We start from the raw sequence: 288,358 nt of genomic DNA, 5'->3' as shown, positions 1-288,358 counted from the left end.
TTTACATAATAACCTGACCCTTAGGTTACTCTTCATTAACAAACACATGTGCAAACATAGAAGCAGCTGGCTACAACTCATAAATATATATTGTTAACCTTGGTTTAGAAGACTTACTTTCACTTACTAAAGAAAAAAAAAGAAGAAAGAAAAGAGAAACTGTTTTGCATAGCCATTGTTATAGCTGAGAGAAAGGCCAGGACTCAGCCCTGTTCTGCTGCTTACTGGAGCTCATGGTGACCACTGTGGGTCAACCTCTCCCTCCTCAGCTCAACCGCATTCATTTGAGCCTGTGGACGATAGCTTCCCAAACATTCAGCAGGAGGTTCCCTGAGACTTTGGTTCATTCTTAAGGTTGGTTTTTTTTTTTCTCCCCAGTATTTGCTGAATGCCTCAGACATCACAAGGAAAATGAGGTGCTACCAAGACTTCAAAGCAAAGAGCTTTCGTGTTAGCCATGGCTTCATACACGTCCACCCAGAGGAGGCCATGCAGAGCGTTTCAATAAAATAAATATTTTCATCAAAGTTTTGATTTTTTTTTCCCTCAAAATAACAGAGGTTGTTGGAAGAACCTCATCTTCCCCATCCTCCAGTACCCATAGAAGGGGCAGGGCAGGGCTGGAGGTAGGTAGGTGCCCCCCCCCAATCTTCTCCCAGGTTTATGATTGCCCCATGTTGGAAGGGTATTGGTCATCTGAGAGCATTACAGCTCCTTTAGGCTGGATTTCCCTTTTCCAGGTTTTGTCCCCTTCCAGCCCAGATGCTATCTTAGTGGAGTCGGAGTTAGAATAGTAGCAAGGGTCTGACATTTGGGAAACAAAGGCATTCCTTAACGGGAACTGTAATGATGATAAAGCAATTGAAATAGAATTAGAATCTAGTGTTTGCAGAGTATAAATGTTAATTGTGTTTACTTATCAAAACCCAAAATTAACAACTCATGCTGCAAAATCCTGCAAGAAAGCCAAATTCCGTTTCAGGCAGACTGTATTATCCAGCACAGATCGCTCAGAAGCCCTTTTACCTATTCACTCTGTATTTCCAAACCAATTACTAGCTTACCGATTGCAAAGCAGGCTGACACCTGGGGTTTCAGGCAGGGACTTCCTTCAGTCCCACTACCAATCCAACTATGTTTTAATTTAGTGAAGAGGGAAAGCATATAATTTTTTAGCTCCAGGGAAGCCAGAGGCAATCACAAATATCCCTTGAGCTGAGTCAAGTTCTTCAGTTTAAAGAAGCAGCCCATTCTATTGCAATAATTGGACTTTAGTGTCCCTTTCATTTAAAGAAACAATAGCTGATCTGGAAAGCTGATCGCTTGGACACAGGGCTTTTCACCTCTGGGACCCCAGTCACAGACCTAACTATAATTGGATGAACCCAGAATGGCGAGTGCCTTACTCACATGGCAGCAATAATAATAATAAAAGAGCAAGCAGAACGGCGCACCAGAGACCTTCCTTTTGGGATATTTTTGGCATTCATCATATGGAGGGTGTTACACCAAGACAGAGATGGGAGAAACGTGGTAAAGGGGTGAAGGAGATGGGCTGCAGGTGGAGCTTTGGGATAGGGCAAGAGCTGCTGTGGCCACTGGCAAAGCTTGATGATGCATCCAGGCCTGGGTCCCCAGCACAAGAAGAATGTGGAGCTGTTGGTCCAGAGGAGCTAACGAAGATGGGCAGAGGGTTGGAGCACACCAGGATGTACCCCAGTGGGGTGGCCTTGCCCGGTGGTCCCCAGCAACCCTGCTTCCCCCAGCAAATGTCAGCCCAAAATTAGATAGCCCAGCAGTACTTATAAATCCAAGTTAGAAAATGCCATCATGTATTTTTAATCCGACCGCCTCGTCACCGCATAATAAAACGAAAGGATTGCTGAGTTTGACTGGCATTTGTAAGTAGCATGTGAAAGGGGCTAATAGAGGGAGAAAATTAGCTGCATTTATCATCTTAACTACATTCATATTGCACTCACGATCCAATTGTTTAAAAATTGGGCTTTTAGAGCAGGTCCTTTTGAAAGTTTAAGCATTCCAAACAACTGCGATTTATTCTCAGAACAAACATCACCTTAAAAAGATTGATTCTGGAGCTGCTGTGAATGGTGAAAGAAATGGACTTTACCACTCAGGCTCCTGGTAAGCGCGGTCAATGAGCACAGCCATCACAACAGGCTGCCTTACACCTGGTGCTGAAAAAGTGGAATCAGAACCCATTGATGCTTGAGAAATACCCACAGAAATATGCCCTCCGAAAAACCCTTCCTTTAACCAAAATTCCAAAATGTTTACGTTCCGAGGTGCCATTTTTCCTAGTATGTTTTGGTCTTCTTTTATAATAATTTCACTTGATTGAGTAGTGTTGATGTAACAGAGGTGAGCGGCATGTTTTAATGACATATTCCAATATAGGATTTATAGTACATATTTTTAAATGGTCAGATCAGATGCTACCAGCCCTGGCTGAAAACCTATCAGATTCACAGGGATCCCCATTTACAGTGCAATGAAAACTTGCCAGTGAAAGAAAACATGAAATTCAAGCAAATGAAGGAATGCACCAACACCACCATGGCACAACTGAGAAAAACTCATCTAGAGAAGCAGATCTCTCCAGCAGTACTACATTCCAGCATCCAATAAATGACTGGACAATAATATAAACAAAATACCCAGGTCTCAATTCAAAACACCCACAACATATGGGTACCAACCCTAGGGAGCCTCTGCCACTGCTTCATTGAATAGCCCTACAGAAAACACCCTGCAATAGGAAGCATCCACATGAGATTTCCACTTCTGGAGCCCTGCCTGCCATTCCCCCCAACTTGTCCCTGGGGCAGCTTCCTCCCCAATTAGTTTTCATCATTCCTTTTGATCCCAGAATGACCTGAGAATTTATTCTGCTGCTGAGATACCTCCTGTGCAGGAGATGGAGGTGGAACTGAAGTTTCCCTGCCTGCTCACTAATATGAACTCTGGGGAGGTGGGGGTTGGTTTTCTCCAGGAGAGAACACCAATCTGCAATTTCAATCAGCCGTGGACAGTGCACCTTGACACTGCCAGGATGCTCAGGAGCAGGTCAGGGGTGCTGATATTAGAGCCAGGGCTCCATCAGCACAGTGACCTATTGGTGTCTGGGCTCTCTGGGGGGGAAAATATCACCAGCATCATGGTGGGGTCACCTCCAGTGAGACTGCTGCAATTTGGGAAATACATTACTGCAGGCAAGATCAAAGCCCTACAGACATCCTGAGACATCCTGAGGTTTTCTGGCCAAGCAGGGATGGTGCAGTCTGCCTGTGATGGTGGTAAGGAGCCTTTTGGTTCCCCATGCTCACTGCTGGGGGACAGCACAGCTTGGCAACATCCCCCTTCACCCTGTCCCAACCATCCCAATCACAGCTCCACATCCATGCTTTGAGGGACCAACGTAGTTTCTAATTAAGCCCACAGCACACACCCGTGCGATACTGAAGGAGCACAATTAGCCCTGAGTCATCGTTTGCATTCATTTCCTGGCTGCAAGATAGAGATGTTGTGCTGGGCACTGCGCTTCGTAGGGCTGCCAGGGAGGAGCTGCTGACCCATGCACTAATTACTCATGCTAACAGCTTAACTAACATGCAAATTCCTGCACTGACTGACAGGTAAACAGCACCCGGGCCTTCCGTGAGCTGGGGGGTGGGTAGCAAAGGGGAGAAAGTGAGGGGATGGGTAACAGGGGTGTAGGAACTTGTGATGGCTCCAGATCCAATGTGGTGATGCATTTGCTTGTTTTATGGCCATTCAGGCTGAGCTTCTCCACTGGTATGGACATTGCACCATGGGGATGTTGAAAACCTCATGGGGCACCTGGCCAGGCACCTCCCTGCCACTTCTGCTGTGCCAAACCTGAGCTGCTCACGGGAGCTTGGAGCTGCTCCCCTGCAGCATCCCATCCTGCAGGCAAACTACACCATCTCCTGTCCTGCAAAACACACCATCCCCGCTGTCTGCACCCTGTGTTTTGCTGTTCAAGCCATGTGAAAGCAGCAAAGAAAGGAGGTTGGAAAAGGTTCCCAACTTTGCTCACTCTGACCCTTGCAGCTGTGCATGACCCCATGCCCGCAGCTCTTCCTACCAGCATCCCATGTGCTGTGTCTGGTGCTTCTGAACCGGAGCCATCTCTGCTCTGACCAAGCAGCCAGAGATGCACTGTGTGGGGACCACTGCTCCCTGCATCCCCTCCCCACGTATTTACGTCTTTTAACATAATATCATGTCACAGCCACCTGCTGGGTGAGGGGACAGGGAAGGCCTGGGGCTGCCCTGCTCGTTGCAATAGCCATCTTCATCACCACGTTATTTATTTATTTTGGTGCAAACCTCCGGCGTCAGCGCTCTGCACAGAGCCCGCCCACAGCTCCAAAAAGCGCCTCTATTATTCTCAGGCCATTTGGTAGCGGTTGCCATGGAGATCAAAAGCAAAATGGCATGCAAATCAACACAAGCCCCGGCGTTCAATAACAACGCTAAAAGGGCAGCCAGATAAGACGAGAAAAAAACACTTGAAATGCTTCAACCTGCATTGCTGGCTGTGATTAGATCTTGAAGGCAAGAAAAATACCCTAATGGATTATGGCAAGCAGGGGGAAAGGACATGAAAACACAACTCTGCCACGGCCTGCGGGGTGGTTTCAGCATCACCCCCCCATGCACACGCATGTCCACATACGCATACCGAAGTGGAGCAAATAATTTAGAGTGAATAATTGATGTTGTGATCCCCCCTCTCTCCTTTTGCTCTTTGCAGAGTGTCCACCAGCGGCCACCATGTCCCAATGCTCCCTATAGCAGGCAGCTGTGCTGTGCTGGAGCCACATGTCACCCAGCTCTGCCCCAAGCATGTCCCATTCTTTCTTACAGCCCTCCTTCAGATACTGACGGCCGCCCTCAGCTCTCCCCAGAGCCCTCCTTTCCCCAGGCTGCACAGCCCCAGCCCTCAAGCCTGTCCTCACAGGGCTGTTCCATCCCTGGGAGCATTTCTGGGCTCCTCCTCTCAACAGGTCTATATCTCTCCTGAGATATCTCTATATCTCTGTGCTGAGGACTCCAAATCTGGATGCAGTGCTCCAGGCGAGGTCTCACAGAGCAGAGCAGAGGGGTGAATCCCCTCCCTGGCCTGCTGGTCACACTGCTTTGGGTGCAGCCCAGGATCTCGTTTCGCTCTGCGTTTTGTTTTCCTCTTGCTGCTAACAGCAGCACATCAGCCCTGCCCGGAAGGCAGAGTTACTCATTTTTCACAGCCCTGCCCACAGCTTCCAGAGCTTCAGAAACATGAATGAGTGCAATATACACCACAGCACACAATAGCAATACTGCAGACCTCATCTCCAAGCAGCAGGCAGTGATGCCCCATGCCCAAGGGTCTTTGGGTGAGCCATGTGTATGGTCATTATTTCAAAGGTGTCAAACTCAGCCTAGCAAAAGCCAATGTTCTTCTGTAAGAGCCAGCTCCTGCCAAATTCCAGGAAGCCCATCCAAAATATTTTGGCCATGTGAATGCACAAGGACCCCAGGGGGTGCTGGATGTGATGGGCTGCAATTTAGCCCTGCAAAGAAGGGCCTGATTTCTCCTCTTTGGCTGAAAGCCTTTCTGAAAGAAAACAGTGCAAAGGACAGGGAAGGATTAAGGACAAATGAATCCTGAGGACAGGGGGCTGACATCCAAGTCCTGGGTGCTGCTGGGTGTCATCATGACACCACTGAATGCATCTGGGGGAGAGCTGTGCCCTGGTTGCCTGCACACATCCATTGGCTCTGGAAACTGAGCTCAACAGAGAAAAACTCGGTCTCAAGCTATGCTAAACTTTCCCTCCATTCTGAGATTGGGACATACGTTTTAAAGCTGCCAAAACTTTTAAGCTTTCATTGTGCTTCCCTCTGCACTGAAGACTCCCAGTATTGCACTTCCCTCAGGCCCCACCACAGGACCTCTCTGCCTCTTTGGGGATGTCTGGAATCTCAGCCCATGCCTCACTCATCACACCTCCATAGTCCACAGCAGCTAATTGGGATCCGGCTCCTTCGCCTCTCCACCACTGCAGCCCCTTGCTGAAGCACACACCTTCCTAATTACATTTATTCACAGAAATCAAAAGGAGAGGGAAGCAGTTGAGTAAAGGTCACATTAATAATACAGTCTGGAAGTCGGTGGGTATATATTTTTCATTAAAGACACATTTGACTGAAGGGGACGGTTCGTTTTTGGATTGACAGTGTTTCCCTGGGAGGCCATCAATACAGCTGGGGAGATTTAGCTATTTTTCTTGTCACAGCTCGCTGTCTGCTGGAAATCTGCCTCCTTATGAAGAAATGCCAATGCCTCTGCATGCACTCTGCCTCTTCCACTGCCAAGGAAGGAGGCATTTCTGCTGCATTCATAGCTGGGAAATTCAGGCCAACCTCTGCCTCTGCAACATCCCCATACCCAGCTCCAGCACCCATGCTGGGTATGGTTGGACGAAATGATCTTACAGCTCTTTTCCATCCTCAACAATGCTATGATTCTGTACAGCCAGCACTGAGCTGGATGTCTGCCACCAGGATGGGCACCTGCTGCAGGAGCTCTGGCAGGGAAAGCAGGACACCATGTATCCAGTTGCCAGGTCCATGCCCAAACCTTGAGTCTATCAGCTTTGTTGCCATCTTTGCTATCAACCAATCCTAAAACTAGAGGGAACTGAGAGAACCAAGGAGACCTGAGCTACAAGAGGTCACTCCAGGTCCCTTTTCTAAGCACAAGATGGCCATTAGCTGAGATATAAGAACCTAATTGTTGGATTTGGGTGGTGGGTGCTCATTATTGCCAATGGGAACCTGGTGGTCAGCTCCAGCCCAACTGCCTGTGCTGTCCATGCATCTCAAACATACTTAGTACTCCCTTACCTCCTTCCTTTTCTGCTTGCTCCATTATTGCTCAAAGCAATTTCCCCTCAGGACCACTCCACGTGCAATCCTGAGCTGCTGGGAGGCTCTCAGCCATTGCAGTGTTGGCAGCTTGCAGGAGCCACGCACCCCAGCACACACCATCAGCTCTGCCACAGCTGTCTGAGTAATGCATTTGCCAATTAAGTTAATACAATCCAAATCCCTCGCATTCACCACAAAGGGCAGAGCAAATCCAGGTGAAAGGGAGTGGGATGGTACCAGTCTCCTAATGCATCATCTAGCAGAAGAACAAAGGAAAAGGGAAAAACAGGGAAATCCACAATTAATTTCCACCAGTTATTGGGGAACTCCTTATACCTGGGTGTGCAGCTCTGCCATGGAGCAGCGACAGCTCAGTGGCATTTTGGGCAGGGAAGGGGGTGAGCAGTGCTGAGCTCGGGGCATCCCATGGTGCAGCACAGGGCTGTGAATTTGAGGCTGTTTGATCCTTAGGGATAAAGCCTGCTCCTGAAGCCCCCAAAAAGGGAATTAATAGAGGGAAATTTCTCCTCTAAAGTGAAATGCTTCTGGAGGAGACTGGAGGAGCAGTCCTTCAACCCTCACTTGCTTTTTCCAACTACATCAGTTAATATAAAAATAAATGTGTTTGTCCTTCTCACACACCCCACGTCTGTCCTGGTCTGTATTAGGATTAGGTGCTCCCTCACTGTCTGGCATTAAGCATGTTTGAAACAAATATAAATAAAAACAGCTGTCCAGCCCCAGTGTATAGGGAGGGCTGGGGCAGGGGATGTCCCCTTCTCCATATCAGAGCACTCTGAATAGAATGCAGGCTCCTCTCCTCTCCTCTCCTCTCCTCTCCTCTCCTCTCCTCTCCTCTCCTCTCCTCTCCCCTCCATTAACGTTTGGTATGTAAGATGCTGAGGGGATGGATAACCCAGGCTGCTGTAATGAACCATAGATTCATAGAATATCCAACGCTGTGAGGCACCCATAAGGATCATCCAGCTCCTTGCTCCATGTGGACCACACTGTGACAGACTACAGTTTCCTGTGTTCCTCGAGGCATCACGAAGCCATCAGTGCAAACAAAGGAGGACATAGGGGAAAAATGCATATACTGAACTAATTTTCACCTGTATTCTAATTGTATTTAGTATATTTAATGCACTTTCACATGTACATTATAGATATAATTAATAAATGCAAAATACTTTTTGATATCTAGGTATGAACAATGAATACGGTGCTGAGAGCATCTCTAGAGGATGAGATTTATGCTAACACAAAGCAGAAAGCTCTGCCCTGTCCCAACCCAGGCCCTGCTCCTGCCTCCCTGTTTCTTCATTTCTTGCCATGCCACCTGTGCACCAACCCCAGGTGCAAAGGGCGAAGATGCAGGAAGCAGGGTGAAATCACACAGGTTGGGGCAAACCAGAGCTCAAGCACTGAGGTGAAGTTTGCCACCTGCTGCTGCTGAGCAGCAGTGGAGATGTTCCCTTCCCTGGAACAAGGTACAGTAAGGAATGGAGGCAGAACGCTCAGGGAGGGGGAACGTTTTGATAAAATCTCACCAACCAAATGGAAAACTGAAATTAAATGATTGAGGAGGACCAAAGCTTAGGACGTGTCTATAAGAGCATAAGGGCTTTTCCCAGCAGGGTTTAGCACAGCCCTGCCCCAGCTCCCTGAGCTCTGTGCTTGTCCCCCAGCACTCCTCATTACTACCAGTGAGTTCTGATCGTACACTGAAGGCCTTTAACAACAGCCATCTCCTCTGCCACAAACTGCGAGCAAACCTCTCAAACAAGATTCACGCCACAGAGTTTCACTTCTGCCTGCAAGGTGCAGCTTTCTCAGGCTTCATCAACATTTCCCACAATGCTTCATGCAAATGCTGCACAGCCCAGCACCACTTTGCAATCTGCGCCTTGCACCTCCCCGGCTGCTTCTGTGCACAGTGCTTGGCATGAAGGTTCTCATACTGCAATTTATGTGGCTCTGTCCCTCACACCCTGCATTGAGAGTCCCAGGATTGTCACCTTCCTGTGCAGGGCTGCAGGATGACAGCAGCAGAACCCCACAGAGACGCAAATAGGGGCAAAGGGAACTTTGTTTCCCAGTTGCAGAGCAGGATGAAGCCACCATCAACTGCTGCATCAGGTGGTGTTGGCAGCTGGGCTGGGGCTGCTGTAGATCTCCCCAAACCCACCCCGTGTTTGTGCCACCTTTTAGAAGCAGCTCTCCCACACCCTCAACAAATCTCACACTCACACCAGCAATATCAAATTAATTCAATTGGATTAATAACAGTAATTAATTCATGCATATTAGCATAACGCTGTGCATCATAGACGGAGGCTAATAAATGCAATACTGATTTTCTTAATTGACTTCTTCAGCTGCCATGCATCTTAGTCAAAGGGACTAAGTCATAAGGCCTTCCCCTATTTTCTGTACACAGTTAAAGAAAATAGAAGAACACTGAAGAGACCCATTCCTCATCCCTGTCCTTCTGCAACGACACCAGTGGGCTGTGAGCAAGGGACCTGGGCAGGTTATGCCCATGTAACGGGGATACTGACCTGAAAGCAGGAACAGGAGTGACCGTGGGCACCAACCATGCTAATGATCACATATCTGGGTGTTATTTTCTCCCCTCACAGATGGTTATTAAGAGCTGATGCAGGTCTTAAAGCTAGAACCTTTTGCTCTGGGAAAATTACATGTGACACTTTACATACGGATTAGATAATTAATGTATGTCCTGATTTCTTCCACCATAACATAAAAAGGGAGAAGGCAGTGCTGTAATTTCAGATAATTGAAGAGCGATGGAGTTACAGAGCTTCCACCATGCTGGGAGTGCTGCACCAGAGCACACTCCCCATCCTCCACACCTCACTGCTCCCTGGGGCCACCAGCACCATGGCTCTATCACTGCCTGGTCCCTAAAGCTGTGATGGGTTTGAGGACTTGGGGAAGTGGAGGGGCTGGAACATGCCACTGCCCTATAGGATCACAGTGCAGCTGTGTTCCGGCACAGGGCAGCAGATTGAGGCCATAGAGATGCAGCAGAGCAAGATAGATCCCTGTTAGCAGCAAGAGGTATCCAATGCTTGCACCCAACCATAGCTGCAATGAAGCCAAAAGCCAATGAAGCTGCACAGAAGGTAAATTTTTGTTTCCAGCAAGGCAGTGAGATGTGTTCATTCATTGCAGCCCTTTCTGATCACAGGATTCCCACAAACTGCAGCTCCTCACAAGCTGCTCTAATGTGGGTCCATACAACAAAGGGTAACGGTTGTAATTTTAAAAGGGGAGATTAAGGTTAGATATTAGGAAAAAGTCTTTGCTCCAAGGACAGTGAGGCACTGAAAGAGGTCGTATAGAGAAACTGTGGATGCCCCATCCTTGGAAGTGTTCAAGGCCAGGTTGGATAGGGCTTATGGCAATATGGCCTTGTGGAAGGTATCCCAGCTCACGCAAGTAGGGCTGGAACAAGATGATCTTTAAGGTCTCTTCCTAACCAAGCCTATGTAAGAAAAACATGTCAGTGCATGGGCACAGAGCATCATCTGAAATCCATGCAGGACCTGGTCCTCTGCCTGCTGCCATCAAATATTAACACCTAGAACTGGGCCAAACAGACCCCAAACGATGTGTTCCCATTGGTGCAGCATGCTGCACTCAGCTTGAGCCCCCACAGCATGGTGCTTCCCATTTGCTCAGCACAAGACCTGCTGTTAGCCTGGTGCAGCCTTTTGCAGGTCTGGACACTTTAAGGGCTTTCCCACAAGAGGGGGAAAACCCAAGCAAAGACACAGTGCAGCCCCATGCGCACTGTGTGGGCTGCAGGACAGTGTCTCTGGGTCAGACCTTCCCTTCCTCTGCAGCTGAGCTGCATTCCCAAACAGCAAAACAAAAAGGCAAAAAAAAAAAAACCACACAAAGCCAACCACCACAACAAAACACTCCCACAGCAGAAGAGCTCTCAGGCGTACTCAGCTCATCTGCTGTGAGCACAAGCTGTGGAGAGAAAAGTGCAGGTGAATGCTTTCCTCTCCAGGCTCTGCGCTATGGCACCGTGCTGCTTTCTGCAGCTTTTGTTGCCCAGTGGGGTCTTCTACAGCATCTCCCAGCCCCTCTGCAGCCCCACATCTCAGCTATTTTGTGTTTGAGGTACAATCCTTCAGAAGCAGCCACGTTATTGTTCCTCCTGCTGGCTCTCCCAAGGCTGCAGAGGTCTCGCACGTCTGACCGCGAGGCTGACAGATAAATGCTCGCCTTCAGCTGTGCACTTCCTTGTACCACCTTTGAAATATGTATGCACATGTTATGCAGTGCGGATGCATATCAATGCCATATCTACCTTTGCATATTAAATCATCGCCACATCTTCTCTGGCAGTAAAATATGCAGAGCATATGCTAAGGAAAGAGCTGCCCTCCCCCAGCGCTGCCCACCCCAGGTAGCTCAGCCCCTGTCCTTTGTTCTTCTTGAAAAGCCTTTTTTTTTTTTTTTTTTTTTTTTCCTTCCTGCACACTGCTTTTGTGCTTCTAAGGACCTCACTTCACATCTCACAGATCACCAGGGCTGATGCCCTAACTTCTCTCCCCTGTCAGAGAAGGGGGAGGATATTGGGGTACATCAATAGCAAGGCAGCAGCATTGTGGTGTGGCATTGCACAGCTCTGGGGGAAATGCAGCTGTGGGTTTCAGATGGCCTAAAGCCTGGCCAACACAATGCCCCATCTCCTGTTAGAGCTGAGCAGTCAGACCTGACCAGTCTGAGAATCAGGTCACAAAGCAGGGAGTGGGGTGTTTCTGCTGGCCAGTGGGATAAGGGCAAGAAATTGGAATAAACCATTTGGGGCACCAGCCCAAGCAGTGAAGCTGGGCATCCCCAAGGACAGGATACAGCTTTTGCATGCCTGTCCATGGTAGAGCTCTCCTGGTGCATCAGCAGCAGCAAGGTGCACCCCTGCCCCCGCAGAGCATCCTTTGCCTCCTTCTCTCTCAACAAACAAGGCCAAGGTTCCCCATTCTCATCACATTGCCAGTATTTTGCCATCAGGCAGCCAAGCTTGCTAACTACTAACCCTTACACTTTCTCATCTGCTGACTCTCCTCTCCTACCTGTAGGTTTCTATGTTTTTCAGGCATTTCTCTCCAAGCCTTGCTTTCTATTTCCTCCCCCCACTTTTTGCTCACCCTAATTTTGCAGACTTCAGAAAAGCAGTGAGGAAAGCTGTCACTCTCAGAGGGATCTCTCACAGCACGAGTCCTTCATTTCTCAGCGAGGTGTTAGAAGAAACAGGGTGAGCAAAAAGTGCTTTCTCCCAGGGGGCTGCATCCTCCTGTGGATACCAACCTGCCCACTCCACGGCAGGATGCAAAGTCCTCCAGGAGCTTTGCAAGAGGACATGCAGAGCCTTAAGTCTCACCCCCAGCTCTCCAATGGCACTGTCAGCTCCAGAAAGCAGAGCAGGGCCCCTGGGAAATGCCCTAGCCCTCTGGCTATGACCATCCAACCGATTCTTCATCCACAACAATAATAATAATAAAACACGACCAATTGGGAAAATTAGGGGAGAAGAAAATCTGTGCCCAGTGATCTTGCTACGCCCACATGGTCCCCATGCTTCCCCTCGACATGGCACAGCCCCCTGTGCCCCCCTGCTCCGGCTTCCCTCGATCAGGTCCCTTGCCCCCCAGTGGGCTTTTTTTTGCCTATTTTTTAGGGGTGGGATTTTCCATGAGCGCTTGTGTTCCTCTCCGTCTTTCCGGATGAATCGTTCCTGTTTTAAGCACACAGCAAAAGATTTATGCGGTAATAGATGTGGGGAATAGCTGTGGCTCGGGGGTCTCAGAACAATAATACATAATTCAGAAATTAATACAGGGTAGCAAAGACAATGGGATTTGAAATGAACATTATCGGCCAAAGCAAAAGGAAAACTCCACAGGCTCATCATGTGCAGATGTCTCTGCTATCCACACACCCAATTATAACTTTAGCTCTTACAAAGGGAACTGACTTAAACCGTTAAATCTTTATTATTTTTTTTTCCCCACGGTGGGAGGGGGAGTGGGAGTGCAGATTCCTTAAAGATAGAGAGTTTAAATTAAGCTTTAAAACTGTGACTGAGCAAGATTTAATACTGACAATTAGCCTGGACAAACAGTTAATCGTCCTGCAGGCATAATTTATATATTCTCTGTGCAACAGGGAGAGAATGTCAGCACATCGCACTGCAAATTAGTGCAATAAAAGAATCTCATAACCTCTAACAGCTCGGCTGTCTGACAAAGAGGGATCATTCCTCGGCTCCCTGCACGGTTGCCTGGCCACGCTCCCATCGTGCTGTGCCCACTGCCTGGCCCCGAGCCCTGCCAGGTGCCTGGGATGTGGCTGCAGGTTTGAGGAGAAAACGCTGAAAAAAATAACCAGCACATTGCAGGACATGGTGATAAATCAGGTGTGGAATGAGCAGGTGCACAAGGTTGGTGGTAAGGATGGGTTTGGGGCTGCACTCTGTGGTCAAACACTGGTTTTCCAAGCTGGGCAGCAGCAAGTTCCAATGTGAGCTTTATTTCATATGAAACATGCAATCCAGGTCAATGGCAGTGCAGACATTACAATTTGCCTGATGGTGATTTGAAGAACGCTGCCAAAGCTCACACATGTGTGCCAGATTCTGTGCTGAGTGACAAAACTCACCCACAACGATCTGCTTTTATTTGGCAGTGACACAAACAAGAGTGCTCCACCGCAGCCCGTTGCTGTGTCATAGAATCATAGAGCCATGGAATCATTCAGGTTGGGAAAGACCTTCAAGACCATCCAGTCCAACCATCAACCCACTCCCACCATGCCCACTGACCACGTCCCTCAGTGCCACATCCCACAGTTCTTGGACACCCCCAGGGACTGTGACTCTCCCACCCCAGGGCAGCTGTGCCACTGCATCACTGCTCTTTCCAAGAAGAAATCATTCTAATATCCAACCTCTCTCTCATTCTTCATCTTCTGATACCCAATTAGAAATTCAGATATATATTCCATCTTCTCTGTTTGTTCTAATGCTATCATTACAACCTTTATGTTTTATTGCGACAGAAAAAGCCCACAACACGAAGAGGAGGAGGAAATCTGATCCTGAAAAATATGTTCCATACCCAATATCATTATTTCTATAATATTTCAGTAGATGCTTTTGTAATGACTTACAGACCTACACTCAAGGATCTTGACCCACCCTTGAAGGCGTTGTCCCATCCACTGAGGTACCCAAGGCCATGTTTGCATCCTGGGCAGCCTGAGCTGGTGGGGAGCAGCCAGCCCATGGCAGCCCATGGCAGGGGATTGGAACCAGATCATCTTTAAGGTCCTTTCCAACCCAACATATTCTATGATTCTGTGATGAAACACCACTGCCGTGACTCCAGTGGAACAGATGAAGTACTCCAGCAGTGGCTGCAAATCACTGGTACATATATTAAATGCTCTGCAAATTTGTTGAGGAACTTTTACAAGACGGCTGCAGAAAATTAAATTAATTATTAATATCAACCGGCAATATCTTTTCCCTCCTTGCCTACCAATGCCTTCCAGGAGGCCTGCACTGCCAGACTTCTATGCAGAATTCTTTTTTGTCACTGAAATGCATTGCCTTTCTGAGCTAAAGGAGCCTGTGGGAGGTTGCTGTATGCAAAGAATTTGTTTTAAGAAAGGCGTGATGTTAGATCCCTCAGAATTAGCTACTAGCCAGTGGGAGACACTGAGATACTGGCAAAAGAAAAAAAAAATCCTCTTATTCTTAATAGTATTCTTATTTCCTGTGAAATTAAATTTGCATTTCTTTTGGGGTAGGAGAGAAAGGAAGTGGGGAATTAAAGTCCAGAGAAAGCAGCGTAGGGATAAAATAGAAAACTCTACTGGGACTTCCAGCTCTTAGCACAGCAGGAAACTCAATACAGATTTACTTAAAATAGGTTAACAAGGCGGTTTGCCATCATCTCCTCTTAGCACTAGAGGACTCTGCTTTCGAAGGACACAATTAAAGGGAAGGAAGAGGAATCAGAGCTCAGCAGCGCTCCTTTGCCATGCTCACAGTAAAGGACTTTTCTGCTTCATTTCCTCTCTTAAAAAACAAGAAGATAAGAGGGCACCGGGGCAAAGCAGCACGGCCCTGGGCTCCTATATCTGCTCTGACATCCGCCTGCAGAACTCAGGGCATGGGCAGGATCTGCTCGCCGTGCTCCCAGCAGAACCATGCCAGGAGGCAAAGGGCAAAGACCTCAGACCTCAACGCTGCCTTCAGCACAGCCTGATGTCATATCACCCTGTTCTCTCCCGGTGCATTTGCCAGGGCTGAGCAGCAAAAAAGATGCAGCACTGAACACCAGACTCTTCCCAGGATGGGTTTTAAGAGATGCAGACGACGCAGACTAATTACCTGGCATCAGGATGCATTAGGAGTGAGGAGCCACACAAACGCTGCCTTCCTGCAGATTTATGCTAGGTGACATGCTATTCAGTGCAAGACAATGTGTTTGCATAAAATGCTGAAAACACAGCAGGTTTCCAATGCCACTGCTCTAAAGACAGCAATAGCTCACTCCAAAGCACATCTGCACAAACCCAAATGCGCATACACACATACAACCTCTGTCTGTCCTTAAAAACATGTTGAAATGCATACTTTGAAATGAAATATTTAAAAGTAATTAGGTGGGGGAAGAGAAACAAAAAGCACTTTTCAGGAGGTTCTTTGTATATCCTAATGTCATAGAATCATTTGGGTTGGAAGGGACCCTAAAGGCCATCTGGTGCCACCCCTGCGCTGAGCAGAGGCACCCACAGCTCTATCAGTGCTCACAGCCCATCCCCTGACCTTGGCTGTCTGCAGGGATGGGCATCACCATGTCTCTGGGCAACCTGTGCCACTGCTTTGCTGCCCTTATTATGATGGCATTGATTTTATGTTTTTATTTTCTGCAACCAAAATGGTAGATTTGCTGTAAGCTTGATCCAAAGCACTTCAACCTCTGTACTGAGAACTTACTGAAGCCAATTTGAGAAAAGGAATTCAGTTTGCTTTTTTACTCATCTCTTGGCCTTCCCCTCAAGCACCAAGAGCTTCACAGGAGTAAATTGCCCATACAAGAGCTCAACTTCAGCATCTACCCAGAGGAACTCTCGTTTTGCTTCCAACATCACAACAGCCACTTCCACACAGAGCTCGTACAATACAACCAAGGACAAGGTGGTTCTGAGAGTTTCCCAACCCACGGTTTGTTGGCTGCTGCATGCCCATAGAAGATGGGTGAACAGCCCTTGCAGTCACAGCAGCTCCATAGCAGAAGGAGACTGGCTGCGGGGTGTGCAGAGTCCTGGGGTCACAGTGCAGTGCAGATTTCTTTGCTGGAGGCACAAGCAGTGAGTTGTCTGCCTGTCCCATTGATGCTGGGGACACCAAGCTGGGACACAGCCAGGAGCTGCTCTGAGTAACACCAATGCTGGAGCCCACGCTGTTGGGTCTGTAACATGCTTGGGCAACCCCACACACAGCACTTCAGCCTCCTTTTTGCTAAAAATAAGCAGGTCTGGTGCATGAACAGAACAGCAGAACCCAACTTTAGCAAACAGCTCCGCAGCAACCGCCAGCTTCTGGGGGCAGAAGTGGGGAGCAGCTCTGCTCTGCCCTCCAGACCGCACTGCAGACTGCCTCTAGGATTGCAGGAGAAGAAAAGACAGGAAGGAAAGCAATCACTGAAAAATATTACTGACAAATTTCACATGAAATTACGGCATTTTGCAAAGCCTTCTGTGTAAGAACAATCTGAAATGTCAATGCAACAAGCACTGCATTCTCATATTTATGATAATTGTGCACTACTTTGTCTATTGTGACTAGTGTTAACCTACCAAAATATGAAGCGAAGCACTACTTCTTATTTGCTATTTTTTAAAGTAATGCAACCTACTGAACACCGATCAAAACATCTTATCTTCTGGGAGGAATAGTAACTGCTGCAAGACATCTGCTGATTTGACACTGCATGAAAGAGAGCAATGGGAGATCGTAATAAAAGCATAAAGCAATCAACAGGAATGTTCACAGGATTCCAAAATTTCATTTCTGTTTTTAAAACAGAAATTTCTCAGAATTGAGGTTTCCCGAGGAACTTTGGGGAAAAAAAAAATACTTTTCAGCAAGCGGGTAAATTAATGAATAAATAGAACGACGTTTGGAAATAGCTCGATTTCAAGTGAGAAGGATGGTCGTAGCTTCAGAGCAACAAGACTTGGAAGATCTCTCAATCCTACTTTATCGCCATGAATGACCAACTCCTTTCACAGCCCTTTGCTGCTCCTCATGGACCAAAGCCGGCACCCGTCCCTCAAAGCACCTGATCAACACCTGCCAGCACGCAGAGCATGGATGTGGCTCTGCTAATGAAGCCCAGAAGCACAGCCTGGATGTGCACCGTGGCTCGCACAGAGGCAGCGCCTTTCACACCTCGTCAGCCGGCGTTTTTTCCAACAAAATTAGCCCCTAATCGCCCGTTTTGGTGAACGAGGTTTCATATTAGTCATCCCCAGAATAGAAGTCAGTGAATGGTCTTTATCCTCTTAACGAGGGTGGCAATTGCTTTATCCCGAAGGGTACAGCCTGCAGCCCACAAACACACTTTGTGGCATTTATTCACGTTCTAACTTCCAGCTTGGTTTAACGAGCTCCAGGAGTAACTTTTGTAGAGGGACAGAGCTGGTTTAACCACCTTTACTTTACTTAACGTATGCTGTAATCCTGTTCAAATCTAAAACTAAAATCGGTTGCACAAACACTTCCTGCCCCTTGTAGCTGCTGCTGATTTGCTGCTGTTTGACATATCTGGAAAAATTGCATTTTGCTGGTCCCAAACCACAACACTAAATGGCAGGCAAAGCTGGGGGAAAGGCCGTGCTCATTTACCACCCATTTTGTGAAAACATTCATAGAATCTTTAAGGTAGGAAAAGACCAAGATCATCAAGTCCAACTGACAACCTATCCCCAACATGCCCACTAACCATGCCCCCATGGTGCCATATCTACCCTTTTTCTTTGTTAATAAATCAAAGGTTTCTTGATTTTGCTTTGTCTGTGATACAGCACTGGACCCATTTTAGGGCAGCTTCTTTCTTCTGCTCATGTGGCCATGATCTTTGAGGGGGTACACACAGATTAATGACAAGGAATCTGTAAGAAAACATAACAGAGTGGGGTCTTATTGGCCATGTTTTAGGCTTACTAGAGGTGCCCCTTTAAGAAGTTAGTGCTAACGAGCCAGAAAATCGTTGTGATTGAACCAAGAGTAGCCTCTCGGTTCTGCAGATCCAGAGAGCCAATCTGGGAGTGCCCATGTGGAAAATGATGCTGTTGGTGGAGGTCAGTGCTTCAGGTCGGTGTTTGCAAGGGCCGCCCGTGACCTCCAGCACTTCCCACAAATCCATCGCTGCACCGCAGGGTGCAGCCCTTGCAGATTGAAATTGCAGGGAGATGGGCTGGTGATGGCAGAGAACTTTGCACAGGGCTCTGCTGGGATCCTGCTAACAACCGTTAGCCTATCCGGATGCAACGTGCAGCGGAGCTCCAACCAACCCCAGCAAATGCACAGGAAAAGGCAAAAAAAGATTTTGCATGAATTTCCCAATGAGTGCCTCTAAAGGGAGAGCTGGGAATGGAGCCGTCTGCTAACACACAGCGCTGGTCTCTGCACTGCTTTGCTCCACTCTGATTTGCTGCTCATTAGAGCATATCCATCACAGTGTTTTTACTCATTAGTGTTTCACACCCCTCTGAAAATCCATATTTTGTGCTGGCTGTCTCACTGTTTTGTCTCTTGCGTTTTCCAGACTGAGTTTTCTGCTCACTGCCCATCTTGTTAGCTCTCCTCTATTTCTCCATCTGCCCCGGTTTACAAAGAACCTCTGAACCCAGACACAGCCCCCAGGAAGGAGCAGGGCTGGCGGGAGCACGGCAGCAGTTAGCACAGATGCAACCCAATGAGTGACATGGGAGGAAATGACTTCTGGCTGAAGGATCGATGCCTATAGCCTGCGCTATGGGCAGCTCTGTGAGCTCCACCACCAGCTCCCCAGCACATCAGAGGTGCCTTAGGAAAAAAGGAGCAAAGAGAAACTCCTTTCCAAAGCGCAGGAGGCCATGGAACATTTGCATTATTTCTCACCACAAGAAAGGAGGAAGTGTTATAATGCGAACTGAGATACAATAAATTACCTGCTAACTGAAAACAAAAGACCTTCTGCTCCCAATATCCAGCCTTGTTTAATTATAGGTGTCTGGAGCTGGGAAGGCTGCGTGTTGGCTGAGGGGAAGGAGGTGGTAACAGGCAGCTCGCTGCAATCCTGCCTCCAGCCTCCCCATACCTGTGTCTGTTATGTGCACAGAGCATGAAGAAGGGCTCCGGATTACAAAGAGAGACCTCCCCCTCACCTTGTAATTACCAAATTAACACATTCTAATGGGTGAAGTACTCCAGCAGCAGACTATGATTAATGCACAAGTCCAATTAGCTGCAGATTCTTTCCCTCTAATTTTAGCCCACTTAAATAGCATGAGACAATCTGTAATGTCTCTGGGGTGAACCTCCCCTCCGCACAAGCTCCCTCCTCTGCCATTTAATGAAATCTCTGGTGCTTAATGTGAGAGGCAGCTCCACTCTGCCACCACTGGAAACCCTGCTCCAGTATAGGCAAAGGCAGGGAAAGCCATCGGAGACAAAGAAGCTCAAAGCCATCAACTGCTACTGGCTCATGTGCCATCACATCAGATGGGAGGCATGGGTGGTGATAGCAAAACCATGTGAGCTTCCTAAGGAGGCTGCTCACATCTCCAAACCATGCATCCATACCAGCTAGCAGCAACCAGAATGTTTCTGAAAACAACAGATCAGACATGAGGGCTTCCAGCCTGGCCCTAGAATTTAAACACAAGTCCATTACTCTAATAGCTCTGTAGCTACACCAGTCATTAAGGCACTCATTTCTGTCATTTCTTTAACAAGAATACATGGTTACACTTACGTTGAAAGAAAAGCTGGACAGATTCCACAAAAATACCCTTTTTGAGTCCCCAGTGTTGATTCCCTTGTTTGGTACTCAAAGATCCAACTGAGAGCAGATGCCAGGTTCCCCCTCCCCTCAGTGCCCACCTCTCATCTTATCACTGTTATGTGGGAGCAGAGGCCGACCCCCGCCTCACCACCACCTCTTGTCAGGGAGATGTAGAGAGGAATAAGGTCTCCTCTGAGCCTCCCCTTCTCCAGACCAACCCATCGCCTTCCCTCAGCCACTCCCATAAGATTTGTGCCCCAGACCCCTCACAGCTCCACTGCCCATCTCTGGACACACTCCAAAGCCTCAATGCCTTTCTTCTAGTGAGAGGCCTAACACTGAACACAGCATCTGAGGTGCAGAGCACAGAGGCACTGTCACCTCCTGCTCTGCTATCTGCACTGTTCCTGATACAAGCCAGAACCACCCTCTTTTATGTTTATTTTTTGCTACCGCTTTCTTTTTGTAAGATGTAAAGAAACATAGCGAAGCTTTCTAAGCAGGAGATGTTGTGTACAAAATATTAATGCTGCTTATCCCTAAATTGATATTTCTTTGAAGACTTCTAATAAAGCCCAGTTCCTCCAGAGCCCTAACCATGACAAACGTCAATAAATGTTATGAGTCCCTGAGGCTGAATTTTAAAGGAGCATTAAAGATTAAAGAATGCACAGGTCAATTACTGAAACAAGCAAATGACTTTAGGAGTAATTACATATAATTTTGCCTTGTTTATTTTGCATTAGTTATAAGTGTCCATAATCCCATGTCCCCCCCCGGGGTCTCTTATGGTTTGGGTTGAAAAATTCCTTCATCTCATTTGATTTTATGCACAGTTGCTAAGGCCAAAAAGTGGCTTTAGAAATGATGTTACGGTATGTCCTAGATAGATATCCCATGGATGTGGTTTGTATTTGTGTGTCTGCTTGCTCACCTATATCTCTCTTTGTACAACTCATCCCGATGCACATCTCTTACCTATGGGAATGGCCAATCATGCTCAACCATTGGCCAAACCAAGGAGAACACCAAGCCCAGACCCAGCACAGCGACTCTGGAGGGGCAGACGCTGCCAAACAGGGCCAGAAGGGCTCGTGTTGGGCTTCTCCCCACTCCTCATGTCTTTGTGTTCTCACACGGTACGAGATGAGCAGACTATTTACATACCCCTTATGAAGTGCATTTGATGTTCAGGGCAGACTCAGCATCTCTCATGTGGCTGTTCTGCCTCTAATGTCATTTTACAGCGTGCCTGCTTATAACAAGGGTAATAAAATAAAGTTTGGGGCGGGGGGCTGAAGAACACATTATGCAGGAATCCGGACCTCTCTGCACCCAGCAGTGAGAAGAAGCTCAGTAATGGACATGTCATAATCTTTCTGTGCCAGTTAATATACGTCCAGCCTTACACTGATGTTTTATTGCACTCCACACATTCAGCAGAAGCCCATTTCTTTTAAGTGATTTTGATAAGCTGATTGATGCAGCGCCTGTTTTTCTCATATGTGTGTGTTTGTAAGAACCCGTCTGCCTGATGCCATGGGCTTCTATCTAATAAAGGACCTATAATGTACTTATTTTCCTCGACCATGACTTTCCTCCACTTTCCCCTGCAATTTACTACTTTAGAGAAATTTAATCTGCTGCTGAAATTCACTGTATTATTAATGGAGAGTCGGTGCACAGCCTCACTGTAATTAAACTACACACCAAGAAAAAAAAATCCCAACCCACCCAGCGTTCGGAGAGCACCAAGGGTCTGCAGCCAAGAACTGCAAAGCTGGGTGGAACAGCTCTGTCCCTGAAGTGCTGACACACGTACCAGCCTTACAAACCTAAAAAAAGGTTTGAAATCACCAGGAAAAGAAATAATAATAATAATAATAATAATAATATATATATATATATATAAAAATAGAAAAATACTCTCCTGCCTCATTTGGTGCCACTTGCGAGGCAACCTCCATGCACCTCAAAAATTGGAAGGGTGAAAGTAGCATCTTCCAAGTAAAGCTAGACCAAGCTTGGCAGCAACAGAGCCAGCCATGCATCACTCTCAGAAGCACAAACACTCTCCTGAGTACTCAGAGGACACTGAAACAACGCCAAAACATGGCACCAAACTCAAGCAGGTGAAAGCTGAAAGGGTTACTGCTATAAATGGCCAGTTGTCTCAATTTGGCTTGACAAAGGAAGATGTTGCACCTCTGAAAGCAGCCTCCTGGCTATGCAGTGGCTTCCTCTCCCTATTTATTCACCAGGCTCCATCCCTGTGCTTCTCTCACTCATTGGGAAGATTTTGTAGAGTGTATTTGTGCGGGATGATTGACTACAGGGAGTCTTTGTTGTACTATCTGCTGTAATTATTTTAATTCAAACACATTCCCTTATAGGACTGACATCATAAACGCTGTTTTCTATAACAAATAGCTGTCAAGGCTGTCAAGCAGATCTGCTTACTGTTTTATATCATTACGATATTTAATTTCAACTCGGTGTTCTTTGTCAAATGTTCTCAAGATTTCCTTTCCCTGGGAGCAGCTCAGGCAGACGCCTTCAGTTTCCAGCAGCTCACGTTGGAGGCTGAGGTCAGGGAGAGATGGGAGGAACTGACTGCAGGGCACGCATATCCCAGTGGGAACTTGGGGCCATTCCCAGCTTCCCAAGGCCAGGTTGGATGGGCAGCCTGGTCTGGTGCCTGATGGAGTGGTTGCCATCCCTGCCTGAGGCTGAGGCTTGCAATGGGATGGTCTTTGAGGTCCCTTCCAAACCAAACCACTCTAGGATTCTGAGATCCCTGCAGCACGTTGCTGTGTGAATAGGTGTTATTAACTGCCAGGCTGCCTTGGTTTTGCAACATGTTCAGACTCAACCCTTCTTAGCAGTAAGATCACTGAGAAGCCTGTCTTATATTGGGCTTTAAACAGGACCAGGAACTGATGGAAATAGGCAGCACTTAATTCCCAGCTCCTTCCTGCATTTCTCATTTATCTGACTTCCAGCCTTCCTCAGTCAATGAAAAGCCATGGTTCAGAAACAAACACTTCAACATCCCCAAAGGATAAAGGCTGTGGCACAGCCTGGAGCACCACCACAGCTGAATTACGAGGGCATTTGAAGGCTCTGCCTTAGAATGCAGCATGTTTTGCTCAGAAAAAGGCAATTTCCCATCTCTTTTTCCTGTCTGTTCTCCTTCCTGACCCACAGGCCTGGAAAGCACACTGCTAGGAGCTCCCCAAAAGCCATTCCCCTGCTCCTCCTATGGGGCAGAGCCCCAGTGGCAGTGAGCTGTGGGACATGCAGAGACCCCACATCCATCAAAAGGCCGAGGTGAGCCATGTCCTCACCCTGCCCTGCACTAAGAATGGGAATTTGAAGCAGCAGGTAAGGGAATGAGGAAGAGGAAGACAACCTCCCAAAGGAGGAATGTAGCAGCATCCTCCTGGCGTGCTGCACCGGCACAGACAGAGATGGTGCTTCTCCTCCTCCCCTCTCCCCCATCCTCTGTGCCTGACGTGCTCTGCTCTACAATACTGTAACCTTGCTTTCCAGCACAAAAAAAAATATGCTATAACCATCAATAAATTTTACTGACTTTCCAGTGACCTTCATGAGGATGGGAAGAGCCACATCTCCCACCAAAGATGGAGCTGTAAATATTTTATCTGTGCAGTAAACACAGCGCCGACAGCAGCAGCTCACTCATGTCCCAGGGATGGCTCTGTGAGCGTCGTCACAGCGCTGTGCTGGAGATTTATCTGCTGCTTTGGGATGAACCTGGCCATGGAGGCAGAGCACCTTAAAGAAGCTGTCTTATTCCATGCAGTTTCATGTCACCCAGCAGGGGCTGTCACCTGGTCAAAGAGCCATTCCCAGCCCTGCAGGACAGGCACAAGGTCTGGTACCCCAATGCAGAGGATGGGGTTCAGCACGGAGATGTTCCCTGGATGCTGTAGTTTATGGCACCCAGGGATTGGCTTCTGCAAAGCCCAAGAACTGCTGAAAGTGAGGAGGATAGCAGCAAACCCTTCCCTGGCTGACCTCCCTGCAAGGGTGAGGGGCATCTCACAGGGTCAACCCAGCTCTGTGACTTCAGAGAGGGCTCAGGGTTTCATCCTGTCCCAGGAAATAGGGCTTCTTATGGCCTTACCACCTCTCTGAAGGACGGCGCTCGAGCAGAGAAGTGCTGAGAGCACAGGACCCCTCAGGGATCCCAAATTCCCTCTGTATCTTCGCTTTTCCCCACCACCACTCTGACCCAAAGCCCTCTCACCAACCATCCCACACGCATGTACAACCCAGCCACATCGTTGTTCCATAATATTCCTTAAGGCAAAAACACATCTCCCAGAAAATCCCCAAGGATACACCCCTTTGTTTTCCAGCGCCTGCTGCCAGGAAACTCTCACGTGAGATGCCTGCTGTGATAATTGCACTCAGAACCAGCAAACCTCCCAGGGTGCAACCAACCCCCTGCACAGCTTCTCCAGCTCCATCACCCACTGCCAGGCTGGGAGCACTGGGAAGCATCCCAAGGGATGCTGGGGGAAGAGGGGCTGCCCCCACCTCCTGTCCTCAGATGTCCTTCCTTATTTTGCTGGTGCTCCATAGTAACCCAGCTTGCCTTGGCATGGCCCTGCTGCTTGGGATCATCCTTCCCATCTACCCTGGGGAAAGATCCCAGCTCTCCCTCCTATTAAATACGCCTCCAGAAGCATCAGAGATCAGGGCCAGCCTAATCTTCCACCTCATGAAGCCTTTGCTTGGCAAGCATCAGCAAATAGTCCTGAGCCATTCCCCCGTGGACACAAAGCCCCAATGCTCCCATAGATGTGCTCACTGCAGTTGATAAAGGGTTAGCTCCATTTGCAAAGGGTTAGTTTTGTCTGGCAAATGCTCCCAACCACCACCCCCATCCCGATTTATTTCTGCAATTGTAATTAAGGCCCTGACAAAGTGGTTTAGCTGCCTGAGTCTTTTGTTCAATTTATTGATTAGCTATTTCTCAGAAGTTCATTACCATCCAGAGGCTGGGAATTGGGAATTGGGTCTATGTGGTTTTTCAAGGCTTCATCTCTGCTTCAGATGATTAAATGCAGCCACAACACATCCATCCTGCATTGAACAGCTCTGCCCAAGGTCAAACATTCATGCAAAACAGGAGTGCATATCTGCATGTCTAAATATCATCTGCATGAATTTCCAAGAGGATGTTTTTAAAGCCTTCTCAGCAAGAAAAAAAAAATGGAAGTAATGGAGGTAAGGCAGGTCATATCTTAATGCTCTCAATACAGAATCCTTTAATTATAAACTAATACATAAAAGAAGAAAAAAATCACAAGACCAACTCTCGGCAAGCAGGAACGGGGGAGGTAGGAAATGGGGATTGACATAACCTGGCAGCTTCTGCTGGGGAGGGTGGGCTGAACACTGGAGTGGAGGGCCCTGCAAAGCAGGAGGTATGATGCTGGGACACCAGGAAGCACTGGGAGCCACCATCCAGGTTGTGCTGGGAGAAACAAAGGGTTGCAGTGTGCTGAGGTGTCCATCAGCAGCCTTCATTACGCTCAGTATTTATCACAAGGACAACCTCCCCCTCCAAACCCCATCCCTTTCCAAGAAGCACGACCTGCTGTCTGAGAGATTTTTCAGGCAAATGAGATGCAGCAGGTTTCACTCAGATTTCCATAGAGCATTTGTCACGAACTATAAGCTAGAGGAGACAGGATTCAACAGGGGCACAGCACTGGGGGGAAGGAAATCCCTGATGAAGATCCCTAAGAATTCATCTCATTTTGAGGGAGTTGACCACAACATAAGAAAAGCAAAGCCTTGCCATGGCAGCAGGGAGCAGGAGATGGCACAGAATGAATGAGAAGAACTCAGGGCTGGGGTGGGAAGCTGGCTCAAAGCTCCACTGGAGACAAGCTTGGGTGTTGGACGTGGGATGCACTGCACAAAACCCAACAATTTCTGATGGTAATTTTGCCTCTTGGAAGTGGCAGAAGGTGTGAAAGACTGCTGTGATGCCTGAAAGGCATCAGGTATTTCCAGCAGAGCCATGTGGCCCCACTGCACATGGGGAATATCCCAACGATCCTCACATCTTGTGCCCAGTAAAATCACACTAACTTTCAAGGCTACAAAGAGAGCAGAAATTGAGACAAAGGAGAAGAACAGAAGATATAATTTCTGTTTATAAATATATGCATCAGGGACGAAGGTTTGTAACCAGTTCTTATGCACAGCACTGCCCTGCTCCTCAAAGGACTGCCATAGGATTCTTCCCCTGCCCAGTAAGAAGACCAGGCTCCAGCTTTGCTCACACTGAATACCTGAGCTGCCTTCCACAGCCTAGCAATGAAACACATTGAAGCAATGAAGCAAGGAGCAAGCCCAGCCCTGGAGCCAGCAACGCATCCTCAGCAGCCATACTGACCAACAGCGTTCAGCCATGGGCGCCAAGAGAGAAGGAGAAATAACAAACCCCACAAAAGTCATATGAATTTCTAGAGAAACAGCTTCTCATCTCAGCGCGCTGCTCTCTGATGTTGTGCTTTTCAAACTTGCCCAGGTGCAAAAGCCTCTCTGAACAAAATACAATCATTTTCACCTCAAGGATGGGAGATGAGCACTTGACTCATTTCAGTTTCTTTTCAACCAGATGCATTGTTTCCCTCTCCAGTTTAAAACAAAACCAAATGCCACCTATATGCAGACAATACCATTTCCTGCTCCCCTTTTGAGTCACAGTTTGCAGCACTGCAATTGCTTCAGCAGTGTGATCTCCACTGCCCCTGGGATGGGTGGGATCCCAGCTGGAGCACAGAGGAACCACACAGACCTTCATATAGGGATAAAGGGCTGCTTATTGGTAACGAGGAAGGTGAAATAGAGGCAGCAATGCTTTTCCCCTCCACCTCCTGAGTCTTCCTTTCTGAAGATTTTGTCTCCAATTTCCTCCCCTTGCCTTGGGGTCCCTTTCAAGGGATGTAATTGATATAGTCACTGAAAATAATGGAATTTATAGCCCAGACTCAACACTATAAATTTAGCTATTACGTTCCTGATGGGAAAATGAAGAACAAAATGAATTGAGACAGAATATTTGTCTTAATAATTGTCTCTTCTCTATGCTGTATGTGTTTAATACGTCTGTGTGTATATACTTATGAACACAGACATACATATAACCATATTTAGCAAAGAGGGTTATTTTTTTCCCTCCCCCTCTCTTCTTAAATGACCACATCAGCAGGAGCGTGTGGCCATGCAGACAGCATTAAGAACCCATCTGCAGCAAAGCAACAAGGCAAATTTCCAATCCCGGAGCTCTTTGACGGGGGAAAGCCAAACCCTGCACAACCCAAGCATGCTCCCAGCACAGTGCTCCACATTACAAGGAGTAGGTGGTGGCTGCTCGAGGCTGTTTTTCAGATTTATTTCATTTTTAGCCAGCAACGCAAGAGCTGAGCCAGCATTGCTCTGCTCAGAGCCATTGCCTTGAGCCTCCAATGAAGTTGATGGTTGGACTACATGATCTCAGTGGTCTTTTGCAACCTTAATGATTCCCACTGAAGCTTTCCCTTTTTCCCCTCTCCTCCTTTTCCACTCACTCCAATGTGTGCTGTTTTGGGTTGGATCATAGTCATCTCCATCCCACCACAAAACAAGGTACGTGTCCAGGCTGCTATCATTTGTCATTTAGATAGGCTCTATGATATGAACCATGGCAAACACTGTAATGACTAATTTCAAACATTTATTACAATACTTGAGAGACTTGAAAGCTCTCCCTGCTCTTGATTTTAATAAATGCAGTCTTGAAGCAGCCGCTTATCAAAGTGACACAAATTGTGTGGTAAATAGATTATGGCACAGCTGAAATACTGGAAAATGAGATCAGAAATGCTACTATCTTCCATTTAAGGCTTTGCAAGATGCTGCGATCAAGCAGATTCCAGAAAAGTGGCACGAGCAGAGCTGGCGGGATGGGAAGCAGCCAAAATGCCAGGGGACAAATGCAGGGCCAACCTGGCTGCTTATCGCTGCCTGTCTGTCAATGTGCCATTCCCTGCAGCAAAGGACTGGGAAGAGATACCAATAAAGCCTTCAGTACCAAATGGAGACAGAGGAAAGGCCCCAGTGGGAAGAAGGTATCACAGCAGCACCAAGGCTCTCCTGTGCTGTTCTGTGCCCCTCCATCACTGTCCTCATGGAATAAAACCAACGCTAATCAAAACTCACCAACAGCACCAGAAAGGGAGATAAGGCTGTTCATCAGCAACAATGTCAATATGCAGATGCTTTAAAGCAGATTTTCCCCTCTGAGTTCTAAAGGTTAAGGTATGAGATGGAGAGGAGATGTACCACAATCCCTGTTTTTCAGCCAGTCCCACAAGGGCTTTCTAGGTCAGCTGGTAAGGAAACTTAAATGTGGAAGACTGGAAAAATAGACGGGGGCAGTGAGAACCTTTCACCACGTGGGGATTCTCTTCACAACAGCTAGTTTTTCTAAGGTACCAAGAGAAAAGTATCAAGTATCTGGCAATACAGGATTTTCCATCAGTATGGTAAACACTGCGGGTCATATCACAGCTGTATTTACAGCCCTCTCTTCCTACTGAAGGCACTGCATCACAGTGACACACGAAGCAAGCACTTCCAGCTCCAGCAGAATGGGAAGGGTGAGAACACAGGGTTCAACTCGGGGAATAAGAACTGTCTGTAGAGGCTCCATTAGCCACAGCAGATGCCTAAATTTGGAGCACAGGCGCCTAACCTAGATGATTTAAATCTGATGAAGAAAACAACCCCCACTGTGCTAATTTTGGAAGATCTCTGCCTAAATCCCCCAGGCAAAAAATATATAATTTTTTTTACCTCTTTACGGTCCATCCCTTTGAATAGATGCTGCCTAAGAATAAGGCTGTGAGTTTTGAATATGCAAAGCAGGAATATTCCCCATCAGATATTCCTTTGCTTTATTCAAATGATTGAAACTCCTGCTATGGTTCTTGCAAATCCAAAGAAATGTGTTTACAGTCTCATCAGCTGAAAAGAATTGGATTCCCACGTTGTGGCTCAGGGGATTTTCTGGGGTTTCTATCAAACACAGTAACTCTGGCAGCAAAAGGCCACTTTAATAAGCACCTATATTGCAGTTTCATGTTAGAATATGCCATTAAAAGAGGAAAGAATACACATATTCCTAATCTCCCTTTAGGAAAACCTCCAGAAATCTGTGAGGAAAGCAAACAGATTCCTCCCAGTCACCCTAAGAGCACTGCTGTCTTGTGTCCTGTTTGGGAACAGCACAGGTGAGGTAAGGATGGCACAGGACCAGGCAGCTGAGCCCATTTAACATTTGGCCTTCTGGCAAAGTCCTCCCTTCCTAACTGATCAGTGAGCATGAGAACAGGACCACATACACAGGATGTGCTCACCCTGAGCACTGGATAGGCCTGAAGGACCAAGGTTGAACCGGGCACACCAAGAGATGGCACACAGCCCAGTGCAGTGGCTGGGCTCGTTCTCAGTCACTTTCCCCAAAAGAACCTGCGTTCAGTGGGAATGACTGGAAAAAAGATGAACCTTAGAACAAAACAGGGACCCACCTGATGCTGCAAGCATCCCACGGGATGCCAATGGGGTTTTAAAGCTGAGCTTTGTTCCAGTTGTCCTCCTGCAGAGTTCTGGCAGCCCCATCCCCTCTTCCCAACCCAGCACAGGCGCTGTTGCCATTTCCAGCTGTGCCATACTGAGATTTTCACCCCACATTACAGGGTTTACAGAGGACTGGTAGTGTGTTGGGCACACTGGTCGGTACATCTCCCCAGACACACCTTGCTGCTTTGGGAACTCTCCTCTCAGGGTCAGGCTGGATGGGGCTCTGGACACCACAGGAGCTGTGGTTGTCCCTGCTCACTGCAGAGGACTTGGATCGGATGGCCTTCAAGGCTCCCTTCCAAATCAAACGATCCTATGATTCTTTCATTCTGCTTTACAGCCTGTAAACAGAGCAGGCATCCGGGGGGACACAAACAACAGCTATTACCATGTTCATTCCCCTCTCTCTCCCCTCTTCTATTTTTCTATTTAAGGCACCTTTGGCAGCAGCTCCCTACCAAGCAGCTCGCTGGCTGCTTGCTGCCATGCAGGGCTGCAGCCCGGGGCCGCCCACATGCAGGCAGCGACCCTGGCAGCAGCAATGGCTTTGGGATATGGAGAGATGCTCGCACTGAGACGTAGCCATGGCAACGTGCTTGTGCAGAGCAGGAGGCATATCTGCCAAGGCTCAGAGATTTGCCATTTGATCGCACGGATTTCCATGCTCTGGATGCGATCACATCACACAAAATCCAGGTCAGGCTTGATGCCTTGAATAATTCTTTACCCTCAGGGGCACAGAACTGATGTAGGAAGCTGCGTCTCATAGAGGATGTGGTAGGATTAAGCAGATTACCTTTCTGGCCAAAAATAAAGGTGAGCTGTGCAAATGGAGAGACACCCACTTGGGTTTTTACAGCAGGGGAGGCTGCAGAGCCCCCGAAGTGTGTGCTGCCATCCATGTCTCCTAGCACGAGATGCAGGAGAAGACCCCAGAAGCAGGGTATGAGCCTTGAAATAAAAATCCCTTCCTGTCATCCTTGTCACCATTATCTGCAGGTGGGGTAACAATACTCCCAAAATCACAGCAGCGGTTCTGAGCTTTTTGCACAATGTGGTCATACGACTGCAGCCCCACACTGCCCTCATCCCATGGGGCAGCCCCTTCTGCTAACCTCACAGAAACTGGGACCAACACAGAGCACAGAGAGATGACAGAGGGATAGCAAGGAGAACATGATGTCCTAAGAGAAAAAGGCAAAGAGAGAGGAAAAACCTCAAACTCTTCAGGACATTTATAGCAAAGCCTGGGACAAAAGAGTTCTGTCTGGGTTCTGCCCCTGGACCAGCTCTGCTCACTCTGAGGGCTGCATTTGCTCTGAGTCTGGCAAGAACATAAGGCTGAAGAACAAACAGCACGGAGCAAACAAAGGATGTGCCAAGCACTTGAATTCAGGGCTTGCAAAAAACGTCTGCAAACTCTACGCTCTTCAACTGGGAGAAAGGAGGGAAGGATGCAGGCACAACTCAGCCTTCCTCTCCCCACAGTGCTGTCACGCAGGGCAGGGCAGTGCCAGTGGAAACCACCGCCCTGCAGCAGAGCTTCACTGCGGCTGCTGTCACCTGTGCACTCAGCTCTGCAACACGGAGGGAAGGTCTATGGGAGAACACCAAACATGAGCAGAAATAGAAGCCTCCGAACTAGAGCTCATCTATGTTAGAAAAATACATTTTTTAAAGTGATGAGACCAGTGGCTGATTTCACATTTTGAAGGTTTTTTCCCCTCCCTTTTATGTTTGCCAGCTTGAATCTGCTAGAAAACTTAAAACATTCTCCACCAGAGCCTTTTAACAGTGTCCCCATCCCTCAGTAGCTCCTAGGCTTTAACCTTTTGAAAACAACAGGTCCTGAGACCTTGAAAAGAAAGGGCAGCGAGGCGGAGATCACCTCCATTAGAGCAAGGATGGGGAGGGAGGGGGTGTACCCAAATAACACAGACCTTTCGGAGAGGTTTAATTCACTCCTGTGTCAGGTCCTTCCCTGCCCACCCCGCTCTCTCTGAACAAGTCTCTTGCTTTTCACCTCTGTAGGTCTGAGCATGTGATAAACATGCCCTAATTATTTCCATCTTGCACAGCTGAGCCCTGCAGCCCTTCATTTCCTTACCTGAATGCTCTCGCTTCAAGTGGGTTATATACGACAAAGGCTTTCGAGTAGATTTGTTGTGCAGCGGAACTCGGGTGTCACACAGGCAGCTCAAAGCTCTCTTTCCTTGGCACAGACTAATAAGGGATGGGAATTACTGAGACTTCTCACAGTCCAGAAGGCTGAAAGACTGAGGTAGGGAAGGAATAGGGTCGCAGAACCTCTCTCCTCTCCACAGATTGCATGGGTACCACACCAGTCTGCAGAAATTAGAATTTGCCTACAGCTGGCGCTGGGAGATGAAAGGCTTGGCTGCATTGTGACTGACTGCACAACCACAACATCCTGCACCTCGGCAGTGCTGCTCTGCTCAGGGCAGGGAGCAGCAGGAGCAGCCATGTCCCATGTCACCATGACATTCTGCTGCCCCATGGGTGCCCCAGCAAAGCCTGGCTTTGCTCTGGGCCAAGCAAGTCCCACAGAGCTGGGCAGTGCAAGGAACAGCGGTGCTTTGTGTTGTTTCTCATGTCGTTCTCAGTGTGCTTTTCCAAGCGATGAGCTGCAAAGTGTTCAACCACAGCTGCTGCCTCACTGTACAAGCAGCACAAAGACCCACCAGCTAACACCATCCCTACTTGCACATGCAAATACCAAAGGCAGCACAAGATAGGAAGAAGTGGCGAAGGTCAGACATCAATACCTCACTCCTTGCTGATAAAATATATCAGGGAAGACCTTCACATAGAATATCAAGGTCTTTTAATCAGCGCTATATCTGTATTACACACACAGAATACACTAAGACCAGATTGCTGGTCAACACAACCCCTTCAAAATTCACAGTGCTCCTCAAAACCAGCTCCATCTGCCTCGCCTGCTTACACTGGGTGAGAACACAAAAATCTTCCACAGCAACTCCCTGAGCCCTCCCATCTCCTCACGGAGATCTGTTTCCAAATCACATCATCTGCTGAGGTGTCTGGGGATGGTGCACCAAGGACCTGGGTGGGAGCAGGGAGGTCCCATCCATACCTCAGGACAGGGACAGCAGTAAGTGGGAATGGCCATGCCTGGCCTTATCCAGCTCTCCCACAGCTCCTGTAGGGATCTTCTGAATTGTTCAGCTTTTAGGCTTTTTTTTAAACCCATCACCCCCAGCTCTGCTTCCAGATCACCCTCCCCTCCCCCACCAATGTCCCATTTCTCCCAACGTTAGGGAGATTCTGCTGCATGGCTTGTAAGATCAAAAAGGTTGGCCAGGCTCTGGCTCAGCTCCATCTCCGCTTTGAAGCTCTAATTACTTTGCTAATTCTGAGCCTGGCATTAAGATGCTCTGAGCACACCTAAAGCCTTCCTCACAAAAATCAAGCTGCAAAATGTCTCCACGGATCAAATCCCTAGTGAGAAACGCTCTAACCTCTCTCAGTAACCAAGAGTAGAGCTTGTCTAGTCATTTGCAATTAAGTTCCTGAGTTAATGAAGCTGCTTTAAAAAAAGAAAAAGAAAAAAACCCTCAACAACCTCAGGTCAGTCTAATTAAGAAATGTTGTACCTTGCAGTCCCAGTGTATCTTGTGGCAAACAGCTGTACATGCTTTCAGCTTTGACAGCAGAATAAGTGTGATTATTTATTTATTATGTGGATGTGAGGAAGCTTCAGGAGTATCAGCATTGTGCTGCAAGAGAGCTGGGACTACAGGAGAAAAGAGACGACATTCAGTCATGAGAAGGGGGATACTGACCATATAAAACACAATTTTGTAATGAATACTTAAGCACTGCCTTTTCTTTGGGATTAAAAGTATGCAATTGAATCAAGGCCAAAGCAGAGCTTGCCCTCAAGGAGAGAAAGTTTGGAAGACAAATGCAATTATACCTTTGCTATTTGCAATGCTATGGGAAGTGGTGAGGAAATCTCATGCAAAAAAGTTTGGAAACAATCATGCACTTGGACTTGAATCACCCTCAGCTCTTTGGGACCCCACCTGCTTGCACAGAGCTGGGATCTCAGATCCCAAATGCCCACTGAGCCATAGGCACGTCACCAGTGGCCGGGATGCTGACCCCTGAGCTCACTGCCTCTTACCCAACAAGCAGGCAGTGACAAGGTGTTAAGCAAAAGAAGTCATATTTCTGCCTCGTTTTCCTTTTTTAGCCAATTAGATCAATTTCACTATCTGCAGAGATGCCGAGGTTAGGGGGCAGCTGCCAGCACTGCTCAGGCACCACTCATCTCAAGCAGTTATTAAAATTCTGCTCGTTAGTTGGGGAGGAGAGACACATCAGAGCGACCCCACACTGCCAAGAACCCATCGCATCACTTCCATGTACAGAATCTCCCCACCAAAAAGAAAAACAAAACAGATCATTCACGGCTGCACTTAATGGAGGGGCACCTTGGGTTCCTGGTTAGAGCTTTCTGTGAACAAACACAAGGATGCTGGGTTGTTCAGCAACAAGACGCACAGCAGTGCTCTATCATCGGAGCCATGAGCACTGACTGTGGACACTGGCTGGCGCCATTGGGTGATGCTGGTGACAAATCACTGTGCTGCACTCAGATGGTGGGAAAACAACCCCACACCACACCTCTGGCCATCATAACCTTCAGCCTGAGTTGTCCTACAACCTGAGAGCTCAGGAGAAACCCTAGAACATACGATCTGTTTGCACAAAGGGGCTGGCAGGGGGAGAAGGGAGGAAAGGCAGAGGACAGGCTCCTAAAACCATGGGGGCTGGGAGAGAGAGGAGAAAAAATAGAGGTTAGAGAGAGAGGAGAAGCAGCTAAACGTGGGAAACAGGAGGGAAGAGGGGGAAAATGCTTTCAAGAGTATCCACTTGAGCTCTGAATTGCCTGGCTTTGTCTCTGCTCTGCACAATGGAAACGTACAGTAGCAACAGACAGATGCTGAGAGCTGGTTTGCTTCTCATCTGCAATTCCAAACACCCTGTCAGGAACAAATATTTGAAAAGACATCTTATCCAACCATTAACGGATCTAGTGGGGCATTTTTTTCCCCTTTTCTTTACAAAAGAAAAATAACACTGCATTCACCAGAGATGTTCACACACAGCAATGCCAGCAGAGCCACCCAGGGATGGGCAAAGGGCTGAGGACAGCTATTGAGCCAAGAAGGTGCAGCTGGTGAACTATGAGCTGTGCAGGGAGAGGAGGAGGGAAAAAAAAAAAAACAAGACAGCTGTATTTTTAACTGATCATGTGCTTGCTTCTGTTTCGTGAGATTTATTCCCTCATTAATCACTGCCCTCCCTTCATTCATGTTAAATATAAAAATGATTAGGAAAGATCCTCATCATGGTTAAAAAAATAATTAGCTGCTACATCATGTTGCACACATTCAGACAGAAAGGAGTGATTAAATTAGGAATATTAAAACCCCATTAATCTGTGCTCAACTTAAGCTCTGCTTGTTCATCTCACTGTGGCACTTATTATTTCTGACACTGAAAGATACTTGAATTACTCGCTGAAACAAGGTCACTATCAGAAAGATGTCAGGTCAGCAATTAGTCAAAGGTGGGAGAAGCAACCAGAGCTGAGCTGTGTTTGACATGGCACAACCGTGTCACCAAGTGTCCCATTCCCAGTGGCACTTGGATGAGTGGGTCAATGCCAGGAGCGCAGTGAGTGTGGGTCAGGAGCAGGGACACCCAGCGCACACTGCACCAGCAGAAGTGCAGGCTGGATATTAGGAAGAAATTGCCACAGGTGGAACCAGGTGCTCCGTGGTAGAGAGCTTTGATGCACTTGCTGCATTCGCCCTCGTTTAGAGGAAAGCAAACAAATTCTCATCCGCAGATCTCCTAAAGCTTTTCTTAAGCACGACGTTGCAGTATGCAAACTATTTACTGCGTATTTCTTCCAGCAACTGACAGACCCACCTCTGAGCCTCTATAAAAAGGAAACAGATAATAAAACAGCTAACAAGCCAGCACTCTAATTGACAACACAGAAAGGAGGGGAAAGTGCTGCAACTGCCAGCAGAACTTTGGGGAAGCAGTGTATAATTAATCGAGGTGGGATTTCACCAAGATCCCCCGGTCTTACAAACAATGCTGCAAGACATTTAATGACCACAGGTGAGGAGAGTCTTGGCTTTATTGCTCATTTGAAACTAAGCATGGAGAATACAAAGTGATCCAAAAAGCTGCAACAAAACAAACCTCAAAACCCCACAAATACAAACAAATTGCCCCAAAAACGCTCCTTCCACTTTGCCTTTGGACACCCTGCAGCTCCATGTGCTGCAGAGCCTTCTGGAGCAGGATGAGCAGAACTGCACCATGCAAACCCTCTAGGAACTACTTGGGGAAAATTAGACAATATATCCCTCCACCATTTCATTCCTACATCTCTATGGAGGAATGCAGCTGGGATGGGAAGAAATGTCATCAAAGCAACCAAAAGATCTTTGCCAAAATATTTATTTCCTATCCATACTTCAGACCAGGCTTTGGTTAGGTAACAGGCACAATGCACCTGCAAAGCATCTGGGTGTCACCACTGTGGGAGGTTCAGCTGCACACAGCAGCAGCTCATTGTGAGCCCTGGAGGCAAGCTGAGGTTTGTCATTGACTTCACCAAGAGAAGAGCTGAGCCAGCAGAGCCGTGTTGGAAAATCCTCCCTCCTCGTAGTGGTGTAGGCACCATGGGGCTGTGGAGTATTTAGTGGGCAAGACCCACTGTGTTGGAAATTGGTAGTCACCTGTGTGAAAAACATCATACACAGCTCCTGCAGACCTGCAGCAATCCTTAATTATCTCCATCAGGGAACTCTACTTTTAAGGAAAAAAGGAGCAAACTCAGGAACTCTGCTGGAACACAGGGGATGGGAAGTTGGGTGGCCAGAAGTAGAGGCTGAATGCTGTGACTGAACTCTCTTGGCAAGTGCCCCTGCCCTTCATCCACTTATGGCTGCACTTAAAAACCTTTTTGTACCAAAACATTGCTCTCAGGTCAGAGTGGGACAGAGCAAATCCACCAATTTAGGCATCCATTTACTCAAGGCCTCTGTAGTTGGTAGCTTGGTACTACGTTGTGTCCACTTCGTTGTTCCTATTGCACCATTAAAGCTTAAAAAACCAAATACCAATACCCATGAAATACCAATAGCTGGGAAGATTTTAAGAATGCTCCCAAATAATAGCAGTGCTACTGTGGCCACCAAGAGGTGAGCAAGCCCTCCCCGGCCCCAAGCTCTTTTAAGACACTCTTAAATCCCTGTCCTGCAGAAATAAAAGAGGCTTTAAATATAACCTGCCCTAACACTTTGTACAGCAGCAGAACAGTGGAGAAAAGGACAAACATGATTGCTGAAGTCAAACAGAGAAAATTGCAGGTAAATACCAGCTAGGTGCTGCTCCAAAACCTCCCAAAGGTTGTGATGGTACAGTGGGTAACGCCCAGGGAAGGAGTTGATGCATGCATAGGTCAAACAGAGCAGAAAAAGGCACAGCTAAATGCACAGTAACTCGTTAGTCAGAGCCTTGCTGTTAGGACTGTGTGGCTGGGTGAGCTTTTGTACAGCTTTGGCACTTTAAATGGTGTTAGGAAATGAAGAGTGTGCCAGCTCTGTGGGAGCTCAGCCAGCACAATGAGTGGCAGTTGTAGTGCCTCTTCCAGCATGCTGGAGCAACAGCCCACTATGCATTCACACCATCACCCCATAGCAGGGATGTGGAGGCAGAAACCTGCAGGAGAAGGGGTTCAAAATGCCAGATCTGGTGAGAAGGAAACCAGGCAGAGATGGGCTCAGAAGATGGGAAAAAAATGTGAATTAAAAATATCCTTAAAAGACCACACCGATGTTCCTCCTCTCTCTGCCTCCCAGACCAGCTCTGTTTGATGTCAAACATCCCCACTGCCACCAGGCAGCCCTACAAGCAGAGCAGCTCACAGGGGTACCTCTGGGAAGGGTGATCCTGGAGCAGTCGCACTGTGAGAACTTGGTGTTGCCAGGGAAACAGCTTACTGGGTGATGGAAGGAGCGTTCTGGAGTTGTTGTTTTTGTCCTTGTGGGTGCTGTGCACCCTCACAGCATCAGCTAACAGCCCAGCACCAGCCGTGGGGTAACACACTGCAGAGTCTGGCACAGGGTGAGCAGGGAAGGGAAGGGTGCACACCAGCACTGGAGGCAGCGAGCTTTTATCTTTAATAAGTAAAGAGCTGCCTAATACTATCAAATGAATCCTCATTAATCAATAATATGAAATCGGGCAGTATTCTTAATGACCAAATCAGCTCTTAAGTCCAGCTCCTCACAACCAAACACGTTCCACACCCTGCTCTCCTATCCCAAAGAAAGGAAAAGTTTTGGCATCCTTCTCCCAGCACTTGTCCATCCTGTTTGCTTCACACTAATAGAGATGCCAGCACATTCACACTGCTCTGAATGCATTTCTCATGTTTAATCACAATGCTCAGCCTAAGCCTCAACAAAGTGCAAGTCCTCCATGGGGAGCTACCAGGGCTGGGAGCTGCACCAGCATGAGGAAACAGCAGCATCTTCATCTGAGCAAGGGGAGCCACGGGCAGCCTACTCCACTAGAAGTGCCTAAGAAAGTGCTAAGTCTGATTTCTCAGTCACATCCCAGTCTGATCCCTGCAAAGCTCCCCATTCTGTAGGCTCAAAGGGGCTCCTCATGGAGATGCTCGTGTGAGCATCCAGGCACCCCGCAGCGCAGCAACCAGCTGGCGCACAGGTGGCCCTTTGATAAATACCATCTGAGAAGGTAAAAAGATAGAATGGGGAAAATTCACCCGTGTTTTCTGATGTCTTCCTCACTGCAGAAAATCTCCCAGTTTTAAAGACTCAGGATTTGCTATTCTGGGGGTTGGTTGAAGCGGAGTACTTTTTCGCAGGAGGCCACATTCAAGGGGATTTCCAGAGTATTTCAGCTGGGGCCTCTCAAAGCATGGGACAGGAAGCTCTCCATGCTCCTTCAGCCCTCCCAGATAAAGAAGTATAGAGCAGTAACCCTCCCCCCTTCCCCCCCCCCCCCACACACACATGCACCCAGCACACAAGTGGCTCATCATGAGGCCCTGGGAAGGAGGTGACCACATCCTGGCAGCATGATGCAGACACTACAACAACAGGAAGGGACTGGGAGTGTGGGGTGAAACCCTCAGCACTGCAGGATGGGGCAGGGAGGGGTGGGAGGGCAAGGAGCAGCACAGAGCCCCTCCAAGGAAATGCAGCTCTGGGGGGGGGTCCTCCCAGCCGCAGTGCAAGCAGATGCAGAGCAGCATCACCAGCTCTATGTCATTTCACTATCAAACATGTGAAGTCTGTGCCACTGACTTTGCTTATGTTCCCATGGGCTCCTGCCCCTCAGAAACACCAAACAGCACAGATCTGCACTTCCACTGAAGCAAGGCAGCTTTCCTCCCTCATCTGCTTTATTCCCCAACCGGAAGAGCTCCATACTTTGGGGGAATCGAATTCCACTTTCTGGATTATTAACAGGGAAAAAAAAAAGTCATTCCTCTCCTTCAGCCGCATGAACAACAGCTGTTGTTTTACAGCTTACGGGGAGGAAGCAAGCTGAATTTTCTTGTGGTGACTTTCATTCCTTGAGTTAAGACCTTCTCACCATAGAGGAAAGCCCCAGGCAGGAGGACCTGCAGCACGTGGGGAGGGTCGGGTACTCAGAGAATGGAAGCACAACACCATATTGCCACCAAACCACTGGGAGTCAATAAAACAGTACTGAAGAATGAAGCATCCTAACCCGAATCATCTTCTGAAGTATCAGTAGCATAGAACCGCGGGATGGTTGGATTGGAAGGGACCCTAAAGGCCATCTGGTGCCACCCCTGCCCTGAGCAGGGACACCCACAGCTCCATCAGTGCTCACAGCCCATCCGCTGCCCTTGGCTGTCTGCAGGGATGGGGCACCACCGCTGCTCTGGGCAACCTGTGTTGCAGAGCCTCAGTGCAGCTCTCGTGGCTCTGCGGAGCGGAGATGACTCCCCACCTCTCACCCAGGCGGAGGTCCCGACACGTTATTTATTTCTCTTCCTCAGGCCCAAATTTCTGAAATCACGACTTTTATTAAAGCCCAGCGCGGTGCGGATCACAGCCATAATTCTTCTTCCCCCCACCTTCCCACCACAAATCCATTCAAAGTGAGTGACATTTGCAAAGTGTATTTTCACGGCCCTCCGTAATCCCTTCAGAATATTAAGACTGCATTACTTTGTCTTTGGTTACATTAACTTCAATTTTCCTTATGAGTAAGTATTTGGCTAAAAATTAATATAGTGAAGTTGAAAAGAATCTTATGATAGGAAAAAGACTAATTTCATCTCTGGCTGCTCAGATACCAGAGTACACTGGGGTTAATGTAATTAACTTACAATTTTAGCCTAGGTTGTGTACATACACTGAATCTCCCTGCTGGAAACAAGATTAGATTTTATTACACTATATATCCTGGTTATCTTCACCATGCCTCCAATATTACTTCCCTCAATGACTTCAAGGCTCTCTGCTGCAATGAAAATGCAGAACCATCTGGTTTTGAGCCCATGCAGTTTATTTAAGGATTTAATTAAATGCTCTAAATGGAGAGCTTCTTTGAATTAACATTTTAAATGTGACTTATTGCAGGTTTAATATTGTCTTAATGCCAACCTGGGAAACTCCATAGCCAAGTTGTTGACGTTTAAATTGAATTCATTTGGGTGGCTCCAGGGGGACTCATTAATTAATCTAAACAACTAATGGGGATTGGTTCTGACTTTTGATGAAGATTATTTACAGAGACAATTTGCAGTGAATAAAGAGTCACAGTAGGCAAATGTTTAATTGAATTTAAAAAAAAAAAAAAAAAAAAAAAGGACATCTCATTGTGTTCAATATCAAGGATGCATCTTGTAAGAAAGCTTTGAAATACCAAGAAAGGGCCGATAGCTCGGAGCTTCCTAGCTGCACACTAATAACAAAGAGAATGGGTAATTACATTTGCCTGCGTAATTTAAAGCCTGTAAGAGGACAACAGGTCTGTCTGGTTTACAGTACACACAGAGACTCCAACACAAAATATTCTGTTTTGATGACAAAGTTACCCCGCTCACTTTTACTTACATAGCAGAAAATGCCATTTTCCAGCCAATCACCAGCTGGAAAAATAGAGTCAAGCCCTCCCTGTTGCATTTGCAAACACCTGGGGTAACTGCAAGGAGCTCAGCAGAGCTGCTTCAATTTATAACAGCTTAATTTCTAACATCCAATCTTCCCTTATTCTTTGATTATATTCACGTTGGTAGCAGTTTTTTGTCCTCTGAGCACCCCACGAGCCCAGCAGCAGCGCTGACATACATGGCTTGTTCCCTGTAAACCACAGCAAAACACGACCTGCCTCTCTGTGCTTCTGTGCTCATCAAGGCAACTCATCCCTCAGCATTTTTCCACTGTTATCATCATTATCACAGCTTATCCCAAAGCCTGCAGTAACACCCAACGTTGCCACCAACATAAGGCACTGTGATGCTGAGGCTCCATTGCCCAGTGCTTCTCCCAGGTGACTTCTGCTCATAAAAAATTCCTTAAACTATAGCCTGGGAATGCCATCAGATCAGACAAAACCACTGTGGCATCGCCTCATCCCAGAGCCATGGCCAGGCCTGCAGTGCTGAACCCAGCCCAGCCATGATTTTAGTTTCAGATACTATCACAAACCTCGCCTGAAATGAAGAGCCTCCAAACTTCGTTTCTTTCTAGGCTGGACACATCCTGAATGCTAATTTAAGAGCCAATTGAGGGGGAGGGTACATTAAGAAAATGCACATAACCATTAAGCCAGAGAGACTAAAGCATCCTGCCTGGCTCAGCACTGCTGGATACTGTCTAGAGCATCGCCAGCTGCTCTCAGATACCTATAGTGGAGCTCTTTTATGCAAACACCTCCAGTAACAGCTTTTGTGGATCTGACAGCCAGAGTGGTTAAAAATTAGGCATTCAGTGGGTATCCAATGGAGAGACATTGTACAGCACATCTGAAGAGGGGAGGCACACTCGGAGAGGAAATTCTGAATTGCCTGCAGGGGGAAGGGCTGCTCGAGCAGGCGGGACAGAGCCCAGCAGTGGGCAAAGCTGTGCTGTGAGTGCTGAGCATCACTGGGGCATTGATCCTACAGCCCACGGTCCCTGGGGGCTGCAGCTCCAGGGAATGGGGTGGGCAGACAAGAAGGGGGTCGCATCCCAAAAGCAGCAGCAGCAAAGGTAGGCGTTCTGCAGGAGTTGGTGTTTTTCCTCATATCCCAGGATTTCCTAAAGAACCCTACCTGCCTGAGTTTGACATGCATAGGATGCAGATGCAAGAACTTCTCTTTCCAAGGCTGTTAAACAAAGCCAAACTTCAATAGATTCAATAGATTGGGCAACAACCACTGAAAGCATCTGACCAGGAACATGGGCTGGAGAGCTGGCAGGTGTGGGGCTGCCACTTAGGTTATGACAACATAAAATTCTGGCCAAAATGCACATATATGTGTGTATATACATATGCAAACACACACACAAGATGTTATAACAGTACATATGCATGTAAACAGAACTAAATCTGGAAGCGGGTTGATAGAACACACATTTTTATCTGCTGGTTCCTCTCTCATTCTCATTTCCACTGTTTGGATTAAAATGCATCATTTCCCCATCCCGCATGCAAATGGAATATAAACTGTAAAAGCGGAACATTTAAACAAATATTTGCAGGGCGGGTTTGTTTGTTTTTGAACACTTGCCCTACTCCAGGAGGAATCTGCAGATCACACCAAGTGTCATAGAACACCTCCCCTTTGTTCCCCACAAAAAGGCAGTGGGGTCAGAGATCTGGACGAGGGCAGGATCTCCTGCAGGATTTGCACCCTCAGGCTCACACAAACCAATCTGCCTTGATTTGCCTCCATATCTTACACCAAATTGCTTCACACAGAGCTCGTGCCCATCCTGAAACTGAGTTCCAAGTCAAAAACATCAGCCTGGTCTGGTACCTTTTCCATAACACATCACAGCAACAATAAGGATTCATTTTTGCAAAACAGGGCGTGCAGAAGGTGTGGACACAACCAGTGTGAGCAGCACAATTTAGTTATTCATTTAAAAAACAATTAAATCCAAGAGACTGACCTGTCTGTCACTGACATCTTGGCTGTCTTCAGGTTTAAATTCAGAGCCAGAAGCTTCCATGTCCTGAGAAAACAAAAAACATTGAATTTGTGTTATTCTCAAGTCTCACTCCTGTGCTTGTACCATTGGTTGTTGTAGGATAGAGCACAGATGGCTTCAGCTCTTTGTGCTATGGGAAATCCTTCAGGCCCAGAGGCCCAAGTCCCAAAGGCAGCAGCAGGAATGAAAAGACACTGAGGAATTGATACTTCCCTAACAGTACCACCTCCAGCAGAGAGTCAGGATGGTGCTAAAGCCAGAGTTTCACACCATTACCTTGAACAAGAAATAACATCCCCACAGGCAGGCTGCAGGCTTGTGAGGTGTAACAAAGAGTCATGAATGGGACATCCAACACTACCCAGATGTGTTTCAATAAGGCTGAGCAATACGTGGATGGACACTGATGTCACAGATGGGGCCGAACGCCTGCACACACTCAGGGTTTGTGCATGGGATTTCCCCTTGCTTTCCTGACAAATACTAATTAATAGGACAGCAGATATCCACTGGCTATTTAAATCTGAGATGTACAACAGCAAGAGAATCTCTACACGCCAAGCAAGCAATCTATGTTCCACTTTGGCATGCAAACAACAAAACCTCTGCGTTCAATACCGGGATGTAAGGAACAGGGCTGGCTCAGAGCAGCCTGGGCCAGCAGCTGGGAAAACCCAACTAGAAAGTCCTGTTCCATGCACACACAGGATCTCATCACAGGTTCATGGTGATGTTGTTTGGTAACCAGGTTGCTGCAGGCTGCCTTTGCAGCCTTCCACACTGAGCTTTGCAGGGCAACAGGTGAAAAAGAAACAACAAAGCAGCAAAGCGTGTTTGTGGAGAAGCAAACTGAAAGGCAGGGAGGCAGAATTTGAAAGGTGCAGTTCTAAGAAACAAAGCATGCCTGTTATCCAGCAGAGTGCTCTACTTTCCGAGCTGCACACATCACTTGGATTCATTTTCTGAAAGAAAACAGGCTGTCTCAACAGCAGCCTTATGGTCTCAGCAATTCGCTTCACAATTAGTCACTAAACTACCTTGATTTAATTATTCGAGAAGAATCTCACCGCTACTGATAACTGCTTAATTAAAAACACAACTTCAGAGCAATAAAAGAGTCACGTTATGTTGGAGTTGAAAGAGCTTTCAGGCTGCAAGCAGTTGCTGTTCATTTTACCCAGCTCAATGCCCAACGTATGCAGAATCCCAAGGATTTTAAGAGTGACTCAAACAACAAACAGCGCTCCTACGTTGGTTGTTCTTCAGAGCCAACACAATTCCAGCAAAACCTAATTAAAAGAAGCATCACCACAGTGGAGCTAGAGGAAGAGCAGCCATCCCATATGCATGGAGGGAAACACCTCAGCTGCTCCAGGCTGGAGACTTTTGCCTGAGGACAGCGGCCCAAGAGCCTCCAAACTACCAGCACGCCATTGCCTATGTGGTCATTCCAAACCCCTCTCCTTTGCTGGTGCCAACTCCTTTGGTTTTAATGTGCTTTTGGGATAGCTGAAACTATACATCTATTTATATACCAAAAAAAAAAAAAAAGAAGAATTAAATGACTGCCTTCTTGACTATTATCTTCCTGGTTTATTGTGTGCCCTCTCTCCCCTTCTCTTCCCAGAGAGAGCAACCATCACATGAAAATGCTTTTCATCATCTGTAAAATTTGATGCCCAAAATAGCCCCACGGTTGCCCTAGCAACTAGCATTTATTCCCCCTCCCCCAGCAGCCCCCCCTTTGCATATTGCTGCATATTTCTATCATCTCTTTCCAGGCACAGTTCATAAACACGGCTGCATAATAAAGAATGTTATCACCAATGACTTACAGCCCAGCTGCTGCAAATAAGATATGAAGTGGCAGGGAAATACAATTTCATGCAGCTAGGACAACAGATTGATTGGGTGCCCTTCAAATTTGATGCCACTTCTTTAAGTCTGTCCAAATTCAAAAAAAAAAAAAAAAAAAAAGTTAGTTTCCCCACCTCCCCATCTTTCCATGGTAGCAACAGACAATAAAAGTGGGAGATAATTCACTAGGACACTCATTATGTCTGCAGCAACCTTGCCCTGAGAGATTGACAATTTAAAGAGATGCGCTGCTTTTCCCTGCCACCTCCTCTACTTTTTCCCAAGCCACTCTCCTTCATCAGAAGTCTTATTCCCGCAGTTTTGTTGCCTGTTTAATTCAATCATCCTCCCTTTTGAGTTATTATTTCTATTCAGATTGCTAGCCAGAAGGTTGGTATAGGCAGAGACAAAAAAAATCCTTGGTTTCATTGCCACCACCTCCAAAATTTTATCCTTACTTGTATTTAGATATGAAAAACCTCCCATAGCATTTCTATCAAAGATCATCCCAGCAAGGACAGGAGGCGTGCTTCTAAATTCTTCTTCCCCCTTGTCACTTCTGACAGCTCGACCTTCAACGACCAAGAGCTGTGCTCTGGGAGCTGATCTGACCCTGCAGAGATCACCTGGTGGCACTGAGGTGCAACGCAGCACATCGAGGACCAGAGGGGCTGTGCTGTTGCACACATTTGTGCTTCTGCTTGCTCAGGAGAGAAATGGGTGCACACAGAGGCAATCCCTGCACATCGTTGTAGTGCAGGACGTTTTTTCCCCTCCCCACCCCCTCTGCTGCTACAGGGGCTCACTGAATTTTTCTTCTGTTCAGTGAAGGCTTGCATCCCTGAGACACTGCTCCTCCCTCTCTCAGCTGCAAACTACTTTCCCCATGGGTTGTTCCTTAGCATATAAAGGATCCTTGGAGGGCTGGCAAGGATGAGGTTTGTTTTGCACTGGGGATGCTGGCATTTGGCCTTGGACACTGTGACTGGTGGAGGGTCTGGAGCACAAGTCTTATGAGCAGTGACTGAGGGAACTGGGATGGCTCAGTATGGACAAGATGAGGAGGAGCAGGAGAGACTTTATTGCTCCCTACAAATCTCTGAAAAGGGGTTGTGATGAGGTGGAGGTTGGCATCTGCTCCCAAAAAACAGCAATAGGAGGAGAGGGAATGGCCTAAAGTAGCACAAAGGGAGGTTCAAGTTGGATTTCCTCTCAGAAAGAGCAGTGATGCACTGGCACAGGCTGCCCAGGGAGGTGGCAGTCACTGTCCCTGGAGATGCACAAGAAAAGGGTGGATGTTGCATTGAGTGACACAGTTTAGTGGTACGGTGGTGGAGGATTGGACTTGACAGCAGTCTTTCCAACCTTAACGATTCAAGAGTCAAGATGTGCTACAAGTGCACTGGTTGGAAATTTGCAGAGAAGAAAAATCTAGTTTGGTTCCTCTTAACAAGAAGATAGAGACCCATTGTAAGTGGCTTCTGGTTCCAACTCTTACCTAGCGTTACATAGCACCAGTCAACCAAATCAGAGAGAGGAGAAATCAATCCTTGCAGAAGCTGTTCTCAAGTGTGGGTGGTAGGGAAACCCTTCCCTCCTGCCTTCATATTTTTCCAACACTAAGATCATTTGGAAGAAGAATCTTTGAGTGCTTATCTGCTGCATTAACCAACAAAGCACTGCCCAGCAGGCAGAGCAGAGAAGCTGAAGGTGTGAGGATGAGCATCTCTTTCATATTCATTGTGATCCCCTGCATCCCCCCCTCTCCCCTCAGCTTCTCTTTTCCCACCCCAAATTGCAACACTGGATCTCCAATGAGGTTTCAAAGCTCGGATCCATGCAATATTTAAGAACTGGATCTGAGTTCCAGCAGTTTTTACTCATTGACCTCGTGATGTTGTGATGTTTAAATGCACAAGACGTTTGCCAAGCAAAGCAGTTCAGAGCAGAATTACCGTTATTAAGATGAGAAATGAGGTTTTAAACTCCAAACTGCAGATTGGGAAAGTTAAAGCTGCTTTCAGCATCCATCTTAAAATATGTTCAGCGATGAAAAATTGAAGTCAGCTTTGAAGCAGCACCCATAGGTCACAAAAGGAGTGTTTAAGAGTAGAAGACACCAAAGAAAAATTGTTTTGTTTCTTATTTTCTTTGAGGTACCTTTAGTGAGAAAAATATAGAGTTAAGGAGAAGAGGAAAATACAAAAGGAGGAAACGGTTTCTTTTCACAGACTGATTTCTACCACCTCCTTCAAGGCATGAGCAGGTCTTTAATCTAAGGAGGGTCATTTCTGTGTCATTTCTCTGCCCTAAGTGGAGGCCAAGCTCAAGAGGACTCTACTCCTTTTAATTTCCTCTGGATAAAAACGCGAGGATACAGAACCCCATTTATCTTTCTTGTCCCAAGCAAATAAATTTTAAAAAAACTTAGTGTGTGCTATAAATACTCCATAATATAGAGAATCCAACACCATTTTTTTTTTTTTCCCACCTAAAACCTTAAATCCTACTGACACCATAAAACACCGGTGTTCCGCATCCCGTGATTGTTTCCCATAATCTAGGGGCGCATTAAAGGGAGAAAAACTGTGCTGAAAAATGACATCTTATCTATTTCCTTCCTCCCTACCACCACTTCACGTTGTTGTCATCGCAGGTCAGACACCTGCTCCCCACGTTCTAATCTGTGGAAGTGATAAATGCTCGCAGGCAGTGATTACGAGTGGCCACATTCACTCGGTGTCAATCTGGAAGCCATTCTTTGTCCTGCCAACAGGGCAAGGAAAAAGGGAGAAAAAAGAGTATCTAATAATAGGAATTTTGCTCTTATCTCCTCCTGTTTGGAGGAGAGAGCTATTACCAGGTCTGGGCTCTATCCAAACCCCATATTGGAGAGGGGATGTTGCAGCCACGAGCATTCTTACAATCTCTTGAGATACTGTGGGGTAATCATGGAATCATTATGGTTGGAAAAGACCTCTGAGATCATCCAGTCCAACCATCCACCTACCACCAATATTGCCCACTAAACCACGTCCAAAGGTTTAATATAAGGAAGATGATTTACATGATCTGGAATCTCCTGGATTTGACCATGACCTCCAGGAGGCTCTGGATATATTTGCAGAGGCAAGAGAGATGGGCAGCAAGCCAGATCTCAACATAACACAACAAAACCTGACAAAGAACAGTGGAGTTCTCATCACTCCAGCCACAGGGCAGCCCCCATGGCCCCATCTTGTTGACAGGCAGAATCATGTCCTCCTCTTGGCAGAACTTGGGTCACCTGGTGGGGTGAAACTGATGAAGGAAGAGGAGCTCGGGTCCTCACATGTTGCATTCCAACCAAGAATTGCTATTTTTCCAAGATTTGGGGAAAATCTTGGGAGTCACCACTCATGCAGGTAGAGAGGACACAGGCTTTGGAGTCATCAATTACACTGTGGCTGCACACCACAATTATTCATGAGCATTTATACACACACACGTGCACCCTTTGTTCTGCCTGTGTGACAAAGAGGAGAAGTTGGACTCTGCTCTCTCCCTCACCTGGATTTGCTCTGCCCTTTCTGCTGGCTACATGGGATTTGATTGAATTAACTTAATTGGCAAATGTATTCTTCAGACAGCTGTGACAGAAGTGACTTCGTGCATTAGTCAGAAGGTTAAGGAGCTCGTGGCAGCTCCCAACACCTTTCTTTGCTTCTAGACACCCCAATACCAACCAAACCATCTCATCTTCTGGACAGACATTTGTACACCATCCAGGACGTCCCTTTTCCAGCACCACAGGCATTTGAAAAATAGAACTGAATCTCATTCTTTGCGTGCACAGGCACAGAGAGAGGAAATTTTCATAACCATTTTGATTCCTTCTAACTGAAACCAGCGTAAATCTCTGTCTTTTATGAATCTCACTTACATTTCGTGCCTGACTTGTGCATAAAACTTCCCCAGATTTACACAAGCTAACTCCATAAGTCATCCCCTTCCCAATCGGGCCCTATATCTTGATGACCTTTTAGAAACCAATGACTGCTTTCCTGTTGTTATCCATAATTGGAAAAGCACTGGAGATAAGAAAATTTATAGCAATGAGTGATCTACCTGCAAGAGACAATAAAGAACGCCAGGGGGTGAAAGCAGGGGGAAACAAAATCCCACACAGAGAGAAGCACACAGCCACACACTGCTCAGGCTGAACATCCCCTGCCCATACTAAATCTCTCTGCCCTCTCCCTGGACAGGATGATATCAGTGGTCTTTTCCAACCTTAACAATCCTATGACATGAATCACCCTGTTATCAATCACAGCAAATGACACAGGAATCATCATACGTGATGGAATCGTTGAAGTGCTCCTGGATATCACTGGAATCCTTCCCAGGAGGTCCCGTCCCAACCCAAGCCATTCTGTGATTCTAGGATTCTATGCACCTCTCCCAGTTTCAGGAGATGGGAGCTTTCTCTAAGGCAGAAGCCTTGATCCTTCTCATACCCAAAAAATATAGGATGTGAACAGAAATGGTTTCACTCACAATGTTAATCAGCATGATCCGGATGGTATTCTAGTCTGTAGGAGCCAAAGAGGTCACAAAAGTGACAGAGGAGAAGCACTCCTTGTCCAAGTGTTAGAAAGCACCCCAGCAGTAAGGCTGGATGAGGAGGGGATGCCTGAGCCTTGCATGTCTACATGCACAACACATCCAGCCTTACAGCAGTGATGGCTCACACCTTCCCCAGGAGAGGAGCAACCAGAACCCTCGAGCACCACAGGGAACAGAAGCAGGGACCCCTGTTCCAGATGGAGCTCTTTGTTAGGGTCTCCTCCAGCTTCCCTGCTCCAGTTCTGCTGAGTTCACTCAGTGCAAAGGAAGTCTCCTTCAGATATCTGTATTTTCGGGTTACTCATTATGAATTGATTAGTTCATCTCACAGTCACCCTGATCATATTCTTCCTATGTACTAACATCTCAGTGAATGAGCAGTCAAGTAGAAAATGAATGCATTAGTGCCTGATTGTGTTACTAAGCTCTTGTAAATGCTAACGAGGGCAGCGGTGTTTAATTCATCCAAATAACAAACAGGTAGTTACAGAGTTAAACAGCACAGGCTTTCCAAACAGGAGTAAAACATCTAGAAAATCTGAATATCTTTTACATTTAGCACTGAAATTAGCTATGGACGTGAGTGCTTGAGAATCCTTTTGTCTGAGTACAGAGACATTTCCCTGCTTGTATTTTCTCATTTCTGACACTGAACTGGCTGTTTTCATGCCCACTACGGTAGAACTGATTACAAACCAACAAGTAATTAACAACCAGGTAACAACTTGCATTCAAACTTGCTTTTTAGCAGAAACTAAGCTTAGAAAAAAAAAACCAAAACCTCCATTGGATTTGCTATTTGCAATTCCACATGCAAGATACAGTTTCCAGTTCTGATAGTTCCCCATTTCCAACCTCAAGCAACCATGATAGTATACATGAAAAACAGAAGCCCTGAGCTTCTATTTTTGGTAGGCATGCTACCCTCTTAAAAGCAATGGGTGCATTTTCCAGGCAGGTAGGCCACTCAAGAACTTTGTTCTCATTACACAGGCTGACTGCATGATCCAGAGAATAGCAGCTCTCTGGATCACAATGCATTCATCAAATCTTTATGAGCCATAGATTAAAAAGACTGGGAAATTTCCACGCAGACCAAGCCTCAGGCTTGCCTTATTTCTCTGCCATGGAGCAGCTCTACTGCAAACAGGAGAGCCAGGCAGTCTGGGCACACACTGTTGCCATGCCCAGACCTACCCATGCTCCTCACATTTTCAGGATATTTATTCACTCAGCTTCTCGTAAGGATGAGCAGACAGGTGTGGGTTACAGAGGCAGCCAGCACCCTTGTGGGTCCAGGTTATACCACTCACCAGCTGGTTGCCATTAAAATATAATACAGCATTAGAAAAGCATTGCACTTTGTTCTCAGCAAGAATCAGCTGCAACACCAAAGATGCTGCGACAGCTGTCAGTGCATGCCTGGGCATCATCCCCCTCCACAGAATTGAACCTCTAGAGCATGGGGAGGGTGACCCAGAAGATCATCCACAACCAAAATCCTATGACTGAGAGCAGTGTCCCAACACTCCCTGGCAGCTCAGGGCTGTGCCTTCTGGGGAGCTGCTCCATGCCCACCACCCTCTGGGGCAGAACCTTTTCCTGATACCCAGGCTGACCCTCCCCTGATGCAGCTCCATGCAGTTCCTTCTGCTTGCAAACCCAAACCCAGCTGAGCCATAGTGCTGCAAACCACAGCTGAGCCAGCAGGTGTACATCCTTGTGCACCTTGACCCCTGCAGGAGAAGCCAAGTGTTGTACAAACCACATAGGCACGATGTTCCTCTGCTACTGATCCAATACTGGATCAGTTTTTTGAGCAAAAGCTTCCAAGAATTGCCTGCCTCTGACTCAGAGATGGGCAGTTCTCCCAGAGGCTGAAGAGATTTTAATTTCCCATGTCTGCTATGTATCTAAGACTGGACTTGCTGGGTAAAGATGGCCAGATCCTGTAGCTACAGAGCTGTCCTACCACAAACAGCAAGACAACTTGGTTCCAAGTACTCAGATCCACTAAGAAGAGCCCATATCAGAGTCTGCAAGAGGTGCCTGGAACAACCTGAGCAGAGAGGACTGAATCATCCAATTGTTTTCCTCAAGCACAGACTGTATCTGTTTGGCAATAGACCAAGAAAAAAGACAGTATAAACTACCAGATCCCAGCAAATCTCTTCCTTGACTGCCCCTGCTGTTCACTTCCAAGAGACAGAGATGGTTGTGCTGGTATCCCATAGGACAAGGCTCACTCTTTGGTCTAGATCTGCTTCCCTCATCTTCTCGAAAGGCAACGTGACAGAGGAGCTAGACTTGCACAACATTATAAAACCTCTCAATCAGAGAGCCTCTTTTAGGGTCTCCTCAATCAGTAGAAAGCCAAACAGGGCTCCAGAGATGCCACCTTCCAAGTGTCTGGGGCACAACTAGTCTTGGAAATGGGGTGTTAGCACAGAGCAGCAGTCAAAAATTCCCCCTCAGCAGCATGCTAGCCCTGATGTAAGGCTTGGTTTTGCACTTTGGGAATGTTTGCACTAAGAACCACAGTGAGAGCGTTACTCTTCTTACACAGCCCACAGAAGAGCCATTTAGTGATAATGACCCAACTTGGCTTTCTCCTGGAAACCTTTAGTAGACTCCTGTATATTTCTGAGGTTTTAATGGATCTGCAGAAAGTAGCACGTGGTACAAAGAAGCTGGGTTTGGTTTTCTGTACACACAATAAACCACCATTAGGAATTTCTCCCCAGTATTTTCTATGCTTCCTCTCTCATTGAGAGAAGTTCCAGTTTTTCTCTCAATGAGAGAAATTTTTCTCCATCTTTTCTCTTTCCCTTTGTTTTTCTCCTTTTGATTAGCTCGTTCGCCTTCCCTTGCCTTTTTCCTTCCTGATGGAGGAGGGCAACAAGATCTTCAAGACTGTGTGAGCACTAACAGACCCCAAGGAAAGGAGGAGCCCTGCAAGTAAGCACATGAAGACAGCAGCAGTGGATTAGCTATCCAAGAAATATTTGTCTTGCACAGAAACAAAAAACAGTGCCTACCTGGTAATTCTATAGTCCCAAGACTTACCCTGTACACAGTATAAGCCTCTCCATAGAAATTATCTTCTGCACATTAGGGAGGTATTCCTGAGCCAGAGGAACAAATTCCCCCAAGAACAGAGGTAAGACCTCTCCTACAGCTGGCAACAGCCAGGTTATCAAATATTTATGGTAATCAAAAGAGCAGGTGAATGCATTCAACCCTGATGGGTTAGCATGAATATCAAACAACATGGGCCCAAATACTGATTATTATGAGTACCTGGCTTAATAAAACAGATTAGGTACAAATAGGGGTATCAGTAGCAAATGAAACTAGGAGGTGTGCTTTCAAACACAACTCTACCCATTGAGTGAACTTAATCTGAAAGTTGGAAGAAGCAGAACTGCTTCAGAGGAGAAATGTGTTTGGGAAACATGTGGTTTACTCAGCACATCCCAATACGTGCAGCTGAAAGTCTCCACTTTCACCCTGTGTGTGGAGAAGGGGAAGCCATGACTTTTGCTCATGCACAATGCTAAGTTTGGGAGGCCAGCTGTCTGAGAGGAAACCCTCACAGCAATGAGAAACCAGGTTTTGTATACTGGAAAGCAAAGTTACATGAAATGCTTGTAACATAAGGAAAGTCTTGCCCTGTTTCACTGGAGAACAAGGCACAGGTGAAAGACACCTTGTAAAATCCGCAGGATTTACCCAAAGCAGCTCCAAAAAGGAGTTCAGGGCTGGTCAAAATCAACAGAATAAAAGGTCTTAGCATTAACAGACTTCACAGACTTACAGAGAAAGACAGTGTGGGATGGGAAACAAGAGTCTCCAACACCACTGGGATTAACCTGTACAAATAATCTCTGCAAGTGTCTACACCTGTGTCTAGCTTTCAAGAAGCAACGGATACTTGAGAGCTTTCTGCTCTGCTGCCTAAGCTCTCTAGTCCTTACATGTTCCAGGTTTGTTTTGGTTAGTTAGTGAGTTCTTAAATCAGATGAGAAGTCCTCCTGATGGCCATCAGACCAAAAACCGCTTCTGCCTTGTCTATGAGTTGCTCAAAGTAGAAGCTAAGGAACATTAATCAAAGCAAAGTGCTGCATTTTCTTTGAAAGGAGTAAATGCCTTTAACTGATTCGGTGCTTTGTTAGCAGTTACATCCAATCTCCAGAGCTACTTCTCACAAACTGCAGGAACTCATACACGTGGGAGAACTACCAAAAAGCAGGAGAGAAATAGGTGGTCAGCTCTGGAGATTGAGCCAGCACTCTTGGAGGAAAATAATGCACCGAGGGAGAAGTAGAGACAAAGCAGGAAGATGAGCAGGAAATCCATCCAACAAGAGCTACTCATGGCCTCCAGAAGATAGCAGATGGACAAGACAAAAACAAATTAAGCCCTGTTGCTATGGGCAGCAAGCAGGGTTAACTTCACGTAGACCCTTCTAGAGAGGTGCTCCTCATTGAGCCACCACCAAACAAGACCACACAACTCCAAGAAACACACATCAAGCATCTCCCCATAGCAGTACGAGCCTTCAGCAGAAGCCTTGGGGTGAGGTCATGGGTCCACAGCTCCTACTGCAGGCAGCATAGAAGCTCCATAGGGATGGCCAGGACACCAGAAAACCCTCAGTGAGATAACTGCTCTCGTCATGTGCATGGTGGTGGGAGTCTCTACAGCACAGTACTTGCTGCTCCTCCCTGCACAAAAAGATGCTCAGACATCCCATAAGAGCACCACAGGAGCTGGAAAAAGGGGACAGCATATTGTCTCTCTCTCTCTTTTTTTTTTTTTTTAAAGGAGCTGTGGTGTCATCTTGCTTTATTTTTTAACATTGCAGCCTGCAGGCAGGAGGACTCTGTTGCCAGGGAAACTGCTGCAGAGGTGCACAGGGCTGCTGCCCACAGCAAGGCAGGGAAGTGCCTGCTGGCATTAGGAGAACCCACAGAAGCTGCCCCAGGCCAGGATGCAATGCAAGCAGCAGTGAGACAAGCAGCTGCTCCACCTCCCCCAGGTTCACCCCTTACTCTGTTGCCCACAGAGGAGGACGGGGTGGAACAGCACCTATTTATTTGTCTTATTATAATGGAGGCTCTACTCTTTTTAAAATTTTCTTTTTAGATGGCTGCCATCAGTAGAATTATGGTTGCAATTTACAATAATCTATTTGAAACAAGGGTTTGATTAGTTAATGCACTTGTTGTTATTCTCTTCTAATTTGATCAGGAGGGAAGTGGGAGGGCTCCGTTTGCAGGCTGCAGCTCTCATGCTGTGTGCAAACAGCAAACCCATCCCTGCTCCTCACCTGTTTCCACCAGGCTGCATGCACACCCTGTTGCATTCCAGCAGTAGAACCAAGCAGAAATTTCAAACTTGCTACAGCCAGGAGGATCCCAAGTCTCTCTGATCCATAGCCAGCCCCATAACTTTCCAGGGGTCAGCTGAAGACATCGCAGGGATGGAGGAATAAAACAGCACTGGGGTGCCCTTAGCTGACCCCTTGGGGGTTACGGGGCTGGCTATGGATCTCTTGTAGTCTTTCTGCATCCTTTTTCCCTTCCTGCTCATTCTATCCCCATTCCTTCTCCACCCACCTCTCCCCATCCCCGAAGTTCCATGCTGTAATTCTCAGCACCGTGTACCAAAGAAACCCTAGACAGAAAGGCTGTGGCACCCTCCTCTGCTGCTCAAAGTGGGCAAGCTTGCACACACTGTATTAAAGGGAGAGGGGGAAAAAAATAAAACCCCTACAAATCCATCTTTTTAAGGACTTTGTACATCCCACCTGCTCGCAAAGCATTCTTGGTAGAAATCTGGATATTGCAATTGACATTACCTGGTGCAATAATTAGGAGCTGTATTTACAGCCATGATACCATTTTAATGCTGTTTTGCATCTGCTGCGCCTCCACTTAGAGAGCAAATGTAGTGGGGAACATCTGTTTTCCACTGCTATCTGATGTGACAATCCCCGGCCAGTGATTTTACCTCCATTACAATGGGCTTTAATTATTGCAATTACTGTCACAGAGCGATGTCCCTGCAGCAACAGGTACAAGGCCTGGCCCAGCTTTCCAAGCAGATGACATTGCCTAGCTCTGCTTCTTTTTATTTCACTCCCTGCAATAACACATGGAAGAAAGGAAAGTTCTGAAGCAGATGTTGCTTTTGCTTTGCATGGAGGTGCCATCATCAGCCCAGGAAGCACACCTGGGACTTTGTTCCCCACAGCCAAGGTGTTTCTACATTCACTGACACACAAGGAGATTGGAGGCAGTTCATGTTTTTCTCAGGAGACCCAGCAGGATGCAAGGATCTTGAGGGTGCCATCAGGTCTCCAGACCACACTGCACAATAGATCTGTTACTTCCTGCAAGGCACCTTCCTTAGCTCCAATTATTTGCCCTTGTACTCGCATAACCACTAATTAGAGGTCACATTAAGTCCTGCCATAAGACTACAACTGAAGAACAGCCCAGAGCTCCATCTGAACAAAGTTGGCACCCCAGGCCAACCCTGACATCAGTGCTCTCTCTCCCAGTACCTTCAAGAATATTAAAAAAGCAGCAGCAGTGACCAAGGAAGGCCACCCCCTGTCTCCTGGCTGAGCATCTTGCAGCCCAGCACCTCCCTTCCTATTCTCTGCTTATAGAAATAATTATTGCAGAAGAGTTTCCCACCCAAACCAAAGCCGAGATCACTCTGATGGTTCCCAACATCCCCTTGTTCCAACACCAGTTTGTCAAAGGAAGGGCAATTGACATTGTCTATCAGGAATTTTACAAGGCTTTTAACATGGTCTTGCACCACATCCTTATCTCTAAATTGGGAAAACATGGATGCGAAGGCTGGAGTATTTGCTGGTTAAGGAATTGGTTGGATGGCTACAGCCAGATGGCTGTGCTTAACAGCTCTGCAACCAGGTGGAGGGGGGGGGTCCACAAGTGGTGCCCCCCAGGGGTTTATGTTGGATTGATGCTGTTCTGCAATGACACAGATAGTGGGATTGAGTGCACCCTCAGTGGTTTACTGATGGCACCAAGTGGAGTGGTGCAGAAACAGAAAAGAGAGCATTCAGAGAGATCTGGACAGGCTTGGAGAATAGGCACATGAGAATCTGCTGGTGTTCAAGAAAACCAAATGCCATTCCATGATTCCCCTGCAAAACACCTCCACAGCCAACACAGAGGGACTCATGCTCCTGCTGAGCTGCTCTGCCATCTCCTTCTGAGCAGATTTTGGTGACCTGTCAGCACTGAGCTAACACGCCAGGGAAGTCACTTCAAACCAGGTTTAGAAGTACATTAGCAATTCTCCACCTGCTGATTCACTTGAGGAAGGGCAAATGCTGTGTCATCTGACACACAGCAGGGGTTTGGAAGCAGGAAGTCACATCCATATGAATATATATAGTACAGAAGTGTACATGTGCATTTAGTTCAGTTTCATCTTCCCTAACACACACCAAGAAATCTTCACCACCAGAGGGCTCCCACACCTCCTCCCACCCCTGGCTCCTACTGATTTCTCAGTAAAACCTCTCGTTGGGCAAAGTGTTCTTATTTGGCACACCCCAACGCTCTTGTGTATTGGATCTAAGCATGTGATTCCCCTCTTACGGCATCACTGCGAGTCGAGCATCCTGCAGCCTAGTACAGGGATGGTGGTCTAGAAAAATGGCATCAGTGCAAAGAGACCTTTGAGTCACCACAGTGACTGGCTATGAGGACACGGCCCCACTCATTTCAGAACGACAGAAACAGTGCTATGCCACAAAAGCTGTTAGTAAACAGGAGCAGCTTGAACTATGAAAACCGTTCTGGCTGAGGAGAGTTAGGGTCATGTAGGTTTCTCCACCCATAAAGCCAACAGAAGGCTCTTAGTTTATTTAGGTCAATTAACTTCAGCTTTCAAATTAAGTTCTCATCTCATTTTACAGACAAGCTGTGAGCAAAGCATGGGGGGAAAAAAAAGGGAGGGGGGTCAGCTGAGGAGAACACAGCCCAGGATTTCCAGACTTAATTTAAACCCAAAGGGTAAAAAGAAAATTGAGATCAGAGAAGAGCACAGAGCACCTCACAAGTGCTTCCATCCTTGCCTCTTCTCTGCTCTGTTCATTGAGCTCACAGGCCAGGAAAAGGCAGAAAGGAGCGGTGCAGAGGAAGCCATTTGTGGTACACAACAACACATTTTATTGCTCTCACGCACCCGAGAATGATGCTTCACATTCTTGAGTGCCATCTACTGGCATTTTTATCTCTTTGCTATACATTAAACCCAATCCCAGTGCTGAAAGAGCAGTCAGGTTGCAGTCAAGCACTTGGAAGTAGAAAAATGCCAAAATCTGGGCTGTGCACCCAATCCTGACCCCATTCCCTCTCATAGATCCATCAGAACACATTGGCTAACAATGGCCACGCACCACTTCCTGCATGAAAAAGCCCCATCCGCACACCAGATGGATAGTGCTCTCCTAATGAGCAGCTATTCAATATTTTTCTTTATCCTCATCACTCAACACGTAGCTCCACGTCCTGTGCATGGCATGCAATTGAAGTCCTGCTCTAAATAATGAGCTATTAATTTTCTCCTGGGCTTTCCCAGCATTTATTATTGTAGCATCCGAGTGGTTTGCAAACATTAATTTGCCTCACAACAGCCCCATGAGGAAGGGTGGAATTATTCTCCTGCAGATGGGAGACCGAGGGATGGCCACAGCGAAGCCAGAAGGGTTCAATGCATCCCAAAGTTTGGGGTGCAGTTTTTCCAATAGGGAAAAGGCTTGAATCCCATTCCATGGCTGGTGCAGCCATTCATTCTGCCCTAATGGGAAATTTCCCAGCTCACGATCACTATTGCCATTCTGCTTCATACATCCAGCAGAACTGCAAGACCATTTCAAGGTTCAAAAATCATTATTTTTTGTATTCAGAGACAGCAGTACTGCTCGTTTGCATCATGACAATATTACATTTCCTCATTACTTTCCATCTCTTCCACCTCTTCAGATCTTATTTGCATTTTTGATCAGACCCGAGCACCGAGGAGATGCCTGCAGGGAGATGGCTGTAACAGTGCCCAGGTCTTTTTCCTGGGCTGAATCAATTAATTTGCACCTCTAGGAATAAAATTATTTTTTTCCCCTGCAATGTGTACTATCCCTCCCAGTTTTCTTTGGTAAGAGAGGGGGAGAACCAGGCTTTGAAGTGCAAAGTCATATGTGTAAATCATCATCATCTCCCGCAGCAAGAGCTGTGTGCTGCCATCCCAGGTGGGCACACCTTACCTGGGCAGGAGGGGCCATGGCATCAATCTTCTCTGCTCATCCTCCCTGTGGGTCCACAGTGCTCAGCCCTGTAGAATATTCAATGGAATGCTCAGTGAGACCAAACCACTCCATGTCTGAGCATCAGGCCGGCCCCACCACCCAGCATCTGTCCATGTTTTAAGCTTCTACCTCACAGCTGGAGGCTGCAAGATGCTTCACAACACCTAACTGTAAAGTGAAACTCAGGGCAGGGGCTGCCTGCAGGTCTGGGAGGCATTTTATTGAGTCAAGGATCTCCAGCCCAACTTCCCCCTGCACTGCTGCAACACTCAGAGTTGCATTTTATCCTCTATTAAATATCATCCCATAGCAACCTGCATGGGAGTCCTTTCACTAACTGAAGGTGTTCAGCTGGCTATGCCAGCCACACATTTTCTTTCTCATATCATAGAAACATTACTGTCAACCAATCCCAGTCCACCCCCCACCATGCCCACACCCCTCAGTGCCTCATCTCCTGAACACCTCCTAGGATGGTGACTCCACCATCTCCCTGTGCAGCTGTGCTGAAGTCTCATCACACCTTCTGGAGGGAAATTTCTCCCAGTACCCCATCTGAACCTCTCCCAGCACAACTTAAGGTCCATCTCCATTAACCAGGAGCAGAGACCAACCCTCACCTCACCACAACCTCCTTCAGGAAGTTATAGAGAGCAGCGAGGTCTCCTCTTCTCCAAAACACTGCTTCTCTTAACAAGAGATTAAAACAACAAAAAAAAACAAACACACAAACCAAGAACACAAAATCAACATACCCAGTTCCTCCTTCTAGGAGCAATCAGTCCTCACCTAACACAAACACTAAATGGCTCACCTCTACCTACAGCCAACAGTGACTCTTGTAGTGACCAAATTAGTACCGAGCATTATAGGCTGGATGACTTTCAGCTGTGAATGCTGCTTGTTAACCTCACATGCTGACCATTCCCTTTTTGCTATTGCCTTTTTCCACCCCATACCATGCTTCCTACATCACATCACAACCCCCATCTCCCAGCTGTGTCCCAGGGGGCTTGGATCCCCAATCCAAGGGACTTGGCTTCCCAATCTGTGCTTTCACAGAGATCCCTACAAACGAATCCCACTTATTTGCACAGCCTTTCTCCTGCAGATCCCTGCATGGTGTTCTGCAGTTTCCCAGTTGGTTTTGGCTCATCGACCTGGCACCATCCTCCTGGTGGACAACAGAGGTGCTGGGAGCTGGGACTGTGTGCTTCAGTTTCCCTCCCACAAAACAGCACAGCCACACTTTGGAGGGGCTGTGACACCTCTGTCTGTGGCAGCACAGCCTCCGACCTCAAGCAGAGCAAATCAAAAGGGAAGTTCCCCTTCTCAGACAAGGTCAGGGCACACCACCTAGATTGAACTCTGTAGAAAATAGTTAATTAATCTCTCTTGCCGTGGCCTAATTCTCTTTTCAACATGTGGCTGTCACTTCCCTGTCATCACAGCTGATTTACAATGGGGTTTAATTAAATCCTCTGTACATTATTCAGCATTCTCTGAAGACAACACCAAAGCAGCCAAGGGTATTTAAAATGTCACCTGCTGAGACGTATCATCTTCTTCTAAATAAATATGACAGTGATCAAACTTTGGCTAATTACGGTGACTTCGTTATTTGTTTGTATGTTTTAATATTTAATTGCTTTCGTGTTCATCCAATTACAAAGCAACAGCAAATAGAAATTAACTTTTTATCAGCGTGTTCCCAGCCCAGCTAATCAGCACTTCAAAGGCCAGGCACAATAGGAGGCCATCCAACCTGAGAGTGCTTTACAATATATTCTCTGCTGAATGGACCGTTCGATTAAATTAAGGCAGAATTGTGTTTGTCAGTGTATTCCCAGCTCCCACCCAGATTCCCTTTATGCGGTCGTTTATGGGCCTCGCTGTGGCATCCTTGCAGCAGGGCAGTAAATTGTTTGCATTGCTCCTGCCCTCATTCAGGCAGCGCCGGTTGCAGCCTGAGGTATTGGTGTTAGCTCTGCATCAGCAGAGGAATATCCCACTGCTATTGTGCTTGGACGTGCAATGGGTGCACCTGCACTGGCTCCTGTTGCTTTCCTGGGAGGTCTGCATCCATTCTAGCAACGAGCAAGAGAAAGCAGCAAAAAAAACCCCAAACCTCGAGGGTGCATAACCATGACAGGGTGATTTTTGCCAGTGCAGCCATTAAGGTTGGATAGACTGCTAAGGTCATCCATTCCAACAGTCAACCCATCTCTTCGTACCACTAATCACATCCCTCACTGTGATATCCACCCTTTTCTTGAGCATCTTCAGGGACTGTGACTCCACCACCTCCGTTGGCAGCCTGTGCCAATGCCTGACCAGTCTGACCACTGACCAGTAAACTACTTACATTGTCAGAAATACAATGTGGAAACAGAGAGGTTAAGCAAAGCTGGTTTGCCTCTGCATACCTCCTGTGAAGTGGAAACTTGCAGCAAATTGTGATTTAGGGTCAAAGAAAACAGATAAATGGCACATCTGCCTAACATCAGGGAAGAAATACAGCCAGACAAGCACATGCATAAATGATCCCCATTAAACAGAATTGATCTGTATTGTATCAGTCCTGCCTGCACTGCCTCATTATTATTGCTGCAAACAGCCAAGCCTTTTAGTTACCACAATAAAGGTCTGGACAAGAGACTGGGGGTTGTGCCACAAACAAACATGGCTTTCTAAGTAGCCTATGTAATAATAATAATAACAAAGTGCAATCTCCTCGTTTTAAAAATGAAACCGAACAAATGATGCACACATAAACCCAGGCCATGGTTAGAGGCATTCACAAATTCCAACATGATCCTCCAAACCTTGCCTCGCTGTCCCCTGGAGTTCATAGGAGATCTCTCAGTGTAAGCATGAGGGGTAAGGAAATCATGCGTTTGCACAACAGAAGACTGGAGCAGTTGTTAGGCTCCTTGTTGCATGGGCCAATGTCCCTTAAGCAAGTAGTATGAGAAATGAAAGACTCAAAGAGCCATGGGCAACTACAGGTCCTCAGGGCAACAGGAGGTGCTGCAGCGATCACCATGCCTTGGTCTAATTTATTTATCCAGCACTACTGCAGTAAGAGCACGGGAAAAGAAAAAGATGACGTAGACCTATTTCTCTAGGGAGGAAGGGGGTGGTTCATATTGGATATCTGGGACAATTTCTTCTCCAAAAGAGTGGTGATGCAATGGCACAGCTGCCCAGGGAGTGATGGAGTCCCCATTCCTGGTGGTGTTCCAGAACCATGGAGATGGGGCACTGAGGGATGGTCAGTGGGCATGGTGGGTTGGGTTGGGGATCTTACAGGTCTTTTCCAACATTAATGATTCGATGATTCTATTCTATGATTCTCTGTATCGCAGAAAGAACTCATCTTTATCCCTACAGCACTGGGGATCAGCGCCAGGGAGGCACCACCTCTATAAGAAGGCAGTGACACAGCTTTGCATAGGAATTCTCAGTGTGGGGAAAAATTATGCTGGGAAAAGGAATAAGAAAGTACTTTTATCAGATGTTTTTTATTAAAAAAAACCACCAAAACACAACATTTTCCCCACTGAGAAACAACTTTGCGGTTAATTTTAGGCTTATCTCATGAAATATTCAATGAACAAAGAAATGTGTTGGAAATACTTTGATTTTATTGAAATAAAATATTTAATTTGACCCAAAATGCTTTTTCAGTTTTATTGGATCTCCGAGACTGGTTTCATTTGAGAAATCAAACATTGCAGAGCTTTTCATGCAAACAGCAGATCTAAATCCAGACCGGCTTCGATACCAACTTATTCACCAAAGTGACTTTCAATGGCTTTTGTTGTCATAATTTTTCTCCTGCAAAGTGATAGCATTCATTAAAAGACAGGCAAACCAGGCTCACCCCAAGGAGGAAGCTGAATTACTTTGATGGGTCCTTTGAAAGAGCTGAGTGATGAGTGCACTGGCAGCAATGCAAAGGTTTGGGCTGGGAGGAGAGGAGCCCAGAAGAAATGCAGAAATATGCGTATGAAGAAAAACAGAAACTTTCTGCTTTGATGAAAAAATCCGAGCATTTTGAAGTCTATGCACAAAGACTACAGCAAAATTTACTGCCAGTGACATGAGAAGGGGCAGCTAAGGAAAAATAAACTTCCAGCTGGAAAGAGATGTTCGGCATCACAGAAAAGTCACATTTTTCTCAATAGAAAGAGGATGGGAAAAACCAGTTGAAAGGCTTCAAAATGTTTAATTCCAAACAGATTCTTGAGATACAGAGCTTTCAATCAGGAAACTGAAAAGCAGAAATATCCCATTTTTTCCTGGCTAGGACTAGGGCCATATTCACCATGGCTAGAAGCCATCACTGCGAAGGCCATAGGGAAACACGAAGAGCTGTTCTCATCCTACAGGACAGATGGGGACAGTGGCTTCACAGCACTGCTGGTCCCTACCTGACATGGCCATGGGGTTTTTACATAAAAACACACCACACCACTTCAGTTAATTCCCAGCAAAATCCTGTTTTGAATCACTTCAGTATCACTTGACAAAGAAACCGCTGGAGAAAGCTCTGAAGTCACCACGTATCGTCTTCCAGCACAGAGTTCTCCCATATACACACAGCTTGGAGGGAATCCATGTCCTCAGGCTTAAGCTAACTGCAAACCGAAACACAAAACCCCAGGCTCAGCCACCAAAGCCAGCTTGGACCAAACCAAAGGCTTCGGCTGGCGCAGCCCCTTCCCTCTGTGACTCGCTGGAATTTCAAATTATGATTTAACATCCCCATCTGGGCCAAGAACAGTACCGATATTATTATTATTGCTGTAGCTCAATCTTGAATGTTTTCCAGGGTGGCAAAGATTTCTCTCACTCAGTTTTATCGCTTAGTTCCTGCATTTTTCAGCTCTAATAAATAAGGTGACCAAGTCAAGGGCATATATCCGGATTTCTGAAGCTGCCATGTCATCGAAACCTACGAGATAATAACACGTATACTGGGGATAGCATGAGAACTGTTCCCCTTGGCTCTCCATTTCTTCATTCTTGGGCCTTTGATCCAACTTTTGAATTGGGTCCTGGATCCCAGAGCGAGAAGATCACAGGAGAATCTCAGCTCTTGTTCACTTAGAACCAAATTTCTAACCTTTGTGCTGCAGAGAAAGATAAGGCTTCGGACTTCAGGAAGAAAAAAATCAGTTGGGATGGTTTAGAAGAGATCCATTGGTGAAGTCCGTAACTTGGAAGAGCCCCAGGGACATGAGGGCTGTGACCTCCTGCACTGGGCTCCAGCAGTGCTCTGTGCCAAAGCTTTTTCAGAAAGAAAAGCTGCCAGGAAAACCAGAATCCGTGACACAGAAAGGGACGGATCGCCCTGCAACACACAAAAAGAAATCAAAGTGAGTGCTTTGCATACAAGCCTTGCATTTGCAATTCTGATGCTCTAATAGGAAATGGCTCCCAGCTGGGGGAGGGGTAGACAGGAAATATTACAACTATGTTATTTTGTTACACTAATTACCAATAATGGCACATACTAGGGTACCAACCACAGTCAATTCATTTTGAAAGCTATATAATAATGTTTAGGATAAAGGAATTAATTTTTATAGCCACTGAAGCAGATTTACTTGTACTGTAATGCAGATTTATTACAAATTAAATTTCCTAACTCAAAGTTGGAGAGGCTCAGCAGGACCGGAGGGGACGTGCACCCTGTTGTATGAAGGAGCTTCTGCTGCTTCAGGGCTCGTGTCTGCGGGCCATTTGTTAGCACAAGGGTTTGGATGTACCCTACAGCATGAACACGAGCAGGCAAAAGAGCATGACCACACTGCGTGACTGCCATTCAGACAACTGCTTGTGAAAGTTGTTATTATTATTATTTTTTTAATACATATTGTATTAGCTTGAAAAGGTAAAATTTCAGTGCTACAGGCTTTCTGTGTAAAAGAAATTCCATAAAAAATTCATAAAGTGGAAACTTTGAAGTAAAGCCAAGAAGATGCAGTCATTATTTTACAGAAATATTTCTGGTGTCAATCATTGACTATGGCACATTTCAGATCACTCAGGATTGGGATGTAAGTGGAACCAAAAGCAGAACTGGGCATAGATGAGGGAGCTGGACAGGGCAGGGAAGGGCCCTCATGCAGTCCCAATAGGAACATCACCATTCCTGATTGCCAATTCCATTTCCAGTTATGATGGTGATGGGTTGATGGTTGGACTAGATGATCTCAGTGGTCTTTTCCAACCAAAATGATTCTGTGATTCTAACACCAATATCCAATATGCTGAAATGTGGTTTTGTTATAATCAGTACTTGTGATGGGTGACCACCAGGGTGCCTTTCAGGGTGCAGGACATGCGCTGGGCATGCTGCTCATCTACAGCTTGGGAAAGGGATCCCAGCTTGCCAGCTCAACACTTGGCATTATGATGCCCTTAAAGAAATAAAAGCTTGTTCAGCCCAAGCTTTGCAATAGCTTCAGTGCCAAGTGGCAGTGCAGCAGCTGAGAAGGGCGAGAGGGGTTCACAGCAGTGCTTACACATCAGCCCTGAACCAGCAGATGAATGGAGGCACCAAACAAAACCTGCCCAAGTTCCTCGGGAGGCACAGACAGAGCTGGAGCTGCTCCAAACCTGTCTCAGAGACATCCCTATGCACAATGCTGCAGAGATCTGGAATGGTCCTGCTCACATGTTGGCTCTTAATGGCAGCCACAGAGATCCCATCACATTAAGCCTCATCCTGGGAGAGGGATGCGGAGGGAGGAGAGTCATTAGCTCAGCCCGGGTGCCATGCAAGGAGGAGGAGGAGTGGTTTCCTGTGATAATACTGCACAGGCTGAGCTCCCACCAATACTTTCCTGTGCTCCAGGATAAATGAGACTTCCCTAATTCTTTCCCCACTGCAAATAAACAGACGGGGAGCCTACACCATGCGGCTTGTAGTGCCCTATTCATCACAGCAACCGACTATAGTTAGCAGTGATTACAGCTAATTATTGGCAATTACTGCCACTGAGCTGGTAGGTGTGTTTCCCCAATAACTTTCAGCAGCTCCCAAAGCTCTTTGAGGGCTTCTCCATGCGAGAAGGACGGCAGCGACTCCTCCTCTGCACAGCAGCCAGATTCTCCTCCCAGATCTCTCCCCACTGAGCATCATGGTGTGATCAGAGATAAAACGGGAAAAATACTCAGTCCCATGAGACCACGGCATCAGCGACACACCGACAGGTTGGTGGGACCCCTCCTGCCTGGAACGACTCTTCATGCCTTTTGCTCCTTCGATCAAGCCTGGATCCCCCCACCCCTTCTCCAGCATATCATGCAATTCATACAAAAACACAACAGAGGAGCGCATGTACAGCCGGCGCTTTCCCCGCATATAAAGTAACACGGCAGCGGGTGAGGGATGGATCCTTTGAGAAATTCGTATGCCAGCCTTCCCACTATAGTAATTTCATTCTGTCTTTGTAATTGTCTGATATTACATTGTTCCCTGCCGGAAGATTAATTAGCTAGTCTTACCCTCCAACACACCATCCCTCTGCAACCCTCAAGGAAGCTGGAGTGGTGCCAAGCCGTGTGGATTTGCTATTCGGGATAGCAGCTGCTACCGCCGCCACGAAAGCCTCCTTTTGTCCCTGAGTAGCAGTTGCTGTGCCAACTGACCCCCACGTCCCTGGCCCTCCCAAAGCCACCGCCGGAGATCTGGCCAAGGTTCAGCAACGCGGGGTAAGGGTTGGAAGAGAAGGGTGGGGGGAGAAAAGAAAAAAAAATCACACAATCAGAGAAAATGCAAAAAAACAACAACAAAAAAAGAAAGCAACACATAAAACACACACAACTCTGACCGCCCCCCACACCCCAGCCCTTCACATGGCATAATTACTCACGCTTGTTAAGCATGGCTGCATTGCGTATGCGAGTCACGCGGGCCGGGCGCATGTTGGTGATGCTGCAGTGCTGGCTGGCAGTGGGAAGGGCACGGCGGCACCGCGGGGACACCAAGCCATGGGGGTCCCAACAGAGAGTCTGCAGCTTTTGTTCCTGTCCTTTCTCCCTCCCTTCCACCTTCCCCAGACATGGGTTTGAGTGGATCTGCCTTAGCTCAATGGTGGCGCACAGTGGATGAGGTTTGGATGTGTCCCCATTAAACAGTGGGGGGAAACTCCCTAAAAAATAGGGAGATGTCTCCATAGCCCAGTGCACATCACAGAGCCATGCTGCCATTGCATGCAGTCCTCCTTAAGTCATGTTGGTTCAGTATGCTATAGAACATATTCAGACACATTCGCCTGGTGCTCCATTTTGCCCCCAGAAGCACTAGGGTAGCTCACACATTCTGTTTTCCTGGCTGCTCTGCCCCAGCCCCGCTGCTCAGCCACCCTGGACACTTCCTTGGCCACTGTCCCCATCAGGGCCACAGTGCAGGGCACCAAAGGTGCCTACAGGTTGTGCTTAAGGCACAAAAAGAAAGGAGATCTCTGTGCTGCACACAGAGGAAGCTGTGAGCACAGAGGGCTGCAGTCCACCTCCTGCTCTGAGATCCCCAGATCACAGTGGGGATGTGAGGCTTTCTCAGTACAGGCTCTGCGCCAGCACATGGGAAACCAGCTTGGATTGAATTGTTATGGGGCTGCAGGGAACGGTCCCAAACTGTGCTGGGGGCTCATTGAGATCCGCAGGGAGGAGATGTGGGCACCTCAGCGCCAGCTTCACCAGCAGCCCCCCTCCCCGGGTGCTACGGAAACGGGAATTAAGTGATGATGAATGCGGTATTAATTAATTAAAAGAAAATGCGCACAAAGGGGGGCGGGGGTCCTGGTGCCCAAGGAGGGGTCACCCTACCCCTCATTGCTCGTTGGCTTTGCTCAGCAGGAGGCATCGGGGCGAGTGGCAGCAGTGGGAGACGGGGACCTGGCAGGAACAGCTCCGTGCCGCCATCTTCTCTTGGCACAGAGACTGAATAGAAAATCGATTTTGCACACCCCGAAATGGCCGCACGGGAGGGGTCAGCGGAGGAGCTCAGAGCAGATGGCACCGCGGGGATTCCGCTGCTTGGCTTTGAGGATGGAGACTGTTCACACGTGTGATGAGCTACAACGTTCAGCTTAAATAAAATGATGAAGAAGGCAAAGCGCGGCGCGTTGCTTTGATTTGCATTCTGCACCCACCTCTACCACGTGCCCATCACCTCCTCCTATTGCAGGTACACGGACGCAGCAGTTCCAAATTCAATGGCTCTTCCAACTCACACCATCCTTCCCTCTGCCATTGTGTTAAACCGTTCTTCTTTTCTCCCACTGCAGTGATAATCCCCCATAGCTGAGCACCAGGGCAGTTCGTGGCTCTTCTCCCAACTCTCACTCAAGGTACGTTATTTATACATCTTTCAACACTGACTTTTTCAACACTTTTTTTTTCTTTTCTTTAATTACTTGCATTTAAAATAAAAATGCCAACCTGTGTGAGTGACTGCCCTCATTACAGCCCCAGTCCTCCGGCTAATTAATGCCTGTTAGCTTTGGCGTACACACTAGGATGCCTAAATCCAAAATACACAAGGCTGCCAAGTTACTTTGCAAACAATGCTTGCCTTGAAGAAACGTGTGAGTTGGGTAATGCAGCTGTGTGCAATCTGACAATAATCCTTGGTTTCAAGGTGTCTTCAGAGAGGGAAAGCTATAGCTTGGCCACCCCCAGGGAGATGGTTGGAAAACCAAAGAGCAAAGCAGGAGGAAAGTAAAGAGAAAGAAGGCATCTCCAGCAGAAGAGAGGCATTTCCAAAAGAAAAGAGGCATCTAAAAGAAAGAGAAGCACCTAAAGGTCTAAGGATTGCTTGTTTAGCAAGGTCACAAATAAAGGACAAAGGAACAAGCAGGGTGGGAAGGTTGGTTCAGTCCTGGCAGCATCCAAGAGTCAGCACTGCTGAAGGCTGCAGGTTTAAATCTGATTAAAAAAAGAAAAAGCCTTATGTAAACTTAATGCATAATTAAGTTGAGAAAAGCACTCGCAGAAGATATCATTGAGGTTGTGAGAGCAGTAGAGCCACAAAAACAACTCTGTCGCTCTACGAAGAATGAGAACATTCCCAGTGAAATTATTTCAATGCTCATCTAATGAAATGGTGAAGCCTGCTGCATCCCAACCAGGGTGGGTTGCAGGTTTCTCCCTCCAGAGTTAAAAGCCCTTGCAAAGATGCCCTCAGGTTTCATCCTCCCGTAGACCCCTGTGTAAGCCATGCATTTTCTGTGCTCCCCCCTTCATTTCACACCTTCCTCAGAGTCTCATGACACAGACATCGCCCAGACCCACCCATCTCCCCATGCTGTGTTTGGGTCCCAAGCTCCTGAAGCTCCTTCTGATGCCATTGGTAGAAAAAGCTGAGTCTCCTGTTTGCCAACGCCTGTAACTGAACAGCCCGCAGGCCCTGCCCTCCGCTCAGCTCCTGGCCTGCTTACAACCAGAGCAGCTGTTTCACATTTCCCAGTTTAAAACCTCATGTTACATCAATGTCCGTCTTGCCAAAAATCCAGCGAGAGGTCGGCCCTGCGATCCAGGTCAGATCCTGCCCCTCCTCCCAGCAGGATCCCGACCCAAATGTTTGAGGCTCCCTTTGGAGAAAGCTCTGCTCAGCACCCCAACACCTCACACACCGCACGTGTTTGGGGTTACTGCAACACCCAGCATGATCCCAGGGCTGTCTGCACACCCTGCAGAGCTCCAGTGCTCTGCCCTTGCTTGCAGCTTTGTTGCTCCCCATGCATGCAACACCAGGCTCTGCCAGCAGCACTGCAGGCGCTTGGCAGGGCAGTGCCAGCACTCCAAAACAATAACACATCGTTTCCAAATGCCTAATTTTACAGCTAATTTCATGGTATTTTGATGTCGTGAGCTTGAGATGCGTTTGCAGAAAGCGAGTATTTTAATGTGTGGCTATGAAGATCCCAAGAGCAATAAGAACACTGTCACAGAGCTCCCATTAAATACAGCTGCAATGCAGAGCGTGCTCAGGGCCGAGTGAGATCTCAGGGCCGGGCAAAATCCACCTATGAACAAAAAAAAAAGGGGCAGAGAGCACAACGCAACACTTCCGCAGCTCACAGAGGCGCTGCCATTCACACTGTGCTTTTGCAACGTGCGTTAGCAGCGCTCACAAAGCCGTTGGCTGTGCAGAGGGTGGCCTCCATGCCAAACCCAACCTGCCCAGATCCCAGCACAGGGACTCACTGGGATCAAGGTCTTTCTCATTACTGTGCACAGAGCCAGGAGGATGCTACAGATATACTACGAGCACTTAGGAGGAAAAACATTACAGCGTCTAAAGGCACTTTAAATGATTTAGATACAAACTTGCCTGTAATAAGACATCTATTTTGGTTAATCTCTTAGTTGCAAATCTTGAAACTCTTGAACCTGCCTCAGGCTACTGTCAGAAGCACTTCATTTAACACTGCTTATTGGGAATAACTGCTATTTCCCACTGTAACCTCCAAACCTCTTAAAGTCTCTCTTATTGCTTTGCCCAAACACACTTGCCTTGAGGATACAGCAGGTTTCTCTCACCAAGAGCTGTTACACTGATCTGAACACACTGAATCAGAGCAGACCGAGCTCAGAGCATCGTCCCCATAGTGTCTGGGGAGCAGCTCTCCTTTGAGTGCTCACTGGGGTTATGGGAGCTGTCTGATCACACATCGCACACGCATTGCAGGCGGTGTGGATGTGCCTGGAGACAGCCTGACCTTGTCACTGTGCTTGGAACACCTTGTGGGCTCAGCATCATGGCTGCAGGGCTCAGCATCACATCTGTAGGGCTCACACTTCGATCTCTTCTATGTTTCTCTTTGAAGAGGATCCAGAGTTGTGTGGGTGCACATCCAGTGCCTGGTGGACGCCCAGATGTGATGACAAAGTGACCACGCATTGGTCTCCCAGGTGAGCACATGTATGAGAGTCCTCCAAGCACATCCTATAGACAGGGTACTTATAGCCATAGCATAGGGCTTTCCAGACATGAATATGGGGAAATGGGTATCTGCAGCCCCTACAGCAAGTGCTGCAGGCACAGCCCTCTGCTTGGGGGAAAGGTAATAGAATGGCTTAGATTGAAATGGACTTTAAAGATCGTCTACTTCCAACCCCCTGCCATGGGCTGGTTGCCCACACCAAGTCAGGCTGCCTTGAGCCCTGTCTTGGGCACCTCCAGGGATGGGGCAGCCACATTTCTCTGGGCAAGTTTTGATCCGTGGTGGAGAATGTGAGGAAATGAAGAAAAGCAAAGGGAAATGCCAAAGAAAAGGGAAGGGGCTCACACAATGCACACAGCAGCACCAGTTGCTGTTCCCAAGGCATGCTGCTCCTGCAGGCTGCAATGCTCAGAGCTGTGCCCTTGAGCCAATGCTGAGCCCCTCCTGTATCTGCATCCCTCCAGTCTGCTCCTGTCCTGGAGATGAGCCTTGGTCTGAGCTCAGGTTGGGAATTAAGCATCCATCAGACAGATTTCTCCCCTGCTAGATGGGATCCCTCCTGTTCCATGCAGATCTGGGGTGGCCCCAGGCCATGCTCTTTGGAGCTGGCCAGGAACCGTATGGGTTTTCCATCTCTCTGCAGCAGTCCCACACCTTTTGCTGCTGAGGGTTTGGGGGACAGATACGTGCACAAAAGATGGTTTCAATAGGTATAAGAAGAGGGAATTTGGCTCATTACTGCGTGCTGTGAGGTATGTCTTTAAGCTTCAGTAAACTTTTGGAGTCCCTGGGCAGCTGGTAATGTGCCTTTGATGGAAGCATGACTTTTGAAATGGCAGTTTTTAGCTTAGCTGGGTAATGTTAATGAGAAAATACTGTGGGCTGTGGGTGGAAGGCTCCTGAATCCCAGACGTTTGAAATGAATTATTCTGTTTTCCTAAATGAAGCAACGAAGCACAGTGGTGAGAATCAGGAGTTGGCAGCCAAACGTGGAGCAGGGAGCTGCAGCCTCAGACACGCCATGTGCAGGGAGCAAACCCTGCTGCTCTAGTTCTCAGAGCTGTGTGGGTTGGGGCAGTGCAGGTGGGGACGGATGGACAAATTCTCCCTTCTGTTGCAGCCAGAGGGCTGATCAAAGCCCCAGGCTGCTGACTGCAGCTCTGCAGTTCCTCAGCATTTAGAGCTCAGAAATCCAACGCTGTGCCTGCTGCTGCACAGCACAGTGCACATCAAAAGGAGCTCCCACGAGGATGGGTCCCACGTGGTTGTGTGCAGGTTATGATGAGCACGAGGGGTTGGTGTAGGAGATACAACCCTGATATCCATCAGCACTGTTTGCACTGTGCAGGTGGTGCAGCCCGTGGGACAGTGAATCCTAAAGGCTGATCCTAAATGCCCATCCCCTGAGCAGTGCTGCTGGCTTCTGGGCTCCTAGGCACAAGGTGCTGGTGATTACCCTCCAAGTAATTAGTTTTTAAATCAGGCAGACGGTTCAGGAACCACTCGCTATGAGCTGCTTTAATTATTGATGCTCCCTTTTATTCATATTATTTATAGCAGCTGGGTCGAGTGCGATGCTCGTGGGGCCAGGAGCAGCCCCAGCTCCTTCCTGGGTTTCCATCCCCTCTGGTTTCACCCCCAAACCCCCCAGTGCTCAGGGACTCCCCCTTTGCAGCAAAGCAAACAGGAGCGGGTGCCCATCACTGCGGTAATTAAACTCTCACTCATCTTCATTTCCTTCAGTTGCTGAAGCGAGGCCACTCAATAAGCCATTAGCACAAGGCTCTTTCTATCACTACAGCATCGTTAAGCACACGTACCCCAGAGACCACTGGGGACTGAAACCTGGTCACGTAGTGCCTCCCACTCCCCCCCAACAGCCCCTCGTGGGAGACTCAGGGAGATTTCACTGCATAAACCCTTCCTGAGCTGAGGTCTTGCAGGAGCCATCTCCACCTCCCCTTTCCTGCAGCAAGAACTCATTCCTATCCAGCATCAGCACAGGGCACAGCATCTGCCCTAGAGCAGCCCCTGCCCCAACCCAAGAAAGCTGTAAAAAGCAGCACCAGCACAAGAGAAAAAAAATGCCGTAGGGGAAAAGCTGCTGCAGATGCTTTGCCAGAAGCAAAGCCCACGGCCCATGTTTGTAATTACAACTGTATGTTGATTTTCCCCCCCAAAGAGGCTGTGCTTGGGGTCTGGCTGTGGTTCCAGCAGTGAGGACCCGCGGGGCAGCAGAACTGGGGGTGAGTGGTGCCTGAGCCAAAGCAACCACAAAATCACAGCACACTGCTTGGAAATCCCCTGAAAGGCATCAGGCTGGGCTTTGCAATGGGGCTGGGAGCCAACTGACAGCACACTGCTGGATGCCGTGCACAGAATCACAGAATGGTTTGGGTTGGAAGGGACCTTTAAGGACACCTAGTTCCAACCCCCTGCTATAGGCAGGGACGTCTCCCTTGACAACCCAGGTGCCAGTAGAAAACCAGGTCCCTAAAGATGCCCTGCACCCCACACGCCTGTAGGGAACTCAAACCCAACCCAAAGCAAGGTGATTTCTGCCCTGTTGATTTGCATGCAGCTCAGGCACCTTGGGGAGAAAAAATACAGCACACAAGTAAGATACCTACATGGGAGGTGCTGGCATGGGACCCCGCTGCAGTCCTATGGTGTTCAGGGGTCAGCAATGCATTGAGCCACCCCCCCAAAATGGGCACAGCCCCATTCAAAAGCCGGTTGGATCCATGCATTAAGTCCATCCCTGCCCCCAAGGAACAGCCAATTCCAAACAAGCCACCTCCCGTCTGCATTCAAAACATTTATTTTGGGAAATACATATTAAACACTATTATTTATACAAATTAAAAAAAAAAAAAAAAAAAAAAAAAAAAAAAAAAAAGGACTAAATTTCTCATAATGCTTATAACCCCCGAAAGGCCATTGTAATACATCTGGATGAAGTTCGTTCTTTTTATTATTGTATTTTCATTTCCTTCCCCCCCAAAAGAAAGAGAAAGATCCCAGGTTATAAGGGAGATAGCAGCGTGCCTCGCCTGGCCCAGCTTGAGAGATCGGCTGGAGGGAAAAGAATTTAAGATGACATTTGCAGAAGTGCCTCGCGCAGGAGATTTTCTCCCCTTGAAGTCTTTGTAACAATTGAAATGCACCTTTTTTTTTTTTTCAGTAAATACATTTTGTTTTTGCTAAAATATAGCAAGTCAGTATGTAAATGGTTGTGCTTCCTCAGCAGCTCAGCGAGTGCTGCTGCAGAGGGGGAAATGTGAGCTATGGGGAGAGCAGAGCACCTCCTAACCTTTCACTGAGTATGTGAGCAACCTGAGCAGGGTGAGAGCTGCTTCTGCTCCTCTGCCCCACAGAGAATGCAGGGTGGGCCAAGCTGCCATTATTACACGCCAAAAAAAAAAGGGCCATTTGCATGAGGTTTCATCCCATAGAGGAGAGCAGAGATGGATGGAACTGACACCAGGAGAGGGGCAGGGGGATGCGGGGCTCCTGGGCCACGCAGTGCTCCCCAGCAGAACCCACACAAGGTCCTTCTTCCTGCAGGTCCACGGAAACACAAAGTGTGGGGCAGAGCCATAGGGCCAGGCTGCTCTCATGCATGTGGGCATGCAGGGCTCAGGCGGTGTGGGCACAGCCCTGTGCACAGGGCTATTCACATGGAGGAGTGCGTTACGGAGACATCACACACGGGATGCAAAGGAGTATGTTTAGAAAAATAACACCCAACGGCCTCCTCTGACTTAGGGAAAAGCCCACTATGACAAAGGTCAGACAGGACAAACCTCCACTTCCCAGCACCGCTTTGCAGACATTCCACTCTCAGCCCCTTCAAACACACTCTGAGCCGTCCGTGGAATAAAACACCCTACAGATTGAAAATAAATACATGCGGGCCCACAGGAACCCAGCCATACCTATGGGCCAAGCCACGAGTGAGAGGGACGAGGAGTCTCTGCAAAGCACTGCAAGCATTTTCCGGACACAACCCCCGGCCCCCATTCTGCACTATTGCAAGGTAACAGTCCTAAAGGCACTTCTCCCAGAGCCGGGCTGCTGCAAGGCGAGGTAACGCCCCAATGCTCCCAGCTTATTGCATGTAGGCAGGGAAGAGGGGCTGGGTCAGGGCTGGTGCTGCAGGGCTGCTGAGGAGGAGGCAGGAGACAAGGATGGCACTGTCTTGCTGTCTTCACACCATCGTACCTTGCTTTGCTTCTGGAGGGTACAATGACACAGAGCAGCCCTTGCCTCCAATGGACGGAGAGGAAAAATGGCACAGACGTGGGACAGAGGTACTCAGCCTTTGGAAAACTGCCCTGGGTGCACGGCCACAGAGGTGGCAGGAGACCCAACTGCACCTTGAGACCCCGCAGCCCCTGCTGCCCTACAGCCCAAATCCATACAGCCCTATGGCCAGAGGATCCTCCATCCCCTCCCAGGGCTGGGGAGCAACGGGGGACGGGAACTCACCCCCCTCTGTACAACATACGGCATCTGGTTATTTGGTCAGTTAACATCGGTGGGGGGTTTTGGGGGAAGAGGGACAGTGGCAGAGGATTTATATAAAAATAAAGGGAGAAGGGGGGTAGAAATAGCGAGCGTGAGCGAGCAAGGTCCTGGCTACACAGCGAGGCGGTTACATTTCGTTAGCCACCAGCTCTTTGTCGGTCACGCCGTTGGAGAGCGAGCTCTGGCCCTCGTTCAGCCTCTTCACCCTGTAGGCTTCGAAGTGGATATTGCTGGTAATATCCTTTATGTTTTGCATGTGTGTCCTATGGGAAACAGAAACATGGGGTGGTCACATCTCATATAGGGCATAACACCCACTGTGCCAACCCTGGCTGCCACCTCACCTTTTGCTTTCCAGCCCTCTCTCCAGTCTTGTCCCCACTTACACCCCTGGTTAATGGTACATCTTTAGGATGCAGGAGGGAAGCAAAGGCAGTTATGGGCAGCTGGGTCCAGAAGCCCCCTGCAGCCACATCCCACGGCATGGGGCCATCCCACCGAGGGCTGGGAGGGAAGCACAGAGGGATGGAGGAGCAAAGCAAAGCAAGGCTGCATCTGGTGGGCTGAGCTCTGCCCTTTGGATGCCAACTGGTGACCAAAGCTATGGGACTCGGCGCAATCCCACCAACCTGATGAGGAGGTCCCGCAGGTAGGCGAACTCACAGTGTGTCGTGTTCTCCACTGGGAGGGAAAGAGAGAAACCCATCAGTGTACAGCCATGGCATGAGTGTGGCAGCTGCCTGGGGCAGGAGGGTGTGATGGGGCTTCACCAGCATGTGGGGAATGGGGACAGAGACCTAGTCCAAGGGTAGAGTGCTTGCAAGAGGGAGGGGGGAAAAGCAAATGGTGTTGCACCAGCACAATGAACACAACAGCTCTCAGTTTACCAGGCAGTTGAATTTAGAGCATCGACTCCCTTTTTTCATTGTTTTTCCATGCAAACTTTGAAGAGAACTCAGAAATGGCAGGACAACAAGTAACACTGCTCTGCAAGGTGCCCATGGGCACACTGGGTCCTCATGTGGCATCTGCCTTCCGCATGGGAGACCCACGCTCGACCACTCCAAACCCCATTAAACTCAGAGCTTCCAAAGATAGAGCACAAGAGGGCAGCAGAGATTTAAAATACACCAATTTTTCTGGCAGCTTTGCTAAGCAATCCCTCAACACGGGAATCCTATAAAAAAGAATCATAAATGAGAGCAGTCTCTGAAATAAAAGGGAGGAAGGCAGAAGGGTGGCATTGGAGATGTGTCAGCTGGCTGCCAGAAGGCAGGAGCAGGGAAATGTGATGATGGATTGGAGCCAGGAGCCTTCAAACTATAATTTAAAATGGGAGAGGGGAAAAAAAAAAAGGATGGGATGAAGATGGAAGAATGATGAGATCCCACTGCTAAATGCATGGAGGATTCACAGAATCATTATCATAGAATTATTAAGGTTGGAAAAGAGTAAGATCATCCAGTCCAACCATAAGGAAGGACCTTATCACCTTCTGTCAAGGCAGGAGATGGGCTCAGGAGGGAGGGAAGCAAGGACAAGCTACCTTCAATGGTGCCCCATTTGGTCTTCCTTCCAAGGATTCTCCTTCCATTAACCTGGTATTCCTGGTCACTGCCCACCACTGCAAATGGGATCATTTCCTGAAGGCAGACAAAAGAAAGGTTACGTTTTCCTTCTGAAAAAACAGTCAGGAAACCAGGCTGCTCAGAAAAGTCCTGAGCCATGCTGCTTTCCTTTTTTGCAAGAGGATCCCTGGGCATCATGGTAACATGGAGCTGCATACCCTCAGCCACAGACATCCAGCTGCAATGCCATGCACTCACCCTGAATTTCTCATTCACGAGCCGATCTTCAGAATCTTCATCAAACTCCTTCTGAGGGTACACATCAATCCCATTGGCAAGGAGATCAGCCGTGATCTGGGAGGGGAAGAGTAGAGCATGAAAAGACATGAAAGCCTGGGCAAAGGAGCTGCTCCCATCCCATCCCATCCCATCCCATCCCATCCCATCCCATCCCATCCCATCCCATCCCATCGGCTCAGCTCATACCAGGTCACAGCAATGCCCAGCAGTCAAACACTGATATTTTGGCTGGTCCTCCAGACCCAGCAATTGCCTCTGTGCCCTACAGCCCTCAGCCATCCCCTGCACTACACCAGGATATTTGGGCCATGTGCAGTTCTGTATGCACGCAGAGGAAAGCACGCACGCTGCTCCTGTGCACTCAGACAGCCCCTCCTCAGCTCCCCACCAACAGAATCAAGGGGATTTCATGCCTTGCTTCCCCACAGATGTGGCCCAGCTGAGCTGAGCAGACGCACACATTTGTGCCCAGTTTCTGCTGAGCGCATGGTGCCGCCCAGGAAGGCTTTTACAGCCTCTACATGCACCACCGTCAGCATCCCAAAATATAACAAACCAGCCTGAAAATAACAACAGCAGCAACAAAGGAGGCAGGAGAAACTGGCCCCGAGGCCACGAGCTCAGAACTTATCCCGCACTGACAAAATTCCAAGAGAAACATAAGGAAGAGTGAAGGCCGTTCCCTGCGCACGGGATCGCTCAGCGCTTCGGCTGAGGAATGCTGGGCTGGCAGCCCAGTGCTCAGCTCCCAACCTGCGCAGCCTCCTGGCCCCTCACCCGCTGCTTGAAGTAGTCCCTCTCCTCCAGTGTCAGCGTGTCGGCTTTGGCGATCACGGGGACGATGTTGACCACTTTGCTCAGGCGTTTCATGAACTCGATGTCCAGCGGTCGAAGCCTGAAAAACACAGCGGAGGGATGAGGGACTCAACATGGGGCCATGCAATCTCCCAGCAGAGAGAAAAATTTCTACGGTGGAAGTGTCAGAAGAGCAAAGTCGAAGTATTGCATAACCTCAGCACTCCTTGGGAAATGCATCCCTCATGGGTGTGTAATTGGTGCCACGCAGGCACCCGGCCCTGACCCTGCCTCTGCTCCTCACTCCTCCCAGGAGATGTTCTTATCAGTGGGGGTTGGATGCAGCTGTATAGCTCAGGGACACCTCTGTTTGCTCTGGGGCAAACGCCACAGCTTGATCTCACGAGGTACAATAGAATCATCTAATCGTTAAGGTTGGAAATGACCTCTCAGAGCACCGTGTCCAACCCCAGTCCACCTCCACCGTGCCCACTGACCACATCTCTCAGTGCCACATCACCACAGTTCTTGAACACCTCCAGGGACAGTGACTCCACCAGCTCCCTGGGCAGCTGTGCCACTGCATCACTCTCTTTCTGAGAGGAAATTCTTCCTGACATCCAACCTGAATTTCCCCTGGTGAAACTTGAGGCCATCACCTCTCATCCTACCACAGCTACCTGGGAGCAGAGGCCAACCCCCACCTCACCACAACCTCCTGTCAGGGAGTTGTAGAGGACAGTGAGGTTTCCCCTGAGCCTCTTCTTCTCCAGGTTGAACCAGCCCAGTTCCCTCAGCTGCTGCCCATAGGAAATGTGCTCCACACCGTTCACAGCTCTGCTGCCCTTCTCTGGATGTGCTCTGGCTCCTCAATGTCTTTCCAGCACCTGACCTCAGCAGCAGCAAGACATCCCAATGCTCACATCCTCACAGCCCCATGGTGACACAGCCTCAGCCTGGCAGGCCTTGGTGAAGCCCTGTTCCACAGACCAGAGGCCCACATAACCAGGAACCCACAAGAGCAGGATGGAGCCCTGTGTGGGGCAACATGGAGCCAAGCCAAGCACCCAGAGATAGGGAGAACACTGTCAAGACAGCAGCTACTGCCAACACACCCAAACAAGTATCTGTGAGCCCTACGAAGCGCTCAGAACCCTCCAATGCCCCTGCATGGCTCCTGCAAACCCAGCAAAAGCTTTGCAAGCATTCAGGGAAAGAAACCGATGATGCCCTACCTCCATCCCTCGAGGCCACCCAGCAGCATCACACAGTCCATAGAGAGCTGCTCAGCTGCACCATGCCACTCCTGTGATCCTAAAACCACAGCTCAGGGCTACCCCCATGCATAGATCCCAGCTGTACCCTGCCCAAACCCCTTCTCCTCCCAGGAAGATCTGGTCACACCCTGCATGGAGCTGCTCCCCAACCCCAACACAGCTCAGTACCAGCAGTGTGAATACAAACCAGTTCCCAGCATAAGCTCAGGAGCCACAGATCACTATGGGCCCCAGAAAAGAAAAGAGTTTGGCTATTTTGAAAAAAAAAAGAAAGGAAGAAAGAAAAAAACACAAGGAAACCCCCATGGACACATCTAAGCAGACTGCTGCTGGCAAACATTGTTTGGAGCTCTGCATAATGTATTTCCCAGACCTCCAAGGAAGCAATGCGCTTACGTTCCTTTCCCAGCAGAATGCTTTCCCCTCCTTTCTCTTTGCTGTTTTTCAAACAGTTTTTCCCCTTTAAAAGCCTCTTCCCCACTGAGGCTGCGTTCCTGCCTCTTTCATCAGAGCACAGCCTGGGATGCACACGCAGCCGATGGATTCACAGCCCACCAGACATGTGAGATTCAGCCCAGCAGACCCCTCAGCCCTCCCCGGTACCAGATGAGGAGCTGAGGCTGTTCCCAAGGCACAGCTCACACGCAGAGCAGTGATGCTAAATGGAAGCAGAGGGGACAGCTGTGGCACCATGGGGCAGCTCCCAGGATGCAGTAGAGCAAAGTTCCCCAGTGTTTCCTCCGTGCACATCACATCCATAGGCTGAGCTGCTGCAAACTCCCCAGCCACAATTTTTAGGGAACACTCAAACCTCAAATATTTAAAAGCAAGTGATGCTGGAAGTCACTGTTACTCATCTGAAGACAACAAAGGAGAATGAAGGGCTTAAGGGGGTGATGAAAGAAGAGAACCTGATTTGAACATCTACTAATTAATGCTGCACAGGCCCACGAAGACAAGGGCAAGGTCACGATGGGGCAAGCCCAGATCTAATTCCTGCCAAACTCCTGCTGCACAGCACCACCCAGCAATGCTGGCTGTCCCCCACCCCCTCTTGCTACGGTGCTGGAGACAGCAGAGTGCCTCTAAATACCTTTATGGTAAAAACAACCCACTGAGAGCCACAGCCATTTCCTTTCTGTTGTGCCCCAGATCAAACCACCAGCAGGAAGCTGAGCTGTGCATGTAGCCATCCCACAGCACCCAGCACCCCGATGAGGGGCCCAGTCGTGGCTGCAGGGTGTCTATCTCTCAACACGTGGCTCTGGCACACACACAGAGCAGGGCTGCTGGGGCTGGGCAGTGGTTCAGAGCTACGTTTCCAAGCCGGGTGGTGCTTCACAGGGGTCACAGCTGAGAAATTTATTGGGTGGCAAAGATTGCGGCTTGTGCGGCTGCAGCCAGAAGCCCTGCCAGCAGGTTACTTAGCCTGTGCTAACATGGTTTTACGGGAGTGTTACAAGAAGGACAGGGTGTGTGCGAGCTAGATGGGTTGCAAATCCTGCCCTGACCTCCCTAGGAAGGGAAAATTCTCCCTGGATTAACCCTTGAGCAGAATGGTAGGAGGCATGAGCCTGTGCTAAGCGTGGTGTGAGCGCCTGCACTGCACACTGAGCACAGAGCTCTGATGCCAGCGCTGCAGCATGGGCACAGTGGGGTACCAGGAACCACAACTTGGACTTCAAAGGGGAGCAGAAGGGAAACCCAATGCTTGCTCATTGCTTTCTCCAAAAGCTTATTTCCCACAGCCTTCTTGCACTCCATGGGGTTTGCCCATCTTTTTGCAGGCAACAGCTTCAATCACTCTCAGCCTTGCTGTCCCCAGGCAGGAGGGGATGTGAGCCGATGCTGGGGGTGGCACAGGGCAGGGCTGTTAGCACCGCAGCAAGGGCTGTGCACAGCTCAGCAACACCATCCTCCAACGGCCGGGCTAGCTGATATTGGAAACACATGTTTGCTGGAGAGAAAGAAGAAAGGCAGCTGAACCTCCAGCAATTATTGCTAGCCAGCAGTGAGAGAAACCAGAACACGCCGAGGGGCTCCGGCAGGGGACGGGGTGAAGCAAGCTCCACGGGGTGCTGCATGGGAAGCAGAGCCTACAGCAGCCCCAAATCTCCCATCCACATCTGCTGCATGCTGTGCTCCCATGTTCACAGATGTGCAAGGGTTAAAATGCCCAAAGTGATGAGAAAAAGACAAAGCACAGCTCATGCTGCAATACCCCGACCCAGTTTGCTAATAGGTCCAAAGATGAGCAGCACCCACAGCCAAATGGCCCAACACATCATCCCCTCCTACATTTCCACTTCATCAGGGTGTAAAGGAAGAGTCCAAGCCCAGAGGGAGGCTCCTGCTCCCTCTCAGAGGCTGTGAGGTCCCTGCACATGCTGTGCCTATTATACAAGAAGAGCATAGCTGCCCCATGCAGTCATTGTATTCCACTGAAAAGTGCATTTTTTGTCTGCCCACCAACAGAAGCAAAACAAAACCTTTTTTTTCTTTCTCTGTTGGAATACATCTCTCCGTGATGAAGAGGAAAAGGCTGACATGAATACAGTGCTGGTGGTTTGAGTTTACTTCTGAAATCAGACACAAAAATTCCCCATGCAGACAAAGCCAGAAGTGGAAGGAATTGACTCAAATCAAAAGGAAGCCCGGGTCTCACTTCATGCTGAGACGCTTCGAGTTGTGGCTTTCAGAACACCACAAGTGCCCCAGATTCTCAGTAAAGGCTCTGTGTCTTTAAAACAGAAAAGCAGGAGTTGGAGATGGAGCCCTTTGATGCTGTTATTTGAGAAGTGCCAGAGACAGGAGAGCTCTGCACAGAGTAAACTGCATCCCATGTGCAGACTAATCAAACAACCACAGAATGCCCTAAAAGGGTTATGATGTTGGCTCCCTCGGTAAGGCAGCACTTACAAAGGTGGGGGAGCAGAAAAGCAAGTTCTCCTGTTTGCAGAGGCAATCATCCCATCCAAAAGCTCGCTGCCTGATGCCCACCCTCAGCTGAGCAAAGGTGATCAAAGCAAACCTGAATGAAAGCTTTCATGGCCTCGGGAGAACACACCCCATCCTCCTTGGCTAAAGCAACTCCAGGTGCTCATGGATGACTCTGAGCTCCTCCAAACCCTTTGACAGACCTCCATCTTTGGGGATGGGCTGCCCTAAGCACTTGAGACGTGGGACCAGAGGCACAGAGGGGAGCACAGAGGGGCTGGAGCCCAGGGGTGTGTACGTACGAGTGGCCGGTGGCGGGGATGAAGTATATACAGCAGTGCACCCTGGTGTCAGGGATCCTCTTCTTGCGGTTGATGTTGATCTCCTCCTGCAGGTACTTCTCATACTGGTCGTTGATGAACTTCATGATGGGCTGCCAGCTGCAGAGGCACAGACACGTGAGGTTGGGGTGTGAGAGGGACCCTGAGCCCTCCTGCTTCCTGAAAGCACCATCTATAAGGAGAGGGAGCGCAGGACAGCAGAGGTGTCCAAAAAGCCCCCATCCTCCCTATCCTAGTGGCACCACACAGGGACTCAGGCACTCTGCATGCACACAACACTGCCCAGCCAGCACCACATCCCACACAGACCCCAGCTGTCCCAAGGACATGTGGCAGGGCTCTGGGCCACATGAGCAGGGTCTGGGGACCGGCTGTGCTGGCATACAGCTGCTCCTGGCACCAAACAAAGCCTGTTTCATGCCACAATCAGCAGGATGTTTATGGGTCCACTTCGGTGCCAGGGAGCACCCACTCTGCTCTGCTCTTCATAGGGCACGGGGAGCACAGGACCACAGCCCAGCCCCCAGCACCAAAGCAGGGTGCCCCAGCATCAGGTGCCTTCTCCCTGAAGCAGCCTCGTGCCCAGGCAGCTCACCAGTTCTCGTTGTTGATGTGGTCTCCAAAGCCAGGGGTGTCAATGACCGTCAGCTTCATGCGAACCCCTTTCTCTTCAATCTCTGAAATGGAGAGGAAAGCGGACAGGGTGAGCCAAGCGTGCTCAGCTTCCCATTACAGCTTCCAGCAGGCACAAACCAGCCCTCCGAGGGGATGCAGCACTGCATTTGCCCTGTATGCAGTCCCCCCAGCTGCCACCTTGCTTATTCCCTTCTATCATAATTAAGTCAGTGCTCGAGGATAAGAGGAAAAGATGTGCTTTCCCAGCTCACTGAGCATCTCTGGATGCTCCACACCCATTTGGGCAGATGAGAGCAGAAATTCAGCAGGACGCAAGACACAGTAGGACCGAAAGCCAAAGCACCAGCTGGGATATGTGGAGCCTCACCGTGAGTGATGGATTTGATCTCAATGGTCTTGGGGATCCGCTCTTCAGAAGTTGGCTGTACAGATTTCCGGCTGATTTTGGATTTGAAGAGGGTGTTGATTAATGTGGATTTCCCCAAGCCGCTCTGACCTGGAAAGCAGCAGGACAAACCATCGTCAGCACTGTGACATTTCCGGGTTATTTTTGCAGGGGACAGCAGACGAGAAGCTGCCAGGACACAGCCTGCACAGAGCTTGTGACAGGGCAGTGTTACTGGGGCAAAGCACTTCCTTGCACCGCTGTGTGTAGGGGAAAGCAGGGGGAGGACAGCAGTGTGGTCACATACAAAGGAGCTCCTTCCTCTGCACGTGGCTTCTTGAACCACCACACACTCCCACACCCTCCCCCAGCAGCTCTGTGAGCCTTTAGCAGGACTGGAATCCCAGCAGTAGCAACGCCAACACCTCAGGCTTCTGCATCCACTACGAGCTGCAAGGCAGTACAGCACAGCACACACTGATCACCAGCAGCCAACACCACTGGGTTGCAGAGGGGACATGTGATAGTCTGGTCCAGGTGCTCCTGCACCAGCTTCAGCCAAGCACCCCTGGGCCTCCCATGGGCACAGCTCCTCCTGCACCCCTCCCCATGTCTGTAGGGAGGGATGCAGCTCAGTTTATTCATGCTGCTATGAATTCCCCAGCCTGTAAACAGCTCTCTGGAGCCTGTCAAGGGAGGAACAATGTTTTCCAGCCACGCTACAGCAAAGGCTTCCCTACCACACACAGAGTGCTGCCAAAGCAGAGCCCTTCTGATGAGCCCCCAGCATCTGCTGGGAGTGCAGGGGGAAGCCTGGAGCCACTCAGCTAGGTTCACACAAAAAAATGTCACAAGAACCTGCACCAACTGGTTCTGAAGTGAGAGTGTTTGCAGTGACCTCCCAGCCCACATCCCAGGCTGCCCTGAGAAGCTGTGGGTGTCTCATCCCTGGAGGTGCTCAAGCCACATTGGGTCAAGCAATTCTGCTCATGCTATGAGGGTTTGAGACTAGATGATCTTTGACGTCACACTATCACAGAAACACAGATAGGAATTGAAAGGGACCTCTGGGGACCATCTAATTCAACCCCCTACTAAAGCAAGTTCTCTAAAGTAGGTTGCAAATAACCCAACAGTACGTCCCTTGCAACCAAGCCGTTCTATGATTCATTCTATGATTCTGTGTTTTGCTGCCAAACCAGTGCAGGGCTGTCACTCTCTGCAAGGCTACAGAAACACCTGACACCTCTGAGGTGCTCCCAGGGGGAGTGATGCACCCCAACACAGCACTGGGATCCTGGCAATTGCTAGGCTGTGTCCCATCCTGGCCATAATGACCGCTGAATTTGACCAGCACTTTGCAAACAGCACTCTTCCGTGTTAGAGACAGCGACATGGAGCTGAACTGCTGTTCCCAAGGGGTGGACAGAAAGGACAAACATTGTCACAGAATAAAACAAACAGCCCGTGGAGCACGCTGCAGGCAGCTGGCCCGCAGGGAGCACTCACCCACAACCATGATGTTGAACTCGAAGCCTTGCTTCATGGCTTTCCGTCTCATCTGCTCCAGGATGGCATCGATCCCCACGTAGCCAAAGTCTGCAGCTGGTCTGTCCGGCCGTGCCGGTGCCGCCTGCTTGGGGCCAGCATCACGCACAGCGTCCGTCATGCCGGGCACAGGGCTGGGAATGGCCTCTGGACCTGGGGGGCAAAGGGAGAATGGTCAGAAGGGCATTTTGGGGGCTGAGAGCGCAGCACGCAGCATCTTTGCCTGGAATCACCTCGAATTTGGGCTTGCATTTCTTAACCTACTGCACGCACTTCAATCCCTGCCCACATTACCAAGCCTATGAAGCACAGCACAAGGATGCAGCCCAACTCTCTGGAACCTGCTCCACGGGCAGAGACATGCCAGGTCCCACCAGATCCCAGTGCAATGCTTTGAGCCAAACCCAGCACTGAGGAAGCCCTCAGCACAAGTGAAGAGCCAGCCCACTGACAGGTGGAGAACAACACATCCATATCTAAATGGGTCGCACCAGAGAGCACCCACACAGTAACAGGGCTGCCACAGTACTGCTCTAGTTCTTTTGTTATCTGTCACAGGAAAAGCAAAGCCTTCGACTTGCCCAAAAAGCAGGGCACTTAGCTCAGTGCAGAGCATGCACATTACCAAAGCACGTCAGCACCGCACTGCAAAGAAGGCATATGTCTCTGGAGGATGACAGAGAAACAAATATAAATCCATAGTCTCATTTAACATCTTCATACAAAAAGTCAGAGCCCTATCTCCTCTGGGATCCACAGATGGGAAGCAGAACCACCAGGAAGGCACTACGAGGTGATGCATCCCCAGCACAAAGTGTGCACAAGCAGGATGAGCACCCACATCCCTGCATCTGAGCCAAATTGATTTACTTTCTTTAAGCTTTTTGCAAAGGTCCTCATCCTCGCTCATTAAAACAGGAATAGGGACCTCAGCTTCTATCCTCATGTAGGCCTCACCCCACTGTTATTTCTGGCTCTGATGAGGAGCTGCATGATTTCCTCTGCAGCTGGGACAGAGGGGCTTCCTCCAAACCAAGCCCCGGCCCTTTGGGGCAGTAGTATTCATGTCTTGCAAGCACTCCACTCCTTTAACACTAAGCATGAATAAAAAATAAAAACAAACCCAACACCAATCGCCAACACTGCTGTGCTCTGAGCACTTTTTTTCCACCTCCAGCCCCGCTGGAGAACAACAAAGCAGCTGACACACATGGCAACAATCTGCTCCTCCATCCAGCCCTGCACCAGGCAGTTGGGCTCCAGCACAGCTGGCAACACACTGCAGGCTGCTCCCGGAACAGATTGCGAGTCCAGCATGCCAAAGGTCCTTCCATAGGTCCTGAGTTGGCATTGTTTCAAAGTGGTAAGACCAAAAGTGGAAAAAATCCCTACATACCACTAAAAAATAAATCACGTGGAAAGTATGCTGCCACCAGAAGCACAGGGTTGTGCAACTGCTCAGCACTGTGCTCCAGGAGCAGAACGGTAGGGTAACACACAGAGAGCCTGGGGTGCTCTGGTCCTGCAGGACAGGATGCAGCCTGGGGGCTGGCAGAGGAATTAAGCGACTCACAGAATCATTAAGGTTGGAAAAGACCTCTCATCTCACCAACTGCAACCATCAGCCCAACCCCACCGTGCACACTGACCACATCCCTCAGTGCCACATCTCCACGGTTCTGGAACACTTCCAGGGCCGATGACCCACCCTACACTCCGGGCAGCTGTGCCAATGCATCACTGCTCTTTCTGTGGAGCATCCTACAGCCACGGGTGTGCACAGAGCCTTGCTACCATGCAGTTTCCAGAAGGTGCTGCGCCCTCCCCGAGCTCACAGCTGGGACGTGCACACAAACCTTGCCCCAACCCCATGCAGGCGCTACGTGCTGCCGTGCAGCGCTCTGCTCCAATGCACCGCAGAGGGCTCGTGACTCACCAGCTCACAGTGAGACAAAAGCCACAAAAGGATGCACATCACGTGTGCCTGTTTGCCACGCTGCCACCACCAAGGTGCACGCGGCCCACGCTGTTGCAGCTGGCCAAAAGGAAAAAGTAAGTGAAAGGCCAAGCTATCCCAGCATCTGGTTCCCGTTTGGGGAGAAGATAAATAAACATGTTGCAACTCGGAGGCTCTGCAGGACAACAGGGATGCACAGACACGAACTGCCTGGAGAATTCCCCCGGGGGAATGTTGCAACCCACGCTCTCGCTTTCTTTCCTTTCAGCTTCCCACCGAGGCAAAGCTCCTGGGAAGAGCAGATCTGTTCCTAACAAGAACCTGAGCATCCAGTCACCTCCAAAGGGGCTGCGCCAGACCCACCTGAAGTGTTCAGAAACACACAGCGCTATCAGGAATGCCTGAGTGCCTCTGAGCCCCCAACAGCAATTGGACCTCAACCACCACTGCTTCTCCATAGCACAGCTGCCTCCTGGGGAAACATGGGTCCTGCTCGCTCTGCTGATGCCCATGGGTAAACAAACATGAGGTGCATGGGAACTTCTGCACAAATGTCCTCTCTGCTGGGGAAATCCCCTCCACGTGGGTACTGGAGATGCGGAGTGTGCAGAACACCAGCACAAACCAGCCCACAGCTCCAGGGTGACTTTGGACAGCTGCTCTCAAGTCTATTTTGCCAAAGGCTCTGGGCTGTTGCACCATAATTAACGCGCATCAGATGCGAGCCAAATCCAACATCTGCGCAGCAGCCGCTGAGAAGCACCCCCAGGGCAAAGGGCTGCAGTGAGAGGGTCCCTCTGCAAAAAGCCTTCGGGGAAGCAATGCTGGGAACTGCCAGAGAGGATGAGAGAGGGCATCCAACTGCTCTGGGCTGCAGATGTTGTTCCAGGCATCCCAAGCAGTAGCACCCAGCAAACAAGGATGCTGCACAGAGGTTTCTAGACTGGGGATAGCTCCCTTTCCTCCGTGCTAGGCTGGAAACACCACAGGCTGCCAGGTCAGTTGGATGGGTTAGCATAGCCAGTTGGATAGCCAACGGCTGTATATCAGTCAGCTGAGGGCGTGAAAACATCACAGCTTCCAGGCAGCTGAGCATCCACAGATGTTTCAAGAGAGTCGTGCAGCCCAACCAACCTTCCAGTGATGTGGAGCAACAATCCTCCAGAATTATGGCTGCTGGGTGTAACAGAGACATTTTTAGAAGCAAGGAGTGAATTTATAGATCCCAGCCAGTCCCAGCAGATGGGCAGGACCGCAGCACTCAATGCTCAGGGGGCTTTTCTACCTCACACGCCAAACTCCCAATGCTTTGGCAACTTTGGAGCACTGGGGAACAGCAGTTCTGTAGGAGCCACGGAGCAAGGCAACACTTCCCCTGACTTGCCCTAGGCACCATGCTCTCTCAAGCCAAGGTGAGTGCATCCACTTGGCTCAAGCTACCATGATGAGGATGAGGGGAAGCCAAGCCCACCTGGGCAAGGCAAACCTGCTGTCCCTCTGCATCCCTGACATGATACACAGAAGCGAATGCAGCCTATGCAGCACACTGCAAAACCATTTTGTTTTTGGAGAGAACAGCAGGAGACAGGCAGCAGAGACAGGCTGGATGCAGAGTTGCAGACCTATCATGGCATAGGGATTGCCCACAGCCCATCTGTGGTGGCTCAGGCACACAGCTACAGGATCACAAGGCACAGCATTCCCCACAGCCCCCAAAATTCAGCCCTCATGTGCACAGCTCTCACAAATACATCTCGCACAGCAGAGGCAGGCGGTGCCCAGGGGACACTGCTGCTATTTGATCGCAGCCACCCGAGCTGAGCTGTCACAGCCATGCCTTGAGCTGTGGCCATCTGCTCCGTGCCCTGGGCACCTGGTGACAGCATCAGGCTCACCACCAGCCTAGGGACATCAGTGCTGGGTGCCCAGTTCCAGCCCTGGGCAGGAGCTGGGTAATGCTGCGGCTCAGCCACGCGCTCGCCCTGGCAGCACAGTGCAGCACAGCCTTGTTTCTCCCACCACGTGAGGCCCACGCTGGGCTGACAGACAGGAAACCGTTCACAGAGACCTGCAGGGAGGAGCTGCAAGCTGGTGTCCTTTTTCCGTTCACGGGACAAACATAAAAAGGAACGAAAAGGTCAGAAAGACCCCCAAGGCTTGCTCCAGCGGTCTCACCAAATTGAATGTAGGGCTATGGATTGGGAACCCCAGGCTCTACTGGGGTCCTGGAGAGGCACACCCTGTGTGCAGGGGGCATCCCGAGGCAGGCAAGCTATGCAGGATGCTCACATTTCCAACAGCCCTGTGGAAGCACACTGTGTGGGTCAGCACCAGCAGAAGGAGTTTTGGTGGTACGCAAAGCTGCTGCGCCATGGCACCAGGGAGGGGACACCCCACAAGCCCCCTCGGGGTGATGCTGCTCAGGGACACAGAGCCCTTTAGACCCCCAGGGTGAAAAAAGGGATTTCTGGGTCCCCACATCCCCCTCGCTGAGTTCTGAGCTCTGTGCCCGTAACGGAGCAGAAGCACAGAGCTGCCCGACCCACCAGCCAGGAGCGCTGCGGGATGCTCCCGGCTGCAGCCACGCAGCAACGAGTTCTCAAGGGGAAATTTACGCCCTGGTCGGCCTTTTTTTCTTTCTTTCTTTTCTTTTTTTTCTTCTTCTTTTTTTTTTTTTTTTTTCCTTTTCCTTTTTTTCTCCTCTTTTTTCCTTCTTTTTCACAAAGACCGATTGTATTCGGACGCCTCAGAGCACCGCGTTTCGGGACCAGGCTGAGCACGGCGGGTGCGGACTTTCCCCTCCCACTCGCAGCCCGGCTCCCGCCGCTCTCCATCCCGAACAATGCCAGCAGCACCGGCACGGGGAGGGTGGGAAGATGTCGAACAGCCGCTCTGCTCCCTCATGGAGCGAACCGGGGGCGGGCAGAGCCCTCCGGCCAACCTGGGCTGCCTGCCTCCCTCCATGACCACACCAGCGGTCCCCGGGGCCGCCCCGTTGGCAGCAGCGACTTCCTGGGGTCGCACCCCAAAAGGGGACCCGACCCCACCCCATCTCAGCCCAGCCCCGGCCCGCTCCCCCCGCCCGGTCACCGGCGACTCACCCGCGGCGGCGGCGGCGGCGGCTCCGGCAACGCGCGGTTCCCCGCCTCCTCCTCCTCCTCTTCCTCCTCCCCCTGCCCTCCTCCTCCTCCTTACCCTGCCCTCCTGCTGCTTCCTCCTCCCCCATCACCCTTCCTCCCCCGTTCCCCCTCCCCCACATCAACCTTCCTCCCCCATCACCCTTCCTCCTCCTCCCTCTCCCTCCACCGCCTCCCCTCGCCCTGGCCCCAACCATCCCTTAAAGGCTCCCACCTCCCTCTTCCCACCGAGTTCCTCCGGCTGCTCCCCATCGCTCAATCCCCCGTTATCCCAAATCACGGTCCCTACTCAGCCCCATGCACTGTGGGCTCAGACCCGCACCCACCCAGCAGAGCCCCGCTCCTCTCAGACGCTTCGCTGCTCACCGAAACTTTATCTTTTGCTCTCGGGTATCCTGAAACTATCTCAGCAGATCCCAAACCCCATCATGCAGTGGGAGTAACGCTGCTTGCTTTGCAGCCAGGGAGCCAGAGAGCTTTCAGCCACTACCACAAGCCAGCGTGGGGCCAATGTGGTGACAATCAGCGGACAAGGCGGCTGCAAGATGCCCGACTCAGGGCAGCCCCAGCTCAGGCATCTACACCCTCAGGCTCAGTTGCTTTTTTAAGATCATGTCAGTGGAGCTCAACAAAGATGTTATCTGTCTCTGTGAGCTCTTACTGCCCCATATCTTACACATCTCCCATCTTACAGCAGCTCCAGCACCTCCCTAGCAGCAGTGCTGGGGCTGTGTTGCAGGAGGCAGTGAGGGGCACACACTCCCCTATAAACTGGGGTTCTGATACCCTATGGTTTTAGGATGCATGTCCAGAGGAGGGCCCAAAGATGGTTAAAGTGTCAAGCAGGGTCACACTTACAGTCCTAGTATGTAAAAGGGCCCCATTTCACAGCACAGGCTCCTGGGCCATCTATTGCCCATGAGCACCTGGTATGCTCTCATCCTTTCTTTTCCACCCCTAAAAGCATGCAGCAGCAACATCATCAGATGCACCCCCCACCCTCCATGTCCAGAGACCTGCTACCAGCATCACGCCATCAGCATCCATGTCACCATCTGTGTCACCCCATCACCATTCCTCACAGCCACCAGTGCTGGCCCCTCTTCACCCCATCCTGCCCCAAACCCACAGGTCCTGCAGCCACTGGGCCTGGCTGGCGCTGCTCTGCTCCAGCAAAGTGCCACAAATAACAGCTTCGGAGAAATCTCCACCCTAACACCAAGGCAGGAAATCCAGCTTCAATCTGCTTACACTGCAGCTGTGCACAGCTTTCTGCTGGATTACACCACCTTTTTTTTTTTTTTTTTTTATGACTTAAAAAAGCCTTAACCCCTATCAATGGGCATTAGGGTTTTAATCTCCCTAATCTCCAGGAAAATCCAATGTGGGATGCCAGGGGAGGGCCTGCCCAAGGAGCAGCTGGGGCTGTATGCAGGTCCCTGCAGCCTTGCAAAGACAGGAACGGGATGCATGGCTGCAAACCACACTGCTTCCAGCGGGAAGGAGGATGCGCTCAGATACACGTGGGTTTTGCACAATGGCCACCCCCAGGATTTGTTATTCTAGGGGCACCTCTCCACTCCTGCACCAGGAGCTGGGTGTGCAGAACAGGCCCACGAGGAAGGAAGCAGCCTTATCCCTGCGCTGCAGATGAAGAGAGGAGGACCGCCCAGGGTCACATACAGCAGAGCCAAGAACTGCAGCCAAACCCCCGGCTCAGCTTCTAACCACAAAGTCATTGTTCCTCTCTTAAATAAAAAATTCTGGGTTAGGAGCAGTGCTGGTGAGGCCCTCTTGGTGTTGCAAGCGCTACCAAGGGATCTGAACAAACTGCAGCAAGTTTTGGGGCAAATCCCAACCATTGTCCTTCATCCTGCAGCAGAGAACCACCACGACTGAATGGCTCCATCCCACAGCCCCACTGGGCAGCATACACCAAACCAACAGAGCACAGGGTGCAGCAATGTCCTTCCCTGCAGAAATGATGATGAAACATTTTCAGTTTCACCGCACCGATTCCCAGTTTGAAGCGCCGCAGCGTAAGGGCTTAGGGAATTGTTTTTATGGCCCTAATAGTGCAGCAGTGCTGTCCACCCACATGGTCCCCGTGACTCGGATGGATGCTGCGGGCTCTCAACCACCTGGAAGTGCTGCCAGCTGTATTTATTCTAATCACAGATCAATAGCAGTGGGAAAAGCACAGCCAGTAACCTTGAGGAGCACCAGCAAACTCATTGTGACTGAGAAGGGACATGGCCACCCAAACCAGAAAACCAAAGTTGAGGTTATTAATGCTGAAAGAGCCCTGCAGCCCACAGTGCCCAGTCTCCTGAGTGGGGCAATGCAGCTCTCCAGCCCCAAGGAAGAAAAGAAGGAAGGAAGGAAGGAAGGAAGGAAGGAAGGAAGGAAGGATCATTTTGCAGGCGTGCAGCTGGCACCACGTCCTTGCCATGAGTCACCCCATGCTCCCAGTATCACCCCCAGCAGTGCCCTTCCCTCCTGCAGCTCGCTCACAGGCTGTGCTTGGGCAATCCATCATTTCCCAGTGGGGAATGGACTTTGCTAGAAGGTCGCTCCAGGGTCAGGAATGTTTGGAAAAAGCAGGAAAAAGAGATTTCTCCCAACATCCTCCTGCTTGCAGGGGGGCAATGGTTTGGCCATCAGTGTGCCAAGTGGGACAGAGTGCACTCAGCATCTTCAAGGACACTCTTACCAGCCATGTGCTGTGTGACCAGGGATAAGTTCCCTTGCCAGGCTGTGTGCTTCCCCTTTTATTTTCCTTCAGAGGTAAAGAATTTGGGGCACCCTAATCATGGAAAGAAGGAAACCTTTGCTCCGGCTCTGCGGGGCTGGGGTCAGAAGGATAATTGGGTGCAGCTGCCTGCGACAGGGGGGCTGCATCTCTTTGCCATGGGGCAATTGCATCTTCACATTTAACAGAGCAATGGGAAAATGCAGGAGGCATCCACCGCAGCCTGGCTGTCAGGAGCCTGCGAGCTGCTCTGGTGCCAATTTGACTCAGTCCAGAGCTCCGATGGGGAAATCCCTGCTGTGCTCTTATCAGAGCTGCCTGATAACCGGTACTGGGTCCCCCACAGCACGGAGCTGCCCCAGCCACCTCTGCCTGTGCCAGAACAGGATGGGCCCTGCTGCTATTTGTCTTTCACAGAGATGTATATAAGCAGACCTGAGAGGAGCAATGCAGTTGGATTGTCTTCCAAGCACTGCCTAAAAAAAATACCAATCCAACAGACACAAGCCCTGGGTGTGCAGCAGGAGATGCTGATGGACAGCCCACTATCTGTTCTTGGGGTCGGCCACCTCCACCACAGCCCAGCCTGGAGACACACAGCCAGCACCTAACTTCCCCAACTGCCTTCTGCCATCACACACCCCAGGAGAAGTCCCTGCTGCTTAGCAAAGCACCATTCATCCCTAGCTTTGTGTTGCCCCAGGATCACAAAGGGTTAATGCACTGCAGCTGGGCCAGCAATGCCCAGGACAAAGAAAGGCTTCATGCCACGGAGTCCCCAGCGCAGAACAAGGGGCCTTAATCCGATTCCCAAAGAAAATGTGGCTTTTACAGACCTGCTTTTTTTGAATCCATGGCAAGTGGAAGCTGGGCGGGGGTGGGAAGGGGACTCACTTCTGCACGGGTTTGAGGAGAAGGTGAGTTGGAGGAGGGCAGCAGTCCCCAAACAGCGCCTGCACTGGGGGCACAGAGACACAGCCATCTTGGCCTGGCCATGGCCCTGAGCACCCCCAGACCTCAGCATCATTTTCACATTATTTACCACGGAGCATCACTCCTGATGATGCATGCACACAGGCTGCTGGACCACAGCAGTGACCAGCAGACGAGCATTTCCAGCATCACCCAGCCTTCTCACCAAGACACTGCCAGGAGCAGACGGTGCTCCCATCCCAGAGATGCAAATCAGCCACCTCTACATTCACCCCCAGCACAGCAGGGCCAGCCACATCCCTGCAGTGAGCAGCACCTGCAGCCCAACCCCGCTGCCAGGGCTCACTGCTCCATGCTGCGCTGCTGCAGGGAGATGCCGTGTGCCACATGCTTTGGGCAGGCAGCCCTCAGGCTGCACTTCCAACATTAACTCTTTCAGCTGAATTGTTATGTTTCATAGCTGTGAGGTTCCATGTACCACTCACAAGCCCCGCAGCCACAAAGGTATTTTGCTCTCAATACAAAAAGCCATGCAACGTATCTACAAAAGCATCCATAGTTCCAGAGTTATTGGCTGCACAGTGTGCCATGTGCTCCAGGTGTATTTTTCTGTTCCTGCCATGGAGCTGTGAGCAAGGCACACATCCTGTATGGCTTCATGCCTGGATGCTGTGTCCCACAGCCTGGAATCATGTCTGCATGGGGTAATAGCACTTGTTGGTTCACACAACCACATGGAGCAGCTCGCTCACAATCAGGACACAGGAGCCAAAACTTGCCATGTGCTGTAAGAGGATGCTCCTTCCCTCCTCTGCTCTGCACAAAACCTTCCCTGAGGCAGTAATAGCAAATCCAGCACAACGGCGCTCACTGGGGGCTGGATGTCTGCAGGCTCCAAAGAGGGGCGAGCTGCAATGACCTCTGTGTGGGGAAAGGCAGCCACAGGCTGTCAGTGCCCTCTGGCCCCGACCAGCTGCACACAGGGTTCAGTGTGCTGCAAAGGCTGTGCACACAGTGACAATGGCCCTGTTGGAGGCAGCTGGGGCAGGCAGCGCCTTCACAGATCCAGGGATGGAATCAGCCCCAGTGTGTCCAGCCCGGATGCTTCCTCCCTGGTGCTGTATGGATTTAGACAAGGGATGGGTTTAGAAAGGAAGCACAAAGCACTTCCCATCTGAGGGCACAGTAAAACCCCAAACTGCTGCGTGTGAAGATGCTGGGTGACAACATGTCCTTGGGGTACAGCAGAAAAGGAGCAATTCCTGTAGGCACTCAGCACACAGCTTCAGTTAGAAGCCTGCTGTGCCCAGCCCCCTGCCCAGAAATCTGAGCCTGAGCACTCCCCTTGTGCAGCTCCAACAAGCGGAGCAAGCTGCTGCTCTCCCACGACCATTGTGCAAGCAGCTGTCCCGAGTGGCAGGAGAAGAATAAGGAGCTGTTGTTAAAATATTAACAAACAAAAACAGAAAGGAGGAAAAGCATCCCCTCCTCCCTGGCTCTGACAATTCTCATCACCACAGCACTCTCAAAAGGCAGAGCACAAGGCACTGATGAGCTCCACAGAGCCAGCAGCAATCCCAACCCCAGCAGGCGATGCAGCATCAGCTCCTTCCTTCCCACTGCCCACATGGACACAGATCTGACTCACCCGAGCTGGGGCAGGGCTCTCAACCTTAGTACAGACCCTTCTGTTGGGAGCCCAGCTTGGCACCACCAGCACCTTTGTGCTGCGGGGCCGTGGGATCCCGGGCACAGCATGAGGTCTCAGCCAACTTGGAGTTGGGACCTAGAGGTATTGGTGCTGCAAAAGGAGCCCCCATTGGGCTGGTATCCCTTGCACCATGCCCAGACTGCTACAGCCCCACGTCGCCCCTATTGCCCCGCTGTGATTCCCTTATGCTGCCTTCCGTCCCCATGGCAAAACCCAAGTAGGGAGCACAGCTCCAAAACATGGGCAGGAGCAGCCTGGTGCCCACACAGAGCACACGCAGCCTTCCACCCTGAAAAGCCTCAATGCAGGCCCTGACAAAGCTCTTTCCCATGCCGCTGCCTGCGTTATGCCCATGGTATTTTCCCTCACTTCCCACCCCCGCTCAGCACAGCACTGCTCTCTCCATGCCCTTTCACTTTGCTCTCCCCTTATCCCAAGGGGATGCACAATCCCCATGTGCCGTGGATCCCTCAGCACAGCCCCTGGCTGCAGATTTCTGTTCCCTGAGGCTGGGACAGCTCAGGCATAGACTTACCCAGAAGGACCGGGGGGGAGGACACGCACAGCCCAGGATGCTGCAATGTGGCTCCCAGCTGCCTTCCGCCTCCGGAGCACGTGGGCCCAATGCCCCCGCAGCTCCCAAACTTCTCCAAAGTTTTGCCTAACTCTCCCCAAGAAGGACACGCAGCTCAGCTCCCCCCCATCCTAGCCACACACAAAAAGCACTTGGCTTTCTCTCAGGGTAGCTAGAGTGGGGAAATCCTCCGACATCAAAGGCGGCAGCTGCCCCTCCTGCCCCGTGCAGCCTCCCCCCAAAGCAGCCCCTTGTTAAAGTGCTTGAGACATCATTTTCATCTTTTTCTGTCTTTTGTTCTGTTTTTCCAACTCTGCCACACACTTTTTGGGATACGTGGGGCAAAACTGAGCCATGCTCCCATTTCGGGTCATGGAGACAGCACTGTCAGTGGCTGCTCCAGAGGAATTTGGGGCTAAAAATGCTGCCCGTGCCCTAACTTGAAAAGAAACCATGGCATGTCCTGGAGCACAGGAAGCAAACCTAAGTTACCCCAATAGTGAGCAGACTCACAGTAGCGTCAGCACAAACAGGCTTTGCAGCTCTGCCTCCAGCTGCCAAACAGCAACAACAGCATCTCCCCTTTATGCAGCACTGTGATAGCAGCAAGAAGGGCAAGGGAGGGCTGTGTGCCTCCTCCTGTAAGCAGCCAGTAGGATCCACTCAGCACCGTGCAGCCTGCATGGCACAGAGCACTGGGAAATAGCTGCAACCTTTGGTTAACGGGGGGGAGGTGGGAGGGCTCTGCTGCTCAGCACTTGGCTGTGTTTATGCTGTGATTAATATCACCCCATGCACAGATACCAGATGTTCTCAGGGCAGGCTGGAGCGTATCCTACGTTACACCAAGATGGAATTTTTGGGCAACTTTCAGGGAGTGCTGAGGGCAGGAGCTAATGGAGCACAGATTTTAGCAGATCCATATGAAGCTGTGCTTATCACACAGGCCAGCATCCTGAGCTGGTTGTGATACCACAAGCTACACTTGCTGCAGTCAAAGCCTCACTACTTTTTTTGTCCATTACTCCAATTCCAACTGGGAAAGTCTCAAATCCCAGTGCGTGGGCTGTGAGCACAGGGCTGGCTTCAGCCCTGCCTCCTGCCGCTCCCCACTGCTCAGCACCAGGGAGGAACTGCTCACATGGAACCAGCCCTGTGGGCTCCCCATGGCCAAAGGGACACCAGGGGACAAGGGTGGTCAGGGGGAGCAGCCCCCAAAGCCCCCACTTCAGCTCCACAAAGCAGCTTCCCCATGCCTGGCTGTGACCAGGAGCACTGGGGTCACCGATGTGGGCGTCCTAATTAGTTGCAGAGGGGTTTGGGCTTGGAAATAACGCAGAAGCCAAGCCTGACTGCATTGGAAGTGGCCATCCCAGCTCCTTGCAGGCCACACACTGCAGCTGACTTCAATCAGGGAGGTTTCTCCTGGCCAGATGCTGGGTACAAAGAGGTGGGATGCATCCGTCCATGCTCAGGAGCAGAGGATCGTGCCCATCCCACCCAGCGTTCCCCATACATAATGCCAAACTGATTATATGACTGTGGACAGCTGCTATCACCACCAAGGCTCATGGCAAACAAGTCAAACCAGAGGATAAGACAGTAACCAGGGCAGAAAACTACAGGAGAAGCTGTGCCTTCTGCCATTCCCCAAAGGTCCTCTGTGCCCTGAAAATCCCAAATGCGGGAATCCCAAGGAGGCAGAACCTCGTACCATCCAGCTACAGAAAACAGCAATGACAAAGAGCATTCCTCCTCCCTCCAACCTCACTCACCACCTCCAACGCAGAGTCGGATGCTCACTGCAGCCGGGCAGAGCAGAGCAGGGTGCAGCGCAGTGACCGCAGGCACTGGGGATACCAAACCCCACACCGTCACCCTTCTACTTGTGCTGAAGCTGTGAGAGCTGTCTGACACCTCGCACTGCTCTGGCAGACGCTGCCAGAGCAGGAAGGAAGAGTGATGTGGGCAGGCTGCCGGAAAGCCCTTGTTATAAAGGAACCCCTGAGTGATGCTCGCTCTGTCTCTCCTCCAGCTTTTCTCACAATGGCATTGTGCTGTGTGTACAAAACCATCGCTGAATCGTAAATTAACACCCAGAAACCAAAAGTAAAAGACCTTTGTTACTCACTTCTTCGAGCAAAGGTTAAACCCAGCTAAATACATCAGTTTTTGTGGAAAGGAGGAGGGTTTGGCAGGCAGTGCAAGGAACAGGAACGTGGGAATTCCTCCTACGGTTTGGCAAAGCACTCTTCCTTCTGCATGGGAGCCCTGTGGGGTCTGTTCAGCCTCCCTCCAAAAAAGCTCCTCGCCAGTGGCCACAGGACCTGCTGCTGCCCCTGGGCTGGCAGAGAGGCAGGACCAAGGCACACTGCCCAGAACTCTGCCAACCACAGTTGGCTGCTTGTGGAACATGCGATGAGCTCAATCACAATGTGAGCCCCACAGGGACATTTCCCAGTCCCTCTTTTTTATCTAGGGGTTTTAAGAAGAGCAGGGAAGAGCATGTGATGGGGGTCTTAAAATGCATGCCTAGCTTGTGTTTTGATTTTGGGGTATCTTTGCAGGTGCTTGACTCTGCTACAGCTAACCCCCAGCTTTACAGCACCCACAAACCCAAGAGCAGCCTCTTCTTTCCGATCCAGTGGAAAGATATCCTTTCACAGGGTTTGTTCAGAACAGCTCTCCTACACACAAACCATTGGACACCAAAGGTCCCCTCGAGCTCCATCTCCCTTTCACACACAGACTGGTGGTGGACACTTGCTACAGACATGGAGTTGGGGATGATCCACACTTGCAGCCCCCAGGCTCTCTTACAAGTACCTAATAAACAAAAGTAGCGCCCACTGCCTCGTGGCCCTCTCCCATAAGATCCCCAAACCTCACCTCCCCAAGGCCAGCCCCAAGCCTATGAAGCTCACCATCCTGCTGAGCCCCATAGCAACCTCCTATTCTTTCCTGGGACCCAGACCCTGCTGACCCTTCACATCCCTGCAGCACCAGCAGTACTCAGCCACCACTCAGCCACAGGGCGAAGCTGACCGTTTATGGCCCAAAGGCAAAGCATCGTGGAGGGGCCCAAGAACAGACCCAGATCTGGAATTCGGGTGCGTTCAGGCATGCCTGGCGAGCAGCTCTGCCTCCCTGCAGTGAGGAGGGATGAGTGCTGCCCTCTGGCCCCTGTGCTGACTCTGCAGAGCATCTCCATGTGCTGCGTCCAAACCTTTCCCAGATGCTCCTGAGCCCCTTGCAGCACTGCAGCCCTGTGGAGCCATGGGAAGGGGGGCATGGAGGGGAAAGCCCTGGGAGAACTCCAGGGGTCAGCCAGAAAGAAGAAAAATAAATCAATGGTGCAGCAATTTACATAGCAATATTTCCTCCTTCCGGCAGCCCCGCATTCTCGCCGCAGCTGCTCAGCAGAATGCAGCAATGCCAAAGTGCCTCTATAGCTCCAAGAGTCTCCCATGGAAGGACATTTCCTCTCCTTTCAGTTCCCTACGGGAATCAACCCGGGGCTGCGGTGTGGGGAACTGCTTCAACTTCTTCCTCGAGGTTTTGCTTTGCATTATGCAAGAGTAGCAGACACTGCTGCTTTTGGCCCTGCCCTGGGCTGTGCGCACAGCTTTCAGCCATCTGACTGCTTTCAGAATTAAACACAGCCTCAAATTCCCCTCCTCCAGGCGGCCAAAACGCTCCCCACCAGACTTGTGCTTCAGACCCCTCACAGCTCCACTGCCCATCTTTAGACATGCTCCAGGGTCTCAATGTCTTTCCTGTGGTGAGGGGTCCAATGCTGAACACAGCACTCGAGGTGTGGCCTCATTAGTGTGTGGCCCATACAGAGGGACAGTCACCTCCAGCTCTGCTGGCTGCACTGTTTCTGATGCATGCCAGGATGCTGTCAGCCTTCTTGGCCACCTGGGCACAGAGCTGGCTCACGTTCAGCCAGCTGTCAGCTCATACACCCAGATTCTTTTCCTCCCTGCAGCTTTCCAGTCACTCTGCCCTAAGTCTGTAATGATGCACGGGGCTGTTGAGACCGAAGTGCAGGACCTGGCACTTGTCTCGTTCAAGCTCATACAATTGGGCTCAGCCCATTGATCAGCCTGTCCAGATCACCCAGGGATGCACACCCAGCATGGACTGCTGCCCTCGTTGCTCACAACCTCTCCCATTTCTTCTCCATCTCCGCACATCCCTGCACGCAGAACCAGGCAGCTGCTGTTCCCTGCCTGGCCAGATAGATGGTGCTCAGCCACACCAAGTGGGGAATCGCTGCGCTGGAAGCAGTCACCACCTCTACCGCAGTAACTCAGCCTTGGTTCTGCTGACAGATGCAGGAGGTCCCACTGCAGCCCCAGAGTGACTCAGATCCCCACCATCCTTCCCCTTTCACTTCAGGATGGAAGATCAGCAAACATCAGCAGCAAACATTTCATCAAAAATCAGCACCTTCCCATTCTGATGCAAAACCCTTCCATGTTCTGATGGAACATCATTTTTCTTCCCACAAAAGCCAAACCCAGTGGAGCAGGGCACAGTTTGCCCACTTTTCCCTGCATGGCCCTCAGGTCCATTCTCCAGATGTGGGACGTCCTGCATCACCCCATGCTGTCCCAACCCTCACACCACTTTGGAGCCGGAAACTACGGCCATTTCCTGCAGGCACAGCTTTGCCCCGCAAACATTTGGGCCTCTGCAAATTGTTTGAAAATCAGACCTGGCAGCTGGAGCTGTGAAAGCAGGGGAGGGGCTTTTCTAGGGAGAATTCAGCCTGTGAAAACTACCCAATGCCCTTTGCTACAGAGCAGCAACAGCGGTAATAAAAGAGAAAAATCACTTTTGCATGTCTAAAAATGAGAAGGAAAAACAAACTGAATGTTCTCTGCCTGTCTGCGCCCCGAGGGACAGAGCAATGTTCTCTAGCACAGTCACAGCACCATTTCCCCTGTCTCTGCAGCCACGACTGGAGGCTTCCCCAGCTCTGTTCCTCCAGTGAATCCCAAGCAATGGCTTTGGTTTTGCTCATTGTGGTAGCGAGCAACAGACCCGCTGCCCCCACCCAGCCAGGAGGCTGAGATAACCCCAAAGTTGCTCCTCCTGCTCCCCCAGGTGGAGGCAGGGCAAAGCCCTAGGTCCTGATCCACCCTGCTTGGCCTCTGCAAGACATTTCAGCCCAGGAAATGAAGCAACAAGCAGAGAGGAAATCCCAGTGCTCCCTCGGTGCTGTGCAGGAACCCTTCACCTCCCAACCCCAGGGCGTGCGCTCCTACGCTGCTAATTAACTTCCATTTGCTACCCAAAATAGGGCAGGGAGGATGGCTTCCCGTAGGAACACCAGCAGTAGGGCAAGAGCTCACACTTCGTCCCACTCCACAACATGGAGACCCCAACATGAGCACCCACATTGCCTCTCCCATGGCCACATCCCAGCCTGTGCCCACAGATGTCCCAGTCATCCTCTTGGCTCCTCCAAGGCCACGAGAAGGGGCACACGGGGACCTCAGGGTGGGGGTTGATGATCCCAAGGAAGGGCTCAGCAGCAGCTGAACTCGGTCTCCCACTTCCACCCCCATTTTATCAGCGCGTTGGGCCGCAGGAGGAAGTGAGTTCAGCCAGAGTTTGTCTAAACAATTATATTTTATCAGAAATGCTTCTCAGATAGACTCCATTTTTCTCAGGGCAGATCTGGATAACTGCAAGGTAATCTCAATTCTCTTTCGTATCTGAACAGGATGGAAAAGGGAGGACATGGGGCAGAGCATCCCAAACTGCTCACCAACGCCTGCACCAGCAGCACCCAGTGCTCACAAACCAGGAGCCAGCATTCATTTACACACTTCCGAGGGTTACCTTCCAAATCTCATTTTCTCACTTCCAAATTACATGAATTCTTTTTTTCTGCTTTGATTTTTCAGCTTTCTTGAGTGCACCTGGGTTCCTCTCCCAGGCTTTTTTGCTACAAGTTGAGAATTTACTTTCCTTTCTGCTGCAAACCTCAATGAGTCACGTAACTCCAGTGTGCTGGAGGAAAACAGCCTGGGGCTCTGGGGGACAGCATGGTTTCTACACAGGGACATGGTGTGACCGCAAAGGACTTACCGTCAGCCCTGAGCAGCTTTCTATTGCCCAAGGATATCCAGGGAAAAGGAAAACAAATGACTAGACACATGGGCTTCTGGAGAGCACCAGCTGATATTTAAATTTAGGAGAAAGCAGACCAAAGAGTAGAGTGGACTGGAGGGGGCTTTGATAAAGAAACCATCCGATATCCTCACTTTCCTCCTGGACAGCTGCAGGAGATTTCTGCAAAACCAGCCCATAATCTGTGCAGAGCAGCTGCCCTCCTCCTGCCTCCACAAGAAGGGCTCAGCCCAATGCCACTTGTTGCATGGAGAAAGGACTCCTTGCAAGGACTGAATCCAAACCCTCTTGCACATTCACCTGCTTGTTATTATAAAAGATGAAACTGGAACATGTAGAGAGATTCACCCAAGGTGACGAGCAAGCAAACAGCAAAGGTAGGATCTTGACAATCCAGCCTCAAGCCATCTTCTCAACATTTTCCAGGCTCCCAGTTCCCAAACTTACTTCTGCTACTGAAAGAAGTGTGTTGCCAAAGCTCCTAGCCTCAAAGGAGCTGGTTATAGGGATCCACCCTGAATTCATTTCCATGCAGCAGACCTATGGAGAAGGGTTCAGAGGACACCACCACTTTGGTACAACAGCAAGAAGCAATTTAAGAGCCGTGAGCTGTAAGACAGCTGTAACTGAGAAAGCTGCTTTAAAGAGCTTATGTACTATTCACTTTTATCACAGCCCTCCCCTCCTAGGCACCATACCCTCTGGGATTCCCATCTAATCTCCATTGGCTGAGGTCTCCCCAAATTAAACTTCTCTTCGAGGAAGGAATGTCTGTCCCACTCTGTGCACAGCAACAGAGGAGCAAAGGGGAGAAGACAGAGCCTTCATAAAAAGTTAAAGCACCACAGATAAGCATCACAGACAGCCTGACCCACGCACTTAAGTAAATGTGCACAGCAAGAGGTTTGCAGAACAACCAGACCCAAGGGGAGCAGGTCTGCTGGGGCTGCAAAGCACAGCTGGAAACAAGAGACTGGGGCACAGCCCTATTTCTCCTCGATCACTTTCTCTCTGGAAATAATATACCAGGGGAAAATTCATCTTGCCAACATGGGTGCTCAGCACGTATGGACAGAACCACATGCACCACCGAGAGCACTCCCTGCACAGCTCTCTCTCACCCACAAAGAGGCAGAAGGAGTTCGGATCTCAGCTCCCACTAAATATTTCTGCACCCCTTGTGAACTCAAGCCAGGGGCCGTGCTGGAGTTGCACCATGGGAAGCCTCATCCAGACCTCTGAGAACATTCAAGGGCTGCAGGGACCACCCAGCTCGCACACAACCTGGACGCAGCCTCTTGGGCTGCACAGCCAGAGCATAAATCCAAGGTTCTGCTTGTACGTGCTAAAGAATCAACAGTCTTTGAACTTCAAGGTGTTGAAAGATGCTTTGTTTTAGTAATTTTTGAGCCCTGTTGTACAAATTGCCTTTGCTATGCAAAGAACGACCCACTGCTTCGACAGAAGAAACTGCAGGCAGCAGAAGTCAAGGAGGAGACAGCAAGCAAAAAGCCCCGTGCTGTCACTGCTGAGCTGGCACAGCAGCCTCGTACAGCTTGTTAACACTGTTTGCTTTTCACAAATACATAAACATCTGCAAACTTCTGCTGTTTGTGAGATGCTCTGGAGCCGTCCTTTTGGTCCAGCCTCATCTTTCAATATGTCTCTCCTACTGCCTTCATGCCACAATATGGTGAAACAAGACAACCAAGTGAAACATCTGCGTGTGACCCTACAGAAATCCAGGTAACTTCTATTCCCAGGTCTGTTCAGAAGACAAATGAAACAAAGGCCTACAAACCTGAAGGAAAGCAGCCCTCTCCCCAAGTCCCTCCTCTAAAAGCTGTAACAGATGGAAGAAAAACTGGGTCCAGTGGAGTCTGAGCACAGGCTGCAATCCAAGAAGAGCTGCTTCTTCCATTTATAGCCACATTCACTTCGACTCCATTGCAACATCTTGGACAATGCAAAAGTGTTTGCGGCTCTGTCTGTTTGCTGGAGGAGTAGAGAACACAACTGGCTTGCTGTCAAGTTATCTGCTTTGGACACAACAGTGTTTGATCTTCTCAAAACAAAGTAATCTCCATATAATCTCCATTCAGTTCCTCAATTCCTCTCACAGAGTTTACAGTGCTGGCACCGTACCCAGCTTACGGTGTCCTCCCAGCCACTGGCCAACAGAAACATCTCAGGCTGGGACACAGATCTAGAAATAGCATAGAAGAAAAGCTATTCCTTGCAGAAGGTTCATCGCCACTGCTGCCACCACCTCCCCCAGCCAACAGGGAGAAGCCACACAATCAGCGGCCAGCCCTTACTGTAAGAGATCAAAGCAAACTCTTTGTTTTATCTTGGTCAAGATAACGGATTTTATTTGCCTTATCAGCCTGTGGGATGATTAACCCAAATGTGAGAAAGCTGGAGGATGCCAAAGGAGTTGTAGGGCGGGGAGTGTTCCAGAGCACAACCACTATGGGCTCCAGAGACACAGATACCACAAGATAAACACAGCAACCCCTCACAGTCTGCTCTGTGCATGACACCCACTGCTCTCAGACAGAGCTGCACATCCGGCAGAAGGTTGGGTACAGCAGGAAGGGCCCTGCAGCTGCATGGGGCTCACAGCCCAGACCCCACCAGGTTGTGGGACCGGCACTGCAGCAGCATGTCACCAGGCACACCTGGTTGTTTCTCCCAAGCCAGGAAGCTCAGCCTTTATGCAGTCCCTGCAAGCTTCTGGGAGTAAGCACATGGATGCATGGCCTCGTGCACAGAGCCAGCTGAGAAGGGGAAGGGCCATGATTTCTCTGATGCTCAGCAACCACAGTTTCACCCTCATCCGGCTTCAAAGAAGACAGGGCAGGGCAGGGAAGGGGGAAGTGTCCTATTTCCGATGGGAATCCACTACTTCGTACGATGAACCCCCACTGGTGAGATCACTGCTTTTCCTACAGGCCCTCAGGGACTTCCAGAGAGACAGTGAATTCTCCGTTTGTTTGCCATTTGTCTCCAAAGAAAATCCTACATCCCCAATGGGTCTCGCATAGCAATGACCTGAGCTGAACAGCAGCCCACACGTTTGGGAGCAACATCCTGATGGTCAAGGATGGACAGCAGTGCGGCACAACCACATCACCCAGCCTCCTTCCTGCTCCAAATACAGCCCAAAATGAGACCAGATGAGCTACCCCAGCTGCTCACACATGGGCATGCACTGCTGCCATCGCCATGCAGACACCCAGCACGTGACCACACATCCCTGTGATGGGACACAAGCATCCCCTCCGCACGCAGGCTCCTCACATGCTCTCCTTCCAAGTCCCTGCTCCTCCAGGACTCCATTTTTCCAGATTATCTCATTTTTGGCACCTGCCCTGAGCACGCGGATTTGGACTCTGTGTTTCTCATTCAGCCTCTCCATTTGGTATCTCAGGCTGTAGGCGCTTTTCCTGTTAAAAATAATAACAACAGCAGCAAAAGAAGAAGAAAAAAAAAAAAAACTACTCATAATCTAGCCCAAATGTGTCAGCTGGTTTTAAGGAAACGTTTCCCTGCAGCTTTAATCTCCTCATACAGTTAAATGGCTGTGCAGCTCAGGGAGCTGGAAATGATTACTCACTGTTGATCCGCACAAGCCTGACCCCTTTATTGTGGCAGGGCTGCTGTGCGAGCGGCCCCTGGGTCCCTCTGAACCCCGCCTCTGTGCTCAGCATTGTCCCTACAGATCTACACCAAATGCAAGGCTCCCTAATGACCCATGCAGGACAACTGGGGCTGTGCCCCCAGCAGCGCCCCCAGCAGTGGGTCCCTGTTTTTTGGAGATGTCCTTCACAAGTTCTGTGGATTGGAAAGTTCTTTCTCTCTCTCTCTCTCTCTTTTTTTTTTTTTTTTTAGCTAACTCTAATGGAGCTTTTATATGAAAAATAAAGTTCTAAGGACAAAGCTTGCCTTAGGGGTCCAGGCTGGAGAAAAAAAAAAAAGAATGGAAAAGTTGAATTGTTCCATTCTTCTGAAGTCCCTGTGCTTTTCCTGCAGCAGCAGAAGGGAGCTTGCTCCTATCTCAGGGATCCCGGCACCCACACAGATGTCCCAGAGGGGGAGAAAACTCCATAAGAGCTGCACTCCTGTGCACATTTCAGACTGCTTTACCCATCACTGTGCAACAGCACAGAGATGTGCTTCATCCAGACGTGGCTGTAGCACAAGTCAAGCTTCTGCTTCGGGTGACAGCTCCAAGCACTCCTATCATCCACCCCCATCTACCTTTCTAGCTACAGCAATGGGAGACGTGGGCAGCGAGGCCATGGGCAGAGACCAGAAAGACCATCAGGTCAGGAGGGCTTCCACTTCTCACTCAGGATCCTTTTAACCCATTGCTGCGATCCCAGAACCCCAGATACAAACAGGTCCACATCTTGGGGAAGCAGAGACAGAACAGAAAGCTGGCATGAAAAGCATGAACTTCTCTGCTCTTCCCTCCCAATCACCACAGACTTGCAAGATGCAAAGAACAACATGCTTTCCCAGATGAATAAGCCAACATGGAAAGCAACACTCACTCAATTCACAAGCCCTCAAACAATAACAGTAAAGTTGTGAATTTTCCAACGCGCCTCTGAAAACATGTTTCTGTGCCCAGCAGAGCATGGAGCACAGCCAGCCCCACGTCAGGCTGCTTGTGTTCCTGTCATCAGCTCCCCAAACTCAACGTTAAGCCCCGCAAGAGAACAGGGGATGCACCTCAGGGAGCACGGGAGGAAGAGATAGAGAGTGCAGCAGGCAGAGGTGGGAACAAATATTTCTTGCTCCTGTGCCCCACCAGAGTTCCTCCTGCAGTCTCCTCACACTGAGAACCACTGCTTCCACCCGAATGAAGCTCAGAGTTGCAACCACTGCTTTCCTTCAGGGTCTGGTCAGGGAGATGGCCCTCCTCCAGCCACCTCTTCTGGGACACAGGGTTCAGCACAAGAGAGCACAGCTGAGCCCAGCAGCTGGGGGCTGCGTGTCCTGGCATGGGGCTGGGGGCAGCTGGCACATCCCTGGTGCAGCTGCTTGTGCCAGAGCAGCAAGGCATGAGGTGCCACGGTGTCTGTGCTATGGGAGCATCCCATGGGTCAGAGTGGGAACGGGACTTCAATCCTTTGCCATGCACAACATGTTTTTCACCTGACAGGTTGTTCTGGGGCCAGAGTCACATCAGCAATGAGCCTGCATTCACCTGCTGGGCACCCTGAGGAGATGCCACCCCTGCCTGGTGAGCAATGGCCACGAGGTCTGGGCGTGTGCCTGAGCTGACCAGCAGGCAGAAGGAGCCAGAGCCCTTCCTGCTCCTTTAGCCTCTCTTCCTGGCTCTTTTTGGACGTACCCAGACTGAAAGCCCCTTTTGTACCAGCACCAGCCTGTCCTGCTCTGTAAGGCAGACCCCAGACAGCCGGGCTCTTTGCTAAAACCCATCCCCAGCAGCTGTCCTGAGTTTCTGGAGTCCTTTTTGATGCAGAGAGCCCTCCCTTTCCCCGCTGTGCAGCTGGGGCGTTCAGCAGCTCAGATTCTTCTGCTCTTAAAGTGCCCAGCTGCCTGACATTCAGAGCTTGAGGAGCTCACAGCAGCCCAAACTCAGCAGGGTGAGGTCAGGCACAGGGCACAACAGAGCCCTTGGCAACTTCCTCATTGCTTCTGGGGATAAAACCCAGCAGAGAGGCCCTGGCTGAGCCCATGGTCAAGCCCACTGCTGATCCCCAGCCATGCCCAGATGGAGCTGCACCAGCCTGCTGCCTACTGGAGCCTTTCATTCTCTCCATCCATGCTCACAGTCAGAGAAAACCACCCCTGTCTTACAGATCTAACATCAGCTTCAGCGTGGACACCTCGTTTGCTTCCAGACTGCACATACATACCAAAACCCCAAACCCCAGCAGCAGGGCCCATTTGAACCTTGCAGCATTTTCCGGGTAGGACCAATCTGAGACTGGCTGCATGCAGCAGCAATAGAGCTGGGGCACATGGCAGGGCAAGGCTTGGGATGGGATCCAAGAACACAGGAGCTGGACCCCAGGGCAGACATGGAGCTCGCAGGGTCTCACCCTGGCACTACTCCCCACCAAAGCTCCGCAGAGGAAAGAGCAAAGCACGTGATGAGGAATGGAAACATAATTAAAGGCTAAAAGAGAAAAATCTCTAAAACATTAAGGAGGGTAAATGACGGCCAGTGGGGGAGGGAAGCTGGCTTTCATGTCTAATACGGGATTAATCGAAAACAAGATGCAGCTAATAGAAGGCAGGGCTCCAGTTTAATACTGGCTCTGATCCACGATGTTATTAGACTTTGGCTCCAGCAACCAGCAGGAAAAAAGAAAAACCCTGACTCCTGCTAATGAAGAGGCTGTTTCTGCCCCACAACTATAAACAACAACATTAAACAACAACCCATCACAACAACACCTCCACAACCATCACATTTTCCAGCATGTCAGAGGCTTTCTGAGATGCTGCGCAGGCAGGCGGGTCTGTGCTGGCAGAAGTGTCTTCTTCCGCAGGCACCCAAGCTTTTGGCATTTGCTCATTTTATTTCTTACAAGCTTGATAGCACGTCTCATTCCAACTGACAGCTCTTTCAGCCAACATAAAACCAAGTCTAACAGCCATGCATGTAGACACATGAGACAAGATGCAAGCTCAGCCCCGAAAGCCATCACTGCTCGAGCTGGAAGCTCCAAGCTCCCACCCCACATTGCGGTACTCACCTTCTTCTCTCTTTGGTGGGCTCTCCATCAGCACCGGCTGCGGCTTTGGCTCTGCCTGGGGAGGCTGTGGGGCTGGCACGTGCTCCATGCTCTCTACTTGCCGTGCCAGCGGGGCTGGCACCTCGGCAGCCTTGGCTACCTGGATTTCCACGCGCTTGGTGGCCACGTCGGGCATGGGAGCGCTGGGCGGCTCCGCTCTGCGCTGGGGCATCTCGGGGATCTTCGATGCCGGGGCGTCCGCCCGCCGCAGTCCCGGCTCCTGGGGTTTGCCGAGCGTGATCTCAGTCCTGCGCGGGGTTGGCTCCGGGGCTTTGTGCCCCAGCACATCTGCTCTTTTGAGGCCAAACCTCGACAACCCCGAAGTGGAGTTCTCCACCTGCTTGGATGAGATGTCAATGGAGATTTCTGTTCTTCTGGACACCGGCTCTGGCAGTTTGGGTCCGGAGTGCTCCACTCTCCTCAGAGGGGCCTTGGGGGATCGCTGGGCTGTGGGGTCTGCATGTCTGGCAGATGGCTCCGAGTTCCTGGCACCGAGTTCCTGAAACTTCTGTGTGGAGCTGGACACGGTGGACCTGAGGAGAGGGTTCGGGGTCCGTCTTTGTGGGGTGGAGGAATTTGAAGACTGATCTACCTCCTCGACCTCAAAAGATCTTTTCAGAGCTGAAAGAAATTAAGAGGAATTCAGACTTTAGTTACCATCCATCTGAGCATCTCAAGAGACGCTTCCAGAAACCTCCGGTAATGTGACCCCATTACCGCTCTGCCATGAGGACTCACAATCCCATTTAACGCGTGGGGGACAGAGGGACAGAGAAACAACAAACCCAGAAATGAAGCTGGAACATGAAGCAGGAAATGCAGCCCCAGAAAGCCGGAGCAGCACCCAGCCCAGTGGAGTACAGTGCCAAACACTCCAAACGCTTCCCTTCGCCTCTCCCACCCAAAGGATAAACACCAGCTGCCCACTGACTGCTGCCATCCAAATCCAAATCTGGAAAGTGAAAATCTCAGAAGAGAGAACCCAAATAACGCTGCAAAAAAAACCAAAGGTGGCAGTCACAAAAGCTCATATCCTTAAAAACGGTTCTTAGAGATCATTCAAGCCAAAGTGCTGAAAAACAATAACATGAGACCCCCCCAGTGCAGGAAACAGCAAGCTGGGAGGCCCAGATTCTACAGCCAGGAATCTTTCCAAGGAAATCTGATGGACAACAGTGTCAGCTTGCTGGCTCCAAGCCACAGCCTGACAAAGGGGATGGAGCATCACCAAGGGCAGCCTCCATCCACAGGCAATGCTCCCTGCCCCACTGTACACTCCCCTGGAAGGCTGAGCTGGGTTGCACCACTCAACACAATGAGCCCACCCATCCTTTCCTCTAACAGCACACTGCGGGCGAGCTCCAGTCTTTGAAAGCCACACTGAGATCACACAAGACACCAGAAATGTCAGGGAGACTTGAGCACAGCCTTCCCCCCAGGCACCCCTGGCTACCCCTTGTCCTGCAGGCCAAGAGCCCCTTGCACACACCGGGGTGCTGCAGAGCAGCTCCTGTGCTCAGCAATGGGAACCATCTGCTGCAGCTGCCGGCAGGGAAGGGCAGGGAAGCGTCCACGTGGCAGCCGCTGTGGCTCAGCCTCACCAGCAGATCGTGATCACAGCTGCTGACACAAGCAGCTCAGGGCTGTTTTGCCTTTTTAGGGGGAATACCCAAAAACACTGTTCAGTCTCCAGCAGGAGAAGTGCTGGGGAGCAACGGTGTGCCTGGGACAGGCTGTGTCAGGGACACAACGTGCAGGCAAGCTGAGCACGAAAACCCCGTGCTGCCACTGGGGAATGGCACCCAGAAAACTCATTTATATCTCCCTGGTGAGCAACACCTGGGCACAGAGTCCCAGTCCAACTGTTGACCCAATCCCCACCACAACCTCTAAACCATGTCCCTGAGTACCACATTTCTACGGTTCTTGAACACCTCCAGGGACGGTGACTCCACCACCTCCCTGGGCAGCCTGTGCCAATGCCTCGTCCTGCACTTCCATGTATTCAGGAGGAAGCAGAGATCTGCATCTAACTCTCAATTATCACACTCCAAGAACAATGAATCAATTTTAAATAGTTCCCAAGCTGAGATTTAATCTGGCAGGTCCACAGCTCTCCAGCACCAAGCTCGGGCTCACCAGAAGAGTTCTCCACCACTTCCTTTCTCTGTCACATCCCTAATAACACTTCAACCATTCTTCTCCCCAGTCCCAGCTTCCAAACAACGTGGAAGGCCAGCCTAGGCTGAGTTTTGCAGGAAGGGGACATTGACAGGGGATGGAGCACAGCCACACACCACCAGCTCCCTGATGGCTGCGATCACAGTTCTGTCCATGGTGGGCAATTAAAGCCTGCTCATCACTCCTCCTGCCAGCCTATTCAGTTCCTTTTTATTTCCTTCAATAAAGAAGCCTAATTACCTAATGACAGATGTGTCTGCAGGAACAGACAGTTAAAGTAAATGCTCTCAAGGAACCTGAGAGCAAAGGAAATATTGGCGAGCTTCTTTTCTTTGCAAACGCCCCTCTGGAAATGTCCCTATGCCGTGTGTTTTGGGGATTTCTTTTTGTACCAAAAGCTTGTTACCAAGTCAAACAGCTGCTTCTCTGTGAATCGCCCCTGCCATGTCAGCTCCTTTCTGTCCATTTGCTATCACCAAAAGCAAAGATGGCACTAGTGATCGTCACTGGGGGACACACAGTCTCTTCTGTTGACATCAAGCCCCTAAAAGTGCCCCAAGCCCAAGGCAATCTTGCCCACGGCCCTCAGCACAGCTCCTGGAATACAGCCATCCCCTGCCTTTATCGGAGGGCTGGGCTGCATGCAACACCCAGAAATGGCTTTTCTCCAAGTCTTTCTGGGCCCCACTGCAAAAATGAAAAGAAGGTCAAAGCCCAGACACAAAAAGGGTTCAGAAAGTCTAAGGAAGAGATGCAAAGCTGTGATTAGGGTCACAGAAGGCTGCCCAGTGAAGTCACCATCCCTGGAGGTGTTCAACAACCATGGAGATGTGGCACTGAGGGACATGGTTAGTGGCCACAGTGGGGATGGCTAGGGTCAGACTCGATGATCTTAGAGGTCTTTTCCAACTTTAATGATTCTATGATAAGCCATCAAATATCATTTCCTATGCCCACACTGCATGGCAATGGAGTACTGGGGTGCTGGGAAAGCCACCACTCCTCATTAGGGCTGGAAATGGCTTGGACAACCTCTGAGAGCAAAATGAGCCCTGGGCCCCCGTGGTGTTCCTTCTGCAAAGGAGACCCTGACCTGCCCGAGGACAGCATGAAAGCTTGCCCATCTGCAGCTCTTGGGATGGGACATCCAATCTCCTGCTGCTAGTTGCATAGGGATGTTGGTGCCTGGGTTGACCTCCAGCAAGTTTGGTCACTGCTCTGTGTCCAGCCTGACCTAGAGGGCTGTGCTCCCATTTCTGAGCACAGGTGACCCTCAACGCACAGCTGGTTCTGGGATGCCATCTCCACTGACAACAGTCCCCAGCGTGGCCAGGGCTGTCCTGCTCAGCATCACCTCACTCCTGCTCCTTACGCAGAAATGAGAAATGGACCTCAGGAAGCAAAACAGCTCTCGAAAAAAGAGAAAAGCTTAAAAATAGCCCGTCCTGCTCAGAGCTAAGAAAGGAAAGCAAACAACCTCTGCTCCACAGGACCCTCCTCCCGGCTTCCTGCATGGAACGGGCCTATTAATGAAAACAACAGGAGCCCAAGGCCAGCACCGTGCAGTGCTGGGGCCCATTGGCAGTGCCCAGGTCTTTCTGAGGCTCCATTGCCACATCCCCACATCCAGGGCAGAGCAGGGAGCTGGACTGCAGGGCCCTGTCCCTGCTAAGGCACCTTCCAGGGGACTTTTGGTGCTTGCAGGGTCTCCCCAGCCCCACCATCCTCCTGCCAGCTGGTGCTGGAGGCAGCGGAGGTGGAAGCAGTCAGCGCACAGCATCGCCCTTCCTCCTCTTCCTCTCGGGGTGCCTGCACTGCGGGGAGTACGCACACAGAGGTGTTGCCATTTCCACGCATTTCCTTTTAACCAATTCCAACCCAATTCAGGCAACTCATGACTCAATCCACTGGAAGGCAGCAGCTCCACGAGCCAAAAATCCCCTAAAATGAGGTGTCTGAGACGTTAGGAGGAAGTTTCTCACACGGAGGTGGTAACGCACTGGAACAGGTTGCCCAGGGAGGCTGTAGATGCCCCATCCCTGGAGGCATTCAAGGCCAGGCTGGATGTGGCTCTGGGCAGCCTGGTCTGGTGGCTGGTGACCTGCACACAGCAGGGGGTTGGAACTGGATGAGCATTGTTGTCCTTTTCAATCCAGGCCATTCTATGATTCTATGATTCCTTTTGGATGCAAACCCAACCCTACCCATGACCCCATGCCCTGGTTGCAAAGCACTTGCTGCCAACCCCTTTGTGAGGAAGCAGCGTGCTACAGGGACAGCTGGCAGCTCAGATCCAAGCAGCCCCAGCACTAATCCTTGCATGTGGGGTGGTGTGGGCAGCACCTGCTGTGGGGCTCTGCTGGCAACTGCAGAAGCTCTGTGTCCCTGGCCCCAAACTCAGCCGCCAAGTCTTTACCAAAGCGAATGCCAACACATGCATGTGCAGAGGCCTTCAGTGCTTTGGAAAGTAATTTTATCCTCAGAAAATGTTTTGACACATGTAAGAAAGCAAATCTGTATTTCCAAAGTCAGGATTTCCTTTTGCTGCCTGCGCTTTCTCCTCACTCAAAGCTCCTTTCTGGAAAAAGCACAGCCACGTCCCAGCCCTGAGCAGCGCCTCGACCTGCTGCTGGGATGCTCATGGGCAAGAAATACCCAAACTCACACCCTCGCCCTGGGCTTGAGCACTCCTTGAGCAAGCTCAGGGTCAGGGAAACAGCAAAGTGCTTGTCTGTCAGTCTGTGCACTGCGCTGCAGCACTGGGGATGCTCACACTGTGCCCTCTCGGTCGCGCTGTGGTCAGGCACCAGCAGTCAGAGCTGCTCTTTGGGGATCTTGCAGACTAGGACAGAGGTCTGGTTCAAGTCCCAGCAGCGCATGCAGCAGCCAAGATGTTTCCAAGGAGGCACAGACACATCTTTAATTCTTCTCCAGGGGGAAAGATCCTGGACACAGGGCTCCCAAGGGACACAACGGGCTGCACAGCTTCTGCCCAAAAGCTCCTCATGTCCCTACAGGCACTGGGAACCAGAAATGACACAGCTCCAGGCAGCACGTGGGAAGGGGGCAGCCAGCAGAGCAACCATCTGCTCCTTCTTTCTTCCCTCTTCCTTTTAAACAGAACACCCCAAGTAACAGGCGAGGGGATGCTTTACACAAGGAAACCTCTATGCACAGAGCTCTGGAGGAGACCAAAATAAACAGAGAGGGATGCTGGTTCCTCTAGGACCTGTGCTAGCTGCTCTGCAACGTGAGCCCCGGGCTCGCTGCTTCCCATTAAACATCCTCTGCCCCTCACATGGTTTCTGTAACCCAGGGGTTACATTTGCTTGCTTGCTTAAGCACTGAAAGCTTTCCTTGCGTTTTTAGACACATAAGAGCCTTATGGGAATAGGGCAGCCAGTCGTCCCGGCATTTCACACGATACAATGGTATCGTTTCAGAGCGCTGACTTTCTCTAAACTGCTACCAGATGGCGACCTCCTGTTCCCGGGGAGGAAAAAGGGGGAGGCAGCGGCCGCAGGTGTCAGCTTTCAGCAGTCCCCCCCCCTGAAACCCACATATTAACTGTTCAGGGCCAGCAGAGCTGCCCATAGCCCTGTCCTGGGCAGCAGGATGCTCCCCATGTAGACTGAGCCCCAGCTCGGATGGTTCCCTGTGTTACCACGGGAACATCTGGGGGATGCACTGCAGTGCTGCTTACCTGAAAGCACCATCTTTGATGCCGATGGATGCCAGCATCCAAAGCAAAGGTGGATGCCCTATAGAATCATTGAATGGTTTGAGTTGGGAGGGACCCTTAAAGCTCATCCGGTCACAACCCCCCTGCAATGAAGGGGGTCATACAATCACAGAATCATTAAGCTTGGGAAATACTTCTCATATCACCAAGCCCAACCCCAGCCCACCCCCACCATGCACACTGACCACGTCCCTCAATGGCAGATCTCCACAGTTCCTGAACACCTCCAGGGACAACGACTCTCCCACCTCCCCTCTGCATCACCACTCTTTCTGAGAAGGAATTTTTCCTAATACCCAACCTAAGATCCTCATATCCAGCCTATCCACCATCTACAGCTCCATCAGGTGCTCAGAGCCCCGTGCAGCCTGACCTTCAGTGCTTCCAGGGATGGGATGTTCACCACTGCTCTGGGCAAATGAAAGGCATGAGACGCTGCAGCTTGCAGGAACAAGCACAATATTCCTCATGTACCCACAGGCTGTATGGATGCTGTGTATAAACCCTAAAGCTCCTGTAGCAAGAAGGGAAGGGAGCTGTGCAATGTATATGGAATGGTGATCTGCTGTTGTGAATGGTTTGTGCGCACGCAGTTCCTTTTTCCAACTTCACAAGAGCATCAGTAAGAAGTTCTTTAATAGATTTCATGGTCTGACACAGAGATTGCATGTAGGATAATGCTGGCACCACGCTGTCACCACGCAGTGCTTTGTGAACTGTGCAACCCCTAACAAGAGCTGAATTATGGAGGAAATTTGTGGCGAAATGCAAGTCAGAGCTCTGACATGAGCAAAGCTGTTCAAGCAGCATTTTGCTCCTATTCAGCAGATTACAAAGAGAGCCTCAGACCGATGCAGCAAACCCAGCCATCCAGCAGCAATGGGAGCACAACTGCAAAGTTGGAAGCAAGAATAGAAAAAAAAAAAATAATATCCACGCACAGATTAAGTCAAAATCTCAGATTTCCAGTCCCTATAATGGAGCTCTAGAAAGGTTTTAGCTTTGATTCTGTGCTACACTTTGGCTTATATAACCACTAACTCCCAGCAAAACGTTTCCAGATCACACCAGTATATTTTACATCCCTTATATTCACTGTGTGTCCATACAGACAACCCCATGCAGCACAGGGTGTACCCCATACCCCACGGGCTGCATTACTGGCTGTGAACTGCTCTCTGCACAGCTTTTGCCTCCGGTCTGTGCTCCAGTTTCCTTTCATAAAGAGAGAGAGAAGCAGGAAATAAATCTTCTCTGCCTCCCAGGGGACAGAGCAGATTTGGTTTAGTTCACTAATGTTTCCAAAATGCTTTACAATTACTGCCTAGAAGGCAGAATGATGACGCAGATGGACTTGCAGACCCCATATCAGCCTCAGTGCTGATTTGCAGGGTACCACAGCTATGAAGGGTTAAGAGCAAGCATGAGCCCTGCACAGCTGGGTTTAGGAAACTATAGCACTGAGCTGTTGGGCCAGACACCTCCAGAGATGAGTCACAGGTCCCAGCTCCAGGCACTCAAATGGATGTCAGAGCGACTCTGGCGGGTGAAGAGCCTCGGTGGCAGGGGATTGGGTGATAAAAGTGATTCAATCATTAAGTGATTCAATCTCAGCTTGATAATATGATGGGTGGAGTTGCAACATGCTGGTACTGAGAATAAAACTGAGATACATGAGTAGAAGTGGTGAGAGGAGGGGGTTGTCTGCGTGGGCAGTGCCCTGTGTGTCACACAACTGCCACCTCCTGCAGTGGGAGGATGGTTGCACAGTGTGGATACTAGGAAAAATTTCCATTCAGAAAGAGCAGGGAGGCATTGGCACAGCTGCCCATGGAGGTGGTGGGGTCACCATCCCTGGAGGTGTTCCAGAACCACAGACACGTAGCACTGGGGGACACAGTCAGTGGGGCACTGTGGGGGCGGGTTGGGTTTGGACTTAGTGATCTTAGCAGTCTTTTCCCAGCCTTAATGATTCTATGGAAAGAGAACTTCTCAACACGGATCAGCTCTGAGTGCTGGCCAATGCCTGCAGCCCGCCAAGGAACAGCAGCACTTATGGAGATGTCCCCAACTTGTCACCTAACTCTGGTGCAGGAGCCAGTGCCTCACCTTGGGGCATGCAAAGAGTTGATAGCCAGCCTGGATGTCCCCAGGAGCCCCAAGGGCTGAGCTCTGGCCAGCAGCCTCGCAAAGCAATCACGGTAAAAGCCTGAGTCACAGTGCCAGCAGACAAGAGCTCTCATCAATCTGGGGCAGCTTTTTGGAATAAGTTGAGGATAGCAGTAAGCCTCCTAGCTGCCCTAGGGCTGCTCCTAACCATGGCCTTTGTGTAAGGAGGGAGCAGGGGCGCTGCTATAGCAATGGGTGCGAGCTGCCAGTGCTCCATAAGTCTCCAAATAAGTTTACTCCCAATTTGGCATCATTGCTGTCTTCCTGTCCCCCTGTATCAGTGAGGAAGATGCACTGCAGAGTTTACTGCGGCACAGGGAGGGAGGTCAGGAAAGGAAACAAGCCTTGCAACGGTACTGCTTAGAGACATTGCCTTAAATATCAAATATCAGAGTTAGAAACATGAATATCTGGAGTGATTATGGGCTTTCCATTATTGCCTTTGGATTTCTGACAAGTCCCAGCACGGGCTATTCGTGGAGCTGCCTGGGCTCTGGCTCCTGGGAAAAGGCACAGAGCAGCACCCCACTAAGCAGGAATGAAAGCAGCACCCAACTGTGAGGCTGCAGGACAAGGGAGGCAGCAGTGCTCTGACACTGCGGTGAGCATTTGTTAGCCAAGAGATGTAGGCACGGTCTCTCAAATGCAATGAGCACTTGGAAGAGGATGCTGCATGCGTTCCAAGACCTGGAGGAACCCAGGCACCAGCATAATGCTGGCACAGCCAAAGCTGTATCCTGGCCCAGGTGCAAAGACTCACCCACGGTCTGATCATAAGGGAACCTTTCAAAGGGAAGGGACAGTGTGACACTGTGTCCAAGATGGCTCTCAAATGCACACTGAGAGCTCGCCAGTAACACCAGCACTGGAAGATGACGCAGAGCCAAGGACACTCTGCTCTGTGCTGCAGTGGTTGCCCATCCCTAAGGACACATAGCCCAGCCCTCCCTGCACCTGATGGCTGTAAACACCAATATCTGGGCAACCCTATGTTCTACCATGGGCCAAAGACTGTCCCCACAGACCAGCTCACGTGAACAGAGATCCGCATCCTGTGCTTCCCCTTTCCCACTCCCTCCTAACCTCTGTATTCCCAAGGAACTAAATATACACAGGAAAAAAAAAACCCACAACTGCAGATCCCTGCTGCTGGATCCAGGCAGAGACAATTTTTCCGTTTGGCACAAGAAAGAGCACTTGTGCTGGAGACAACACGGCTCCTGCCTTCCACTGGTACTTTCTGAACCTCTGCATGAACTGGGAGGGTTGGCGGGGAGCTCCCAGCCTGATCTGGGCTCAGAAATGCAGATCAGAAGAAGAGAAAAGAGTGAAAACTCTCAGTAAAGCTTAGCCCACCACATCCCAGAGCTGCAAGGAGCAACGCAGCCATGAGCAGACGGAGATGAAGGAGGGTCAGATGGGATTGGCCACAGCATGATGTTTTAGGGACAGCCCAGGAAACGCAACAATTGGAGTCCAGGAGCTTCGTTTCACTCCTAGGGCTGCGATGATCCGAGATACAATCTGAAAAGGCTTTCTGCGTTTCCTTTTCCAGGCATTGAGCCTCGCACACCATTCGTCACACAGCCCCGCGAGAGCTCGCCATGCAAACCCACAGACCAGGAGGGACACACAGGGAAACACGAGCCATTCCCTCCCTGGGCTCCACACAGGACTGCACTCAGGGCACATTATCCACACAGTGCTGTGACCGTCGCTCTGCTGCTGCTAATATTAGCAGTGGGGCAGCAGCTGTGCAGCAGGGCCATCCCACCAGGCTGCCTGGTGCTGTCAGAGCTGCTCCTACCCAGGCTCCAGCCATGGAAGTTGTCTCCAAGCCCACTGAGCTACCCTGTGATTTTGGCAGTTACAGCCCCACAGGACTACTGTTAGCAGATTGTATCCGCTAGGAAATGTTGTGTTTCAACATTGATACAAGGAAACAGATTTGGTGTTAACTGACAGCACTGGCAAAGAGCTCGGCATTGCTTGCTGTGAGCCATTTCCAGCACAAGGAGTCTCAGCACCCCCACAAGGGATGGGCTCTTCTCCCTCTCCAGGAACTACACAGCAAGCCCTGTATGGACACCATGGGATGCAGGAAAACCACAGCAACCAAAAGCTATGAGCAGGGTGCACCTCCCCTGTGCACAGTCCCATCAGGAGGGCTGCAGCCAGACAGAACCACATTGCAGCATCTCTCAGTCCGAGAGGGATAAGGATGGTTTGGGCTTCATTCAGCATTCACACACCACACACGGTGTGCCACAGCCCAGACAATTGACTGCTGCAGGTCCTCATTCCCACTGCTCACAGGGACAGGGTTCAGGCAGAACTGAACTGGCAATGCTGCTGAAGATCTGCCAAAATCCATAAACCCACAACGGCGACGTTCTGCAAACACTGGCAAACTGCAAGACCTCGTGCTGCTCTCCTCCAGATAAAGCAAGGAAACTCTTGCCAGGCAAAGAAACAGCTTCAGTTCCTGTGCTGAGGAACCTGGTGAGCATGCAGGTGCCTGGACGTGGCCATATCCATCATGTGCAGGACACAGCCTGCTGTGCTATGTTCCCCGTTCATACATTGCTTTGATTTGGAAGCTGAGCTACAGCTGAATGTTTGTGAGCCCTTCCTACTCCAAAAAGGGCCCCTGCACCCTTCATAGAGCTGAGGGTAACAGCTCCAGCCCACAGCCCAGCCCCTAAACCACTGCCTGCTGTAATCTAACAGCCACAGGCACATGTAGGGTGGAGATGCAGGGAGGAAAGCAGGCAGGGACAAGGACAAGGTGTTCAGGACAAGGTGGTTCAGGAGCACAGAGGGTTCTGTCTGCCAGCAATCCAGTGTTGCTGCCGCATGGTACTTTTGGCTGATTGGCCAAGGTTACAATACCCGGCAGACATGAATACTGCATCTACAGCCCTACAGGCCAAAAACTAATTGCCCTGCTCTTGGGAAGCTGCTGTGCAACCCAGAGAACTAATTAAATTGAGAAACACAGCCTGGATCCCCGCTGAAGGGCAAGGCTCTCGAAGCGTCTCCATGGGGAAGGGAGCACACAGCCTCAGGGGCTGAGGAAGAGCACCACAGTGCCACTGAAGGACATGTACAGCCCAGAGCAAGCAGCCTTGGGGCTCCCTGGGGTTTCTCATTCCTCAGGGATTTAAACGCAATGGAGGCAGGCTGTGACCAAACCAGCACTGGGGAAGCTCCCAAGCCCCTGAAGGGCACTCATAGACTCACCTGTGAGCCCAGTTCCACAAACCCACAGCGTGTTGGGGCTGCTCCATGCCCCAATTCCCTTCGCCCCAGCCCTGCTGCAGGATGTGGCTTCCCTCGGCCTCCTGCTCACCCTCCACCCCCGCTCCGGCTGCAGAAGGGAGCCCAGGGGCTGCACAGAGGGGACACAGATGGGGGCTGCAGCTTGGGGTGACAGCACTGCAGAGCCCAGGACAGCCCACCGAGCCCCCAGCCCTGCCACCCGTTTCCTGCCCGACCTGGAAGAGGAACCGAGGGGCTTTCGGCTTCCCAGCAGGAAAAACAATACTTTGCTCCTTCGCAGAATGCAAGAATGAGTTCACCAGGAGGCGGTGAAGTTCTCTCAGCCTATAGCAGCACACACGGCCGCTGGATAAGCTTTCATCACAGCCCCCAGATCTCTACTATTTTTTTTTTCCCCCTTCTAAAAACCGCTGCACAGAGCTGAGTTTGGGGCACTGCCAGGACGCTGAGTGCGGGGACGTTGCCGCTTTTCCAAAGCTTTGCTTTTGAGATGAGCTCCCCCGAACCACCCTCTCAATGGCTGCAGCAGAGACATCCCCAAAGCCTATCTGGAACCACAGATGGGCAGCAGCACACTTCCCGCTTGCTTCTGTTCTCCTCCCTTCCCTGGAAAGCCAGCGGGCACCCAGGAGAAGGCATCCATCCATCCATCCCTCCAAACACGGGCTGCAAGGGGACCCCCGGCACCGAGCCGCGCAGTGCCGTCGGGCAGTTGGAGCTCTGCCACGCGACAAACGCAAAGCTTTCTAAGGCAGCTCCCGCTAAGGATATTTTTGAAACTTGGGTTCATTATCCACTTCGCGGCTACTTTGAGGCTGTGCTCGTATCCAAAATCTGGGAATCCACACAAGGGCCGGTGCCCGGGGATTCACAAACTTTTCGCTGCGTCACAGCCGTGTTTTCAGCTGAAAAAGCGAGTAAACCAACTCGGAAAAAGCAGCAGAGAAAAGCGTCCCGTACGATCCTACGCTAACAGATAGGGACGGGGCGAGTCCGCTCCAAACAAAAGAGCAGGGGCAGCGCCTCACCCACCTCTGCCCCGCACAGCTGGGGCGGTGGGGGCGGATGCGGGTGGCGCCGGGGATCCTCCAGCCTCACTTCGCCTTTAGGGTCGCCCGACAGCCCCTCGACATCCATCCCTGAGCCCCCCCCCCCACCGCTCCGAACAGCCCCGCAGCCCCCCTGCCCACCTTCGAAGTCGGAGATGATGCCCTCCAGGTGCGCGTTGACGGCCGGGTCGGCCATAGCGAGGCCGGGCGCCGAGCGCTGCCGCCGCCGATGCGGCCGAATGAATGGCGGAGGGCGAGCGGCAGCCGCCGCCTCCCGCGGCCCCGGGCCCGCAGCAGCGCCCCGGCCCCGCCCGGCCCGGCCCCGCCCGCCCCCGCCGCACACTGGCTGCCGCCCGCGCCCGTCACCGCGCCGCGCCCCGAGCGGAGCCGAGCCGGGTTGTGGGTACGGAGCGCAGCGGTAAGCGGGGTCCTGGCCGGCTGCCTTCCAACTTCACACTCTCGGTGAGGATGGGATAAAACCATCAGCGTGACGCCCCTGAGCAACCCGAAGTAATGCGCTGCACCGCTGATGCTCTCAAGGATCAGCGAGCCTCAAGTCGATTGCATTCTTGCAACCCTTCTCGTATTTAAGGAGGAAATCCTTTACGCAGAGGCGGTGAGGCCCCGGCACTGCCCACAGCTGTGCTGCCCCATTCCTGGAGGTGCCTGAAGACGTGGAGGGGGAGCTGTGCTGCCGCCGGCCCATGGCAGGGGCTGGAACTGGGTGGTCTTGAAGGTCCCCAGCAAACCATCACTTCTTGAACCATAAAGAAAAGTTATGCAAAACAGTGGTACTGCTGCTGTTCATTTCTGCAGAAAGTGTGTGTTTCATCACTTCTGCCATACTTTGTATTGTACAGCCTTCCCACTGCCAGTCTGCAAACACCACAGGCTTCCCAATAGCACATGTGACCCAGAGCACGAAACCAATGGCACTGATTTCCCAGACTCCAAAAACTGCAGACTAAAAATAATAATAATAAAGCTGAGCAGAAAGCTCTCCTGACCTAGATTTTACATACAGTTAATAGCTTGAGGTTTTAATATATTATTTTAAAACACAAAAACTGCTTAGCTAGTCCGGAGAATGCATCTTTAATACATAAGTATCGAGTTCTAAAGGTAGGGGCAGTGGTTTTCCTCCTGCTCTTCACAAAAAGCACTCTGCTCACACAGCAACGGCAGAAACCAACACACCACAACAGTGCAGAGCAGTTTGCACCTCCGTGCACGGAAATATCAATGCCTCGTCGTGTGATGCAGTGTCTGTACAAACAGCAGCTCTGGGCTTCCTAAAGGAGAGCACAAGACCCATCCTGGGCTGAGCCTGCAGCTCTCATGGTGCCAGGTCTGTGCTGGTCCCACGGTGCCCATTGCTGGCTGAGCCACACCGCCAGCATTGATTTTCAGCAGAAAGAGGTTTTCTTCCTCTCTTGTCAAGTGCAAGGTCACACCCGCAACCCATTCCAAGCAAGTAGAGATGCAGATGTCAATACTTCACCTTAGTTACTCTGCAGAGCAAAAAGCTGCTGTGGTAGAAATGGGTGATGAGTCCCTTTGCTGGAGCTGAACTATTGAGATCGGGTTATTAAGGATCATTGATCCCTGGTTCACTGTCATTCAGAGTGTAAAATAGGGGGGAAACAAAGGCAAAATAAGAAAGACAAACTAAAAATCAATATGGTAAGCAAGAAAAAACAGTTTCTATGTCAACGTTAAGAAGAATCAAGCAGCACATTTGTGATTTCAGAGTCTGCCCACCTCCATAGCTCCCATGAGGTTCAGCAGTAGACCCAGTGCTGGAGGTTGGTGGGTCTCCCTGCACTACATCATGTAGGGAACAGTGAGGGTCTGTGATGGAGTCCACCAGAGGCAATGAGAAGTGAACTGCTGGAAGAAAAAATGATTGTGTGGTTGATTTGGAGCAGTGAGTGTCCCAGTGCCAGGGGTTGGACTTGGAAAGATGTGAAGAAGCTCAGAGCTTCTACAGAAGAGTTTGGGCATTTTGCATTAGTGGATGCATCCCTCTGTGTATCCTAAGGATGGATGATGCCATCACCATGGATCTAACCTGTGCTGTTAATGAAGGCTTTGTGAATCAACAGACCTGGAGAAGAGTCCCAAGAAGCAAGAAATCCTGACCATAAGAGTCCATGTTCATTAAAAACAGCTGCCAGGAGGGGATGTGTTGCACCCACATGCACGTAAGGCACGGAAAGGGGGGAGTGAGATGGAAAAGTACAGCAACGAATAACAAGAATATCCAGAGTTCTTGCAGTAAATATTTGAAGCAGGAAGGTATGTAAACAGCTTACCCCAGTGCACAGCTCCCCTTGGGGAGCTCAGCATACCCTTCTCTCTCCTTTCTGCACCTTCATCTGGCTCAGACACTGGCACAAATTTTATGGAACCGAAAAATCACTCTCCTATCCAGGCCACAGCTAAGAACCAAATGCCAAGTCACTGAGTTTGCTAGCTACATCCAGAACCCAAGAGCTTGTGTTTAGCTGCAGTGCTGCTCCCAGAAAGGCAGACACCCAGCCCAGATGGATGGAGCACCACTGGTTCCCTGCACTTTGTGTCTGGAGCTCCTCATCAGGCTGGATATTAGCAAAAATTTCTTCTTGAGAAGAGTGATGAGTGGGCTGTCCAGGGAGGTGGTGGGGTCACTGTTCCTGGAGGCATACCCAGAGAAGAGTAGATGTCACACTGAGTGGTGTGATTTAGTGGTACGGTGGTGATGGGCTGATAGCTGGACAAGATGCTGTTGTACAAACCATTGGTTGCAGGAGGATGAAAAAAATGGCTTTGCTCACAGTGTGTGACAGCAACCTGTGTCCTATACAGCCCACATCGCTGCAGGCACCGACTGCCCAGCCCTTCTCTCCACCATCTCTCTGCCCTTCTGATGAGCAGTCAGCTTCCTGCAAAGTTGCTTTGCTGGCCCCCAAGTGGTTTCCTGTCCCTGAAAATGCAGCTGGTGAGATCACTGGCTTGTAGACACCCAGCTAAAAGTGGCACAATGCCATAAGAGCTGGAAGAAACCTGAGCTCTTGTCACCACCACTGTCCTGATGCTGGGTCTGAGGGACCACGATGTTCATCAATGCAGAAAAGACCTACAAAATCACCTCAAGGAGAAAAAGCCTCAAGACAGAGAACATCCTAAGGAGACAGAAGGCATCAGCATTAGAAGGACCCTCACCAAGACAGGCTGAGGCAGAAAGGGGACTTTCCTATCCACTCATATTAACCAGCACTGTGCAGTCTGTTTGCAGGCTGCTACAAAAGCATTCTTTCTGGCAGATTTTCTTCCTCCTACAAGTCAGGGTTTTTCTGAGCAGCTCTTATCAGACCCACAATCTGCTGCAGTCATGAGCGTCAGACCCGGTGAGACGAGGTGCCATGAGTCACTGTGGCTGCGAGAACCAAATGATCCAGCTCACAATAGCAAGTCATTCATCCCAGCATCTTCCTCTTCCACCTCCTCCTTTAATTAGCAAACAGAACTCTTTATGAGTCTGGCTGCTTCTAATGAAATGCTTTGAGACTTACTGACCGAAAGTACAGCATAGGTGGTTCATAATAGTATTTAGCTGCTCCCAATGTCTCTATTGAAAACCCAATGCCTTTTCTTGCTGCCCATGGTGGATGTACCCCCTGCCCAGCATGTGGCTGCTGGCACACATGCAGCACCAGTGCGGGATAACTGCCAATGTGCAGAAATAAAGGCACAGCAAACCATACAAAGCATGTTTTGAAGGTGAGGGAAACGAGAAGTCACATTGTTCTAAGAAAGGGAATGTTTAAAAAAGAGAGAAAAAAAGAGAAAAAAAGAAAAAAGAAAACAAACAGAAAGCAGAAAAAGAAGATAAAAGAAACAAAGCAGAAGGCTGTTGCAATGACCTTCCTTTCCACTCGTGCTCCTTGCAGCTTCTGAGATTCTACACCTCTGCCCCAACACACTTTTGTTCCAAATCCACCAGGAAAAGCCGTAACAATCCTTATGGGTCCCTTCCAACTCGGGATAGTCTGTGATTCTCTGAACACCATTTCAGAGGTGGAGAAACTGAGGCACACAGCATCCACCTCAGTGAGAAGGCTGCAGGAGGACAGGGCCAGGTTGTGGTGCTGCTTGGGTGGTGGCAGTGTGATGGGACTGTGGGGATGGACAGGAAACACAGACGCCGTTCCCATCACCTCTGCCTGTGCTTTCATGGGGATGACGCGTGAACTCAGCCCTGCTGATGATGCAGGAAGTGTCATGAAAAATGCTCTTTCCCAGATTCAGACCCTTCCTGCTTCCAATGCAGTAGGAAGCAGAGTGAGGACGGCTGTATTTCAGTGCTGGTCACACATCTCTTCCTCCGTAAGGAAACCTGCTTCATGGGAAAGGCTTAAAACCGTAGCGCAGGTTTGCTGATTTGAGGCTGCTGGACAATTGGCTGGTTTGCTGGGTGAAGGAAATGCAGCCAGACATCATCCTCTGGTGCACAAGAAGAGCTGAGAGACACTGAAGGCTGAAAAACAGGAATGGGTGAAACCTGGAAGGAGGGACTGAAGGACAGTGCCTAAAGGCTTTTAATGCTATTTGCTCACGAGAGGAGCGAAGCCACAGGAAGGACATCAGTGCACTGTGGGTCCCAGCATGGCCACAAGCCACCAATGCGATGCAGTAAGAGCACTCCTGAGATGAAACAAATTAGGTACTTTCAGCAGCAAAGGGGAAATCACTAATCTCAGGTCATCCTGGGCACCCAGCCTGCAGTGGAAACGAGCAGACGGGGGGGGTGGTGAGGGGGGGTGTCAGAACATGGGGTGTCACTGCTGGAAACATCACTGGCGGATGCACCACAGGCAGAGATTGCTGTTGCCAGGGGAACAAATACACTGAATCCAAAGCCAACCCCTGGTGATGGTGTAAGCAGGTCAGTAAGAGCTGCAGGCTGGAAATGAGAAGGTATTAACAGGCAGTGATGGGAGCAATGATGGGACTTCCATGATATGAATGGGCAAAAAGCCATGCAGGTATCAAGGTGGGGCACAGCTGCTCCTTGGAGAATGCAGTGTGATGCAGCAGGGCAGTGAGGGGCTCTGGGCTGTGCCCAATGCAGCAGACAGGGAAATGAAGGGAAACATGGCTCGTGTTGGTTAAAGGACAGTGAATGCCTTCATGGGAATCATGTTCTGTCATTGGAGACACCCACGGTCAGTCTGGACAGAGCTCTGAGCACCTGATCAGGTGTCCCTGTTCACTGCAGGGAGTGGGATCAGATGGCCCTTAAGGCTCCCTTCCAACTCAAACCATTCTATGAATTGCATCTGATTGAACCTCAGGCAGCCCCAACAGCCCCAACCCAACGCCTTTGCTCTGGTCATTCATTTTCAAGTCAGACCATCTGAAGAAAATGGGAAGAGCAGTCGTTCAGGATCCAAGCAGGATCCTACATAACCTATGTCATTCAGTTATTAAGTATGGGCTTAATTCTTGTGGCACAGCACATTTCCAACTGCAGACCCCTCCTGCAGGGGGCTGCAGGGGAAATCACAGTGCTCACTCCCAGGCCTGGGCAGTCCCCAGCCACTTCCACCACATGGTGGTTACATGGGATAAGGGGGAGATGAGCATCAGCAGGGACCTCAAATCCTCATTCTTGAAAATTTCCCATTAATCCCTAATTAGGAGCTCAGCACCCAGGACATCAATCCTGTGCGTTGCAGCCAGACTCTCCTGTAACCATGGCAGAGAGAGGTGTGTGAGCACACACACCTCTGCTTCTTTCAGCTGCCTGCTCACAACCTTTTCAACCCCAAACTTCCCAGCCATAAATACATCAGCTAATGGCAGGAAACTTGCTTTTCTTAATACTTCTCCCTTGCTTCCCAGTGGGCCGTTTCCAGCAGCTCTCACTCCCTGCACCAGCCCCCGGTTACTTCTCCTGGCTCTGAGATATTTCAAGCACGCAGTGAAATCTGCAGCAGCACAAAAGCCCTAAAAACCCAAAGCAATGGTCCAGGAAGCACCACGGATTGGGCTGCAGGGTAACGGTGGCCCCTCTTCTCCCTTTTTACCATCAAAGATTTCATTATTATTATTCTTTGTGGACAGAAAGCAGCTCGATAAGAACAATTCCCACAGCAGCTGCAGCCCCACACCCACTCAGCTTCCTCCGGGAGCTCCCGCACGGCACTGAGACAGGGAAGGAAACGAGGGCAGGCGGAGGGGAGCGAAGGGAAAACCAACATCACTTTCCTTTGAAAATGATGTGGAACAGCCGCTGAGCCCCCCTGGGAGCACACAGCACCGGCAGCCCCAAAGCTGTAATGCAGATGCAGTGATCCACATCCACACCACACCGAGCACTGCCAGCGGTTCTCCTGTTCTTCCAGCCAGCAGCCACGGACGTAGGGCACAAGGACCCCTGCAAAACCACTACAAAACCTCCTCCCTCTCCACAGGGATGAGAATTATTGCTGATAATGCCTCTCCTGTGTTATCGCTGCAGCTGATGCTATTGGATGGCTGGGGGACCCGCATCTCCACACTGCAAGAATTGCTCAGCACAGACAGCTCAGCCAGGGGCACACACAAAATTAGGTAAGATCAGCCCATAACAAGCTCCTGGGCTATGGGAGTGCAAATGGGAAAGAGAGGACTCACCTATCCCAGAGTACCCAAAGCTGCCTGCAGCGAGACCATGCATGTGGGCAGAGTCTGTCTTTGCTTTAATTCTAATTGCCCTCCCTTCTGCCTGGGGACCCAGAGATAGTCGGCATGGAGCTGCGGCCAGGGCAGGACACCTGGTGCTTCCTCAATGGTGCCAGCCCCAGCGCTGCATCCCCAAGCCCCCTGGCAGCTAGCACACACAGGTGGGAGAAGTGGGGCATTTCAGCCTCCACGAGGAAGGATTCAAAAACAGTGCAGAGATCTGCTGCAGGCCGGCCAAAAGCAGCCTTCTGCCTCTCAGCGTTTGCCCTAGATGGAAAGGGGCCTGGGGGCTGAGCACCAGCTCAGCGAGGAGGCACACAGCCAGCCAGAAGCTGGGGGGGGGGGGAACAGCTCTGCTTCAGAGCGAGGGAGGAGGGGGGAAGTTCCCTGCAGGGAGACCCCAGCAGAGGGATGGGGAAATTCTGGGGAGGTACTGAGCTGGGGGCCCAGGGTTGGGGCAGGCTGGAGGCTCTCCAAGCAGCACATTGCCATCAGGACATGCACCTGGGCAGGATGGGATGGCTGCGGGTGTCAGCTCCCATTTGGCTTCAGGAGGTGTTGTCACAATGTGAACTCTGGACAGGAAAAGGCTCTGTTCATCCGCTGCGAGGTCCAGTCCTGCCCAGGGCTGGGCAGGCTCCCATGCAGTGACACTGCAGGGCTGTGTTATCTCTACCTGCACACTGTCCAAACTCTGCTCACACCCCTGACACCAGCAGGGAAAAGGGAGGGTCCAAATGCTGCCATCACACCCAGAAATGAATCAAAGCGAGTTCTTAGGATACTAGCACACTGCATTGTCTCTGTCCGTAAGCTGAAGGGATGCTGTTATTCCCAGACATTTAATAATGGGGCAGACCAATGACAGAACCACAGAAACATCAAGGTTGGAAAAGACCTACAAGATCATCCAGTCCAACCATCCACCTATCACCAATAGTTCTCACTAAACCACGTCCCTCAACACAAAATCCAAACGTTCCTTGAACACCTCCAGGGTTGGTGAATCCACCTCCTCCCTGGGCAGCCCATTCCAGTGCCTGACCACTCTTTCAGAGAAGCAGTATTTCCTAACGTCCAGCCTAAATCTCCCCTGGCGCAGTTTGAAGCCATAAGATGACATATATTAAAACAAGAGAATAAATGGCCAGAGCTGAGCTGAGCTTCTGCATACCTTCTAAAAATGCTTCAAGGGATGGAATACCTCTGCTACAAGGGCAGGCTGAGGAAGATGGGGCTGTGCAGCCTGGAGAAGGGAGGGCTCTGGGGAGACCTGGCCTCTCACTATCTCAAAGGCAGCAATAAGAGAGAAGGGGACGCACTCTTTAGCAGAGTCTGTTGTGATAGGACAAGGGGAAATGGTTTCCAACTAAAAGAGGGCAAACTCAGACAGGATGTAAGGAAGAAGCTTTTACACCACGGGCAGTGAGGCAGAGACACAGGTTGCCCAGAGAGGAGATGGTGCCCCATCCCTGCAGACAGCCACGGTCAGGAGATGGGCTGTGAGCACTGATGGAGCTGTGGGTGTCCTTGCTCAGGGCAGGGGTGGCCTTTAGGGATTCCTTCCAACTCCAGCCATTCTGTGGTTCTATGACCATTGGGACAAAAAGGTACCCAGTTGGTCACCATCAGTCTGCAGGCAGAGTTAAGGCACACAGGAATCAGAGCTCTGGGCCAGGGATGGCTCCGGCCACACAGGATACCTCCTTCACCACCTGAGGAGAGCTTCTGGCAGCGCAGCAAAAGAAGCATTTAGTAAAGCTACAGACTCACTTGGAAAATCTTGAGGACGATGAGCTATTTTGCAGCCAAGCTTCATATAAACACATTGATAACGATGTCAGCATTGGGGCTGGTGATGAATATGGCTGCACGGCAACAACAGCCCTCTCTGTCTGCTCCAAGAAAGCCTCTTTCTTGCCACGCACATGTTTAATCCATGATCGGTGTCCGCTGCCAGCCACATTCACACCTCCATCTGCTCACCTCATATATCTGCTACATATCCCAAGATTAGTTGGAGCACAGGCAGAAACGCACAGCTCGCTTGCAAATTCTACTCTGTTATGTGCTGCCTGTACTTTGCAGAAGCCCCCAACCTGACTACACCTGGACATGATGATGATGCTAACATAGCCTGAGGTCGTGACAGCATCCCAGGTCAGACATGAGCAATAGCTTTGGTATTTGCAGCTTTGGGAGCCTCATCTGACTTTAAGTCCTATTTCTGCACCTGATGTGGGGGATGCAGCTGCACCCTGCAGCAGACAGCCCAGGGGACATCCCACCACCAAAGCCAATGTCACCTCTTGCTCGCAGAAACCCCACTGTACCCCTCTCCCTGCACCACGTCCTGACACCAACACCATTCTAGCAGAGGAGATGCCAGCAGAAGATGAACTCCTGATAAACACGCTTGGGAAGATGCTTTGCTAAGTTCAAAGAAACAGCCATTGCTACTCAGTTGCAGCCACCACCCTCGACCCCGCAGACACGCTGGTCAGCTTCAACCTGCCACGGTTCTCATGGTCATCCCTGTGTAACAATTAACTTTTTATTAAAACCACGGAGCAAGCACTCCAAAGCATAATGAGTGCTCATGCTGCTTTCCACAGCTGGGATCTGTACAAGCCCTGCAAAGCCTCCCCTACCCGCTTGCAAGGCACAAAAGCGTGGGAGTCGAACAAGGATCAGTATTATCCACTAAACCACAGGATGAGCTTGCAGGAACTGGCAGCCTGGATGGCTTCCAGCAGCTAAAGAAGGCAATAGTCCAGCCCCGTTCTCGCACGCCAGCAATGCCGAGTATCTGTGTTCTTAAGAATGTGAAGACAAGCCGTCCCCATCCCCATCCATCCCCATCCCATCCCCAGCCATCTCCCCCAGCACGCCCCTCACAGCGCTAGCAAACAATTCTCTCAATTTTCCTGAATTAGGCATTTAAAAGGGACGTTACATGCAGTGCTTTCCTTCTATGTCTAGCAGCCTTTAGCTAATAAGGAGAAGAGCTGGCAAAACTCAAGGAAGGCTGGCAAGGAATAAAGCAAAATAAAAATCTCATCTTGTAAGGAGACAGCAAGTGGAACTGGGCACAAGCACTAAGGAGAGGCACAGCCAGGGTCTGTTGGGAAGGTCTCAGTGCTCTGTGTGTAAGAAGGATGAGTAACGGGGTGAATAGGGCTTCTTGCAGCCAGAATCGTTCCAGACCAGACACAGTGAAGGTGTCCATGCTGGCTGGGGCTTCCTGCTCAGCTCCCAGAGCTGGGGACCTTTTTGTATGTCTCATACTTTACAAGACTGTAACTGTCTTTCAGCCACGTCGAAAGCCAGACAGGATTGCCTATCTTCTTCCCATCACCACGGCTCCCCCAGCCCACACCAGCACTGGAGGATGAATTTCCTGCCCCAGCAGTCAGACCTGTTAGGCACTCAAGGCGTGCTTGGACTGCATTCCCCTTGGGTGCCTCTCACTGCCAGGTCACTGGGACAGCCAGGCATCGCCCAGCAGCTTCACAGAGCCAAGGGTCACATAGTGGACAACAAAATTTCCAAGCCTGGCAATAAAAACACCCCTCGATGCATTATCTGTGCCGTGCTGCCTTTCCCTTCCGATCTTCACACCCAGATCTGGGAGTTCCTCACAGCCAAGCCTGCTCAGAGCCAGAGCTTTCTCAACTTGAGAGCCAAGAAGAGCCCCCTAGGATTACAGCTTGTTGCTCTATTCGTTGTCAGAAAAGCACAGTGTGTCAAAAATCCCTAGAAGGGCAAGGGGCCATTATTTATGAACCAGATTTATTGTCACCCTCCTTCCCCAGGGCCCCTGGAAACACATTCCATGTCTCAGAGTGCCCTGGCTTTGAGGCAAGCCCACGGAACGCAGCTCCTCGAAGCCCATGTCCTGCTTCCCTGCTCCACCCAGCCCTGGGAGCTCCCAGAGGTGGGGCATCCTTCTCTGCCTGCCAGCATGGAGATAAACACCACTCCTACGCTTCCATGGAGAGGAAAAACCTGAGCATGGTGCCTTTGGTCCACACAAAATGAATGGAGAGGGCCGTGATGGGGGTATTTTTGGTGGCTGAAGTGATGGACAGGCTTGCTTGAAAACACTCCTACCCACATATCAGCCACAGCCTCAGCCAGCAGTGGATTTATTTCTATTTCTTTGCGTCTAGGCAGAGAGATGCTGAACTGGTAGTTGTTTAAAATACACTAGTTAGGAGGAGCAGTGCTCTGAAGTTCAACTCAGCACACAATGTGAACTCCTCCTCGAGTTCAGACAGCTTCTGCCCCCTGAAGCTATCCCTAGTTTTACACCACTGTGCCCCAAGGGTTTTAAGCCAGAAGCTGTAAGATGTGATGGTAAAAAGCTTTCACTTCAGATACACTTGTACATCAGCAGGCAGCACTTTTTATTTCATGGGAAATTCTATCAGCCAGGGACTTCTGACACAGAACCGGATTTCCCATTACTGGCACTACCCAATGCTTGCTGCTGTCAGGGCACAGAGGGTCTCCAACCAGAACCAGAGCACCAGGGGCTGTCCAGAGAGCTGCAGCCTTGCATGAAGGAATCCCTGGAGGAAAAGGGGTGAGTTGCTGGGTTTGGGTGGTTACTTAGTGCTGCTTAGGGCTGTGCTGTCTGCACATTGCTCATGCTCCCTGAGTATCTGCATCACCCTAAAAGCAGAGCAAACCTCCCCCCTGCAGGGGCACCTTGTAGAGCTGGGGAGCAGAGCTCTGCCAGCAATGGATTGGGGTCTGAGCTCTGCTGGGAGGAAACGAGAGGAGTGGGAGGAAGGCAACAAGCCAAAAAAGGGAGAGTTCAGCATGAGCCCCACTCCTACTGCTGCAAAGCACTCTGATGTTCCTCCTGCCTCTCACATCTGGTTTTCCCAATAAACGTGCTTCATCTTTCCATCCCCCAGCTCAGAGCAGCCCGCAGCTTTCCAGCCATGCAGCTCCTCGCTCCACTTCAGCCATTATGACCCACATTGCCCACTCTCAGTTGTCCCCTTCCCCCGCACCCGTGCCTGCTCAGCTCCTCATTAGTGCAGGCAAGATTAGGTTTCTTCTCCAGCTGCAGGCAAACGGCCCCATTTCTGAGCTGTCTCCAGACCCTGCAAGCAGGGAAGTTTCCCTTCTTCCAAAATACAGCCATTGTCTCAATGGCAGGGACACAGCCCTGTGTTGGTGTGGTTGGCAATGGCACAGCCACAGCAGCTGCCATGGATCTACACATAGCTCCTAGGCAAGAAAGCAGCAACAGAAGCAAGCACAGAACACCAGAAGTGGATCTTACCCAGTTTGGGGACTGACTATGGGATAAAAGGCCATGGGTGTCCCCAGGGGCAAAGGGACACAAGCTGGGCTCCAGCACAGCCCTTCTGCAGAAATCCAGGCATTGCTGCAGTGCTCAGCCCCTGTGTGTGGGGCAGTGCAGAGGGAAGGGTTTCCTGGTCTGTGGCCAACACTGCTGTTCCTCCTGTGAAGGATATTGCCCTCCCCAGGGTGCGTTTCATTTCAGAGCACGAGACACACAATTAATTTCCATAGTTCACTTTCCCTCTCCACCCACTGGGGATTTTTAAAGTTTTCTGGAAAACAAAATATCCCAAACACAACCAACTATCTGCTCCCCAACCTGACAGTTTCCAGGAGGGCCCTTCCCTGGAAAGCAGATGCCAACATGGATGGCAACAAATCCCTTTTAGGCAGCCAAATTTGAGTCTAAGCAGTTCTCTTCTTGAATTGTGCAAAATAGTAAAAAAAAACCTTAAATATTTTATATACTGAATACTTCCTGCCTCAGTGCCCAGCAGTTCATCTGCTCTAAGGTTCTCTGCTTTGCCCCTACTCCCATACACCACTAAACACAAGCCCTCCTGATGAGTATTCCTACAAGCTTTGCTCGCTCCAGTTCCCTTTGACCTCATGGAAGCAAGAGAAGGCACAGGGAAAAGGACAGCAAGAAAGCAAAGCTGTGATGCTGTAGGGTCAGGGGAAGGAGACTCAGGGTAAGAAATTCAACGGGCGCTCTGCCTGCTTCTCCTTTGTCCATTAGATGGATTTCAAGTTCAACAGGAATAAATCCCACATCCTTGCTCCTCCTCAGCATGGATGAAAAGATGGGCCCACAGGGAAGGATTCATGTCTCCAGCCCAATGCACAGCTACTGCTGAGCCCCACAGCTCAGATCAGCCCCAGCCACTGCCCCCACCCCACGGGGAGCTCCATCCTCGCCCCACATAGGTGTGCCAGCTCCTCAAATCCCCAGCTCCACAGGGACAAACCCCTCAGAGCTGTTTAGCAGAGGATCACAAAGCGCTGGTCTGCCTCACGTTCCACACGAGAAGCTGGAGCCCACGTGTTAAAGGATTTACACGAAGACACAAAACCATCTAGCAGACGAGAAGGACCTCAAATCCGTCTCCGAGCTGCCGCACCATCACTGCCTCCCGCTTCAGCTTTCATCCTGACCCATTCCGGGCTCTGCCGGTCCCCGGTCACCGCCGTGCAGCGCACACCGCCACCTAACGGCCCCGCACGGGGCACAGCGGATGGCTGCCACCAGCCCTGCGTGTCCCGGCCACACGGACATCCCGAAAAACGAGAGCCGTGGGGATGGGGATAGAGCGATAGAGTCCCTGGAGTGAAAGGGTTGTGCCAAGGGGGGAGCTGGGGCTAGAGGCTCTCGAAGTGGCAATGGAGCTGTGAAAGGTCTGGAGCACATTTCCTATATGCAGTGGCTGAGTGAATGAGTTGTAGGGAGGGATAAGGTTTCCCCTTCTCAGTCTGGAGAAGTGGAGGCTCAGGGGAAACCTCCTTACAACTCCCTGACAGGATGTTGTGGTGAGGTGGGGGTCGGCCTCTGCTCCCTGGAAACAGCGGTAAGATGAGATGTGATGGCCTCAAGTTGCACCAGGGGAGGATCAGGTTGGATAGCAGGAAAAAATTCTCAGAAAGAGTGGTGATGCAGTGGCACAGCTGCCCAGGGAGTGGTGGAGCCACTGCTCCTGGAGATGTCCAAGAACCTGGAGATGTGGACTAAGGGACATGGTCAGTGGGCATGGTGGGGGTGGGCTGGGGTTGGTCATGGTGTTCTGAGAGGTCTTTTCCAGCCTTAGTGAGCCTACGATTCTATGATCCATCCTTATCCTGCCAGGAATTAGTGAGCAATCCTGCTGCCACACAGCTGCAGAGCCCACTGGGACGTGGGTAACCTGGCTGGGAGCAGTCCTGCAGTCAACACAAGGCTCCCAGGCCCTGAGCCCAGCCATGCTTCATAGCAATGCAGGTGCGAAGTGAAGCCAACCCAGGGGCTTCTGCAGGCAGCCCTTTTGCTCAGGTGCCAGAAGCAGCAGGGATTTTCTGGGGAGCTCTTTACAGAGTCCAGCTTTGCCAAGACCAACTGAAGCTATTAAATGGCCTCTTCTCTAAGGAAAACATAGTCAAATGGGTCTCTGCACTGGGAAGTGGGAGACGCATGCAGCCCTCAGCAATTCCCTTCATCTCAGTGCAGAGCATCAGGACCTTGTCTCCAGGTTGGCACCCGAAGAACTCTGATCAGAGCAGGGCTCCCTCCAGCAGTGCTACAGCAACACCAGGAACTGAGCCGTTCTCACAGAACACTCCCAGCTCAGCACTGCCCAGCCCCAACATCTCGCCCGTGCCAGCCACTGCACCAGCATCAGGACTCAGAACCCACAGTGTGTAACCCTGGGCAGAAGGAGAATCTGAAACCAGCAAAAAGCATGCCCTGCACTTACGGAAAGGAAATCCCACAAATCTCACATCCCAGGAACCACGCTTATCTCTCCAAACATCCGTTTCCCTGGGACCCAGAATTCACTCCAAGCACTACTGCTTTCGTTTATGAGGTATCTGGCAATGATGTAATCACAAAATTGACACAGAGCTGTTTATGTAGCACCAACTTCACATGGACATGGATCAGGCTTAGCAAAAAATAAAATCAAATCCACTTATAGGCTTACTGCATGATTATTGCTTGTAAAACTAATTCATTTTTTTCACCTGCAAAGCCATTTCCATTCACCCCCAGCCACAAGGCAGACATCCAAAGATCCTTCCCCAAATTCCCATGGCAATGGGAGCACAAGTGTGTTTTCCAATGGATACTGGGAGGAAGCAGAGCAAGTTGGACTCCATGACTCCCGTGGGTCCCTTCCAACTCAGGATATTCCATAAAGCTATGAAATCCAACTGTATGAAATCTTAACCTGAGTTTTCTCAGGTCTCAGACCAGCCCTGTAATGGGGCTGCAGTGCTCACAGCAGGAGGTATCACTGCTCCCTAACAAGCAATTCTATGCGTTAGTTACACGGCTCAAGCACCACGTGGAGAAGCCAACAGGACAAAGATATTGTGCTTCTGAGCTCATTAAGGCAACAGAAGACATGTGTTGACCCAGACATACTTCCCTAACTACGTACTCGCTTCTACTCAGCATTGTGGTATGCTGGACCTTGGAAGAGCCCTGACTTGCATGAGAACCGTCCTCCCTCGGCCTGGCAGCATGGGAATCGTGCTGCTGGAGGCTGTGAGCCATGCTGGGGAGCACGGGGCAGGGCAGCTCTTGCACAGGGTCAGGCACACTCAGCAGTGCACGCTGTTACTGCACAGCCAGGCAGGAAGCGTGCCACAGCGGGCTTATATTTAACGAGGATGAGCAGTGATTCCAGCAAATGTAAAGCAGATATCAGGAAATGGATAATGCTTCATACCTTGACATGCCTCAGACAACAGCGGGAATGCACGCACCGGCCAGGATGGAGCAGGCAGCCAGGAGCAGGCTGGGAGCAGCACAGAGCGTGCTGCAAACACAGCAGTGGCAGTGCTGGAGCTTGGAGGAACCCAGTGCCTTCCCCAGAGAAGGCCCTGTTTGAGGTCACAACAGGTGACAGCACCTGGGAGTGGAGGAAGGTGGGTGCTTGAAGAAGAATGCTGATGAATAAAGCTGCAGGTGGTTCACAGAATGGCCAGGGTTGGAAGGGACCTCAAGGATCATGAATCTCCAACCCCTCTGCCACTCGCAGGGTCACCAACCTCCCCATTTAATAAATGTGGTTTTAGGAGCACATAGCAGTCGGGGACAGCATCACACACCACACACAGCAAACTACACGCGTTGGTGCTAGGCAGGAATAGGAGCAGCACCAAAAATCTTGAAGCAGAAAAGATAGCTGAAGTGATCAGAAGCAACTCCAACCCTGCTGTCCTGCTTCTCACTTTGTAAAGATTCACACTGTTAAAAGATGATAAAACAGCATGCTCTCTCCTAACGACCATTGCATTGGACCTCTCCTTTCCTTCTGCCCAGGCACATGGTACATCCCACGTGGCTCTGAAGACCACTGAAGGTGCTCTGTCCTCGTGCACTTGGTCTGAGAGCTGCTGTCTGCCTTGCTGCTCTGACCAACTATATGCAGCAACATATGCACCATGTTACTCAAAAGCAGGTATATGCACACACAAACACGCATAGCATCCACAGGAGGTACTTTGCTTAATCAAAATGATCACCAGCGGGCTACACAGCACTTCACTTGTTCTGGAGTTGAACAGATTTCTCACAGCATGCACAGTTCTCCCAGCTTGCTTCAAGCCCTTCCTAGGACATCATTGCAATCAGGTGTTGCAATCACTGCTAGTCACTTCTACGTGCAATTATAAAGGTGGCTTTAATAGTTTACCTACGAGACGGCACTTCCTTTCCCATGCACCCATCCTATATCAACACTGCAACCAGACTCTTCCTTTCCTTTTAAGAAGAAGAAAAGAGCCCCGTGGCACTAACAATTAAGGCTTTGTAGAAAGTTGTGGGCTAATGAAAACAGCCATCTGTTGGGGAAAGCTGCCCCCAGCCAAGCAGCACCCCGCTGCCACCAGAGCCATCTGGAAAGGCAGAGAGTAGGATCAGATGTGAGCGGGACTGCAGCCCCCGAGCACAGCTGTCCGGCCCCAAACCATGGGAGCAGGATGTCTGGAAACTCATTTTTGTCTTTTTAAGCAGTACTAGTTTGTGGAAATGTGTTTGAGGGGGGGCGAACCATATTGAAAGGAAAGATCAGGTTATATGAGATGTGTTTCCTATACCTGCACTCAAAGGAACCACTGGAGCCTGGTGCCTTGTTACAGGGACAGGGAAACCTCGCTGCCATGGAGCAGCTCCAGCATCACCCTGTGCACTCAGTGCCTTTACCCCAAGCGCTTGTTGTCAGCATGGGATGCTGGACCAGGGACACTGCTCCCCTCCAGGAAAGCCTGAGCTGTCCTTGTGCAGAGGAGACCCTGTGGGACGTGCTGAGCTCTTGCAGCTGTGGGAAAACAGCCCTCAAAGAGGAGAAAGGCCCAATTCCCACCCGCCCTGAGGTGCCCTCACCCCATCCGGCAGCAATACAGTCAGCCCAAGTCAGCTCTTCCCACCCACAGCAGAGTACTAATTAAAAGCATGCTCAGAGCCAGAGCAGTGACGAACGCAGCCCCCAGCACTGCACAAATCTGCTTTCATCTGAGTCATGTTTCAGTTTAGTCACTGAGGCCGGAGTGCTGCTGCACTGGGGGCAGTGCTGGCCTGGCCATGTAGTGCAAGGAGCACCTTCTGAACAGGGCGAGCTGCAGCCTGTTCCTCTTCTCCCCAGTGACAGTGCACATTTTGCACAAAGAACCTCACTAAAGCTGATTTCCTACTCCCCCATGCATGGGTTTCACATTCTTAGCAGCCCCTCTGCTGTTGGCATGCTGAGGGTCTTCCTCCACACGTCTCCCTCAGCCCCTCCAGATCAGGATAGACAGGAACAGCTCTTCTTCCCCCATCCCCCTATCCCGTATTTCATGCTGAGCCACACATCAGGAATGGTGCTGAGACAGCTGGCACATCTCTCCCATCCCGCAGGGCACGGCAGCCATGTGCCCATCCCATGCCAAGCCCTATGGGCACTGTGCCTTAGCATAAGGGCTCAGCTGTGCCTGCCCCTGTGCCTGCCCACAGCCCTGGTGGTGCCACACCTGCCACCACCCACAGAAAAGCTGTTTTCAGCAAGGGACAGAGAAACACGTATGCACTTGGATATAGACAATTTGCAAACATCACTCGTGACCCCAGAGGAGAGCATAAGTATCTCTGCACATACATGCTCACCTCAGGTCTTCCTACCGTCTACTGCTGCACTCCTGGGAGCAGTGACAGCCAGCCCAGGCACGAGGGCTCATGCTGCATGCAGCAGCTGAAGGGTGGGAGAGACCCACCTTCACCACTCCTCTGGAACAAAGAACCCCAGATCACACCATCACCCCAGAGATCAGTCTTTCTTTAAAGCCCACGTAGGGGAACCAGGGCTGCAGGGAGAACACAGCAGGAGGCGTGTGAGGCCAAACTGCAATGGGACCAAAACCACCCTGCTGTCCCTAGACCCCCCACATCCCTGCACACAGCAGCAGAGGACTTCCCAGCCTGCAGCACTGCCTCTGCCCCAGGAGCAGCTCTCAGGAATGCTTTGAAGTGGCTCAAACCAGAGGAGAAAGCATGAACAAGAAAGATGAGGGGCAAGGAGGCATCACCCACACTATGCAGAAGTGGTGAGGAGCAGTGGGTGCTCCCACAGGTAAGCGCCCTTCCTGGGACCCTCCACATATACCCAGAATGGGGCCCTGCAGCTCTGCCTGGGGGTTGGCCATGGCAGCAGCTTTCTCTGGCCGCAGTTTCACTCCACCCTGGATGAGCGTTTCCTCTCATCCCTGTGGTTTGCCTTTAGCAGCGATGCCCAGCAACTGGCTGGGAACGCCCAGCAGCAGGCTGGTGCCCGTCAGCCGTGCACGGAGCATGGACACCCACGGTGACGTCCCGCTGGAGCTCCCAGCACCAATCCCTGCCCTTTGCCTTCCCTCCTTGGTCCCTGCATGGAGCCTTGCAGTGCAGCCTGCCTTACGTCCCTGCTGCTAAGAGGAAAAGGTTACGGTCACAGCCACCCTGTGCAGAAGCAGCTTGCTGAGACGCTGATGCACCCAGGAGCGCATTTTGGAAGCGCTCAGACATGCACCAGGATTTGCACGGGAGTGACTCACTCCTCTTTCAGTTCCCTCCATCCATGCCCACCCCAGCGCCTCAGGCTCCACCAGGTGAGCAGCAGCATCAGCAGCAGGATGCCTGGCGGCAGCTGGGGCCACATCCATCCCAGCCGGGCAGGCGGCAGCACAGGGCAGGCAGAGAGCTCAACCACAGCACACAGCCACACACACGCACTCAGGAGCCAACCTTCAGGGCAGAAATTCGTCTCCATGCCAAGAGCTCGGCGCTTTTCCTCCCTCTTCCCGACTGGCAGCTCGGAGCTAACAGGCTCAGCATTCATCCCCCCGCGCCGCGCGGCACATGGGAACAGAGGGGGGGGGGAGAGAGAAACTCAAATGAGATCCAGACTCGGAGAGCAGTTTCTTTTTTCCCCCACTCGCTCCCCCCCTGGTTTCTGTTGGAACCACCTTCTGTCTGGAGGGCTCAGGAGGAAGGGAAAAGGGGGAAGAAGAGAAAAAAAAAAAAAAAAAAGAGGCAAAAAGGAAATGTTGCAAAAAATAAATAAATAATGGAATGTGCTGAACGCGCGCTGGAGCAGGGCTGCTGCTCCTCCTGAAGTGCAGAAGCTGCTGGAAAGGTAGGAGGGCAGAGGCAGAATAGAACGTATTAAAGATCAATAGCCTACCTGAAATCCGGTCCCTCTCCATTACTACAGGATATATTTAGCATCCGCGTGTCACGGCCGTCCCTTTTTTCGGTGGCGTCCCCTTCTTTCACCCACTCTCCCTCCCTCCTTGCCTTGCCTCCTCCTCCTCCTCCAAAAAAAGCTCTTTGTCTGGTCTAATTTCTTCAATCTGTTGCAATCATGAATGCATCCAAATTACCACATTTCCATGTGCTGATCATATGTTTGTGCTCCAAACTGAAGTAGCTTTGTCTCTTTGAAATGAAAAGAAAGAGGAAGGGAGGAAGAGAAAGGAGGAAGAAGGAGGAAAAAGGGGGTGCATGACCCCAAAATCCTGGAACTCCCTGAAATACTCCACCAGGCACAGGAAGAATGGAAATCCCAAGTCCTCTGTGAAACAGTCTTAAAGCCACAGCTCGTGAGTGTCCGGGGGAGCACTCCGCTCTCTGCAGCTCTCTGTTAATATCCACCAGGAGATGCTTAGGGAACTTGGCTCCTCTCAATAACAGCGCCAAAAACTCATCCAGCGTCTCCAACCTCTCCCCGCTTCCCCAGCTTGATTTTGCTGCTATTTCCTCTATCCCCTCCTCCTTCCTTGGCAAGAAGGTTTGCGAAGAGCAAAGCTCCTGCGCGTTCCCTCCACCCTGCCAGGTCTGAAGTTTCGATTCATGCATAAACTATTCTGCTGATGAAGGCTGACTTCATTCCCGGCGCAGCACCGCGGGCTGCTGCTGCTCTCTGCACATGTTGACCCTCCCCTGTAGCCGCCGGAGAGCTTCACGCCTGCTCCTGGCGAGGATTCCCTGCTTTGCCTTGGCAGTCCCCTCTGCACAGCCTCAACGGAGGGATGCGATGGGCCGGCCTTGCGGAAACTTCCACTTGGCCATTGGCCAGGGCAGGCAGCGGGACTGTGGCTGCAACATGGGGCTGCCCTGTGCTCTCTGTCTCCAGCCTTTGGGCACGCAGGGGGGATGCCCCCCGACTAGCCTTGGGGGTCACCGCTGCTCCTCCGTGGCCTCAAAACGCAGGGATGCAGCAGATGTCCCCCTAAACGCAACACAGAACTGCTGTGGAAGATGGGGAGCACTGAGCAGTGGAGCTGACTGCCTACAGCCACCCCCCCGTGCCACCCACCGCAAGTGCCTATTGACATCCTGTAGCCTGAGTCACCCGGCCAGATGCGAGGGCACAGCCTCTGTCCCCAGGGCCAGCCAGCAGACAAGCCAGCTGCAGCCCTCAGTTCCTTGTTGGGACATTGGAGCTCAAAGCCTGCACCTACTTTGCACTGCTTTCCAGTGGCAATGTGAGAAATCCCAGCAATCATGCGTGTTTCCCCATGGAGCAACTGATGGAGCATCGCTGTCAACAGAAGGAGGAACAAAGCACATGCTGCATGGCATCTGGCAAGCAGCACAGTCAAGCCAGCAGCAACCCTACAGATAGAAAAAGCTTAAATGGAGGCAGCACCAGGAAGCTCCATGCCTTAGGAAAGTTCTAAGCCCCAATGGTCAGAGCTTGAGTTATTTGCTAGGCAGGAAAGCTTAGATTCCTTCCCAAATTCTTGTTCTTTCCCTATTAATGCTTTGCATGTTTCTGCCACCAGTGCCTAAGGCACTAAAGAGGGGACAATGAGCAAAACTTTCCCATGCACAGCCCAAAACCACGCTTCCTGCCCAAAACTGCAAAGGTGCCCAACACAAAGCAGGAGCCCAGAGGAGCTGATGACCCAGTGCAGCACAAAACCCAGACCTCAGCAATCACCATCCACAGCCCTCATGGCCGTGTGCCTTATGCCATAAGCAGGCTGACGCTGCAGAGGAAGGGAAAAACTCAGGAAGTACCAAGAAAGGAAGAAGGTGAATGGAAAGGAAGAAGGGATGGGCAGCAGGCATGCTTCAGCCTGGGGATTTTAACCCGTCGAGAACCAGGTGAGCAGGAGCAGCAGAGTGAAAGGATCATTCCTGTAGATTGGCACAAGACAGCCAGTGAAGTGGATCCCAGTGATGATTAATGAACCTCAACTTTAATCTCATAAAACCTCAGGGTGGATGCTCTCATCCAGACTCAAGTCCTCAAGGGAATTTTGCAGATTCCCTTTAAAGGTGCAGCCATGCTGCTCTACAGCGTGGAGCTTGGAGCTGGTAGGAGCTGCAGGCTCTGGCAGCAGCCAGGCAGCAGCGTGTAACCCAGCCCTCCTGCTGAGTGAGCTGGGAAGGCCTAGTGCTGCAAGTCGGTGCAGGGAGCAGAGCCTCAAAGTGCTCTGACAGTGGTGCCAGAGAGCTGCAGGGCCTGGAGGGGCAGGGAAACATGGTGCGAGAGGTTCCTCACCACTCAGATTCCATTCAGTGACTAGGCAACACAGGCCTGAGCTCAAACAGCGCACACATCTTGTCCCATCCCATGCATACTAGGGAGGAGTATATCTTTAAGAGGAGCCCTGCTCTGGCTCTCCTCTGTGCTGGCTCTCAACTTCTTTGCCTGAAAGCTTCAAACTGCCGGAAATCCCGAGCATATCCTCCCTGGGCTCTCTGCTTGTGCTTTAACACTCATGTGCTGAAGTATTAATAGCAGCTGGCAGCGCAGAGTGAAAGGCGAGGCGAGGCAGGAGGACTGCTTGCTCCCTCCTGATGCATGTTAACTCTTCCAGGATCCTCAACAGATGCCGACCTGCCTGGACTGCTTGCTGCCATTGGCCCAGCCCCAGAGAGCACTCGCTTCATAGAACCATAGCATGGTTGGAGTTGGAAGGGATCCCTAAAGGCCATCCGGTCCCACCCCCACACTGAGCAGGAGCACCCACAGCTCCATCAGTGCTCACAGCCCATCCCCTGACCTTGGCTGTCTGCAGGGATGGGGCACCACCGCCTCTATGGGCAGCCTGTGCCTCACCACCTGTGGTCTAAAAACTTCTTCCTTACATCCAGTCTAAATCTGCCTTCTTTTAGTTTGCAGTCATTTCCCCTTGTCCTATCACACAGATCCTGATAAAGACTCTGTCCCACTCTCTCTTACAGCCCTCCTTGAGATACCAAAGGCTGCTTTCAGCTCCCCCCAGAGCCAACCCTTCTCCAGGCTGCACAGCCCCAGCCCTCAGCCAGTCCTCCTAGGGCTGTTTCATCCCTGGGAGCATTTCTGGGGCCCTCCTCTGGATGCGCTCCAACAGGTCCAAGTCTCTTTTGTGCTGAGGACTCCATGTCTGGATGCAGTGCTCCAGGTGAGGTCTCACAGCACAGAGCAGAGGTGCAGATACCTTTCCTGACCTGCTGACCACACTGCTTTGAGTGCAGCCCAAGGTACGGTTGGCTCTCTGCGCTCCATACTTTCGTCTCCAAGCTTGTATGGATAGCGGAGGTTGCTGCGACCCAGAGAAGGGCTGTGCTCCTGTCCTGCACACGGGATAAATATAGCAAGGATCAAATTGGTGCTCTCTGCCCAAGGCACAATTAGGGGTTTTGGGAAATGCCAGACACCGCCGGATGTGTGGCTGAGGAGGCTCACAGCACGCCTGTGGTGCACAGCCAGGGCTGGGGAATTTGCCTCTGCCCACGTGACGAGGGACACCGCGATGGAGGGGAAGAGGGAAAGTGGAGCAGCCATGTGCTCTGCCAACATGCCCAAGGGCAATTTGCAAATTGACATTTCAGCAACAAAAAAGATGAGGAAGAAAAACACCACAAGGAGATGCACATATCCAATGGAGAGAAATGTGACCACACAGCACAGTAGGTAGCCAGGAGTTAGCACACCCCAACCAGGCCAAGGCACACCAGTTCTCCTTCAGTTCCAGTAATTAAGGAATCACTATACCTTAATTCTCAGCTTGCACACAACAGCCTGCGTTCCCTCCTGCATTCTAACTAATGCATATCTCCACTTGAAGCACGTGGCATCCCCACAGGACCACCCCAGGCAGCTCCACATGTCTGCATTATGCAAGCACAGGATGTGTGTCTGTGCAGCAAACCAAGCACCTGAGCCCAGAGCAGCTCTCCCACTTTAACTTCTTGCTGCCTAGGGTTTGGCTTTCCTGCAGAAACACATTCATGGAGCTGCACTATTGCAGGAGGGATTCTCCAGGCTGACCTGGCTTCACCCTTTGCTGCTTGCTCAGGATGAGGAGGACAGAGAGGACACATGTCACCAGGCTTGTCACCAGGAGCCTGAGGAAACGAGCAGTGTGAGTGTATGGGGACGCTGGCACGGAGAGCTGCGCAGCTGGTGTGCCCAGTGTGGGGCAGGGAACAAAGAGGAACAGAGACCGCCTGAAGAAATGTGTATGATCTCATGTAGGGACACGTCCAACACAACCAGGCTGCAGCCACAAGTCCTGGGTTAACCCTTGTGCAGATCTACCAAGGTGAAAGGCGCAGTCTGTGTTGAAAATATTACAGCACAGAGATGTGTGCTCCCCCAGCTCATTGCACTCACAGCTTGGTAGTGAGTGACACATGGCACATGGCAGCAGGAAACCAAGGTAGGATTCAGCAAGACTGGGATAAGATGAAGGTCTGGATGGAACCTAGTGCAGGAGCTCTCAGCTCGACTTGCTCAGGCATCAGAGTATCACAAAATAGCTCAGACTGAAAAAGACCTCAACAACCATCTAGTTCCAACTCCCTGCCATAGGCAGGGCTGCCAGCCACTAGATAAGGCACCAGATCAGGTTGCCCAAGACCCCAGCCAACCTGGCCTTGGACGCCTCCAGGGATGGGGAACCATGGCTGCACACAGAGGGCTGTGCTATGCCCACTCCTGAGCTTCAGGAGGGATTTGTCAGTTCTGACAGTATTTCCCTGGGGTAAAACAACTCAGGAGACCTAATGGTTTTTATAGCACTCTGAATTAGATTACATAACTGTAATCATGCACGCTTGGCTAGGGAGCCACTGGCTTTTGGTATTACTTTTATTGTCACTATTTTGGTTCACCTTCTAAAGCTGCTCTCTTGAACAATGAGCACAGAGAGATCGTCCTCAGGCCAAAGGACTAAACCAAGAGATGGAAACAGCACAACCTATTGCCATATTTACCTTAAACTCATTACAAGCATTTGAGATCCTCACTGCAACATCTGACTTCATCAGGGTTCACTAATTTGGGATGCCCAATTGAATCTAGTGCCCACAGCCCCCCACCAGGACACACAGCTTCTCATTTCAGTGCCTCAGAAGGACTCCCAGTCTCATAGGCAATGCAAACAGTGCTATTTTCAGCATTTCTGCTGCTGTCTTCCTCTGTGAAATGGGAATGTCAATTCCTGTCAAAGGGAAACCAGCAGACTTAAGCAGGGAAAAGCAAAATGAGAAAAAAAAAAGAATTATCTGTGCAACAGCTCTGATAAGGAGTCACACAGAGACACTGCCCCAGGCTGACTGATAATGAAGGAAGCATGGCTCTTTTCTGGCACTGCTGAAGCATTTTTCACAAGGAGATGAGTGTGTCATCAGCCATGGAACCCTTCAGCAAGTGCCTGTTTAATTACATAGCCCTGAAATTAGAGCCGTGCTAGAGCTTGGCACCACTTAAAGGGTGGACGAGGGGCTCAAGATGACCCAAAATCCAAGCAGCCTGATATGGCTGTAAGGCCTGGAGGGAGTCCCAACAGAAGTATTTAAACAACATTAAACCAACCGCTTCGATGATGGGTTTCATGACATCAATGAGTGCCCCTTTATAATGCAACCCAGATAGCTGGCCTCGAGGTTTATGCCTCTCCAAATTATGCTTCCAAAAAGCCCCGAGACAAGCTGTGGTTGACTCCCAGCCAGCTGCTGACACTGCAGGACAGGGCTGCACCGCCTGCCCGGGATGGGAGCAGCTGCCTGCTCCACACAGCCCAGCAGAGAGACAAAGGCTGAAACAGGAAAGCAGAAGCACCTGTCCCCCTCCTCTCCCTTTGGGGTATCTCACAAACAAAGCACCTGACCTGAAATAGCAGCAGTGCAAGAGCAGCACAACGGGATGGCATCCCACTCCCTCCTATACCTACGTGCCCAGGAGGGATGTGCTGGTTCAGTTAAATCAGTAAATATACCATTCTTTGGATCCTCTTATATTGCCTCCACAATGGGGAGTTCCTTCCTCATAGCAAACTCAAACTGCAGCCTGGAAGAAAATCAAAGTCCGAGTGCAGCTGACAACCGGGAGGAACCCGATGCTGATACCTTCCACTCCAGCTGCTCTGGGGCTGTTCTCTGCTACTTGGGAACACAGCTCTGCTCCGGATGGCAAATGTCAGCAAATATTTTCTTTCAAATCCATCACGTACAGCTATAGGAAAATGAAGTGGGAGTAACTTCCCTAGTACATAGTTCTTATCCTTGCAGAAAAATTACCCTAAGCTACCAAAAATCAGGTGACGGTGGCATTTTAGAGGCCAACACTGCACTCTGACAGAGCCCTTCATAAAGGGCTCCCCATTTCCCTCTCTCTGCCTGTTTCCAATTGCACACTGAACAGAGCCTCCAAACCACTCACAAAACTCAGCCTCATCCAGGCTCTCATGTCTCAATTGGGGGGTGAGGGCGCCAAACCCCATCACTTTCCCAGCCCAGGTCTGGCTGAAGGCTGCACCCCAGGACAGAGCTGGAGCCCCACAGCCAGACCACCCCAAAGAAATTATAGTTCCCTGTAATCCCATGGGGACATGGGTTCCTTCAAGAAGCCTGTTTCCTGTCCCAAAATAGGTGCTCTCAGACACTCTGATAGCCACCAGCTCTCTCCACTGGCCATCAAGAAGCCCAGATGTGTCCCACCACAATGGCTTACCCAGAGCTACACAGAAGTCCTGCACGAAACAAAAACTGAAGCTCTAAACTCTCAGCATTGCTGCTGAGCTGGTTGCCAAGCCACACAGCTGCCTTCAAAGTTACAGGAAAAACCAAGAGGAGTCATGGAATAAGGTTCCCAAAAAGAAGCCAATGCCAGATTTGGGGTCCCAATGTCACTGTGTGTCCCAGGGATATGATGGTCTGTGGATGACTGTGCAGCTATCTGAATCCCAAGAGCCAGTGGCTATGGAAATGCATGTCATCCCTTTCTTTGTTTAGGGTGGCAAAGAGCCCAAAACAGCCCCCTTCTGTGACGCTTCATTTACAGCCACTGCTCAGTCATCCCAGTCCCAATTTATCTTGCATAGGAATAAAAGCTTCTGGGTACAGGGCCAGATGTGCGGAGGGGAAAATTTGGATCTGAAACAAGGGGAAATTGAGTTGCAGTTATATAGAGTCATAAATATTTACTGCAATGTAAAATGGAGCACTGAGTTGCTCATTTGATTTTAACTTAGAAAAAAAAATATTTAAAAGATCTCTCACCGAAAAAGTGGAAAAGTATATAATTAGAGTCTAAAGAAAACAAGATTGAACAAATGTGCTGTGTCTTCCAATTTAGATTCTCCACACTCCAGTTACCTTTGGAGCTGTACCAATTCCCCTTTCTGTCCTTGGACATATGTATAGGAAAACATGCTACACGAGGGCTACAACTGCAGTTTTGTTGTTGCACACAGAAGACAAACATGCAGTTCAGTTCAAAATTTGCAGCTTCTGCACCAGTGGCCACGTTTTGAGGCAGTTTTTTGCCACTGCATTGCAGCTCAGCTCCCTGCTCCTGCTGCCATCAGCACCCAGACCAGTACTGACTCCGTGCTGATTTATTACACAATGCATTTTTCCAGCTATCCAATGTCAGTTTGTGGCCACAATCCTGTCAGAGCACATTTACATCCACTGATATATCACAGCTCAGTGCTTTGCAACTGCGAAGCTCCAGAGCTGCGAGTGCCATGGTCCCTGTCACCATGTCTGTACCGTACCTGCAATACCTCTGGGCCTGTCCCTACTTCTGATGAAGGCGAGCCAGACAGTGTCATAGCTTCCAAAGCCCTTAAGAGCACCCTAAACCAGATGCCTGTGACTAATTCCCATCCCACATGTGCTCATGCCCAGATACAGCAGAATGTTGAGGTCAGTGCTCCAGGAAGGCTTCCGAGGGTGGCTTTCTCCTCCCCACAGCACAAAGGGAAAAGCTGACAACAACTGTTTGGATAAATCCATCTGGGAGCTGAGACAGGATATGAGGGCTGAGAAGATGAATTGAAATAGCAAACAGAGCCCACAGGGAGCAACTGTTAGTGACAAAGATCGAGGGTGTGGGAGCGGGTGGAAGCTCCAACCTCAACGTGGGCAGTGCTGGGTATGGAGCAGGCAAGCGGGGTTCTCTTCAAGCAGAGGTGAGCAGCAGCATCCCAGGGAAAATGATGGGGCGATGCTAAAGGTGAGGTTGTACCTCAGGTTGGATATTAGGAACAATTTCTTTCTGAAAAGAGTGGTGAGGCATCAGCACACACTGACCAGGGGCGTGGTGGAGTCACTGTCCCTGGAGGTGATCAAGAGCCATGGAGACGTGGCACTGGGGGATGTGGTCAGTGGGCATGGTGGGGGTGGGTTGATGGCTGCAGTTGCTGAGCTGAGAGGTCTTTTCCAACCTTAGTGATTCCATGTATGCTGTGCAGCTCAATCAGCACACAAACTGCAGAGCCAATGGACTCAGGTGCTCCCAAGCTCTACTGCATTCCCAGAGGCTACAAACACCTTCCAGAAGGAACCCCTCCCACCTGCTTCCTTCTGAATCAGAAACAGCTTCAGAAACATTACGCTGCAATTAGGAGTGTAAATTTAGTCATAAGCACATATAATCCATAAATCTCCACATCCAATAAAAAATAATAGCTAAAGAGAGTAAGAACGAGACGCTAATTACTAAAGCTGTATTTCAACCTCGGGCCATTCCTGCTTTCTGTTACCTGCTGTCAGACCCCTGGAATTGAGATGGGCTTTTCTAATTATTCTCTCTGGATCCATTATTCAGTAAGTAATTAATCTTTTATTTTACACCGCTCTCTCTTTTCACGGTTATTTTATATATACTGCTCTCTTTTATATGAATGCTGCTCTGCTGCTACTGCATGGAGAACTCTGCATCTATCAGCAGCCTGCACTGAATAGAAGGCAGAAGCTGCATTTTCCAGGAGTTACTCCTTCCATTCTCCCAACTCATTTGTTGTCAACTGGTTGGTTGGCTGCATTTGTTGTTGATTGGTTTTGTTTTTTATTGGATGAGGATGTTTCAAAAATTAAAGAGCCCATGCAACTCACTGGGGCTGGTCTGGTCACTGAGCCTGCGCAGTCTCCCACTGGAGGTCCGGGTGATTCCTGCAGCAAGAAGAAGATTTACATGAGCCAAGGGATGCAGGTGAACATGGCACGTGCCTCGGTTTCTCTTTCTTAAGCACAACAAAAGTGGGCAGGAAAGGAATACTTGGTCTGAGCCCTCAATGTGGGATGCTGCGTTCTGGAATGACCCCAAACACTGTAATTTCCCCACACAGAGATTTCGTTCTGGGGGCTCTGCAGGAGAAGGGGCTCCAGGCTCCTTCCATCATCTCAGCGCAGGGATGTGAGCTGGTAGCCTCCAGAATGCAGCAGCAATGTGGGCTCCTAGCTCAGCCCTAACTCTGCCAGGTCACACCAATGTTTTTAGTAGGAATTTCCATTCTGCAAATTGCTAAAAGTCTCCCAAATCTTCTCAGTGATGGTGTTATTTAATTGCAAGTGATAGACTTCAAATAAGTATCTTCTCACCAATCTGTTGGACAAGGATTAAAATAGCATTTAAATAAGCTGCAACACATCCCCCTGTTGCAGTATGGAACATAGCCTCAACCTTACAAACCTTGTCAGCTGCAGAAGTTTGCATCATACACAAAAGAGGGAAAAAAAGTATAAAAGGCAGGAAAACGGCCATAGCAATGAGCCTGGGATGGAGGGAGGGAAGGAAAAAGCACTGCCTGGCAGCTTGACATGGAAAAAACGTCTCATGCTCAGAAACTTCTGCTTGTGTGTATGCATGTGTGTGTGTATTTTCTCTCTGCCTTCCTCTTTTAACATAAAAAGCCTCTGTGCCTACGAAGCCACGCAGCTGAACCACAGGGCTGCTCCTGGGGAGCTGTGGTGGCACAGGGCAGCCCCGGGTGCTGTGCTGCTCTGCACATCACTCAGCCCACACTGCCCATTACTGACACAGAGACAAGGGCTCATGAGCTATAATCAGCATTAAAGTTTTTAACCAGTGTCATATTTTTTCTTTTAACCACAGTCCCTGATTTTTTTTCTTAATTATTCTGTCCTCAAATGCCTATTGCTGCTCCGGCAAAGAAGGAAAAGGCACAATTCCTGTGCTCAGCAGGGCTCTGAGTGCCCCTTCTCCAGGCACGGAGCACTCAGGTCCTGGCACAGAGAGGCAACACCTCTGCCCCATACATGCACATTCAAGATGCTGCACTGAAATCCCGCTTTAGAAATCGCTCAAAACGCAGAGAAAAACATCCCTGACTGGTGACACACTGGGGAAAGCAGATATGCAACCATGGCGAGCTGGTTAAATACATCTTTTCATGTTCAAAGGCTTCATCCAGTCTGCGGCAAAGCAGGATGGAAGCGGAGCGAGGAGCTTACAAGCTTGGACAGGATCACACATAGGAAATGGGCTTCATTCCCTTCAGCAGTGGAAAAACACACACACGGGTTGGAGCGTCCACGCGGCACCACTGCAGCATCCGTGCATGGCTGAGCAGTACCTCTGGGCAAACACTTCTGAGAGGCCTGTTGTCTACCCTGCCAGTGCTATCTGCGGTATTTAAATACATAAGCAAAAAGGTGGGCAAGATAAACTGGTCTGTATTGGAGATGGGATTAGGAGGAAGTTTTTCCGACAGCTGTTGCTCCAACCTTTGCGTCACACAGTATTAATAATTCATAATAATGCATAATAATCCCCTTTCAGTGGAAGGGGAGCAAAGCAACAATTCATCCAGCCTGTCCAACATCTCAACAATGGATCTGGAAAGAGGAAGCAGCACCATGCAGCCCCAGACTACGATGCCTCACGACCCCTCCACCAAGAGAGCATCCAGACAGCTCTGGAAAGCCAATAATAAGCAACATGGAATGCTGGCAGGCCAGCAAGACAGAAGAGAAGTTCTGTCAAAAAACAAGAAAGCAATAGCTAAAAATATGCTGCTCTGAGCAGGCTTCCAGGAAGCCAGTGATGTGGGTAGGACTGGAGCATCAGCACACAAGCAGCATTCCAGGGTTATCTCTATAGTGTGGGAGCAGCAGGCTGAGCCCCACTTTGGCCCATGGAGCTATGAGACGAAAATCAATGCTTTCCACCCCAGACATGGTGTCTATGAGCCCTCCCTCTTAACACAGCTCAAGTGCCCTCAGGCCATCCTATAAATTTAACATAGTGCACTGGACTAAGAAACATAATGAAATGTGCTTTATTTGGTTGAAATTTGGAATGCTTTCCCGCACTCAAATTAGAAGAGTCCACAGCTAAAACAGGTCCATCCAAGAACAGTTCATTCAGCCCAGCAGATGTGTGGCAGCAACACAGCACCATAACTTTCTCAGAACTCAGCCTCACTTCTGCTCAGAGGCTGAGCAGTAGGTTTCCACATTTATCATCAAGGACCAATCCCCTCCAGACCTGCAGGCTGGGACCATCAGGCACACCTGGCACACAGCAGCACTGCAGGCACACTGGGTTGAGCTGGGTGCTCCAACACAGCTACTGAAACCAAAAGTGCTCCAACAGGGCCATGTCAGTGCAAGTGAGGTCTCAGGCAGGCTCGTGGGGAAATCATAGAATCTCTAAGGTTGGAAAAGATGACTAAGATCATCTAGGCCAGCCATCAACCCATCACCAGCATGCTCCCTAAATCACTGCCACCAGCATGCATGGAGCTGAGCGTTCTACTACTTTGTGCTCCTTGCAGCTGCTGATTTAACTCACCATGGGTGTAAAGCATTCCAGTATCAGGAGACTGAAGCTGATGTATCTGGGCAAACTGTCCATGCTACAGTGCAACCTTCCCAGTTGACTTGGTTGAACCTGAGACCAGCACTTAGAAGATGTCAGCTGTGTCAGAGATGTACAACAGCAATACAGTCAACACGCACATCCTCAAAAATAAATCAGAGCTTTTTCATGATAAATCTCAAACTTTCCAACTCTTCCAACTAACTTTCCCAATTATTCCCAACTTTTTCACCTATTCCTAACGAAATGTAATAGTAACAAGGCAGGCCACCTGAAATTTATTTTCTCCTCACAGTAAGTGATCCATGCCTCTACACTCGTACCATGTAGAAATCAAAGAGCAAGAGACTAATTTCTATCATCAAGAGAAACCATGGGGCGAGGACAAAGAGCGGAGGATGTAACCCAGAATATAATAAATGAACCCAGACCAAACAAGGGTTGTGTTAGAAACAGATGGGCCAAAACCAGCAGAAGGCATCCCAAAGCTGTCTCAGCTCCTCCAAACAGTCAGCATGACCTTGTTCTGTTCAGTTGCTGGTGGGTCTGAGCTGACATCACATAGGTTCCTTCTTCACCCAGAATAAAGGCAGTACAGTGTCAGATTTACTCTCAGGACCATCTGTTTTGGACCATATAGAGAATGAACTCCCTCTCATTTTACCTGTATCTCAGGTACTATCCCAATAGCGAGAGAACTGTCTTTACCAGCAACTGTATCCCTTCCTGCTCCACACAAACAAGATCTATAAGCTCTTTCAATACAACAGCTGGGGAAGACTTCATCAACAAGGAGGATGGAAGCTGTTAACAGAGACAGTTGTGCATAGCACAGCCTCAGCAGATCCTCCAGTGTCAGAGCTGGAGACCAAACTGCAAACTGACAGTGCTGATATTAGACATCACAGCCCAGTGTTGGAAATTACAACCCAATGTTGGACATCACAGCCCTGTGTTGGACATCACAGCTCAATGTGAAACATCATGGCCCAACACTGGACATCACAGTTGATGTTGGACATCACAGCCCAATGTCAGCATTGCATACAGCCTGGAGTGACTGGAGCAGCAGGTGACAGAGAGGCTGCAGAGGAGCTGGGGACCATGAGGGAAGGACAATCTGTTAGTAGAGACCAATTACCTCTGCTGTTTCAAATCCATCTCCAGTGAACCACACAATTACAGCCTCAGTTCCATTAGCCCAAAATCCACTTGCAACATTAACCTCAAAAGGAGCGTGTAAAAAAAGAAAGAAAAATTCAAGCTTATATCCAACACTAATCAGAACACTAGTCACCAAAGAATAAAAGACACCTTGCTAGACAAAGACTTCATCCCCAGTGCATGGATTCATTCTGAATCACATATTTTCAGCAACAATTTGAGCTTCACAGGGATGGAGCATAGCTTGCACCCAGGGGTGAAGGTTACACACAGGGAGGGGATCAAACCCTCTCCAGCACAGCTACCAGCACCTGGGTGCACCAAGGCTGAGCACTGCTAAATGGCCTGCGCCATCACCAACCTGTCGTGGGAGCAGGACAGAGCTGGGCTTGGTAAGCCAGCAGTGCTAATTGGCACAGCATCATTAACACAAGTTGAGTGGTGAATTCAGACACAGAGAGAATCTGGCCCAAGGATTACAGATAATCCTCAAAGAAACCACAGGAAAATTGACATTAGCAAGATGCAGATATTCCTACCACAACATTATACTCCTAGCAGAAGCCAAATACATTCTAACACTAAAAAAATGCTCCAAAATCTTGTTCTAATGATAAGAGGCAGCAGCAATTAAGCCTCAGTTTTTCCAAAGTCAGAATGGTTTCCCCAAGCCAATGAGTGGCCAGCCCAGAGCTCAGCAAGGGTCAGAGGGAAAGGTCCTGCATGCAGTGGGAGTTAGCACACGAGCCTTTGATCAAACTCAGGCATGGATTCAAGTTTTATCTCCAACCACGGTAGTTCCCAGGAAATCAGTTAACGCATCCATAGAGATCAAGGTTGGAAAAGGAGAGTTTAAAATCACCTTGAATGACCCACAAAACCCACAGCATATCTTTCCATCTTGAATCGTGCCCAGCTGACCTTGATTCAGCCAAGGGTTGGCTGTTCAGAGATATTCAGCCTGTATTCATCAAGGTTGAAACACTGGGACAACCCAAGCTGCTTTGGTTGCTCAATGGTTCAAAGCCTTCCAACAGCACATGGTCCATGGGTCTTCATTCTGAGGTGAGCAATCTCATCTCTGAGCACCCAGTTGATAGAAATATCGAGATCATTTCACTGCTGTGTGTGATGGCCTTCACTGCCCACAAATTCCTAAACAGCTGATAGTCGTTGAGAGATATGCTGGACAACCATGAAAGCACAGAAAAATTAGCACAAGCAGTTTTTTTTCTTATGAAAAAAGCATGTTAGTCATCATCTGTGGTCCTTCTGGCTGGAGTGTTCCAGTAATCCAACGGGGCAGCGGAAAGGACGCCACGTCACCACGCTGACATATCAGATGATTTGCACAAATGCATATTTATAATGCAAGAACCCACACATTGGAAGGGACAGGCAAAAATGGGTCAGCTGTGTGTGCTGTCCGTTTTGCTGGTTTATGCAGTTATTTTCTGTAGAAGAAGGAAGGAACAGAAAAGCGTTCTTGTGAAGCCATGCTGACTGGGAAGGGACCTTATATCCACTGACAAGTCTCAAATCACTTCCACTTCACTGTTGAGGTTAACCAGATTTCCAAAGAGATGTTCCTCTAAATTTAACCCGTCTTCACCACTATCCTCGTGTGCAAACAGCATTAAGCTTCTGAAACCCAACAGAGCAGAGCAGCAGGACCTACGGAGAACCACAGGGCCCTCATGGTCTTTTTGCTAAATGAGTGGGTTTTGCAAGGCTGGCTCAGGGCTTGCAAAGCAATCACAAGAGCAGCTTGGATCTGGTCCCATTCATTTCTGTAAAACCTGCAGCATTCCTGTAGAGAAAGGAAAGGGGGAAGGCACCACGGCTCATCCAAGCTGTAGCTTTGCTCAAAGAAGGAAATAATCAAACTCTTACATTAACCAGCTGCCACCAGAGCTTCTGCAAGCTCAAAATGTGTTAGTTAATGATTAGCATTAATAGCACAAGAGTACCCAAGTGCCTGAATGGGCGAGGGATAGGGCATGGCATGCAAAGCACTATGCAAACAGAATAAAACAAATGATCGCTGCTCAGCCCTTTCCCTTTGCGTTCCAAAAAACCCCAAGCATTTGCAGCATTCAGACCCACGCGTGCACCAAACCTTCCCAGGTTCATCTGGCAATAGCCACGGATTAGCTAGAGAAAACCACTGTCAGATTTAAAAGAGGGGAAAGGAATTTTAAAACTGCAATGTGGTATTTCCATATGGAACAAATACTCCCCAGACGCCCCGCTGCTCTCCTCCCCACTCCCACAGGCTCTGACCACGCAGGACTCCTGGTGCAAGCTTCCCAACCCAGCATCTGGCTCTCTGCTGTGCTCTGACACTCTGCTTTATCACATCAAGCAGCATTATGTTATTTCAGAGGGAGGGGAGAAGGAAATCATCCTTACTTAGATTTTAAATCCCTTTCTTGCCACCTCTTTGCAGCCTCAGTGCAACATAAATTTTATTTTTCAGTGTGCACACTGCTTTCCTTCGCTTATTTTAGACACTCAGAAATCAGAAGGTTCTGCTTCACAGGGTGCTCCTGCAACAAGCATCCCTAGATTCATCATCTCAGCCCTGAAAGCCCAGGGCTGCCATCAGGATGCAATACAGACCCCTTCTGTTTGCCAGACTCTGAAAGGCAAATGTTGATTTTTCCCAGAGAGTGATGGGACCGCATTAAGGGGAAAAGGCAAGAACAAAGACATGGCAGCTCACCAAAATGCTGCTGCCAACATGGTGCAGAGGTGACCCACCAGGCTGCTTGGCCATTGGGACACCCAGAGCAGCGCTGTGCATTACCCAACCTTAACCAACGTCTGCTGGATCACAGATGCAGGAGATGAGGGACAGCCTCTGTAACGCCCTGACAAAAGAAACCAGCTTCCAAGACAGCTCTGGGTGAGAAGTTTAACCTTAGATTAAGCTCGGAACATCAAGCATGTATATGCTTCCAATGATCCTGCCCCTTTGCAAGGAGTTGCCCCTGGAAGCACCAGCACCACGAGGAGCCAGGGACCCCTGGGCCATGACTTGCTGCACGTAACTTTCCTCCTCCGCATATCCTTCTCTCTGCCTGGAAACGAGGTGTCAAACACATTCCTCTGCTCACAGGAGCAGGAAGGATACATTATATAATGGTTTTACATTTTAGTGCTTGAGTCATTCTTCACGGTACAGCTATCTATAGCCTGCAGAAGTAATGTCCACTGTCCTTAAATGTCTGGGAAAGAGGGAAATTACAATTTGAGACTACCATGGAGCCCTACATCCATATAATTGAGGTTTTTTCCCCCCTATAAAATCCATCCAGAAGTAGCCAAGGCAATCCAATTTCATAAGCTAGTAACATTCTTTGAATGTTTTCCCTTGTATCTTACAATTATATTTAATAGTGTCTACAGTGGGGAAATTGGACTAGAAGAGAACTTCGGCCAATTTTTAGGAAGTATTGGAGCGCCTAATATCGTGGATCAGCTTACACTGGAGTTTGCAAAAGTTCCTTTACAAACTGTATTGCGACTCCATCTCTATCCTGAGTGCATCCTAAAACACTGATGCTGCATTTGCAGCTCCCTTTTCCAAGTCAGAGGGACTTGTGGAAGGACAGAGCAGCCTTGAAGTCAGCTCTCAAGCAGCTCAGGGCTCTGTGGGTTCCTGCAGCTGCCAGCAAGGAGCAGGATTCTATAGGGAAAGGCAGAGCACCTGCCACCTCAGCGTGGCTCAGCGCTGGTGAGAGGCAGTGAAATCACTCCTGGCACAGGTGGAAGCCATTTCAAGGCATGGAGCACTGCCTGCAGCCTCCAAGGAAGCTTTTCTCTCACACAAGAGGGCTCACACAAAGAGGCACAAAGCCCATTCTGTGGGTCTTGCTGAAAGGCAGCATTGTGCAGGGCAGGCTCGGTGCATCGGAGCCAGGCGGCAGAGGTCAGGGCAAGAACCAAAATTCCTTCCACGAGTCGCTCACCGCAGAGATACAAATTTTCAGCCTCCGCTGTGAAATCCTTCACCAAAAATGCAAATGCTGCTATCTGTGTAACACAGATACATGTGTACATACACCCAGGATGGAGATGGACTCTGGGTTGTGGTGAGTTCTCTCCAGGCCCATCTGCAACCATGGAACATCCCAGCCCATGCACACGCCATAGCATCATGACTTGGGCACTTGCCAGGCCCCCCAGCAGCACGAGGGAGGCTTCCAGGCATGGTGAGGCATGCGGACTTGCACCATGAGTCACTAAACATGCTGTGTAACCTGCCATGGATCAAGTTGGACAGTTTTCAGGCATTTTGAGACACTGGGTAGGGTTGGAGAGGAGATACAGATTAAACTGAAGGAACTGAATAATCCAGCCTGAACCCCCTTCACCTTTAAGGACAGGAAAATATACTTCATTTTCCTCTCCTTTGCCTGACGACTGTGGAGATGACTCCAGGAGCCCCTCTTTGCTGGGTCTGTGTGGTACAGCCCCGTCCATCCTGCCCAGAGCTGCCCCAGCTCTCTGCTCACTGCCAGGTGGGACCTCCTTACCAGCCATGGCTGAGGGACCAACATGAGTCCAAGGAGGATGCTCAGTGGTTGGAATTCCACCCTTATCTTCAGGGGCTGAGATCATGGGTGGAAAATATTTCTGCGTTGTTTCAGCCTGTTTCCTGCTGGCATCCCTCTCCACAAAAGCACCTCTTTGTGAAGAGTTCTGGAGCCAGAGAATAATGTTCGTTGGTACAGACTAAACATATTGACCACTTTTGAGGCACTGGCTCTGTAATGGTGCTTATCTTTAATGTGACACAGCTGTTCCCCAAACAGCTCCATCACAACCGGGTCCATGGGAGCAGCCCCAGCACCCAGCCCTGAGGGATGCCGCCCCAGGTGACACAAAGCTGTCACCTCCCACACGGTTTGCAGCCACCTGCTTTGAGCTGGGGATTGCCTATGCAGGAAGGATGTCTGCTAAGATTAGCATGACAAGCAGAGGTTTCAAGGCCAGGATCTGAGCTTCAGGCAGCATCTGCTGAGCACTTAGACAAAACACATTCAAGAACCCCAGACATCCCTCCTAGGAAGAATGAGGCGCTGTAGTGGTTGATTCACCTCTGTCCCAAAACGCTTTGGAAGATGGGGTGGTTTATCTAACAGTCCCCAGCTCAGCTCTGCTTTTAGATACTTCTTTGAACTAAGGCAAAACTTAATTCCACCTTGGATTTTCCTGGCCTCAGTCCTCTGTAATACGGGATATTATGTCTTTTCTAGCTTTAAATCGATGTATGAAAGACTGAGGGCTTGCATTTACAGTAATAAGCACACCTTGGGTTCTCTGCACAGTCATTAGACAAGAAGCAGGAGGCAGGAGATCTGATTATGCCCGAATGTGACCCCACAAACCGAATGAAACAACATATTTCTCTGCAGCTCATTTTTCTTAGCAACAGAGCAGGTATAATCATATTTCTTACCGAGAATCTGCAAGGTGCCTCTCCTAGCCTGGGGAGCCCAGGGAAAAGGCAATGCTCAGCCACACTGCTCCAGCCCCAGTGAGTACAACCTCTGCCAGCACAGCCCCATCACTGCCTTGGGGGCAACGTCACCAATCAGACCCCAAGTTTCCATCTGTAACCTCCAGGGCAATGGGCATCTGCCACCAGCAGCTTATTCCGTAAGAAGTAGAATTAAAAACAAACAGAAAACCAGCTGAACCAGTGTTTAATCTTGCAAAGATTATTATTACATGATTTGAAAAGCAGAGCTTCCAGAACATAGAGCTTTGTTTGGTTGTCTTATTTTGCCCGTAATCTATAGGCATCAGGGCTTGAAAGCTTCCAGGATGCTCCATGGGACTCTGCCAAGGCAGTTTTTAATCTAAAGCTTGATGTCCCAGCTGTGTTTTGACCTAGGGATACAACATTCATTCACCATCTGAAATGTGAAATGCAGTGCTATAAAGGATGATCCCACATTGGGATGAAATGCCACTATATTAGACAATATTAGAATTCAACTTAATCCCAACACACTGGATTGTTCCCATCAGATGATGCTTCCAGAGCCTTCACCATCCCTTAGCACAGGGCTTATAAGCAAGCATTCCCCATTCCCCAAGGCTAGAATGCAGAGGGGCTGGGGTCAGGCTGACAAGCACAAAGAGCCCTATGTCCTCTACCTGTGCTCTGACCGTACAAGGGAAGCTCTGAGGACAACCCTACAAACCTTTCATGTCACCTCTGCTATGTGTGGGAAAGGTGAATTCCTGGGCAGATGTTTAACCCCGCAGTTCAAAGAGTAGAAATCAATAAACGCCTCGCTGCTCCAGAGAACTCAAACTGCCTCACCAGCACATCTGTAACACTTGTAATAAGAAAGAAAAAGTGTAGAATGATTCAGGCGCTACTTGAATAGCTCTTAGAATCATATAATCATTAAGATTGGAAAAGACAACTAAGATCGAGTCCAGCTGCCAACCCAACCTTCTCAGAATGCATCCCAGCACCATTCCTGCTTTCACTCAGTACAACCCAGTACAACTTTTGGCTATTCTCATTCATTCTAGCACACCTCTCTGCAGATACTGTTTGCCCTTGCTGTTGATGCTTTCTCCTGCATCCTTATTGAATTTCATGCTTTCTCCTCTTCCTGCCCCAGAGCTGACCAGGTTTGGCCCAGGAGCCCCCAGAACGTGTGATTCAGTTCCTGACCTCATCTCCTCTATCTCCAGTGCATGTTGAGAGCACACTGCAGAAATAACAGATGGAGGGGCTTCACACAAACATTTACACAGGGCAGGGAATGAGGACATTTCACTTTCACCCAGGACTAAGGTTGGGTTTTCTTCCTGGGGCTGTGGCTACATCTCAGATCAACCTTCCAGCTCCTCTCCTCCCAGCACACTGCTATGGCTGTGTTACAAACCATGCCAAGAGCAGCCCACAAACTTTCTACCAGGGAATGGGAGCGGTTTGTAAAAGAGTCTAATGCACATGCTTGTCATAATAAGCACCTGAGCTTTGCCATAGGCCACGGCACTCCTGTGTTTATAATCACAACCCAAAGGGCATAAAAGGCTCAGTAAGATCTGAGCATTAATCCAGGCTCCAGACAGATTATGAAACAACTTTTTACCATTGTTTTCTACCACCAAGAAAGCACAGGGGCTCTTGTTTTCCCATGATTATCTTTATAAATTTAACAAAACCAAACAAAAAAACAACCATAGTTCTGTCTGTCATCCTCCTCTCTCCCTGCCTGCCCACACTGCCCCCAAAGCATTACTTGTCTCCAAAAGCATTACATATATCAAAGCCTGACTGGCTGATGCCACCATTCAGGACAGCAGCTGGCACGTGCAGGAGCCCATGGTGAGGGCTGGAGCCTTTGCAGATGCACTGAACACGCAAAGGCTGAGCTCATCCCTCACCACATCAGCTGCAAAAATCAGCTGTCAGTTTATTTCACATCACTGTTTAGGGGTTTATCTGACAAAAATCCACTCCAGGAAATAAATCACAGCCTCATGCTGCAGCTGCCAAGCAGGAAGGGAAAGACCACCCAAGCCATGACATCCCCCTGCAACTGCACCACACCAGCAACCTTCCCCTGCTCAGATGTGGGAGCTGCCAACAAAGCATCTCACTTGTCAGTGCAGCAATTTGAGAAATTGTTTACAGATGCACACGTAGCTGAATGACAATTAGCATCAAGGGACAATTAGCTCCAGTAATGTCAGCCCTTCAGGCTGCATGAGCCAGAACTATACAGTCAATAGTCAGCAGTTCTGAGAGTTGTAAGCCATCAGCTGGAAGAAATATAAAAAATAGGTGTTTGAAATCCATGGGCAGAATGCAGAGGGCTTGGTGCTGCTTGGGCACAACTCAACCTTACATGGCAGCATTACACCCACCTTGATAAAACTTGCTCTGTTAAACACATGGAGGGAGGACACCAAAGATAAAACCCCTTCATGTGGCAAACAGAGCTGTAAGAGCACACAGAGGTCTGGTTTTAAGGATTTTCTGGTGCTTCTAGCAGCTGAGCTTAGATAAAAGCAATGCATCACATGTGATTCCTTTTATTGTCAGAGCACTGAAGATCAGTGAGGACAGAAAGATTCTCCAAAGCAAAGCAGAGAGTAGGGAAGATGATGGCTATTCAGGACTGTCACATTTCCAAGCTGCAAGTGAATTTCTATGAGAGCAACGAGTAATAAGTCGTCCTCACTTGAGCTGAAAATAATAAAAAACATTGCTTTTAATTTAAAAAGTAGGAAGTCATTTCAGAAGGAAAACTGAAATGGAGCATCAGGAAGCAAAAACCCAGAGCATGGCAGCCTAGGGACAGCACTGCACACCGTGCTGGTGAAGGGCACCCACTGTGCTCATGGGACACTGACTCTACATGCCCACACGTGCTCTGCACACCCACATCTACACCTCTCCTGCAGGCAAACCAAAGCCTGCAGCCATGCTAGCTTTTCAACAGCCTCAAACCCACCTAAATAAATCTCCGCAACCTCCCATGGTCTATAACATGTGCAGGTCCCTTGTCCTGACTTGTAACCCCCCCGAGATCTGTTATTCTTCTCTATCTGTACGTGTCCAGGCATTGCAGCTCAGCCACTGAGTCATTCAACAGTAATGGCTGAGGGCACCTTGTACTCATTTCCTTTGTTTATTCTGTGCATTATATAAAGCTATAGGCAATCCCCATTTCCCTTGATAACATCAAAAACAAACTCACACCCAGGGGCTGCTCAGGAGGACAGGACTCCCACTTGCTCCCCACATGCACTCAGCGTTCTTTGGCATCACTGCTGCAGCCTGCAAGGGGACGTGGCTGTGGGCACAGTGAGGAGACAGCAGCCTCCAGCACCCATTGAGATCAGCCTTGTTCCCACTGGGAACCAGAGGAACAAATCTGTTTTACTGTGTCGCCAGTCTCCAGAATAGCAGTACTCCCACACCAGGAAATTATGGACTTTCTGCAGCACTACTGTGACCTTTTTTATTTCCATTATGCTTTTGACTCCTCCTTCTACACTCCTTCTCTAAACAAATCTCCAAGCTGCACAAACTGTTTCCTGTAAATAATACTCATCTGACATGGACAAGGAAAAAACATAATAAGAAAAATCTTTTGCTACTGGTTCCAGCTTGCAACAGCTCCACAGCTCAACTTCCACCTGGGAGCCCTGAAGGCAGCACAGTACTCAAGGGAAACAGAGGGAACAGCTGCATGCAGTACTGACATGGGCTGCCCAGGGAGGTGGTGGGATCACCATCCCAGGAGGCGTTCAGGAAAAGGGCAGATGTGACACTGAGCCATGTGGTTTGGTGCTATGGTGGGGATGGTTGATGGTTGGATTAGATGACCTCAGTGGTCTTTCCAACCTTAATGATTCTATGATTTTATGCTCTAGGCATCAGATTTGAACCTGCCCTCCCCAAAATTAAAAGCAGCCACAGAGGATGTTTGTGCCACACATCGGACTGCTGTAACACAATGATCGTTGTTAAAGGGTGAACAGTAACTTCCCAGTGAGCCCCATCTTAGCCTTCAGCCACCACTGGACAAAGTTACCTTCCCCTCCTCCTGGTGCCATCACACACACCAATGCTGTCCTCTGCTCTAGAAGCATCTCTGGATGTCTGGACCCCCACTGAGCTCTGGAAGAGGTTACCTCACATATGTGAGCATGAAGATTGCACTGTAAGCACAAAGCCAGGCATCTCTTTTGGGTTTGTGCAGGATCCAGATGCCCCATGCACCATTGATCCCCTCTCTGTAACATAACGTCTTTAAAGAGTGCTTTGAGCCATCGTCATTGCAAAGCCACTGCAGTGTGGGAACAGGCTGACTCAACAGAGCAGCACTACCTCCCTCCCACTGCACCACTGCTCTCAGCACACAGCTGCTGTAGGGAAAGAGGTGGCACAGACAGAGCTGGGACCCCAGTGCCAGCAAGAGATAACATCCAAGTTGTGCTTGAAGTAGATGGGGAGTTGGGGAGTGCAAGGTTTCCTCACTCTGCACTGCACATCTTGGCCTTGCTTACTCCAATTGGGAATGGGAAGGTTTCCTATCAGGCATGAGGATGTTTTGCTACCTGAAGCAACACTCCACCACTGCCCACACATGCCAGCCAGATCTGACAGTGGCAGAGCACCCAACCCAACCTGTCCTGCCCATCCTGCCACCCCCCACAGCATGGCACTGCCACTGGAGAACCTCCCTGACAGCATTACATCAGCATCAGGGGCCATCAGAAACATGACTGCCACACAGCAAAGTGACTCAGCAGGGACAGTGCAGCCACTGGTGTGATGTGATGGATTGAGTGGCAAAAAAATAAGGGAAGGATCCTGGGGAAGAAATCCAGCAGGCAGAATGTGTAAACATGACTGAGACCAGGACTGTTGTTTACTGGTTGGAAAATGTGAGTGTGAGGCATGGGCTACTTGGTGATGCAGTTCCTGAAACAATAAGCAAGTGTTTGCCATACACAAACTGGATCGTGCCTGTTTTCTCTTTTGTTTGGGGATTTATGTAAGGATGGGAGGCTGTGGCCATTGGATATCAACTGGCTTTCATGCAGGTCACATTTATGGCTTCTGAGCAGCTGAAGCAAGCCAACCTGCATCCTGAAATAGGGTACAAAGCCTTTTGTGCACCAGCCTCCTGCTATTCTTGGGTTACCAATAAACAAGTTCATTCTGTAATCCTTATTTTCCTTCCTGTTACTTCAGTAACACAAGGTATCACAATGCCCTCACAAAACCAAGCAACGCAGAGCTTGCAGAACCTCAGGAGAGCCTCTGAGCTGGTAGAAGCAACTCTTGCACTGAATTCAGGTTTTGAACACTAAGTTTGAATGGGCACAGCCTGAGGATCCAGTTCCAGTGGCCGACTGGGAGTCCTTGAGACAATCATTTATTTTAATGATGGTTTCTTGGCCCAGCAACGCAGGTTTTGAGGATCAGGAGCTATCTATAGTTAAGCTCAAGGAAATGGCTTTTTTATTTTTCCATACCTCAAAACAAAATACTTCATATTTCTGTTAAAAATGACAATTTTAATGAAAAGAAAGCTTTTGTTGGATCCAAACCCTATCCTTTTCCTCTCGATGTTTTACTGGTGTGCTAAGGAAAAACTGCCTGAACAACCCTGCATGTTGCCCCACGGGTCAGCCTGACAGAGTGCCAGGTAGATCAGCAGGTCCAGCTCAGGGAGAACACTGTGTCATCAACTGCCACACCTCACAGCTTTTATGACAGTGGGGTTAAAAGCCACTGACGGAATTTCACAGGGCTTCTCTCAATGGGTGTCAGCCTGGAAAAGATCCTAACCCTAAAGCAATGATCAGGTCACCATTCTGATACTCTTGAGTTTCTTCCCTATAACTCCAGCTCAATATGAGGAGTCATTTCTCTGCATGTGCCTTAGCACTACATGAGGATTCTACAGCTGAGATGAGACACAACCACACAGGATGGTTCTGGAGGTGCCCTAATTAGTGTAATCCCCATTTCAATGCATGCCAACAACTTACAAACCTGAAACTGCAAGCAGCCCTTGGCCAAAAAAATTTGTATCATCCTTGAAAGCAACTATAAAATCATTTGTCATGAATCCTGACTGTTTCTTCTCTGGCATTGTTCTAGTACTTAAGAAATGGAAAATGAGAATCCAAAAACCCTTTTAACCCTCATATTTCAACCCTTGTGTTTCTCCTCCTTAAGAAGCTGAAATAATAGACATTCCAGAAGAAAACATTTAAGAGTTGGCTTCAACAGTGATTATTTCTCAGTTTTAACTTGCTATGTAAAATCTTTTTGCCCTCCTTCCAGGAAGTTCCAGGCAAACAGCACTGCTGGGCTGAGCTGCAATGCCTGCAGCTATGGCACCGAGATCTGAACCTCCCTTTACTGCTAAGAGGTAAAGCATCTGCGGGCAAGCTGCAGCCCAACTATGCCTATGTGGCATGTGCAGAAAAGTTGTAGCAGATGGGTAATGATTTCCTCTGAAGGGCTTCAGAAAACTTGCCTGGAGTGAGGAACAACCTGGTAACAGAATGATGATGTGCTAACAGAGGGCAGAGTTGGAGCTTCAGCCTTGAGAAGTGAAGCCTTCCATTTGGGTTCAGTGGCACCTGGTCCACCATACTTTGCCCAGAGAGGTGGTGGTGCCCCATCCCTGCAGACACCCAAAGGTCAGGCTGAATGGGGCTCAGAGCTCCTGCTCAAACTGTGGGTGTCCCTGCTCACTGCAGCGAGGTTGGACCACATGGCCTTTAAGGGGCCCTTCCATTTCAAGCCATTCTATGATTCTATATTAAATCGGAATGTATGGAAGATGTGAAAGAAGTGCTCCCTAACCTCAAAAAGGGTTCAGAAGCAGCTAATTATCCCAACTTCAGCAAAAAAAGCAAAACACTGTATTTCCAGACTGTCAAGGGCTGTCAGCACTGCAGGCTTTAACTGACTAGTTATTTGTCTGTCATCTCCAGGATCTCTCTATCAGTAGGAAGCCTAGAGGCTCAGCAGCACTTTACGCTCATCTCTTCGAAAAGTAGCTTGGATTCCAATGACATTTCCTGTAGGAAGTCACCACTGCTGATCCCCCATGTATGAACCCATCAGATGTGCAGGACGATCAGGGCTGCTTCTGCCCAGCACACTGCTGGCTGCTCTCCAAGGCCTTCCCAGCATGGTAAATGACTCACCCAGGGCCTTCCTTCCCTGTGAGTCAGGAGAGGTGAGAGCCTAGTTCACCACTGCTGAAGGCAGAGCCTTCATAGCACTCACAAGGGCTGCGTGTGCTTTTTCCAAAGATCAGTGGTGGCCGCAGTGCAATGATGTAATTCTTCCCTTCTTTTTTCCATAAGTGGCTGCTACATACCAGTCAAAAGCCCACACAAACAGTTTTTCCAAAATATAACTGCAGTCCTTTTTGAATTAAAGGTGTTGATCAGGTGTTGATTGATCTTAATTTTACAACACTGTACTGACATGGAGGCGAACACTGATCAGAGATGCATCACTCATATCAGGGGCTTTGCAGGACCACAGCTTCACCCCAGCAGTCAGCCCAAAGCAAACAGAATGCTTCAGGATCATGCAGCCTCTTCTGCAAGGAGCCTTAATTTCAGGTCCTTAGAGCCCACAGTTGACCCCCTCCAGGGCCTCTTAGCCACTACATGCACTTTAGGATGTAGGTGCCAGCAACAGGCTTCCCTACATGCAATTCTATTAATACCAACTGTAATCAATAAACACCGTTGTTAACATGTTGTAAAGCCTTCTGTTGTTCTTGGCATACACACCTTAACAAAACCTCCCTGGCAGTCCATTCAGTGATTCTAATAAGAGAAATGTACACATGAGAGATGTCCCCGATCCAGTTAGCAGCAACCAGGCTGCACTGCAGGGGGATTCTCCGAGCACAGAAAACCACCAGGTCCCGTGGAGCCCTACTGGCTGCTGCATGGCTGCAGGGGCTCTTAGCACAGAAACTGCCCAGACACATGACTCAGGACAGAGGCCAGCACAGACTGTGCTCCCAAAGCCACCTTGGTGAAGCCAGGACAGAAGCAGACCTACAGAGCAGCGCAGGAAGCTGGAGCTGAACAGCACAGCCATATCCTGCACCTGGAGGAGCCACTGGTGGGCACCACAGTGCAAGGGGTGGTGGATCTGTGGCATGGATTCACACCATTCACAGCCATCTCTTAGTCTGCCAGCAAAGTTTCAGAAGAAGCTTAGAGAAAAGCTGTCAGCTGTGGCTACCTGCTCTCCAGCAGCCAGGGAGGAAGGAGGCTGACTGAGCCTGCAGAAGCCAAAGGCCGAGAGCCCTGACCGTGCAGGACAAGGCTGCAAAGCTGGAACAAGGAGCAGGGAGAAAACAGCAGAGTGTTTGGGCCGCAGCTCTCCTACACAGGAGTTTGCCCTGAAGGCAGCCGGTGTCACAAGCAGTGCCACTGTCCTGTTTTAATTCCAAGCTGCAGCTCAGCACTGAGTCTGCCCTGTGCTGGCAAAGGTGTCCTCCAAACAAGCTGCATGCCACCAAGGCTGGCACAAGCTGCCACCCTGGATTTGTTCTACTCTTTAAGCCTTTTCCATCAGTCAGCAAGTTCTGTTTATACACAGCAAACTCGTTCCATTCTCCACCACAGAACCACTCGGAGGGAGAGGGGCTGATTCAAGTTGTACCTCTGTTTTGAAACCTTTTTCTTTTCCCAGTCCAGACACAAAAGGAGAGAGCCGAGAGAGAGGAGAGAGCCGCAGCTCACCTGAGTACGTCGATTTCCTCATGCTGTCCCTTCGGGCTGCTCATAGGAACGTTGTGTGGTCACAGCTCAGTCCTTCTGTCAGTGTGGGCAGAGATAGGGAGGGGACACACGAACTGCCACATCCACACATGCGGGCGCAGCCGAGGGGCAGCGCAGCGCTCCCATTAATTAGCGCACACCTTTCCTCATCTCGCACACAGTTCTGGGCTGTTCCAACTCTCCTGGCATGGACAGGGGTAGAGCAGGACGCAGCCTCCCTGGTGGTCGCACGTTATCACCTCGGAAAGCAAACGGGAGCTGTGGGTTATTGCTGCCAACCTCCAGCCTTGGAAAAGCCGCTGCTGTCAGTGACAGTGGCAGTGGAAGGGAAGGGAATTTCGTGCCTTCAGCCCGGCACACCCCACGGCTTTGACTCGGCCCTTTGCTGCCAAAACAGCTCTGATCAGTGCTGCTCTGCAGCCTGGCTGATTCTAGTTCAAAGTGCATTATTGGCCCGGCAGCACCCGGCAGTGTAAACATCTCTTTCCTCTTTCTGTCCAGTCGTAAAGGGCCCATTCAAGGCTGCAAGCTGAGTGAAATTCTCGTTCAAGCTCATGCCTTGGGGAGAGATATATATGGGAGCCCCATATGGAACAAGCAGTTCCCAAGGGATCTGGCATACCCCTGTCACCTGGCTGTTACTGGGAGGGGGACTCAGCATGCAGCTCTGTCACAGCAGGAATGTGCCGGGTCACTCCCTTGTGAAATGCCCCTCAGACAATTAGTTACATAAATGCAATAAAGCTGGGGGCACTATGAATACAGGCAACAAGAGAAAGCAAAGACTTACTGCAACTAAAGGCAGACTGAACTGCTGAAGGAACGGCTGAGCAATTGCTACCGAAATTTCCACCGCCTGCTGGATGACTCACCCACACAAAGGACAGAGCACGGGTGCATCCACATGAGAAACTTCACCAGACTCAGACAGGACAGACAAAGAGATTTCTTCATGCTTTTGCTGTTTTGGACTTCTCTGGAAAGTCCAGAGTAGTAGAAAGTAGGAAAAAAAAACAATGCCCCGGCAATAATGCTGGCATCCCACAGGAACAGAGCAGGTGAGCAGGACTGTGAGGCTTAAGTAAACATATATCCAAGCCAATAGTAACAATATACGATTCTCTTCACAAGTTCTTTTGAAACTGCTAGTCACAATCCATGCAGGAGAAACAATGCACAATGGCTTGCCCTGCCTCACACACCAAGCAGGGGCAGAGCCAGGAGCAGAACCCATTCCCAGCACTCATCCTGTTGCTCTGTTCTTGCCCACATCTCTCTGATGACCACGATTACCTTTAACACTCAGCACTCATGGGGATATATTTTTGTAAAATGTCAAAAGACAGCGTTTCTGCTCCTCTCTCATATGGGTGTATGTGCATATGTGTCCGATTAAGTGTGCAATTACGTGTACAACTCAGTGCACGGTCACACGTGTGCTTACTGCTGACAAGACTATCAGAGCTGCAATGTGGGCACAGCCTTCTGATCAGCCCGGCTGCACAAACACAAACCACAAATTGTGCAGCCAGCCCTTCTGCTGCGGGGCCAAACAAACATGATGAGACAGAAAATGGCTGAAAGGATTTTGCCTGAAATATAGCCCAACAAAGGATCCTTTTCTTTGGCTGCCTGGGCCTCAGAGTTACCGAGAGAGTCAGTACTTCAGCTCAGAAAGGCAGGTTAATGTTTAATACAATGCAGAGCCCACAGGCCTCAAGTAGGTAAGGCATTTGTAGCTTTTTTTCTTCTTCTGAGATTAGTGAGGGAATTTATTGTTCCTGAAAGCGAGGGATTCAGGCTGCTGGCTCAGCCCAGCCACAGCACAGACAGGCACCGCTGAGCCTCCTGCACCAGCCCTGCAGGACAACCCCACTCTCAGCTGGTGTACAGGCCAACTCACACTCTGTCCTGCCCCAGCCTCTGTGGGAACCCTTCTGCATCACACATCCCACTGTGGCACTCCTGCATAAGCACAGTGCTGGTTGTCAGAGGCTGCACCAGCCCCATTCATGTCTGTCTGGCAGTGCCCTGCTCCATGCACATGTGCTACCCGCACGCATTCAAGCTGCATCTGCTGAGCCTACCTCAGCTGTGATTCTCTCCCCAGCTATACATCTCATGACTTTGCCTGTAGCACACATGTTGTAGCTTCACAGCAGGCACAAAAAGCATTTTCTGTGAGCAGAATGTGCTCTCTCTCTCTCTCTCTCTCTCCCAGTAGCATCCTCCAGGCAAGCACGTTCCCCAGCATGTGGGGGTCCTGCACTGAGATATGCAATCTCCCAAGCTAAACATCATGCAGTGAGCAGAGGAGGGAGAGCCGAGCACCGCCAGCTCCTGCCGGTGGGGCTGGGGCAACAAGCCAGGAACTCAGCCAAGGGTCAGAGAGAAAGAGGGAGAGACCAGGGGAGACAGCAGCAGCAAACAATGCATAATGCAACCAGGACACAGAAAGAAGGAAAGGGTGGGCACCTGGGGAAAAAAAAATAGAATCCTGTGGACTAGAACAAAGTTGGACATAAGGGCATGCTGAGCTGTGCAATGCCTCTTCTACTGATTCATTCAATTGAGTTTCCCATCTTGCAAAAGGGGAGGAAAGCTGAGTTTTCTCAGGGCGTGGGGAGGCTGAGCGTTGCTCAGTGCTGCCCTGGGGCTCCCAGGCATTGCTGGTAGGCAAAAGGCACTGCTATAGCAGAGCAGAGCAGAGCTCCCCAGGTGATCAGCAACGAGAAGGCAGAATTTATGCTGCAGAGACCTGCGGTCAGCATAGAGCAGGGCTGAGGCCTCTATTTGGGGAACAGTATCTGAGTGATTTAGAGGTGGAAACTCAGGTGCTGGGGCTATAAACCACCCACATCTCCTCCAGCTCTGTTTGTTTTATATATGATCCTCCCAGCAACGTTCTCCTGCCCAATTGCTCTTTTCTGGCTGCATTACTAGGAGAGAGAATGCAAAGTTTTCCACCCTGCTCTCTGCCAGCATCCCATCCTCCCCAGCACAGGGAGGCAGCAGCACAGCATCCAGGTTATCTAAGCAGAAGTTACAGCCCAGGGCTGACTTGTTATTATTTAGCATTGCAGCTGGAGGAAAATGAGGCCTGTCAGCTCCGAACTTTGAGTTGGTCTCTTTCAACAGCATACCTCCCCTGATCTTTGAGGGGGTGATAGAAATCAGCTCCATAAGCAAAGTTTCTGATAGCGTTCCTGGAAAATACGGGCTTCTCAGAGTGCAGTGCTTGGAATGTCTCACGGAGTGATGGGCAGTGACCTGGAACTGCCTTGCCCACTTCTCCTACACCTGGGGATAACCCAACACAATTTACATCCACAGAGCCTCTGAGCCCTGACTTTGAGCACAGGCACACTCAAATCCAGTGCCTGCTCCATTCAAAAGCCTGGTTCTCAGGCTTGCAAGGAGGAAATTAGGGAAAAGAGTTATGAAGTACATTTGGGGTGATGAATAATGGGGACAGGGCAGCAAGATTTGTCTGAGAAGAGCTCAGGTCCACACAGATGGAGAATCTCTCACTTAAAATTGTGTCTGGCATTTTGAATCCATGTAACTGAAGAAGCAAACAAAGCCCATCTACCTGTCCCGTGGTACAAAGTATGTGTACAAACCCAGTCTGGGGAGAATAAACACAAAGAATAGGAGGGACACGAGCCATTGGCAGGGAGCACAGCTCAGATTTTGCCATATTGCAGTTCTGACCCACTTTGACCTGGATTTAATGCAGCTTCCTTTCTGCCTGCTCCTCAGTAAGAGGACACAACTGCTCAGCTCCTAAACATCAGTTCACAGACAAAGGAAGCAAGGTGTGCTATCTAAAGCCTCACGCATTAGCTCTCTGCTTTTCCCAAGGACTGATTCACTCCTTTAGGACACATCCAGACTCTCTCTGCAGTCTTAAATGCACAGGGCTGAGAGGTAAATAACTTAGCAAGGTGTTTCCCAACTCCTTTGCCTGTGATTCCATCTGACAAAACAGCACAAAGCCCCAGTGCCACAGTACAGTCATGTACAGTCCAGTGGGCATGCTGTTCTCTTCTTTGGGCTGATGGTTATGGTGAGGAAGCAAATAACTTAATGAAGCAATTACTCATATCAAATCAGCAGGTTTTGTTCTTTTCTCCTGCCTTAATTATGAGGAACCAGGAAGAACATCCAATTACTTAGTAATGAAATTCTGCCTTGACTAAGATAACATCTGCTCAACCACAAGGTACTTCAGATGGTTATTTCATAGAACAGCCCCTCCCATGGGTAGGGAAGGGAACACTCCAGGCTCACATTAAAGCTGAAGGGCCCATTAACAGACAAAAAGGGGCAGAAGTCAGCGCCCATACAGTAGAAGAAAAGCTTTCTGGTAGCCTGAGAGGTCATAAGAATTTTGCATTCTGAATGGCAGCCACCTCCGAAAATTAAGCTCCTGAAAGTGCTTCACAAGTTGACCTACAGGAATATCCCCCCTAAGAATCTTTGAAATCCCTCAGCTGCTTTCAGAAATGCCAACCGAGCACTTTTAGGACAAGCTGGAAGTCTGAAAAACAAAACCAGGTCAAAGTCAAACTCTCAAACCCCTCAAAGCTTAATCCATTTGTCACCAATGTACAACCCAGTTATATGGCTTTTATGCTCTGTGTTCTAGTGAAACTACAGGAATGAAGCAGGAACAAAGCTTTGTATCAGCTGTGCCCATAGGAGATCTGGATCTTGTCACCAAGTGAGAACAGTGGTTTTTCTCAAGGCATGAGCTCTGCCCAAGGGCAGGGGCTCAGCCCAGTGCCTGCACTGGGTCAGGCTGAGTTATCAGCTCTGTTTGCACAAGTGCACTTTACAAAAGTGAGCCTGTGTCCTTAGGGAAGGAGAAGAAGTGGAGTGGAGGCAGAGTGCTGAGCTCTGGACAGTTGGACTGACTGTTCCTGCTGTGCTGACTGTTGTGCTGACTGTTCCAGCCACAAAGCATGGAGCAAATCTGCTGCAGGGGAAGGGGACCACACAGCACCCACTGCAGCCTGCCCTCAGAGCAGTAACCAACCTGAGCGTGTGCTAAGCAAACAGGCACGATCATTTTGCTGTTATCATAACTGCTTTTGCTTGGAGACACCCATAGGTATTTAGAGAACAGTACAATCATGCTTAAAGCTGTGCTTAATTGTCTGCTTGCCATCATTTATAAATCCATCCCTAAATGCAGCCCCCAGTATGATTCGCAGCATATTCTTCGACGCGTGAACTTACACATTTGTTTTCCACATTTGCAAAGGCACAAGGTGCCCCTTCCCCTGCTTTGGAGAGGCAGATGGACCCTGCCTGTCTCTTGGAGGGAAGCACTTAACCAGAGCCATGGGGCCTGCTAGAACTGGAAGAGGGGAGAAAAGGAACTAGAAAAGAGAATCAACAATAAAAGCCCACAGAAAATGTGGATAAGGGAGAACCGCAGAAGGATCAACAAGAGCCTGCCTATAATCGCTACCAAAGCAATTACAGAATTAGGGAAGATTTATAACAGACTGAAGAGCGGGATACTTGGCACACGACATGGAAAAGCTGTAAGGAGGGAATTCTGTATGCTGGCACCGAGCTCGAGAGCTGCAAGTGATGCAGCCTCAGCAGTTCTGTCCCATACAGAGCAAGCTGTGCGTTTTGGATGTCTTTCCTCGTACCTCTCAGCTTCCAACTCTAATTTGGTCCAGGCATCGATTCCAAGTTTTAAAAAACCAAAACAAACAAATATTATTTATGCAGAATGCTGAAAAAATATAAGGAGTGATTAATAATAGCCACCGTTTCCTTGATGCCATAACACACTGCAACTTCTAGCTAGTGTCTGCGGCTCTTCTGGGAGGAAATTACTATTATCCAACTTCACAGGTGGGAAAACAGAGGCAGAAAAGAGCTACAGAAAGCAGTTTGCTTAGCCCAGACCTATGGTTATGGTCCTGGACTATTATATCAGATATTACTCCAGGTATTCCTGAAAACTGGTGCAGGCTTATCTGTGATGCAGTCACCCAGCATTATCTATCACTTATGTCTTTTCTCTTCCATGTTTGCTGAGGACTATTTCCCTGTTGTTTTTTTGTTCTTACATTGACATTGCTTTCTTTTCCATGGCTCTTTATCTTCCATCTATGTCTTTTAGTTCAGTATTCAAAAGGACAATTTTGATTTTGTAATCAGTGACCCAAACACCCACACAAGACTTCAGGCAGTGGACAGACCAACCTCTCAAAACCAGTTCACTCGTTTCCAGTCATACATGAACAAGCCCTAAGCTCATGCTCTGTCCAAGATTTCTAAACTAGCAGAGTACAAAGACCCATGGAAAGCTCCAGAAGGGCCTAAGGGATTTTCCCCATTCACAGTGTCAGGAACAAATCTAAAAGGCAGAGGAACGACAACATTCAGGTCTTTCAGGGCAAAAATCAGCTTTAGTCAAAGCACAGTGGTGCCAGTTCTGGAGGAGCCAGGGCTGCCTGCACGCCTGACTCTGCACTGATCAATCAAAGTGAATCATCACTGTGAGAGACAAACTGAGAAGTAATTTAGCACTGAAACAAGCCTGCTGCTGCTCAGCAGGTAACAGCATGACTGGGATAACGTATCATCCTCAAAGGGACTCATAAACAGACTTGAGAAGGAGGGAACACGTGCTGGGGCTGTGGCTACAGGAGGCTCATCATGCACCAGGTCCTCCAAGTCCTACAACTGGCAGTTCCAGCCCTGTTGTTGCAGGAGATCCCCTTGGAGCCTAAGTATCTATTTTCATCTTCTACATTTTTGGAAGATATCCTAACCTTTACAAACCAGCTTTTTATTTTATTTTTTTGTAGCACTGAAGCTTGTAATTTGCAGGCAATTCTTATATTTCAGAGCTGTACGGCAACATTAGCGATGAAGTGAATAAGCACAGCATTACAAGGGTAACAAAGAAAACAGAGCTGGAGTTTGCTTCCAGTTCTGTACTCAGCAGTAAGAAGTACAGGCGAGTGCAGGGAAGCCACTGCCTGAGCACAGCAGAGGGCTCTGCTCTCACTGCAGTCCTCACCCTAAATCCTGAGCCAGCAGCCAGGCAGCAGCAGAGGCTCCTGACCACCACCAGCATTTCAGTGCATTTCGGGCTTTAAAGAGTCACCTAGGGCTCCATCCAGCTACAGCATGAATGGTTTCCTAATAGAGATGATTTCAGAGTCTGGAGTGGTTTCAGGAGCAGCTCGGAGCTGGCTGCTGCCAGGAACTACGTGAATGTAGCAGCAAGGAATGCTGCTCCCTCCTCTCCCCCTGCGCCTCCATCAGCTCTGAGCAAAGCTGTGCTGAACAGGGTCGGAAAAAGTCAGTTGTCATCCAGGAACCCCGTGGGGCTCCAGCCTCCATTTCCACCCAGGCTGCAAAAATAAATGGTCACCTGCTGGCAGGGTCGTGGCACCAGCAAACCCGCATCTCACCCAGGGGCTAAGGAAAGCAGCTCTGCTCCAAGGAGGGGAAAAGAGCAGGAACTATAAAAGGAATATTGTATAAGTGCTAGTGCAAAAGCCTTCCTGCTGTTGTTACATTTTAATAACTCATACTTCCGAGCGGAGCAGACTGGAGGCTGCCTGCTGTGACTGCCAACAATGGCACCAGCCAGACCCGCAGAGAGCTCTTCATGGTGTGCCCAGCCAGCTCAGCCTGGCTGCAGCTCCATACTGCTCCCAGCCTTGGCAGTGGGCACAGCACTGTCTCCTACTATCATTTCCTTGCCCAAAGGATTCAGTTTTTGCTCAGGTTTTCATTAGCATCTTGCCTTCTCCAGGCTTCTTCACAGATCAGAAGGTCCCCCAGTGGGAAATGCACTAACACAGCCACCACTGGACTCTAGGGTCTCTGTAATGAGGTAATAATGCCCTGTCCCTGGAGACACACAAGGTCAGGCTGGCCGGGGCTCTGAGCACCTGACTGAGCTGCGTTCATTGCAGGGAATTGGACCAAAAGGTTTTTAAGGGTCCCTTCCAAGTCAAATCATTCTATGACTCTAACTGGGTTCAGATCCCTGATCCTCACATATCCAACTCAACTTAGAAATGCTACTTTCTTGCTTTTACTTTTCTTTCTCCAGAAAGATAGAGAGTACAGAAAGTAACAAGAGAGATATTCGACAAACTTCAGCAGTCACCTTTCAGGACAGAGTGCAGCTGAATTCTAAGGAGAAGCAGAGTGGGTTGAAGAAAAGCAGTGGAAGGAACTGAGGTGCAGCTTCAAGATTTCCCTACCTGCTCGCTGATCAGAACCCCACGTGCATTCAGTTCTTCCCTGCCCTCCCACCCTGCAATCCACAAGTACCAAACCCAATTTCAGATCTGTTAGATGAATCATTCTGAAACATTCAGCAAATTCTGGTTTTATCATCTCTTCATCCAGCTGCGGCAAACTCTGCAGCCTGACCTGTGGTGGCCGGGCTTTATGGCCACCTGGTTCCTCCCGAGGCACCAGACCTCGGATCTTTCGCTCTGATCTACAACACAGGCATCAGTGCAAAGTTTTTAGCGGTCGCCAGATGGAGCTATTGCTGGCAATACCCATCTCTAAAGGCGTGAAGAAATACGGAGAAGGCAGCCAGCAGCGAGGTGCCTGTCTTCACAGGGGCTGAGCATAAATCAGCCCAGTCATTGCCTACAAATCTGAATTCAATGCACCCAACGCTCAGGTGCTGAGCAAGCTATGCACAAGCAAAATAAAATAAAATAAAATAAAATACAACAACCCAACCATAAAATGAAAATATTGCTTCTTCTATTAACACCAAAACTTCTTTATTATTAATGATGTATGACCAGAGCCTCACCGTGCTGATTTAGAGGCTACTAATACCTGTGGCCTTTCAGCAACGTGATAGCAATCCATTCCTGTAGGTTTTCAAGCAGCACATTTGTCTTGCTGCTGAACCATGCCCATTTCATTGACACTTCTACTTCTCTAACCACAAAAGCAGCTTTCCCCGTGACAAATTACACCACATATACACCCAGCAGTTCTGGAAGGGCATGCCTCTTCCAAGAAGCCACGAGCACTTGCAAACCTGTCTTATTAAATAGAGGAAGAAAGCAGCGTGTGCAGCTGCCAGTTATAATTGAAATCATTTTAATAATTCATACCTCATTACCTTGCCACATGGCAGTTCAAAGACCATCTCCTACTCCTTTAACCCTTTTCTCCCGCATCCTTCAGTTTGATTTCAGAGTTTAATCAGAGAAGAAACAAGATGGAGAACACTCATCAGCACTTGCCCTTGGGAACAAAATCCAGGAGACACAGAGAGGCTGGGATCCTAGTGCCCTTTCCCCTGCCTTTATTTTCCCTGTTTCAATCCATCCCTGCCAGACGAAACAGAAAATAAGTTAGTAAGTTGTTATATGCCTCAAACTACTGGCTGAAGCTGGAATTGCATTATGGTATGTCTAGGTTACTGCACCACAAAGAGCTGGGGGAGTTTTGTTACTTAGCATTGTTGGTCTGTTCTTATAAGACCGTTATGGTTTTGTTTTTAAGGTTTTGAAAGTTCCTTGTTGCTCCCTCGGCTATTTGGGGAGATACTGTATGATATCAGCTTACTATTTCTATCCTACACAGTGAGATTGCAAGCAAAGTGAGGTCTAAAATTGTTTATGGCTGCAAGCATGGTCCTGTTCACTTATGAAAGGGAAATAACCCTGTAAAAACACATTCATTGAAACACAGTGTGTATTTACACAGGAGGTGTCCCTCCCTCAGAAGTTAAACTTGTGCATATGAGGGAAACCAAACCACATACGTGAACGTGCATCAACATGAGCAAAATAGCACTAGCATAAGATTTCAACACAAGAAATGCCAACATCAGCAAAGTCTATCATTTGTAACTGGTTGCTCAATACGTCCCAGCAGGCAGATAAATTCAGCTATAGATAAATCGGCTGATAGCCTAACGAAAGCTGTAACATAAGGAGCATTGCAATCTCTGCTGTTACCACCACCTACAGCACACTTGACCCAGCCTACTGCAGGCTGCCAGCGTGCTGAGCCACGTGCCTACAGCACAGCACAGATCCACCCCATGGATCAGCACACAGCATCCTCTGTGCCCCAGGGCTGCATCTCTGCAAAGGCAAGGGAGGAGCTGACAGCATAGATGTGACAGAGCCCTCAGAACCCAGCATACATGCACACTGATTGAGACAGCACAAACTCCTGCAACACAGGTCTCAGTCAACTGGCAGCAGAGCCAGAGCAGGGTCACCTTGGGGAACTTTGCAGGTGGACACAGAACTCAAGGCGAACGAAGCCTGAACGGCTCTAGTGACACGGCAAGATTTACACCATCTGACCCATGGTATTTTAGTACCATCCCCATGGTTTGTCTGTTGAGCACACACAGCTGCTTCCACGTTCTCACTGCTCTCAGCAAAGCATGATTTACTGCTTACTGTCTATAAGGGTTTAGCTGTGCCTATGGACAGTATGGCTTTCAGTGGGTGGGTGACCCAGGGGCCTTTTACCAGGACACCCAGCAAGCACAGCCCAGAAGTGCATGTTGGAGTTGAGCAAAGGTATCTTTACAGGGAACACAGTAAATAGTCTGAGCAGTGCTCCAGAAGCTGCACTTTACCTTTGAAGCCCTAAAATAAGGTCTGTTGACATACCCTCTCTACCTACAGGGTGAGGACAAACATGATCGAACACCTCTTTCTTTCATGAACAAGCTCTGAGCCAAAGCACTCTCTCTTCATTTGGCAAGAGAAAGACATGTACAGCCAGCATGATTCATCAAAGAAATGTTTTCCAGGTTGAACATTGGGAAAAACTTCTCCACGAATGTTGAAGCATTGGCACAGGCTGCCCAGGGAAGTGATGGAGTTGCTGTTCCTGGAGGTGTTCAAGAAATGCAGAGATGTGGCTCTGTGGGAACACTGTTAGTTGGCACGGTGGGGGGGAGGTTGGACTTGGTAAGCTTAGAAGTCTCTCCCAGCTGTAACAATTCCGTGATTCTAATGTGCTGTGCATGGGCAGGGTGCTCAGCTGGAAAAGCCACTTCAACCTTGAGACCCAACATAGCATGCACATATACAACTTTGCAGAACCAAAACATTCAGATGGGCATTTGTTTTCAAAATACCAACAAGAACTCTTAGGTTCTCCTTTTTTTTTTTTTTTTTTTTTTTTAAATCATGACTGACCATTAACAGAACTGACAAAAATTCACGATTCTCCAGTGACATTGGGTTAGATTTTCCAGTTTGTGGAAGAGTAAAAGAAAACTTCAGTCAAGTACAGCCATCCCCTTATTCAAAGCAGAACATTTTAGAGAACAGTTTGGCTCCACTTCCAGTCTGCATTCAGTATTGAAGAGCCTGGGGCTCCTCTGGTCTGGGCAAACGGCCAGAAAGTGATTCTGAACAGAAAAAGTAAGCAAAGTCATTTCTGATTCCTGAGCAAGCCAGGTGAAACACAAAAGTCAGTCAATTAAAATACAAAGGTCCAACTCAGTTTTAAAGTATTCTTTCCACTGTAACAACATTAGCAATTAGTTACAGTCAGAAAGGCAAGGCAACTGATCTTTATTTTGGTTGTGTTCTTTTAAGGACACGGACTGCTGCCAACACGCAGCGTAACTCATACAAAGGATCACAAGTGAACTGTGATCATGGAATGGGTCACAGCAGAAGTCCGTCTCCCCCAGTTCATCTGGAGGTGCCAAATCCCCTTTCTGAGTTGCTATGAAAGAATCTGCTCTCAAATTCATCTTCTCTGATCAAAGCTGGCTGCTGATCCTGTCTCACAATTCCCAGGCACGTTGCACCCTTCTGCCTCCATCCAGCTTTTTATGGCTGAATCTCCTCCAGCTCTTCCTTTCCAAAACCGTGTTAAAGTCTTTTAAAGAACTCTGAGCATCATCCACTGCAACAGAAAGAGAAAGCTGAGCATTTCCCTCCTCCTCCCCTGGCTACCCCAGGCAGCTACACTGCCAACTTTCAACACATCCTGAACATATATTTAGTCTGCAGTAATTTGCTTTGCACAGGCTCACACGGGTTCCAAGTGCAGGGATTACATATCCAGAGAGGCATCCAGCAGTTTGAAGCTTCAGAGATTCAGCTCATCATGATGCTGGTGTCAGAGGAGGAACCGCTGGTCCCAGGCACAACTGTGGGACAGAGGAGGCAAAGAGCAAACAGGAGACAACCCCAAATCCGTATCTGCCTGTGCTGTTGTAGCTGGGTGAGAGTTAGCATCACCCTGGTTCACACACAGAGGAACAACACCGTGGGCACCTGGAAGTCCTCCTCTGTGCTCCTGAACAGGGCACAACCAGAGGAATCCCATCCCTTCCTTTGTTCATACCCATAAGGTCCAGAACCCAGCTGTAACTGAACATATCACAGTTATTCCTGGAGTTCCTTTTATTTTTTGCCCCTAGACCAAGCAGGGTCTCCAATCTACGCACAGAGATAGACCTGCTGGACCAAAGCAAAACAGTCTTGAAGGATCACCTGCAGTGACACAGCACAGAGATGTGCTCCAAGGCTTGAGAACAGGTCAGCAAGAGTTGGGTGAGTGGCAGCAGTGCTTGTCATTTGCTTCCTATATGCTTCATGGCAGCAGATGGAATTTATACGCACTTCCAAAGCTGAACATAAGTCCTCTTTCCAAGTTAGGCTTACAAGCAGGCTAGAATTGAGCAGCAGAGCCTTCACTACCCTCAGCCCCACACTTACATCCCCAAAGCAGCAGATTGCAAGTGAGGTTGGATTTGCAGGAACAGGATGTGCTCATCCTGAAGACAACTTTTCTCTCAACACTGCTCCGTTTGCAATCAGAAACCGTAATTCCTGCCTGGGGCAGAAAGAGTTTATTTTGCACTGTTCTGCCTCAAGATGTGAGAAGCAGTCAGCTGTGAGCAGCCAGGCTCTTGTGTGCCTTATTTGCAGTGCACAAGGTGAGAATGGACACAATCCACAGACACGTCACTACAGCTCTGAAAATATGCAAAGGAAGGAGACCTCAGCAGGGACTCTGTCACATGAGGAAAACCTGGAAAAACTGCCATCAGATTCAATGGCTTTGCAGCACCCCAGGCACATTCTCTCAGACAGCAAGTCCTAGTGCCCACCAACTGGAGCACCCACCAGTGCTGCACCACAGCTCTGCTACAGATCACAAATGTCAAACAAGGCTAGCCACCACTTACAAATATAAATCAATTAGGTTATTTTCTCTCTGGAACGCATCCTCCAAGAAGAATGCACACCCCTCAGCAGACGAATTCTTAAAGAAATATCACCCTCTTGTGTCCAAGCTGAAATTAGCAAGGAATGCTGCACAAAGTGGGAAATAAAGCAAGCAGCTTATGCTGCAAAACTGCACAGCAGCCATTTGGCTCAATATTCTTGTAGTTTGGAAAAGTGGCTTTCAGGATATGGACAAGGGGCTTAGAGGCCAATGTAGAGGACCTGCCCTGCAGTGAGTTATAAAAACTGAGAAGCACTGATTCTGCAAACACATCTGATGTGTTTGCACAGAAATCAACCTTGCATATTGGCCTAGCACTGAGATCTTCAGCCTTGGCTCCTGGCATCTCCATCCAGCATACATCATTGATGTTTGTCAGGGCATAGAAGTGAAATAGTGATATATGTTGTTACCAGTGCTCTGCTACACAGCTAAATTCTCACAGAAACCTGTTAGCTCAGTGTGTTCCCCACCTGTGACAGCTCTACGCTTCTCTTCCAGCACTGCCTGTGACACTGTGCAAGCTGCATGAGCTGCAAAATCATATTTACCAAGGTGCAGCCTTGGGTGTGTTTTTTTGCTTTAAGTTTTGCTTTCACTTTTAATTGAAACATCAGTCTTGGCATACCTCTCACTTCAGAAATGAGCTGTCATCACTACCTACAGTTTCACGTTCTCATTCTTGTGCCATGCTTATTTAACCCTTCACTTAACCCTTAGCAAAAATAATCTGTCTACTGGTGTGCCTTGAGTAAGGGAAACCCGATTTCCTCAGGTAAAGCCCCCCCAAGGGCACTCAGAGTTGTTTCTCTCTAGCAACCACTGCAGTCCCAGTGGGACACCTTGTGCTGGTCCTTGCAAACCTTGGGCCTGCTACACACATGCATATTTTTAGAAGCTACAGAGACGAGACATGGACTTGTTCACGTGCTTGCCTGATCATAAAGAGCACTAAGACACCTGGGGAGAGTTACCCCTTCTTCCAGTCTGTTTGGCTGCTCCATTTGGTTTTGCCTGCTCACTAGCAGCCAGCACAGAAATGCTTCCTGCTGCCCCAGCCAGGATGACATCTTGCACACTTCCAGGATGAGCAAGTTTGTTCACTCCCCCCTTGCATGTTTCTGTCCATCTCCTACAACTATTTCCAAAGCACCCAACACAAGCAGTTCAGCCTGGGGGGGGGAAAAAAAAAAAAAAAAAAAAAAAAAAAAAGTGATAAACAGTAATAAAACAGTCTACCAGAAGCAAGATCTCCAACACGTGTGTCATTTAGATTGAATTGGAATGCTAATAAGCATTAAATGCTATTCTAGAATTTCAGATGTGTTTAATGCAAGGGGATTTGCATATCTACCACTGCATTTTTAATCCTTGATAAATGTGTAGAATAATCAATTACTCAATGAACATACAAGAGCTGGCTGATTAAATCTCAATTATAAAGGCAAGTCTTACCCACTCTATTTATTATGACTATTCTCCCAGCATTGCCTAATTAAGCCATAGTTGATTACGGGGTGGAAAAACATTTATTGCAGATATTGTGGCTCTGTAACTGATGCATATCTGCGGCCTGGCTGTTAAGCCTTAATAAATACATTTTAAGCAGCTAATTGTTTAATTAACAACAGTCTCTTCCAATCTCAGCATAAAGCATACTGAAGTCCTTTCATGAGCAAGCTAATAGGAATAAAGGCATTGGAAGCTGCTGTGTTGTTTTCACCCCCTCCCACACTTGCCAGTGTTGCTGGGGAGCTTCCAGCTCCTCCAACAATGCTTTGGAAAGGGACTGCTGCCCAGGCAAGGGGTGCTGTGCTGTTCCATAGCCAACTCCAGCTCCTAGGGATTGGAAGCAAGCACCCTGCTGCTTCTGTGAACTCCAAAAGCAATCTGGCTCAAAGAACGTGGACAGAACCTCACTGCATACACACAGTCATAACACCATCTTCCAAATCTGCTTGCAAATACACAGGTTGAGTAGGAACATTGTAAGGGGAGATTTAACGACAGCCACTCGAGCTCTGGCATCCGGTGCTTGTCCACAAGTTGTGTAGTTCAGCCTACAAAGCCACTATCTTTTGGCTGTGGTTTGAAAACAAACGTTGCTCTAATAATCTTCTGTTTTCTTCACATCAAAAAACTCAACCCACATTATCTACTGAGTGGTAAAAGCACTGAAATAGCTCAGACTTCTTTAACGCTTTTGATAAATGAGTGTAAGATTTGATAATGCAAAACCAGTAGGACACGTCCACAGCAGAATCCAACATAAGCAGACAGAGCAAGAACAGTTTTGCTAAGCACTAACAAAATAACCTGAGAGCTCCTCAGGGCAGTCTGCAAAGGGAGCCCTCCTGCCTTTCCCAGGGTGCTCCTCAAAGCAAGAGAGCCTTGAAAATGCAGTAACTTCATTATCCATCTGTTTCCTATCAGAGGATGATGTGCTATGGATTTTTTTTCCCCTAGAAGGCTGTAGATGTCCCTGTTCATTGCAGAGAAGTTGGACCTGATCACCTTTAAAGATCCCTTCCTACTCAAGGAGTTCTACTCTAAGAGTGGAAGTTTCATTACTTCGTTCTGTAAATTTGAGGCCGTCTATTTTCTCACTCCAAATCATAATTCAAGTTCCATAGCAGCAAAAGGCACACACCTGCCCTTCAGAAGAAGGGAAGCATCCTCAATCTCTAAGCAAGAGCTCAGGTGCTTTGCGTCTGAAAAAAATATCAGGCACCATAATACCTAAATCAAAGTTTTGCACATAGAAACAAGTGCTGAGGTCAAACTGGCTCAATATTCTGTTTGTTACTCAAAGGAGAGCCCTCATATTCTGATCCTGGGGGAGCACACAGAAGCAGCATGCTTACATTGCACAGTGGGGTTAAAATGCAGCCCCCACAGGATAAAGCAACTGTTGGAAAGAAATACAGCTACCTGCATTATCTACCCGTGGCTGATGGTAGAACTGCAGAGATCTCTCTGGAGTGGCTTCATCTGTTCTCTGCTGTGGGCATTATTTTCCTGGGAGGAAGACTCCAAGTTAAAGATTCATCGTGAAGATGAATCTTCAGTAGAATTTTAATGAAGCGTGTAGAAGCAATGTAGAAAATTAAAGAAACTTCTGTTTTATCCCTGGAATCTAAATCCTGTAGGCAACATGAAAGCCACTGAAATACTTCTGAGCCTGAATAATGTAAAATGTGCAGATGAAAATCTTCCTCTGATGAATATTTGATAGGAAGAGGTGCAGGATGGAAGGTGAAGAGCATGCCTCACATCCAAGTGTGTCTATACGTGCATCAGGAAAGCTCCAGAGATTTAAACGCTGCCACTGACATGGCAAAGCACAAATGTCAGCTTCTGTTTGTCACTGTCCAACCACGGGAGCACACCCTCCTCACTGTAATGTCCCCTACAGGTGGATGGGTCTGCCCCAGCCCTGTTTGCTTATCAAGCCCCCCCTCCACAATGCACTTACCTGCTTGATGCTGGATTCTTTCAGGAATTATGCTTCCTTATTTAATTAGAGATGTGCAGCTTTCATTTAACTCTTACAACTCTTGCATTCCTACCAACTCTACACAAGTTTTGTTACAAGCGTGTCTCAGGCAGCAGCTCCTGCAAGGTGCCCTGTTCTGCACCAAATGGTACCAATGACACTGCAGAATAGCTGCACTGCTTGTCACAACCAACCACACTACATTTTCAGCAGAGTCAGGTCAGACAAGTAACAGGGAAGATTCAGCTCTAAAACAGACTGTATGGATTTCACCAGCAGCTGGAGACTGCATGAACAGGTTAGGCAAGCACTAGTTTCAGGTATCTTCAGTTATTTCCCATAACAGATAATTGATCCAAACATCTCTGATTCATTCTAGTCCTACATTTTAAAATAAACTTTATGGTATTTCTTGCTGGTCCAAGTCTATTGCTACTGCTTTAGCACCCTTGAAAATGCCTTTGGTGATGTTCCAATGTCTTTATCCATTTCTTCATAGATCAGAAAGTTCCTTCCCTCATTAATTAGGAAGCCAAGAGGAGTGGCAAGCAGTGTTTCAAGGCAAACATGGGAGCTGATAGAATAAAAACATGTATAACCTTACACAATCAAACACCAGCATGTGAACAGGGCTTTTCCTGTTAAATAGCAATGCCAGCTACTGTAGCATTCCTCATTTAAAATCTTTTAAACTGTCTTGCCTTTTTTCTCCTATTTGCGAAAGCAGTTAAACCATTTGAGACCACAGAGTATTAAGTACAGATTTCCTTCTAATAGCCTCTGGTATTCCCTTTTCCTCCAGCTGTGAGGGATCTCACAATAACAACCCCCCTTCCCTTTCTCCCCAGCAGGCCAGGCTTTTTGGTAGCACTCAAAGCAGATCTGCCTTCAGTTCCAAGTAGCAAACCAAAGCACCTCAGAGATAACACTTGTTGCTGTGGTTCCTGATGACAGCTCTTCTATTGCAAAGGAAATGGGTAACAGAAAAGCAGGCAGATGAAAACTAAGAAGAAAGATGCAACTCTTGACTCTCACAAAACCACCTTGCTGCTAAGATAAGCTTCATGGAACACTTTATTCTACAGTGTTTAATTGTCTCAGTGCTGCATCTACCTGCCTTCTTGAACCCAGGCTTTGCAGTATAATTGAAAAGGATGAAATGACCTTAGGAGCTAATTCACACACCTGTTCAACCTTGGGATGCTTGGGCAGTTGGTCCTCCTCACAGCAGCAGAGCATGACCATCACATCACAGCTCAGAGTGCCTGGTGTGCTCTCAGATAAGAAGCCTAGGGCCAGCAGGCAGAACGCACAGCAGAACCATGCATGAAAGTGGCTTCAAGAAGTAAAAGCACAGCTTTTAAATGAACTGAGCATTTGAAAACCTTTTTCATTTCAGACTGTCATGGGCTCATACCTGAAGTACCCAGTACTGCAACAAATATCCTTCCTTTTCCCCATCTGAACAACATACTGCAAACACGACTATTAAACCTCCTTGAACCCAGCAGGTAGAGAACAATATATAGAAACATGATTTTTCCCACCCAGCTACCAGTTTTCAATTACTAAAACAGGCACTAGTGTAATTTCCTATACCTTCTGTCTCTAGAGAAGCTTCATTTTCAGTACTCCAGGCTGTGGTGTTTCCCTCTCTGTACTTTTTCCTGTCAGGCTGGGAGCTCAGAACTTTAAGTTACACAGGTGCACCCACTTGATAGTTAGCACACCTGGCTTTAAGCAACCTCAGGCACAGATAACAACTTAACAGAGGTGTGCTGGTGCTCGGTGTGGGGCAGATGCCTCTGGATTTACTCAGGATCTGGGCAGATGCATAGCCCTGTGAAAGGTTGCAATGTTGCATCAGTATTTGAGCAATGCTCATTCACGTACTTCTCTGAACTCAATGCTGAGATACCCTTCAATACCTTGCTCACAATACACAGACCAGACCTAAGCATGACACCTGAGCAGTGGTCTGTGGTCAGGGTGCACGAGCTCAGGAAGCAGTTAAAGCTGCCACAGCCATCCAGCAATGTGCAGAGGAAAGACATACAGGTGTACTGTAGAAATGCCCCTATAAAGTGCTGCAGGCTGCGCAATGAAATACGCTTCCTCTGAACAGAGGGGTAACAAGTGGTGGTAATCATACACAGAATCCCTGCTCTAATATCAAAGGTTCCCATTTTGTTACAAAAAAAAATCACAGCAAAAGAGAAAACCTCAGATCATCCTTCGTGAACCAAAAAAAGGTTGCCTTGTCTTAATGTTTCAGTTACAGAAATGTTCCTGTCGCCATCCATAGAGAACAGAGCCCAGCCACTCACAACACGCCAGTGGCATGTGTCAGAAGTTCTGCTGCACAGACAAGAAGGCACAGTGTAAATTCAGCAGATTTTTCTCTTATGTCACGTCCTAGGAGGTAGATGAACAACCTAGAAATCCAGACTTCTTCTCATAAAGGACTTAAAGTGATGCCAACCTACAGCTGAAACATTTGATTGCCATATCACACTGGCCCTGTTTAATATCTTTATTGATAATCCAGACAAGGAGATTGAGTGCAACTCAATAAGTTTGCAGGTGACACCAAACTGGAAGGAAGCATCAATCTGCCTGAGGGTGGGAAGGTCCTACAGAGGGACCTGGACAGGCTGATCACTGAGTTGAGGCCAATAGGATGAAGATTAACAAGACCAGGTGCTGGACCCTGCACTTAGATCACAACAACCCCATGCATCACTGCAGGCTTGGGGCAGAGCGTGTTGCTGGCCTGCAATACCTTGGCCTCCCAAGGGGCTTTTTCCACCAACAAGCCTAATGGCTGCAGCCAGCTGTACTGCAGAGCAGAATGTAGACAGCAGCAGCACTGATGCAAGTTCAGGGAAGAGTAAGGCAGCTTTTTCAGAGAAGGGTCACTGAGGCAGTTTTTCCACTCTGCAGCAGCAGTATGGGCGACCTTTCTAATACACAGGAACCACAATGTCCTGTCAGAACATTACCATCAGTCTCTCTGTCTGGATGGTTATAAGCCAGACCGCTGAGAGCCCACCCAGCAGCAGTGATAAGCAGCAGATATAACATCTTAAGCATCTCTGCAGCACCCAGACTTCTGTATTTTTACCACAAAGACCACAACATTTATCTCGAGGCATTAAGTTGTTTAAGAGACTCTTGCTGAAGACAATAAGTTACTATTGAATATAATCAATTATAACCAGTTATGCCTCTCTTTTTGTTCCATGAAAGTTGTGCCCTCAGGTCCAAGTGTTAGAGCTTGACACTGAATAATAGCACTGGGAGAACAGCCCATCTCTGCCTCCAGCCACATGAACAAAGACATCTTGTTAACTTGCCATGATCATAATGGTAAGATTTACCAACAGATAAGAACCAGGACAAGAGAAAAAATGATTTAAAAAATAAATAAATAAGTAATGCTTTCAAGGATGGATCCCACCAGGCTTGCCTGAGAAGTCTAAGATGCAAAGCCTCAGTTTGGACTGCACATTTAGTTTCTGTGAGCTGAAAATTTCCTGGAAATTCTCCTCTATTTCCTATTTTGGAAAAGAAAGAAATGGCACTATTTCCTATCTATCTCTGCATGCAACATTCAAATTTACAAAGCCACTCACGCAAGGAAGAAACATACAGCCATCAAAGGAAGGTTTTCATTTTAGCCTTGACAAGTACGAGGAGCTATAGTCCAAAGGATGTTAAGAGTTTGTTCAAAGACTGATCCCACTTCCAGGAGGCTCTCTACAAGAGCTGCACTTCAAGCATACTGGCATACACAAATTAGAGTAGCAGAGGTATCAACAGAGGTGTTACAAACATTTATTAATATATTTCTTTCATGGACATTTGGATATGGATCTCACCATCTAGTCTTAAAAAACATAAATAAATGCATAAGAACATAACTGTATACTTTAAGTGTCATCTACCTACAGACTAGCTGTCAATCATGGCTCTGATCATAGATAACGTATTGCAAGTACAAACCACGACAATCTAGCTTGTCTGAGAGTTGTAAGGCAGTATGTGTACAGAAAGAGCACGCCTGAAAAAAAGAAAAAAAAAAGTTATCCTGCTTCTTTTCTAACCGAAAGTAGCAATAAAGCACAGTGCTGGCCTTTACTTTCCCTCATGGTTGCCTGGAAGTTGCAGGTGCTCTATCAGCTCCCAGCATGGAGCAGGACTCTGGGACGTGGACATTCAGCTCTTTTCTCCATCACAGATCACTTGCTCTGCTTAACAGCCTCCTTGTGCTCTTCCTTGCCATCAGATTTCAAGCACGTATGAGAGGAACTTCAGTGGAAAGGTTAATGTGCTTTCCTAGGTTAAATTTTACTTAACCTATGAGCTCCACAAGCGCTAATTTACATATGCTGGCTGCTCTCTCCAGTTTTGTGAATAACCAGAGATTATTTTTGATGGGCTCCCCCACTTCCTGAGAGCTCAGACCAGGCAACTCACAGAATCACAAGGTTGGAAACGACCTGCAAGATCATCTAGTCCAACCCCCCTCCCATTCCTATCAGTACCACCAGCACTAAACCATCTCTCGTAGCTCCTCACCCAGGCACCTCTTGAACACTGCCAGGGATGGCGACTCCACCACCTCCCTGTGCAGCCATTCCAGTGCCTGACCACCCTTTGTGAGAAAAAGTTCCTCCTAATATCCAACCTAAGCCTCCTCTGGTACAACTTCCGGCCATTTCCTCGGGTCCTACTATTTGCCTGGGAGAAGAGGCCAGACCCTTTTGCACCACAGCCTCCCTTCAGGAAGTTGTACAGTGCAGTGAGGTCTCCCCTGAGCTCCTCTTCTCCAGACTGAACAATCCCAGCTCCCTCAGCCGCTCCTCATAAGACTTGTGCTCCAGACCCCTCACCAGTTTCTTTGCCCTTCTCTGGACACGTTCCAGGGCCTCAAGGTCTTTCTTGTAGTGAGAGGCCCAAAACTGAACACAGCACTCGAGGTGCGGCCTCACCAATACTCCATAACTCCATACTGATGGAGCTCCCTCAGCCACTTCTGACATGACCTGTACGCTGCCTGTCATTTCTTTCTCTGCCCCTCATGTACCGACCTTGCTCAGCTGCCTCTGCTTTCTCCATTCCTGTTTGGTAAACTCTGCAACTAGATCTGCAGCTCTCCGCTCTGCCCCTTGGAACTGCTTTGCTCCCAGTTGCATTTTCCATCCTTCAGCCCCAGAAACGTGGCAGAGGAACACACTAATAATCTGATACTGTTCTCAGCCTTGCAGCTACTGGGACAGTCTCGCTGCTCTGCAACACATCTGCTGCATCTCCTTGATAAATATGTACCCCTCCAGTGTAGAGACAGAACACAGAACAACAGTAAAGGCAACAGGATAACCCCAGAATACTGTTCTCTACCTTAGATATGAAAAATTTACTTCTTTGCCTCCCAGGGAAGCTTTGAGTCCGTGCTGCACCTCCCCAGCACCCTCTCCAACAGCCAAACACTCAGCCCTGTCCTCTGACTGCTGCTGAGCTTATTTCCCCAGCAGGTCTTTCTGAGTAGTTCATTCACCAACGCTTGGGTTAATTTTGAGTGTTTTGTTTTTCTACCTCTACATGAGTACAATTAAAGAAATGTCACACTGCGTGTCACACATTTCCTTCAGCTATGTTTTGCTTAGTTTTATGTACACTAAACCAAAGAAACCACCTCCAATGTTTTCTTTCACAGCTTTTTTTCCCCTCCTCCCCACAACTGCGGTCACAGTTGCACTACAGCATTGCTACAGAAACCTACTGTTAAATATCACTTTGCTTATCTTGAAACTTCATACAGCACCTTTCTGTAAATGTAGCTCTTTTCTTCTAAACCTCTACGCTTCCCCCCTACCCCCATAACATCTGAAATCTTTTATTCACACAATGCAAAGATGGGTTCAAAAGACCAGTAGAGTAAGGTGCTGTTATCCCTCCCTGGCAAGCATGCTCTGGAGGAAAGCCTCTGCTACAACCTTAACACTAGCTCCAGCAAAGCCCTGTTAGATCCCATTTCACATACTTGACATTTGAGGTCTTACTGTCCAGACCCTCTGAATATTTTAAAGTATTTCACTGGTGTGACTCTCAGCTGGAGGAAGCAACCCAAATCAACTAGCGGATCTTACAACAAAACACAACAGACCACAGGGACTTTAGTTCCTAGATTAGTATCTGTAAGGAATGGCAACGGCAGATAACCAGTTCTAAATTATCCAAAAGAGGATAATGGCCACAATCCAAACAAATAAAGAAAAATTTGCCTACCTGTCCCAAGAATCAGGGCTCAACAAGTATTCCAGAAGGAGGAATCTCCAGGTAAGACCTTTCCCTCATGGCGACCAGCTCTTAAATGATGTTAGAAGGGCTGGAAGCTGGTTCCACTCCTTCCAGTCCTGCAGATGAATTGCTTTCACCTGTGCTCCCAAGGCTGGCTGTGTCCCTTCACCAGGTGAACCATTAGTTCAGGCCTTGACTTAGCAATTCCCATACAGTACCTAATTTGTACAGCACCTACACTTATGCATGAGCTGAGCTTGTCAGAGATGGAGGAACCTATTCTTATCTGACTGACAGCCATGACAGTTCTCTCCATGCAGCTCTGCGGTGCGCAGAGGAGGGTGCCAAGATGCTCCTCTCTTTCCTGAAGAGGCCCTGGGGTGCGGGGAACCAGAACCCACAAGGAGACATGGACCCCATGAGGGCTGTGCTGGCCTGGCCACAGGACCCCACAGCTGTGCCCACCTTGAGAGCAGTGCTGGCAGCCACTGTGCACCCAGCCCCCCCATCCACAGCCATCACTGACTCATGAAATGGCCCACAAAACGTCTGCCTGTCTCAGCTGCTCAACTGTGGGAACAGGAATAGCAGATTTATTTCCAAACTTTGCCTGTTTTCCTCTGAAATGTCCTTCAGCACTCCTGCAACAAGGAAGGCAAAGACACAATACATACATTAGACAGAGCCCACAGTGGCAGGATGCCATCTCCTGCTCTAGATCTAGCAAGTGCCATGGTTAAAGGGCCGTCCAAGGGACGTGCCAATTCCTCCCCAACACCATTTGACACTTCTGGTATTTTAGGAGCATTGTCTTACCTGCCACTAAAGGATTGCATGAGTACACAACTTTCAAAGTGTTTTGCTGCGTTTAGTTCAGTGATGAGCAATTTAGTGCTGTTCAAAAAATAAACAAACAAACAGAAGAGACTTTGTAGATAAAGAGGAAAATGGTTATCATGCTTTATTTGAAGTGCTGGTAGGTGAAAATTTAAAACAAAAAACAAAAAACCCCTTTGTTCCACTTTATTTTAAATTATAATCTACACAAAACAGTCCATTAATTATCTAGCATTCATTTTCAAAATACATAAAACAGTCCTTAATGCACGTACAAAAGTAACAGGTAACTGTAAAACCCCGGGGCGCAGATCGGAAGCATCAGTTTATCCACGTGACAATTGCAGGATCTGCAGTCAACAGACACTCCTCTGCACCAAGGGAAATCCAGACCCACCAGACATTTGGATGAACAGATTTCCCCCTTGGATCTGGTGCACAGCATTTCACGAGTGACGTTTAAAGGAAATGACCTTTCCCAAGCAGCAGGCTTGTCATGGAAGACCTCGTGTGCCTCGTTCAGCACCAGCTAAGCACATTTGTGAATGGCAAACCAACCCTTGTCCCTCAAAAAAGAAACAGACACATCAGTAAAGAAAGACCCTAGTTCTAGCCTGTCCTCAGATGCCACAAGGCACTCCTGTCAATCCTGCCTCTTACTCAGGCAGTTTGATATTCTTCTGGGCATGCAAAATTGTAAACTGTCCTTTGCACTGTTGACCCAACTCCCCAAAACCCAATGCTCCTGAGGACAACTGTTACCTTTCCTCAGCTGTGGAGACCTGTGCTTATCCATAAGGGTTCCAAGCCATTACCAACTAAAATGTACAGCTGATGAAAGTTTTTTGCTAAACTCTCCCTTAAGAGTGATTTTGGATCAGACTCAGCTGTGCCCAGGCTGGGATGCTGGCATTACTTTTATCCCAGATTAGTTAACCCTATATTTTACCATCTAAAGTCACCAGCCTGGAGAATTACAATCTGCGGTGTCATTTTTAAGGCATCTTGATTTGAGGCAACACCAGCAAATCACATATTTCTGCTTTCCTACCAAGACATCATGCACCAAGTCTAAGCACTTTGCATGTCGACACAGTCCATATCTCCAACAAGGTCACTAATTTAATAGCTACAACTGAGTGCAATTTTATTGGACCATTCTGATCTCTGAAGAGCTAAACCCATACATATCCAGCCCTTCACTCCTAATGTACTCTGTTCCCAAGTTTCTGAATTCTCTTCAGAATTCGCTTTAACTTGTGAGTAGTTTTATCTACCAGAGCTCTTGAGCAGACTCACACAGACATTTATGAAAGCCATACTCCATTCATAAGTGAATCTATTGCATACTATTAATCAAACCTCTTATGGTCTTATGGTCTTCCTGAGCTCAGAACCAGACTTCTCAAACCATCACAACTTCCCCATAACGGTTACCTATCAGTCTAAGAAACAATCTCACATATTGCCTACAGCCAAATGCACACTCCAAAAATTCTGCTTCCCACACCGTGCTGCAAATATATGTGCAAATACATGTGTCTGCATCTTTTCTATACATGAAAAAGTAAGAGGTATTTCACAAGCAGTCAAAACAAGTAAAAACAGCTTTGGAAATAAGGCAGATTTTTCCTTCTGCTAAAGAGGGTAGGTAATAGCATTTCTTGTTCAACTACTACATCAAGTTGCTAAGGCAGCTCTTGGAGACACCTGAAAAGGAACAGTCGATCCACGTGTGGTATCAGCTCACAGCAGCTTAATTGTCAGTTGAGTAAGTGTTAGTTCTGACTAAGGTGTTGCTTCTAGAACTGAAAGACATGTCTTCATACACTACATTTGTTTTCTTTTTCTGGAAAAATTTCTTCACCTGAAAAACAAAGCAAGCAGCCATTAAGAAGAGAGCTTGAAATGGAGCCAGCTTATCTTCTAGTAGTCCAGTTGCTTGTGAAAAAACATGCTGCTAAACTTCTCTTGGAATACAATAACATCTTAGAGATTTATGTGGAAACATGACCCAATCATTTCACTCTGCACTGTCAGCCTTATGCAATCCTGCTAAAAGTTCCTTCAAGATTTGGATGTAATTGGAGTCCCAACATAAATAATGCTTATCTGTAAATTTTTGTTCATTACCAATGCAGCAAAAGATCAGCTCCCACAGCCTTGATTTTTCCACAATGATATAATGCTACCATTTTTCACTGTTCTGAAGCTACAAGTACAACACAAGAGTCTGACCTGGGAATTGACCCTGACAACTGAGTAATGTTTATGGAGTGTAAAAAAACCCCAAAGTGAATAAAATTCTGGGTGCTTTCTGAAAAAAAAATAAAAAATAATAATAATTTTAAAAAAAGGATGTAAAAATATCTTAGTGAAGTTTCTTGTCACGACTGACAACAAATTAATAGAAGCAAAACAGAATAAAGAATTGCACCATTTGGGGAAATAGATAAAATGCATGGTTGTGTTGTTGACTGCAGAACTTACCCAGGTTTCCCTGTGGAAAAGCAAACACTATCTCATAGTTTACTAAATGCTACAGAAACATAAGAAAACAGTAATTACCTCCAAAAACTTACAGCTAGCAGACATTAAACAAGGGAAGGAGGAAACAATACAAAACCTTACGTTTATCAACTGTTTGCTTACTCAATTGCTATTTAACACAATACTTTTGGCTGTAATTGAAAACACACCTATTCACTCAACCTGGATTCAGATTTGCTTTTTGCGTGGTAACAGCATACTTACATTGACACGGTTCAAGATGTAGAAAATCACTGTAGATAATAGCAGCACTCCTACCACAATGGTAGGAGTGTAGATGGCCAAGGAACCGATACTGCATTCTGTCTGCTTCCCACCTGCATGTGGAATTGTATTAGTAGTAGTATAAAAATGAGGAGAGGTAGAATTTTAATTTTATTATGGAATTTTCAGGCTGCAAATAGATCTTCACAGCTCATAATATCTGTATAAGCCTTTGTTTAATTGCTCAAAGATCCCATCAAAGTCCAATGAATAAACTGCACAGGTAACATCAAAATCAAGTGTTACACTGCTGTTGTCATCTTCATCTTAAAAACAGATACAACACTAACCTGCAGATCAAAAACCTGGCTCTGTAAAATACGCCCTGGCTCTGTAAAATATGCTTACAGGTTGCTCAGTGTATAATAAGAGATCATCTTTGTTATCTTTGTTGCTTTAAGTAAATGCCTGAGGACTTGTTCTGTACTTCCTAGCATAGACTTGCAACAGTGAATGGTTTCTAAGAGACATGAAGCCCCATTAAGGTGATAGAACTGATGCTCAAAGCACCAATTCATTTTCTTAAACAGACTTTTCACATAGTGGAGAGATTATTGTCTGATTTGAACCTTTTTCTTTGTTAAGATAGGAGATTATGGACAGTTTCCCCTTTTAAAATCCCCTTCTGGTTGTTCAGTGGCAGGTAGAAGCATGGTGCTTATTTAGGACTTGGAATACAACAGTGCAGGGGACTCCGAGTGCTTTTCCCAGCCTTTCTACCTGGCTTAACTAAAGTTCTGCAAGCTTTTACTCTGCCTTTTGTTTTCTAGCATGCCTACAGTTATTTATGGTTAAACAAACAGTACCTTTAACCAGCACCATGGTGCCACTTTCATTGACAAAGAGAGAGGAATTTTTCAGCCCTGCAGCACATACGTATACGTCAGTGTCATTTTCCTGTAGGTTGTGCAGAGTTATCACTAGTTTCTTCTCTTGCTTTGAATACTCCAGGCGATTAGCAAAAGTGGGAAAAATAGTTGTAGTGTTCTGACTCGATACATAGAACACTTTTTCAGGTTGCATGTGAGTCTTGAGCAACACGATCCATTCATCTTCAAACGAGCTTTTCAACACACAGGTAATGCTGATAGACTCTCCTTGTTGAGCACGGGCAGACAGTGGTGACTGTTCAATGACCCCATTGGTTTTAGCTACAAAAAAAAAAAAAAAAGAGATTAATGGCTACCACAAAAACACACCGCATTTTAACTGGGGAACAAATAGAGAAAAAACAAAGCACAGAAATTTTGATATATATATATATATATTTTAAGGCTAAATCTCTGCACACTTTCAGTATACTCCATACTTTGTGATGTTATCATTAACAATGTAGACAAGGGAATAAAGACAACACATCACTTTTGTGCAGAGATAACTCTGGAAAGCTTGCAATCATTTCAGAGAAGAGGTTCAGAATCAAAAAGATACAAAAGATAATTTTAAAACATAATTTGGAGAAACTGTACATAGCCAACAAGATGGAATTCGTTTGAGAAAACACAGTGAAGAAACCTGAAAAGAGAAGCCTAAGGAAGAATGTGATAAGTAGATTTGAATGCCCATTACTGATCCAGCAATAAATTAATTCTCGCATTCCTTGCGGACTGGAAAGAAAGAAAGCTGTCATTTTTAGTACAGATATTTCCAGGTTAGAGGCTCTCACCAGAAATGCAGGTGTGTCTGAGAATAATCTTCTGAAGAACATCTCAACCCGCTTCCAATGAAAATAAAAATTTAAAAAGGGAAAAGGAAAAGAGCAGAAAATAGAAGAAGAAAATGACAGAAGAATTCTTCTCCTAACCAGAAATGACTATGAACAGGGAAGTTTCCTCTAAAAAGAGATAAAACAAGAATCCCTGTATCACTGACAACTAACCCACAAGCCCTGCCTAGCACCTAGCACCAGCTTCCTCCTTATCGCTGCATTCTCATTTATGGTGGAATGGTAAAAACAAAAAAAGATTTGCAAAGTCTGCTACCAGAAAAATGGTTCATTGCTTTGCCAGATGTTCATAAAAATTTCTCAGACTGCTGTAAGAACAGCCATGGGTTCTCACTGTTTGCAAACTTCTGCAGCAACGCCTCTGACTCACTGTAAATCTGTAGCAAGAATTAAATTAATCATGAATTGATGCTTTAGGGGGTTTATTGATAGTGTTCTAGCTGATGTGTTTTCTGCATCTTTTCAGGGAACAGACGTACACTTCAAACCAAGACATTACCTGAGCAAGCATGCATAGCGCTCTGTTAGACTCTCTGCTTTCGTCCCAATCTGTTATTCAAAACCAATCCCTGTATTTGTTAATTCACAAGACATAGAGTGGAACCACCGTACCTTTCACGACCACAGTGACCGACATCCACTCTCGCTTGATGTGACGGTCGTTTTTTGTTATATAGCTGGTGCACAGGTAGGTATTTGAGTCAGATTCCCGTACGTTGTGCACAGTGATGGTGAGATTGGGTCCTTCATTTAAATACGTGATGCGATTAGTAAAATTCGGATGTATAAATGAGGTGTTCCTGCTGGAAATGTATACAATATTGGCTGGCGGTCTGCTAGTCTTCAAGTATGTCCCCACTTCATTTTCTGAACTGTTCTTTGAACAAGTTATGTTAATGGAGTCTCCTTCCCAAACACTGATAATGTCTGCTGGCCATTCAGTAAATACATTTTCTTTACCTACAAATAAGAAATGCAATGGAAATTATAATGTCTCGATGTATTTATATTAAGGTAATTTGCAAATATAACTAATTTTTCAGCAGAACAGCCGTAAGCCTGAACCTCACCCTTCCTATTCCATGCATATAATCTTTCGCCTGTCCTAAACCCTACTGTGCCTTTTGTTCCTATTGACCTGCATGACTCAATATCTTCCCAAAGCTTAAAAGACTTTGGACCCCCTGAAAATGGCTTCTGCCCCTCATGCAAAAAAATGTAATCTGATCTATGGGTTCCCACTATTTGCTGTTAAAATATGAAGCTCGTTGAACTGATCTCAATAATCGGAGCTGGCTGAGGATCTAAATCTGGAGTTCAAAGGAGTGACAGAATGGCAGAGAATAGAAGAAAATTTTGGATGTCAAAGAAAAATTAAGCTTTAGTGGGAAATCAGGAAACTCGATAATGTAGTTTCACAGGAAGAGAGCAGCAGGAGGTGTGATACTACAGCCTGTATTAAGAAACAAAGGTATAAAAATATGTAAGGAGACCATTTGAGTTTCTCTAATGACCTGAAAATAACAAGAAACTGAAAAAAAAGTGCTTACAGAGTGAACAGAGAAGAATCAAGATCAAATGGCAAACGTGTAAAGGAAATTGCATTCCAAGCAAGAAAAGAAAAATGAAAGAGTCTATTGCATATCTGATAAGAAAACAGTATAGAAAGAGTTGAGTGTTCTGTGTTTATGAGATGATTAAGGTGCCCTACATACTTTAAACAACTCACCTTAATAAAGGAGCAATCACAGAAGTCAAAAACAGGTAGACATCATCGGAATTTAGATACACTAAGTTAATCCAACCTGCCCGGAAAGGAGAACATTCTGCATCCTCCCTCTAGGGAATTAAAGCAATCCACGAGTCGTTGGCAATTACTTTTCAAAGTAAAAGAGAAAGTGGGCAATTGAGAAGGCTGGAGAAGTGCAGAGTGTTTTGATTTAATGAGCTGGGAAAGAAAGCTCAGGAATTCATCCCCATCAGCCTTAAAATCAGCACTCCTAAGCTGAATCCCATTTATGTGATATAATAACCCAAGTAGTTGAAGGCAAGCAGCCACAGCCAGTCAATCAATTTCTCCAAAAGATCAGAGTTAAAAAAAAAACAAAAAAAGAAGTTCAAGAATTAAATTATATTTGCAGAAATCAATACGAATTCCTTAACAACCAGCAGCAACCACGGCAAAAACACTTCCTATTACCATCAGTTTCAAAGCATCTTCATTTCAAATATGCTGATTTTTGGAAAGTTTTTTTTTCCTCAAGTCACCATCCTTCCCAGTTATTATCAGTGAAAACAGACCTGAGATCACGGGGGAAAATAAAGGAGCTACCTGCCTGCTTAGGGCTTCTTTTTTCACTATTCCTTCCCTTTAGACATCCTGATTTCCCCAAGTGTGCCTCCAGCTTGTGCTCTCAGTAGCTACAACAATATACAACATCTGATTTTTCTAGTACACCTTTATTACACTTTCCACGATCACATCCATACTAAGTATCACCATTCATTTCTATCCAGCAGTGGTCTCTCCATGTCAGCCTTGAGAATACAGATACAATTCACACTGCATTACTAGGAGAACATCATCTGCTATTTCTACAGAGGGTTACTTTTGTTTAGAAGAGCGAACTTTTAAGCAGAATGTTTTTCTGCTTTTTTTATGTTTATTTTTTCTGAAAAATGCATTCTAAAATTTCAGAGCATGTTTTTTCAAAGTTCCAACTGCTAATGGTGAATAATCCAGAGGGTAAACTAAGGAGAGAAGGAAAGAAGGAAGGAGGGAAAGAAAGAAAGGAAGAAAAAAGGAAGAAAGGAGAAGAAAATCACTGAGTGAAGAAAATGTAAGAGCAGCTATGTTGTACGTACCATTTTGGCCAGGGAAGAATGGGAGAAGCAGAAGTAAGAGATGCACAAATGCGAGAGGGGACGTCCACTGCATCTTCAAAGACTTTTCAGCTGATCTTCTCAATTTAACTCAACTGATGAGTTAAAAGTGCTGCGTGCCACAACTTGGCCTGTTACCTTCCAGCTACACCAGCTGTTTACTAAATGAAAGTAGCTCCCTCTCCCCAGCAACTGATTAGGAGAGTGGGGAAAGATTTATAAACAGAGGTTCTGACTTCACACTTCGCTTCATACAACGCCCACAGCTTCTAGAACAACCCCTAACTTGTGAATAGAAGCACCCACATCTGAGTGCAGCCAGCTGTAGGAAGGTGGGCTCAGAGCTGCTTCTCACCCTGCCGTGTCAGGATGTTATCAATGTGGTCACCCTGCTGGAAGCGTGGGCACTCAGCACGATGGATACAGACAATCAGTGCTCCCACTGCCTTACCTGTGTGACATGGCTCTCAGATGCAGGGTTTAAATTTTGGGTGCTAGCCAGGGTTGCACTTGACAATCCTGTGGGTCTCTTCCATCTGAGGGTATTCTATGCTTCTATGCTGTGTCCTTCCTATGTGGATCTGGCTTCCCACTGAAAGATGTTCTGTACCTGCTAACCATCAGCAAAAGGAAATCCCAGATACTCCTTGCTCCTGATAACGAGGAACAGCTCTTCTTGCAGGATAGTTATCTCTGTGAATGGACAGGGAGCAAACGTGTTCCCAAAGAATTCTTGAAAGCTCAAAAGCTGAGAATTTTTCATCAACTATCATGAAGAAATCCAAATTCACATGGGAATGCAAGGAGATAAACAAGCCAAAAGATAACATGATCAACAGGGTTACCAGTGAATAGCCAACTTTTAAGTTGACATTGTATTGCCACGAGCATTTAGCCATAGGAGGTTCAGCTTGCTTCTTCTCTAAAAGGGTGGTCAGGCATTGGCACAGGCTGCCCAGCGAGGTGGAGTCACTGTCCCCAGAGTTGCTCAAGAACCATAGAGATGTGGCAGTGAGGGACTATTGGTGGTAGGTGGATGGTTGGACTGGATGATGTAAAGGTCTTTCCCAACCTTAACAATTTTATGAGTATAAGAACACAAAACTCATGAAAACAAAATTACAGTTGTCAAACTATGCCATCTACTGAGTCAAGATGCCAGGTATTTTCAATCAATCTTTATTTAAGAAATGTGTATTTGCATGCATATATTTATTTGTAAAAGCTCACATAAAGCAGCATAAATCATTTGCTCTGAGCAAAAAGCATAAATCACTAAAGTAATTTTTCCCTAAGACACTGGATAATTGGTGTTACCAGGAAAACAGAGCCCAGGAGACACAAAGTAAACAGCTGGTAGTGACAACTCTCAACATCACAGCTGCACAATAGCAGCAGGAAGGCAGAAGAAAAGCAAAGAAAGGCATCTGGGTGAGTCACAAGGACCAGCTTGGGACTGCATCTCGTGACTGACAGCTGAACAGTTGTCACTGGGCAGAATCATGCTGGTAATCTTCATTCTAAAAACTTGACCAGCTCTCTGGCTCCAACTGGTGTTAAAGATTAGAAATTAAATCTGTTCACTATTGAATCTCTCAAGTTAATACGATGTAAGTTCTCAAATATCTTGTTGCCCCTTTCCCAAAGAACTCAGAACCTGAGGGTGTACAACAACAAAAAAAAAAGCCTACAAAAAAAAGAGCATCAACCATCAATTTGAACACTGCACCTAAGAACATGAAGATACATATGGGAAAAATAAATCTCTCCATATTAGAAGACCACATTAGAGAGCTAAGATTATTTTTGGTCAGCAGGAGCGTAAATCCCCCACTGCTATGGCTGGGGTTGCGGGAAGCACTAGTCTCCTGCATCTAACAAGAGTGAAATAGAAGAACAAACACTTTTCTGTATTTCTGAAGTTAATTTTTAACATATCTTTTGCTGTCATTAGTGATTATTAACTTTTCAGTTTCGGTTTTGGTCATCTGCTTTGAAGATCAGGCCTCTCTCCCTAACCAAATCAGTCACCGCACTGAATGCTTTCCTATGTAAATGCAGAGACCACTTGGGAGCTAAAGGATGAAGAGCCACAGCCATGCTGTTGCATTATGACACAGAGAACACATAGAGAACACCTCAATGCACGCTTCTCCTGAGCACAGATGCAGTTTTCCAAACTGCTGGTTTGCATGGTTGAAACTGTCAGATCATCCATTAAGAGGAGTCAGCTGGTCTAAGCCTGTGCTGCTCATCCTTGTGATGATGGTGGCCCTCAGCCAAGCACCAGGGGAGAACAGGAGCTCCAGGAAGTTTCTGGCATTGCTGATGAAGGCCTGGAGCTGAACATATTGGGCAAACTCGGTCCTCAGGGAATGCTTGAGAGCGGTGAAGGCACATTTGTGAATGGTACTATGAGATCTTGCCTGGAAGTGTTTCTTCAGTTGGCGGCTGTGCTTCATTGCTGAGGGGCACACGGCTGGCACTTTCTCTTTTGTAGATGGTGTTTCGAGTAACTATGAAGTTTTTGCTTTCAGAAACTTGTTTGATTAATCTAGCAGGTGAGAATTGAAGGAAAAATAGCTGTGAGGTCAAAGGTGTAGGTTGATTTCAATGAGAATCATAAGCGAGTATGACACCAGAGGGCAGAACCTCCAGAGAGCCACTAGATGTATATTTTTGCATATCCCAGCAGTATGTTTATTTCCATGTCTTAATCACAACTACAGCGATGCTATCATTGCACTATCCTTACTGAGTTATGCAAGCACTTGTGTAATTAACATTCTTCACAGATCAACTTGTGTTTTATCTACCTGCAGAAACTCATTAGACTCAGCTTGTTATCACTGGCTTCCCTTGTAGTCACCAGAGAGAAACAGGCACCTCCACAGGTAAGACAAATCGCCTTCAAGACAGCTGTGTCTCCCCATTCACTAGAAAGGGAGCACAAGATAAAAGGCTTAGGCTATAGATACTTTCTAACCAAGTTAACCTTAAACAAATTAGATTAGAAATTCAATTCTTAGACTCTGGAAAGAAACAGTGAACCAGCATGGCAAAGCCAACGGGAGCATTTGGTCCTAAAATAGGATGGGGCAGTTGAATAATTGAGAGGAGCCATGTCAGCTTCTAGCAGTACATAGGCTCGTGTAAACACTGGAGCCGAGGTGGGTCAAGGATGTAGGTCAGGGTAAAAACGTGCCTTTAGAACTGTGTAAATGATCAACACGAGTTTTAAAACCACTGCAGAGTCTCATCAGAACATAGGGTCAGAGCTACAGGATTAAAATCTGCTGACATTGCTTTGATGCAGAGAGGAAACAGGCACCTACTGAATGTGATCCTAGTGAATGCACCTAGTCCTTCTCTGAGCACCCTCTTCCCATTGCACCAATGCGATCTCAACAGCTACCATAACTAAACCAAAAAAAGCCACTGCTTACCTGGAGGAGTCTGCTGGAGCACTATGATATGTCCTAGCAAAACAACAGTAATTAAGTCTCAGCATTAGTAAGGATGTACTTAGAAGAATTAAAACTAACAGAACTAACAAGCCTGCAGTTGTTTTTCCCCTTTTATTAACCATTTTCATGCCACCGGCTGGCCAAGCATCCCCTTCATGATGAACATCATTGGGCAACTTTGTAAACAATTATTTTAAAAATGAGATCCAGAAATAAAACCCTGTATGCTTCCTTTTCCACTCCCAAGGCTGATCGAGAAGGCCTGTTACCCACAGGAACACGATGTTTTGTCAGACCATACCTTGACGTCTCTGGAACTGCCTCTTGCAATAACATGCGAACAGCAGTGCTCCAACTACACAAACTCCCAGAATCGGGAACGTGGCAGTGAGGCCAGCTCGGTTGTTTTCACCAACTGAATACTGGTGATTACCTGCAGAGCAGAAGAAAATGAATCCAAAAGAATTCAACAAGTGTGCCAGGATAGCAGCCTGCCTCATAAGCATCTGCTGGGAGGAACTGTGGGTAGCGCTCCCGCAATGCAGCCCATAAGGGCTGGTATGGGAAATGGAACTGATGAAGGACGGAACAAATGGCCCATGGCTTTGGATATCTTAACGAAGATACTTGTAACAGAAGAATGACTATCAGCATCCAAAACAATCTCTTGACTTCCCATCAGGGCATATACGTCTATCATCCAAAATAACCAAGCACAATAGGTATAAGAGCTCATACACCGAAAATATGAGGAATAGCTTTGTGAAGTCTTCCAGTGATCTTACAGTTAGCCAGTTTTACTTGTTTGGATGGTTGCTGTTTTGCTAAAAAACAGATGTAGAAAGCAAACACTGGAAAAACATTTTTCAAAGCAGTGTGGTTCTGGATAGCGTGCGTTTGAGATACAAGGATTGGATAAAGACAGGATGTTCAGCCACGTCAATGATGAGTTCAAAGGCTGCCACTAAGAACATGACGTTTGATCAGGATTCCAAAGACCTCAGTAGATATGAACCTAAACATACACATTTCTGGAACAGCTGTTTTAATACTGGCCACAGCAAACTGAGCAAAACTGTCTCAAAACGTAAGGCAGACAAACATGTTATGGAAAGACTGATCTAGATCTCCATAATCAATGATGTCACCTGTATTCTCATCTGTCGCTCCAATGTAGAACGTCAGGGCATTCTGAGGGTTTACATGATCTGTCTGTGTTTCACAGCAGATTTTTCCCATCTCTGTCATGCTGTGCCTCCTATCTTCAAAGGAATCTGAAAGGTAAAATTGTTAATTATAAATATGGATTATTTCTAAGATCTTCAACCAAGGGTTGTAAGTCAAAATCAGGGATTTTTGGTGTACCACAAAGACTTCCAGCTGAATTTACCTCCAGACTTCAGGAAGCCACACGGTTCTCCTAACCCCTCGTCCTTCTCCCAGAAAATGGTATAAGCTCCATCACGAAACATGTTTTCTTGCTGAAAACACATAGTAATGTGTGTTTCGTTGATCACCAGCTGAATATTTTCATTTGAAAATATCTCATTTTCTGTTTTGCCGATTATTTCGAAATTTGCGTAATCGGATGGTTTGCATCTTTCTTCCCCACAGTCTTTACAGTAGTAGACTGTCACAGCGGTTCTGACGATGCGAGAGCCATCTGCCCTCTCAGCATGGTTAGCTCTGGGCACAGCAACACCTACAGGAGAAAGCAAAGGGGAAAAAAAACATTTCCTATCAGTTTTCTCCCAGACTCCTAGTGTTAGGAGAATGGGACTTGAGTTCTGGTGGACAAACCCACTTATGGCTTAGAAGGCACTATCTGCCAATGGGAAATTTTTATTAGGTACTGGATCCAGTTCCCCAAATAATTTTTGGAGTAGAAATAGGATACTACTCCGTCCTGCTGCCATTAGGGTTTGAACTAGGAAGCTGGTTGCCTGGAAAGTGAGTTGAGAGACATCTCTCTTGAGCTAAGAGATCCTCTGCTCAGACAGGCTCAGATAATTCACCCCTTATTTTCTATGCTTTCACAAACCTACGACCAGGTCTATCTCCAGCAGATATCATTGTCCCAAGATATGTTGACAGCTGAGCTGGCAGACTCCATGATCAGTGCCCCACGATCAATGCCACACTTTCAGTCTGGCATTCCCATAGGCAGCACTTCTACAGACAAGCAGCACATTCTGGCTGAAGTGCTGGAGTGCGCTGGGCATTGAGAGCTGGGAGAGGAGTTTGAGTCTTTCAGGCTCTCTTGGTAAAGAGCTAGTCCTGTAAGAAAGGACTAATCTCACCTGACTTCAGATGGATTCAAAGAGTCATTCTTCCTAAGTGAAGCAGTTGCAACAGTGAACCACCTTCCCCTTCTTCTTATCTCAGTTGTTGCACGATTTCAGTTTCAGCTGGATATAACTGAGTTTCTAACAACAGTTTGCGTGTTTATAACTACTAGCTATTAGTACAGTGAAGGGCAAAGAGTCCAGCAAGGTGACTCACCTGCATGTGGAGTGGGCAGGGCCAGCAGCAGCAGGCACAGCCATAGGATGCAGGCAGAGCCCATTGGGCTGCTGGGCACTGATGGACCTCCGTGATCCCAGCAGGGTCACCCGACCCAGCCCTGGGTTATCTCCCTGTGTGGGCATCAAATAGCAGCTGTTACATCTCTTCCTTATCTTTCCCCAGTCAAAAAAAGAAAACAACCTCCAGACCGAGTGCTGGGAAGCTTCAAGTTGAGAATGCTGGAGTTCAGCAAAGAAACGCTTGTGCTGCTCAGCTGTTATTGCACCCTGCAAGGAGCACTGAGCTGACGCTCATTTCCAGCCCTGGATCCCCTGCAGCAGCAGAAGCCACAAAGTCCTGTTGCAGAAGAGGATAAATCCCTCCCAGCCTTACTGACCAGGATGCTCCAGATCCATGCATATCACTCAGCAATGCACACAACAAATCACTTCTTGTGACTTGCCACCACTTCCAAAGACACATGCCCAGACAGGTAGGAAAGATGCTGTGCCCTGTGTGACTGCTTTGCATGACCCAACTTGAAATATTTACTGTTACAACGCTTTTATTTCTGATTTGAACAGATATTTCCCATCAGGTTTTCTAAATGAAAATTCAAGCAAATAAAAACCAAAGTATTTCTTAATAAAGAGTGAGAAAAACATCCTGGCTCATCCCAATGACACTGAAAGTGGATTTAGATAAAACACAACTTATATTTTCTGAAGGAGAAAAAAAGTAATTTGTCTGGAAAACACCTAGGTTTGCTCACTAGGGGGGCAGTGGCAAACATTAACTGTTCTGCCCTTCTGAGCTTTTAATTAAAAGTTTTCATTAAGATAATTTTCAATCAGCAGGAATTAATAACTGCTCAACTCCCTCGCCCTGCGCTGGATAAGAGCTGCAAAGTGCCACTGTGACCACAGGAGCAGATGGGGCAAGAGACACCCCAGCCCTATAGAAGCCCCTGCAGCTGCCAGTAGACAAGACAGCCCCAACTGCCCACCCAGTCCCACTCAGCACAACACAAGGGACCAATTCCTCCATGCAACTCAGCACTGCTCCATCCGTGCACCACCTGCAGGGATTTCTCCTGGCCCCACAGATACCCGAAATGTCCAGAGCACCAAACAAGCACAGAGACCAAATCATTCAGTGCTATTTCACACTGCTCTCCCTAAATCCTCTTTCTGCAAAGCATGAGCTGGCTGTGCTGTCTCCTCCTGCTCTGCAGGCACTGAGGGGGGCTGTCACCAACTTCGTCCTTGGAACATTTGCTCAACTAACAGACTGGCAGTTGTTTGCCCACAGATCTGACAGCAAACAACATTGTTTTCTCCGAAGTTTTCAGTCCCTCCCAGAGTTTTCTCTCCCTCTTTGTTGCCTCCTCCTTTCTCCTTTCCTCCTGTACTGCTTGCAGCACATCTCCCATTCTCTTTCCCTTCATCAAGATTTCTTCCTTCTCCCCCTCCTCTCTTTTTTTCTAAAACAAGCAGCTCTCTCTGCCTCCTCCCCCAGTATCACTTAGGGCAGATACATGATTTTGCACTTCTGATGCCTCCTGCCATCAATTTTAAACTTCCGTCAGCATTAAAGTGCTCAGATCTAAAACTAAACATTCGCTTGGCACAGAAAATATTTTTCCATCAAGTTTTCTTTCTGCTCCCTTTCATCTTCAAGGCAGTACAAATTTCAGAACTGCTGAAGTTGGCTGCAGAACTGTAGCAAAGCAATGCCTAACCCTAAATGCAGACCAGCCCAAGCAGCACAGTACCACTTTTAGCATCAAGAGCTGAGTATCAGCTGTGAGTGGAGCCCAAAAAAAGCATTCTGGCTTTGTTTCAGAGCTATTGGAATACAATGCACTTTCCCTTCTCCCATATGTTCACAGGGCTATGGGTGCTGCTCCAATTGACAACAACACATCATCACACTCTCCTCCAGCAGTAAACACTGCGTCCTTGCCCCTCCTCACTCTCTCACATGGATGTGCAGCTCAAGGTTTTATGGCTTAATGAGCTCTCCAGCATATGATTATGTGGTCAAGTCCAACTGCTCTGGTGATGTAATGCAATACAGAACAGATTTAGATGTTACTGTAAGTTTCAGAAAGAACTTCTGTGTTCTCTTAGTATCCCATGGAAGAGGATTTAAGTTTCCAACAGCTTGCAGAAAGCAACAGAGCTGAAAGAAGTAAAGAAACTACAGCAGAAACAGAACTTCCTAAGATGCTATAGACTTTTTTCTTTTAACTTGAAGCTGTTTCCTGGAAGAAGAGTGGACTTTACGTGAAAGAACTGCAGTACTGTTTTAAGTACCAGCTTCATTGGTTGATCTGCTGAATGCCACTCAACAAACCTTTGCAACACGTTAAAAACAAGAGAAAAATCAGAGAAAGAGGCAAAACAGCTACTGGCAGAGCTAGTCTGCAAACGCAATCTGTCCCCCTCAGCTCCAACAAACAACGGAGATTCTTCTACAGAATCCCTCTTACAAAACTCTTTCACAATTAACCACTGGGAAACACAGCTGAGAATTTCTGCTGTTTGCGGCACGTTGGGGTGAGTAGAAGGAAGTCTTTCCCTGCTTTCGTTTCTGTAAATGAAAAAACCAATATCTTTACTGCCTGGTGCTTTCTGTTTCGGTTCTCTGTTTAGCAGCCAAAGCCATCAGGATCCCCACAGGTCCCTTTTGGGGTGCAGAGGCAGCAGCATGCATGGCTGCTTCTCGCTGAAAAGAGGGAGAGTTGCAAAGGTGCCTGCTGCAAAACCCACCCATCAAATGGCTGTTATCCATATAAACAACAGGATGGTGATTTTGGAAAAGGGGTATTAGAAAAAAAAAAAAAAATCACTAAGAAGCTATGAGGACAAGAAATAACAGTTATCTACACATGGGAAAATTATTTGGAGTCCTGTGAAGATGGAGATACTGTGGTGGATTTATTAACTCCTGCAGTCACTCACACAGATTTGCACTGATTCATGAAGCTGTTATGGTTTTGCAGTGACAAGAACAGGATAGTCACTGATGTTGCATGCACTGAATGATGCACAGAGAACACCCAAACCACACTGACTGCTTCCCTCTCACCACAGATGCTTTTAGTGCCTGCTCTGAAATGCCTCCTTAAGAAGAGGAAACCAGCAGGTAGGAAGGGAAAAGAGAAGCTGCAGGACAGGACCTTCGAGAAGAGCACCGCGTAAATACCTTGAAGGATGTGTGAGTCCCAGGAAGCCCTCCTGTGCCTGAGCAGTGTCTGTGTGCTCAGGACATGCAGCTCCACATCCAGAGCCCTGCAGGAGACATCTGATTGCACTGCAGACAGAGGCGTGCTGCTGGTTTTCCCTGCTTTTAAGAGCAACTCGATTTCACTTTCAGTATGACAGGAAGCGGGACACAGAGCCTGGGAGCGATGCCAGCCAGTCTGTGAGATGGAAAACATGGGAAAATCCCTGCAGCAGGGCATAACACTGCCAAAAATCTGCCTGTGAGGTGTGCCCCCTGCACAGGTATCTGCGCCAAGTAGTGATGCACAGAGCTGGGCTGGGGCAGGGATCCCTGCCAGGGCTGAAAGGCATCTGCAAAGCTCACCTGATGCGGTGCCAGGCTTGTGGATGTCACACTGTCTGCACTGCAGCCACGCTCCTGGGAGCAGAGGGAGGGCAGTGAGCCTGCACAGCCCTCTGTCCATTAGAGAGCTCCATAATGCCCAGACTCATTCAACTCAGGTAAAACAAGTCTCATTTCTCTTGGCAAAGCACGAGCTGCTCTTAAATATCAGGAGAATTTTCTTGCTCAGACTGATCCAGACTTCCTCTCGTCTGAACCAGTTTCGTTGCTTTCCCATGTCAGATGTAAGCCTCTACCTCATGTCCTTTGCTTTGTCTGCACAGACTGTGCCGTGTTTCCTTAAAGCCTCTCTAGTTCTGACATGGCAAACATTTATTTTTTAATAAGTCCAGTGAATCAATCTGCTGTGTACTGGAAAGGTGGAATGGCATTGGGTCCATAGTGCCTCTGCCACAGCTTCCAAAGAGGAATAAGCAGAAATATGACAATATCCTCCACGTTAGCAGCCTTTCAATAGCTCAAGGGAGAGGGACAGACTGTGATAGGACAAGGAGCAGTGGTTTCAAACTATAAGAATGCAGATTTATATGGGATATAAGGAAGACATTTTTTAAGGAAGAAAAGTAGGAAGAGCATGATTTATTTGTGCTGAACAAGTGTCCAGACAGCATCTTTAAATCACACAATCCCAGTAAAGACAAAAGCAGCAGCTTTCTCTGTAGTGACACTGAAATTATGAGAACTATGTGTAATCCACCAGATTTCTTTAAATTTAAAGGAGAGAATAAATCAACAAAGTAATGCTTTACAAATTAGAAATGAGACAAGCAAATCTGAATGACAGCATTAGTTTTTCTGGGAGTGCTGAGCTAACGCAGCCCTTTGCACTGGCATCTTCCTGTTCAAACACACACTGAATGCAAGGTAGCCAGAAAAATAGCAGTATTAACAAATGTGATTAATTTTCCAGGTGGCACAAAGGGTCTTGCAGTGACCAGAAGAACCACGTCAGGAATTGCTATCTTCTCAGAAAAATATTGTCCTTTATCAAAAAGTAATTTTCTACACTCATGAGTTCATAGCCTGCAAGAAGGTAAAAACAACAGACTTCCCTTCACTTGCAGCTTTTGTCATCTGCAGCAGAGAAGAAAAGGAAGCATCACCCTACAAATAGGTGATAATGAGCCAGCAGAAACTGTTCCCAGACATCAGTCACAGGAAATCCTGGGTTCAAAGAGACCGACAAAGTCCAAGCCCTGCATTACTTTATTTCTACACATTTCTTATTTCATTTTCTCCAGGCTAAGACTCTCCATTTTCTTTCTAATAACATTTTTCTCAAAGAAAAACACGTAACACCAGTTGTACCCCATGGTTCCACATGTTCAAACTTTCTTGGCTAGCAGCAGCCAGGTTTATGTGCCAGTCCTGAAGAGCTTTAGCACACACAAGATATCCACCCACTGGCATATGATTTATCCTGGAAGCTGGGATCTTTGCTCTGGCAAACCAAATTTTGCCTCAAGAACCCAGCAAAACTCAACCGAATGTAATATCAAGGCAAAAGGGCAGAATGGACAGCACAGGAGGAGAACCCATAGAGCTGAGTGAGAAACTGAGAGCCAAACCCATGGCTGCGTCAGTGTAGACAGCTGAGATGAACTAACTGCACAATACTGAAGGGTAAGCAACTCCTCTCAGGGCTTCAAAACTGTGGGACCCCATCTCCAAGCCAAGGGACAGCCAGGAGACAGCCAAACCTGCATCCTGCAGTGAAGTCTTCTGATCCCAATGGCTTGAGATTGGAGCAGGCAACTGCACAAAGAGTCACAGAATCACAGAATCGTAGAGGTTGGAAGGGACCTCCAGAGATCATCGAGTCCAGCCCCCTGCCAAAGCAGGTTCCCTACACCAGGTCACACAAGTAGGTGTCCAGGTGGATCTTGAACATCTCCAGAGAAGGAGACTCCACCACCTCCCTGGGCAGCCTGTTCCAGTGCTCCGTCACTTCACCATAAAGAAGTTCTTGTGCACATTTGTGCGGAACTTCCTATGCTGCAGTTTCCGGCCATTTCCCTTTGTCCTGTCACCATCCACCACTGAAAAGAGTCCGGCCTCACCATTCTGCCCCCCACACCTTAGATATTTATAGACCTGGATCAGGTCCCCCTCTCAGTCTTCTTTTCTCAAGGCTGAACAGACCCAGTTCACTCAGCCTTTCCTCATAGCAGAGATGATCCAGGCCCTTCACTGGACTCTTTCCAAGAAATCCCTGCCTTTTTTTGTACTGGGGAGCCCAGAACTGGACGCAGTGCTCCAGATGAGGCCTCACCAGGGCAGAGTAGAGGGGGAGGATCACCTCCCTCGACCTGCTGGCCACGCTCTTTGCAATGCACCCAAGGATGTCATTGGCTTTTTTGGCCACGAGGGCACTGCTGGCTCATGGCCGACCTGTCGTCCACCAGGACACCCAGGTCCCTCTCTGCAGAGCTCCCCTCCAGCAGCTCATCCCCCAACCTGTACCTCTGCATGCAATTATTCCTCCCTAAATTCAAGACTCTACACTTGCTTCTGTTAAACCTCATCCGTTTTTTTTTTTTTCTGCCCAGCTCTCCAGCCTGTCCAGGTCTTGCTGAATGGCAGCACAGCCTTCAGGCGTGTCAGCCAATCCTACCAACTTCGTATCATCAGCAAACTTGCTGAGGGTGGCCACCATCCCCTCATCAAGGTCATTGATGAAGATGTTGAACAAGACCTGACCCAGCACCGACCCCTGAGGAACACCGCTGCTTAAAGGTCTCCAACCAGAGTTTGCACTGCCAACGATGACCCTCTGCGCTCTGCCAGTTCTCAACCCACATCACTGCCCACTCATCCATCCCACAACTCTTGTCAGTCACTCTTGTGCCTTTTGCCCAAACACCCATGAGAATTGATTGAACAACAAGAGGAAATGGTTTGGCTTGTTTCTAGGTTAATTTTCAAACAACAAACAATCAAATCACCACTTCTCTGCTCTTCCTAATTTCAGAATACAGAAGAGAACTGTCATTTCTCTTATTTCTTACTTTCTCAGAATTGCTTTCTGTCAAAAATATTTCACAGAAAGTGTTCCATGTCATAATGCTCCTACAACTTCCACAACAGACAGACAGATGACACAAGGCACTCCTTGCCCCTTTGGCACACTTCCTCTGCCCAGTCCCTGGTCCAAGAACAGTCATAGCAGAGAAGCTCCAGAACTGGGTGTGCACACATGTGAGGGATGGTCAGAGTTCCCTCAGAACCCCAACAAAGAGGTTTCTGACACTCCTGACTGGCTCCAAGCCAGCCCATCACACTTTGCACCTGAGACAACCCAGGCCTTATTGAGACGTGGCTTACCTCTGTGGAAGAAAAGCAGACCTGGCAGGACAGCTATCAACTCAATCAGTTCATTGGGAAATTTAAAATAGCCCTCAGCAAGGTGAACTTTGAAACACAAACAGGTTTCAGGACAACTCCAGCCCTCAGCTGACTCAAAGCTGGGCCAGCCTCACACAGCACAGCATGTGACACCTCCTTTGGGAGACACGTCCCTTTGGACTCCAGAATTTCACCCTTGCCCCTTTCTCTGCTATATCACCCACTGATTGTGGTCACAGGTGAACAGGCACACAAAAAAGCCAGGAGCACAGGAGGAGCATTCCTCACAGCGAACATTTTCACTTGCTGGACAATCTTTTTAATTATTATATTATTTTAACTTTTTAAAGCAAGCATCGTGCTTCTTTCCAAATGTCCTTCCTTGGTCAGAGTTAAGATGCAAATAGCACAAGGGAGCAAACTACAGCCAAGGAACAGAGCAGCAAACCCACCTGCTGGGATTTTCTGTACCTGTGCAGAAGAGAACAGAGTGGTGAAGTTGTGGTAGGACCAAACTCTTCACTCAAAGCTAAGCCCATTGACACAGCAGCTGTGTTCAAGTGCTGCTGTAAAAGATAGCAATATTCTGACAATTTGACTCAGAAATTTATGTCTCTTTTGCCTCAATTTTTTTTTTACAGAAAAGAAGTACAAAACATTTGTACTATCTAATTCAAGTGTGAAACAGAAATCTGGGGGAAATATATACTTTCTATACTATAATTTCAGGAACAAAGAACTTCAGTATCCTAGAACTGTTTTGAGAAGTTTATTCCCAGAATGCCCTTCCTGACACTCAGCTCCCTTACAGTCTCTGAGACCTCTGCTCTCTGGGAACAGTTTCACAACCAGTTTCTCAACCACCAAATGGCTCACCCATCACATCCAGATATTTCTAATTTAGAGAGGATTTTATGGGAGACCACGGCAAAAGCTTTACAGGTTCCAGACAGATTACATCAGTAATTTTCCACTGTCCATTGCCAGTTACGCCATAATAACTCTTTCTTCATCTTAGAATGTATTTTTTCAGGCAGTGGAAGGAAACAAAACAAATAATTAGCATCCATTTTAAATCCTGACCTGTGCAGTACAAGGTCACAAAAGGACTGAGGACAACTGAGGAGGAACTGACCTCATTTATTTCCCTTTTCTGCATGTGTAGCTCCACAGAGTCATAAGCCATTGCTCTCGACTTGGCTGTATCTTATGGCAAGAGCAAGTAATTTCCTTAGCTCAAGGCAGAGCTTGCATTTTGTCCCTGCTTCTATTACCTGGTTCATAAAGAGGCACATAAAAAGCTAATTGCAATTGCCAGCTGTATTCTAGGAAAAGGGCACTCTTTCTGGAAGGCCACTTTCAGGAATTTTTTAGCAGGTATCGTTCATAAATGATCAGCCTTCAGCTTGTTTCGCAGCTTGCAAAACAACTGCTGCTGTTTAGAGGAGCATCTGTGAGCAATGTAGTTTGCTCTTACAGTCGCATGTCAGGACTGCAGTTCCAACACTGTTCACTGGGTGAAATGTCTATTATCACACTTGTGTTCCAGGCTCAGGGCATTCAACTGGAGTTTTTTCATTTAAAAACTTCCCTTACTACTTCTGGCAGCTGTTCTGGCTCTGGCTGAGAACCCACGATGCACAGAGTTGAATTAATATCTCTTTTCAATTTGTTCTTACGTCTACATTTTCTTTCTTCTTTTTTTTCCACCAAGTGTTAGCTTTAGTCCAGGACAATTTCCTCTCCAAAATTCCTAGATGCTTTGGATCAGACTTTTCTACTTTATTTTCTTTATGCCCTTTTAAGTCTAAGCACCATCTGATTGCAGATTTGCCCTATAGCTTCCAAATCTGCTAGGACTTATACACAAGCATCCAAGAGCAGCTGTTCCGTCTCTTTGCACAGGCCAATTCTTACTACAGCAGTTACTTAAAATAGTTTTCACCTATTTATAATCTTGAAAACTGTATAGGTGGAGCTTATGCGCACACCTTGTTCTACTTGCTCTACAACTTCCCTGCTGCAGGACATGATGTGCTGCTCTGCATGGGAGAGCTGGGTATGTGAGCAGCCAGGTCTTGGTGTTTGTTCTCCTGGTGGAGAACACAGAGATGAAGACAGATTGCAGGGATTACTCCTCACGGAGCAAAACCAAGGAAACAACCACAAGATCACACACAGATTTCTGCCTGTTCTCTCTGTGATTTTGCCCCAGCCCCAGCACTACAGACCTCTTCTTGGGGCAGCCTGGACAAAAGCTCACAAGCCAAAGCCATCACCTCAGGCAGGCCAGAAGCTCAGCAGATCCAGTCTTCTGAATCCTTCTTTACATGCTCCACCAACTCTGGTCAGAGATTAAGGCTTGCTAGTTGCAGTATGGCCACTTCAGACGCAATTACTGCGGCTTTAGAAGAGCTGTTGCTTCCCAATATCTTACTTGCCCTGAGAAATCTCTCCAGACGTGGCTGGATGCAGCATTCCCTCCCAGTCACTGCCAACAAAAACCATCTGGAACTGTGAAATATGAGTCATACAACAGTCATAACAAGAGTTACAAAGGGCTTACCATATCTAACTATTGCCGCTAATCTGGCCAATTATAAGAAAAGCATTTGCATGACAAGGATGTAACTCTCAGGAAAAGTTATCACAGCCCTGGAACAAGAGATAAACATTTTTATCACTTCTCTGATCTCCCACGTTGCTCTGCAGTCCAGTGACATACAAAGTTCCCATGCTTCTCTAAGATATTGTCACTGCTTCATTCAAGGTATTAAGAACCCTGAGGAGATAGGAGCCATCCACCTCATATAGCCCAAACACCTCAATGGCTATTGCATCCACCAGCATGGGAGGCAAGGAACACCACGCTGCATCTTCATGACACTGTGGGATAAAGAAGGTTGTTGTATTGCCCATGAGTGGAAAAAAGCTCAACAATAACTTGAGCCAGACCTACAAGGCACCTAGGCCTTACATGTAACCAGACTTGGTTGCATGGGAAAACTGTTGTGTTGCACGGGTATAAAAGGTGGTAAGCACCTAGAATAAAGGTCTTCTGTTCTGCACCAGCAAACGAGTCCACACCTCATTTGCCCCTCCAGCAAGAGAACCCGGGACAGCCCTGCAATGTGACACACTAGGGATTTATACATTCTCTCCAGCAGTTCCCTTGCAAGAAGGCTCATTGAAGCTCAGATACCTCATTCTAGGTCATTAAAGAAGAAATTCTCTTTGCCCCAGTTTTCTCTCCATGCTGTGCTCTGTGCCCCACTCACCTCTTGCCTGTCCACCCAGACCAAACTGGTTACTGGGGTCTCTCTTCCAGCTTTAGAGACAGGTAAGCTCACAGCCATTACAATGTCACTTTGCACTGTGGAGATGTCAACACTGTTTCTAAAACATCAGAGCAGATTTCCATACCATCAGGCTACAAAATGAGATGCCTAGCAAAAGATTGCCCTTGTAGTAAAAAAACAAACAAACAAAACAAAACAACACACACACACAAAAAAAAAACCTCAAAAAACCCCACTGAGGCAAGTGGTAGCAGCACCTAAAATAAAATCATAAAGATTGGAAAAGACTTCTAAGATCACCAAGTCCAAACCCAACCCACCCCCACTATGCCACTGGCCATGTATGTCCCTCAGTGCCACATCTCCACATTTCTGGAACATCTCCATGGATGATGACTCCACCACCTCACTGGGCAGCCTGTGTCAATGCCTGATCACACATTTGTAGAAGAAATTTTTCTTAATATCCAACCTGAGTCTCCTCTGTCAACTTGAGGCCATCACCCCTCATCCTACTACTGTCACCTGGGAGCAGAGACCAACCCTCCCACCTTGTCACAATCTCCATTTAGGGAGCTGTAGAGAGCAATAAGGTCTTCTCTGAGCCTCCTCTTCAGACTGAACCATGACATTCCCTCAGCCATTGCCCATAAGACTTGTGCTTATGACCAGTAACCAGCTGGATGCAACTCCACCACTCTCTGGACTCAGCCCTGCTGCCACTTCTTTACCCAGCAAAGAGCACGCCTGTCCAAGCCACGGGCTGCCAGCAACTACAGGAGAGTACTGTGGGAGGCAGAATCAAAGGCTTTACTAAAGTCTAGGTAGATTTCCCTCACTCAACAGAAGGGCCAACTGGTCATAGAAGACCTGCCTTCCATAAACCCATGTTGGCTAGGTCCAGTCCCCTGACTGTCCCATACATGCCGCATGGCCACATTCACGGTGATCTGCTCTAACAGCTACATCTCAAGCAAGATCATGGCTTGAAAAGATGGAGTATGGAGACTTTTAGACAAAGGACATTGTGCTCTGAGGCCACACTGGAATAATCACATGAGTTACCATGAAATCCCTTCCAACTCCAATTCTTGTGTGCCTGCCATTAGCAAATTACTTCCCAGAGTGAATCATCACAGTTGTTTATTCCAACAGTGCTGGGAGACATAAGACCGTATACACAAATGCAAGGCACGTGATGAGGTAATTGCACGGCCACCTTGCCTCTGAGGCAAGATTCACTGGAGAACATCAGAAGTGATATTTATTCCCATAGAAGGGAAATCTTTACATCAACTTATAAATGAGATTCTTGTGCAGATGGTAGGGAAGCTACTCTGCTTTCTATTTCTTATTGCCAAGAAGCTGAGGAAGGAAGCAGTGGGTGAAGCACTTTTGCTAGCTGACGGATCACGTAGCTAGCTGCTTTCAAGAGGATACTGCACTCAGAGAAAAATCCCTACAGATCATTTCCTCCATGAACTCCTTCCTCCAATTAATTAGGGAAAAGTATCCTGAAGCATGCATTATTCTTTACTATTTTCCCACCCCCATTTGACCTGCAGCTCTCTGAGGACTCACACAACGTCATCTGACACTGACTTTTGCTTACTGAAGTCTTTCCACCTGTTTCAATCTATGGAGATGTTTCTTTCCCACAAAGCACAGCTAAATGCTGGCAACCTATGGGTCAGATCCCTCAGGATAGTCATTCACTATGTATTTTACTTGTTGCTTTCATTGTTGCTACTATTTTTTAGTCAGTCTTGCCATTTGCTCTACATGGAAGAGACTCAAGTTTCAAAGAAAAATGTTGCAAATGAGCAACTTCAGGGAACTCATATTCTCAACATTCTCCAAGATTGCTTCCAAGAAGGGACGAAACAAAAATGCAGACTTGCACTTTTCCTTCCTGCTTTAGGAATAGGCACAGATTTCAAGCAGCCACCACTGCCTACAGCTTTTCATTTATTAAAGTGAAAGAGCTCTATTACCCAAATGCACTCATGTGAAGGCATGATCAGAAGACTTCTTGCCAAAAGGGAACAGAAGGGAGGCAGCACGGGCTATTGACACAGTGTCCAACCATCCTTTTGCACAGCTGTCAGCTCTTAATTCACTATTAACCATTCAAGACAGACATTGAGATTATAATATGTATGCTAAAAATACAACTGCAGGTAGAACTGGGCTACAAAGTGGAACACAACATCAGAAAATACGAGGATGGACATAGACAAGCTAAAATTCAGTGTGTACAGATTTTGTTTACAGAGGAAAGGGCCAATGGGAGCTCAAATACTAGGGGTCCAATGCACGCTCCAGCCCAGGAAATCTCCAAACTGCCAACTGATACGCACTGATACGCTTCCAAGGCTGATAGCCATCTATATGTGAACTAGATGTCTGGATTCAGCCCAATTCAGTAGAGCAGGCATCAAGAAAAATGACCTTTTTCTCCAACAAAAACTAATCACTAATTAATCAGAGTTATGGTTTCAATCTCATTTCCTTTCCCTGATTGGAAGAGCGCACTGGAGAAACAAACACCTAAAAACTGGACAGAAAGATGGAATCAGCAGGAATGAATCCAAGCAGCCCAAAGCTTTTGAAAAATGAGAAGGAATGAGGTCAGCCAATTTTGGATTATCCACAAAAAAAAAAAAAAAAACAAAAGAAAAAACCACAAATAATTATGCTATTTAATACTTCAGTACATGAGAATAATTAGAAACACTTGTGAAACATCCAAACTATAATACAGGGTTCATTTAATGCAACGTGAAGTTGTTTCAAAGCCAGAAATCATTGAAAATCATTTCACAAAATGATAGCAAAACACCCACAACTAAAAGAGACCATCGGTAGTGGGGTCAGGGCCCCCAGAGCCCTCATCTCCTTCAGCTTCATTCCCCAGAAGGGTACATGCTTCCACATTACACAACAACATCCAATTTTCCTAAGTGCTTCTTCACTGCACCATCCATCCCACCCACATGATATCTGCCTGCGGGTGTCATATGGATAAAATCTCCTTTTCTGCATAGCCCTCTAAAAAGGAAAGATCCAGGAAATAACTCCATCACAGAAAGTTTGCCTTATGTATGCTCAGTGCTCTCATACACTGCCCAGGAACAAATACAGCTTTCTCTCACTACTCAGTGAAGCTGGAAGCGCAAACCAAGTCCTTCTCTTATTGTCCCTAGCAAAGGTAAACGAATTCATAGAAACTTGGATACTACAGATCAAGAGATGCACACTGGCACCATGCAGATAATCATGAAATAATCCCATCACAGCTGCTGAGATCAGCTGTAGAGATGAGGATGGCAAACTGGAGCACTGTGAGTTACAAAGGGTGAAAGGCTCCAGGTTAGGAAGCAACAAGTCAGAGCCACCAGGCTCCCATGGGGTGTGCAACCAGGGCTGCCTACACAGCTGCTCTGCAGTGCTCCAAAGGGGACCTTGCTCTCCTCAGCCCTGTTAGCACCACTTCCCCAAGGACAGCTTTTTGCTGGAGCTGGCAGATGCACATTTTTGTGCAACCAACCAGATCTGTATCATTGGCGTGAAGTTTTAAGGTCATGAAAAGCAATTATACATCTACAGGTCGTGTATTTGCCAAACAAATATTGTCGGTTTTCTTCTGAAAGCTCTTCATCCCTCCTATGGAGCTGGGGGAGTAAATACAGCCAAAACAAATTAATATATTTTATACTCTTACAGTGTAATAAGGTTAAATCCTTAATCCCCACCCCACGGTGAAAGCAGGAGAGGAAACATATCATAGAGTCTTGATCTGAATGAGTTGATAATTAAGCTAAGCATCAGCTGGCACAGCAGCTCAAGATGACCGTATGCAGAAAGGGAGAGAGGAATTACACTGCAAGCCTGGATTATTACGGATATGATCAGTATGTGAAGAAAGGGGATGCTGAACCACCAAGTGACATTTAGGAAATAGGTGGAAAAAAAGGGGGTTGGAGTGACTGTTACTCATGTAACAGTAACGTAGGGGATCTACTCGTGTTTTCCCCTAATACTTCATTGCAGCTTTCCTTACAACCAAGCACCTGCATGCTCATTGAGAGCAGCTGCATTCCTACCAGCAGAAGCTTTATTTCAGCTACTGCTCAGTAGTGGTTGTTTCCTCATAAGTCTGCTTAAACCCAGAGGGTAAACCCAAATTTTTAAAAAGAAAAAGAAAAATCCAGATCCAACACTGACAAAGATGGACTTAATAACACTGGTCCTTTTTCTCATAGAAAAGAATCTAAAATTGAGCAAACCTGGCTCGATGCAGGCTGCTGCCATCCAGCTTTGCCTCTGCAGTCCCCCAACCTGGGTACTTTGCCATCTCACAGCCATCTCCTTACCCTCTGCACACCCTTTTGCAGAGTGTGAAGAAATCTACAGCACCTGGGGCTAGTGAGAAAACAGACTGAGATGTTCCAGAGTCTTTCTCAACTGGAAACACATGCAGTCCATGTCTTCAGAGCATAGCCTGCTCTAAACACTGCAGCCTCTGGCTCAGCGTTCATCACCCTGAGAGCCAATCAGAATCTAAAGGTGTAATTAACGTGGAGAAAACACCACTCCTTCCACGGGGCTTCATCAGACCTGTGGCTGTCTGCAGTGTTTACACAGCCAGATCACAGAACACAAAGGGCAGCACCAGAGCACAGCTGCCTCCCCTACTCAAACTGTACCCCAGAAACTAAGCCTGTGCTGCCCTGGGACCTCACTGTGCTATCATCTCTTACAGCATGGAAGGAAGAAGCAAAAGCCACGCAGCACTTGATTTGAGACTTTCTGGAGCTGGGGAAGAAGCCTGGGAGGGTCTGGACAGAAACATCAGGACTCAAATGGGGAAGCATCACACATCCTGGGGTAGTGGTGCTGAGATGCTGCCCTGTCCCCGTAGCGTCCCAGGGGCTGGGTGCTTCTGGGAAAGCCTCTCTGACCAATTTCACCCAGTACTTTCTTTCCAAGTAACAAGGCAGAAAGACTTTGCCATTGGAAGTTTCTCTGACCACAGTGTTTGAAGAGCAATAAATTTAAGGCACTCAGTCTCAGATTTTTTGCTTTCCTTCTTAGTTCTGGGAGAATTTTAGAACATTAACATGCCATCTCAAAAGCAGCTGCCCAAAAGCTCACTCCTACATACTTGTAGAAACATGCTTGCAAGGCATCAATCTCTTTCCTCCTTTCTAAAAGGGGTCAGAAGACTCAGCTGCCCAGAGCCTATCCATGGCTTTAGGCACCTCCAGGGATGGGGCATCCTCACTTCTCTGAGGAGCAATGCCAGAGCCTCACCATTCTCTGAATAAGCAATTTCTTTCCAAGATCTAATCTAGATTTCCCCTCTTAGTTTACAACCTTCTCCCATGTACCATTGTTAAGAGACTGTAAAAGCCCAGCGCACAATCAGGTTGTACTTATCACTAAGAAAACACACCGTCAGAAGCTTAAGCAGTTATTTCCTAGGCATTCGGAAGTCCCTACAACCTGTTTGTATGGAAACAAAAACATCGGGAAAGAACAATATCCTCTGACTGAAGAATGAGGAACCAAACCTAACCCAAGCAGAAGCAGCAGTTCACGGAGCACCCAGCCATTTCCAGATAGGAAGGCTAACAATTCAGACAATATATTTTCAATATAAAAAAAAATATAGAAGAAAAATACTCCAGCAAGGCTTATTCTGTCCCAAAGCACACACGATCCAACAAAGCTTTCTCACTGCAATTTTGCAATGCGGGTGCTGTGCTGCATTTCCACTGAGCGTGCTGCTGACCGGAGGTAAGGCCTGGCATCTCACACCTTCTGGAACAGGTCGGGCTAAGAAGCTCCTGGGCAGTCCCAGCATCAGCCACTGGATGGCCATCCTGCTTTGCACAGGAGTGGCAGAGCAGACAGCATGAGCCCCCAGGGCTGGGTACCCGCTGGGACTGTGCCAGCAAGGGGGGTCCGAGGGGACCCCAGCACTGCCCGAGGTAACAGCTGACCCGAGAAGGTGGGGGCACGGTCAGGAGACCTGGGGAGAACAAGCACTTCCTATACTAGCAGTGAAATCTCCTCATATTTCCCATTTCACCCAGCAGGGTTTCGCTATAGGTCCATTCCTGCGGATCTGAGTGAGTGAATACATCTGCCACAACACAGGGACATTTGGAACGTGGGAGCACTAAACACCACTTGGCCTCTGATGCTCTGATTACAATCACTTTGGTCTCTAGAACAAAGGAGCCTGCAGTGCTCTTCCCCTATTCCAAGAAAGCACAGCAGCCAGAGCACATCTTCAGGCACAGCCTCCGCAGTCTCTGCTATCTAATCTCACATTGCCCCTTCCCTGGGGCTTGTTAGACATGGTTATGTCAGCAGCTCAGGATATCCCATGCCATGCCCTACACAACATCCATGGCACTGCTTGTGCACAGCTTCCCACTGACACCAGCTACACCAGTCCCTTGGTGTTAGTCCACCAGCACTTTCTGGGAAGGCACATCAGTTCTGGGAACACCAAGCCTACAGGCAATCCCTGACTGCAAGTGGGTGCAGAGGGCAGGTTTAGACTGGCTATAAGGAAGAAAGCCTTACACCAAAGGCAGTGAGTCAGTGGCACAGGTTGCCCAAAGAGGTGGTGGTGCCCCATCCCTGCAGACAGCCAAGGTCAGGGGACGGGCTGTGAGCACTGATAGAGCTGTGGGTGCTCCTGCTCAGTGCAGGGGTGGGATCTGACAGCCTTTAAGAGTTCCTTCCAACTCAAATGATTCTGTGAATTAGTGTTGAGGAGCCCATCTTGGCTCCTATTAGGCAGGTAGGCAAGAACGCTCAAACAAGGCAAATGGAAGAGACCAGTCACATTTAAGTGCACTTTTGTCTAAACTTTCTGTTTTACACAACAAAAAAGAAAAGCAAAAACAACAAAAAAAAACAAAAAAAAAAAAAAAAAAAAAAAAGATGGAAGAGTAATGCTCTACCCTTCTGATATGTTTTGCTTTCATTTACAAAGAGGATCAAGACTTAAAGTCTCCTCAGCCAAGATTGCTCTACAAGCTCTTTTCTTTCAGGAGAGCAAAGTGACAGCAGGAGCCATGAGCTCATAAATTGTTCTCAGAAGCCCAGGGGAGGGAAACGAGCAGCATTTTCTGTGTGCAGCTGATTCCATCTTTATGATCCCAAATAGGATGAGTTTCCCAGGTACCCTATAGTCCGTACAGGAAAGAAATTTAATTATATATCCCTTTCGCAAGGAAAACAAACAAACAAAAAATAAATAAATTTTCAGACTTCCTGTATCATCCATTAAGGAAACTATACTCAGCAAGAACACTTTCCTCCCTTCACTTCCTTTTTACAGTGCTCAGAGGGTAGCAGAGGCAGAAAGCTGCAAGTGATGCATTTCTCAGGAGATAAAGAGACAGATCTGTGGTTGAGTTTTAAGACTCTGGGGCTGGAGTACAATCCAGTCAACCACTGCCACAGCATGCCATGCAATCAGTGGGCACCCAACAGAAGTTTTCGTTGCATTCAGAGAGCAGCCCAACCAGTTCCTGCAATCACAAACCAATGACAGTGTCCTGCTTGAGCCCAAAGCTGCATTGTTCCCCCAGCAATTCTACAGCCATTCTGTGATTCTGTAACATGATGGTGAGCAGTGTGGGAGTTCACATGTTCCTAGGCACAGTTCGTGAACAAGCAACACCTGGTTCCCTAAAATACAAGGTGTTATATATAAATACAAGGAAGGAGTTCATCTGCTGAAGTAATTTTCAGATTGCAGCTGATCACAATATCAGTGAGGCACCTGCATGGAAAAGTGGCATCAACTCCCCACTGTCAAGCTGGTTTTTGAAACAAATCTTTCTACAGGAGTAATGCTGGAGACAGAAAAGCCGCAGCCCGTGCAGCTTAGGGCCTCAGCCTAGGGAAGGGAAGATGGTGGTGTCAGTAATAAAAATAAGTGCAGCTTGACTAAACACAATTAAAGACAGTCAGAGTTAAAAAAAACAAACAATCAAACAATGAAGTGCATAAAATCATTAACAGAATGTCTCCAAAATAAGGAAGTAACGCTAATAAAGAATTGTTATCTGTAACTGCTTTCATTCCAGGTGATTTCCCATCGCTTGGCAGTTATTTTATAGATGGTCCTGACCTAGGAGAGGAGCACAGGAAAAAAAGCTGGAAGCTTCTCCCCCACCTTGTTGGGGCACATCCTCAGCCTGCAGGCCAAAAGGGGTTTGCATCGAGGCATCCTTCAGTGGAGGGCACATTTTGAATTGGGATCTTCTTGATGGGATCTTCTGGGCTGAGCATCACGAGGCAACTAAAAGCCTGTGCAGAAGGTGGCATCACACTGGAGATGCTGAACTCCAAGAGCTCATGTTAGGAGCAATGGTTGCTCCTCGTTCATTCATGCAGCTCATGGAAAGTAGCCACAGCTCATGAAAATAAAGACACAGAAGACAAAAGTTTCAGAGCATACGAATTCTCATCCTCACAAGCAAAGGCTGCCTCACCAGAAAGAGCAAGAAAGGAAAAATGAAGGTTTACTTCATCATCTCTTGCGTTTACCAACTGCTCACAAAAACATTTCTGAGGTTTTAGAGATTCCCATGGCTTCATGAACCTTTTTCACTGTTTCTCAGTTACAGTGTTTAAGAAAGCACAGCCACGCATTGAGGTCCTTTTCAACCCAAGGCATTCTGTGATTCTCCTCTGTGCACACAGCAGGATGAGACCACTCCATGAGGACAGCCAGTAACAAACTGACATTCTCTTTCGGTACATCCCCCCAAAGGACCAGGTTTGCTGGCCACCAAACAGATGGCAGAGCACACAGAGAGATGCAACCACACAAATGTCTTTAAAATACACATCCTTGTGCTGTCTTCCAGGAGGTCAGCATTACATCTACATAGTTTTACTTTTCCCAGAAGTGGGAAGTGATTCTGCCTCTCAGATGCCCTGTTAGGGAAGTCCTGCATGGTCTCAATCATTTCCCATTACATTGCTCTGTGCAATCTTCTTTAAGAAGATCCCAATTGCAGCCAGGGACCTGACATGATATTGAAATACAAAAAAAATGCCATGAATCACAAGTCTTACATCCCTATACAAGTTACGCAAAATTACCCTTTAATTCTAAAGCTAATAGGTGCTGAATCCTCAGTCTGCATCCATTTCAGTCACAGCCAGGTGTACAGAACTCCTATCAATGCAGCACACTGCAGCCTCCCCTCAGACTGTGCTGCTTTGGAAACAGAAGGTGCTAAGCATCACCTCCTAAATATAACAAGCAGGACTGTGGTGACAAACATGAAGAGGGGGATGAGGGTCACAGGCTCTGCTGCCCCATGGCAGAGCCAAAAAATGCTTCCAGAGCTCAGCCAGCATGATGGGCCTCAGCTGCAGCAGAACAGCCTCTGAGCAACAGTGCTGCTCACATGCCTAGAAGCCAGACAACCGTGAAATGAGAAACCTTCTGGCATTCCCTAAACCTATTATATCCAAGAGAAACAAGACTGTTTGCTTTCCAGGGAAAACAGGAGCTGAAATCAAAGTCAGCCCTCAGTGGAAATACAAGCAGCTCTGCTGCAAGCAGCTTGGATTTATTCCACACCTTCCCAGTTGGAGGGGCCACACTCTGAACCAGAGCATCCTTTTTGGGTCGTAGATATCACTGGGGAAAACAGCTATTATTTCCATGTTTGTTTTGTTGCCTTGCGTGCTTTCTAAAGGTCTTCCCAGTGGCTTCAACACATAAATAGTTCTTGAGATAGGCTGAATGAGATTCTGTACTTGCTGGTTTGGTCTAAAACTCGAGGCATTCTCCTCACTACCCCCACTCCCTGCAGAAAACTGAACTTTTGGCAGTCACTGGTAGAAAACTCACAGCCTGAGAGCAGGGATGTAACATCAAACCGACCAGCAGGGCTGCCTGGCGCAGGCAGTGATGAGGCTCATGGACTCTGTGCTGGCAGGGACTCACAAAGTTATCCCAGCATACAAGGGGAGCAGCTCCAGCTAACCCAGATCCAGACCTGCTGGCCAGGACTGGGCCTTCAGACGGCGTTCCTGACCTTGGCAGTCCCCCCCCAGCATTTACTGCAATCTCTGCTCCCCTCTCCAGCAGTATCTTGAAGGATGTGCTCACTGACCATGGTAACTCCTGAGCTCTGCTGTGTGCTCAGGTTGTTAAACCATGATTGCAGACTGCACTCAGGACAGCAGTACGCAACAAGGCTTCTGGAGCAGCAGCACAACCATCTCTATGGTTTGTCACATGGAGCCTCATCCCCTCCTGTCCCAGCCCTCCCCATGGGGCAGCTCAAATCTATCTGCATACTATTATGGGAGGATTCCTGGTGCTAGGCTCTAGGGGAATACCCCCAGGCAGAGTAATTAGAGACAGCCAGCCTGAGGCCAGTTCCTGGCTTGAAAACTTTTCTAACTTCAGACTTTTTTTTAGAGTAATAATATTAATCTTGAAAACCAGTTTAAATTTTTGTTCCTGAAAACATTACAGTAATGTGAATGAAAGTAATTAGCTCTGTGCTTCCTGAAATTACACATCTTCTCAGACAAGGGCTTTGAAACAACAGGAACAGAGCATTTTTCAAGCCCTAGGAAGGCTTTGTGTGCCCCCAAACCTGCCTATTTCAGAGAACAATATTAACTTCCCATACCAAGCCTTGTTTCTTTTCATGGGGCTGATGAGAGAGCTCTGTAACCCCAAGCTCACAGCAGGAGCGACTCTGCTTCCAATATCAGGAGTAACCCCAACTCCATCTCTCTTCTCTCAAGCTGCTCATACATCAGGACACAGCAATGCAGCAGGCAAAGATGTAAGGCCTCCAGCATCTCTGAACAGCACTGAAGTGCGGGTGGGCACAGGGCAGGAAGGCGACCCTGCTACAGGCAGGGAACCCCCCAGCATGAGGGATAAGAAAAGCCAGAAACGCTGCCCCTGTTCAGCGTGCCAGGAGAAACTCAGCTCCCAGGACACTGCATTTCAACAGATTTATTTTGCCTTTTTCTAAACCCACGAGGGCAGCCACCACAAAGGCCTTCTGAGCAGCGTGTGCAGAATAAGGAGCATTACAGAAAGAGCCCCACAGCACACCACAGGCCCTGTGCAGGAGCACCAACCGTGACTGCTCTGAACCACAAAGGAACGGAGAGATCCATGCAGCCCATTCCCAACCTTAAAGTCCAAACGAATTCCTGGCAAGCTGACTTGAGGAGCAGGCTACATGCCTACAGGAGAGGTCCTGCACACAAGTGGCAGCAAATGAACATGCTGTTCTATACCAAGGTGGGAGCTACAAGGAGGGATCTGCCAACATACATCAGCAGAGACCAATGCTGCTCGCCAGGACCCAGAGCTACTGCTAACAGAAGCTCACAGCACGCTGACCCCAGTGCCTGGGAGAGAAGAGGGGAAACCTGACCCCCAGCCCACCCCTCATCCCCCAGAAGAGCCCCAGTTCCTCCACAAGAGAAGGGGAAAAGCAACATGGGGCCGTGTCCTGTTTTGCAAACATTGCAGAAAGGTAGGCAGGGTTACACAGGCAGAGGAAGCCAGGAGAAATCAGCCTGAAGGCCAGCTATTTGGTTACATTCAATTTGATTTAGAAATTTCATTATATCTTTCTCTATTTTGCTTTTGTATGTCCTTCAGCAAAAGGGCTCTATTCAGTATATGCATCATTTGCGTCACCGTCCCTCCTCCCCCTGCCAAACAGAAGTAGGAGCCTTCATTTACTTGCTCTGGAAGAAACAAAAGCTGCACCCCACACCCTCTCAGAAACCAGATGTCCAACTACTGTTCGCTCCCAATGTCATAAATTAAAAAAAAGATAAATAAAATGAGAAAAACCAACAAAACCACCAACAAAACCTGATGCCATGAGCAGGGATCACATCCGGCAGTTCTGGAAAGAACACAGATAGGACAGCACATCACCACATCACCCTGAGACACAGGGGAGACCCATGTGCGCGCAGTTCTGTCGTGCAGCATTACCGTGTCTGTGCTGAAACACAAGGGGAAAAAAAACACAAATCAGCAGAGAAGTCACAAGAGATCCAAATCACTGCCTTACTACTTCGTAAACATGAATCTTCTGCAAAAAATCAGATAATAGCTACCTTGATAAGAGATTTTTAAAGCTAGCCTTTATTGAATCACTTCCAAAATAAAATCATTGCTTTGGTCCTTTGCAAGCAAACAAACAAAGAGCCATGACAACAGCAGACGTGGGCAGAATAGCAGCACCAATTTCTCAGATCCTGCTCCCATCTGTGGGCTTGTTGCAGCTTGGCTGTGCCCAAATCACAGGGGAAAGCCTTCTTCCATCAGGCTTCCCCTATCTGAGTCCTCCACAGAGCACCTCCTTCCTTCAGCCAGGTCCCTGCACATAGCACAGCCAAGCCCAAACCAGCCCTGAAAGCTTTCATGGCCATAACCAGGCTCAATGCGACTGGCAGCTCCAGCAGAAGCCCAGCAGTGACATAAATGTCATGAAAGACATGAGTGAAGGTGACAGCCCGCCCACAGTTACACAAATGAAAATCACAGTGGCTGAAAAGGTGACTGTGGGAGACAACTGCTCTGCCCAAATGTCTGCTTTGGGATAGGCAGCAGTTTTAGGCAGCGTGATTTCTAAGGGGTTCCTCTGGACCAAGGCTGAGGCTTTAGAAGAAGAATTATAGAATCACAGAGGTTGGAAAAGTCCTACAAGATCATCCAGTCCGACCATCTACCTATCACCAACAGTTCTCAGTAGATCACATCCCTCAACACAACATCAAGAAGAGGCTGTATCTATGAAGAACAGCTCATTTTCTGAATTAAAGCAGTTGAAAGGTTTGTTTCATCCAGAAGTCAGAGGCAAGGGAAAGAAGAACAGGGAAGCAAGTTATCAACAGTATGACAGGCACAATGCAACACACCTGGGAGGGGCAGGAGAGCAAAAATAATACTTTATGAGACTGCATCAAATGGGAAAGACATTTGAAAGACCAGAAATGGATGGCTTGATCAGAAGATAGTCATGAATCCAAGAGTACAACATAAGCCATGTTCTAGGGACAGAGATCCTTGCTGACCACCCAATCCAACATGGTCACCAGGATTTCTAGCAAATGCAGAGATGGATTTGAGCTTGTCAAAACTTAAGCAGCTGACACGAACCTGAAACCACCAAAGGACTGTGCAAACATACACCACTGTGTATATCTTCTTAGAAATCCTGTCATGGAGGAGGAATGTTATGAGCACTATAATCTCTAGTCCTTAAAAGCATTTCGGCGATTGCATTTGATGCATATTGAACATAAACATCTTTGTCTTTCCCAGCCAAGAGCACATTTAGCATTACATTAATAAATTTCACTCACTGATCATTAACCAACACAGCACCTGAAACAGCAAAAAACATCCCAAAGCCTTACATAGGCTTTTAGTCACTGTTCTGTGATGCCAACATCATCCTGCTAGCACAGGCACTTATTTTTACAGCAGTGCCACTGAATACCTTTGGGTGACTGTTGCTCCTGGCTATGCATTATCTCACCCGAGTGCTAGCACCAGGACTTAGTTGGATCCTGACTAAGTGGTGATGCAGTGCCTGTTCCCACGGACCATTTCATCATCAACGCAACAGCAGCAAGAAATGTGCTCATCTAGTATCTCCTCCACAAGGAGCATGGCCAAATATGACCCCATCAGAATATCCCTCTGAGATGAGCTTTGACGTGCCCCAGGAACCAAAGGGAAAGGGCTGTTGGGTTGGAGGAATGCACTCAGCACCGAGCAAAGGAAAGATGTAGTCACTGCAGAAAGCACAGAAAGGATAGATTTATGAGTAGCCTTCCTTCTAAGAAAGAGCCAAGGAAGAAGATCACCTTCTTTCTATTCCTGGCCCTGCTCATCTCAGGCCTGCAGAGCAGGTAGGGTTGTTAATAATATCAGGACTCAGCATTTGTCTGGAAACTGGCAGCTCTGTGGGAAAGTGATTGGACCACTCGTGCATCCCTTGGGCCACCCACCTGCCATCTCCATTGGGACACTCAGAATCCAGCCATCCATCTCATTAGATGTCATCCAAGAGCAAAAGGCACTGGAGGTGGGACGTCACCACAGCTGAGGTGCAGAGAGAAATCGTGAACCACAGCGGAGATCCAGTTCCTTTCTCTGGGAAGCAGCAACTACAGGAAGAGCCTCAGGGCTTCTTAGTATAGCCTGGATGTTTGGTTTTTGTTTGTTCATTCCTCTCCTTTCGGCAGCTCTTGGGAAGACAGAAAGCCCATTGGGCTTGCTACAGCCTTCACATGAAATATCTTGTCCTTGTATCTCTGGGACAGCTGCAGAGGGGACATAAGTTTGCTCCTCCTTCCCCAGGGCACCTCTTGGGAAGAGCAGTACTGCTGGAGGGATTCTTAGCTGGGGGAAGAACCCAGAGGCTTTGGTACCCAAAAGGCCCTTTCTTTGCCTGAGTCAACAGAACTTGCTCCAGGAAGGAGGACAAATCAGCAACCAGCCCTGATCCTTCTTGGGAAAGTGAAAACCTCCACTGTTGTCTGAGCAGATCAGATTTCCTCTCGTTGAGAGGGTCACTGCTTTATTTCAGATCTTGCAGTTCATAGCTCCCATTCAGTTTCGTTGTGAGTGCTCCAACAGAGCTGTGAGACAAGGCAGCTGTCCTACAGCCAGAGACCATCCATGTGCAAGTGAGAGCACCAGAGACACAGCAATGTGGGAACAGCGGATGTGGGAACAGTTGGCTGGAGATGACTTTCATCTGAGATGATGGGGCAGCATTACAGAAATCAAAACATAAATAAGTAAGCATCCCAAAACCTAACAGACCAAATTCATTCTTACAGGATTACGTCTCTCCTTTTCTTGCTTGCTCTGAAGTTTCCTACAGCTGATCTGGAAAGCTCTGTCCCCTGCATCCATCAGTGGCAATGGACAGGTGATGATGGACACCATCCTCATCAGCCTTCTGCCCCATGCCCGACCATGGGGCAAAACCTGCCTTGACCCACCACTATTAGAAAACAGACCACAAGGGTGGGCTGCACACAGCAGCCTAAAAGGACACCTACATTCTCCATCCAGCCCTTGGATGGTGCTTGAGGAGCAGTGTTAATTCATGCAACACATATCAGCAAACAGCAGCTCCGCCACATCAATCTACCCCCCCAGCCAGGGCATGGGGAGGGCAGGAACTCACAGCAAGGCAGGTGAGAGACAACATGCAGCTCCCCGAAATCTGGGGGATCCCATGCAGCTGCTGCCTCTCATCCTGCAAAAAACATGGCTGATGGAAGAACTGAGATGCAGGTCTGTATTGCAAGCAATGAGAAAGTTAGAGCTTCCCAAGGAGGCACTAAGCATGTGCTGATAGCATAGAAAAGCCTAAAACAATAAAAAAAAAAAAAAATAAAAAAGTTGCTCCACCTCTATTGAACTTCTCCATGCTGCTGGATTAAAGTTTCCCAGTCAAGGAAGGGAATTACTCAGTAGGACACGCCAAAATCCACAGAGCCAGAGACGAGTTCCAGACAGGAGAGCTTTCCAAGCTCTGTGCTTTGTAGGTCAGAGGGTGACTGCGATTGCTCCCTTCCCAGTGGCAGCCTTCCTTTGCAGTGAGAGCTCCAGGTCTGGGTGCTGCCAGCTGGCTCCCTCAGGATGGGGAGCAGTGCACAGTGCGATATGGATGGAGGTGACACCACACTGTGATCACGGAGCTGCCTTCCTCTGCAGCCATTTGGTTCTTCAGAGGAAGAACTCATCTGTACTGGGAAAAGGCATTGAAGTACTGCAGCCCAGCAGCTGCCTGCAGAGCTGGGGAGTTCGCAGCCCCCCAAGTAAGTTCCTGCTCACATCAAGCTGACTCTGGCTGCCTAAAAGAGCAGGGAAGTGCTTGACCCAGACTGAGGCTAGTCTCTTAGATGTGATGCAACAGCAGTATGGGATAGGGCAGATGTCACAGCATCACTTTCATAGATGAAAGTCAACCTTCGTCCTAAGAACTGCTCAGACTTTCACCCCTACAGCCTCCCCTGAGCAATTGCTGTGGTAGGCAGGGTGCCCACAGACTCCCAGCCATCCCCAGAGCACGTCTGTGATCTAACACACTATTTCAGTTCAAGCTTTTCCTCCCCTGCCCTTCTCCATGGAGCAGTATACACCCAAGCTCCCCCAATTCCCACTAAGGAGAGAGCCACGCTTCATCCTTCCATGCCTGACCAACTTCCACAGTCTCTAGCAAAATAAAGGCAGTTGCACACTCCTCTTATTTCCCCCAAAGAAGAATAAGGTCGAAGTGCAGCCCACAGCACCTGCAGCTGTATCTCTGGTATATTATTTATAGTTTCAATTGCCTTAAATAAGACTGCTACTCCCTCCTCAAGGATTTGCCCTGGGAGAGGCAAGATGAACAAGAAGGAACATCTTTGGCTCCTTCCCCTAAGAAGGGATCAACTGAGGGCTCATAGAACTCCCACGATTCTACAGGCAGAAAAGGGCTCTGCAGGAGTCCTCTCCTGCCCTGTGGGGCAATGCTAAAATTAAGGCAGGATTCACCTTCCCCATTCATCCCCATGAGAGCCATAAACTTAAATCCCAACAGATGGCACCAAAGCTGACTGGAAATACAGAGGAAATTGCTCTTAATCCCACTTTATTCCTTTTTCCTCTGCTGGTAGGAGACAGCAGGGCACAAGCTTTTCTAACCCCTCCACGTTCCCCACAACTGGGATGGCGCCAGGACATTTTCCCTATAGGAGCCAGCCAAAAACTTTCTAGATCATGGGCTCACCCATGCTTCCAAGTAGAGAAGCAGCTGGATGGAGCACAGACAAAAGCAATGAAGCAGTTGGAAAAGAAGCTTTAAAGAATCCCTCATGTCAAGAAATGTTTACTACAGAAAATATCAGTGGAACCTCATTTTTCAAGAGGAAAAGCCTTTGCTCTGACGCCTTCCATCTGTTTTATTATAGGAGCTTTGGAAGAGGCTGAGATTTCAGAGGAGGTGCACGAGTCAATGATTCACTTGGTGGGAGTGCTAAGAGCTTCAGAGCTGGAAAGCACAGAGCAAGCAGGGCAGTCATCTTTATGTCATGTGCTGGAGGGAGCAAGGCAAGGAGAGGAGCAAGAGACGTGGGGGGACTGCTCTGCTTCAGGGACTAAGGTGTAAGTGCAGGACTGGGAAGTAACATCAGTGATATGATGGTGGTGGATTGGTATGCAGTAATTTAAAAAAGAAAGCATCCATCCCACTGGTAACAGCTGGCAGCTTTGGTTTGCTATCTTTTGGCTGCTGCATGAGGAACAGAAGAGAATCTGCACAACATGCTGACAGCCAAGCGCCCACACGTCCTGCTCATGGGCTGAACTTCGTGCCCATAAGTAATCAGCAGAGTTGTTCATGAAGAATTAGCTGTTACTCCATACGCTCACAGCTGAGACCTGCACTCTTGGACCTGAGCAATACAGAATGATTATGGAAGATGCAGCCACAGCTCAACCCCTGCACAGCTGCAGGGGAATTGGGGCAGGTTATGCTCCCCATGGCTGGGAGCTCACACTGTTGAGGGAGAGCGTCAGAACAAAGCAAGACTGAACCACAGGTCAGAAGGGCTGGCTGCCTCCAAGCCTACAATGCACAAGCTGCTATTGCCAAAGTATCACATTGCCCACCTCGGCTATTTTTGCCCTGTGAGCAGCCTGCCCATAGCAGCAGTGTTCTGTGAAATGCTCGCCCTGCTTCAGCCTGCTTCCAATCCAACAGCATCTTACCCCCAGTGAGCCGCTCCCAAAGGCTGCTTTTTTCTCAGTATTCCCCTCCTGTGGGGGGATACTCTGCAACCTTGCCACTCCTTTGCACTCTCGCCTTTTACTGTGCTCTCCTACAAGCCACCAGGTCCCCCACAGCAGCTGCTGACAGAAGAATGGAGCAGTGAGAGAGATGAAGAAGTCTGGCACAATGCAAGGGTTGTGCAAGGCAAGATAAGAAGCTGTGTCAGGAGCCGCTGACACACGAGAGCTGGAATATTTTTGGAGGACGTGACACCAGCTTTGAGACAGCTCAGAGCAGCAGAGCACCCCTTCTTGTTTTCCCCCCAACCTCATAAGTTCTGAAATCTTGGAAGTTCCCTTGGATGGAAAACCTCAGTGCTGTTCAGCTGTGAATTACAACTCTGGGGAGCAGCCAGCACTGCACTCAGTGCTGGCTCCAGGAGCAGGGTTTTCACAAGTTTACTCATTCTTTTAGCCTCAGCAAAACTGTTCTCGTAGAATGTTCTTGCAGGAGAGAACCATCAGCATTTGCACACCTCCTGTTCCAGTCCCATCATGCTGGTAGGGAAGGTCAGCTCTGTCTTACTGGAAGAAGAGTAGCAGCAATCACCACCAAAAGTTGCCAAAGTAAAATATGCAAGGCAAAAGGATGATTCAAAAGGGGAAAAAAAGAGAGCTGGAGTGCTTCAGCACCGTACAGACCATACGCACCATAATGTAGTCACCTGGGAGCAGGTAGGAGCAAGAGAAAGAAAAAGATTGTTCTCTATGCAGAATTGGAGAGCAGAACACTGGGAAGAAACAGAGGACAACTTCACAGCCTGAACTTTGCAGAGAGCTCAAGAACCAACCCTAGTTTCCATACACCATCAGGACTCCTTTGTGGCTTCTGCCACCCCCTGGGCACAAACACAACACGCAGCAAAACCTCCCTTCTGGAATAACAGAGCTTACAGCATCAGCACCTTTCTTGTAACTCCTCTTGCCTCTCAGTCTTCCTGTTTCTCCTTCAGCAGCTTCCTACAACCAGCCCCAAGCCTAGAATTGCTCAGCTAACTCCAATACCACTTCTTCATTAATCAAACCCTGACTGCAGGTGAAGAAGATATACTGAGCTGCCTCTCTCCACAGCTGATGGGCATTGGCCACTCATTGAGCTTAAACACCACCAATTTGCACTGACAGCCTCTGTAAGGAGTTGTTTTCCAGGCTCACATATGCAAAGAAAAAAAAACAAACAATCAAACAAAAAAATAAAACCCAAAAAAATAAAACCCAAACCTCCAAAAATGCTTCTGAGATGGATATGTAAAAGCAGAAACAATCAGATGTACGAGATTTATGATCACAGACTGCAAACAAAGGGCTATCAAACAGGCAGCGGCCGGGAGCAGCGGGGGCTCTGGGCACAACCTGTACTAGCAGGAAAGAGTATTATCTGTACAGTGCAAAATTGGTTGTAATTGTTCTTCCTGCCCATTGTTTCTTTTCTTTCAACCCTCCACGAAACCTCCAGGGGTTCTGTATGCACAGCCACAGGAGTCAAAGAGCACTCCACTATGTTTAACAGTTCCTTTCCCCCTCCAGAATGGACCTGAGGTCAGCAGCCCAGACCTGACATTTCCATGTTTCCCAACCTGAGTGTTCTTAAATCAGCATAGTGCATCGCATGTCCTTCTGCTTAAAACACAAATGTCTATGAGTTAAAGCTGATGCAACCAATGAAGGAAAATAAATACACCCAACTACGTCCTCCCTCCCTGTCTGAGCCTATTCCAAAGATGCCAGATTTCAAACTGTGTTCACCAAAAAGCCATGAAGAAACCAGAGGATGAAAGAGCTCCAGCATTAACGGTGATGTGTAACAGAGGAAGGAATTATCTAAAAGTTAACAAAGCATTTCGGTGCTTGGGCATCCATAGGTTGGCAGTGAATGTCTCACAGTCAGCAAAATGCCATCCTACCCATCAGATCAGGATGGAAGAACACACAGGAGCTGGAAGCACTGCTGCACTGTGCTATAGGGTCTCTGGGAAGACTTCTTTTGGACACCCTAAATAAATGAGATATGCATGACAGAGGGGGTTTGAACTCGAACATCCTGCACCAGTATCTCTTGTTTAGAACTGAGAAATGGGCACAGTGATGGAGAAGCAAGATCCTAAAGTGAGGAACCAAACCCAGCCAAGGAGAGTCTGAATCGCTTGGTTGAGATGCAAACAGCATTAGATTCTCCTTATCATCGAGACAGGGCCTTTAGTTTCCTAAAAAACACGTCACTCTTATATAATTCGCAGCGATGTAATTAATTTGAGACAATTAAAGCAGTCAAGCGAGTCCCTGCACTGTGTGCCTCAGGCACAGCCAAGCCAGCTGCAAGGAGCAGCTCATGAGAAGGGCCAGCAAGTGTGAGACAAATGAGTTTGGAAGTGAGCTGCCATCTGGCATGGGAAGCAAAGGCAGAGAGATCCCCCTCTCTGATTAGTGCTGCCAGATCTCACCTATTGCTGGGCACAACTGAGGCATGTGAGGCTCCTGCTCTGCTGCAAGAAGGCACGGCCAGATGTTCAGCAGCACCAATTCCTGCAATGACCTGGGCAGTGTTCCAGCACAGGTCACCAAAAGCCTTTTTGCAAAACACTATGCAATGCCTGTTGCACTGAATCACACACCACTAAGGCAGGCTGGTAAAACTAGCTGAATCCCACTCAGACCCTCCATCATCCTGTGCAGCAGGTACCCAATATCTCTCACTTGTGTGGGACACAGATGACATGCAAAGGCTAAAACTGGCTAAAAGCATCCTGCCAGCCGCAGCCCCATGAGCCCATCTGGATTTCTGACTGCTCAAAGAACAATTGCATTTTAAATAGGTCATGAGAACAGTGCTGGCAACCCGGGAGGAGCTGGATTGTGGGCTAGAGAGAAATCATGGGGTGTTGGGAGCTGGACTGAGAAAGCACTGACCCATTATCATAGGATATCTCAAGTTGGAAGGGACCCATAAGGATCATCAAATCCAACTTAACAGTGTGAGGCAGGACCCAAAACCTGAGGGCAGCACAGGAGACAGTGTAGGTGTAGTTATAACAGCCGCCCTTGGCCACGAGAGCTCCATCACGCAGCCAGAAATCACATCCCACATCACCCTGATGGGAACAGGGAAGCAACGTGCTCCAGCTCTGCGGGCACAGAAGGGCACTTCAACCTCCTGTGAGCTCTGCATGGAGTTCTGCATGGAGTGGTTTTGTTTGAATCCTTTTTCTATGGTGGTGTTTGCATACTCTGGCATCTATGCTCTGAAAAACAAGGGATGTGCAAGGGATGCTTCTCCCTTGGACTCAGCCACAGAGCAGCTGTGGTTCTGACATCACAGCCCAAACCTGAGAACACAGCCCCCTCCAGCCATGCACAGCCCCCAGCAGCACATTTCGGAGGCTGTTCTCCAGCCCATAAGGGAACACAGTGTCTCGAACAATAAACATTTCACAATGCCCCCAGATGTGCCGCAAAAGGACAATTAAAATGTTCTGAAGGCACCAGGACACTTAATGCAGCAGTTTGGCAGTGGCAGTTTCGCAATGACTTTTTTGCTGTTGCTGTCCTAAGATTTCCCATGATACGGTGCAGCTGGGCTCAGCCCACACTGGGAAATCAGGAGAGATAAGTGCAGCAGTGAGGCCATCCAGGAAGGATGCTGTCATCAAGCACGCAGAGGTGAGCTGAGGTGAGAGTTGTGCAGCATCAATGGATGCAATGGGGCAGAAATGCATTGCTGAGGCTGCAGCCAGGCAAAATTCCCCCTGCAGAACTTCAGCTCTGGTCAGTGCTGGGGGCCGTCCTCAGCTATCCCGTCCCCAAGTCCCCAGTGCCTTGGGTTTGCTGCCTCCATCAAGCAGAGTGTTACACTGGATCAAAACATGGCAGAGAAAAATATTTCAAAGCAATATACACACTCTCCAAGAGTGAAACCAGGCATCTTACTTTTGCTTTCTGCCTGGGAATTATCTTCATCACCAATGGTACATTTCCAGGAAAACTTCCCTCTGGTGTAAAATGCCTATGGCTAAATAAATGCCACATCCTTCTCACCAAAATGATAACAGACTAAACATGACAGCCCTTCCTGTTGCTGTGTCAGCAGTCACACAGCCACCTCCTTGGTGCTCTGCTGGGTCCATCTCTACCACACATACCCCATTTCAGCAACACACCAGAACCCATATTAAGGGACTGTCTCACTGCAATGGCGACACAAATGCTTTCTGCCCTCAGGAAAATCTCCCCAAATCCTTTCTAGTTCCCAGCTATGAGGAGTGGGGCTGAGAAATGTGGACCAGCACCCAGGAGGGAGCAGGGTGGTGGAGGAAGTAAAAGGACACCTGAAAATGCAGAGCCAACCCGCAAAGCAGCAGTGCCAACAGCACGGCCATCAGGCTGGGACTGGGAGGTGCTGGGCAAGATACAAGTGAACAATGGGAAGAAACTTTTGTTTTTAACATAACATTGGGTTTTGATCCACAGAAGGGCTTTCTCTGAGCATGGCTGACCTCATCAGGGCTTTTCTAGTGATTCCTTCGAGGATTTCCAGAATGCTATTGCAGTTGTTTCCTAATCTTGAGTGCATTCAAACAAAGAGAATAAAGATTCCATGTTCTCCTACCCCAGTGACTCTCAAAATGCTGTTACAATGATGATCAGATTATAATTGGTGCAGAGAGACGTGAACTGTACGGAGCCCAAACCCTGTTCTGTGCTGCAGAGGTTCTCCCTGAGCTGCTGTGCTCTCCCTGCCTGCCCCATGCACCCACCCTCTGTGCAGCTCTGATGAAAAAGCTTAACGAGACTGCCAAGTAAATGACACACGAGCCACACTGCATAGTGCAAAAGGCTGTCAGAAAAGCTACCAGCTCCTTTCCAGAAGTGGCAGCCAGCAACAAGCACTGCCAAAATTGCTGTAACCCTGCTGAAACAGCTTCAGCGCTGCTAAAACCTCTCCAAGAAGTGACTGAAGCTGAGACCAGCCTACAACTTTGCATGGGCTGTCACAGCAGGATCCATCCCTCCCACCACAGACAGCAGCGTCTGGCCAGGGACACGCTTGGCTGAGACAATCCACAAGCAGCTGTATTAATTACTGATGTGAGATAATAATAAAAAAAAAACAACACCGCTGATCACAATTTCCTCTAGTGGTATAAAATGCACGCAACCTTATCTCTGTGCTCCGCGTGTCCTGGGTACTTTGTCTTCCTCACAAATCTCAGATCCAGGACGCAGGCAGTTACATGAGAGTTTCTAACAGCGGCAGAAGAGCAAAGAAATGGGAAAAAATACAAAAGGTGGAACAAGTGAGTTACGATGAGTGCATGTAGCTGGAATCAGTTAGGGGGAGATCCCAGAAAGCAGTGCTGGAACTGGTGAAAATCACAGTGCTTGGTATGTCTGTGTGGGCTGCATGTGTAGATACAATGATGGGCAAACATACTTGGCAAAGCAGATTGACAAGGTTAAATATATTGCAAATAGGTTCTTGTTTCCTTTTATACAAGGACTCTTGGTATTATTGTCATAAACAAGTACATCAGACATTTGTGAATCGTTGAATCATTAAGGTTGAAAAGACCAAAAAGATCATCGAGTCCAGCCATCAACCCATCACCACCATACCACTAAGCCACGTCACTCAATGCAACATCCACCCTTTTCTTGAACACCTCCACTGATTGTGACTCCACCACCTCCCTGTGCAGCTGTGCCATGCATCACCACATGGGACAAGCATTACCTGCAAAACAACACATCTCTACTTTGCCCCACTGCTGGCAGAAGGTTTTATGTCCAGACATTACCAAGTCCCCATCACACACAGCTTCCTCAAACACAGGGACCTGAAGCTTGAGGGAAAACCCACACTGTGGGGAGCAGCCCATGGCCATGTTGTTCTGGGGAGCACTGCAGCCTGGTGTACCCCGTAATGCTCCCCTGTGGGCAGAGGGCAGCTTGCAGCACCCCACAGCAAGCTTCAGACCTCACAGCAGTCCTAAAGCTGTAACTGTTGTGTGAAAACATAGGTGATCTGTGAGATCTTAAAGAGACACCCAGTAGCAAAGGGGTCCTGGGCTGATGGAGCTTAGAGGTGAATGCTCTCCCTGAGCAATGCAGCTCTGAACACGTCTGTGTAAGGGATCCTGGATGAGTGCAAACAAATCAGTGATTGCAGCCCCCGGAGTCTCACTTTCACGCAGAGCTGCCAAGAGCAAAGCAATACTGACTCTGAAAGTACAACTGAAGTTTCACGTTGCAAAAAAACAAAAACAACAATGAAAACCAGGAAGAAAGGAGACCAGTGAAGTCTCAAATGAGACACTGAAAGAACTCAAATGCGTTGGCTAATTTTGAGTGGCTCTTTCACTGGTGGGCACAGACAGGAAAACTGAAAAAAGCTGTTTGGAGCTCAGCCGGGAATGTGAACATCACATTTACATGTGTCCCAGCCTGTAAGAGTGGGATTTAGATGCAGAGGGATTTAAATGCAGCAAGAAGGGGCTATAAGAAAGAAAGGGACAGACTCTTTAGCAAGGTCTGTTGTGACAGGACAAGGGGAAATGGTTTGCAAGTAAAAAGGGGTGGATTAAAACTGAATATAAGAAAGACATTTTTTACACCACAGGCAGTGAGGCAATGGCACAGGTTGCCCAGAGAGGCGGTGGTGCCCCATCCCTGCAGACAGCCAAGGTCAGGGGATGGGCTGTGAGCACTGATGGAGCTGTGGGTGTCCCTGCTTAGGGCAGGAGATGAGATCAGGTGGGCTTTAGGGTCCCTTCCAACTGAAACCATTCTGTAATTCTATGATTACAAGAGATGCAAGTCCAGTTCGGTCAGATTTGAACCAGTAACAAAACAGAATCAAATTCAGACATCACTGACATAAGCTTTTATGTTGAAGATGAAAATGGATAATTTTTTCCTTGTTATTATTAAAATAATGACGACTACTACCACTGTAGTCATTTTCACAGGCCCTATGCAGAACTTGAGCCCTGTGGCAGAGGATGCTGTCTGAATGGTTAAACAGACCTGGTCCATATCTCAGAGAGCTGCTACCTCTGTCTGATATTTGCTCTGCAGTTCCTTGCTGTGTTACCAATCCCACTGGCTGGGACTCCTGCCTATAGCTCTAAAAACATCTCACAAATGTGAAAAACCCTGAAACTCAATGCACCGGAAGATGAGAGGACGCAACGATCTCTGTTTTACAAATGAGAAAAAGAAGAGGAAGAGGAGAAGCAAAACTCTGATCACAAACAGCCCTCTGAGCCAGGGCTGTGAACCTGACACCAGCACGTCGCTCTCAAACTGCTCTCCAGGCACCTCCTCTGATGACTCCAACAGCACTCAGATGCTTTCCAGCACTGGGGAGCTCTGGTTGCTCTAATGGCAGCCCTGGGGGCACTGATGTTTCTGATAAACCAGTACACCACTGTGATGTTTTAGCAAAGATTTGAACACCAAGAAGAACCTCCAGGTTGGAAATAACAGATCCAGGGGAAAGATGGGTTGGCCAGAAGCTTTCCCCATTGCATTCCCCTCTCTTCTGCCTGGTCAATAATCACCCAACAGGCACCCTGATGACAGAGGAATGCCTCATGAATTATCTTTACACCAGAGATTTTCTAGGAGAGAGTAACTAAGTACAAAGTTAGAGCAAACCTTCAGAGCAAAACTCCCTTATATTGGGCTGTTTCAGGTGAGGATTTAGGGCTCAGACAGCCCTCGTAAGAGTCTCTAGTGTGAAATCTATTTTCACTGCAAACTCAAGTCTCCCCACAAAGATTTGCTCCAAACTCAAGTACTCACGAGGTGTAAAGGCCTGGATTTCAGAGAGGCCCAGCACCCTTCCCAGATGCCTCCACTGTCACCTGGGCACTCTCCCAGATCAGATTCATGCTACAAGAAGCCAAGAACTTGGACATGAGATGCACCGAGAGCACCCAGACTGGAAAGTGTAAAAGGCACACAGGTACCAGAGAGGGTCAGAGGAAGAAATGGCTCTCAGTTTCCAATGCACAATGGGCACAGTGGGCACGTCCCACAGCCACATCCAGCAGCAACCGTCCTGGGAGAGGTGGCAGCTCCTCATGTCCCATACAGAAAGCAGTTCACTGCGATTCACGGGGCTAAATCAGGAGGAAGAGCAATCCTGTGGCATGCAGGCAGCCAACCTGATATTCAGCTGCTAGCAAAATAATCCCCAGCTTAGCTTCAGCATTCCACAACTCCAGCCCCTTCCTTGCACTGCAGTTTTTGAGGTGTTTGGTGGATCTTGCTCAGTCTTCACCTTCCTTGAGGACTGCTGGAGAAAGGCAAGGAGCCTTAAACCACCTGGACAGCATTTGTTCTTGCCAGCCTGACATGTCTCAGGCGCTGTTGTGCGTGATACCACCGCGTGGATTCATTTGTGAATACACCGTCCAACCCAAATAAACTTTGGCTTCGTTTTGGAATTGATCTCTGAACAGAGGAGCTTGGCTGTTTCCGTGGGCAGCCGACCCTCCTGCAGGATTTTAACCCTCCCCAGCCCAGCTGCTCTGCACAGGCACACCGGCTTTGCTCACGCAGGGTCAGATGCTTGTGTCCTTCTGTGCAAGGTGAGGAGGAGCAGAGCAGCTCTTTGTGTCCCCAGCCTTGCAACAAACAGCACCAACACCTCGCATCCCCCATGTGGGGGGAGAAATCTCAGCAAGCCCCAGCTATCCAAATGCTGCTGCTTTAAAAAGGCCCTGCTGGCTGCAGTCAAAGCCACGCTATGCCTAACGTCACCAAGTAACAGAAATAGCAGGCGTGAGTGAAGGGAGGAGAATGAGAGTATTAAGAGCGCACAGATTTCAAACATACTTGGAGAGGCAGCACGCTCCCTTCCTGCCACTGCCTTTCCAGATGCGACAGAGCACGGGGATCTGTTGCTGTCTTCCCATGAAGAAGGATTCTCTCTCTCCTTTCTATTTTATTTTTTTTAATTTTCTTTTTAAGTTTCAGCTTTAAGACTACTAGATACGCTTTTGCTTTGTTTCTTGTAGGAAATTTCATCTGCCGGATTTAAAAGCAAGGTTTGAGCAGGAGGAATTCCTTTATCTGTGTAGCTACTGGAACGTGCATGGTGCCTCTGTGTGCTGATAACATAGAAGAAAATGCAGGAATGGCTGAGAAAATTGCTTAGACCGTAAGGTGCTTTGAATGGCTGCTTGGGATAATGAGCTCTTTATTGTGTGTGTCTGCATGTGTGCAAGTGTATGCATGCACGTACGAGTGCAGCAATGGCAGTGACTTTAAAGCGATGCAAGGTTTCCCCAATTTGCTTAATTTTCCTCCTGTAGGAGTGAGGATTTGCCTAGCTGTGGGCTCTGCCTGCAGCCAGCTGGAGTGTCTGAACTGAATTAGTGCTGTAGTGATTTTATGAATGAAGTGAAATGCAGGCTCAGAGGATGAGCAGAGCGAGCAGGCACGGTGCGGGAGCTCTCCCCAGCAGGAGCTGGCACATCAGGGACCTGTGCAGACGAGCACAAACCTGCTACAAGTGCCCAGAGCACAAAGTAAGGCAGCTGCAAGAGGCCAGTGCTTAGGTCATGGAAACATGCACCTGAAAACAAGCTAAAATGAATCCAACCGCATCCAAGAGCTGCGGGTGACTGGTGTTGGGTTCAGCTGGAGCATCCCATGCAGAGCCCTTCACTTCCAACCAAGCATGCTGGTGAACGTGTGGCAGAGCTCCCTAGCATCTGTGCCTCCATCTTTTGCTGCCAGCACAGATTGTGCATGAGCACTGATGAAGCAGACAACGAGGGGGCAGCTGGTGCATGGACTGGCTGGCTGCACACACCTGAAGCCAAGCAGGAGGGAATGGCACAGCAGTGTGAAGGACTGGAGTTTGCTGGGTCTCAGAAGGCTGGGATGCTGGTGAAACTGACAGAGACTACCTCAGAGAAGCAGCTTCCCGGAGGATAACTGAGCATTGCCTGACCGTGCTTCTTCTCTTCCCAGTGGATATCTGCACCCAAGGCATGTGGGCAGGAGACAGACTCTACGTACTGCTGTTTTCCCTTTTTTGCACCGCTCTCCCAACTGTTAAGCAAGAAGAAATCTCTCTGTGCTGGACCGTCCTCTTTTCTGTAGACTTATTTCATGACATCTCCACAGTAGCCATTGACTAGTAATGGGATGAGGAGAAAATCATACAAAACACGAAGAGGATGAACACTGCCCATCCTCAGGTGTTACAGTGGTCACTGGTGGGGGATGTCTGTGAACCATGGGCAGCTGGAGGAGGGCCCATGCCTCCAAGGAGCAAGCAGGATGAAGAGCAAAGGAGTTGGAGTGGATGCAGAGGCAAAGGGACACCAAACTCACTTGGAACAGCTGGAGAAGTTTGCAAATTCCCCTGATAAAACAACCCCAGCCTGCCCCAGGGAGCAGGCAGAGGGATGGCTTTGCCTGCAGAGCTCTGCAAGGACAAGGCAGTCCAACAGCTCCTCTGTCCATTTGTTTGGAAAAAAAAATGCAAATCTGATCTGTGTAAAATTCGTAGCACAAATGTTTCTGTGTGCAGTGACCTTTAGGTCGATGCAGACTTCTCATATGCCTTAAAATCCTGCCATTTCAGGTAATTCTGGTGCTTTTCTCAAGCAGCTTTGATCTCCCTTTGCCTACGCCCAGAGCCAACACAAACTCAAAGCAGCACAGTCATGATTTGAACAGTGCTGGGCTTAAGCTAGCCAAATGCTCCTACATGCTAAGAGTGTCTGCCTTCCTGCAGCAGTCTCTCACTGCACTGCATGGGGCTGTTCAGGCCCATCCACAAACTGGACTGTCCAAAACAGGGCACTGTGCATGGGCACACAGACATCTGTGGGCTCATACTTACAGAGCATGTGAAAAGAACTGTACTTACACACATAAAACTCAGAGTGCAACCCACAACTTGCACTGCGGATGGAAAATGCCTTTCTTCTCCATCACTTAACAATTTGAAACTGCAGGTCACAACAGAGCAGAAGCTCCTCATTCAAGAAAAGCTGTTCTGTGAAAGCACTGCAGAAATACTAGACTTTGAGTTCACTGTATGAAATAGACAACAATCTAGCTGCAAATGGTAAATACAAAGTTTGCCTTCCCTATTTTGGAACTTGGACTCCTTCGTGCTCAGAGCTTAGCAAAGAGCTTATCAGCAATTGTGTTGATGAGTGATAAGTTGTCACTATGAACGCAGGGATGTTTTTTTCCCCAGCCCCAAACTAACTTTAAGGATTGCAACAAATGGTTTCCAAAGGTCCACACAATCTCTTTTTCCCCTTTCCATGCACACTGCAAAATGGCATACCTCAAAGCTGTGTTCTTGTAACAATGGCATGGGCCTTGCAGGAGTGGGCTCAGTGCAGAAAACTTTTGGTACATGCAGACAGTAAAGGCTCAGTGACAGGTAACTTCTGAATGACAGCCTGTGTTGCTCTGGCAGATTTCTAATTTGCTGATTTCTGATGTCTTTCTTCTAGTGGAGAATGCAGACCTTCCTTACACGAGACCTCGCTAAAAAATGGTTCGCCATCTTCCTTCGGTCGCATTTCTAAAGACAGAAAGAAGAGCTTCTCAAAAACCCGTGGCATGAACAGACCCTCAGGCATCACAAGGCCAGGAGGATGTCCCTGACTGACGAGCTGGAGAGCCACTTCTCTGCAACCCCCTACATGGTGACAGACACGAATGAGAGCAGCCTATTCCGAATCAGACCCAATGCCTCTGTCAATGCCACTGGGGAAGGTGCACCAGCTGCTGGTTCCATGGAGGACATGATTGCCATCTGCACCATTGGGACGATCCTGTCCCTGATGTGTGTGATTGGGGTGACAGGCAATGTCTACACCTTGCTGGTGATGTGCCACTACTTGCGGTCGTCTGCCTCCATGTACATTTACATCATTAACCTCGCGCTGGCAGACCTGCTCTACCTTCTCACCATCCCTTTTATTGTTGGGACTTACTTCATCCAGAAGTGGTACTTTGGGGACGTTGGCTGTCGCATCCTGTTCAGCCTGGACTTTCTCACTATGCACGCCAGCATCTTCACTCTCACAGTCATGAGCACGGAACGTTACTTTGCTGTGCTGAAGCCCCTGGACACAGTGAAGAGGTCCAAGAGCTACCGAAAGGCCATCGCTGTTGTCATTTGGCTGGTGTCACTGCTGCTCACCCTCCCGATGCTCATCATGATCCAGCTGGTGCAAAGGGACAACAAAAGCATCTGCCTTCCCACCTGGAGCAAGCTGTCCTACAAAGTCTATCTCACCATCCTTTTTGGTACCAGCATCGTGGGCCCAGGGGTGATCATCGGTTACCTCTACATCCGATTAGCAAAGATTTACTGGGTGTCACAAACAGCATCCTTCAAGCAGACCAAGCGGCTGCCGAATCAAAAGGTGCTCTATTTGATCTTCACCATAGTGCTGGTGTTCTGGGCTTGCTTCTTGCCTTTCTGGATATGGCAGCTCCTCTTCCAGTATTATGAATCCTTCACGTTATCCCCCAAGGTGATGAAGAACATTAATTATCTGACAACCTGCCTGACCTACAGCAACAGCTGTATCAACCCTTTCCTCTACACCCTGCTCACCAAAAACTACCGGGAGTACCTGAAGAACCGACAGCGAACCCTCAGCAGCAGCAGTGGGTACTTCCAAAGGAGGAATCGATTTCAGAGGATTTCAGGGAGATCCATGTCCACAAGCAGTCAGCACTGCACAGAGACGTACGTTCTTGCTCACGCTCCTTTGGGAAACAGCAGTGCCTGAAGGTAAAAAGCATCTCCACGAACGATCGATATTGATTTCAATGTTGCTGTGATTTAAAGTGTGCGTTGTAAAGGCAAAGTCTCAGCAGCTCCATGATGTGCACACATTTAGTTCAGAAGCTGTGCCATATTCTGTTTTCATTTCCTCCAGTGCCTGCTGCTGATTTGATGCTAGCAACACTCAGCTGAACATCTCTAAACGGTCTTTCGCTTTTCATCTTTATGTTTTACAGTGTGTGTCTCCTCAAGTAGCCATCAGTAATGAAAACCTGTTATAGGGCCGAGTTTTTTAATAGTATCAGCTGTCTCACAGAGTTTAGAATTATGTTATCTCATGAATGGCTGTCATTTGTTCTTTTTAAAGCAGTGATACTAGATTGGTACTTGTATGAGAGCTGAAAGTGATGAAATAAAGACAAAGCAGCTGACACTTGTGACATGCAATCCAGTTTGAATCGGCGTAGAACTGGACAGTTTGAATGAGGAATGTCCAGGGCTGTTTGTCCTGGTTTTGGTCACATTCATGTTTATTCTGCTCTCTCACACATGCACTGGGCTCACTCCTCCACTCATGGCTGTAGCACAGCAGCAGCACACTGTTAGCAAGACAAGCTTCCCATGACAGTGAAAGTCAGGGGACACTCAGCATCCCTAACACACTGACCCCAAACACAAACACCCGTGGAAGGAGCATCATCCACCCCAGACAAACTCTTCCTTTCCCAGTATATCTGCCTTTTTCTCTTCCCCAAGGATCAGGAGCCTCAGCTTTTGTTCTTCTCAGGGCACCCACTAACAAACTTCAATATTGAGGGACCAGAGCTCTGTCACTGGGTCTGAAGAGGAAGGACAGAGGGAGAGATGGGGGCTGTGAGCTGTAGTGGGCAGAGCTGTGCTAACAGAAGTCTCTCATAACCTCAGTTATAAAAGTGCAAGTTCCCTATTGCCAAGATCACTTGCTCTGTTCACAGAAGATGGTTTTGATTTACTGCTATAAGATGTGAATGCAGCCCTGCCTACACCAAGAACACTTTAACTTTCAGTGGTGACAAAACATCATTAGTACAGATGTTCCCTCTGTGATGTTTGGTGCTGCCAGCACCCACACAGCACTACTCTCCCACATTACTCTATTAGCAAGGACAAAACTATGCAATGCACAACCCTAACCAAACTATGGGATTAGATGCAGATTAATGCTCAGGAGCAAATTCAGAACCGCAGTGCCATCCTCCAGTGTGCAACAAACTGCTTTTGCTTATACAGGAACTGAATTTAGTCTTTAACTTAAGTTTAGGGAAAGCTCCCATGAGTTGAATACTAGAAAGCAGAGTGCATCTTTTCTAAAATCAAAGAGTGAGAAACAGAGGATGTTTCAGCTCACCCAGCATTACACACCCATAACGGTGATGCAGAGCAGTTACCAAAAGCTGCAGGAACAGATCTGTCACCAGAGTCAATCAGCCAACCCTTTGCCCCCAGCAGGACTGCTCTGACTGACTTCTCCAAGCCCACCATAACCAAAGCATCCGAAAGGAAACATTTGCAATAAGTCTGCCATTGCTCCATATCTCAGCCAACACCCTAAAAGCAGCAGGAGCAGAGTCCCATTGGAGGTCCTGCTGTGCCCTGGGACACAGCCTCACCCCAGGACACCCATCCCATCCCCAGTGCTCATTCAAGCCCTGAGCTGTGCCCTCAGCTGGGGCTAGCTTGCCAAACCAGCACCACAAAAGAAAGAGAAAGGAAGACACCCACAAGTCAGGGAATGATTGCAGGTGATGTTCCCATTGACACTGGCTCCCCTTTGAAAGATGAGATGTTTCATTCAAGCCTTTCAATTTCCACCCCAGGCTGTTCTTTTCATTTTATTCTGTTCCTCCTTCAAACACTCACATCCATCACCACTCAGTGCAGCCAACAATAAGGAATAGCATTCCAAGTTTGCAGGTAAAGGCAATGCTCTGACAATTCACAAGCAGGCTCTGCATCCCCCGCTAATGTGATGCACCAGCATCACCCAGACACCAAACAGTCTTGTCCCTAAAACCAAAAGATCTCTGAGTATAAGAGGTCGAACGCGTGCAATAAGTGAAGCCTGAAGGAGGAATTGCTTTCTCCATGAGGCAGATAAATTGCTTGGTTAATGAAAGCCATAAAATAATTATTTCTCCTTGCAGAAGACTATTACCAATTGCAGCACCAAGAGCTAATCTTCACCTCATCTTTATATAAACTACCCATAGCAATTTGAAGCGATGCGTGTGCACACGTGGCCTGCTGACCTCTTACACCCTCACCCTGCCTGCTCTCTGCTTCTTCACTGGGTGCAACCTGACATCCTGATGTCTCCCACCTCCAAACCCCAAGAGCACTACTCCGTGCCCACGAGCTGAACTGCAGCCACCAAAGGTCAAAATTCTTTTTTTTTTTTTTTGGTCTGTTTAAGCTAGGATGCATTTAGAACCGCCTCGAGACTGCAGGAAAATCCAGCTGTGAGCAAACCATAGCATCGCAGCCATAGGGCAGTGCCTGCAGTGCTGTGAAAGGTCGGTACCCACTCTGGTGGCTGAAACAGGCAGGAGCTGCAGCTGGGCCCAGAGCAGCTCTCAGCTGGGCGCTGCCTTCGCCAGAAAGGGATGACGTGTGCGTACTGAATTGTCTCCTTTCAGCCTTTAGGAGGCAAAGCAGCACAATTTCTCACTTCAGGTTGAGGTTTTCACTCCCCTGATTGCTTACGTTTAATGTTGAAACACCTCCTCTTTGTTTTGTCCAAACCACTGTATTCTTACACAAATCTCATGGGCAGCCATGCCCAGTGCCATTCATCCATCCATCCAAACACTGTTTGCATCCCAGTGCTCCTAATTTGCACTCAACGGTACTGATTTAGGAGTATTAAAAATGTGGTGGAATCAAAATAATTGAGGCGAGAGCACAACAGCAGACAACAAATTGCTCTGCAATAATAGAGATGTATATCTGAAAGCAGGATCCAAAAGGAGAGACACAGCAAATTGGGAGAAGGAGAAATGAGCAGATTTGGTGCTGATTCCAGGCTTCCCAGTGCAGGAAAACTGAGAGGCAAACGTTGCAGAAAAAAATCAGACATGGTTGCATGGATGGGAAGCAGCAGATAAATCCATTGCTGATATTAAGAAAGAAACTCATATGAGGAAAGTGATATTTTTATGCCCACTGATAGACCCTTTCCTAACTTTTATTGCTCAGGAAGATGCTGGAGCTGGAATAGGCAGCAGTTATGTGTTCAGTAGCAGTGCAAGAAGCAAACAACAACTGAGCTAAAAGACATCAAGAGCAAAAATTCTTTAGTCTATCCCAGCTACTTCTCTCTTAAAACAGACATTTCCCTTCATTTATCACACCTCGTGATACTGCAGCACATCAGGCTGTCACACGCTGTCACCAAAACGGCTTCACTTCCTGCAGCCTGTGCTGCAAGGAGCCCAAAATGCTGCAGGACAACACATCACCCAGTGGGTGACACTCACCAGCCGAATTCCCCATGCAGCTTTGCCCCCAGGATGCAGCAATTGGCTCATGCAGTGAATGCAATAACCACGTTAAGATTAAGCTAAGTGCTTGGCTTTATTCAACTTTCCCAGGAATAAATTCCCCATCACCATAACCACTGTTAGAGATCAGGGGGCCCAGCAGTCAAAGAACTCAGAGAGATTTATATGCAAGCTGAAGGCTCGCTTCTAAATCCAGTCTTCCCAAATATTTATCATCTGGAAAGCCATCTGTCTGCCAGTAGAGCTCACGCTTTTGCCACAGGAGAAAGTGCAAATACCACAAATTTGGTTTCAAGGAGCAAAATGCTCCAGCATTCAACATTTTAACTGTCATTAGATTTAATTACATGACAAGTAGCTGCCATAACTAGCTTAAAGCTGTCTATAAGGATGACAAAATAATGCTGTAACAGCAAATATATACAAAATCAGTGAAAGCAGCTGCTTCAATAGTAGAGGTGCCCAAAGCAGAACGGTGTTCAAGGTGCAGCCTCACCAGTGCCCATACAGAGCGATGATCACCTCCTGCTCTGCTGGCTGCACTATTGCTGGTACAAGCCAGGTTCCGTTGGTCTTCTTGGCCGCCTGGGCACACAGCAGGTTCATGGTCAGATAAGCATCAACCAACACTCCCTGATCCTTTTCCCCCATGCAGCTTTCCAACCACTCTGCCCCAAGCCTGCAGCGATGCCTGCAGCTGTTGTGATCAAAATGCAGGACCCAGCATTTGGTCTTGTTGATGCTCACCCCATTGGCCTCAGCCCAGCTATCCAGCCTTCCTACCCTCGTGCAGATCAGCACTTCCTCCCAGCCTGCTGTCATCTTGCAGGAGAGTGGCAGCAGGCAGCTACGTGCTTTGGGAACCAAACCAGCCAAGGTTGCCTTTTGCAAGGAATTCTGATTGCTTTCAATTATTGACTCCACTGCACAAATCTGAGCACACGTGGGCAGCAGCAGCAGCATGGCTCCAGCTTTTCCTGTGTTTGCATTTATTTGAAATGCTAAGGGAAACACACGCAGCCAACCTCCTCCTGATTACTTGTTTAGTTTATGGTTTATTGCTCAAAAGAGAGTATAACACCATTAATTCATTAACCGCTAGCGTTACACAAACAGAATTGCTGCACCCAAAATAGTGATGCCAGTCAGTGAGTCACTGGTACTGTGTGATATCTTTGGAGGGAAATTTGGATTCTGTTTCCAGAAGGAGGGATGGAGACACCTCAGCACTGAGGACAACCAGGGCAGGGGCAAGGAGCTGCCTCAGCTGCCCACTGGGGAGAACTCTCTGGGGGTCACACTACAGACATGCAAAATACATCATAAGATGGAATTTCCAAAGCGTTTCTGTCCTTGAAGCACCTGAAAATGCTACTCTTCCTCCTCTCAGCACCCTGTGCTGAACCTCCCTGTGCTCCCAGCCTTCTCCATGGCCAGTTTTCAGTACATCAGCTTTGACCATCTGGCTTTGCTGAGACATTGCTGCGTCCCCAGCTTTTTTTGACGGATCAAAAATAATAAAAAGCAGTTTCCCATTTAGCAATCCCTCATTAATCAGTGCTAGTTGGCAGGCTGATTACAATTTAGTTCACTAATTAAAGAAGAAAACATCTTTATAAGAAGCTAAGACTTGAATCACTGTCTGCTGTCTAAAAATTCTTCCTTCCTTTGAAACATATGTCTGAAAAAGAGCTGTCTTTGTGCCAGCCTGCGACAGAAAGCCCCTAATACTGCCACACTTCTGCACCATAGCAAGGAGGGAGCTTCCATTTACGCCATAAATGGATTGAGTTAGATATTAAGCAACCTCTAAGACAAAACAAAAGCATGAAGGCACCGCACTGCAGGATCAGCCACAGGATTTTGGACATTCAGTGTTCATGCTGACTCCAGTGCTGTTGCTTTTTCTGGTTACCCTCACCCAGGGAGGCTTGCTAAGCCCAACCCATCTGTGTAGCTGCTATGCAAGGTAAAGCTAAGATGAAAAATCTAACAAATGCATGATGTGCTCAACAACCACAGACCTAAAAGTTTCCTTTCTCCTATACTACCTGGAACACAAGACCATTATAATACTTATTTGAGAAGAGAAATCCCTAGGTCTTGATGCATGGGTTTGGAGTGCCTAAGAATTACCTTGAATGTTCTGAGAAACACAGACGCCTGCTTTAGATATTTTTCTTGGGGGGGGAAAAGCTCCTCCAAGCCTTGGTAGTGAAAAGGAAATGCTCAGCCTATATTTCCACACCATTCCTAGAGGCAGGAGGTGGTTCCTCTACCTTCCCCACAGCAGGACATTCTACAGAAGAGAAGGGAGCAATAGGGTTTTACTGAAGACACCTGGCTGAACTTCAATGAATCTTTGCTGCGCTGGCTCCAACACCGAATTTACATGCAAAACCAGACTAGCTGCTCTGTATTTCTGTGTTTAAGGCTCTTATCTCTGAGCTGCCCTTCCTTCCCCTCAACCTTCCTCTGTCTTACATATTTAAGGTGAAAAGTCCCCAGGGCACTGTGTACCATTTACAAAGCACATGTAGATGCTCAGCAGAGTGAGGTCACAAAGATGACCAATGTCTTCAAAAGCAGCTGTGATACAAGCAATGGATTTCTGCTGCTAAGGTTAAGAATAAAAGTGCTTACTACAGAGAGACGGTAGCTACAGGGCTTTAATCCTGCACAGAGCTGGTGTTGTGGGGTCAGGTTCACATGGAGATGATACACAGCATCTTGCTCTTGAGCAAGAAAGTGGCAGGAGATGGCCCTGAGGCAGCAGAGATCTTGCCAGAGATAGCATCATACAGATGTCTCTGAAGTCATTGCACCAAATGTCCTTTCTTTTTCCTTCCAACCAATAATAAGGCTACATTTCTGCCCTGCTGTGGAAAGAACAAATACCTCTGAAAATCTGCTGATGCTGTGGAAGAGCTGCATTGGGATATTCAGGGCTTCTCTGTCTGGTCAGGCAAATCCATCAGTACCAAGTGAAAACCTTGCCCAACTGGATTAGCTATCACTGCATATCTCAGCTAAAGAAAGCAGGCTAATGCTAGATGACCTAAGAGTTAGTTAAACGTGGATGTTTCTCTTAAGAGACACGAGTTGAATTCTCAGCTTCAGGAGCATGAAGCAGCCACTGCACTACCCAGCACTGCTCTACCACCCATAGCCAGTCCAAGCCTACATGCTTCACCTGAAGATCAGCTTTGAAACGCTGAGAAACTGCCTTATGTAGAGTTTCTCCATACAAGCCCGCAAGGATCCAGACATGCCACAGTTCAGCAAACTTTAGAAACATCAGACCACAGCAAACCTCCCTGCACTACTGTGAGACAGAGGGGTGAGAGCAAAGGGCTTCTTCAGCTTTGGATTGCAGATTTTGCCAGCCAGGGATGGAAAATGGCTGTGGATATCTCTCCTCAGAGTTAGCAAACTCCTCCAGAAGGGAATGCATCCCAAACTGCCCAGCTCTAACAGTGCTGGGGTGTCCCTCTGCCTGTCCTGCAAGTAGATGAGCTCCCATCCCATGTCTGGGCCTTGAACAAGGACCATAGTATTTGCTTTCCTTACTGAAGTCTCTTGAGGCTAACACGAGAAACGACAGCACAGTTTACGGGATACTCTTTGCTCTTTGGACCTTCTTTTTAGCATAAACTAACACACCATTCTATGCCTTCTTTCTTCCTGAGTTAAGAAGAGAGAGGATCTGCCAGACCAGTTGGGAGAGAGAATAACTTACATTGGAGTCCAAACAGGGAGACTTGAGAGATCTGCCAAAGCTTGGCATGGTGCAAAGCAGCTGCAGCACTGAGAGATTCAGCGTTTCCTTGCTGCAGGAAGGGTGAGCTTAAGGAGAAACCTTCCCCTGGGAGCCAAGCTGAAATGTGAGCACTGCTCAGCACAGAGGCAGGACAACGCTGAGTTATCCTTGGACGTCTCCCCAGGGCTGAAGAGATGTTTATAAGGGCACTTTTTTAAGGAAAGAAAAACACACCCAAGCTGAGTTAAATGGCAGATGTTTCTTTAGGCCGAGTTTTGGCGTGGGATGCAGAACAGGATTGTTCTGGCATCACCAGAGGCGGCACTTTTGTGGAGCATCTCTGTCTCCATTTATTTATTTTTGGAGGTCTTTATGAATGTGCAGCTCCCCTGGGGGCTGCGTGGCACAGGGTGGAAGGGTCTCACGCTGCCTACAGATGGGGGAACTGAAAACTGTCTACATGTAGCAGAATAACCATGTAGGGGGTGCACGTCAGAGAGCACGTGCACATGGCTGTATCAACACAAAAGCATTTGGAAGAGCTACTGCATCATTCTTCTTTGCATGACAGAGGCAGTATGTGGAGTTCAGTGCGTGCACTTGGCCAGGAGAATGAGCAAAGGACAGCATTCCTTCCAGCCTGCCCCAGGCAGCTTTGTTTAACATTCCTAGTGGATCAGCAGCAAAGATAACAGAGTCAAATTTCCATCCTGGCAAAATCAAATGCAGGCTTGGTGTAAGGGGTCACAGAGAGAGAACCAGGAGCTCTTCATAAAGGAATTTTTTAAGACTTTCACAGCTACAGAGATCTGTATCACAGCTGCTTACCATCACTCCCACTGCCTCGAAGCATCTCCTGCTGCAAGGTGCCAAACCAGCTCAGCAAAGCCAGGGGAATAGATGAGCTTTGAAACAACAGCACCTAAAACCCCCACAGGGAGGAACAATTTGTCCTTCACCATTCCTGTCACAGAAAGATAAATTGAACTACAGTGAATTTCTATGATTTCTGCATCTGTTACAGTGAAAAAAACTCAACAGGAGCAACATATCCAATGTGCCATTATAAGTGGCAAACCCAGCTTAACACATTGCACAGAGCAAGCAGGGAACAAAGGGAAGGGTCTGCGTGTGAAAGGGTGGAGAAAGCATCATTTACAAAGCCCTTAACTATAGCTGTCATTGCAGGAACATGCAAACAGATGTGAATATTGCCCAGATCCAACACGGACCAGAAATTTGGTCCATTAACACAAGGGTGAGGCTCTAATCCAGCCTTCTTAAAGTCCACGTTATAGGGCTTGTCTGTTCTCTATCCTGGGATGGACTTGCCCTTCTGTAGGGGGTAGACCTGAAGGAGAACGCTGGCACAGTGCAGTCACAGCATCATGCCAGATCCTTCCATTTGATTCCTAAGTTTGGAGATAACACAGAAAACTTGGCTTGTTCTGAAGTCCATTCTAGCAAGAACAGCATGCATCCTCTGTAACTAGCAGAGCCTGAATACCATTAGTAAGTACCTGACAGCAACAGAAAAATCAGTATAATTGACACTGTACGCTGTGTGGTTTTTCTACAGGAAATTGTACCCAGCCACAATAGAAGAGCTTGATATAGCTCCGTAGCTCAATGCACCAGAAACTACAGTAAATCACTGTTATTTGAAGTATAATAAATATGGGACCAATTTAAAGGCCACCACAGATGGTGCCAAGCATCCCACTGATCTCAATAGGCTTTGGATTAACCCCCGTAGGACTGAGCCTTCCTGCTGCCTCCACTCCTTGCCTATGTTCTGCAGCACACGGGTGCATCTCCCAGAGCCCTGCTCATTCCTGCAGAATGAATGCTGCCTACCTATGCAAAATGTGAGACAGGGAAAGCAGGAGACAACACGGGGAGGGAGAAGGTCCTTTATTTCCCCCCTCAAATACTGGTGATTTCTGTGACATCCCCATGGCATTCAGCACATCAGCAATTAAAGAAGCTATTACAGAGAAATAGCAGATGTACATGGGTGGGAAAGACTTAAAATAAGCACTTTTATATCAATTATTAGATAACGATGTTGTATCTGAAGCTCCTTAAGTAATGGCACATTACCAGCTGGCAGGTCTGATGGGGTGCTTGCTCTGCTTGCATGGGAGCACAGCCATGTGTGCTTTATTTCATAGCATGCATTTCTATGAAGATTCTCATTTCCCCTCCAAGCAGTCTGAAAACAAGGAAAGCTGTCTGTCCAATTATACACCCACCTCCTTCATCCTCCTGCTCCCCAGGGCTAGAGTTCAAGCAGAAATGCTTAGTACATCCTCCAAGTGCTGCTGGCTTTGCAGTCTCACACACATTCAGTTATTTCCCTAATTCCTGGTGCCTTACTCTTCCCATCAAATCATCATATTTAATGGCATAAGATGGCTTTGAGAGTCTAACAAAAAGATCTACCCATGCTTAAGATGTGGAAGCCCATCCAGAGTTAGAGACATACATTCTAGCAATACAGACATTGCTGCAGAACAACCTCTAATTTTACAGCCTACGAAATAACACCAAGGCTATTTCAGCAAAGTCCATGAAAGAAAGAAATATTTCCTTAAGCTGTGTATACATGAAGAGCGACCTTCAAAACTGTCCCCAATGAGCCACATCTCAGAAATGGCTTTAAGCTGCTGCACTGAGCCCACACAGCCAGCAGCAGCACTGGGCTAGAGATGCAGGAGGTGAAGTCCTTGCTGCCAGCAGGGACAACCTGACCCCAGGACTGTGGGACGAGGAAAGCATCCAGGTCCTGTTCCTCCTGATGCCTGAGGAGGAACAAATGACCACTGCAAGGCTTGGCATCTAGAGACAGAAATGCTTTGGCTTGTGGTGCTACTACAATGAGAACAGATTAAGTAAGCAGATGTGCAGAAAGGAAGATGATATCAATCAGGCAATAAAGGAATCTGAATCCTTCCCTGGAGGAACGGAGTATCATCGGCACTAATTTTTTAACTAGGAGTCATCCTGGAATGTCAAGTTTTATGGAAATGTTACCTTGGCATTTACCTCAGGCCTTTTCAGAAGAGTTTGGTAGATCAAAGTTTCTCTCAAATTGACTCTTTTCCTCCTTATAAAGTCAGCATCCTTGGTTACTTTCCACCTGAGACAGAGCAAGGAATGAGATCCACGCAGAGCACAAGGAGAGGGCTGGGGCAGCAGCGAGGGTGGGGGAAACCAAGCACCCACTTTGCAGAGGGCTCTTGGACCTGTGCTCTGATCTCCCAGGAGCCCTCCAATTTGTTCCAGGTTTTTGTTCTCTCTTTTTTTCTATTTTGTTTTCCCCTGAATGACCATAAGTCTCCAGTGGGACTGCATTTTCTTTTAATCCGATCAACAGCAACAGTAGTGGCTTCTGTGCTGCAAAAAGCAGAGTGAAAAAGCAGACAGCGGTGGGAGAAACAAAACACAGACATCCTAGTGCCAGCACTGAGATCATACTGAAGAGAGATTTGAAAGAATTTAGTGGCTTGGTATCATTTACTTCCAGAAGCAGCAGCCATCCAAAGCACTCAGGCACGATGCACACTCAGGAATTCTGGTCTCTATGTGCTCAAGTAGAACAAACTGTGTTTTGCATCTCTCTCTGTCCCTTCTCCTCAAACTGCACAGAGAGGGTGGACTCAAGCATCCTAGACTTCAGAGTCCACTGGCATTACAGCAATGTAAAGGTCTTCCTTATTGATGGCTCTCAAGACTGAAAATCTCAATAAAAATCTCAATCCATGTGAGGTGAGCTGAATTGAGGGGCAGGACTCCGGGGGATAGCACCAAGTGTGACAGTCCTGTCTCCCTGCAGAGGCTCAGAAGACCTGCAGACACATTGCAGGGCTGGAGCCAGGTTCCCTGTGGACAATCAGGATCGGACTGCGCCCTGCTCCCATCTCCAGTGCCATTTCCCAGCCCCAGCCCAGTGACAGGAGCCACCGGGAGCCCTTCTGATGGCAGCAGGACCGCATGCTGACGGAGCTGGTATTGCCTTCCTCCAGCAGCAGAGCTATGTTAGCAAGCTCCATCACCTCCAGGGGAACACATGAATTTTCAGCATCAGGTGAAACCGGGGATGCTGGAAGAAAGCATCCTGTGGTATCAGCAAGAGTCCTGCTGCTCCTGTTGTTCCACTGCTGTGCTGGCCTGCCATCCATGTTATTCTCTGCAGGTGAGAGCTGACAGCAGGCAAACAATTCTGTGATTCTGTGAATCACATCCTGCTTCCGCACCACCCAGCAGTAAAAGAATCAAATCATTTACTGCTAATCATTGCTAATTATTTGCCTGACAGACTTCACATTCAAAAATCCTTTCTTTCCAAATGCTTTAAATGATTTTTTTTTAAAAAAAATCAGTTCCCTAACAGGGTTTGCTATTGAGCCATTCTCTTTTTTTCTGCATAGGAAGCCCTCTAATAAGTGTCAAACTGGAAGCAGAGAGGGCAGTCTGCTTGTAGAAGAGATCGAGGCTCTCCAGCTTCCTGGTTTAATCTTAAACCCCTCTTGAAGTTGAGGGGAGCATTTGAATCCAGTCCCAGGTGACTACTGGCAAATGTTCAGAAGAATATCTGAGTTGGAGCAACAAAGCAGGAGCAGTTCAGATGAGCTCCCAGTTGCTTCTTCTCAGCACCATCTCTTCCGGTGGTCTGAGATGTCTCTCCACATCTACACCTCTGTTCACACTCTCACTGCTCTTCAGTACTGTAATTTTATATATATATATATAGTGCATAATACATTTGTTGTTTCATATATCTTTAAAAGTAAAATCAAACTTTAGAACAGAAAAAAAAACCAACCCTGTCCAGGCTACTTTGGTGTATGTCTGAGAAATCCAGCATCTTCACGCTTGAAAAAGAAGAGCACAACATGTCATGAATTTTAAACCACAGAAATAACTTTGAAGCTGATCGCTCAAGTTCAGAAAGGAGTCTTCTGCCTCCAGGCTGGAGAAAGCCATTTCCTCCCATTGCTTCTGTCCACCCAGCCCCTATCCAGAGGGACAGGGACTCCTCCAGAGCCCAGCACTGATCAGCTGCAATGCAGCACTGGGGAATAGTATGGGAAAGTAATGAAAGCTGTCATAGCAGCAAATGAAAGCCACAAGGGACTGTCTTCGCTGCAGCCTGAAAGTCCCAGGGCTACAACAGAAGTCCTCCAGCTTAAATTAAAGCATCGTGGCAGTAAAGAGGCTTTAAATGAGTCTAGGTAGAGAAGTAGATCTCATTCTAAACCTCCTCAACTCAACTTCCCCATTGTTACGATAACAAATTAAGCCCATAGGAGCAGAACAAAGGGCTCTGTACAAAGCATATGCACTGCATGCAAGCTGGCACAGCAGTTCTGCAGGCACACTCCTCCTGTCAGGCTTCCCACCAGTACCACTCATGTCCTGGTGTGGTGCCATGGTTTGGGAACAGGGAAATTGCTGCCATTGTGATCTGAAGGAGAACAGAGGAAAAGCCTCTGGCTGAGACAAAAACCATGAATGAGGGTATCCTGCAGAAGCCTTTGGCAGGATGACAGGGACCCATATTCTGTGTCCACCCCAGCCAAACCCAGACATCAGCCATCCCAAACTAATTCCCTCTTCACCTCACTCTGTGTTCATACTCTACTTAAAAAGCAAACACTGCATAATGTTAACGACTGCAGATAAGAGTTGAGACAACAACAGATACAGCCTGAAGTGTCTGATGAGTGGAAGAAAGATGCTTCTGTGAAACACAGCTGAGCCAGTGCTTCTGATACTGCAGCTATCATAAGAACCTCACGCCACTTTTCAGTACAAGTAGCAGACGTACATGCACATGCCAATTTACCATCTATCCAGAGGCAACTATATTCCTTTATCAAGCACTTAATAAAGAACAGAGTACTTTTTCCAAGTAATCTTAAGTACACAAGTACTTGTGGATGTTGAGTCCCTGGAGGTGTTCAAGGCCACATTGGATGGGGCCCTGGGCAGCCTGGTCTGGTATTAAATGGGGAGGTTGGTGGCCCTGTATGTTGCAGGGGGTTGGAGATTCATGATCCTTGAGGTCACTTCCAACCCTGGCCATTCTATGATTCTGTAAAACATTCTGTAAAACAGGCACTATGAAACAAAAGCCAACAAACTCATTAAACCATTGGCACAGTGCACTTGCTCCACCCATAACACTTCTTTCCCCTCAATTAATGAATATGGGGATGAGGAAAGGACAGACATGGAACAGTTCACTGCCACCACCATGGAGACAGCAGTCACCTTCATGCTCTGGGCAAGTGATGTATTAATGGCACATCAGGAGGGACAGGCTCAAAGAATTCAGGCAATGGCAACAGCTCTCATTTACCATAAGTCAGACTGAGAAATCATCCATAGTGATTGCATAGTGATGCTATTAACTGGATCCCAAATCCAATTCTCCATCTTAGGACATGGCTTTTTTTGCAAACAGAAGAGGTATATGAGAACAAAAGTGGTGTAATACAACTACCATCAGCAATGGAAGAGTGAGTGGCTGTAGCCACATCATAGTGAAGCAGACAATTTCCTCAGTGGGTTCATTTCAAGTAGGTATTATCTATTTACAACAGGTAACCTGTGCAACCTATTGTAGGGAACCTGCTTCAGCAGCAGGGTTGGACTTAATCTCTTGAGGTCCCTTCCAACCTCTGCAATTCTGTGACTTCCTCATAGCACACCTCACCTAAAGAGCCTCATTGTTGTGAAGATTCAGTATGTACCCTGATTTTTTCACTCTGTTTGGACTGGACACCAGCATTAGATGGCAGTGCTATTGGTCCCAGATTGGATGAAGCACTCTTCAGTCCTTAATTTCTCATGAAAATCTTCAAAGATATATTGACATGTTTCCTTCCTGCAAGTGATCTCTCACTTCAGCTCTTCCCAAAGGCATTCCTGCCAGCAAATGCATTAGCTCAAGTGTTCGGGGATTTGACCACAAAGAGGATCACAAAAACCAGCAGAAGTCAACACAACATTTAATTTGACAAATATTTACCAAAAAAAAAAAAAAAAAAGGTTCCCAGTCTCAGTGGCAGACATCACACAGTAATTACACGCCTTGCATCCGTGTCTAATTTAGAAAGCCTGCACGGAAGGGAAATGTCAGAGTGCTTTTGGGGAAAACAAAATTTACCTCGCAGAAAATCAAAGTCATGCAAGCAGGCAGCCAAATTCCAGCACAGCTCACGGATGGGCTCTGCCAGCTGTAAGCTTCAGAACACTGTGCTTCTAAGCATCAACTTGTTAGTAAGTCACCGGAAGCAGTGAGAAGGGGAAGCATGGCGGTCTGTGAAAGGCTCTGGTTTTGGGGAGCTCATGGGTGGCAGTGAGAAATTTTTCATTGGGCACTTTGAGAAAACTGCTTCATGTAATTATAGAGATTTGTGTCTCTTACAGTGCCAGGATGCTCATTGTTCTCCTGGATCCCTCAGCAGAGGGGATTTAAGGGAAGCAAAATATGATTTCCTCCTTGGATGAAGGCTGGACGATCACATCCACGAGGTAAATTAGGAAATCAGTGTTTGGTTGGGTGAGAATAAAGCAATCAGGCTCTTGATGGAGATGGACACTGCAGCAAGAGTCTCCCTACAGCCAACCACTCCGGAATGCAGGAAAAGCATGGAGCTGGCAACCCACAACCATGAACCTCATTATAGTAGGCAACGAGTCTGCCAAGGCTTCTCATTAACAGTGCACAGTTATGTGGTTAGTCTGCTATGATTTTCATGGCTTGAATGTATTAAATGCAGTGTGTTGAGGTCTCGTTTAGGAGCAGGGTGTCTGGAGCAAATGTCTACAGTTGTAAATGGCAAGAGTCCCAGGCACGGCCACGAATACCCCCAGCACTGCATAAAATTACATTTATCATACAGTCAGCCCCCCTACTGAGATTTCAGTCAAATATATGAAAAACAGATGCCAAAGTCCACCTATGTTACTGAGCACACACACAGGGCAGAAAGAATGAATCTGTGGAGGTGTAAATGAAGGACTTTTAAAAGCAGACCTCTCACCCTATCAGGACTATCACAGACCATCATGCCACCTTGTGCCACAAGCTCCCAAAGTTTTCTCCTAAGTGTACAATGATTTTTTAAAAAGCTCTGACTCTTGATATGCCCTGTTGGAAAATGCCATCTTTATTTAAGAGATATATATGCATACATAGACATACACACATATATATGTACACGTGTACTTATATATATACATATGTACACACATATTAATAAAATTTCAAGCCTCTAAGATTGCACACATGGAATTAAGAACAATTTGAATGTAATGCCCACACCCAGCCAAGGCAGCATGGGATGGGAACCTTTGCTCCGACTGCAGGAAGGAGACTGGAAAGGCTTCACATCAGCACACTGGTATGGTTTCTCTAACTGGAAATGTTCCTTCTGTTATTCTGAACAATTTGTCCACACTTGATGGCATAAGCTGCTTTAGAAATTACAGCCCTGGAATGTAGAACAGGGCAGGCTGGCTGCTTGCCCTGGCTTTTCCTTGCAATCCGTTTGCCAAAGGGTATCTGGTGTCAGCAACAGAAAGGGGGAGAAGCACAAATAAAGCAAGCACTTCGCTCCAGCAGCCATGCACAGAACCAAGCAGGACCAGGCACTCTGCGTTGCAAGACAGACAGAGCTCTTCTCAGATCAGACTGAGTCCTCCTGCAGTTCTGCTGTAACATACACTCCCATCAAATTCCCACTTTATAGCTGAATTTTAACCCAACATCATATATGAGCCTCTTGAGCTCATTTCTCGATCCAATCAGTATTGAGGCGGAAAGCAGATGGGCTGATTGGAGGTGAGAAACATTCTGAGCTGCTGTGGAAAGGCAGAGCAGACCATGAGCTTGACCATAGGAATGAGCAAGATGCAGGTCAGTCTGCCTCAAACTGGGCCAGTGTGTGGGAACACAGCCAGATGAAGCAGCCTGGACCAAGGCCTGGCCTCCAGATGTTGCCACAGAAGATAAAGAGTTTTGCAGAGAAACACAAAGACTCCTAGAGATAGCATTCCTTCCCCCCATCCCATCACCCTGAATTCATCTAGGGTTAAGAAGGCTAAAATGCATTCATTCACTTCAGTAGTATTCAAATGCAGCTATCTACTCCATTCTAAAGCCAATAAGCATCGCCCAACTACATGTCAGCCTTGCTAGTGGCCCCTCTTCTATGAGCACACCCAGCAGAAAAGAGGTTTTGGCCCCAAATGATGTGCAGTGATTACCTTGTCAGCAGTCCTGGAAGGCCGTATCTTCTACATCACTCCCTACGTTTTTTTACATTCAACTTTCTACCAACATATTAAAGGCCAAGAGAGGCTTTACAGGAAAAATGTCAAATATGCTAAAAAGGTTACTTCACAGAAAATGACACCTTCAGCACCAAAGGGAAGAAATGAGGGATCGGGTGACGGCAGACATCACAGTGATGAAGCTGATACTAGAATTCTGTCCTAGCAGGAAAATGACTGGGTAGCTGCTGCTTTGATGCATAGGAATTAAAGAGTAATTTACACAGTGCCACTTAGTGACAAGTATAATTATGTTCTACTCAGGGTACATATCAGATAATAATTACCACCATCTGAGCTGGAGTTTGTAACTCTCTAAAAAGGACTCAAATGATATAACAAAACACGGATTTCAGCTAGAGAGTTTGTGTTTGACCAGAAGACCACAGGATACTGCTCACAGCTTTTTGAAGAAAACTGCAGTAGCAGTTTCACCACTTCTGTATAAATAATTGCATTGATCTACATACAGATCAATAACAAAGATAGGAAGGAACAGAAGAACTTGTGAAATTTCTAGGACAGATCACACAGGAGGTCATTCAATTCGAAGGTTCTGGTGTTTAAAGCTTAAAAACAATAAATAAAACCATAAGCAATTGCGTCAGATACAGTCAATAGCCAGCTTGTTGATGAATACCACTAAATTGGTGAGCATCCTCCAGAAAATCAAGGCACACTAACTAGAACTACCTGGCACATACAGGGACCCTCATTTAGACATTTCAGTCTAATCTGGTCTATGGTCACTCCAAAAGACATCAGCTACCACTCCCAGGATGCTGCTAGAATTAACCTTTACTGATCCCTGTTGAAACAAAGCCCAGAATACTGAAACCAGCTCCATAACCTGCCCCATAACATTTGCATGGAAATTTAAATCTTGTAATAAGCTGTGGGCAGACCTGAGCTCCTCTGTAGAGCCAAATCTCTCCACTTCCACAACAGAAAGATGCTCAGACTGGCTGCAGCTCTGAACCTTTCCCCAAACCTTTTCAGTAGAGAATGCACGGTTGAGCAGATTCTCCACCCCTCCCCATCATGAAAGCAGACAGCCCATTTTTCTATAAGCACACCAACACTAAATCCTTATGGTGTGGGGTGTACCCGCACAGCTGCCAGCTATGTTGCTGCACTGAATAGCAAGAAGCACTAAAATACAGCAGAACAGGTCATAAAACTACAGGTCATGAAAGCTGAGCTCTGTGGCATTTTGTGTTGCCAACTAAGCAGCCATATGGCTTCTGCTAGGTTTTGTCAGCCTGAGCAGGGGAACAGCAGTAGTAACAGAGATGGCTTTGAATGAGTACCATGATGTGACTCAAATAAGTGCAGAAATGCATCAGTGTGGGATGTTAGCTCAATAGAATAACCAGTACCACTTCAAATGAAAGCACAAGGAATCTTATACTTGTCTTCATCCTCCTCTGACACGAGGATGAGAGGCAGAATGAGTCAAATTCTCTCTCCCAGTAAATCTGGAGTTTATCTGGAGGATGACTCCCAAGTCAAACTCACTTTACAAGCAAGCAGGTGGCTCGAAGGTTCTCACACCAACTCACTGCCCCCCCTTGCCCCTCTGCCATGGACTGCTATTTAGCACATGAGGAGTCCTGCCAGGACAGTTATCCATCATCACAGCCTCTAGGGGCTGGGTAACTCAATAAGGGTACAGTAGGTACTGCAGCAAGACAAGAAGCTTCACCACCACTTACGTTTTGCTTTCTACTTGCTCTTGCAAGTAAAGGTCTGCTAAGGTTAGCCTGGAGTGAGGATTTCCTCTGTAGTGGTGATGATTTTAGAAGGAGCGCAATGACTGCTATCATTAGACACAACTGATTTAGCAAAGGTGGCATATTATCCTGTGACTCTTCATACACTGTTCTCACTGTAAAAATAACTTTACGCGTGATAGTTCTTCCAGGAAGCACTCAGAGCTCAGTCCTGTACTACAGCTCAGCAGGGCTGAACATCCTGTTCCTGCCTTTCACCATTTCACCTCCTCTCTCTGCTTTCCAGGTCAGTTTTTCCAGCTCAGTTACTGCTCTCCATCGGCCATCTGCCCAAAGCTGGCTAACTAGGTTGGACAGAGGGACAACCCACCTTCCCATGCACCTCTATCTGGTCTTCCTTTTCACACCTCACTGCCACAGTCAGAACCCATTCACCCCTCAAGTGCAATGATGAAGAGTTTTGTCTTGGTCAGGGACACAGTCACATGTATTATTTCCAAATTCTGGTCTCAACTAGGAGATGGTAACATTCAAGGTCTCACCATGAGCTCTAGGACCAACGTGTTTGCTCTCATAGGTACATTCAGACAAAGTACCTCATTAATGATGTTTATAATTTACCAAAAGGTGTCCTGTGCGCTCTCCAGACTGTAATTAATGCATTGCATAAGCTTCATCGGAGATGTGTATAATTAGCCTTTTTCCTTCCTTTTTTTTTTTTCCTTTTTATATAATGCAAAAATTGACTGTTATCCTCACACAAGCCCAGGAATGCACATTGAGCCATCTCAGCCAGAACAGGGCAGAACATTTCAAAGGCAATGCAGGAGAGGTGAAATCCATGCTTCTCATACTAAGTCACCACACCAAATACAAACACGCCTTGACTCCCAGGCATGACTCAAAAGGCAAGCAGCACACAGAACCCCAACCAGCCCAAAGCACCAGGCAGCAAGGTCTGCATTCAGAGCAGGACGCATGAAATGAAGTGGAAAAATTATCTAGCGCTGACTGTATTGTAATTTCTTGTTCCCAGATTTATAGTGGAAAACCTCACGCTCTCTATGCTTTTCTATTAGCAAAATCATTACATGCTCTCTTGTGAGTCCTGTCCTGCACTTTGGAACACCTGAAGAGTCACAGTGGAATTGCTAGCTTTATGAGCATCATCTCAGTGAGCGGGTGGGTGGAAAGCACTCAGGGTACAGCAGGACAGCTGCTGGGGCTGGAAAAACCTAATGCCAGCCTGCGAAAACACTGTATGTCAATTAAGCCTGAGTTACACGCTGCAGGCTTTGAGAAGGAATACATGACCTGCTGAACATGCACAGATCCCTTTTCTTTAGGTGAGTGTGGTTGTGTAGCTATTCCCATAGCAGTGGCTCAGCAGTGTCCTGAGCCATCACAGGAGGTGAGAGGATGTGCCAGGGCAGAGATCTGCATCTGGCAGGAAAACAGACAGTACCTTCAGAGAAAGCACAACATAAGAGCATATAGCAGCAGTGGTCAGAGGCAGCATCAATACTGGCTGAAAGTCATGTGGAGAAACCTCCAGAGCAAACCAATATAATCAGCCAGTAAAAGCATTACCATGTGAGATCAAAATAAAACCAGCACACTTCGCAAGCATCTCACTACCAGCTATACGAGATTTTATCTCAACCCTGTTGTACTTGTACAAAGTAAGAATTTAAGCTTTTCCAGTAGTTTTGCTTCTTTTAATTTCTTCTAAATAAAACTGTTTATTTTTAAAGTAAACTGCATGCAGGAGCCAGGCCAACAGTCAGCCACAAGTGAGGGTAAAGCCTGAAAATCCCCCCAGAAAGCCACAGGGCTGTGCTGTGCTTACCCCTTGCTGCCCTCACTGCTGGCACATGCTGATGCTTTCTTGGCCATAGTGTCTGCTTGAAGCATGAAAAGGCCCAGCAGCCCCTGGAGATGCACATCTTCTTCCTTGGTGTCTCACAAAGGTGTTTTAATTCAGAGAATTTATGAGCTGAATGAAACATGAATCTGATATTAAAGCTATTAGTCATAGAGCATAGTGAAAAATACAGGAAAGAAATGTAGAAAATAATCAGAAAGCATGGTTCCTCTGGCTGTCACAGGGAAGAGCTCCCCATCCTGACTCAGAACACAAGCTGTGCTTTGCTGTGCTCCAGGCTGCCAAGGGAAACTCAAAGACCTGAACTACCTATAGTCACACAAAGAATAACAAATCCACCATCAATATTTCCTAGATGAGCCCTGTTACACTCCCAACACCAGAGCCATCTCTAGACCCAGCACACAGCCTTGTGGCAGAGCTCTCCATGTTCCATCATAGAACAATCCTTTGCTGTCAATATTTCCCACCAGCCAAAGCAATGGGCAGCAGGTAAAGGCATCCACACAGAAAAGTGAAGTAAGTTTTTCAAAGTCATTCAACAGAACAGTGGTGAATCACAGAAGCGCTGAGGTTGGAAAGATCACCAAGACCATCTAGTCCAACCATCAAACCACCACCGCTCCACTAAATCACGTCATCCAACACAACATCTTGAACACTTCCAGGGACAGTGACTCCACCACCTCCCTGGGCAGCCACTGCATCACAATTCTATCCAAGAAGAAATTTTTCCTAAGCTGAAATGGGATCCAACCTGTCAAGACCCAGTCCAACAATCAACATGTGGAACCACATGGGTGACTGGGGACATAGGGCTGATGGAGACAGCGAGCACAGGATCCACTCTGCCTCGAGGAGCAAGAGGTAAAGTGTTCTCATCAATATTTCATCATCACATCATTCTGGGCAGCTCCCAATATTAAATTAATCACTGTCTATCCAGATCAGCTAAATACATCCCCCAGATAAATTAGGTCAGCAGTAGCCTGAATTAAAGAAAAAAAGAAAAAGAGGTCTGATTGAGTGTTGAAAGTTTCTGCCATGAGTGATTACTCTATGAATTATTCATCCCAGCAGCAGCTCTGTATTGCTCAACAGCAGCATTCCTACAGTCAGAAAAGCACTTCACCAGCAGGACAGGGCAAATTAGGTCAAATCAGAACTAAACCACTGCTCCCTATGCCCTGGCCCAACCTGCAGCATGGAGTTCAGTTGAAACTACAAGGTCTTCAGTGCCTCCTAACATATTGATGAGGAGATTATCCTTCTACCTAATATAGATGAATTAGAAAATAAAAAAAAATAGCTGGGTAGCTCTCTTCTGACAAGCATATGTGTCTCTGTTACAGAGAACTCTGAAAACAAAATGTTCTCTACAATTTAAAAATTGTCTCTTCTAATAATGCAAGTCTGGAGGTCTTAAAGTTATACAGCTTTAACTGCTAAACCATCCTCCAGAGCCTAAAATACGTAAGATTTAAGACAAAAGATGCTCTCAAAGATTTATTTAACTATCATCAGATGGAAGAGTTAATGATACCAAGAGAAAAATAAGCCCTTATAGAGAGGGGCTGTTGTGCAGTTTTAGAAGATAATAAGTTGTGCCATTGGTCTGCCGCTGGGCCCCGCTTGTAATAGATCACACATTTTCATGAAAGTTCAAGCAACACACAGAAAAACAGCTACAGATTCATCAGGTTGCCAAAACGCATCTTAAATAACACACCAAAAAACAGCCACAAACTGGTCAGGTTGCCAAAATGCATCAAACACTGAGCAGTCTGTGGTCTTCGGGATGTCAGAGTAAGACAGACTGTTTTATGATGGCTTTTCAAGAGAAATTTTAAGGTTTTGCATGCCGTTCCTGAAACAGACATGCTTCTGCAAAAAAGAAAACAGCCTTTGGTTAATAGTAGTCGTGATTTGTGGAGCTATTTTACCAAACTCTCTTAAAAATAGGCATCTTGAAAAGGATATGAATTATGTAAAAATTCAGTTGTTATCTCAATGGCAAAGAATGCAAATGCAAGGCTTTGTTCAGCAGGGACTGGCTTTTAGGTAGCTGCTGCCCAGACCTCTGCACAATGGTGAAAAGGGGCACCGGGAGGAAACACTGGGAGAAAAGAAGGATGGGAAGAAAAATAATCATGAAAACTGGTGGAAAAATAGCATCCTGGTGGAAAACTAAAGCAGTTACTGGAGGAGCCATCTGCAGGAGTGTGGAAGGCATGGAGGTGAGGCGGCATTGGGGTCAAGGCATGGGGATATGGCACTGAAGGATGCAGTGAGAACCTACGTGGACCTGGAGTTTCAACAAAGCAGCAATATACTCAGTGCACCACTTTTGGACCAAAGCAAACCTTTCACTACTGTGTGACAGCAAGGTGGCAAGCAGCTGCTCCAATACATGGCACAGCAGTGGTGCACGTGCATCACCAGCTGTGGCAGCTCCATGCCAACAGCACTCAGCATGCAGCATGCTTGGTGATCCTGCAATTACGAATAAGTGGAAAGGAGCACAGTTGAGCTCTCATCTGAAAGATGACTCAAAGGCAAACTGCGGGATCCAGCTTTGAGCACCACCGGTGAGTCAGTGCTGCCAGGATGCTCCAGGATCCTTGGCTCCGCACACAGACAGCAGTGATGGCAGCAGTGGGGTTGGTACCTCCAAGCTGACCTTTATGAAAACTGTGATGCCGAGGGAACAGCTCATGCCCTCACCTGCTATTTTCCAGCTATTGCACAGTTCCAGAGAAGGAATTTGGTAGCTAGCCCATGAGTGCATAAGAGGGTTATGCTGTCACTCGGAAGGACTCATGTTACTGTAATTCTTCTGTGTTGAGAAGAGATGGAAAATAAAACCCCATTTTCCTGAAATGGTCCTCACTCTTCATACTTGCTTAGTATCCATGGCATGTGGGCACCACACCAGCTCTAATGGGGTCAAGGATACGGACATTCTGATTCTGGGAGCCTTTCTCTCCTTCTGGTAAAACAATCCCAGCCTGACCCACTGGTAGCAGGCACAAACACACCAAGCACCAAGCGGTGGGGGCTAGTGCAGGCAGAGAGCATAGGCAGCAGATGGCTTCCAGCAGCCTGGATTCACAAGCAAACAACAGATATGGTCCCATCACTTTTCATTTTCATTTCTGTCATAGCTAGAATTTCACAAGAAGAACCCAAAGGACTGAAGCAGCAGCTGGAGGATCCCAGTGCTGCCTGAACATAGCGCAGCTCACTCCCCTGCATGTCTCTCCTGATGAAGTGAGCACTTCCCTTGGAAAAATCAGATTTCACAAAAGGTTGCAAGTAGTTGATTGCACACAATCACCTCTCCTCTTTTAACATGGAAGCCAAATAATAAGTCTGCCAGTTCCATTTTCACTTTTCACCTCCAAGTTTTGAACTCCTTGGAAACGGTAAAGCCAAAATACTCTCCCACCAGATACATCTCGTAGAGAATAGGAACAAGATAATGCACTTGCCTCAGGAACTATTGAGCACCATGGGTTCAGCCAACACAGACCCAAGCACAGCAGTGGCTCTGAGGCTGAGTCAGAGGCAAAACAGGGCAAAACAGTGTCGAGAGAGAAAATAAGTTTATTAAATAGAAAAAAAAAACAGGGGACTCAGTCTGATGAGAACGGTTAATAGGTTGAAGATGATGCCCTCAGAAGTTACCACAAAACATGGCTCCTACACCCAGTAATCAATACTTGGGACATGTTCCTGAAGCAGCTGCAGGCCCGTAAGGATGAGACACACAGGACAGGGCCCTGGAGCAACTCCGAACTTCAGGAAGGAGTCATCATGAAGTGGCAGTGAGAAGGTGTAAGAATGCTTGTCAGTTTGACAGCTCACAAGCAATTTAAGTTCATCCTCTGCAAGTGCAGAAAAGCTCGAAAGGGAAAACTCATCCCTGGAGCATCTCCTTGAAGACCCCAGAGATACAGCAGGAATGGTCTTGAACATTTCTAACATCCCTTAAGTTGTATACGGAATTCTCCAATTCCACCAATCCTGCGGAGGACTGGAGGGAACAGCTAAGCTGTAAATTTAACTTCCCACTGCTGAGCTCCATGCAGACATGGCTCCTAAGTGCCAGCACGACCTGAGCTAGGTCTGCTCCAGCTCTGGGACACACCGACATCCAGTCTGACAGAAAAAAAAAAGAAAAGAGAGAGAGAAAAAAGCAAGGAAGGATAATCTAATTCCTACTGGCTGCTTTGTGATTCATTCAGGTCATGGTTAGAGTGCCTCCAAGCAGAAACAGTTTGACAAAATTCATCTCACAGCGTGTCTTTGTAGCCATGTTACCCAATGAGTTATAACATCAACTCTGGTGCATGGATGCAAATGCCTGAATTTGAGTGTGCCTATCTCCTCCAACAGACATTATCCTCTGAAGGGCAAACAAACCTCCTGGTAGGATTCACAGTTGCATTTAATCCTCTACAACATAAAGCTTAAGCAAAACACTATAAAAACTAGTTCCCACCCCCAGCATGGCCTCCTCACCACCTCCCCTGAACTAGGACAGCCTGCCCTTCTCCTCCCACCCCAGACTTCCTGAACCACACACCATCAGATAATCTAACAAGTGCACCTCAGACCCCCCCATGATTGCCACATGGGAGGCTGGCCTTGTCCAACAGACAGCACACAGTGATGGTAGGACCTGTGTCACCTTTCTGAGCCTCACAGACAGGACACAAAAAGTCCAGATCTCCTCCAGTGCCCAGAGCCTATCCTCACCCAAGGCATCATCAGCCCCCTCCAAAGCTGCTCCAGTAGAGGACTGGCCATCTCCCAGCCCAAGTCCTCTGAGGTAACGAGGCATCATATTTATTCATAAATGCAAATGCATTTTTCCCAGTGCAGAATAAGCTGAGTATCCTGTTCCTATGGAAACCATTTGGATGCATTTATATGAATGGGAAGTTTAACAAGATGCAGAAAAATCCTTGACATCATCACAGTCAAGGGTAGACTCTGTGACTAAACAAACCAAGTCCTTAAACCTCAGTATCAGCCACACTGGGGAGGTAAATAGATACTCAAAATCCACAGGCAAATACAAAGAATGGAGTCAGGATTTCCACTGATGCTGAGTTTGAGCAGACACATTCAGAGCAGTGGGATATAGCATGCAAAGGTAACACAAGCTCAGAAGGAGAGCTGCATTACTGATTGTCCCTTCTTCAGCTGATACGAAGTTCCAGACCATTATAAATGGAGGGGAAGTGTTACCCATTACAGAGGTACATTCCCCCACAAAAATATTCTCCATCACTATGAATGCTTGCACAAAGCAATGAGGGAGTCACAGGGTTCATATCTTCACAGGATTGCGGAGCCAGCAGAGGAGCAAACAGGAGAGTGATCTCAGCAGAGCAGACTCTGCTGATGTCACCCAGCTGTGAAGAGGTGAGCAACAAAAACAAACGGCTCAGAAATGTGCATCAGTTTCCTGCATCCCATTCTTGTGCACTGAGCTCACAGGACTCTCATGGTGGAGAGCAAAGTGAAGGTTTTCTTTAGCCAAGGCTGCCAAACACACACACATACCCCTCTGATGTTCTGCTCCAGCACCTCCAGATACAACACACTGCAGCATCCATAGCCACAGTCATCACCAGGTGTCCCCATCAGCTGAGGACAAAGTCACCAAGAAATAGTTCACTAGGTAGATCCAAAGGCTACGCTCCCAGTTGCCAGCTAACTCCTTTCAAAATCCCTCATTTTTTTAAAAGCTCCTTAGGAGGAAGGGAGGAGGGGCTGGGAGCCTGGCTGTAAGCAGATCTCAACTCAATCTGCCAGCTGTTTTCCTCCTTTCATTGATATGTTTTACTGGGCAGCGGAATGATGAGGCTGTTACTTCCTTCAAATGGGATTTCAACAGCAATTCTGCAAATGCTATAAGTGCTATCTTATAAAACAGAGAATCTCGAAGCAAGTGATGCCAAGATTATCAGATTCAGACAGCATTCGCCAAAAAACACACAATTCTTGGAGATGTGACTGCTCTAAGTGGCAAAACAGGTTTTAATTCTTCCCTAGGCATAAGAAGTTTTTCCCATTAGAAAGTTTTTGTGTTTTTGTTTTATTTTTCATACCACCTAAGGATCTCTTGACTTTCATTTTAGTGCTGCTCTAGAAAACTGTTTTCTCTGGAAGATTTGAACTGCTCACACTCCAAACTGTGGCTCTGCATTGCCACTCAGGACCAACCAACAGGGATGCAAACTTCAGTTTGTCTGCGTGCCGCTGCACTGCTCACCTCAGTTTAAAAAGCACAAGTTACTTTGTGAACTACCTTAAATCATATACAAGCATCAACATCTTTTAAATTACTTATAGATGATTCACTGCAATGAAGCACGGTTCATCAAGGAAGTTTTCAGGCAAAATTAATTGCACCCTTGGGCAATACACAGGAAAGTCATTAAAACTACAGGGCACTCTGAATCAGTACCAGCTTCAGCCATAATATTCTACTGATTGCAGCATGCCACTGGAAATCTCTTATGTAAATGGAGAGCAATGATTTCCCAAATACTTTCGACCTGAGAATTACCCTCAGAATGTCACAAATCACCACGCTCTGTAAGCAGCCAACAGATTTGCATCCCTCTTGCTCAGATGTCACAGACCCACAGATTGGAAATGGCTTGTTTGTATCAGAAAACCTTTTCCCTCCCAAAGTTGAGGGGAGATGAGCAGCTGGGAGCACGCATTTGCTGGGAGCCAAGTTCAGTGCTCAGTCTTATTGCAGGGCATGAAGGGTTAACTGAAGCTGCTCTCTCCCTGGAGCCCTTTGAACCAAGCAAGTGCTGATCCTGACATCAAAATGCTTTCCATCTACATTCTGTGCTGCTGTTGTTTATGACCAGATCAGACTTCAAGGCAAGAAATAGTCCTACTTGTTCAGGGTGGGGAGGTAGCAGAGCTGGGATTAATCAAAGGCTTCAATGCATTATGGTAACAATTACAAAAAAAAAATACAGCTAATTAATAGCCCTCCAAAAATGGGTTTGATCTGCAACTCCATAAGAGCTTGCCAACCTACATTTACAAATCTGTACTGATTGGTTTTTGCATATTTCCAGAAGCTCTTTCAACTTCTCAGCTGCATAACAATTTCCCATCTCCAGCATTTCTCAGACTCTAGGGTTTTAAGGAGAGAGGGTTTGCAGGGCTTTGTTTGCTTCTTGAAGCTCTGCATGTAACAGACTGCCATCTCTCAGGGAGGAGCAATGGGCTTGCTGCTTGAGGACCATACTTCAAATATAAGTGAATTAAAAATAACAAAGATATCACTTAGTGCAGCTGGAGCTCAAGGAGATGCATTTATGTCCATGATAAATGTAATCTATACGTAAATGCATTGAATGCTTCCTTAAGCTTCAGGGCAGATTTCTTTAGCCCATGTCCACTATGTGCTTCTTTAGGACACGAGCTCAGAGGTTGTTTACAGGCTGTTTCCTGTAATCCTGAATGCTGAGCAGTCTCTAGTGTTGCTGCCAGGTTTTATTTCATACAAAGAGGACCCTGATCACTCCACTGCTGACAGCACAAAGCCATAAAGCCTCACAGAGACTCCATAAAGTCCCATAGTGCCCACAGAGGCCCATAGATATCTTTAGTGTTCCCATAGTGACCCACAGAGCCCCATAACATCCCCCCCATCCACACAGCTCAATGCAGATGATGCCCAGCACCCACACATTGGTATCAGTGGTCCTCTTAGCCAGTAGCATCAAGAACAAAGACTTTGAAGGGTTCACAAAGCAGATTCAACCACCCTCCTCCTCCAACTATTTTATTCAGCAGTGGAAGATACAGCAGTTACTTCCCAGGGCTCAGCTGCTGACCACAGCCTTATTGCAGGCTCAGTGATAAGACAGTCACTAAACTACAGTTCATCTGTTCCAAACAGATGATATGAGTCCTATGATGTGCATAAAAGCTTTTACTATTGGCTTTTGTGTAACAGAGTTGTGAGGTCTCATATTCAAACACTGCTCAGTTACACTGACATGGTGACAGCAGCTGCCCTAGGATGCACAGAGGAGAAAGGAAGCCATGGGGTGCCCAGGTGGGAGCTGCAGTGCTGTCATTCACCGGTGGTGGCAAAGGATGCCTGTGGGTGGGGAGAGAGATCATGCTCTCCCATGACCAACATACACTCCATGTATACAGATCCTTTGATATCAAACATGATGCCTTCACATACACAGAAGGCAGATACTTTGTGGAATTACCTGGTGATAAGCTACACTGGAAGGTTTCTTCAGTGTTAAAAATCATACAAATGGCCTTCTTTATGATTGGACTCCTTTATTTCCCCTTCAGAACTCCCTTTGTCTGAAGGATAAAGGTGAAGTGAGGCAGAGAGAACCCTTCAGCATGTTACAGCTGCTGGAAACAGCTGTGCTACCACATTGACTCTTACATTTGCTCCTTTCAAGTTGGAGCTAGTTTGTGACCCCAAACCCAACCCAAACCCAAACAGGCATGCAAGAAATCCATGCTGCTTGTCTTTGATTTTTGCAAGCCTTTGCACTGAGATCTTTGAGATCACAGCAATGTGACCTGAGCAGCCACTTTGCTTCAACTTGGAGACAGTCCCTGAGGAATCCCATGCATGGGCATGAATGCATGCCCATGGCAGGGGAATTGAAACTGGATAATCTTTGAGGTCCTTTTCAACCCAGGCCATCTATGAATCATTCTATCATTCTATGAATCACTTCCTTGTAGCTCAGATTCATAAATAACTTCGGAGGGGAAGCAGGAGGGAAAAAGCATCTAAAAAGAAATAAACCAATGCGTATGATGGAACAGCTAATATGGATCAAATCCCAGAACAGTCAAACCTCAGAGAGGAAAGTGCATAGGTTAAAGGGCTTTCCAGTGAAGACAGTACTTACAACAGAGATGATTTCCTTCCAAATCAATTCACTCAACCATTGTTTTCAGACTACTGCTTTGCATCTATTCCACTTGATAGGGCAGCTCTTCCTCTCAACCTCTTCCCTCAGGGAAGTCATAACCCTCTGTCTGCACTTTTGCAGTCTGCTTCTCTAGGAACAATATGAGCTACAAATCCCAATTTATGACTTGGCTAAGAGAAGGGAGCTAAAGAAAACAGACAAGGAATGACTCTGACAAACAAGATATAGCTTGATCAGTAGAAGTGCCAAGGGAAATGCTGAGTGGATGGCTCCAGGGGATAAAGATTTAAATGGGCTCTTCTCAGAAGCATGTGTTCATCTGTGATGCACTGGAGAGAAACACAAACACACTCAGAAAGCCTCTACCCTGGTCCAATCCAATGGCTTTGAGTGCTATGATGTGAAATCCCAATTCAGGAAGTAGTGTGACAGTTTTGGGCAAGCAACCCACATACTTCTGAGAGCACGTATAGACCAAAGCAGTGCTATTTCATGGTGACTCCAAAAGCACATTTGGAAAGTTTTGCTACCTGTGGTGCTTTCCCTACACCATTCTGCCTGGTTTGTCTTTTGGAGGTGGGTCCTTGTGGAGACTGATCTGTCCTCTGGAAGTGCTTCTTTCCCTCTCCCTTCCTCAGCTAGATGTGAAGTAGGCATTTCAGATGCCTGAAACTACATGTGGGTAAGTCCAGGCTGCCATAGGTGTTTGGGACCTGAATAAAATGAATCAAGCTCCTTCTGGACAATGACTTTGGCTGCCATGCTTCACAAAGTGACAGAGAGAGGAAAACTTTCAGCATTTTCACACAGAGACATCAGAATTCCCGCAGTGGAAAAGGCCATAGGCACAGGCACATTTAATCCTGTTGAGCAGCAAGATTTAAAACTCATATCTTGTTTATGCAAAGTGCCTGGAAATGCTTCCCTGACCCCAGCTGACTTGTCTTGATTAACAGCCTGTGTCATTTTTATTTTGGTTACCATGAATGCAGTTGCTATTCCATCCCCTGATGCAACGTTACCAAGATCAAAGGCATCAAACCAGCCCGGGTGGGGGCACTAAAAACATTGCCTGTTTAACATTCACCAGATACAGGATAAAGAGTGGGAATGAGAGGGGAAATAACAGTGTCATAGTTAATGATACAACCAAAACTCCAGACCAGCACCAGCTTACTTAAGGTCCAGTTAAACTTTAACTAAGCATGATGTGATGCGGGCTGGTGCTGGACAAAGAACTGAGAGCCCTGGCAGCTTGTTGTGTTTTTCTCTCAAAATAGCTCCTTACGTGAGAGTTCCCAGACAATATGGGGTTGAGACACAAAGACAAAATGCAACATTGGACAAGATCCCAGGGATCTTCTTAGCTCTGTGATCACAGGATGAACCCCACAGAATATTTATCACATTGGAAAATGAATTACATCAAAAATTAGTTAAAAGGTTTTCCCTGGGGAATAAAAGCCTCCTCCCCTTCCTATGCTACATAAGGATACAAAAATAGAGCACATCCAGAGCTATTCATTTCAGGCCATTAACTTGTAGACAGCCCACGGGGACACTGACTTTAATAACTGTCCCAATAAAAATTGTCTGGACACTTTCGGCAGCCCAGAGGCTGAGCAGACCCACAGCTTCCCTCTGCTGTAGAATGCTCTCCCTCTCCACAGTCCGGATTTGCATAGGGCAGTTTCTGCCTACGTGTGCCATTCCTGGCAGAGATGGATGCAGCAGCACGGGAGTCGATCAGGACATTAGAGCAGCAAACAAAGGCAGACGTCAAATGAAAATAGGAATGACTTGCACTGATCAAATATATTTCAGGCAGAGAGGAGAACACTAGCCAAGATAAATCGTATTCTGCACTGCAGAACAAGTTAGGTACTGGACACTGAGACCAAGAAAAGCTAATAAAAGCTAATTAGCTTGGAGACTGGCAAAAATATAACCACCTGTACCCAAGCTCTAGCTAAGCAGAGCCCTCTGAACTGCAATCTTTGATGGAGCATTAGTGGTTTGGGCTCAGGTCCAATATGTTCTGCCCAAGATCTGATTAAATATGAATCAGACACAGCTCACAACAAAGCCAGCCAACTCCAAAACCCTTCTGGTACGGTACCAGTCCTGCAGGCTGGGAAGAGATGCGGTATATAAAAGGCAGGGTTGGGATTTCAGGAGAATTCTTTCAAATTGCTTAATTATTGGAGGAAGTGATGGAGAGGGGATTCATTTTCACTGAAGCTGCGAGGTTTCAGCAAACAAGCTATGCTAAAATACCACACAGAGACAGAGCCTGACAAGAAACCTTTCTCGAATTCCCACATCCCACCCTCCCCGCTCTCTGCATTGCTTTTCCTTTGTCCTGAAGCGACTTTTCAAGTGTCTATTTGGCCCTGATTTGTAGCTGAGCTTTAACTTTGTTGTTTCTGCTCTGTCACTGCTCCCTGCATCGCTGCTCCAAGGAATAAGATTGTTTCAATGCCATTTAATGCTTCTCAGCACACAAGGCAAAACCCATTCCTTGGGGAGATCTCATCTCTGTACATCTCTGACCTTTAGAACCATATTGCAGAGTGTACCTGGGCGTGGTCTGAGAACAGCACAGCCTCACAATGCTCATCTACCCCCAGTGATCACGGACCACAGCCTGCCCACCGCCTCCTCCTCTGCACCTGCAGGCCCTTTGCTATACAGGACTAGACGCATTCTTTGCAACAGTGTGGCCAGCATGCAAAGTCCTCCCCAAAAAAATGCAGGAAGAACCTCAGCACACAGCCTGCACCTCTGCTCAGGCCCTGTCCCAGCAGCCATGGCCTAGCCTTGCCCTGCCCCAGGCACCACCCCACAGCCATTTCCTTAGCAGCCCAGGCTTATTTTTGCAAGCAGCCTCACCCCATGAGTGCACTTCTAGCAGACTGTTTGAGAGCTTGGCATTTTTCCTCTCCAAATGACCTGCTGCCTGTTGGTTCACCTCCCAGAGCTCAGCTTGGGACCCCTCTTCGCACATGCTGTTAGTGTAACAGTTTGTTTAGCAAATTTTATGATCATGACCTCAAGCAGACTCATCCCACCTCCCAGCACTTATCACTCCTCGCTGAGCAAACGACATGAGCCAGCTATGCAGGAGAGCATTTAACCAAGCAACTGGAGCCACAGTTCTCAGCACGGGCAGCATGCAGAGCAGAGTGTGTTTTTCTTGGTCACAAATACCTGGCAGACAAAGCAGTTGCCATCTTACAGCTCTGCCTCACCTCATTCACTGTCAGCAGAATCTGCTTTGTGCAAAACTAGCAGCATATGACCCTGTGCATTTCCCATTCCTCCTCATTTCTTCTCATTTCCATTCAAAACTCACACTGTGCATGGATTTATACTTTTTTGTTATGCTTTACATCTGACAGCGCATCCTCTGTGTCAATGACAGGCTCCATAGATTTACATCAACTGAACTACATAACCACTTTCATAGCCCATTTCTTGTTAAGCACTGCAAACAAAGTACAGAGAGCATTTCTGAATCTATTTCTACCTGACGTTTTTGCCTACAGTTATCCAAGCACTGTATAAGCCAGCAGCACTGAGCAGTCAGGGTGATTTTATGGCTGAGGACACTAAAGAAAAGAGCAGTTAGTTGCAGACTTTAAAGGTCTGACAAGTCCCATGCTCTGCATGCTGCATTAAGAGCTCTGATATCAAATGCTACAATAGTTTGACTACGAAAGCAAAGCACTCCAATTTGCTACCACAGGCACACACAGCTGGAGTTTTCTGCCCTTACTCTCATGCAGTGTGGCTTTCCCTGATTACTCCCCAGTCTCCTTGCTCTAGATCTCCCCAGTAAAACTACATAGATTTATACGGCTCAGATACCACTCAATTCTTGCAATCCAAATGACTAATAAATGCTGATGAAATGTCACAGTGTTTAAGACAGTTCTGATCCTCTTCCCCTTCTGTCTTCTCCAGCACTTCCACAGCCAAAACCTGTTCCATCACCTCACCCCAATCTGCTACACCTGACCTTGGCTGCCTGAGTTGAGGGCTTCTAATTCAGTACTGATGAATTAGCTGATTGTCACACATCCCTTCCTCAGCCCTTCATTAATAATTCCCTTGCTTTTTTTGGCCTTGCAAATTTCTGCTCCTTCCTCCTCCCCCCCCCCCTTCCCTTCTTCATTTCACCTCCCTAGAGACTGATATATTTCTCATAATCCTGAAGCATCTCATTGTAACCCACAGGGCTAATGGTCAAAGAAGTCAAAATGCACCCTTTTTGTTACAGTTCTGTGGACATCACCCAGTATTTATGGCTATTCCTCACTCCTAGGAGACGCGTAAATACAGAGAAGCCAAACATACTGAGCTCTGCAAGGGAGGAAAATGGTCACAGTTCAGAAAAACATAGAAGTGCTTCTCTTTCCAGAACTGTTATCCACGTTCCTAATTGGACTTACTGTTTATAATCACTGTGTGTGTTGAAGGGGCCCATTAACACACCAAAGAATAATTATGCCAAGTCACCTTCATCTTTCTCATGTCTTATAGTCTGAGAGATAGCCAAGCAAATTAGCAATAAAAAACAAGAAAAATAATTACAAAGGATAAGAAGAAAACTGGGGACAGGCAGATGAGCTGATAACAGGCTAAGACTGCAGAAACAGAAGTCTAGAAATGCCACCCTGCCTAGTGAGGCTTGAGAAGGGGCTGAGAGCAGGGCTGAAAGCATCACATCCCACTGCAGTGTGCAGCACAGCTGGTGTGCATGCAACTTAGGGGCATGGGCACTGTTCTTCAGGCACAATTAAAAACTGAATATGATGTTGGTTTGGCCAAACTGGCCCAACTCTGTGCATGCAGAACACGATGCCAGTTCAGCTTAGAATAGTTTACTGAAATTTCATGTAAACAGTTGTGACCTAGTGTGACTTCACAGCAGAAACTGGAGATAAAACTGAGTTAAAGGGCAGAAGTGAGGTATCAAACTTGCCACAGACCAGCAACCTCAAGCTTTCAGATGAAATGTCTGCTACCAGAGGTCTTTCCTGGAAATAGACCCAGTCCAAAAATCAGAAACAGGCTCCCTTTGTTCCCTCAGTTCTGTTGACATTAGTTCATGACTCGAATCTACATGAGGCCGTGCAGAAGACTGGATCTGCCTATGCTGCCCATCCAGAGAAACTCACAGCTCTCATGCTGCTGCTGTCAGCCCTCTAAACATGAGTTGTTTTGCCTAAATCTCTCCCAAAGAAATCTACAGAGAACAGATGACATTTATAACATCACTGGGTACTAGAGGCTTAAGCCTGTAAACTCTTCCTTGCTTTGGCAGCAGGCAAATCTCCAGCAAAACTGGCTTGCTGCTCAAGCCCCAGGTCCTTTATCATGTGATTTCTCCCAGTTGCATATTAGCAGTATCACACAAAATGAGATGGTGCTATACATCCTGACACAGACACACTAAATTGCTACATATGCAAAGAGGGATTGATAAGTGAGAACAGTTCAAACAACAGAAATCTAAAGGTAGATACCGAGAGGGAGATTTGCATTTTGTTGACATAAATGAACACCAATTTGTCCACAAAAAAATAAGTCCAAATGGAAAATTTTGTATGCTTCAATTTGTATTAGTATGTGCTAGAAAAAATGGATTGCTGCAGACCTCCTCCCCCCAACGTCATCCACATTATCTCAACTCCCAAGAGGGGCACAAAGAGACAAGAAGAACAGGCAGGTTATCTAAAGCACTGAGATCACCAGCCATTACACAGGATTACAGCACGTACCTGGCAAGCTCAGGTTTCCTGCAGCAGTTGCCAGTGAATTCTTAAGTTCCAACGAGCTGCAATCATCCTGCCTCCCTCCTGTAGCTCATGCATTTTTGGTATCCCTAACTTGAACAGCAGCACTTCTTTGAATAGCTGAGGATACAGTGCCCAAACTGAGCAATATCTCATAATTTAGGAAGGTATCCTGAAAATTGATTTTGTATTTTAACCACTTTAAGATAGAGTCAAAATTTCTGCCCACATAAGGATCCTCTAGCATCACCTAGAGCTGCTTCCTTTTCCACTTATCCCAGTTATCTGGGTCTATTCCTAACTGACAATTCCTTCCATGAGGAATAAATTTCTATCAGCATCACTGAGAACTGCAGTTTTTTTTCCACACAGGAGAAAGTCACATAGCTCAACTGTTGCTTCCTACACCAGACTCAACATGTCAACAACGCGTAAGTGCTGTCAGCAGCTCTGTCAAATGTGTTTCTAATCTCAGGGCTCTTAAAATGCAGTAGTAAGAATTTAAACAACAAAAAAAGAAATTGCATCTATCTTTCCTTCTGGTCTTTTTAATTTAAAAAAAAAAAAAAAAAAAAAAAGATAAGTGAGAAAGACAACACTGTGGATGCCTATTTCACACATCCTTCTATTTCTTTTAAATACTGAATTCAGAAATTCCTTCAAACCCAGAGGGCTATCTCTGCGAGCAGAAAGCTTCCTCATTAAAACCAAAACAACAACACATTCAATGGATTTTCTTTCTTATCTGTAAATGCATCCCAAACTCTTCTCCATCAAGGCCCTTCACAAGGTGCCACCCTACAACAAATCATATCCTCCCAAACCCTTCCTGCAGGCTCACAGGCTTTGGAGTTGATGTGGGTTTTATTAGAAGATTTCTTATTTGTGAAATCAAAAACGTTGACATCTAGCCTTCAATTTATTTCCTCTTGTGATTAATATCAAACAGTGTTTTGTCTGCATTATAAAAGCAACCACGAAGATAGGCTCATTAATGCACTTACTGACTTCTTTGATTTAAATGGCTTATAAACATCATTCTTAAATTTTGCTTTAGTAAGTTTGATGGATGAACACGGTAAATTACTAAGAAGGAAACAAACCACTGCAGCTCAGCCACAGCCATTATGAGACAAAATAACTTTCTGAGGTTTGGATAGGAAGGGCACAAAAGCATGGTGACACTCACACCATGCTTGGCTAACTAGCCATCATTACTGTAGCTTACATACAGCCCAGCATCTCTTCCTTTAAAAAGAAAAGAATAAGTCTCAGCACTAGATCACCTTCCTATGCACACTTGTCTCAGTCTGATATGCCAATCATCACAGTATGCTGTGGCCAGATACAAGCAAGAAATTCACCACGTATTAGCAACAGATCAAACTCTTTGCTATATCTCAGCAGTCTCAAGTAGAACCAGAGGAGGTGTGGATGGAATACAAGGAAGAATTTCATCACAGGGAGGGATGTCGCTGCTGCTGAAGGAAGTGATGAAATCTCCATTCCTGGAGGCATTTATGAGACACGTGGATGTGGCACAGAGGGACGTGTTTTAATGATGGAGCTCGGTAGATCCAGTTGGTGGTTGGACTTGGGTTCATGAAGGTCCTTTCCAAACAAAATGATTCTACCTTACTTTTTTTTCTAGGGACAAATTTGCACGCCTATCTGCAGCATATAATTCCTTCTCTGTGCCCTCTTGGGGCAGTTTAAAGCAGGTAAGTGTTAACAATAATTGCATACTTTTCCTACCTGCATAACCTCCAGCATTTTGAAGGCTTACAGCTCACCTTGCTCCCTGAGCAGTGTATGAACAGCCTTCATCTCTCAGGTGCCATGACTGTGTTGTTTGTTTAAAACTAGACCTAATCCCACTCAGAAAGCAGAAATGTGGGAACCTGTCTGAAGCAGAATTTTATTTCTACATAGCCTGAATAGCCACAACAATTCCCAACTATTTTTAGTAAAGGATTAGGAGGGACTCAAGCAAAAGAAAAAAAAACCTCACAAGCCCTGCTCCCTGCTCATAGACTGATACCTCCTAGAGCACTCCTAGACAGAGTGCAGTTGGGCTTTTGCTCCCTACATTTCAAAGTTTGGGCAGACACAAGGTCCAGTTTCAAACCTCTCTGTGGCTCAGGGATGAGACCACAAGCTCTCCTGGGCCACTACTCTCTCTCTTCATTACTGAGATGGCACACTGTGTTTCTGCTCCTCCTCCATCACTGTCAAGAACCAAATGATTTGGCAGTTACATATATTAGATCTTAAAGATCTTAATCTGTGCAATCAAGAGCCTGCTAGCGCCTATAAGTGAAAAATCATACCTCATTAAACACATAAATGAAAGCTGTGAAATTTACTATTTCTGACAAACAACTGAAGAAATTTCATGCTCCTACAAGAAGAGACCAGTGTCCATGATCCAATAGGCTGAAATATGTTTGTAAATGATCACATTTGAGAATGTAGCTTTTCAAAGCACAGAGAAGGTCAGACAACAGCATCAGATCCACCTTTTCACCTTCGGAAAAAGGGGCAGGTAACTTCAGAAGAGTATAAGGATGTTGCTAGAACATGCAGAGAGAAAATTAGAAAGGCAAAAGCCCAGCTAAAGGATATCTAGTCACCATGCTAAAAAAATAACAAATGTTTTTAACAAATACATTAACAATAAAAGAGGGGCCAAGGAGACTCTCCATTCATCATTGTATGTGACAAGGTACATTACCACCAAAGGTGAGGAAAAGGCTGAAATACTCCACATCTTCTTTACTTCTGTCTTTAACAGAACAGCTATCCTTAGGGTTGTCAGCCTCCTAAGCTGGAAGGCAGGAATGGGGAGCAGAATAAAGAATAAAGAAGGAAACAATGACCTGCTACTCCACCTAGACTATCTCAAGTCTACAGGGCTAGATGGGATCCACCCAAGGGCACTGAGGTTTTCAAAAACATCAAGAAATACCCACTTTTTCAGTTCTCAGATCTGAGTTTAGAGCAGCAAGTACATGTGCTTTCACATCAGGTGGTGACAGTGGGCACCCAACAATCCAACTCATCACAGGAAGACCTTCATGGTTCACTTGAATGAGCACTGACAGATGCTGGAGTTTAAACCATGGGCTTAAGCTGGCTGGTAGCACATACTCTTCATTGCTATTTTCCAGGTAACACTGCCTCCAATACATTATTATTCTCAGAAAGAACAAACTCCAGTCTGCTCATATAGTCTTTCTAAATGTTTCCCTTTTCAAAAGATCATAAATCACATGAAAGTCTCCAGTTTGAAAGTTACACTTAACAGGGGGTAGAAAACTATGGCATAAACTGGGAGTTACGTATAAAAACACATAAAGATTAAGACCAACATATTCCTCCCTCTAAGCATCATCAGTCTTGATAAGCATCATTACTCTTGATTGATCTCAAGAGTAAACAAAAACAGTGCAGAACATAACTGTCTTTAGGCTTGGACATTTTGTAATTATTTCCAAAACCACAACTATAGATTTTACGGTTTCTTGGTTTTCTTAGTGATTTTCCTCAGATCTTGCCAACACTTCCCAGACATCAGCACAGAGACTCTCTCTGCGATCCCATCTCTGCTCCTGGGTGAGAAGGTGCAGGCAGAGAAAGGGCAGCATCACAGCTGGACCTCTCACAAGGGCCACTGAAGCAATGGGCAGACAGGAGAGAACTTCTTCCCACATCCCAAAGCTGCATCAAAAACCAACTCGAGGCACAACACAAGGCACTCCTTACAACCTTCACAAACCGACCCATGAGCCAGGGCTGCTTTCTGTTACAAGGGATGCCCAAAGCCCCCATTGGATTTGCCCCCTCCTTACACTCCCAGGGACAGCTACAAGTGAATGAGAGAGAGCCTGAACAAAGCTGAACATGGGTCAGTACCCTTATGGGGAGTAGATATTTCCCACAGTGAAAGCTGGCAGCAAGACTTTTTATAGCTGAGATGCTCAGGCAACCAGGGCACAAGAATAATCTCTGCTTGGATGGTTGCTGAATGCTTTTAACCATGTTATTTGCTCAGCCTTTCTGAGCTGAAAGGAGCATCCTGGGCTAGGCTGGTAATGTCACACAGACAGACTCAAAAGCAATGTTAGGACTTGGGAAGCAGACGAAGTATTTATGCTGCTGAACTGTGCAATAGGAAGAAAAAAAATAACTCTTAAAACTGAGTAATCTGAGCAAGAACCATTTACATGCAGATTCTGAGCTTACCCTCTAGGGATTCAGTAAAGAAAGAAGTTTGCCTCTATTTGCCTGGAAAGGCAAATTTGTTAATGGATACCAAAAAAAATAAATTAGGAATTGCCAGCACTCCTCCAGATAACAAATGTACTTGTAGCAGAGCAGAGTTAAAGTCTAGTTTAAGGGACAGAGGGCATCTGCATGGTTCAGGGTAAGAAAGGGATGAGTCAGGATTCAGGCTGGCCCTAACTCTGGTTCAAAAGGGCTATAGACCACTGTAGCACATTATCCCCAGTACTAAAGTAGTTGCATTAACTACACAGTTTGCTAGTTTTCTAGTCAAACTGCGCTTGATCTAGTTGTTGATATGAATTTTCAAAGATCTTAAATGGCTCTGAACTCCTCCAGCAGAGGAACGTTTATGCCAGTTCTCCATTTCCCACATATCAAGGGAGATTAGATTTGATCCACAGCTGAGAGTCTGTGCCCCCCAGACCTTTGGGGCAATTGTGCCCTTTTGCTGAAATTGCTGTCTTTATGAATTGCCATACAGTTCCTTATTCCTGGGTCAAAACGCACCCGATTTCCCATCCTTTGCTCTCTAACACTTTCCCTGGGTCTGTTTGTCTCATTTCCTAGGGCAGCACCAACTTGCTTTCTCATCTTGCCAGGGCTGCTGCTCGCCCCCCCAGCTGCAACAAAGCAATGCTTGGATACCAGTTCGTGTTTGACGGGTGGGAGAAGATGCAGCAGTTTGTGAATACACCACAGTAGAGGTGTGGCAGAAAGGGCAACAGCTGCTCCCCGGGAAAATGAGCCCTTCTCCCTCCCCCTGCATTGGATTGTTTAAGAATACTCACAACAAAAGGGAAAAATGAACTCACTCTGCCAGGAAGAGGCGTGATCAGTGTGGGCATCATAGCACAGGCTCGGCTCTCCTTCTTTCCTGTGAGAATTATGAAGGTAAGAACTGGCAGCAAATCTGCAGCCCACACCCAGAGCCACCCTCATCTGGCATTCATTGAGCTTACTGCTAATTGCTTGCTGCATATTACACTTGACAGAAGGAAATGTCATGGCACGTGCCCTCCTCCCCTCACCCAGCAGCCCAACATTTCACTTTCCTCCCACCACAGCTCCTATAAGGCCTTGTCCAAAAGCCCTTCTCCAACAGGGCTGTCTCCACAATATGGAAGCTGTTATCCATGATGGGCTTCCTGCTTATTTTTCCTCCTAACAGTGAAGACTTTCATACAAAGCTTCTCCACAGCAGAGTTTTCAGATGTTGTACACTATGGACAACTGCAGGCGTAAAGCCAACCTGTTAGCTCTCTTGCCTGCATTAAGGAATGGCCAAATAACACCCATAGTTTTCTCCCTCAAATGAGACTTGGGGAGAATTTGCTCATTAGTGCTTGTTGTCCACCGGGAAAACAAATATGAGCTATTTGATAAGAAATGCTTCCATTCCATTGTCTCACCATCATCAGCTTGACTAATGGGAGCCTAAACCCTAATTAGAGATTGTGGATGTGGCTTTTGCACATATAACCATAAAATTAATGCTAGTCAAAATGTTATGAAAGTGCTTTCCATCAGAAAGTGTGGATCTCTCAGAAGTTACATCAGTCAGTACTGAACAAGGAAGGGCATCCTTCTGATTTCTCACTCTTCCATTTTCTTCAAAATTGGATGCTACTAAATCTTATGAACAATTTTATTCCTGATCAGAGGAGTTTCCAGCAGTACAATTGCCTGTGAGAAGCCAATAAACATCTTAGCTACAATGCAATTATGAATTTATAGATTAAAGTTTGCTTTGCCCTTGAGTCAGAACAGTTAGCATCACACAACTTCCTTGCAGAGCAGTGATGCGAGATTTCTCAGTAATTGTGAATGCAATCATTAACTTAGAAATCCATCGTGCAGCATAAACAGCACTTTAGACAAGCTCAGACAACAGCCAGCCTGAGTAACATTACAGCTTTGGTTAAGCTAGTCGCTAAATTCTTACAGAAGAATCAATTTGACATCCTCAAAGACCTGTGAGCAAGGACAGGTTGGGAAATGCAGAACAGCCCATATTCCAGCATTCGCACTGCTCCCTGCAGACTTCAGTTTCCTCCTTCCACATATCTTAATAAAATTGTCTGAAGTATCAGAGTATTCTCTAGCTTGTGCTGTCCCCATACATCATGATCAGCACAAGAACTGACGGAACAAGTTGTCACAGCAGTCTAACATATGAGTTTATATAGAGATCTGACAACGTCCTCCTCAGTGCCATCAACAGTTACCAAATAGGCACTCTGTTCAACTCCCACCCAGTCTATTAGCTTTCACTTCTTTCAGAATCTATATATTTCTTCCAGGACAAACAGAGGATCCTCCTCTGGGACTGTTATGCTACCGTCCATCTGGATTTCCCAGTATGAGGGCAAAGAGGCAAACCAAACATGCCATGTCATAGACTGCAAGACAGGTTCTCAAACTCAAAGAGGAATTATTGCATGGACAAAAATGCTGAGCAACAGGAAATGAAGCACATGTCCTGCCTAAATCAACCTTC

General features: G+C 48.1%; 4 protein-coding genes across 11 annotated transcripts; 1 reads left to right on the top strand and 3 right to left on the bottom strand.

Moving 5' to 3' along the window:
- Positions 1-73,599: 73,599 nt before the first annotated feature.
- Positions 73,600-168,721, bottom strand: SEPTIN9 (septin 9). Of its 5 annotated transcripts, XM_042833263.1 has the most exons (12): positions 168,292-168,721; positions 150,111-150,167; positions 109,070-109,729; positions 85,080-85,271; positions 83,553-83,681; positions 83,145-83,226; positions 82,511-82,648; positions 77,977-78,094; positions 77,158-77,253; positions 76,878-76,974; positions 75,961-76,012; positions 73,600-75,594 (listed from the first exon to the last, which is right to left on the bottom strand). In XM_042833263.1, exons 1-12 carry the CDS (start codon positions 168,311-168,313, stop codon positions 75,459-75,461), a joined length of 1,779 nt encoding a protein of 592 aa, XP_042689197.1. In that variant the 5' UTR covers positions 168,314-168,721; the 3' UTR covers positions 73,600-75,458. The 5 variants fall into 5 exon arrangements, with proteins under 5 accessions (XP_042689197.1, XP_042689199.1, XP_042689201.1 ...); XM_042833265.1 differs by lacking the exon at positions 150,111-150,167 and having other exon boundaries at positions 168,292-168,720; XM_042833267.1 differs by lacking the exons at positions 150,111-150,167; positions 168,292-168,721 and adding an exon at positions 140,953-140,989.
- A 23,592-nt stretch (positions 168,722-192,313) lies between these two features.
- Positions 192,314-200,035, bottom strand: CD7 (CD7 molecule). Its single transcript, XM_042833457.1, has 5 exons — positions 199,620-200,035; positions 197,367-197,714; positions 195,835-196,179; positions 194,969-195,081; positions 192,314-194,081 (listed from the first exon to the last, which is right to left on the bottom strand). The coding sequence occupies exons 1-5, from the start codon at positions 199,690-199,692 to the stop codon at positions 193,971-193,973; spliced, it is 990 nt and encodes a 329-aa protein (XP_042689391.1). The 5' UTR covers positions 199,693-200,035; the 3' UTR covers positions 192,314-193,970.
- Positions 200,036-200,800: 765 nt separating this feature from the next.
- Positions 200,801-212,654, bottom strand: LOC122168239. Of its 4 annotated transcripts, XR_006171215.1 has the most exons (8): positions 208,820-208,906; positions 205,607-205,740; positions 204,495-204,806; positions 204,253-204,378; positions 203,406-203,537; positions 203,084-203,116; positions 202,454-202,573; positions 200,801-202,191 (listed from the first exon to the last, which is right to left on the bottom strand). XR_006171215.1 is itself a non-coding variant. In XM_042833415.1 (7 exons), exons 2-7 carry the CDS (start codon positions 205,668-205,670, stop codon positions 202,548-202,550), a joined length of 693 nt encoding a protein of 230 aa, XP_042689349.1. In that variant the 5' UTR covers positions 205,671-205,740; positions 212,567-212,654; the 3' UTR covers positions 200,801-202,547. The 4 variants fall into 4 exon arrangements, 3 of the variants coding, with proteins under 3 accessions (XP_042689349.1, XP_042689348.1, XP_042689351.1); XM_042833415.1 differs by lacking the exon at positions 208,820-208,906 and adding an exon at positions 212,567-212,654 and having other exon boundaries at positions 200,801-202,573; XM_042833414.1 differs by having other exon boundaries at positions 200,801-202,573.
- Positions 212,655-245,269: 32,615 nt separating this feature from the next.
- LOC122168224 (urotensin-2 receptor-like) lies at positions 245,270-246,922 on the top strand. The gene has a single exon (XM_042833379.1). It carries the CDS (start codon positions 245,401-245,403, stop codon positions 246,547-246,549), a length of 1,149 nt encoding a protein of 382 aa, XP_042689313.1. The 5' UTR covers positions 245,270-245,400; the 3' UTR covers positions 246,550-246,922.
- Positions 246,923-288,358: the final 41,436 nt, after the last annotated feature.

Source organism: Centrocercus urophasianus, unplaced genomic scaffold, assembly GCF_019232065.1.
Source record: "Centrocercus urophasianus isolate 14NV4802_14NV808 unplaced genomic scaffold, USGS_Curo_1.0 seq_41, whole genome shotgun sequence".
NCBI classification, from domain to species: domain Eukaryota; kingdom Metazoa; phylum Chordata; class Aves; order Galliformes; family Phasianidae; genus Centrocercus; species Centrocercus urophasianus.
This window is presented reverse-complemented; position numbering and strand designations above follow the sequence as displayed.

Excerpts from the sequence above, each read along its gene's own strand:
- SEPTIN9 (XM_042833262.1), bottom strand. The coding sequence starts at position 140,607 with ATGAATGCTGAGCCTGTTAGCTCCGAGCTGCCAGTCGGGAAGAGGGAG. Across the intron at positions 85,272-109,069 it reads CCCACCAAAGAGAGAAGAAG|GTCCAGAGGCCATTCCCAGC; the intron begins GTGAGTACCGCA and ends TTTGCCCCCCAG. Across the intron at positions 82,649-83,144 it reads CACATCAACAACGAGAACTG|CTGGCAGCCCATCATGAAGT; the intron begins GTGAGCTGCCTG and ends GTGCCTCTGCAG.
- CD7 (XM_042833457.1), bottom strand. The coding sequence starts at position 199,692 with ATGCAGTGGACGTCCCCTCTCGCATTTGTGCATCTCTTACTTCTGCTT. Across the intron at positions 196,180-197,366 it reads GGTCACTGTGGTCGTGAAAG|CTAAAACCAATGGGGTCATT; the intron begins GTACGGTGGTTC and ends TTTTTTTTGTAG. Across the intron at positions 194,082-194,968 it reads ACATCTTGAACCGTGTCAAT|GTGAAGAAATTTTTCCAGAA; the intron begins GTAAGTATGCTG and ends TTTGTTTTTCAG.
- LOC122168239 (XM_042833415.1), bottom strand. The coding sequence starts at position 205,670 with ATGGGCTCTGCCTGCATCCTATGGCTGTGCCTGCTGCTGCTGGCCCTG. Across the intron at positions 204,807-205,606 it reads CCTGCCCACTCCACATGCAG|GTGTTGCTGTGCCCAGAGCT; the intron begins GTGAGTCACCTT and ends TTTCTCCTGTAG. Across the intron at positions 204,379-204,494 it reads TGGCTTCCTGAAGTCTGGAG|ATTCCTTTGAAGATAGGAGG; the intron begins GTAAATTCAGCT and ends TTTACCTTTCAG.
- LOC122168224 (XM_042833379.1), top strand. The coding sequence starts at position 245,401 with ATGTCCCTGACTGACGAGCTGGAGAGCCACTTCTCTGCAACCCCCTAC.